This window comes from Thamnophis elegans, chromosome 2 (assembly GCF_009769535.1).
Source record: "Thamnophis elegans isolate rThaEle1 chromosome 2, rThaEle1.pri, whole genome shotgun sequence".
Classification (NCBI taxonomy): Eukaryota; Metazoa; Chordata; class Lepidosauria; order Squamata; family Colubridae; genus Thamnophis; species Thamnophis elegans.
The window spans coordinates 112517492-112761376 of NC_045542.1; the positions used below are offsets into that span (position 1 = coordinate 112517492).

General features: G+C 38.1%; 1 protein-coding gene across 3 annotated transcripts; it reads left to right on the top strand.

Annotated features, from left to right (window-relative positions):
- Positions 1 to 10576: 10576 nt before the first annotated feature.
- Positions 10577 to 240989, top strand: CACNA1D (calcium voltage-gated channel subunit alpha1 D). Of its 3 annotated transcripts, XM_032211813.1 has the most exons (47): positions 10577 to 10764; positions 14282 to 14387; positions 96110 to 96249; positions 97462 to 97604; positions 99952 to 100104; positions 101784 to 101980; positions 123075 to 123178; positions 133489 to 133658; positions 144514 to 144598; positions 145772 to 145798; positions 151318 to 151478; positions 153739 to 153964; positions 154106 to 154313; positions 157917 to 158037; positions 159713 to 159827; positions 160765 to 160834; positions 161436 to 161505; positions 162930 to 163077; positions 163520 to 163649; positions 165599 to 165658; positions 166540 to 166646; positions 168342 to 168429; positions 169255 to 169362; positions 169533 to 169585; positions 170112 to 170258; positions 170980 to 171181; positions 171526 to 171684; positions 175314 to 175424; positions 178121 to 178204; positions 178532 to 178615; positions 186841 to 186969; positions 188671 to 188736; positions 191212 to 191303; positions 193676 to 193835; positions 196901 to 197028; positions 197143 to 197239; positions 198686 to 198788; positions 200303 to 200404; positions 206284 to 206414; positions 225243 to 225356; positions 226030 to 226409; positions 227625 to 227651; positions 229508 to 229657; positions 232970 to 233133; positions 235249 to 235370; positions 238622 to 238930; positions 240442 to 240989. In XM_032211813.1, the coding sequence occupies exons 1-47, from the start codon at positions 10592 to 10594 to the stop codon at positions 240733 to 240735; spliced, it is 6318 nt and encodes a 2105-aa protein (XP_032067704.1). In that variant the 5' UTR covers positions 10577 to 10591; the 3' UTR covers positions 240736 to 240989. The 3 variants fall into 3 exon arrangements, with proteins under 3 accessions (XP_032067704.1, XP_032067705.1, XP_032067706.1); XM_032211814.1 differs by lacking the exon at positions 178532 to 178615; XM_032211815.1 differs by lacking the exons at positions 178532 to 178615; positions 227625 to 227651.
- Positions 240990 to 243885: the final 2896 nt, after the last annotated feature.

Sequence of the window (243885 nt, forward strand, 5' to 3'; positions counted from 1 at the left end):
TTCATGGATTTATAAAAAGCATATGATTTAATAAAGTGTTAAACTGGTTGCATCTTTAACAACATGATGATTTTTTTAATTCCTTTTCTGTATAAAAATAATGAATACTCCACTTTTGGGGGGGCAGCCATAATCTGAGATCTAATAAAGGTTTATGTCAGCATCCCTTGCTAGCCCCCCATGCTGGGGTTGCTGGTTATTTATTTTAAAGGGAGATTCGGGTTAATGTCAGCGTTCCAAATATCATCCAGAATTAAATCAGAGTGCAAGACTTAACTTTCATCAAAATTCCAATTTAATAAGACAGATATATTGGTACATCTGTGGAAACCCAAATCTGAAAGCTTCCTGGGTTTCCACCCAGTTGAAAGTTCATGATCTTGTCACCACACCCACAAGTCCATCACATGGTCCAATCTTCCTCTGTCATGCTGGCATTTCCACCCATCTAGTTCCAGCCAGGTGCAGAGGTGCAGAGACAAAATGACCTTGGCTTCTAGAAAGGAATGTTTTATTTTAACAACAATACATTCTACTCCTTACTACCCCCTCTCCCAATTCCTCACTAATGAAACAGCAGAGTAAAGAAAGAGAGAGAGAGTGTGTGGCAGGCCAAAGATCCTAAAAGGAATATGACTGCAGGCCTGACAGTTTTGACTTTGAGGTTAAAATATTTTCCTATTGTTTACACAAAATGGAGGTTTTCAGTTCCTTATTCCATTCAGTCTTTAAAATTTGCATATTGATGTATTGATAATAGATATGTATGAAGAATGATTATAGGCCATTTGGTCTCATAGGATCTAATAATATTTTTTAATACTTTAAGTGTCCCTGAGGCTATAAATGCCACTGGTACATTTATTGAGATATAAATAAACGTTGTAATTGTAAATACTGCCAGTGGGTGGCAACTGACAAATGGTATTTATTTTTTAACGTAGGAAATAATAACAGTCATTATTATCATCCACTAGTTGATCTAATATAAAAATATAGTAGCCACCCCAATACTTCCTAAAGCCAGTTGTTTAAATCAGTTTTAAAGTTTAGATCAACCCATAGCATCAATATAGCATGAGAAAAATAATCAAAACACATTTTTCCAGAAAGAACATTCCACCATTTTCAACCTGCTATAATAGTAACAGGAAATCCAATTAATTAAAGGTTCTATATACAGATTTCTAAGAGGGCTCATAAAGGAGAATGTCCATTAAGTGAAGACTTCCCAAATTTGGTGCTAGGCAGAAAGTATATGGTGCAATTCAATGTTTGGAAAAACCAGAACCCATCTTTAATTGACATCTGTTTCTTTTTCAGAGATGTCTTCAGAATTGAAGAACCACATAGAGATTTACCAAAAAAGCACTAAATTATTGAAAATGTTTCCTGGGTATGCGGATGTGGCAGTGGAGTAAAGAACCTGCCCCTCCCCTTCAGCAGCTGTGCTTGCCCTTCTTGGTATGGCAAATGAGGATCTGTATGATCCTCTCAATCCAGGAATGAAACCCAGTCATCCTAGATGTGGGAGACTTAGTTTCAGGGTCATGTAACAGTGTTGTAAACAGGAAGAAGAAACATTTTAGGCAAAGCAGCTGGAAAGAGTTTAGAGTTAGAGTTTAGAGTTTTATTTCATTTGTATGCCGCCCTTTTTCCTAAGGGGACTCAGGGCGGCTCACAACTCAAAGAAGGGAAGGGGGGATACAGACAGTCTAACGACAACACAAAACAATACATAGTTAAAAAGCGCAACAATCATACCATTCGAGATAGGGGCAGCGAATCTTTAGCCCCAGGCCTGTCAGAACAGCCAGGTTTTAAGGGCTATGCGGAAGGCCTGGAGGGTGGTGAGGGTACGAATCTCCACGGGGAGTTCGTTCCAGAGGGTCGGAGCAGCCGCAGAGAAGGCTCTCCTCCGGGTAGTCGCCGGAGATAGGAGTGAAGAAGATCAAGAGTGGTTTATGTTAAGCAGGAAGAGGAGACAAGTAGCCAGTGATCCAGACATGGCTACGTGCAAACACCCAATCACTCTCAGGGACTGGGATGCTCTGGTAGCAGGTGATTTGCTTGCATCCATCAAAAAACTGGTTCTCAACATTTGTGATTATGGCTCACCTATGTGGCAAAGGGTATAACTTTCAACTAGCACTCAAAATGTTTTTTTTTCACTTTTCCCCCTAGTCTAGATATAAAAAATACACTGATATTCTGCTGCACTATTAAATTATATGTTCCAATCCAACAAAAATGAAACATTTATGGGTGAATGTATAACTTTTTTTTCAGTGTGTGTGTGTGTATCTGTGTGCACATACACACAAAGGGTTTGCAAACCAGGAGTACTCCAGGGTATCTTTTACTGTAGCCTTACATACCTGTGGTAACTACATCATTGTTCTTTATAACCATAAATATCTACATAGTTATAAATGCACTCAGTTTTAAAATAACTTGAAACAGCAATAGGTCTGTGTTGTGGCCTGTTTATATCACCTTTCAAACTCCACTCGATTCTCTCACAATGAGAAAATTATTTACTTACTTCAATGCATTATTAAAATAGTTGTTAAATTTCCACAGAGTAGGAATTGTAACTGGAAACAACAAAAAAGTCTCTAAGAAATCCAAGAAACACCAGTATAGATATTACATTGTTAACACTTGCCTGCTGTGCAACTGGTGTGCAAAAAGATACATTGCAGCAGTGTATTATGGATCTCCTGTGGGAAAACCCAACGATGCTTCCCCCCCCCCTTTCTTTCGCAAAAGGTAACTGGATTTTCTGGTTTTCTTTGAAGACCTTTTGCTTCTCATCCAAGAAGCTTCTTCAGATTCTTTTTCCTTTTCCTGTGGGAAAAGTGCTCTTATATCTAAGGCGAAGAATTCCTACCTGTGTCACTCAAAAGTTACAATTGTGGAAATTCACAAAGCAGGAAGGAGACAAGTCCTTGGTATATTTTGCAAGCATCTGGGAGATAGCCACGGGAGGCTCATTCATTTAGCTTTTTGGCATCAGAGCACTCAGGGTCAGGTCAATTTGCATGTCGAAGTCATTTGCATGTCCGTGGGCGGGGCTTCGCGGCAGCCTTGAAGTCTCTTCTTCCGAAGCAATTTAAGCGGCTTCGGGAAGGAAGGGGTTAAGGTCGCGACGCGCACTTTTTTATTTGCGGGGTCGGGTTGGGAGTTCGCGGCGAGGCTGCCTGTCGTACGTAGTCTTTCCCCTCGGCCATCCTCGCCTAGCCAGCCTCCTAGCGCTCCTCCTCCTCCTCCTCCTTTTCTTCTTCTTCTTCTTCTTCCTCCTCCTCCTCCCCAAGCAGCAGGTGGCGGCGACGGCGGCAGCAGCAGCAGCGACGGCAACGGCAACGGCAACGGCAGGCGCAAGAGAGTTAACCCCGTGGCCGCGACTGTGTCGGGAGCAGCTAGGCTGCGGGAGGAGAGAGGCGGCAGCCGGGGACGGAGGGGACAAGCTGTGGTGGCGGCGGCGGCGGCGGGCGGTGGGTTGCTAGGGATGGAGGGCGCCCGTGTCACCCGGATGTGAGTGTCATGTTGGCCCCAACTCGAAGAGGTTCGCAGGCAGCGGCGGCGGCGGCGGTGGCAGAGGGGAAGACCCAGCGGCGGCGGCGGCGGTGGTGGTAGTAGAGCCAGCGATCCCCAGCCTTCAATTGCCCGCCCGCACCACCATCATGAGGAGGACCGCCGGATAGCGGGCGACCCCCGGGTCAAGGAAAGGGGCCGGGGCGAAGAGGGGGACCATCATCGCCCACCCCGCTTCGGAACAGCAGAGGAAGGAGCGCGCCCGCGCCTCGGGGCTCCCCGAGAAAGTGACCATGCTGCCCCAACAGCTGCTGCAGCAGCAGCAATTCTCTGAAGGTAAGAGAGCTGCCTGACCCGAGCGCTCGCTCGCTCGCTCCGCTGGGAAAAGCAACGAAGCCGACGCCGCCGTGCCGGGATTAAGTGGCGGCGGATTGGGGAAAACCGGGAGTGCAGTGGATTAAAGAAGGGGGTCGCGGGGGGGATTAAAACCAGAGGAAGGAAGCCAAGGGATCGAGGGAGGAGGTCAGGGGTTATGGCAAGCTTCCGAGGCGAAGCTGGGCGCGCCACAAGCGTCGCTGCCCTCACAACCCGCCGCCTTCGCCTCCGAACGCCTCGCACTGATTTGGCGCGTCTGCCCTTTTTCTTGCCTCAAGGCTGCGCTGAGGATGGGAAGGCGAGGGAGGACCATCTCCCTCGGGGCGTTTTTGGTGGCCGCGGTGGCCCCCGGGTCACGCTACACATATATATTGTCGAGAGCGCTCGGGATGACCGGAGCGGTTCGGCGAGGGGATCTTAAGCAAAGCCAGCGCTGTCTTTGCCAAGCATCAAGGGAAAGGAGGCGCACGGGGCTCGTGTGTATTTATTCCTCCCCTTGGCGAACAGACTCGGGGAGACGCGGCTGCTGCTGCTGCTGCCGCCGCCTCGCCTCCCTCCCCGGCTTCCCGGAGCTGCGTGGAAATGATTCATCCTGCTTGAATTGACAGGCGCTTTGAGAAAGTGTGTGTGCGCGCGCACGTGTGGCCAGAGGGCAAAAAAAGAGCGACTCCCTCGGGAGCCCACCTGCTTCACTTTCAGAGGTGCCTTGCAAAGGAGAATGGACAGCCGGGGGTGTCTGGTGCCTTCTTCCCTGGCGTCCTGGCTCCAGAAGTAGCCCAATAAACAAACATAATATATAAATGGAAAGTGGGGGTGGAAGAAATGATGAAATGATTTCAGGAGAAACCATTGTCGGGTGGATCTGAGCGCCTTTTGCTCTCCTATGGAGTGGTTACAAGGCAGGGGGGCGCTCTGCTTCTTGAATTAACCTGCTCTTGTTGCAGCCCTGTTTTGTCTCCACTCCCTGGGTTGCTCTCAAGAGATCCCTGAGTGAGATTCATGATAGTTTCCTTGATCAGTCAAAGATGCCCTCTACTTCAGAGAGCTACCTTTACTCAGCTGCAAGGGAGCCATCTTAAACATTCCCCCCTCTCTACCCTCCCAGGCTCTCTGTTCTTCACCTCTCTCTGGATGTGTGCATACTTGCATGTAGCTCTGGAGGGGTGGAAAGGGGAGGAACATCACCAAAAGATAACACTTGGCTCTTATCACTATAATATGGAAAGGAGTGCAAGAGTGCACTCTCTCCCTCTTTTTTATTATTGAACTTATAGAAAGGGAAGTGATATTTGTAAAGGAAATCCGTTCTATTTCTGTATCGTGTCTAATCTTCAGGGGTCACCATTTGGACATAATTTTGGACAGAGTTTCAAATTTGCTGTATGTCCTTCCATCAGTTTTCTCCACATGAAACGTGAAATTGAGAGCTTGTTTAGAAGGTCTTCTTGTGCACTTGCTGTATATATGCTATATAAACTATGTAAGGGAGCATATATATCTTATGACGAGCCGATAGACAGAGAATGGAAGCAGTGAACTTCCTCCCATATTTGGGCATACCAGGGGTTGTGACTTTATACCTTTCTCCCTGGCTCAGCTGATAAGGAGAAGAACTCTGTGGCTTAATGGTTAACACATCTGCCTAAGCTGCAATACAGCACAGGTTCTAATCCCAGTAAGGGTATGGCTAGCTGATGAGAGCTAAATAGCTTGAAATAGATCTATACTAGTCTCCCTTTATTTATTTATCAGCACAAATATAACAAATGTAACAAAAAGGCAACAGTAAAAATATTGGGTTTCTGTCTGGATGGTCTCTTATGACGAGCCGATGGACAGAGAATGGAAGCAGTGAACTTCCTCCCATATTTGGGCATACCAGGGGTTGTGACTTTATATATATATAAAACAAACATATATATATGTATATGTGTGTGTGTGTGTATAACAAAAGCTACCTTACATAGTTTGTTGTTTCTCCTTTATAACTTTGAGAATTATTCTGACTCTATAATTAGATCAGTTTCATCTCTCATTTCATTATGATTGTTTTTTAGTATTTTACGTAGGATTTTTTGAAGTTAAGTGGCAGGAAACTTGCAGAAGTATATAAGTGAAATATCACAGAAAAGCCAAATTAAGACAGTGACTTAAGATGTTATAGTTCAGCCATCATGACAACTTTTGTATGATGTATTTATTACTCTATTTTAAGTCCACATATCACTATATTCATTTATTATGTTTAAATGTATTTTTAATTTTGTAAATACCTGTAAATGCTTTGGATGAGAGGCAGCATATACATAATTGTTAAGCTCAGCCATAAAGATGAGATGAACAATCTCACTTTCAACGTGGTCCTTAATTGTAGTACAGTACAGGTACTACTCATTTACAACTGTTAATTTACACTGTTAACAGTGACAGAAAATAACCTTATGACCAGTCCTCACATTTATGACCTTTGCATTTCTGTAAACCAAAGAAAAGTTGATGATCATAAGTACAGTCACAGTTCTACTAAAGACCACTTTACTTAATGACTGAGTTGCTGGTCCCAAATGTTGTTAAACGAAGAATAGTTGGTTTTATATATTCTGCATTAGAGCTTTGAAAGACTTCCTTCTACATTTTTTTTAACCTTAGTTCAGAGTTTGTATTGCTACTACTACTGGTTTTCTATTACTAACTTCAAAATGTATCTTAACAGTTCAAGTATTAGTTTACTGTAACTATTTTTATAATGCTTTGACTAGGTAGATCAATGCACAGTAACAGAACTTCTCCACAATTACTATTGCAGAATCTAAATCCAGAAAATATGAACAAGAATTCAAAACACAGAGAAGTGTTTTGTGAGTATACACCAAACCACAGGCTGCAAGTGGAGTAATAATAGGGATTACATATTCAAAGAATTAATCATGTAGAAAACATTTACAGGATGTTTCTTTCTTATTTATTTTTTACTTCAGCAGCTTTTAACTGCTTGTGTCCTGCTTGTAATTTGGCTAGAAATGAATGTGGATTAAGACAACCCTGTCTTGATCTCAACTGTTTATTACCACAACCTCTGATTGATGGGTCCTTTTTTCCCTGTGGCCAGCCCCATGAAAAAAAACATCCACATATTTCAGTGAGAGACAAGTTCTCTGAAGATGGGCTCGATAACAAGTCTGAAAGCTCTGGTCTCGGTGACCAGCCAGATTGGATTCTAATTTTTTTTTTTACCATTTTCTTGTCACTAATTAGATAAAAAGGGAAAGTGGAAGAAATTCACCTATTTTAAAAACAAATAAAAACACAGTAGTTTAAACTTGCTTGCTTAATTAATTAATTAATTCATTAGACTTATATACCACTTCATAGGGCTTTCAGCCCTCTCTAAGTGGTTTACAGATTTTTTAGCAAATTGAGGCAGCAAATTGCCCCCACAGTCCGGGTCCTCATTTCACCCACCTCGGAAGGATGGAAGGCTGAGTCGACCTTGAGCCGGTGAGATTTGAACCGCTGAACTGCAGATCACAGTCAGCTGAAGTGGCCTGCAGTACTGCACCCTAACCACTGCGCCACCTCGGCTCTTATATAATTCCATTGATAAGTGGAAGGGAGGGAGGGAGGGAGGAGCAAGTCCAGCTTTTCAGCCTTTCACCTGTGAACTTGCTAAAGAAAATTACAATGTGAGCAACAAAACAGTGACTGAGAGTATATCCTCACCAGGGGCCACAACAGCTGGTTGGAGAAGAAAGGTCTTGCTTTTTAAAACATGCAAACCAGGCAGCATGGACTGAACCAATGCAAATGTAAAACATTTTTGACACAAATCCCAAAAACATGGCTGGAAGTTGCATTGAATAGGGTAGGATTGAAGATGACACGCCCTCTGGAAATGGTGGGTGGGTTGCGCTCAAATTGGAGTTAACTGGATGTATGATTTGTCCAGAGACTGACTCACTTTCAAATATACAGAAGCCGCCTTATTTACACAGCAACACCAAACATCTTCACGGCACACACATGGAAGAACAGCTCTTTTCCCATCTGTGAGACAATTCTGTCTTTCTATCCATCTCTCAGCTGAAAATACTCAATCTGGCATTAGTTATTAAAGTGAGGAGAAGTGTCACCAATGATAGTAGGATAATGGTTTGAGTGTTGAACTACAAACTCCCTGACACAAGCTCAGATCTGCACATATTTGGTACCTTCCAATATTTTTATGGATATAAAATAGAGCAGGAAAATAACTTGATTTATTAATTTTATCTTTAGGACCAGCCAATTGCCTAGAGATTCAGTAATATAGGATGTTATACACTTCTGGAGAAGGATAAGATAACAATGTAGTGAATAAAAATACTTTGTTCTGAGATACAGGGTTATTCAAAATGAGAGTTTTAAAACTTCATCTTCAATAACCCTCGTCTTCCCACTAAAATTAATGTTCTTAACTTTGGTCTTTCGTTCACTATTAAATCATGTTTGGATGGAATCATATTCACTCAGCTACATTCATTTTTAATCTTAAAAATCAAATATCACCAAGGACGGAGGGAAGAGAAAGAAACAGATGTCAGTGATCCATCCTTCCTTCCTTCCTTCCTTCCTTCCTTCCTTCCTTCCTTCCTTCCTTCCTTCCTTCTTTCTTTTTTTCATTTTTTTTTTGCATTCATGTTTCGTGCACAATAGAATTCGTAAGACTCCTGGAAGATCATACATGAGCATTGCAATGAGGTCCATTACTCTATCATTGCTGCCAATATTTTTTGCTAAACTCGCAATTTGTTAGCGCAAACTGTGATCCAGGAATTTTGACAGCCCCAAACTAGAAGCAGTACAGGTAGTCCTTGATTTAACAGTTCATTTAGTGACTGTTCAAAATTACAATGCACTGGGAAAAAAGTGAGTCATGGTTTTTTTTCACACTTACGACCATTGCAGCAACCCCGTAGTCATGTGATAAAAATTCTGTTGCTTGACAACTGATTCATGCTTAGGACAGTTGCCCTGTCCAGGGGTCATGTGATCCCCTTTTGCAATCTTCTGACAAGCAAAATCAATGGGAGAAACAAAACTCATTTAACAACCCTGTTACTAATTTAACAACTGCAGTCATCCACTTGACAACTGAAGCAAGAAAGGTTGTAAAACTTAGCAGCTTAGCAACACATTTTGGGCTCAAATGTGGCTGTAAGTTGAGGATTACCTGTGTTTTGTTTTTTGGCTTTTAAGTTTGATTTGTTAGAAGAGAAAGGAGCCAATTTCTGGATCACATGTAACACACTGTGCTAAATAAAGTACAGAAATAGCTTTTTTGGTTTCTTTCGTTGCTTAACTAGCAGAAACAGTCAAGTGGGAGCTCCTTTATGATCTCGCAATTCTTTGAAGGTGCCTTTGTTTTCTGCCCTCTGGTTGCCATTTTGTTCTAAATAGGGCAGGAAAGTGAAATATTGTACACAGCATAGTATTGTAGTGTGGATGAAATCTATTCCATTTCTTAGTTGTATATTCAACAGCTCCCATCTGTGTTAATAATTGGCATTTTGGAACTTAAGTTAAGGATTTACAAACTTAGTCGCCTCAGTTATTGTTTCCCCTATGTTGTTGATTCATCTTTCACTTGGTTTTGAGTTTACCCTTCCTAAAGCCAAACCTCAAAATGCAATTTGAAGGGACAAACTCCTATCCCTTTACTAAAGTTGAGATGTGGTAGAGAAACTATGCCAGATTCTGAATTCACATTATGTTTTGGAGACCAAAGAAAAAACATTTACAACAACAACAACAACAGCAACAACAACAACAGAAACAATGGCAACCAAAGTGCATGAATTCAGACTTCTCATATTTGATATAAGTAGTGGGTAAGCAAAATTAGTGAATCCAGGTATCAGTGGTGGTAGGACTAGCCTCACTGAAATCAGAGGAACAAGTTGTTCACTATTAATTGTCTTAGTTTCTATGGAAGTACCATTTAATAATCAAATATATTAAAGAATATTGCAGACCATGTTTCTAGCAGAATATTTCTTGTTGGCTATTTCATTTGAGTTTCCATAGTAATATACATATTACACGTCAGTGAATATCTATTGCTTGCTCATATATTCAGAGCAAGAGAAGATCCCTTTAATGAGATGCTTTTTTTTAATCCCTGTTCTGAGCAGTGTGGGTTGGATTGACTTTTTGATTCTAAGACAATGAATACTTAACACTCCAAGGAGAAAGAAAAGAAATTGGAATATTTTCTCCCTTGCTTTTAAAATAGATGATGTTCAGCTTCTTAAGGATGTATTTAAATGGGAAATTTCTTGGCTTTGCAAAGCATTAGATACAGATGCCTGTGATGCTTTCTCCTGAATCTTTTAATTTCAGTAGAAAGGGTCTGTTGGTTTTTGTTCTTTTTTTTTTTTTAAGAAAAGGCCTCAAATTTTACTGAAACCTAAGTCTTTTCAAGAAGTTTGAAAAAACTGGATTATTTCAGAAAAAAAAGCACATTAATTTTCTTCTTCTCTTTTGTTTTTCCACAGAAGCAAGCTATGCAAATAGCACCAGAATTTCTCTTCCTGGTGACAGCCCAGCAATCCAGCCGAACAATTCAGCACCTACCAAGCAAACGGTGCTATCTTGGCAAGCTGCAATTGATGCTGCTAGACAAGCTAAGGCTGCCCAAGGCATGAGCACCACCCCAGCTCAACCTGTAGGATCTCTGTCCCAAAGAAAGCGTCAGCAATATGCCAAGAGCAAAAAACAGGGTAATACATCTAATAGTCGGCCAGCCCGTGCTCTTTTCTGTCTATCCCTCAATAACCCACTCCGAAGAGCCTGCATTAGTATAGTAGAATGGAAGTATCCTTTCACTGGAATGTTGTTATGTCTCCTGTTCTCTGTAGACATGAGTTATCAAGAATAAATTGAAATAAAGTCTGCATTTTACTCCTTCTTGAAGACATGGGCAGGATGTTGATGAGTTCATATACTTTAGATAGTTCTCTCTCTTGGCTGAGATTGGCTCTAGGATTTTTTCAGGGAGATAATATGCTTGATGATTAGGGTCTTCTTCAGTGAGGAGGTAGTGCTGTAGCCATGAAGATGACGGGAGGGAGGGGGAATGAGGTACATTTCCTATTGAGAGAACCATTGCTTTTTGAAAATACAGGACATTTTTGAATTTGTCACTTTTGGTCAACAGGACTGAGCAAGTGATAGCTGGGTAGCTTCAGCCACGTCTGATTGAAACTGATTTATAGTTGGATTTCAGGCAGTTACCTTTATGGACAATGTGTTGAGAGAGTGTGACAAGTGTAATATGACTTTTCTTCTGATCCTGGATGCTTTGGCATGTTTTCATACTGTTGACTTTGGTATCCTTGACGCTTTTGGGAAGTGATAGTATTATTGTACAGTTTTTATTCTGTCCATCGTGCTTTTTAACATACTGCTAGGAGTGATTGCAAGAAAGTGTAGGGCTGTGTGCCATGCAGAATACCTGTTTCCATTTTTCCTTTTTTTATGGTATGGATGATATCTAAGCTGCACTAGATGGTGTTTCTTCTCCTTGAAGAAATAATAGGCTATTGGAAGTGCTGATTTTCCTTGGCACAGTATGACAGCATCTTTTGCCAGACTGAAATCATATTGTCCTTAAAGGGTTCATTGCAGGTCCTGATTGGTCAGCCTTGACTAGAAAAAGCTTTTTCAGTAATGGAACCATCATTATGGAGTTCATGACTGAATGAAGTCTACATTCCTCCATATCTGCTTTCTTTTAAGAGTCTAAATGTTTTCCCCACTCATTCTTCCTTTTCTAGTTGTTTAAAAAATATGGCTGATATATTTTTTATATATACATTTTACATTAACCATTATGGTTTGTTGGGTGTTGTAACATATAGCTTTTATATTCTATTGTGAAGCTTTTGAAAATATTTAATTTATTTTGGCTTTCTTAAGCATTGTTTCAATCTTTATTATTTGCTGCCATAGTTTGCTGGAATGTGTGATTTACAAATATGATAAATTACCCTTCCCTTCTTAATTAAGTTCAGCTCAGTATGAGCCGTTCCAAGCTAATGTTTCTTACATCCAATGAACTGGCAGTAACACCCATTAAATAAGTGGTAATTATGTCTTACAAGAAGTGTAAATAATACAATTTATGCTTTTAATTTCATTTAAAGTAATGCATACATTCAGTCAGTGTTGAGTTTTCAGTGGAATTTTGTGCATGAATTGCATCTTTCATAAAATATCGGTAACTTTTTGTTATTTAAGTGACATAGCTTTTTTTTTAGATTGTTCTCCCCCCAAAACTCATCACTTTGTGCATATGTAAAATTGATGTACATGAATTGGATTTGATACAAAAATTCTATAGAAGAAGGAGCATTTCCATCAGTGGAATGGAACTTTTGGATATAACCCAATGTACTTTATATTATAGTTGGATAGTGTTTCTACTGAGACAGCATTTACTGGGCATATTTTGGGGCAATCATCATTTATTTATTTACGTCATTGTATGCTACCCAATCCCATAGATTCTAGGAGGCTAATAATTTGATCATAAAATGAATCATCTTCCCAAAAGAAACCCTTCCCCTGCCCGAAATATACTCATCAATACTTGTCAATTAGAATGAAAATCAGGAAATCCTTATAATTTGCTACCTCTGTGCTCTCTAGATTGCAAGACTACCAGCGAATGGCTACCAAGATTATCCCAGATTGCATGAAGTTTTGTTAAAGTGATAGGAACATCTTCACTCAAAGAAGTATTGATTACTGCTCCAACTTCTTGCCACTTCATGGGAAATATTAACCAACCATGAAGAGCAGTAATCCAAATGAGAATTGATATTTACTACTATAGAAAGCCCTCTCAGCTTCCTCAAGATTGGCAGGCTCAAATAATTCCAGATGGCTTCCTAGGATGAAGACGCAGTCATTTCTATTGTCATTATCTAGATGGAGTCCATGTTTTCTTAAATCTGAGTGGTTTTATTGGACAAATGCCCCAAAATTCACTCAATATTTAACTAGACATTGCAAATAAGGATGGAAGAACAAACAATGTCATTGCATTTTAACATTGTTATGGAAATGATCCAGTTTGTATAATTCATATTATTGGTTTTATGTCATAATCACAATCTGTGTCATTTCCATGATGATGTCACAATGCACATGACATCATTTACTTGTCCATTCTTTGCAATTTTCAAAGTTTTTGAAGGTCTAACTTTAAGAATTTCAAGTCAACTAACAATATTCATAATGGAGGACAGTCCACCTCTAGTCAGTGTGGTGGGATAAAGTAGTAACTAGAGGTGTTTTCAAGGAGATGTGTGGAAAAGGATGCAAAATATCAACTACATATCTATAACATCATGAGGCTCATTCTAATCATTTTGTAAATGTGTTATGGCATATGATGGGGCTCAGTTTGCATCATATTTGCATGATGATGTTTTGGTTATTGGCAAAAATACTGAATCTTGTAGGTGCTCCTGATAGTAACTGATGTACCTTTGCATCTACTATGCTCATTCTCAGTAATGGAAAAGGTGCATAGTTTGATTTAGTATTTGGTCAAAAGTAAGTATGGGGTAGTGATTAGATTATTGAACTAGGGCCAAGGAGATCCAAGTTGAAGTCTACCCTGATGAGTGTGCTTTGCGTTCTTTATTCTTTCTCAGCCAAATCTACCTCATATATTAGCTGTTGAGAGGGTGAAATAAAAGAATAGAAGACAATTTCACTATTACTGAAAACAATCTGGTATCTGATGATTCTTAAGTATTATCCTGTTGATTGAATCTTTGGCAGCCTGGAAATGAGAGGAGAGATTCTTGCTTTGTATTACTTCTTTCCTGCTGCTTCTTTGATGGGAACTATGGGCACTTAAATCCAATAAATATGTAGATAACTAGGCAGGAATATAAACAACTTTCTAGTGTTATTATACTGTTACTTGTATTCAAGTTCCTTTAGTACCAGTGGTAAGAATGAATGGACACTGAGTAGCAAAATTATTTGAAAGTATTTTATAATGATTAAGCTTCACTGATTTTATATACATATACAGATTATTTTTTAATAACTCTACTATGAAAAAATGTAATGTGAAGTAATACGACACTAAAAGGCCCTAAGTGCTCAAAGACAATCCAACATGGGAACATAATTGTCTGTGTAAGGTAGTTGTCACTTTCATCAATCACAAAACCAAACCAAATGATAGGAGCATGCCAATTTAACTTCAAAAAGACGTTTCTTGTACATAATGCAAAAATTAACACAAAATAATACTATAACAAATATTTCTATGTCTTACAACTGAATGTTCCTTAACAAGATCTTTAAGACCGTTTGACATATTTATATTACTGGCTATTTTTGCCAATTGTGTGGCCTTAGCTGTTTACATCCCATTTCCAGAAGATGATTCTAATTCAACAAACCATGATTTGGTAAGTAGCATTTTTACTTTCATCTTTAAACTGTCTTTTAAATATTTAAAATGTTTTTTTGAACGTGCTCAGGTGGCTCTTAAAAGTTAAAAAGAATTGTTTATTTAGTCAGGTGAAAAAAGTGAATCAACATTTAAACATTAAATGTATTACTTTGATTGTAATGTCTGATAGGCATATTCTGGTTTCTGAAACAATAAGATGCATTAGCAGGAAAATGGTAATTGGATTTATAGGTGGCTGCTGTTTAATCTTACATGCTGTTTGTTGTGTCAGTGCTCTCTGTTCTTTTATATCTGGCTGTCACATGAACTTTTATTTCTCTATTCACTTTGTTTTGATTGCTTCCTTGTTATCAATAGAAAATATTGAATATATTTTCAAAGGAAGAATAATATTCCAGAAAATAACTTACATATATAATTGCCTTCCTAATCAGAAAATCAGATGTTGGTTACATTTGGAAGAATGTTGTTCCTTTAATGGAAGTGTGTTAGCAGGAAGATATTCATAGTAGATGCATGTTAAAATTATAGAGTTGGCTTCTGTTAACAGAAAGTGTTTTCCAATCATGGAAGGATCGTTTCTCATTTAACAGAGAAGGCTTGAAGGAAAAACAGTTTTTCTACAGATTGCATCAGTTTTGTGTACATTCATAATATTTTTATTGAAATAAAATTAAGATAAACTAAGGAAAATATTAAAAATTAAAAAAGAAGTGTAAAAAAGAAAGAAAGAAAGAAGGAAGGAAAAAAGGCTAAGAGAAAAGGAAAAAGAAAATAAACAGAAGACAAACAACAGCACACATATACATTCACTCTAGAAGAATTTAAGTATATTTGGGAACAATGTACATTGAGCGTATTGTCTGAGGCAATAAAAACGGGCTTAAAAAGAAGAGATAGAAGACAATATAACTGAAAAATGTTTTAGACATAGATTTAAAATTGACTGGATACAAGGATGATATTGACAAAAGATTATATAGAACAGACTTACAAATGAAGCAGGATGAAATTTAATAGTTAAAAGGGATACACAAATAATACGAGTGATTTGGATATATGGATTTTAACTTAGAAAATTGACTTGGACAATATTCTTACTTGGGATTTACAAAAGAGATATGTAATGCTTATAAAGGAATTCTTGAGGAAAAGAAAGAAAAAAGAGAAGAAATCTGCTTTTGGGATGTTACTAAAAGGAATAATCAAGACCTTGAAAAAAAAAGTTGATAAAGTTGATTTATTCTATGAAGGTTAAACTGTCTATGATCCTTTTTTTCTAAGAGCTGTTAATGGATTTTCTTGATTAGGACTCAATCACAAGACTCTTAAGATTTGTTAGTAGATATGAAATGGCAAGAACAGAATTTTGTTGTATTTTTAAATAAAATAATAATTTATGGTATTAAAATTGAGGGGAAATAAAAAGAAGATGCTAAATTAATTTCTGACATATCATTTGAAGGGATTAAATATTAATATTTAATCTGTTGTTTCTAGTAGCTCTTAATGGATTTTTTATTAAGATTGAATGATGACTTTTTTAAGTTTAAAGAAAGAGAAAAAATATGAAATTGGTTTACTGGTTTAAAGTTAATATATGTATATTGTTATTTCTGGAAGTTCTTAATGGAGTTTTGCTGATTCATACTGAAATATGAGGCTTTATTTGCCAATAGAGAAAATATGAGATATGGAATGAAAGGATTTTTGGCTGAAATTACTAGATAAACTATTGAATTATTGAAATTTTTTGTACTTGTGTTGATGAAAGAGAAAGTCATTCTTTCAGAACATTCATATAATATGCTTGCAGCTAACTGGTTTCATTGAAATTTTGCTCAGAGTCTTCTCGACTCAAGGATATAGTTGTGAAGTATCATGGCTTACTTTTCGGTTGCTGGGTCTTCCAGGTGGAAAATGATAGTTTCTTTTGGCTGCACTGTGCCAGAAAAGAAACATATAGCTGGTTTTAAGTTCCTCTTTGTGGCTTGGTCCATTATGAAGGAACCATTGGGGCATTTTCAGCTGGTAATCATGGCAATTGAAAAACAAACTATGCGTGATAACTACCCTGCACAACTAAGAATAAAATGGCCATGCCTTTCAACCAAAATTGATAAACTATGCCTACATAGGTGGTAATCACCTCCACTGAATTTAATAGGATGTTTTAAATTAGATTTGCATTGTTATTTGTCATGTACCTGCAAAAGATACCCAACTTTTGAGATTTATGGTTTTATGACATATGCAGGTTTTTAAAAAAAATATCCTGTACAATTAAATGAATATATCTATTAGAAATTTTTATCTCTATGCTGGGCTTTCAAAGCTTCAGGATTAAAGGTGTTAATTAAAATATTAAAAGCCAGGTTGCACTGCTATACCCATTTTGTATGTGTTTATAATATCGTGACACTGTTTCATTATTTGACTCCTCTTGTCCCCTCCCTATACTTCTGTGGCTTTTCCCATTATAATTCTGTTGCTTTTCCCATTATAATTCTGTGGCTTTTCCCATTATAATTCTGTGGCTTTTCCAATTATAATTCAAACTTCTGATGTATTACAGTGATACTTATACCTATATTATGCCATACAATATGATACCATACTCTACCATACCATATTGTACCGCACTGTGTTAGCATTTTGTTTAATGGTTAAAACATCAAGCTAGAAACCTTGGGCCAATCATTTTCTCTCAGCCCTCAGAAGGAGAAAAGGGCAAACCTTTTTTTGAAAAACCTTGCCAAGAAAAATTGCAGGTATGTCCCAGAACTGGACACCATTGAACAAAAGGGGGAAAAATACAACATTACCATATTATGACTATGGTTAATACTCTGTGAGAAGTATTCCATTTGTGTGTAATCATACAGAGAATTCTAACGCTACGGAGTTATTTCATACTTTCGATTCAGTCATGATCCTGAGACAATGGAAGTAACCATGAATATTCAGTGATCAGCAATCTGTGATGTGGCACTAATGCAAAGGCTTGTTTCAGACTAGAGGCATGTGACATGACTAAATCTAATATACAGTGAATTTGTTTCTGGAAACTTAAGACAAAAAGCCTTCATTTTTTAATCCCTTCTGTGTAGTGTGGTAACTTTTACGTAGAAGATAGTTGAAAACTGAGAAGATCTAAAGTAAAGCTGCAGCAGTTCAAATGATCCAACCAGCCATTCAATGATATCCTTGATGCCATTTCATGATCATCCAGATTTGGGAGCTCAGAGTTGGAAGAGGAGGCACATGATTGCTACTTCAAATATAGATATTTGAATAATCGTTAACAAATTGATTAGTCATATTTTATTGATTGTATTGTTGCTTTCTGGAGATTCTGCCGTGTTTGTCTACCTATCTAGCTACAGTGTAGCTGTTATACACCTGATTCCTTCATCATTTAACTGTAACATTTGTGTGACAACTGTTTCATATTTTATTATGTCGTAAATCTTTGAGGACTACCAGATTTTCTTGGTTTGCATAAAGTCGCAGGTAAATGATAATACTGCATGAGTGTAGTAAGCATTCATTAGGTTCACACATGCTTATGCAGTAATACATTAATGGAGCAGGGAGATTCTATTATTTGCAATGTGGACAAGTGCAGATCTCTTTGGATGTTAAATATAAGCATTTAAACAAAGAAGGAAATTTCTGATAGGCAATGTTTCATTCTCATATCATAGTCTGAGAGGTGTATACAGGGAAAGTTTTAAAGCTGGCCAGTACAAAATCATTTACGTTTGGTTTATTGAAAAATTGTCTGTACATTTCTTTACAAAGAAGTCACTGTTGAAAAGCCATTTAAAACTATTACCTGTTTTATTAGAATATGCTGCATTTTACAGTCATTTGGTATGTTTTATATAGGTTTATTTCTTCAGGATAATAGAAAAAAATCCAAAGATAAGAACTTGTAGAAGAACAGTGTGTTAGATCAATTTATTTTGCTTTTAAAACTCAGGACTCAGATCTCTACTTTGCTCTCAATTCATTTAGAAGTCTATATAAATAACAAATATTGTTCTTGGGGTAAGTAGGATAGGTCATTTTATAGAACATTTGAATTTCATATGTATGTCTTCTAAGGCAAAGAGTAAGGTTCTTTTTTTTTCTTATCTGAGGGTTTAATAAATTCAGAGTTACAATGTTTTCCTGGAAGCAGCAAATGTGAGTTCTTTTTGGTTTGCACAAATACATCTTTAATGCAGTTATGAATGCTATATATGAATGCAGATGCAGATATATGTTTCATATTGTACCTTGGCTGTACACATAAATTATTATCATGGGTATCAACAAGGTAGCAAGTGTGATGTGGTGACTCAACACTTTTTTTGTTGATTTTTTTTTTTGGTATTTATGGGACATCAACACATCAACCAAAGTGGCAGAGCCTGAATCACAATGTTTTGTCCATCATTTTGCCTATTTTGATGCCTCCCATGGCCATGATGTTTTTCAGTGATTATTTTGAACATTAAACTACTTTGAACAATATGCATTTTAATTGTCTTTTCAAAACAATTATTAATATAAATAATATGTTTTTAAAATGAATTGAGAATTTTTGTACAGCAAACTTGTTTGACTGCAAATGAGGACATGGAAAGCATTGTTTGTGGAAGGTACAGAGAGTAAGGATTTATAGAATGTAATTGAGGAAAAAATGGTTTGAAAATGTTTTCTGCAATTTCTTTTTTAGAAAAAAAGTGTGCAGCAACTGAACCATCCATCCTCCCCCCCCTCTGTGTGTGTGTGTGTGTGTAGTGAGTCAGTACTTAATTACTGTGTTATAATCCTGCATACATTTACATTTTCAAATTTAATACAAAGACTGTGCCTATACCTTTAAATCTGGAAAGCCTTCTACAAAAAATATTTTTTAAAGCCAGGCTTTCTAGTATCCTAAACTTTAAAAGGATTTGAATAAATCATAGACATGTGAAGGAGCTGTGTCTTTAAGGAAAGCTTAATTATAAAAATGTAAAGATTTTATTTAAAGATAGAAAATGCCTTTCTATAGTTGTGATTTTATTTAATTGTCAATTCCTAGTCTACATTAAAAAACAATGATACTGTCTTTTAAAATGTCTGAAGACTTAAAAAAAAGCACAGGTTGTATTTTTGCTGAGGAAATGCAGCTCTAGCTATATAATTGATTCTACTGGTGAATTGCTCACTTTACGAAAGAATATTCATCTTTATTCATGTCAGATTCTTAGGTGGTTTATACAGTAAACTTTAAAATGTAATCTGTCTTCCATAAAGACAATTAATCCAGAATGTGATATAAAGGAAGCCAACCAATTGTTCTTTAAAAAAAAACCACAGGAAAAGTTAGATTAATCAAATTACATGCATATAATAGTATGAATGGCATTGATAATGTTTATAACTGAAATCTATCATCCATTTAAGGTCATGACATATGTTTCCAAAATGACAATCCTGTTTTTATCTAATAATAGTGAAGGTCAGCTGTTCTTTCTAGTGAGTCATGTTAGTTATTTGCTGATAGATTTTCCAGGAGGTGCGTCTGAGGACCTATGATCTGTTTTCTTCTATACTTGTTTGTCAGACAGTACATTCAATAAAATTAATAAATAGTATGAGAACTGTTGTAAGAAGGCTGCAGTGACGTTGTAAATAAAACCCAGCTGGTGCTATTGTGACATTTCTGGACGAAAAAAAAAGTCAATCTGTAATATTGACAGTTTCAAGGTGATGGATTTTTTAAAAAAGGGAACCATTTTTAAAAAAAAGGAAAACTCATACACTCTCTTTAGGAGTAGAAGAAAGGAGAAGGCCATCAAGACCAAGAAACCACCTTGGGAGGACTCTTCTCTCTTTTCCAACCAAGCCATTTCTACCCACCAGTATATGGAAAAAATTCTCCAATCCAGCTTGGTGTAGACATTCAAGTGCTGGATGAGGAGCAGACTCCAATTCATTTTCAGCTAGAACAGAGGTGTCAAACTCAAGGTCCAAGGGCGAAACCCAGCCCATGGGGAGCTTAGATCTGGCCCATAGGGCCACCCTGGAAACAGTGAAGGACCTGCCCACAGTGCCTCTGCCAGCGAAAACGGGTTCCCAAGCTCCATTTTTGGTTGCAGGAGGCGTCACATCCAAAAATGGAGCTTAGGAGCCCGTTTTTGCTGGTAGAGCACTACCAAACATGAATGACATCAAGCTGGCCACACCCAGCCCAGCCATGCCCACCCTGGCCCCCCGAGGTCAAACACAACCCTGATGCAGCCCTCAATGAAATCGAATCTGACACCCCTGAGCTAGAGAAACTCAAAGGATAACTCGGAACAAATTTCTTTCTTTCAACTTTAGGAATATTGTGGAGATAAAAGGAAGGGGGATTTCTATGTCACCATCTTAAACTCCTGGAGAAAACCAATAACAAATCTAATAAATGTAGGAGATTTCAACCCTTTATTGTGCAGTTTTCCAAGTAATTAGTCACAGTTATAATCACTTCTTATGGTTTTTATTCAGTCTTGTTATACATAATAGTATATTATTATATACTAGCTACCTTGTTTTTGGTGATATGTATTTTTATTTCATAGACTGTAATATTTTAGATTTATACTTGCACAGTTAATTAACTATTATAGTAGAGTTTGTTAACACTTTTATTATGGAGACTCTCATGTTACTATTTTCTCTCATTTGATTTTAGTTTCATGCTGCATGTTTTTAAATTTTGTTGGTCATTAAGTTAATAAGCATTACTGTTACTTCAATATATTTAATATGAATAAAAACAGCAATAAAGGAGGATAAAAACTTAATAAATAAATACACCTAATACATAAATATAAAGTATTTTTGTATATTTCTTCTAAATCACCTTGAAAACTGGGAGAGAAATAATTGTAATAAATAAATAAATAACCAACTAACCAACAAACCAATTACAAGAAGGATTGCAGTGTGAAATCTGTACCCCGCTTTTCAAAATAACAGTTTGTGAAATTTTGTATGATCCAGAAGTACTTAATAAATTAGATATGATCTCTGATATAATTATGACATTAGAAAATATGAAAACTAAAATTCTGACTTGCAATACTGTAAAAGTATTCAATTTTAAAATCCTTTTTAATGATTTTTGCTTGTGCCGGTCAGAGAAATATAGTATTTGTTGTGACTCAGCAGCAGTCTTCTGTGAGTCTTTTCGGGATCCAAGATTAACTATGCAGTTGGGGCTTGTTAGGGGCATATTCTGGGGATAAAAGGACAGATGGTGCCATGCCCTGGTTGCAGGAGTCAACGTTCCTTGGTTCGTTCAACATTGATTGATCATCGGTTGTGGTTTATGTAAGATACACTTGGAGAAGTGCTTTATTTCCTGTAACCCTGATTCAAGGCTTCACTTGGAGAAGTGCATTGCTTGTAAGAGTTTTTGTTTGGTATTTTGTTATCTAGTCAGAGACTTTATTTATGTTATTTTTGGGCTCGCAGCCAGTCTGAGCCGAGAACTAATAAAGAGAGTTCCTTTTAAGTTTGTCTGCTTGCCGTTTGTTAACGAGCCGAGAAGGGGGAACAGAACAGTATTTGGGTTTTTTTTTAATTTCCCTCCCCTCTTTGACCTGCCTCATGAATATAGCCCACTATTAGTAATATTTTATTACAACATAACTTGAAAACCAGTACTCATCAAATTTGAGTAAGCTTTCTATGAGTGAATACAAATTATGCCATTGTCATTATAATCATCATCATCATCATCTTGGTTTTTATTAGATTTCAGAAAGTTAGTATTCGATCCCACACCTGTCTGAATTTTGGAACAATGCCATGTCACAGTTCTATTGAGAAATTTTCCTTTCTCTCTTCCTTTCTACAATCCAGATAAGAATCCAATGAATCTAATGACTGCTGCTTCTTAATTGATGAACAATGTTGATGATATTTTCCTTTCTGTTTTTATACCCTTTGGCTTTCCTCCCAGATACTGTTTAGGTCTATTATTTTAGTGAATGCCTCTTCTTATCTTTCTTTGTGCTTCTCACTCTGGGTTCTTTCTTGACTTCTGTTAGGCCTTATTATTACTCCCTTCTGTTCTGCTTTGAAGTGATAGCTTTGTTTCTTGGAATCTACAATGATAGGGAGCATGAATTTTGGCTCTTCAGGAGGGATTGTAGGTATAATTGCTGCTGCATTATGGCGTTGAGGTATATGCTGATCATAGCAAAAGAAAAAGTACCTTGCTTCAATGATATACAGAATAATCCTTTGTATCATATACAGAATGATCTTTTTTTCATTATTTGATGGAGGTATTATTTTTCAAAGAAAATCAGTTTAAGAAACCATTCCACTCAGTTCAGGACATTGGGGTTTTGATGCTGATACTAGATACTGAGGACAGGCAATCTTGAATTTTCACTTCCATCCTTGACATGACCAATGTTTACGGATGATGAGAGTTGTAGTCCTGCAGTATTAAGCACCACACATTGTCTGTATGTGCAGTATTCACTTGAGATCCTGAAACAAGAAACAGAAGTTCAAATTCCTACTCATAAAATCCTAGATGATTTTAGGCAAATCTCACCCTAATTAACTTTAGAGTATTGCTGTGATGATCAACTTCTGCTGAGACCATTTGCAAAGAAACTCTGTGTGCATTGTATTAATGAGAAATGTGTTTAATGATAATGAACACTTTTTTTGTTGTACTTTCTGTCTCCTTGGGCTGTTTCGGTATCTACTATGATAAGAAAAAGAAGAAATAGCATGCAAACTGGAAAATTATAAATGGAAATAATATAACCAGGACCTGGCCTTTCATAGAAGAGGCAGGGTGATTCTATAGTAAAAGATCTATCTGGAAATACCCTTGATAATAACATGAGTTAAAATGCAGATCTGTACGTGTCTAAAAAGTAAATTCTGTTTAATAAGGTTTGCTTCCCAGTAATATAGATTAGATGCCAAACTAGGAATTGTGTATGTTATTGTTACAGTTTATTGTTTTATTAGTCAATAAACAAAGTAGGATCTTTTACTCTTATTAAGATAAAACTAAGCTATATATATATTACATAATGAACATCATAACTACATTAAGCATTACTATATACTTATATTATATTCCAGAGTCATTCTGGAATTGGGCAGCACCAAAGGTGATTTAAATAAATACACATGTATATTTTTTATATTATCTCAGTGCTTTTCATATAGAGCAGCTTTGATTGTAGGAAAGAAGCACTCCATCAGAGAGATAATAATTTGCTAAAGAATAGTCACTGATCTCAGGCTTGGAGTCACTAGGAGTTAGACAGCATATACATTTCATACATTATTCATGTTATTATTTCAGAAGATTTGAGCAGCAGTTGTCTTGGTTATAACTTCTGTGCTACATCAAAACATTCATTTCTTACCACTTTTTGACCAGGTTCCAAATACATTATAAATTGTAATTGTTTCAGTGTTTAGATATGCATATATCCCATAAAATTATAAAATAAAACCTGAAGTAGCTCCTTATCTGTGCACCATAAGACAACAATGTTGGTCAGAATGGCAATAAATAGGTGTACACTGATTCTTCAAGTTATCTAAAGTATTTTTTTTTCAGAAAAAAAAAACATTTATTTTTCATAGGGTTGTCAGTTTTGAAAACAGTTGAATGCTTCTCCAAAATAATTGAAAATAATTTAAATACATCTTCATCAAACATATTTTTCTCAAGATGAGTTTAGGTATTGGTTTCACTGTATTAGAGAAAAGTAAATATAAGAGCATTTTTTATTTCCATCAGGAATGTTAAATTTTCTTCTCCTATCATCCAACTGCATCAAGGTCCATTGCTGGTTTCTTTTGCTGTCCATTATTTTCCACTACGTCATGAGTTTTGTGTTATAGGACCTCTCTCATAAATCAAATTATTGATTTGATAAGGGTTATTGTTTTACGACAAGGAAATATGACCCTGTACAATGCACATACATTTAACCATACTTTCTTCAGATTAGTTATATGCCTTCAAATTCATGGAATCTTAGTGATAATGTAGATGGGTTTTCTTTAGCGGGATTTATTCCCAACTTGGTCCATCAGAACTTTCAGTGGTGCACCCATTACTGCCATAACTGAGTTCATCCTGAGTCCATCCACCTTGCTGGGATTCATCTTATTCTCTTTCCTTTCACCTTTCCCAGAGTTACAGATTTCTTAGATATTATATTATTATGGGTAGTCCTCACCTTGCAACAGTTCATGTAGTGACCATTCAAAATCACAATGTCACTGAAAACAGTGACTGATGACCATTTTTTAGCCTCCCCATGTCCATGTGATCAAAATTCAGGTGCTTGATAGGTGGTTCATATTTATGATGGTTGCAGTGTCCCAGGGTCATGTGGTCACCTTTTGTGACCTTCTGACATGCAAAGTTAATGGGGAAGTGAGATTCACTTAACAACTATGTTACTAACTTAACTGTAATGAGTCACTTAACAACTGTGGTAAGAAAGGTTGTAAAGTGTGGCAAAATTTACTTAACTGTCTTGCTTAGCAACACAACTGTTGGGCTCAATTGTTGTTGTAAATTGAGGACTACCTGTATACTATTTTGACTTTGGTTTACTGTATCAACATTGGGTTACACTGGTAGTCTCTTACTACAAAAAACACTATCCAGGTAAGCTATTGTATATAAATAAATAGCAAACCTGACAGACACTTACACTGATAATGTTACCTAGTTGGATAATAGAACATTGTCAAGCAAATAAACAAGCTTAGAGAGCTCAACAATAGCTATTCAGTTTGAAAGGTTGAAATTTAAATAATAGAGATACTGAACTTCATTAAAATGTACACTTCCACAATGGTGCAAACATGATGGATATTCTACCACATACCAGAATGGAAGTCACCAGCCAACAGGAAGCCATATGCCAATTCATAGTGCTGCTGACTGTAATGTGATTTTGACAGATGGCTAAAGTTGAACTGTTTCTCAGAATTCACTCTGGGCTTACTTCCCATTCTCTCTGCACCTCCCTGATCATGATTCTCCCTCTAAACAGTTTGCAGTCTCTAGAGAGTTATCACATATAGTTTGAAACCCTTTATAATAAAGCTATCAAATCTCAGTTGTAAAATCTGGACAATCAATAGATGGCAGTAAAGAGATACAGAAAACCTTAACTCTTCCCTGCTATCTAATGGTATGCTGGAAATGGAAATCATAATCTCTACAATTTGGCCAATAATTCAAATGGTGCCATGTCTAAGGCTGTAGGACTGACTTCTTTAGGAAAAAACACTGCTCTTTCCCTAGTTGCCATATTGAAAGGAAGGAAACTTTAGAATATTCTTGGTAATGAGGCCAGATGGCTTGGCTAACAAAGCTTGCACCATTTTGTTCCTTGATGAAGGAACATTGTGCCTCTCTATACTTGGAGAGAAAGAGAGAGACTGCTGGTCTCTTTTCTGCCCATTGATAATGGGGAAGTAAATTATGATACTTAGGAGTTAAATAACTCCAAATTGCTGGGCCAATTAGCCTAAATCAGATTTTTTAATTCAGTTGGTTTTCAATACCTTCTCAGCATAGCAGTTGAGTGAGAGAAAACAGATTGGTGTACCATTACTAGCCAAATCATAATCTCTATAGCAATCCCACAGGTTTCTACCAATCACAGTTGTAAGTTGTTTTGATTTGTAAGAGTTTTTGATTGTTGAATTCAGTGTGTAATTTTTAACATCTTGGCCAAACTCAATGTTAGGGATAAAATATTAGAGACAGTAGGACTTGGTATTACTTGCTCTTTTTCTGTTACAAAGTCAGTTCCACCACATATCTTCTGGCAGGCTTTTACTAGTAGTGTAGATATATCTGAAAATGAGTTTCAGTGACAGGTTTACAATGTAGGATAGGTAAATCTATGTTAAGAAGCATTCAGCGGGATCTAATAACATTTTTGCACTAGCCTAAGCCCTCACCGAAAACCCAATGTTTCTTGATTTCAAGTTTGCAGTTTAAAAGTAACTAAATTGGTGAAAAATGTTTCTGGCAATATTTTAAACCAAGGTTTCTACAGTTCTCCCAATTTCAATGCTAATGTTTTACGTGACCAGGTAAAAATTCATTTTTCAAATTACAAAAAGGCCATAATAGAGAAAGGGCAATGAAATCTACCTTAGTCTAATTAAACTAAATTCATGGCTTTGCCTTGGATTTTGACGTTCTTTCAGTTATCCTTATTATGGGGCATCTCTAAAGATAATTTGCTCCATTTCAGTTTTTGCTCAAAATGGATATATTCACCCATAAAAAAGTTTTTATAAACTTTTATAATAGCCCATATTCTTTGGAGGATTCTATTCTGTAAGGAAATTACTAACTTTGGATCAAAGTATCAGATGTTTATTTAGTATTAAAGGGAAAAGATTAAGTTTTTCATGAATCACAGGAATACAAAAAAACAAATGTTCTTCCATAATATATAACAGCACCCACCTTCTCACATTTTCCATAAGCCCATAGGAACCATAATATAACCTGACTAAATGTAGCCATCAGGGAGAGTAAATAAAAACTAACTTAATATTAGCAGCAACCTTGCAGGCTTTACTTCCCAATGAGCAGGTGGCTGAACAAACAATATACAGTATAACCCAGCATTTCAGGGGGAAAAAACTGATTTGCAATTGCTTCCACATTGAGTTGCTCTACTAAGCTCCTTGGAAACCTCAGTCTGTGGTGGATATTATTTCTTGTTTGATAAAAGGCTTTGTGCTAAAAGCATGCCATATCACACCTGAATGCTGTTATCTGCTCTGGTTTTTCACTTTGTCTCTTAAATGTAACTAAGAGGGTTAGAAGCGTTGCTTACACAGAGGCATAGTTCCTGCAGAGATTGCCTTATGACATGGTGCTAAAATAGCCAAGGGCAAAACACAGGTCTTCTGGATCGAGGTGTTAAAATACCAAATTGGGCAAGGTCTCTGAATCTGATGCAGACTCTTGATTTTCCCAATTAAAAGAAATTGAAATACTTGCTTTTAAAGTGACTAGTAAATTAAGTCTCAAAAGTTTCCAGGGTCTAAAGAAGAGGGAACTCATTTCCTTTTAATTGTGGCGATTTACAATGTACAATCTATTCTAATGCTAAGTGTAAAAAGTTCCAGTGTAAAAGTTTCAGATAAAACTTTGTCTTCAAAGAGCTGAAATCTCCAATTCAGCATGCCAGTACTGAATGCATACTAACGTGTTTAGTATCTGCAGAACTGAGGATATATTGTATGTAGCTCAGATTAGCTTTAAACAACCTGATCCATATTCCAAATTGCTGTTCTCTTTAACCTCAAATGGCAATTTTCAGTAATATATATAACAGTGATGGTTGCGTGGAAGCATCACATGCGCATTCGTCGGAGCCGCGCTGTGGAAAAGCCGCGCTACCAGGTTCTAGCTTGCATGTGCGCCTGACTATCAGCTGGCTGGTGTGCATGTGCAGGCCAGTTTTCAATGCTGCCACGCATAAAGGGATCATGCTCTGGAAAAGCTTCCGGGTTCTAAGCGGCATGCGCACCCAACAACCAGTTGTCTGGAGTGCATGCGCACACCGTTTTTGGCACTAACGCGTGCGCAAAGGACAACCAATCATCACACACGCATGTATGCCAGAAACCCGGAAGACAAACAGGCAAGGCTGCATGTGCCGGGCAACATGGCTTTATGTGCCACTTTGGGCCATAGGTTCGCCATCACAGTCTTGTTTAAATAACATGAACTTTTGATGTATCTTTATGTATTGTGGAAACCCAGGGTCACATGCAAATAGGCAAGGCAGACACTTTTTTGATGGTAAAATGCTCTTCCCTTCCAAATTCTCTGTGGATTCCTTGGGCAACTATGTAAGTACATTTCAGCCTTACTTACTCAGAAGGATGTTGTATGAAAATAATACCTTGAATATTTCAATTTTGTAGATGGAAGAATAAGTCCATAGGGCAAAAATAAAAATAAGAGCATAAATGAAAAAACCCTTCTCTGATATGCATGTGCATGCATGGGGGTGCGCGTGTGCGCATGCGCATGCATGCACGCATTCACGCGCACGCATGCACGCGCACACACACACACACACGCAAAACACAAAACTTTTTAAACTGTATTATTAACATTTTGAAGTAGAATAACCTCTTCTGGCATCTAAATAGGCTACCTTGTGCTGCATTATGTTTTGTTTTTTCCAAATGTTTATGGGTAACTAACAAGATGTATCCTATATTATAGAACACTAAAAAAGAAAAGGAAGTCTCTTGGTTTTCAATAACAGCTCATTTTGAAGGAAATATTAATAAAATTACATGTATGTATGTATGTATGTATGTATGTATGTATGTATGTATACATGCAAAAAGTACTCCGGGCGGATAACAGCAAACTAAAGTTGGTTTCTTTCAAAGCAATTGGACAGGATAGTATCCTGTAATTCATTTCCTACAGGGTAGGACTATTGTATCTCAGATACAAAAATCCAAATGACAGTATTAACAGTATTTTTTTTCCAGATCTAATAGTCCTTTTATAAGAACTAGAGCAGATATAGGTAACCTATTCTCTTTGAAATAGTTTGGATTATAATCTGTGTCATCCTTATCATTGGGTCAATAATTATGAGAGTTGTACAGCAGGTAGTCCTTAACAACCACAGTGGAGCCCAGAATTTTAGTCATAAATCATTGCGGTCATTAAATAGATTACCACATGACCTGATGATTTTACGACTGTTTTTATGACAGTTGTGAAACAAGTCATTGTGATTCTTGGGAAAATTAGGTTATTAAGTGAGTCACTGCAGTTGTTAAACAAATCTGTTCTCAAATATCTTTAACAACATGTGATTGAGGGATGCAAATTCAGGTTGTAAAGGTGAGCTGTTTGGCAAGCCTGAAATGTGATTAAGTGAGGGGGAGGGGGGAAATGCAGCAGATGTGACTTCAAGAACAAGTTGTAAGTAACTTTTTTGTGGGGGGAGAGTGTTTACCATAATGTCAATAGTTGGTTAAATGACCAGTTGTTAGGTAAGGACTACCTATAATCTAATCTGGATACATCAATTTTTCTATCTACAATAGAGGTTCTTAACTTTTTCCTACAAAGGGCTCCTTTGAGGTTTTGATGAAATCTACAGACCGCTTTCTCAGGGAAAAAAACTATTTAAATGCATAAAATAAAATACATACCAATTATAGAACAAAGGAAACTAATTATTCTCAGAGCCAGCCAAATATTGAAATACAGCAAATATATGCCTAGTAGTGTAAGTTTTTATTTATTAATCCATTAAATCGGCAGCAAGACAATATACTTTTTAAGACTATAATCATTTTATATAAATATATTTGACAAAATATATTTACCAAAATTAACCAAAAAAATTTGAAGTCCAGAGGCTAGAGATTTGTTACCTTATATATCTGTGATGGAGAACCTATGGCCCAAAGTGGCACATAAAGCCATGTCGCCCGGCACGTGCAGCCTTGCCTGTTTGTCTTCAGGGTTTCTGGCACACATGCGTGCATGATGATCAGTTGTCCTTTGCGCACGCATTAGTGCCAAAAACAGTGTGCGCATGCACTCCAGACAGCTGGTTGTTGGGTGCGCATTCCGCTTAGAACCCAGAAGTTCAGCTTTTCCAGAGCACGATCCCTTTACGCATGTGGCAGCACTGAAAACTGGCCTGCACATGCACACCAGGCAGCTGATAGTTGGGCGCACATGCGAGCTAGAACCTGGAAACGCGGCTTTTCCAAAGTGCAGCTCCGACAAGTGCGCATGCGATGTTTCCACGCAACCATCACTGTTATATATATTACTGAAAATTGCCATTTGAGGTTAAAGAGAACAGCAGTTTGGAATATGGATCAGGTTGTTTAAAGCTAATCTGAGCTACATACAGTATATCCTCAGTTCTGCAGATCTGATACATCTAAACAAGTTAGTATGCATTCAGTACTGGCATGCTGAATTGGGGATTTCAGCTCTTTGAAGACAAGGATTTATCTGAAACTTTTACACTGGAACTTTTTACCGGTTGAATACCACTTCTGGATGTCAAGCCTAAGAGCCAGAGATGGGTTGCTCCCGGTTCAGCCCAGATCAGCCAAACTGGCAATGGCAGTGTCAGGAGGCTCCTCCCAACCGCTTGGATGCGCAGAAGCGTCACGCACGCACAAGTGTGCGCATGAGCACGAACAAACCGATAGTGCCGGGATTTGAAACCCACCACTACTAATAGCAGAGTAAGAGCAACAGAAAATGCATGTGAAGAGTCAGAGAGTTGTGTCCTGCAGAGGAAGAAAGAGCTGAATGAGCAACACACTTTGAAAGTGCAAGCTGCGGAAGGAGAAGAGCCACTGTCATTCTTGAGGGTGTGATTGGGGATTCCTGAGTGCTGAAAGCTTTAGCTTCGAGATCCTTTTCCAAAGCTCTGGATGAGAGATCGTCTGTATGCCATTTGTTTAGTGACAAACATAAAAAGGTACTTTTAGTCTCTTATCCCCTCTTTCTCACAGCAAATTACCCTGCTAGAGGAAATTAGGCACACTGGGGCTTCCTCTCCAGCCAATCTTCTGTTTTTCATGGTTGCTTTGGAAATAGGAGGAGGATTTTATATCTTTGTACTGAAGCAATTGCAACTGGAGTATAAGAAATAATGTACCAGAAGAAAACCTAGCCCTTGTTTATTCTGTGACTTTGGAGACAGCAAAAGAAGGGCTCTAAAAATGAACGTTTGGGTGATATAAAGTGGGAGCTCAGTTCAGAGATAAATTGACATCAGGATTCTTCATTTGGAAATCAAAAACTAGAGCCTTTGGAAATGATGTTTTGGAATTTGGAAATGAGGCGTGGGCTTCAAAAGTTTTAGCAAGAGGTTCTCTGCCCATTTGCTGGGTGTGGCCATAGTTGGTGTGGTGTAGTCATCTTCCTGTGTCATGTGTGTGTGTGTGTGGGGGGGGGCGTTTTTGCCCTCCCAGGCTCCAGAGGCCCTCTGGAAGGCTGGCCTATTTCCAGCCTTCCTGAACTTCTGGTAGCCCTGTTTTTTGCTCTCCCTGAGCATCCATTCACACCCTGCACTTACCTGCATCCAAAATGGGCCAGATGGGGAAGCCTGGGAGGGTGGGGCGGGGTGGGTGGGGCCAGCCTGGAGTGGGATTAGGGGGTTCTCTAAACTGCACAGAATCTCAGCTAGAGGTTCTCCTGAACCCCTGCAAATCCCCTGCAGCCCACCCCTGTATGTATATCTAGAAGAGCCATGGTGGCGCAGTAGTTAGAATGCATTATTGCAGGCTAATTCTGCTGATTGCTGGTTGCTGGCGGTTCAGTTGTCATTGGCTCATGGTTGATTCAGCCTTCCATCCTTCTGAGGTCAGTAAAATGACGCATATTATTGCGGGCAATATGCTGTCTCTGTAAACTGCTTAAAGAATGCTGTAAACCACTCTGAAGTGGTATATAAGTCTAAGTGCTATTGCTATCTATGCATAGGTTATTGATTGGAGGAAAGTCTGGTCTGGGATCCGGGTCACTCTTTTGAAGAGATTATCCGGGTCACTCTTTTGAAGAGATCATGTGACATAGGCTACTTGGGATTTTATCCTTCCTTATTAGAGCCATGACCCTCCCTCTGGAAGACAATTTGTGTCTGGGTCCTAATGTATTGGAAAATTTTCATTCTGTCTCCAAACTTTTCTTTTTTGGAAAAACTTTTGAGAAGATGGCCATAATGCAGCTTCAGAGAATTCCAGAGGAAAACGAATTTTCTGGATCTTTTCCAGTCAGGTTTTAGGTGTGGGTATGGAGCTAAAGCAGTAGTGATCATAATTATAGATGGCTTCTGGTTGCAGTGTGATGAGGATGGTCCCCTCCACAACCTCTCCCTGGTTTTCAATGCTATTGTTTGTGGTATCCTTTTGGACTGACCTGAGTGATTAGGCACCAGGAGCATGACACTGTGGTGGTTTTACTTCTTTGTCCAAGATTGGTTCCAATCAGTATTGATGGGAACATAAATAAATCTAGCTCATGGGTCCTCAAGACTTCATTCTTTCCCTTAACATTTACATAAACCTGCTGGGCAAGATCATTCATTGGCACAAGACTTTTTTTTGGGAGATTCTCTGTTATAGATATTTACCCCGGATATTTACCCAACTAGGCAACTAACTCTAGGCTACTGGGTGCCTAGAGCCTATAGAGATTTAGATGGGGAAGTATAGTCTTCAACTCAACACAAGAAAAACTGAGTGGTTTGGGGTTTTGGGGGATCTTCCATTGTTAGATCTCAGTGGGGTAGTATTAACCCAGATAGAACCAGTACACAATTTGGAGGTCCTCCTTGACTCATAGGTCCCTTTTGAAGAGAAGGTGATAGTTGTGAGCAGGAGATCCTTTGCTAACATTTATCCTATATGCCAATTGCAACCTTTTCTGAATTTGGAGGCACTGCTCACCATCATTTATGCCTTGGTCACCTCCTGGGTAGATTATTGCATTGCAATAATAACAACTCTACATGATGCTACCCTTGCAAATGGTTCAGAATGTAGCAGCTGGGCAAGTAAAGGTATACCTCACTATAGCAGTATTACATCACTAATATCAGAGCTGCACTACAAATAATCCTCACTTAACTATGGGAATTGGGACTGGCAACTCTGTCATTAAGCAACATGGTTGCAAATAGCAATAGCATTTACCTGAATATACTGCCCCATAGCACTTTACAGCACTCTATGGGTGGTTTACAATGTAAGCATTGCCCCCAACAATCTGGGTCCTCATTTTACTAACTTGAGGTCAACCTTGAGCCCTTTTCAGGATCCAACACCAGGCTTTGGGCAGAGTTTGCCTGCCATACTGCCTTTTAACCATTGCACCTCCATGGTTCCTAAAACATGATATGAAACTATGGTGTGACAGTCCCAATTACCATCATTTAGTGACTCCTGCATGGACACAATGTTGCATGGTCACGTGATCATCATTTGCAATCTCCTGCAGGCTTCCCCAATGACTTTGCTTGTCAGAAGCTGGCAGTGAAGGTCACAAATGGTGATCCCATGACTGTGGGACACTATGATTGTTGTAATTGCAAGCTGGCTGCCAACTGCCCAAATTGCTCTTGTGACTGCAGGAATGTTTTGATGGTCACAACTAGTAGCTTACCCTGATGGTTTTGATGGAGTGTTCTTGATACTTCCTTGATTAGGCTGTTGTTTACTACAGGTAATCCCCAGGTTATGAGCATTCCCTTAGCGAACATTTGAAGTTACATGATAAGCACCCCCTAGCATTTGGGAACAAGTCCTGAAATTACTAAGCTTGTGGCACTACGGCAACTGTTAGCCCTTACGAATGGTCGCAAAAGCTCTGCAACATTTGTCCTGAATGTTGCCGGCCAAAATGGAGTTTCTGAGGGGTGGATGCAGTGGTAGGATTCAAATAACTCAACCAGATCGCCGAACTGTTCAGAAAGTTAACAACCGCTTCTCCTGAACCAGTGAGAACAGGCTGAATTCCACCACTGGTTGGATGCACCCCTCCGACAATCCATTCGGGCTTCTGGAGGCCTTGCCTGGCATGTTGCCTGGCATATTGCAGGCCAAAATGGAGCTTCTCTCCAGGGGATGCCCAAACGGAAGTGCATGTGGCTGAGAGGCTGGAGAGGAGACTGCTTGATAGATTTTTCACAAGGTAGTGACCCGGGGCAGCAGATTAGGTTGGAAGGAATAGCAATTATGGGGAGCATGAGGTCAGTGGATTGGGGAGTTCTGGGGTGGTCTTAGGCAGGTGACCTGTTCCATCACTAGCCCCCCCCCCCATGGGCTTTCCCACCCTGAAATACTTCATGTGCATTTAACGAGCCTCTTATTCGATTATGGGCAAAAGGAGGGAGTGATCCTGTTCAAAGTACAAGATTCACTCCCACAAATCCTCAGGTTATGGATGGAATGGACATGCTTCATTCCATTCGTAATAAGAGGACTACCTGTATTAGCACTGTGTTGGTAGTTCCTTGATTAGGGTAGTTCCTTGATTAGGGTATTGTTTATTTGTTGTTCTAGTTAGAAGTCGAGGTAAGCAGCCATGTTACTGGATATAATATAATGTACAATTCTGGAAAGATTTTTCACAGCCTAAACTGGTTAACAATATCTACATAAAAATGTTCAACTACCCTAACCCTCAAATTTTATGCTGGAAAAGATAAACAGATCTTTTCAAAGAGTGTATACAGCTGTCACTTTGTTTGAAAGAATATGAATTCATGTTGAGAAAAAGCACACAAAACGTGAGTTTCTAAAATGGTGCTTAAGACCACTAGACTTCTACTAAGGTTAAATAAAAAGTACCCAAGGTCTTTAAAATTAGTCAAACTCAAATGGCTGGAATGCATTTCATAAATATTTTCCTCTTCTCTTTAAAAGTCTCAGTTTCTAATGAGCTGGGGACGGTAAGAAAAAAAAAGCAAAATTATTGAAAGGATCCTTTCCTGTCCTGATCATTTATCAGGACTATCTAAGCAGAATATGGCATGCCCTCACTCTAAATTGACAAGGTGCTGCCATATGAAGCCAATTCTAAATGAGGGCATTCATTTGATTTATAACGACATATACTTGTTTCTAACCAATGTGTTCCACAACATGATTACAGTGAGGCCTCTGGATTCACTTTAAGAAAATGAGAGGAATAAAACTCACCCAAAAGAATATATTTAGCCAGGCAAGGAAAGAAGAGGAACTTTAAAAACTAGAGAACAGTTGAAGAGAGAAAATGCAAATACTTGTGCTGGAGGAGGAGGAGGTATAATGTCTGCCTCTCAGGAACATTGTATTGGTTAGAATATTATTGGTTGTAAAATGTTCTCTTGCTCAAAAAAAATTGCTATTGAAATGTATAAAATCTTTTTTTCTGATTTTCTGAATTTATTAGTGAATAGCCTGATTTGCCTATTGATTTGATTTGAATAGGCAGATTTGTCAGTAAGATGTAAAGGGAGTCTACAGGGTATGGTAAGAAAGTCAAGATTGCTACATCTCAGTTTAAAAAACAAATCAAATACAGATAGTCCCCGACTTACAACAGTTCCATTTAGTGAGTGTTCAAAGTTGCAACGGCACTGGAAAAAGTGACTTATGACCCGTTTCTCACAGTTACGACCTTTGCACCATCAAATATCAGATGCTTGGCAACTAGTTCATGTTTATCACCTTTGCTGTGTCCTGGGGTTATGTGATCATCTTTTGTGGCCGTTTGACAAGCAAAGTCAATGCGGAAGCCAGATTCATTTAATAACTGAGTTACTAACATCAACTGCAATGATTCACTTAACAACTGTGGCAAGAAAGGTCGTAAAATGGGGCAAAACTCACTTAACAAATGACTCGGTTAAGAACAGAAATTTTGGGCTCAATTATGGTTGTAAGTCGAGGACTACTTGTAGCCTTTTTTATACATTGCTGTTTTTCCTTTCCTCCCTTTCTATTTCAACATTCTCTTTCTCCCTTATTTTCTTTATATTTCAATATTTTAAATATACATTATAAATAAACCACAAAGACGTTGGTAAGCCATGAGGGGCTATTGCAGTTATGCTTGTTTTTTATGTGTGTGATACTCATAAAACAGAGTTATAACTGCCCCATCGTGGCTGCCATCTTGAATTTCTTACCTTCCCTGTGGATGCCCTGGAAAAAGTTAAGGAAATGATTTGAGTTTTTTTTATTCAGAAAATGTAGGCGGTCCTGACTGCTGAAGTTCCAAAGCTGTTCTTATAAACCTCTTGTGAAACTGTAGTGACTGATTTCATAACATGATGTATCCAAATATATCTGCTTGGAGTAAGCACAGATTCATATTTTGTCAGTGAGTTCCTATGTTTGGGGGGAAAAGATCTCTCTGTGCTTTAACTTTCTAAATAACTGGGGCAGTGGAGGGTTTGCTGAATAATTTACCAGCACCCAATTTTGTTCTAGGAGGGAATGCAATATTTCTCAGTTCTCATTTTTTATTTGTCAGAATTCTAAGATTCTCATTTTCAGGATCCAGTCAAAATATCAAATTTTGGATGTTTGGATTGAACAAAGCACCAACATCTTTTGCAAATAGATAGGTTGTAGCTTTATTAAAGAAATTTAGAAGGCATTAGAACAGCCTTCCACAACTTGGCACCATCGAGATCAGGCATGAAATCCTCTTACCTTTGCTACTGGTTTGGAACTGGGAGTGCTTGCGCATGGTGCTTCTGCATATGCGCAGAACCTTCTACGCATGTGCAGAGTGTCTGTGATGACATCAGGGCAGGTGGCAGAGCCTCCTGCTGCCACCAGTAAGGGTTCGCCCGAATCAGGGTGAACCAGTAGAATACCACCTTTAATCCAGATGTTTGGGCAATCAATGCTTGGGATTCTGAGAACTGGATTTCCTAAAACTAGGGCGTTAGGAAGGCTGGTTTAGAACATCACATATTTGATTATAGGACTAACATTTGTTGTTCTATCACTAAGTTGTGTCTGACTCTCCGGGACCCTATGGATCATAGCATGCCAGGCTCCCCTGATGTTCATTGTCTCCCAGAGTTTGTCCAAATTCATGTTCACATGAACAGCATACCAGCAGTAATAGGATAACATCTGGAGTATCTGAATAAAATATTTTATATTTTTTCTTTTGTGTGCTGTATATAACATACAGTATATAACAACTAGGTTGTTATCAGGGTATCCTCTTTTTTATCTATGTAAGTTGCTATATAAGTAGATAGTTCTTGATGTATGACCATAATTGAGCCTGGAATTACAGTCATAAATTGTGGCAGTCATTAAGCAGGTCACCATATGACCACCCTGATTTTACAACCCTTTTTGCGGCAGTTGTTAAATGACTGCCGATGGCATTAAGCAAATACATTGTCTGCAATGGGTGGTGTTTTTGGGTTTTTTTCCCCTAGAAACTGAAATAAACACCAGATTCAAGTAAAAAAGGCATAAATTGCAGTCACATGACTGTGGGGCACTGGAAATGGCTGCAAATTGAGGCTGATTGCTGAACACCCAGACTATGATCACATGACTGGGAGGTGGTGACCATCAGAAATTCAAATCTGAGTTGTTAAGTACTTTTAGTTGTAACTTTGCAAAATCACTAAGCGATTGGTTGTAAGTTGAATACTACCTGCATCAATGTTTGAAGAAGAAAATGCATTTAAAATCAAAGAAATTTCTCTTGCTTGAGTTAAAACAAAAAAAGCTAAAGGGCTAGTTGCATAAATAAATATGTTGGCGAAGCAGGATTGAGAATCATTGGCAGAATGGTTACTGCAACATGCTGTACATGGGGCATCTCTTGAAGAGCATCCAGAAGCTACAGATGGTGTAAAATTTTGGTGAAGACAGCTATGTGTGTTCTTCTCGATTGCACACATTACACCTTTGCTCAGCGAGCTGCATTGGTTGCCAGTTTGCTTCTGGATTCAATTCAAAGTACAGATAATCTATCTATATAAGAATGGCTGTGTGTGTGTGTGTGTGTTCAGCATAATTCTGGAACGCCTTGAGCAATTTTAACCAAACTTGGTACACAGATGATTTACTCTCTGGAAAAAAGTACTGTGAGGATAAGACACCGCTAACACCCTTTGGGGTGTGTGTTCTGTTAAGATACAGTCTGTCGTGCCTTAAAATGGCTTCTCCTATACTGCTGTAAAATGGTTTCTACTGTACAGCGCAGTTGCCATGGTAACAACTTCACAGTACTCCGCAAGGGTGCTCCCTCTGGTAAGGGGGAAAATCCAACATTAGAAATTACATTTGGTCTGGACGTTTTCCCCTTATAAATAAATACCCAGACAACACCGGGTTATCAGCTAGTGATTTATAAACCCTCATGGGACATGGGAACAGGTTATTTGATGGACCGCTTCTCCCTGTTTACATCTACCTGTCCCACCAGGGCCAAGAAGTATATTGTGGATTCTGTCTTATGGGACCCAGGAGAAGACCCATTTATGCTGCAGCACCTATCATTTGGAAAATTATTCCCCTGAAGCTTAGATTGGCCCTAACCCTGCTGGCCTTTCTTGTATTTCTGCCTCTGGTCCAGTAGTGGTGTGGAGTTTATCTACTAGTTATATCGTATATGAATGATACTCTACTGCAAGTCTATTTAAGAGCAGCTGTCAGCAAATGGTCTTCATTGGGAACAGCTTGTCAACCTCAGCTCTGTGGTCCTATCTCCTTGCTTCCCACTCTGCTTGCTGCCTCTTGGGTTTCAAACACAACAACCACGCTTTTTGTTACTAACATTCCCTTTATTAGGAGCACCAGGAACCCTGGCAAAGTCTCTCTCTCTCTCACACACACAGCAGGCTAATGAAGTCTCTAAGTGCCTGTGGAAATCAAAGCTTGCTCCCTTTCCCCTTGAAATGACTCCAACCCACCAGGAGTCTCACTACACTCGTAATGAAAGTCCTGGAAGGTGCGCTCACTCTTTTTCCAGCAGCGGAGACCCCTTCACATACACACACTCTGAAGGCATGCCTGACTCCCATAGATTCCAAGAAAGAATTCCAAGACAGTTCCAGGCAGGATTCAGGGGTGGGATCCTATCGGTATAACAACTGGTTGGCTTTGCGTGCTTGTGCCAGATGCACTGTGTGCATGTGCACATTTATTCCTTGCTCCGACAAACAGCAGATTACACAGTAGGGGCGGCGGTGATCATGCATGCACGTGTTGCACATGTGTGTGCAGTTCGCTGTTTCCTGATAAAAACAGGTATGGAGCAGGGGTGGGTGGGCTGGCCAGAACTGGTTCACTCTTTGCTGCTTACTGGAACTATTGGTTCGCCCGAACTGGCCCAAAGCAGTAGAATCACACCCCAGGCAGGATACAGAAATTTGGAGTATCAGTGGCTGACCGACAGGGAGACAAATAGTTGCCTGCCACACCTATTTGCCTCTACCCCAGAGCTAGGGTGGGACAGTGGTGGTTCTTCCATCCTGAGGATTGGCCTAGGTCTCTATCTCTGACAGCATTCCCTCTTCTCCCTTGGAGCTCTCAGATTGCCTTGATACTGGCCCAACTCCCACTCTGCCTCTTCATCCAATTCGGTTGTTCAAGGGACTGGTGGGCAAAAGGCCACAACACCAGCTCACTAACCTTGTAAGTGTTGATCTTGGACTTTTGTGGATGATCTTTGTTTCTCTGAATCTATCCTTCATCTGACTCTGGGCTGAACTCTCTAACCACCCCAGCTATTGAGAAGACCTTACTCTTCTTCTGAGCACTTGAACTCCATTCAGTGCCCCCCTTTGCATTGGATTTCTTGCTACTTACTAGTAAATAATAAATCATGTTGTCCTATGTGTGCCATGTCTGAAACAAAACAGTAGACCTCATATGGCATATATATATAGGCACGCTGTAATTTTCCTAGAGGAAAGGCTATAAATGTTATACATAGTTGACACTGTCCATATATATAAAACGTTCAATCCTGTATGCTCCTTGGAAAATAGGATTTGCCGAGCTCCACCGTGTCCATGCTTATTCTTTCTTATGTAGGGTCATAAACAGGTAACCTCTGATAGAATCCCTACTAATCCCATTGAAATGAAATCAATTTATGTCTGGGTAGAAATCTACAGAAATGTTAATGCTTATCAGAAGGTTTACTTTATAGCTCAGTCTGCTAAGATGAAAGAAAAATTGGATAAAGGGTGTGGAAAAAAGTGGTGTTCTGCAAATAGATATTTGAATGGATAAATAGCTTCTACAATGAAACAGAGAGGCCAATCTTTTTTTAAAAGTCTTTTTTATGCTTCCTGTGGAGCAGTGGTGGGTTTCAAAATTTTTTAGAACCTCTTCTTAGGTGTGACTTTTGTGGGAGTGGCTTGCTGGCCATGTGACTGGGTGGGAGTGGCTTGCCAGCCATGTGACTGGGTGGGCGTGGCCAACTTGTAAAACTCACTTAACAATGCTCTTGCTTAGCAACTAAAATGTTGGCTCAGAAACTCTGGCATTTGAAGCACGCAAGTCTTAAAGCTGTCAAGTTACAAGACCCTTGCACCTCTAACCCTTTAGAAAAAAAACTCCAGGGGTGTTCAAACTTGACAGCTTTAAGACTTGTGGACTTCAACTCCCAGAATTCTTCCTCCAGTCATGTTGGCTCAGGAACTCTGGCATTGAAGCACACAAGTCTTCAAGCTGTCAAGTTACAAGACCCTTACACTCCTAACCCTTTAGAAAAAAAAACCTAGGAGTGTTCAAACTTGACAGCTTTAAGACTTGTGGACTTCAACTCCCAGAATTCCTCCTCTCACTCTTCATCTTGTGATGTGCGGACGGGCAGGGAGAGGGAGCTGGAACTGGTTCTAAACGGCACTGTAGATTTGCGGAACCTGTTCTATAGAAGAAGTTAGAACTGGCAGGAACCCACCCCTGCTGTGGAGTAAATGTCTCAGGGTACTTTTAAGAACCTGTGGCCTTAGAACCTCTTCAGAGGGCTGAAAAATGCATCACTTGGGGACAATTAAAGTAGAACACATGCTGCTAGAACAGTGATGGGCAACCTTTTTGGCGTGGTGTGTCAAAAATCGGCAAAAAATCGAGCATAACTCGCGTTGTGTGTCACTTCGACAAAAACATAATTTTGCGCAATTTATAGTTGCTGCTAATGGCGCTCACAGTTCCCGTTGGCACTCTGCTGTTCCCTGCTGTGGTGCGGTCGTAACCGACAGTCCCAGGAGTAGACTCTCTGTGCCGGCCTGACTGGAGAGAGACGCGCACTGTTCCCGCGCTCCTCTCCTGTGGGTCCTCCCTCGCCGCGCTGATGACGTGTGTGCGCACGGCATGCACGCCTTACCAGCAGCCCCTGCGCTCAGAAAGGGGCGGCGGCGATACAGTAAGTGAGTGTGGGCGGGGGAGATCACACGTCCCGCCCCCCCCCATTCCTCCAGCACAGATTCTTTCATCCTCGGCGGCCGTGCAGGAGCCGAGGATGAATCGCATGAAATCCTGTGCGTGTCACCCCAAATGGCTACGCGTGTCAGCACTGACACGCGTGTCATAGGTTCGCCATCACTGTGCTAGAATGTGGTTGAAGAATCTTTTTAGACTCCCCTCCCCCCGATATGGTGGTAAGATCTGAATGTCCTTCCTGCTATGGAAACGAATCATTGTGCCAAATTTTCAAGAACCAAGACAGAAGTCCCTTCCCTGGGAAAAAAGCAGCATGTTGTAACCTTGTATCTGCTTTAATGAGGGATTTCTTCTTTACTGAACAAGTCGTACTCTGTGGGCTATATACAAGCCCAGATGGGTTTTCTCATGTGGAGGGTGCAGGGACAGAATTTGCAGATACAGTTTATGTCTTGTGAGAAATGTAGACCCCAAAATACTAAAAATGTAATTTCAGATGCCTCATGCTACCTTATTCTAGGGTACTTTGACTTGTTATCTGTGGAATTAATTCAGGACAATGCTTTAAACATTGATAATAGATTTTAAATGAATTGTGCTTACTAGCTAGTATCTTCTCTTTTGCATAATGGAGGTGATGGAGTGATTCAACATAAAGCTGATGTCTGAAAAATCTTTATTTTTTTCCCCATTTCAGTGTTCGTTATGTGTCTGGTTGTTTGGTTGTTGCTTCTTTCCCAGACCTTTAGTCTTGGACAAAATGAAATGAATAAAATCTATACCATAATACTCGTAATCTAAATTTATTATAAATTTTATATAGTTTTATATTAAAATATAGTAAATTTATTATACTTATATTCTAGATTGTTGGTGGCACAATGGTTAAAATGCAGTATTGCAGGCTAATTCACTGCTCATTGTCAGGAGTTTGATCCTGACTGGCTCAAGGTTGACTCAGCCTTCCATCTTTCCGAGGTTGATAAAATGAGGACCCACATTGAGGGGGGCAATACGCTGACTCTAAACCACTTAGAGAGAGCTGTAAAGCACTGTAAAGCGGTATATAAGTCTAAGTGTTACTGTTATTCTATTTATGTTATGCTGTCTTGTTTTACCATCTACATTGTTTTGCAATATTTTATTCTTGTTAGTTTAGAAATATAAATATAGTTTATAGTTTGGGGAGAGCCAGTGTGGTGTAATGGTGAATGTAATGGCCTAGAAACCAGGAGACTGTAGGTTCTAGGCCTCCCTTAGGCATGAAAGCCAGCTGGATGACTTGGGACAGCCTAACCCCGTCTCACAAGATGGTTGTTTGAGGGAAAATAGGAATTAGAAGCATTAGGTATATTCACTGCCATGAGTTGACTAAATTTTTTTTTTAAAAAAAATGGTTCGGTAAAAAACTTGAATAATCATAGTTTTAACATCAATATAAGTACAATTCCTGTAGTCAGATCTTAATGTTATAAAGTTTTACAGTTTTATGCTAGTAATTTCTCTATTTTATAGGAATTACTAGCAACTTGCAACTCTCATTCTATACCTTAAATTCAGTTTCCTGGAATGATTTTAATTTTATATATTTTATACTCTATGACTAGAATGAAAATGATGATGAGATTATATTAGTTTTAAATGGAAATCAATTCCTATTCTAAGGGGAAAGGTGTGGTATGGATGTCCCTTGATTTAAGTGAGTCACGCAGCATACATAAAAAGCTTAAAAGGTTTTGAAAAGGGTTGAGGCTCCCTGTGTGGGATCATACAATAAATGAAGCTACTTTGCCTAAAGAAGCTTTTGACAATTTAACAATCTGCCAGATGAGCAGCGAATTTAAAATGGTGAATGCTTGACAGGAAGTTAGTTTTATAGTTCAATCTCCTCAGGCGTGAGAAAAAAATTGATAATGTGTTTGTAAGGGAAATTTAGTGTCCCGCAAATACATATTTGAACAGAGAATATTTTCTGGATTAAAACAGAGAAGCTAATATTTTTCTTTAAGTCTAAACTGTGCTTTTTATGCTAGACCTAGTGGTTCCTAAAAAAATAAAGCAATTTTTTTCCTAATTTTTATAAGTTGTATTGGATTAAATGAAAAAGTATCCTGAAATAGGAATTGAATGCCTTTATTTAAAAAAAATGCAGTAGATTGGGATAAAAATCTAATTGTAAAAGAGAATTTAGCCACTTTATCCTTGCAGAGGCATTTTCTTAAAGTATTCTTTATTGTCTTGTGTGCATATCTATGGATTCACATACTGTGGGGGTTTACATCCTCAAATCCACACAGCTTCAATCTTAAACTGTCTACCATGGACCTCACCCCATTCTTAAGAGGTCCGTAAATGGGGCGTGCATAAGTGCACCAGCATGCCTACTGTCTCTTTCCTGTCCCCATTTATTCATACTCATTTCCTTTGTTCATGTCCATGTTTATACTTAAACCTACTATCTTGTACATGTTTGACAAACTAAATAACAAAATAAAATAAAATAATGTAATTTAAACATACTTCAGAAACACAAATGGTCTCGACCAATGTAATCACAGTAACAGCTATGAAACAAATGTAGAACCTTTCTATTGTTATGTGCCTAAAGTTGCAGATTCATTATATAAGAAGCCAGTATGATTGCACTGATAGATCTTGATGCTTGTAACATCCTTGTTATTTCTAACCATTCACTTCCAAATAAGAATTTACTACCATCAAATGTTGCCCAATGTGATAAAGAGCGAATGCAATAGAACAAGCTGAAGTTAAATTTGGTGTGCTGTTAGAAAATTGGTTTGGGTGTGTTGCACTCATTCTGAAAGAGCAAGTGTCCTTTCCGGACTGGTCCATGATCTTCAGCTGTCACTAAATTCACAAGTAGTAGTTATGGCAAGTAGTTCTTTGGTGCAATTATGTTTGGTGTGCCAAATACAACCCTTCCTGAGCCAGCTGGGTTTAGTAACTGTTATTCAAGCCTTCATCACATCCTGTTTGATGTTTGGAATGCCCTCTACATAGTTATAGTGGTGCAAAGTAAGGCAGCTATGTTGCTAACATTTTAGATAGGTTTAGAGCAAGGAAGATAATGCCAGTTCTTTCTGGACCCAATGTATATGCTCTACTTTTTTAAAAAGCCCCTTCTTTCCTACTGCTCTTCATCTTTTCATCTGACTCTTTTGAAGAAGTCTCATTCTGACATGTGGGAGGTGGGTAGATTATTTAAATAGCTTAAAATGATGTTTAGACTCCCTTTGCCCCACTCCCATCCCCAAGGATGAAGCAATCAGCATGGCCATGACTGCAAGTGTTCAGATATAAAGTATAAATGTACAGCTTTTCCTTTTTGATCAGCTTTGTTCATCTGGAAATAAGATGTTGGATTTATTCAGCCTCCCTTTCCTTCTCTCACATGTGTTATCTTTCATCTTTTATATGCCTAACCAGGATATCCTGTTATAAGAGTTAAAGTTCATGTTGCCTTGAGTTCACTATGTTTAGGAAAGCTGAACAAGATAGATGCTTGGTCTAATTTCACAAGGCTTCTCAATATTCTGCAGGCAAATCTTCCCAAATTTAAAAGAGAGATTCTTCAAGCCACTTCTTTTCTGCCTTGGGCCAAAACATTTTCTGAAATCATTGGAGGTATTGGGGTTGGCTATTTTAATTTAAACAATGAATGTAATAAGTAAAGCAAGGTTTGGTTTTTTTCTGACAATCTTTTTATAACTCCACTGCTGTATATACCCTCCAGAAAATTGAGTCTGCAGACTACAAAGATAGTTTGCTGTACACAACAATGTCTGCTTCATAATATGAGAACGCTTATTATATAACTCTGTTCAAAACTCATTAGGCATCTAATTACCAAGATAAGCCACACTAGGAAAAAAGTACATGTTTGCATTTTGCTAATATATGTGCACGGTATTGAATATGTAATTGGGAATAACCGAAGCAACATTTTCTTTACATACATTTGCAAAATAAGATTAGGAGCGGAGTCAGCTGAATCCCCCTGGCTTAGTCAGATGCAGATCAAGCAGCAGAAGGAGTGAGGCGAAGGCTCAGAGGCTTTTTTTTTTGCTTCCAGTTTTATTCCAGCGATGCCATACCAGAGTTAACGTCTACTTCATTTTGACAGATTGAAAAGGTCGTACTCTTCTTTATTACAGGGGGGGGGGGGGGAGGAAAAAAACCTTAAATTTCAATTTTATGCAGAGGAAGATAAAAACACTTATACGCTGACCTTACCTTACCTTAACCTTACCCAGTGAAGGATGGCATAATAAGCAATTAAGCAAATGTAGGTAGTTTTTAGAGATTGGACGGCAATCAGTTCTCCTCTGTGTCCATAGTGAATAACTGGCTTTTTTTTTAAAGGTAAAGGAATGCCACAAAACAATCTAGATGCAAAAATAAGCTAGCAGGAAGTGGTGTGTGATTCAGCAGAGCATCCAAATGAGATTTTGAGGTGAAAGTGAATGCAGGTGCTTAGATTTGGAATAAACCTACCTTTGAGTGAATACATTCTTTCCTAAGGTGTGAGCATATTTGAGATGGTCAGAATGTGGCCAGGTGGGATGGAAGAGACCATGGTAATAATAATCCAGAGCTGAATTCTGTGTCAGTTGATTGAAGGAAATGGAGGCAAAGAACAGTAAAGTAATTGCAGAAATTGCCCTGATTGAAAAGGGGGGTAGCCCCTTCGGATTGTTTCTCCAATTAAAACCGACCCATTCAGTGTCAGAGTCCTGTCTTCTCTCTTGAATGGGAAAAACCTTAATCTTCTTTTGAGTGAAAAGACAATCAGGCTCATAGTCTGCCCTTCCCTTGGTATTGCTGCCACAATCAAGTCTGTGGTTCTTCCACCCGGACCTCCTTTTTGAAATCACCAATAGCAACAACACATACCAGAACGTGGAATAATAATATTGGAGTATATTGCTCCACTTTCCATTGTGGTGTTTCTCTTGCCTAGAACTATGCTGTTCAATCCTTTCCAAGTTTTTTTTTCTGAGCCAATAAGCATCTTGCAATCTCATACTTGTGTCATCAGTGATAATATCAAGTTAACTTTGGTTGTTCTCTATTTCAGTTGCCTTTGATTTTCCAAATATCAGAGTCTCCTCCAATTTATGCTGACTTTGCATTATCTGTACAAAATATTTAAGCTTTGGCATACATATTCTTTGTTACAGTGAGCAGTCAATTCTACTTCATATAATTTTGAATTATTTGTTCTTTCGTTCTTCTTGTGGTCTAAGGTATTCTCACCAATCTTCTCCATCAGAATTAGAAAGGCACTACTTTTAAATGGGGAATATTATATGTTAAATCACATGCATGAAGTTAATGTTTTTTTTTAAATATTTGCTTGGTTGAGATCAAGAATTAAGAAATATATACATCTGGATCTATATCTTATAGTTTGCAGCTATGAAAGCTTTCCGAAGAGTGAAAGTAGAATACTTTCAGCTAAGTACAGTACAGGCTAATGTAATATGACAGTAATAAAATCAAGAATGTATATTAGTTATCAGTTACTTTGAGAATGAGCCAGTGGCCATAAAGCTTTGTATACTCTAAGGTATTTTGTAAGGGCTTGCTTTCAGAATCCAAAAACAAATGTAGCAGATTGAAAACTACAATTATATTATTTATCTTTGCCTGAAGTGTAGATATTTAATAAAATTGTGCTGGCACATTAAGGCAGAAATAGACTTTCTTTAAGTACTCTCATTCCTTTGGACTATAGCAATAGCAATAGCAGTTAGACTTATATACCGCTTCATAGGGCTTTCAGCCCTCTCTAAGTGGTTTACAGAGTCAGCATATCGCCCCCACAGTCTGGGTCCTCATTTCACCCACCTCGGAAGGATGGAAGGCTGAGTCAACCTTGAGCCAGTGAGATTAGAACCGCTGAACTGCAGATAACAGTCAGCTGAAGTGGCCTGCAGTACTGCATCCTAACCACTGCGCCACCTCGGCTCTAGACTAGACACTATCACAGGCTTAATGAAAAGAAGAACTAGGGGTGACATGATAGCAGTGTTCCAATATCTAGGGGCTGCCACAAAGAAGAGGGAGTCAAGCTATTCTCCAAAGTACCTGAGGGCAAGACAAGAAGCAATGGGTGGAAACTAATAAAGGAGAGAAGCAACTTGGAACTGGGGAGAAATTTCTTGACAGTTAGAACAATTAATCAGTGGAACAACTTGCCTCCAGAAGTTGTGAATCTTAACTGCTGAGCCATTGTGTCACCACCCCAAACAATAAAAGAAAAGTAAAGGAGTCCCTGCAGATTTTATTTTGCTAGTCATTGCTGACTGTAGGAGGCAGTGCTTATCTCCATTTCAAGGCCATTGAGCCAGTGCCATCCAAACGCATTTCCGTGCTCATGAGGCCAACATGAGGTCACAGACTGCTGCTACCTTCCCACCAGAGTGGTACCTATTCAGCTACTAGCATTTCTATTCTTTCAAACTTCTAGGAGCTGAGGCAAGGATGGGAACTCACTCCATCTTGTGATGCTTGTCTCAGACCTGGGCTGCCAGCTTTCCAGTGTCTTAACCACTGAGCCACTACACCACCTAAACAATGGGTCTCAATTGCATTGAGGGCCGCATTGGGATTGTGTTTGACCTCGGGGGGCCAGGTGGGGAAGGCCAGACAGGTATGGCCAGCTCAACATCATTTGTGTCAGGGGCACCTGTGGTGGCCCAGGCGGGCCTGGGGGGGATTCTTCCTTCCGCACAGCCTTGAAGAACTGGCTCGCCCGTCAGGCCTGGGGATAAGGACCATTACCCCGCCCGAATGTTGTATGCATGTTGTGTATCATTTTTATTATGTGTTGTTGTCTTAGTACTGTATTGTATTGTATTCCCCTCTCCCTGGTTTCTGTGAGCCGCCCTGAGTCCCCTCAGGGAAAAGGGCGGCCTACAAATAAAATCAATTCAATTCAATTCAATTCAATTCTCCTGCAGCCCTCTGCCAGAAAAAACAGAGCCTGCGTGCGGCCCTCCCGAGCTCCATTTACACTGGCAGAGACCCAGTGGGCCAGTCCTTTGCCATTGCTAGGGTGGTCCTGCAGGTCAGCTCTAAGCACCCCATGGACCAGATCCAGCCCACAGGGCTTGAGTTTGACATCCCTGACCTAAACTGTACTTGATTAAAAATCTCAAGCACTTCACAAAGTTTTTACAACACTGGAAAGGAATCGGCATTAATTCAATTGTTCCCTTTTTGAGTCTGTTAATACTCCATGCAACAAACTATCAGAGTGTAAGAAAGAGTTATATACATCTAGAATTTCCTTCGGTGACAATTTCCCACCAATTTATAACCTTTGTAATCTCTGTCATTCAGTGTTTCAGGAAGTCAGGAAGAGAATCTCATTTCTTTTTCTCTCCTAATCATCTAAAGTGTAAAAAACTGTTTAAAAGTTAAAAGGATACTCTTAAGACTGCTGTACTGATTTTGAGTCATAAAACCACCTCAAGCTGGATGTCATACATAGTAAAAACAGTTCAAATGAATAAAAAACAATTCAAAATTTAAAGATAAAAACAAGATTAAAATATTGCAGAAAAGCATACAAGAGAGTTCATTCAGCAAACTATTAATTATGTCATGCTAACCAAGCTTACAGAGAATCATTTTGGTGTAGTGGATAAAGCATCATTTTAGAAACTGGGAGACTGGGTTTTAGTACCTTGAGCTAGAGTGGGCTTGGACTTTCTTTCAGCCCTAGGAATGAGGCAATGGCAAATCACTTCTGAAAATTTTTGCCAAGAAAACTGTAGTGACTTATCCAGGCAGTCTCTGAGAATCAGGCACAATTAAACAGAAGGAAAAAAGCCCTGCAAGGTTATGAAGAATGGAGGTCTCTGTTTAACTGGGGAATACCAGGTTAGGGAAAAGTACATTATTCCTTTTTGAAATCACTGGGACCTGATCATCTGTTCTAAGCAACTGTATGTTACAAAACTATCATGACTCTAAAAAGAAAAATGAACAGATCCAGTCTTCATAAGGAAGGCAACTGAAAGGGAGTAATGTATACCGTATGGGTATTATGCTTGCATACCATCTTCAACTTTCTTTGGATGGCCCCTTTTCCATTGAGATATTGGTTCTAAGATTTTTATTCATGCGTTTGGAAATATAGTGCTGCTGCTAAAATGAAATATACCGCAGAACTACTCCATATCACACAGGCAGAAGGAAAAACTCTTAACAAGAAAGGGTGAAGAACTAGACCTGTGCTGCAGAGAGATAAAAAGAGAAATGCTAAAGGCACAATGGGCATGAGTGCTGGTGGAAGAGAGAAAGTAAGATGACTAGGAGAGCTGAAGGAGAAAGCAGTCGTGCATGGAAGAGGAAAAACTGAACATTAACAGTTTGGTGGAGTGTGTAACAAGGGTCTGAAGCTAATGCAGCTGGCAAAGAAGTAGCAGAGCCTAATAGCTTTCCAAAGGCATAGACCAGTTAGAGCAAGCCAGGGACAAGTAATTTTGTTCTACCCGCCTATAAGCTGATAAGGAATGACAGCCTGAGAAGTAATTTGATCATAAGGAATTGTTACCAAGCTGCTTGAACCTCTAGCAGTACCTATAAAAGTAGGGGATGCAGAATGGAGTTAAATATAGGACTACAGCTAGTCCTCGATTTACAACAGTTAATTTAGTGACCGTTCAAAGTTACAACAGCAATGAAAAAAGTGACTTATGACAGTTTTTCACAGTTAAGACCATTGCAGCATCCCCATGATCATATGATCAAATTTCAACGGTTTCATACTTATGACCATTGCTGTGTCCCAAGGACATGGGATCCCCTTTTGTGACCTTCTGACAAGCAATGTGGAAGGCAGATTCACTTAACCACTATGTTACTAACTTACCAACTTCAGTGATGCACTTAACAACTGAGGCAAAACTCACTTAACAAATGTCTCACTTAACAACATAAATGTTGGGCTCAATTGTGGTCATAAGCTGTGGACTACCTATATATATTCCAGTCCTTAAAGGTAAGGAATAGAGAAAGAATGGCACTATATTAGGTCTTCCTTAGGTTACATCCATTCCTTTCAGGAACAATTCAAAGTTATAGTGGTGCTGAATGAAGGGATTTGCAGCTGATCCTTGAAGTTCCGGCTGTTGCAGTACCCCTGTGGTCATGGAAACTCCATTGGTAACTTTCCCTGCCAGCTTTCCACAAGCAAAGTCAACGGGGAAGCTGGAAACAAAGATCCCAAATTGTCTGATAAGTGTCTCTCCCCCTCCCAGTAATTACTGTATTTTTTGGAGTATAAGACCCACCCTTTCCTTCCCTAAAAGAGTGTGGAAATGTTGGTGCATCTTATACATTGAATAAAGCCATTTTTAGCCTCCCGAAGCCCTGCCCCCGCATCCCATCTTTGTGAAAAAGGGGCTGTTTTTTTTGTAAAAACGGAGGCTTTTTTGCCTTCCCTTAGCCCCCAGAAGCCCTCTTCAGGCTTCAGCAGGGCTGGAGCAAAGCAAAAATGCCCTCGTTTTTCACAAAAACAGAGATCTTTTTGCCTTCCCTCAGCTCCTGGCAGCCGTCTTCAGGGTTCAGCATGGCTGGGGCAGGGCAAAAATGTTCCCGTTTTTGGGAAAAATGGATGAAAAATAGGTCATTTTTCACAAAAATGGAGGCTTTTTTGCCTTCCCTCCGCCCCCAGCAGCCGTCTGCAGGCTTCAGCAGGGCTGGGGCAAGGCAAAAATGTTCCAGTTTTTGCCAAAAATGGATAAAAATTGGACCATTTTTCACAAAAACAGAGACTTTTTTGCTTTCCTTCAGCTCCTAGCAGCACTCTGCAGGCTGGGGCAAGGCAGAAATGGAGGCATCCTAACCCTGCTGAAGCCTGCAGAGGGCTGCTGGGAGCTGAGAGAAGGCAAAAATGGTTTTTTATTACTTACCTCTTTGAAATCTTGGTGCATCTTATACACCATTGTGTCATAGTCCGAAAAATACGGTACATGACATCATACTTTTAAACTGTACCATTTGGAAATTTTGGTCCCAATTGCCATTATAACTTGAAACATTCTAACCTATACTTATGCCACCTTTATTGCTAAGAAGGATGAGCAGTTGAGAACACAGGGTAAAGAGAGATTTATAATCCTGTTAACTACTGTCACCTGTCATTTATAACACTAAACACAAAAAAGTAGTCTATAATAGACTGCATACCTTGGGAGTCTATAGATTTATAATACATATATTGTCAGGCCTGGATGCCATCTTTTGCATTGGACCGTCCTACCTGCCACATTTACTGCTGTGGGAAAATAGGAGGGGGGATTTTATGGAGTATTGGAGATAGATAGCCAAAATAACATTCCTTTCTCAGAAAGTCTCAGATAGTCAAGCACATCTTTCCCTGCACTTGGAAAGGTGTGACTAGACGGCATCTCCGGTTGGGATGATGACTGATTGGGCCATGTGATGGACATGTGGATGCTGGGCAGGGACTTGGTCTTTCACTTGGGTGGGGAAAGCCTGAAGTCTTTCATATTCGGATTTTCCCAGATGTGCCAATATGACATCCCTAATAAAATAGAACTTTGAAGAACTTCAAGCCTCAGAGTCTCCTTTCGTGGGGGGTGTTACTTGGAACCCTGACACATATCTTTTGTAAATGCCAAGAGAGAAATATTCAGTGAAGATAGCAGTCAGTTCTCTGGAAAAAAACATAGCATGACAAACCCATAAAAAAAGCAAAGCTTCCTTGCCCTCAACTACTGGTAACTACTGTACGTAGATACTATCAAGGAAGGCTCTAGTATGGAAGTGTTTTCCCATTGCTACCTTCTTTTGAGTTTCTATCGTAACTTTAAAGTCCTGGGATACCTACAAAGCACCATTGGCTGGGCTAGAAGTTTTCCACTACTACTTCTGTCATATATAATTGTCCTAAATACTTTTCAATCCAAAACTAAATGCTTCTTCTTAGATCCGTGTGGTTTCCCAACTTGGTGCTCTCCAAATGTGATGGTTGGTTTAAGCCCATAATATTGACAGGCAATGCAATCATTGGCTATACTGTCTGGGGATAGTGACAGTTGTAGTACTATACATCTGAAGGGTACCATATTGGGAAAGATTACAATAAGTGAAAGACATTTCCCTAGGTAGGCATCCCAAAGAGGATGCCTATTTCAAGTTCCTGTGTGATGTGCTTGTAAACCCAGCTGAGCACATGCTTATTTGCATTACAAATGTCTTTTTTCCACATGATTAGAAATTGCTCTAAATAGCATGAGAGATGTTCAAAGGCATTAAACGCCTAATGTTTGAGATACAGCACTTAGGCTATCATCTTGTGTGCTGTTGAGCTAATGGGGCTTAGCATAGAAGTTAAAAAACATTAGGTTAAAGGAACTGTTTGAGAGCAAATACCTATTTATTTTATCTGGATATTTGATTACTCTGCCATATTCTCAATAAGCTCTCTCATTCTTCAAAACTTACAAACAAAAAACTGGAGTAATCAGTACTTCTAATAACTTTTGAGTCCTATTGCTTAGTAGATGGGATGCCCTTTAATAGACAAAAGAATAAGGGAACCAGGTATGATAAAGTTAACGATAAATGATAAAATTGCTTGTTTCAGCTCTGGATGCCAGTTGGGCAGAGCCCATGCTGATATGTGAAGTGTCTACTTGTCATGTACTCTGGTATTCTTTTGAATTCATGGAACCACAGAAAGCAGGAAGTGTTTTCTTAATTTGTACTCAGTCACTTATAGATGGAATGGAGTGGAATAGAATAGAATAGAATAGAGTTCTTTATTGGCCAAGTGTGATTGGATACACAAAGAATTTGTCATTGGTGCATATGCTCTCAATGTACATAAAAATACAAGATACATTCATCAAGAATCATAAGGTACAACAATGATAGTCATAGGGTTAAAATAAGCCATCAGGAAACAATCAATATCAATATAAATCGTAAGGATACAAGCAACAAAGCTACAGTTAGAGTAGATTTTCCCCATGTCTCTCCTGTTTCTTCAGATGGCTTGGCAGACTGTAAAAGGCTGCCATTGGGAGATAACCAGCACTTCCTTAAGGGAGAAGGAGTGAATAGAAGAAAGGAAACAGTATAACACCCTCATTGGAAGAAGCCATCCTTGGAATGACCCCTGTTTAACAACTCTTGCCCAGCCTCAAGGCTTTTCAGATAAGATTGAGAAGCTATGAAGAATCATCTACCATAGAGTAGATTCTAATGGAATTTCATTATTTGACATTTTTGTGTTTATGAGGCAGAAACACCATTGGGCATCCTGATGGAGTATTTGAGTTAGCTGGAGGCAGGGGCTACCTCATTTGACCTGTTAGATTTCTCAGCAGCTTTTGATACCATTGTCCAGGCTGTATCTCAGTGCAGGATAGTCCAAATGTTGGGAGTTGGAGGTCACCTTTATATGGTAGTTCTGCTTGAGTATCCAGGCCTATTGATGTTAATGGGAAATTGCTCAAATCCATGGCAGTTCTAATGTGGAATCCTAACAGAGCTTTGTATTTTCCCCTATGTTATTAGACACTTACATTAAACCCCTAGGAGAGGTCACCAGTTTATAAATTAGGATTACTATTACAAACTCAGAAAGCAAAACTGTCAAAGATATATAGATATATTTCGTTCAGTTAGTTTTGTCTATTTGTGCAACCTAAAACACTTGTCATTTTTCTTTCTTTCCTAAACCCAGTTTTCTTTTCCAGAAACATTGGTTTTGGATTGATTGCAGATTTAAATAATTGATGCAGATGAATATAATAAAAATATTCATAGCAATTTTCAGAACCAGTTTATGAATGTAGAAATAAACAATTTGAAAACTTGCCTTCAGAAGTTGTGGGTGCTTCATCACTGGAGATTTTAAAGAAGAGACTGGATACCACTTGTCTGAAATGGTATAGAACAGGGGTGACCCAGGGGCCAGATGTGTCCCCACTCCAGCTCCGCGAATGGGAAAAATGCCATGAAATGTCACGTGATGCAATGTGATGTGGTGAGTTTGACACCTGTGGTATAGAGTCTCCCGCTTGAGCAAGGGTTGGACTAGTAGACCTTGAAGGTTACTTCTGGCTCTATTCTGATAATGATTTTGATGTGCACAAGCTGAAGTGTAGTGTTTCTTATTCTAAAGGATTGCAAGATAACAGTCTATATCTTATTGTTAAATTACCTCTAAATTTTAGACAGTTTCACATTCATAGAGAACAATCTATTTATTGAACTGTAGGTGAAGTCCTTAAAGATTTAAATATAAGCAACACTACCTGACATGTATGGCTGACTGTGTGACAAGCCATAATAATAATAAACAACATCAAGCACACTAAAGTCAAGAAGAAGTTTTGAAGTGATTACATCTTGAGAGTAAAGATCTTAAAGTACAAATTGGTGGAAATACCACAAGGCAACAAACACCTGTACAATTCTGGTCATTACATATACCTCTGGAATAGTGAATTGAAGCAGAAATAAAAGCACTGGATAAGAAGAACAGAAAAGTGACAATGAATCATGCCTTTCATCCATGCAGCAATATTGACAGACTCCACTTACTGTGGAAAATAGGTGGGTGTGGAATGTTGCAAGTATACCAGCGGTTGAAAAAATAAAAAGGGCATTGAATATCTGAAAGACACTGAAGAATTTCTGAAGGACAGTGAGAGCTTACCGAGTACCGGAAAGATCAAACTGGTCTACAAGAAAGAGCAAATGAAGAATAGAAAATAGACATCACAAGTATCACATGGCCAGTACATAAAAGAAACAGTCAATAAACACAAGTCAGCTTATAAACAATTAGTAAATGCATATCCTTTATCCAGGTTCTGACACTGAAGAACGATGCTCTTTACTGTTCCCTACGCTCAGGAAATCCACAGTTCTCCATATAGTGATGAGATATGTTTTATTTGGTAACTTCAAAAGTAAAATCATATAATTAAATGATAATAATCTTTGGATCACCATGTTTGTGAATCTAATTTATATTAAACAACAATGCAGCATTGATAGAGCAAGTTTTTAATCATAGGACTATATATGCCGCTATCCATTTTATATTTCTAGTGCAGTATAAATCTTCATTTTAAAGATTTTCTGTGGAGTTCAATAAAACTTAAAAAGAATATTTGATTTTATTAATTTCATGATCAGAACAGATGTATACTTACATTTTTAGAGATCCATTGCCATTGATTTGCAAATGTAGATTACTCAAATTTCTTATTCCAGAATTCTTGCAAATAATATCTATTATACAGTAGTGCCAACCTTCAACTGTTTCTTTCAAAAATCCATTTTGTTTCTTTGTTTGTTTATATGTGCGTGTGTATTTATGTATTTACAACTATAAATAGTCCAAATTTCACCTGCAGTGACAGACATGTATTTATTTACTTATTATTTGTGCCCGGCTCACAAATTATGATTTTTGTTGGTTTAAATAGAATTAAATAGCCAGAAGGTGTAAAGTTACTAATGTAGAATGCCTCTAGGTAAACATTATTTTTTTCCTTATACTTATATTTTCTATAAGATAAATGAACTCTATTAATCTATTGACATAGATTTTTCTCTGTACTAAAATCCCCCACAAATGTAAAATAACAAGGTTTTTTTTTCTGTATAACTGTTCAGAAATATCTAAAATGATTCAAACAACAATGAATGAATGAAATACCTTCTCCATGAGGGCATCTGCCCATTCAATTAGATTGGCTAAGTCCCTTCCATTAAAAGTTGCCATCTTGCAGGACCTAGACTTTTTCTGTAGTAGTTCTTGTCTCTCAGGACCCTTCCCCTTGAGATTTGGTAGACCTCCTCCGTGATCCGACAAAACTGAGTCGCTAAAACCGCGACGTCATCAACGCGCCGACAACAGTGCGGCGACAGCAGCACAGAGACAGAAGGGCGCTTTACAACAGCGCGTCATCAGAAAGCCGATTTAACTTAAGGTAAGGGTTAGGTTTAGGGTTAGGTTTAGGGTTAGGGTTAGGTTTAGGGTTAGGGTTAGGGTTAGTGTTAGGGTTAGGGTTAGGTTTAGGGTTAGGTTTAGGGTTAGGTTTAGGGTTAGGGTTAGCGTTACGTTTAGGGTTAGCGTTACGTTTAGGTTTAGGTTTAGGGTTAGGTTTAGTTTTACAGCGCATGTCTGTCGCCGCGCTGTTGTCGGAGCGATTTAGCGCTCATTCATCGGAGGGCTTTAGAACACACGGTTTTGTCACCGCGGTTTAGTCAGGTGTGGTTTTGTCGTTCGCCCTTTTGTCGGTGAACCACCACCTCCACCCTCTTAGCCTCCATAAATTGGTGAAAAGATGGTTTTTAACCCAGGCACTGGGCTTTAAGTTTTGGAGCTCTGGATTGAATAAATGGATATCATTATGAATTGAGTGTTTGGCTTTTCTTGTTTTTTTTCTTTTTGTATTGGTTTTATTCATTGTGTTTTTAGTCACTGTTGTTAGCCACCCAGAGAGAGATGAATATATAGCTTGATCAATATTTTATTTTTTAAACTATTTTTCTTATAAAACAGTAGAGTAATACTAATATACTGCTTATTGAAAAAAATCAACTCAATTTGAGATTTCAAAAACTAAACTACTCAAGAATAAATCTGATTTGAAATTGAAAAGAGAGTAAATTCCTATTGTCAAAGTTTTAAATACATCAACTAGGAAAGTTCTAATGTCTGAATGTCTTAGTATATATGATATTTAAATGTAGGTGGGGTAATATTTTGATGTAATAAGTGGCATACAATTCAATTATAACCTCCAACTACTATTATCTGATGCATGCCGTAATATAAAAAAAAGATTTTTGGAATAAATATGTTAAACGTATCCTTCTGGGCTGATCATTTTTGTTGCATTAAATGTTTTATGTAATTATTAATAAAAATATCACTACATTTTTGCAGATATTGAATTTGGCAATTTGGCAATTTGGCAATTTAATAAATTTATATGCCGCCCAATCCCGTAGGCCTCCGGGTGGCTTACAGAAACAAAAATAAAAGTAAAAGTTAAAATAAAGAAGAGATACAGTTTTAAAAAAACACCCCAAACATTCCGTTTAAGTGGGGCTGGACCTTGATCAACAGCCCCAGGCCTGCCGGAAAAGCCAGGTTTTCGTGGCTTTTCGGAAGGCCGAGAAAGTGGGAAGGGTCCGGATCTCTATGGGTAGATCGTTCCACAGGGCCGGAGCAGCTACAGAGAAGGCTTTCCCCCGGGGGGGCCGCCAGCCGGCATTGTCCAGTCGACGGCACCCGGAGAAGGCCCAACCTGTGAGATCTTATTGGTCTTTGGGAGGTATGTGGCAGGAGGCGGTCTCTCAGATATCCAGGTCCTAAGCCATGTATTTCCCCTGATGTGTACTTGACTAATCTATCTCACAAATAAAAAGACTTTCTTGTGTGGCAGATGAGTTTCTTATTTTAAGAAAAAAACTGCTGTAGATTTTAATTTGCTCAGTTTGGTATATATCACTTATTAGATGAACATGTATGGTGCATTATATTTCAGGAAAAATGTACAGTGAGAGAAAACTGAAAATTATGTACCTGTATAAGTGTATACATCTCCCCCTCCCCCTTCCCCTCTCCCCCTCTCCCTCCCTCTCTCTCTCACACACACGAAATTTATGGGTTTTTAGGTCAAGAGGAGAACATTAAAATCGAAAGGTGTAGGCCATTGCTTTGTTTTGCACTTAACTAATAATTGGCGACCATGGGATACTCTTCTCCTCACCAAAGCAAACCCTAATTTCAGTTCCAGTTACACATGTCAGAAAAGATTGTGTAAAGCCAGAAATGATGCTGAAAAGGGCAGCCAATGTGATTGAGGGCCTGGAGCAAGTCTTATGATTAAGCTTTACTATGCTTTCCCTCTTTGTATTCAGATCTCCAAGCTGTTCTTCCTTTTGCGTTCTTTCAGAGGTAGAGCAAGAAGATGTATATCATGCTTTAAAGCAATGTAGACGTCTTCATCTTTCATCATACATAGCTACAGATATAAGTGCTAAAAGTGTTCTCAAAAATCTTACTAATTCCAGGAGAAATGCTAGGAAATGCTTGGAAAAACAAAATGGAGATTTTTTACATCTTGTTAAAAATGTACCAAATTCAACACACATCTGATTTAAATGACTTTCTCTTTGACTAGATAGAAACTTCCTGCACATTCTCTTTCTTAATCAACTATACATTTTGCTTAGAGGTGATCATAAAATAATAATCAGATTACCAAATAAGCAGAGCTATATCAGACCATCAGTGTTCAGCAACTGGTCATTAACTGAGATTAGAGAAAAACCTAGTTGGTTTTTAGCAACATGCATTAACTATAGATTTTCTTAGTTTGCAACATAAACCATAAACCACTTTTGAATTGGAGCAATTTAAAAAAATCATGATCTAGCAAAATTGCAGGTGTCCAGTAGCTATGAATAGAGTGGTACTGGACGTTAATTTGCTGTGCAAATGGATCTGAGTCCTCATTTCAACGTGCCCTTAGACTTAAAGTTAATTGAACTTTCTTTTCATCATGGCCCCCATTCACAATCATTTCTTTGTGAGCAAGTTTTTCCTTCCTTTCTCCCTTCCCTTCCTCCCTCCCTTCTTCAGGATCTGAAGATGTAAATTATTTTAACAAAATGATAATTTATGTACACTATTTTAAGTAAACACTTATACAATTGATCACATATCAATATTTGCTTATTTATTTGTTTGTTAAATTTATTTGCCATCTATTTCACCATAGGGCTATCCTAGGTACAACAATAAGAAGGATAGGTTGTATGTATTATTATATTAATTGTGTGCATAATGCCCAGATTGGCAGCATTATTTTTATGTGTGTGTATGCATTTATGTATGGAGAGGGAGGGAGAGAGAGAGGGAGGGAGAGAGAGAGAGAGAGAATCCTCCCATCCCTTCTTATATTGAAAAATTCAAGACATATGGGAAATTATGGAAAGAAAAATAAAGGCGTCTAGTGTGAGAATCTAGCATTTTATATAATATAGAAGTAGGCATTGAATGTAAAATAGTAAGAATGAGGCGGTATGTACGATTCCATCTAATTTACTATTTACATGTATTTTTTTTATATTTCTTAATTTCCTCCGTAGCATTCATTCAAATATCAACAGAGCTAAAAACCCAATTGAAAGATTTTTTTTCTGTCTTTTTGTTACTGCATTTTCAGCATCTCTTCAAGATAATTGAGCAGTTTAATATATACAGTAGCAGCTGTTACTGCATTCCAGCACAGTTCAGCAAAGTATTTTAAATAGTATATTTTCTGGATGGTTTTTCAAGTAACTTAATTAAAACTAATAATGTCATTATAATTTAAACCTAGGCTACTGTAAACTGAACACCAACATGTTATTGGGAATATTAGAGGGCTGCTCTAACTCGGTGGTATTTTCAGCGGATTCCTTGATCTTTTTCTGTCTTGTTTGCTTAGGTAGTCCACAACTTATGACCAAAAATGAACCCAAAATTTATGTTGCCAAGCAAGGTAGTCATTAAGTTGCACCCCATTTTATGACTTTCCTGTCCTAGTTGGATTACCATAGTTGTTAGGTGAATCATGCAGTTGTTAAGTTAATCTGGCTTCCCTCATTGACATTGCTTGTTGGAAGCTGGCTGGGAAGTTTAGAAATGCTCATCACATGAACCCAGGACAATGCAAATGTCATAAATACTTGCCAGTTGCCAAGTGACTGAATTTTGATCATGTGACCATGGGGGATACTGCAATGGTTTTAAGTGTGAAAAATTATCATACCTGTTACATATTGAGACTGGAGCAATAGGCTCCACCAAGGTCCTCCATTCCGGCGAGAAAATGCTCAAAGCCGATTGGCTGAGGTGTAAGATAGCTCCCTATAAAAGGGCTAGCTGTCAGACAGGCCAGTGCTGGATCTGTACATACCCTGTTTCCCTAAAAATAAGACCTACCTGGATAATAAGCCCAATCAGGCTTTTGAGAACATGTGCTAAAATAAGCCCGAAAATAAGCCCTCCCTGAAAATATTGCAACACAGCAGCAGCCATGAGGTGACCATGCTCACTGCCTCCTGCATCTCAAAAATAATAAGACCTCCCTGAAAATAAGGCCAAGTGCTTATTTCGGAGGTCAAAAGAAAGTAAAACCATGTCTTATTGTGGGGGAAACACGGTAGTTACTGAATAAAGAGTTGTTTGTTGTCACTGAAGCCTGAGTCCTGTCTCATCTGTTCACCCCATCTAACAATACTTTTTTTTAGTGCTGTTGTAACTTCAAAGCGCTCTAAATGAATGTGGAAAAAGTTCTTGGTAGGCCAGATTTAAGGACAAAATGACATAGAGACAGGGTACCTGAAAACGGAGTACTAATCTGAAGGTTTTGTAAGATTCTGTGAAAGAGATGAAATTCTTAACAGTTATCTATCATGGAGCATAGGTTACAGCAGGGATGTCAAACTCATGGCGTCACATTGTCATCACGTGATGTATTGTGACTTTCCCCCTTCGCTAAATTGGGGATGGGCATGGCTCGTGCATTATGCATCCAGCCCATGGGCTGCGAGTTTGACACCCCTGAGTCAGTCCCAAGAAAGCTCTTGAGTCTTTATATGAGTTTCACAGAAAGAATAGTTCACAGTTTGATTCTTTAACATTGGGATAACATTATGACCTGACAGAACAAGAAAACATTGGAAAGTAGTATGAAATTGATTCTGAATGATACACATTCAGTTAATTGTGGAAAAATGTGGCAAGGATCTAGTTACTAGAAGAAATCAGAAATAAAGACAATAGTAAAGGATGCTGTCTTCTGGAATATTTCATTTTCCAGCATTGTCCTCAGTATTTACAGATTTATAACTGTTGAGACTGTTGTGTCTAATTACATTTGCTTATTATCTGAGTTTCTTCAAAGTATTTTCATTGCATTGAACACAATTTATGTCTAGTTGACATTTCAGAATTAGCATCTAAATATAGGCAGTCAAAGGACATAAAATACATTATTATTTTCAACTTTCTAATTATTAGTTCTGTTATTTCTTTGAGAAACTTAAAAGTTTTTGCAAGTTCAAAATCAAGGCAAATAAACTAGCTCTATATCATTCTGTTTATAAATAATTCTTGACAGTCTGCAAGTTTAGTACAAAAAGCTGAAACAGCCTTTGTTGTTGAGAAGCTTCCCTGAATTTTTTTTAAAAAAAAACCTTTTTCCAAGTATGTCTTGTTTTTATATTATGTACTGACACTTTTATGTTCTCTTATTAATCTAACCGAAAGGTGCTTTTTAAAGAGGCAACTAGACTGGTTTTTCTTTGAAAACAGTTTGCTTCTCTTCCAAGAAGCTTTTTCAGCTTTTGGGTGAGAAGCGAAATGTCTTCAAAGAAAAACCAGAAAGTTCAGTTGCCTCTTGAAAAGGCACCTTAGGGGCAATTCAGTGACCTCGATGACTGAGAATCTCCATAGACATTTTATTAATCTTGTTAGTAAAATAACCTAAAATATAATGACAAGTGTAGCATTGCCAAAGTAAGAATCATCCTTATGTGGTTAAATTCCTAAAGACATATTTTATTTAGTTTTTTCAATAGCAATTAAAAGAAGTTTACCTAGTTAAAATAGGAGAATGCCCAATGCTTCATGTGAATACTGTTGAAAAATATTTAGGAAAGAAAAGGGATCAAGTTTTTCAATGCTAGAAAAATAAAGTGGTCAGGAAGAGAACTTTGATCCTGGCCATTAGGATATTGTATAAGCTTTTCTTAAACCTTCATGAAAGGGGTATAGGTTCAATGAATGAACACCAGTCTATCAATCAATAAGTTTCTTCTAGTGTCCACAGGTGATGTACCATAAAAGAATAAATAAAATAAAAAAATAAAATAAAATTAATAGTAGAATCATCATCATCATTCAAGATGGAGCAACCTACAAGAAAACTATATGTAACCATTGGTACAACTGAGATCTTAAATGTTCACTTGTTCGGCATCTGAGCCTTTATGTTTATTTATCATTGGTGTTTTTCCTCTGATGTCATCGCAGATAAGGCAGTACAATAAGGAAAATAAGGAGAACTGTCTACCTCTGTGAATGAGTTCTTCAGGGTTTTGAAGAACATAATAGGCAAATCAAGTTATACATGCTTGCTTAGTATTATAATGTATAAACATTATAATGGTGATTACTTAGAATAGTTCGATCCAGTTTTTAAGTTCTTCTCTTGGTCCTATTGGATTATATAATTTAGGAGATTTGAGAATACAGTGCTACTATGACATGACACGTTTGGTGGATTTAGTAGAGTTTGTCCCTATGTATTCATTATTTTATATTTAGTTATTTTAGATTTATAGTCCATTGTTCATCACAAGATAAATTGGTTCAATATTACCCTGTGAGCTTCTGTGACCAATGCTGGATTTGAATCATCCTACTCCTAACCCTGTCACATACACAGTCTAGTGTATGTGACACTCATTAATCAGAGCAGAGGTGTCAAACTTGATTTCATTGAGGGCTGCATCAGGATTGTGTTTGACCTCGGGGGGAGGAGTGGGTGTGGCCAACTAAATGTCACTCATGTCGGGGGTGCCTGTGGTGGCCTGAGTGCTCTGCCAGCAAAAATGGGCTCCTGAGCTCTGTTTGGGTCTGCGACGGCCACCTGCAACCCTCTGCCAGCCTGTGGGCAATCCTCTTGAGCTCTGGTTTTGCTGGCAGAGGCACCATTGGCCAGTTCTTCGCTGTTTCCAGGGTGGCCCTGCGGGCCACATCTAAGCACCCCATGGGCTGGATCTGGCCCCCGGGTCTTGAGTTTGACACCCCTGTTGTGTTCACTTCTGTCTGACATATATTATAGCCTCAGCACCTCAACATGATGCTGTTTACATTTTTGAATCCATACATATCATTTATAAATATACTTTACCACATTTATTTAAATGAAGACAATTCTTTCCTAAATAGTTTACCCATAAAGCAATTTATCTTAAAATGGGAGGGTCTTCTTAGAGTCCCTAAATAAAGATTTATTTTTATTTATTTATTTTGGAAAATTTATGTAGCCACTACTCACTTATGGTAACTTTAGGCAGCTTACAGAAATAAAAAACACAATATAGAAAACAACAACAACAACAACAACAACAACACAGTCCGAGTATTCAGCACCGATATTTCAATGCAATTTGGCATGGAAAAATGTGCCACTGTATCCATAAAAAGGGGCAAAATCACTGCATGTGAGGGAATTGAAATGCCCAATGGCCAACTAATTAAATGCAATGAAAATGAAGCCTACAAATACTTAGGCATTCTGCAGTTGGATAATATCAAGCATGGAGAAGTAAAAACTATTGTCAGGCGAGAGTACACCAACAGAGTTAGGAAAATTTTGAAATCTAAATTAAATGGTGGAAATACAATCAAGGCCATAAATACCTGGGCAATACCAGTTATAAGATACACAACTGGTATAGTTAATTGGACACAATCTGATTTGGACCTTTTGGACCGAAAAACCAGGAAACTAATGACAATGCACTACAGTTTACATCCATGTGGTGATACTGATAGACTTTACCTGCCCCGAAAATCAGCGGGCAGAGTATTATTACAAGTGAAGCAAATAGGTGAAGAAGAAAAACACGCACTGGCTTATTATTTAAAAGAAAGTCAAGAACATCTATTAATTGAAGTAAAGAACAAAAATCTACTGAAGGCCCAACAGACAAAACAAGAATACAGAAAAGATGTGATAAAATCAAGAATGGAGAGTTGGCAGAACAAAGCATTGCATGGCCAATTTCTGGGAAAAATAAAAGCTAAAGTGGACAGTGAAAAAACTTGGTTATGGTTAACAGCAGGTACATTAAAGAAAGAAACAGAGTCACTAATCCTGGCTGCGCAAGAACAAGCTATCCGCACAAATGCCATTAAGGCCAAAATCGAAAAATCCTCTGATGATGCCAAATGCAGACTTTGCAAAGAAGTTGATGAAACTGTTGATCACATACTCAGCTGCTGTAAAAAAATCATGCAGACGGATTATAAAATAAGGCACAATTCAGTAGCACAAATGATCCATTGGAATTTGTGCAAAAATTATAATATTAAAACAGCAACAAACTGGTGGGAACATAAGCCTGAAAAACTCACCGAAAATCAGATGGTCAAGATCTTGTGGGATTTTCGCATACAAACGGACAAAATACTAGCTCATAATACACCAGACATCACACTGGTTGAGAAAAATAAGGTTACAATCATAGACATCGCAATACCAGGTAATAAGCAGGGTCAACAAGAAGGAATATGAAAAAATTGCGAAATACCAGGACTTAAAAATTGAAATTCAACGATTATAACACAAACTAACAGTGGTAATTCCAGTGGTAATCGGCACACTGAGTGCTATTCCAAAAGCACTGAAATTACATTTAAAACAGTTAAAAATTGTCAAAATCACCATCAGTCAAATGCAAAAAGCCGCACAGCTTGGATCCGCATGTATATTACGAAAATACGTTATGATGTCCTAGGCCCCTGGGTGGTGCCCGACTAGTAATCAATGCCAAATCCGGCGAAACAACTGGCCGCTGTGATACAATTGTGATAATAATAAAATAATAATAATAACCTCCCTACTCCCTTTGGCGACAAGACACACTTATATCAGCCATTTAATGGGCTCCATCCCACTCTGGGTTCCCTAGGACCACTGGCAAAACCACATCTTCAGGGCCTTACAAAAGAGTGCCAGAGTGGGGGCCAGTCTAATTATTAAATCCTCAGAGGGTTATTGACTGAGGCGAGGCAGCAGTTTAAACCAACCGTTTATTTTAAGATTTTAAGATTTTTAAGATTTTATTAATATTTGTAGGCCGCCCTTTTCCCTGAGGGGACTCAGGGCGGCTCACATAAAATCGGGGAGGGGGAATACAGACGTTAACATAGAGACATATAATAAAATAGTAAACAACATACATTCATCATTCGGGAGGGGCAACTATCCTTGTCCCCAGGCCTGACGGGCTAGCCAGTTCTTAAGGGCTGTGCGGAAGGCCTGGACGGTGGAGAGGGTACGAATCTCCACGGGGAGCTCGTTCCAAAGGGTCGGGGCTACTACTGAGAAGGCCCTCCTCCTTGTAGTTGCCAGCCGTCGCAGAAGGATACCATGGTCGATGGTATCGAAAGCCGCTGAGAGGTCAAGGAGGACCAGGATGGAGGAGTATCCTCCATCTCTGGCTCTCCAGAGATCATCGGTCAATGCAACCAAAGCGGTTTCCGTGCTGTAACCGGGGCTGAAGCCTGACTGGAAGGGGTCGAGATAGTTAGCTTCATCCAAGGACCGTTGGAGCTGAAAGGCCACCACCTTCTCAACAACCTTCCCAAGAAAGGGAAGGTTGGAGACTGGGCGATAGTTATTAAGAACAGCTGGATCCAAAGATGGCTTTTTTAGGAGGGGTCTCACCACCGCCGCTTTCAGTGCGGCGGGGAAGTTCCCCTCCCGAAGAGAGGCGGTCACAACCGCCTGGATCCAGCCTCGTGTCACCACACTGCTGTTAGTAACCAGCCATGAGGGACACGGGTCCAGTACGCAGGTGGAGGCACTTACAGCCCTCATGGCCTTGTCCACATCCCCAGGGGTAACATCTTGAAACTCAACCCAGAGATGTTCTACCTGATCCTCTTGTGCCTCGGCTGGAACTGCGGGGATGGAGTCCAAGTCCGACCGAAACCGAGCAATTTTGTCTGCTAAGAATTGGGCATAATCCTCAGCTCTGCCCTGCAAGGGTTCCCCCGCTTCCCTTTTATTTAATAGGGAGCGGGTTATCTTAAACAGGGCGGCTGGGCGGGACTCAGCGGACGCAACCAAGGTGGCTATGTGAGATCTTTTCGCTGCCCTAAGTGCCCTGGTGTACTCCTTGGTGCAGGTGGTTACCATTGCTCGGTTCGATTCGGACTTATCGGACCTCCATCGGTGCTCTAGGCATCTCCTCCGGCACTTCATCTCCCGGAGTTCCTCGGTGAACCAAGGGGGTCTCCGGGATCCGCCGCCTCGGAGGGGCCGTAGTGGCACAATCCGGTCGAGGGCCTCCGATGCTGCTGAGTGCCAGGCAGCAACCAGAGTCTCTACCGGACTGTGGGCGAAAGTATCAGGAATAACCCCAAGCTCCGTCTGGAACCTTAACGGTTCCATAAGTCGCCTGGGGCGGAACCACCTGGTCGGTTCCTCCTCCCTACAGTGGGGGTTTGGTCTCCGGAAGTCGAGCCTCAGTAGGTAATGGTCTGACCACGACAGGGGTATGATGTCGTTACCCCTCAGACCAAGATCACAAATCCACTGCTCCGAGAGGAATACGAGGTCAAGCATGTGATCCGCCGAATGAGTTGGGCCCCGAATTACTTGGGTCAAGCCCATGGCTGTCATGGAAGCCATGAACTCCTGCGCCCCATCAGAGTTTTCACCGACAACAACTTCAGAGCCAAGGCAAAATGACAGTTCCCTACTTGACAGCTATTTATATGCATGCTGTCAAGCGGGGCAGCCAATCAACGCCCACCTAATGTCCCGCCCTGGCTAGCGCCACTCCCACTTGGCTGGAGTGTGCGTGGCCACGTCCTTGGGGCATGGATATAACACTAATTTCTGGAGGAATAATGTTCAAGAGGAATTTCTGGAGGAATGGTGTTCAAGGAGCCATCACAGAGAAGGCGTAAAAACTATAAATGAGCTTGTTCTCTTCTTTTGGGGATGGGAAAAAAATCAGGTAATTTTCCTTTCCTTTGAGATAGTGTCCATAAAAACCACCTTCTTAAATACCAGCTGTACTTGCCACAGGAATGAATTTCTACATGTAGTTAAAAATTATTGCATTCTGGGGGCTGAGCTTAACACAAAGAGTTTCTTTTTTTTTTTTTCTTTGTTCTTTTCTTTTTTTTCTTTTTTTCTTTTTTGGTTTTTTTTTTCCTTTAATATATTACTTTTATTTTTAATCCATACGAACATAAGATACTTTAGATAGAAGGCAGTGCCAGGTGTGGGCCCTGGGAAGTCGGGAGGAGTAGGGATGGGGATTTATGGGGGGTGGGTGAGTGGGTGTTAACATAGTCGCAATAAGAACAAGAATGCACTTATATACGGTTGTTCTTTTTTTCCCCTTTTTTTCTCTTTTCTTCCTTTATATTTTTTTCCCCTTGGTTTATTTTACTTTTTATCAGATTATAATAAACAACACTTGAATAAAGGAATACACCAAGGAGGGAGGTAGAGGGAAAGAGGAGGGAGGAGTAAGGAAGGAGTAAGGGGAATGCAAGGAGGGCGTGTTGGGAGTAAGGGGAGAAGGAAGGTTTGAGGGGAAAGGGAAGTAGGAGGGGAGCGTTAGAGGGAGGAAAGGAAAGTTGGAGGGGGTAGATGGGGTGTATGGAGGATGGAAGTGTCAGGTGGGGTTGTGAATGATGAGTTGTGTTTTCTTTTTTATTTTTTTTTATTTTTTTTATATTTTTTTTCTTTTATAGCAAATACCCTGTATATAAGTGATTGTAAAATGGAATGTGAAAATGAATAAAATAGATTAAAAAAATAAATAAATAAATATCGCATTCTTAAGTATTAGGAAGTTCTGTTACAGGTAATTCTTGTTTAGTGACTGTTTGTTTAGCAACTACTTAGAGTTAGAATGCCATTGAACAAACATTAGCTATAACTGGGCTTTAAAGTCACAGTTGTAGTGTATGCTTCAACTCCACCTGCTTCTCTTCCCCCCCCCCCCTCCCAGGCGGGCAGCTGCCTCAGCCAGGCATGCCTTGTCAGCAAAAAGAGGAAGAAGATGTCAAAGGGTCAGGTGGGGAATCAGGGATAGGTGGCAGTGGGACAGTGTAAGGAGGCCAAAAGGGCAGAGATTTTGAGGGAAGATTGGTGGGGTGTTGGGAATTATTAGGTCACAGCAGCAGGGCAAGGCAGAAGCATGGAAGCCAGCTTAAATATTCTCCTTGTTGCTGTTGTTGCTAATGTTTATCTGCAACTTGCTCTCCTAATTTCATTCCTTCCCTATCTGAGGTTTGCCCATTACCCAGTCACAGCAGATGCATTAAGAGCAACCAATTCTTCTGTGAAATTGGGCATCCATTCAAAACAATAATGCAGTATATCCTTGTCAGGTGTTCAAAACTTATCATTTCAGGGAACATGTATTTTCTGAACAGCAAATATAAAAATGGAATATCATTATTTTCCCCCTGTAGACCTCCCTGTCTAAATAGAGTGATTGAGGATGGAGGAACTGGGGCAATAGCATGGATCTTCATTGACTTCAGAAGCCTAATTCTTGAATAAAGCTAATGATAATTTCTAATATATAGATATTTTTTTTTGAGTATTGTATGGAAATTCTAATATAGAATTAAATATAATATAGAGAATTATAGGAATGTCTATGAGGTTGTTGTCAAGGAATGGAGTACATCAGTTCCATATGTAAGTTTGTTTGGCATGAACACTACTTTCTCTTCTAATTAAATATATGAAAACTTAATTTCTTTTGTTTCAATTACAATGTAAGGATAATCTAAAAGACTAATGAGTGATAGAATGTGGATTCACATATCATTTTAAACTGGTTTGTTTTAGTTATAACTAACCGATATCCTGGTGTTGCCCAGGTGTAGGGGGAAAATGTCCAGACCAAACGTAATTTCTAATATTGGATTTTCCCCTTTAACAGAGGAAACCCCCTTGTGGAGTACTGTGAAGCCATTACCATGGCAACTCCACTGCACTGTACAGTAGAAGCCAGTATGGCACAACAGGCTGTATCTTAACAGAACACACCGAGGGGTATTAGTGGTGTCTTACCCGCACAGTATTTTTCTCCAGAGAGTAAGTCATTTATTTACCAAGTTTGGTTGAAATTGCTCAAGGTGTTCCAGAATTATGCTGGAACAAACAAACAAACAAACACACACACACACACACACACACAGCTCTCTCTCTCTTTCTCTCTCTCTCTCTCTATATATATATACAGATTTGTTGAACATAACTTATTTTTGGTCTTGTTCACACATTATGCTAAGCCAGTGGTTCTCAACCTTCCCAATGCCTCGACCCTTTAATACAGTTCCTCATGTTCTGGTGACCCCCAACCATAAAATTGGTTTCTCGGTTCCTAAGATCATCGGAAATATGTGTTTTCCGATGGTCTTAGGCAACCCCTGTGAAAGGGTCGCTCGACCCCCAAGGGGGTCCCAACCCATAGGTTGAGAACCACTGTGCTAAGCTACCACATTTTTACAAACCCTTGTGGCAAGTTGCACTTAACATGCCGAACCAAAATTGAATAAATCACTTAGGGGTTTACCCAGCCACAGACTTTATTATATAACCTCAAGTGATAATTGTGAAACATTCATTTAATAATGAAATTTCTTATATATTATTAATGATAATAACATCAGTACTAGATATTCTACTTTTATGATTTTTCAGTTCCTGGTTTATGGATTGAAATTGGTTTCTTCTGATTCTTGATGGAAAACCTATTTAACTTCTTGACATTTGTACAATCACATTCTTTTTCTGAAGCAGAAAGCTGAGCTGCTTGCCATTAATAGATTAAGATTGGCTTTAATTGCTGGGAAGGACGGATGTTGGTAATGCAAGATTCTCTTCCCTAGGCGTCTTTCTTTCCCTACAAATCTGTGTTTTCAGCAATTGGCAATATAAAATGTATCCTTTTCATGTTTTCTATTCCCATTTTCCCATTTAGTGTAAACATTTTACCAAGACATACAAATTTGTTTGATTTGGTCCTTTGTGGTTTTTATTGTCAATTATTTATTCTACCTTCCCTGTCAAACACAGCTAATATAGACATAATATTCACACTCCTTATCACACACAGTCAAACATTTGATAGTTATTGAATTCAATTCCCTGTTGCTCCCCTCCCCCCAAGGTAGTTTGGATCAGAGTTTTTTCCATATTTAATTTGTTCTTGTGAGTACTAATTTTTCACTGAGGCAATTTATATTCAAATTAGATGATTACTTAAAGAATGCAAGCAGAGACATTTATATGGTGTTACATTTATTTAAGATTTAAATTGACCTCCCACATCTAGCAGCAGGAAGCCGTCTGGTAAGGGAAGTCCTAATGAAAAGTCTCCTCCCATGTAATTGCAATTTCTGGAGTGTTCTGCATTGGTGAACAACAACTGCTGCACCTCCTGAGAAAGAATATCCCCATTTCTATTGTTCCCTGTCTAAGGCTTTGAAAATAGAGAAGAGGCCTATGAAGAACATCTGAAATAACTGAGTGTGTTTCAGGAGTCGGCTACTGGGGGTTCACAGGGGTTCGGGAGAATCGCTACCTAAGATTCTGTGCAGTTCAGAGAACCCCCAAATCATACTCCTGGTGGCCCTGCCCTCCCCCTCTCAGGAGTCCCCACACAGCCTGTTTTGGATGCAGGTAAGTGCAGGAGCTTGGGAAGGCCGGAAACATTCCGGACTCCAGAGGGCCTCCGGAGCCTGGGGAGGCTATTTTTGCCCTCCCAGAGGCTTGAAGAAAGCCCCAGGACCCGGGGAGACCAAAACTCCCACTCCCCACTGTGGTGCAGGATGCCAACTAGGCCATGCCCACCATGGCCACAGCTACCCGGGCAGAGAACCTCTTGCTAAAATTTTTGAAGCCCACCCCTGGTATGTTTACTGGAAAAGACAAGCTTAAGGGGAAAGATGAAAAGGACTTTCAGATAGAAGATTTTTCCACTTTCATAGAGTAGAACCTCAACCATCAACTGCAAATTGTTGCAAAGCAGATTTACCTAAAATCTGAATAGAGTGGAATGTAGGGAGGTGGGGTAAGTCAGAAAAGAGTATAATATAGTTTTTGATAATGAAAGAGATGTGGAAGGTATTATGTTTCTAGAGCTGAAAAGTAGGAGGTTTTTTCTTCATTTCTGGTATTTAAATAAAAGTTTGACAGCCTTTTCTTAAGATTTTATAGCTGTTTTGCAGTTATTGTGTATTGAGCAGGGAATAAAACCATTTCTTCTTGGGTCTAGTAATGTGTGGGAAGGATCCTGAAGTAAGTGTACATATAGGATCACAACTGAATATTAACTTAGAAGTATGTCTTCCATTCTTTACCAGCGATTTAATCACAGTTAAGTGTGCATACCGGCATATTAAGGAACAAGAAATTAGTAGAATTTATTTCCAAATAACTAGGCATAAGACTGAGTTGTAGGTCTTGTAAACAAGACTGAACAAATGAAAAGCTTCATCTGCTTTTTGGTATGGTGTAAAACTGATTCCATTTAAACTCTTTGTTAATCAGTAGACTCTCAGCGTTCACCTTTTCTCAGTTCCCTATTAATAGTAAAAAAAAAAAAGTTTGAAAAACAAGGCAAGACAAATTCATTCAGAAAACCAGATGGCTTCAGCTTTTTTGTGTGCTGGAATTGATATTTTTAGCTAAAGAGTAGCGCAAGATACAAGTAAACAATAGTGCCCTTTAATGATGTCTCCTCTTTTCCTACAGAAAATTGGGCAAAATTAATAAGTACACATAGGAAAAATATTCAGTCAGTTTCTACTTTCCAGAAGCATCAGCATAGTACAATGATCATGTTCTATGTTCTATTCTTCATATATACATGTCCTGTTTGCATATGTTAAGGTTTAAAATAGCATATATTATTCAATTTTTAATGCCGAATATGCATGTGTTCTTCAAATTTTAAAGATAATGTCTAAATATGGATAGATAGTTATTACGAGTGTACAATTGATATTCAGTATAACCAGGGGTGAAATGCTACCAATTCGACCGAACCAGTACTAAAAAATGCTACAGGTTCGGGAATCAGTATTTCTGATGATCAGCTGTGACACATGATTTATATTAGCTAGAATTGTTGGATTTCCTGCTTTCTAGCTAATCTAAATCATGTGGCACAGCAGATTCCCCCCCTCACTGTTCTACTTACCTTTCCAAACTCGCTCAGTAGCAGGCTCCGCCCACCCACCTGGGACATCATCAGACCCCATTTTGATGCTACGCGCATGCGCGGAAGGTCCTGCACACATGCACGGAGGTGGTATGCGCGCTCACATTTGCGAACTGGTGGTGAGATAAGTTGATTTCACCCTTGAATATAACAGTAATAAAAGGCACCAAGCAAAGTACACTGAGTTGTTTTCATAATAATAAAAAATGTAAAAAGAAATATGAATTTTGGAGCTTTGTAACAGTCTCTGCTATGTTATAAATATTTTGAGTAAAAGTAGCATAGTGTAGCCTTTTAAACTCTGGTTTTTGGTGATATTCACTAGGCTTCTTAGTTTCTCTTCCTTATGTAGTCTTGCTTCCTTGTCAGGTCCTGTCCTGATGCCTCCCTGGTTTGTTCTCATAAATCTCCATTCTCTCTTACTAACTAAAGTGTGACCATGTTGTTTCAACCTTCTGACTCTTTTTTTCCAAGCATTCATATAAGAATGCATTTGCTGCAAATATATTCTAGTTTGTTTTTTAATAGAAATAGAAATATGCCACAAGCATTGTAAGCTTTGATTGAAGAGTCCTTACATATATTTTCATCATCTTTCCTAAGGCACCAGCAGTAGAAAAAACATACATACAGTATTAGTAATCTCCCCATTGGTATCACCTACCCTTTTAATCTTTTATAGCTGAGTATACTATTCTTCTCAATACAATACTTTTCCAGTAACTCCCTTCTCCTGCTCCTGTTGAATCGTTGTGCCAAACACTTATTAGCTCCTCCATTTCTCTTATGCTCTAGAACCGTGACGGTGAACCTATGGTATGCGTGCCACCTGTGGCACGCGGATCCATTTGTCAGGGCATGCGAAGCGTTGTGCGTACTGGCCAGCTGACTTCAGCCTACTTTTGAGGCCAGTTTTCGCCCTCTAGAGGCTTCAGGAGCTCCCTGAAGCCTCTGGAGCACGGAAAACCGGCCCTACAAGCAAAAGTGATTTCCGGTTTGCTTGTAGAGCTGGTTTTAGCCCTCCGGAGCCGTCAGGGAGCCTCCTGAAGGCCCCTGAAGGCTCCAGAGGGCTAAAACCGGCCCTACAAACAAACCAGAAGTCCATTCCCAAACGTCTGGTTTACTCGTAGGGCTGGTTTTTCGTGCTCTGGAGGCTTCAGGGAAGCTCCAAAGCCTTTGGAGGGCCTCCTGGGGGGTGGGGGAGGCTGTTTGCGCCCTACCCAGGCTCCTATAAAGCCTGCAGAGCCTGGGGTGGCTGAAAAAAGCACACTAAAAATGGGGGGAGCGCTGGTCGTGCATGCATGCACACTGGGGTTGTGCGCATAGCATTATAGGTGTGACATGCCTGGGCACAATCCCCCTGCACTCCCCCGCTTTTGGCACACGAGCCAAAAAATGTTCGCCATCACTGCTGTAGAATACACACACACACACACACACAGACACACACACAGACAGTATATTTGCACTCTTTTCAGTAACCCTTCTCACTCAGTAAGGATCAGTCAGTCACCCACAATTGTTAATCAGCAAACATTTAGTAGATAATGTTTTTATCCCTTCCCATCGGGCTGCACAGTAAATACTGATTTTGTAGTTACCTCTTCTCTCTTCCTCTCCTTCCCACCTAATAGAATTTTACAAAGTTTTGTTATTACCATATAATAATAATTCATCTAGGTACCTTCATCTTATTATAGCCAATTTTGTTCTTTAGGAAAAGCATATCTTTTCATAACTCAGATCCTGTTTTGTATCTTTATGAAATTTTTCCCCCCTGATATTTTATTTTATGAGGAGTATACATGTGATGTGCCATTAAGCTAACTGGCATCCAGAGAGTAACAACTGACAGATGAGCAACCTAAACATACAAAACAGGAGGCATAATATTTTAGTAGTAAGGATAAATTTTAGGCCTGGTTTTAAAATATTTCCATTTTAGAAATTAATGTAAGCTTTTCTGCAGTTGTTTTATTAATAGGGAAAGAAGAAGAAGAAAAGGAAAGTTTTCTTTTGAACAATAAATTGTGGAAGACTGAATGTTCTTGAGAGGCCTATTTGACTTTATTACTTTGCTTTACTTTAAAAACAACATAAATTATTGATTTTAAAAATGTCCCCACATATATTTAGTTAACAATGTATCCTTTTACTAATGTAATAGCAATAGCAATAGCAGTAGACTTATATACCGCTTTATAGGGCTTTCAGCCCTCTCTAAGCGGTTTACAGAGAGTCAGCATATTGCCCCCAACAATCCGGGTCCTCATTTTACCCACCTCGGAAGGATGGAAGGCTGAGTCAACCCTGAGCCGGTGAGATTTGAACCGCTGAACTGCTGATCTAGCAGTAGCCTGCAGTGCTGCATTTAACCACTGCACCACCTCGGCTCTTAATGTAAACTAATGTAACTTCTTTATATACTGTAGTGTGTAATGTCCAGAACATTGTTTATTAAATGTAATTGACAAGTAAATAAAGAAGTTAGTTTTGCAAAGTAAACTCAATAATAAGAACTTCACAGTTCCTTCAGCAGCATGATCAAATTGGTAATGCTCTTACCTTTTTGGGTAGTTTTGAGTGTTGACTTTTCCAAATATTTCCATTACTATTAACAGTTTTCAGATTTACTTCCCCACCCCTAAATAAATGTACAAAATATGTCTATCTTCCTTTTTGTTCTGATATTTATTGCAGCATTTTCTCTTAGGATAGGTGACTCAAGATTCAATAAAAGAAAAGGGGGTTTATTTCTATCCGAGCTACTTTGTATGATCTACAATGTTGTCTTTCATTTGTCAATCTCTTTTGCCTTTGGGATTGTGACCTAAGCAGCTGTAGTTCAGTTGTGTTCCTTCTTACTTCCCCCAAGAAAGCTGGAGAACGTGACAGGACTTCTTCACGAGGCTGTGCATTTTCAGAAGAATACTTTGAGGCAAATTCTATGAACCACACTTCCCTCCCCCCCTTTTATTTAAAAATGCTGCAGCTGAACAAAGGAACTCATTTCCTTTTTGTTTCTATCTACCACTTTCAGCATAATAGTTTCCCAATGGGTTTGGGCCAATACCTACTTGTTTCAGGACTGGTTTTGACATGTTAATGTTGCTTCCATTTTTCAAAGAACTGGGCAAGGACTATAGATCTTAATCCTTGAACTGCCATTGCAGTTCCAACACTTGGGGAAATGATGTATCTGTTCTACATGAAGTGGAAATGGTCCCATTCCTAACAGTTTTCCAATTAAAGCTAGTCTTTGTTTGAGACCTTCAATAATAGGAATCACATTTTTGAAATAGTGCTTAGTATTTGTAGATACAAATGTCAGGGAATAATATCATGTTATGAAAATAACCCTACTTTGGAATTGTTTTTAATCAACGGTGGGAAATCCATGGACTGCATGTTCTTTGCCAGCCAAATGCATTTGCGGTAGGCCAGATCAAGAAACAAGCATGGCAGGGATTTCAAGAATGCTGTTTATTGTAGTAAGGTAGAATAACAAAATATGCTTGCCCAAATCTTTCCTTGTTTCATTTATACTAAACAAAAGCCAGAAAGGATTACTTTGAGTTTCTTCTTCCTGCTTCTAGCTGTGCCTGGACTGTGTTCCCAAGTCCCTGCATCTAGGCTGTCTCAATTCCTTCATAACCATAACAATTTAACTATGAGGCAGCCAATGTTAGAGGAGGAGGAGATGTCTCCAAGAGGCAAATTACTTTCATTTATTTCCTTAATCATGTCACCAAAATTCCCAAATAGAATACTGAACACCCATAATTTTATAATAAGATTTAAGTGAAGAATTATGGCTGATTGGAAACTTTTAGGGAAGTAGGCAGAGGTGGGATACAACCAGTTTAACAACCGGTTCATTGAACTGGTGCGAACCGGTAGAATCCCACCCTGGAAGTAAGGTAAAAATGGAAGTAATGTGTCTCTCAGAAGCTGACTGTTCCCATTCCCACTATAATAATATCCAAAGGAAGAAAAAAAAACCAGTTCCCGTCTTGCAGATCTGGGTAACACAATATTAATTGCGAAGGGGTAAGTTTTGGTTCCTGAGTTTTCAAAGATTGCACGTCCTTTTAATGAAAAGTGGATAACTTTTTTAAGTAAACGAGTAAGATATCATTGGTACTGATATTTTAGGCCTTTCTGTACTTTTCTTTGTGTCCATTTTTTCAGGTAGTCATAAAACAATGGGAAGACAGTGATATGGAATGGTTGAAACTTTGTGATGTGTATAAAGTAAAAAAGGAGAAACTATTTTCCCATTCCCACAATATTACAACCAAATCCTCCCCCCCCTCCCCCCGTGAAATTGAATCTTGAAAGAATGAGAACAAATAAAATGTCCCCCCCCCCCCCCAGACAACACCTAATTAAACTTTGGAATCTGCTACAATGAGATGTGTTGTTGGCTGTCAGCTTGGCTGGCTTCAAAAAGGGTTGGACCAATTTATAGAAATCACGGGGATCAATAGCTATTAACCTTGATGATAGTATGATAGAAGGCCGTCTGCTGGGAAGCTAATAGTTTCCTTGTGCAGCAGTTGGCCCATGCAAGAACAGACTGTTGGATTATATGGGCCAAGGAGGATTCAATTCAGCAGGGCACTGCTTATGTTCTTATGTTCTCAGGGAAGGAATAGGTATCAGACACAATTACTATTAGTAGCCCTCGGAGATATGATATATGACATCTTGTTAAATTGTTTTCAGTAACCAGACCCTTTCCTTTTGCTGTTGTACTTACAGCACACCTCACTTGGTTCTATAAAGAAAAAAATGAAATGACAATAATAGTGGTCATGGTGATTTATGATATCAGAAATTGGGAATTCAAAGGCCTACACTGCCAGCACAATAAATTTTCCACCAAAGCATGCAATTTTTCATTGCGTGGTTTAGCAATGTGTGTAGTCTCATTTTTCCCCTTACATTTTAAATAAGAGATTATTAAATCTTGCATGTGTTGCGTATTTAGAAAAACAAGAAGGAATTGAAGTTAGAAATCTATGCTTCTTCTGTCCACAGTGAAGTATTTTGTTTCATAAATATTATATGGTGGTGTACTGCTAAGGAGAGCAAGTGATCTATAATGGCTAAAATAAGCTATAATATGCTTACTCAAATTGGCCTCAAAACTGTATATGCTGATTCCAGGGAACCTCAGTCGTTTTCATCTAGCAGAGCTTGTCAAGGGTGGCATTCATGGGATTTGTTGGGACTTGGCCATCCTCATAGGTGGAATTTGTACGGGTCCTCAGTGACATTTCTGCTAATTTGTTTCTGCTTTGGAAGTTGTTGTGAATTTAGCTTTTCATTTGAAAGTCTGGCGTTCTGTGGAACATTTTTTCCTACTGGCAAAAATTCCTTTCTCTTGAACCCTGGCATCATTTCCTTTCTTATACAAGGAAGTCACCATAACTCCATATGAGAATTTCACTTGTTTTTTGAATACTGTATTTTTCCATTGCAAAAGGATATGGCTTTAGTGGGTTTTCAACCCTTATCCCCAATACAAAAGGTTACACATTAGTGATTTGGTACCATTTTAAATTCTGCAACTCATCAGTTGGCAGGTGCACCACTTGAATTGCAGAGTTCCCAGCTTTTCATGGTTAGCTAGCCACAGTGCAGACAAATGCATGTCAACTTTAAACTTCCTGAAGTCTTGAGGGGTAAAATTAAAGATGATGTGGAAGGGATCTATAAGTATAAGAATTATGAGAAGTAGGACTAGCATATTTGAAAACTACCAGTTGAATTTCCTATGACATTCAATTATATAATTTAATGTTGCATAGTAATGTCATAAAGGGACATCTGGGATGCATGGGAAGGCCAATCCTAACTTGAAATCATAATACAAATTATCCTTCTGAATCTGCCTTTTGATTTAGAAGTTCAACAGTGGCAATAGAAATTGCCACCCAGATACAGAAGATTACTTAACAGCTTCCATCATAAATATGTGAGGAAGGACAAATAAAATCATTAAGAGATGGTGTTTGATCCTCATTGTCTTTTTAACAAGCTGGTTGTATCTGTGGTATTCTTTTAAGTCTACCAGTACCTCTGCACCAGAAATAATACAGAAGCGTCTACTTTTTCCCCTGTGAGTCTGAGGTTTATTTTGGAACTGCTTTGGAAAATATATCCTTTGTATTCTGGTATTTGATGGGTCAAAAATTTAGCCAAGTTTTAAAATACAAAAGATTTAACTGTTGGTGTTCTGTATAACAACAACAACAACAACAACAACAGTAATAATAGACAAAAAAGCCTGGATAGTTGAAATTGCAGTTTCTGGAGTCAGCAAACTAGAAAAAGAACTAAAGGAAAAAAATCATAAAATACAAAGACCTGTAAATAGAAATAGAATGATTGTGAGAAAAGAAAGCAAAAATAGTACCAATAGTAAGAGGAAGCTTGAGTACACTTCCAAAATTCCTGGAGGATTGAACACCATTGGCAATGACAAAATCACCATTAGTCAATTGAAAAAATCAGCTTTACTTGGAACAGCTTACATCCTGCAATCATACCTTTAATACTATTAAACAACTACATCTGCTTATCCCGTGTCCTTCGGAAGAACTCAATAGGTAAACAAAGATCTGACTGACTGTGTACCAACCATAATAATTTTTCTGCAATATATAGAGATAATTAAAAACTATGTTCCCTCATTTGTTGAGGGGAGGCATACCTCCTGCAAGCTGTGTGGTATCAAGACAGGAATTCGGCCAGAAAATGCTCAGCTCCATCCATTCACCCTGACTCTATCCTGAATTAAGGGATTACAGGGTAATAAAAGGAATTTATATATGAAAGTATGTGTCTGAAGCCACGTCTTGTTTTATTTTTGTTTTATTTGTAATATATAATGTGTTTCATATTACAGTCATGTACTTTATCTTTCTGAACTAATACTATCCAGTCCTTTGCCCACAATACTAGCTCTACAACAAAAACTCTGTAATTGAGAGCAGAGAATTTTATACAAAGTTGGAAAAGCAAATACATGTTTTCACCAACCACTTAAAAACTGGGAGGGCAGAGCTAATTGTAATCTCCTTAAGCAGCGGAGTCCTTTCCTCAGTCCAAACCGACACACTCTTTTTTTTCAAGAGGGCCTTCCTGCTGATCTGAGTGAAAGAGCCAGGTTTATAATTTGTCTTTCCAAAAGCTATCCCTATCAGTAGTAGTATAAGCCAGAGAAGTAGTTCTAAAGCTCTCCTAAAAGTCAAACCATGCCATTTAGTGTGGATTACTTCCTGGTACTTTATTTAAAAATCAATTCCTCCCTTAATTTGCCTTAATTTGCCTATTAATTGCATAGCTATTTAATTCTAAATACTTTCATCACATTTACTACTTGATGGAAACAGTTGTTAGAATGTCACTACTTTTCATTGCAGGCCCAATTGTTATGCTTCAGTTTCCAGCTGGAAGCTTTCAGTGAAGAATAAAAGATACTCAAGGCAAAAGTCAACCTTTCATTTCTGTTATGATGCCATCTTTTTCATACTGTGATGAATATTTAAAATACAAGTAAAATTCAGCCTTCAACTTATCTTCATATCTTCATTAAAAAAGAAGCAAAGAGAAACAAAGCAGCAATCATTTTTAACATATATTGTTGCTTTTTCAGAAAATGCTGTCAGAAGATACTACTGATTGCAAAAAGAAAGCTTAATTAAGAAAAAGGCAAACATAATCACAACTCACTATACGTAGTTTGAATTCACTTTGCATAACATTTAACTAACTCTTTAGGGGAATTCTGATAATCCTAACATATAGCAGATATATTTATGTGGATTAATAGCAATAAAAAGTACACAATATAAATATACAATATAAATCAAAATTCTTTGTTTAAACATATTTATAATGTTTATAATATGTCACAATATGTGATGAATAGTGACATTTTTTGCCTTTGTGGAGCTGGGGTGGGCGTGGCCTGTGTGTGAGACACATCCGGCCCAGAGGCCATCAGTTTGACAGGCCTTCTATCAATCTTGACAATGCTATCAATCTTGGCAACTTTAAAATTTATAAACCAATTCCCAGAATTCCCATGGAAGCATGCCAACTAGAGAATCCTGGGAGTTGAAGTTCACACTTCTTAAAGATGCTAGTTGAGAAACACTGTTCCAACTCATTAGTTCCCAGAAGAAAAACGTTATATTATTGATTGCTAGTAGAACGAAGCAAAACGCCCAGTCAGATCTGACACAGTACTCCAGGTGCAATCTGATTAACATAGGTAGAACTATCATTTCTTTTGATCTTTGTACTTTATATCTGTGTCTATAGATTTAATTGACACTTTGGCAGTTGCAGCACACTAATGGTTTGGGTTTAATCTTTGGTGCACCAGGATGCCCAAATTCATCTTACAAGTACCTATCCTATACCTGCATTTTCGCTTTTCTTATCTATGTACAGAACTTTTACATTTCGTGCAACTGAATAGAACTTTTACGTTTCGTGCAACTGTCATGCAATTGTGTTTAATAGGCCCCAATATTTAAGTCTAAGTTTTAAACTTAAAAAATAACACTCTCCAAAGCTGGTGTTATCTGCAGTTTTGATGGCGGCACCTGGATTGGCTGCACCTGCATCGGCTCTCAAAGATGAAAGGTTTTTGGAGGGATTTAGAGGATATAGGCCTCATGATAGGAAAGGTGGGTTTAATGTGTTTGAGCAAGGTAGTTGGGACTAAGTTAAGATATGACAGACAATCTTTGCTGGCATGGCAAGTTTTTAGCTGTTTCGGACCTGTTGATGAGGCCTTTAAAAGTTGCTCTAAGTCTTATCCATTCTCTAAATCACACATAAAAACGTTGAAAAGCTTGGACGTCCTTGAGTTCCCCACTGGATAAATCATTCCATGGATGGCATACAGTAGAGCCATTAAGGACCATGAACTAGATCAGCGGTAGTCAACCTGGTCCCTACCGCCCACTAGTGGTCGTTACAGCTTTCATGGTGGGGGGTAGGGATTTGCTGTAACTCTGCTTTATAAATTTTATAAAGTAAAGTTACTTCCCTACTTTATAAATCACCATTACTGTAGAACCGGTGGGTGGTTAGAAAATTTTACTACTAACAGAAATACAAAAGTGGGTGGTGGGTATAAAGAGGTTGACTACCCCTGAGCTAGATGAATTGTCTAACCAATTTTCAATCTATCTGGTAGTAGAATAATCCTCTACCCACTATTCTATTTTGTTAAGAATGAGTCTATGGTCAAACACCTTCGTAAATTCTGAATGGAATATATTACACCCCTGACATTTTAAAATAGGAACTAAGGACATGCTATGTATAAAATAAGGTTAAAACAATGAAGCATGCTTTCAATTTTCAAAATGTTAAACTAATTAAATGCCATAGTGATTGTGGCTTGGCCATGGCACTAGAAATGATTTTTTTACTGGGCCTTAAGTGTGGCTTGTATTATAGCACAGTTTGGGTCACCAATTTAAGAAGAAAACTATGTATGGTCTTCATGCCATTCTTTTTCTTTGTTAAAAATGAAACTGGCTTTCCTTAGTTAGATCCTCTATGAGATATTAAGATAGGCAGGCTAGCAGGTCCATCATTTGGAGATGCTCAACCAAGCCTGCTCAAAATGAGAATGCAAAAGCACCTGCTAGCTGTGAATGTCTTGTTGCATATATCACAACATGAACAACAACAAATTTATTATCTCGTATAGGCAAGGGAGCTGTATGTCTAAGGGAAAGATAGACAGCTGTGAATGTCACAAACTAGCGCATGACAATAAATCTTTGGAATTGTTGCCCATACACTAAATGGGCCAGATAAGCAGGTCTCAAATCATCTAGGCAAACCTCAACATTGTTTTCATTTTGTTATTTCACATCTTTTACAAACGATCAAGTAAATCAAATCCTCTGAGAGTAAGCCTGGTGGCATATCTGGTGTTGCATGATCAATTCCCTAAGTGTCATCCCTTAGAGCCTTTAGGCAGAGTAGATACCAAACTCTGTGCTTTGTACCACATTATTTATGGCTAAATCTTGGTCCAAAGAGATTCACTTAATTTGATTGTGCCACATCCTCACTGTCCTGTAATAAGAGATAAGAGGAGGGATTTGACCAAGTGACATCATAATATTCTATATTTAAAATCTTGTTTAAAAAGGTATAATCCAGTGAATTATTTTATCTGTAAAATGTACTCCTTACAGTATAGCACATTTCTAGAATCATAGAATTGTGAAGCTGGAATGAAAAACAAAATGTTAAAAAGTTACAATATTTTTGTAGTTACTTACAAAGCACATCTAAATTATATTAAAGTAACCAAAATATCATTACAATCCCAAGGCGTGACACAACCTTTGAGCACCCCTAATGTTTGGAGATTAAAAGTTGAAAAATTTGACACATCCTATCAAAGGATTATCTTCCATCCTCTGCACTGTACGAGAAGTTCAATTAAACCATAGATAGGAATTGGCTGTTTACTCTTTTGTTAAAAACCTTCAGAGATGGAGAAGCCACAATCCCAAAAGTTAGGCTGTTTCCACTGTTGTACGGTAGTTGCACGTTTTCTAAACTTGTTCATAGAATCCATGTGTGGTCTCACCAGTGCAGAGTACAGGGTAATAAGGACTTCACATATCTTTGAAGGACTGCTTCTTCTAATGCAGCCCAAACACAGCTCACTTATTTGGTTGTTGTCAGTGCTGCAGCCTAGTCATTTTCTGATAAAGGACTTTCACACCATGAATCCCACATCTTGTATAACTGCCTTATGTTTTTCTTCCCTAGATGTAATATGTTACATTTCTCCCTGCAAAGGAACATCTTGTTCCATTCAGCCCCATCTTCCACCCTGTCCAGATTAAACTATAGTCTCATACTATCATCCTGGGTGTTGTTCAACCCTCCCAATTTTATTGAGTCTCCAAATTTAATAAGCACATTCGCTCACATCGTCTAGACCTTGATAAAAAGTTTTAATAATACTGCCCCCCCCAAGTCAGATTCATGCAGGATTCCACTGGCTACTGATTAAAGTAGATTCATTTCCACTCACTCTGTGAGTCAGTCAGCCAGTTCTGGGCCACTTAAATGTGATGCCATTCCAACCACATTGTCAGCTGCACTAGGTAGACCAGACTAGGAAATCAATGCCACACCAAGGCTAAAGCTACTTTTATTGAGACTAATTATAGTAACAGAATCTTGGCAATTTCATGATGCTGTACATTTCCCTCCTTTTTATGGTTCAGTGAATTAGGGAGGCATCTGCCCGAGCCACTTCCGAATGTTATCTCATACTGTTTCACTTCAAAAATGCTTCAGCCCCTTTTTGGCTAGGCTTCAGTTCCTGTATATCTCAAGGTCAGCTTCCTTACTCTTCACAGACATTTCAACAGTTTTACAGTGAGAATGTCATGTGAAAGCCTTGTTAAAGGTTTTGCTGAAATTGAGGTAAATTATGTCCACAGCATTTCCCTTGTCTGCTAAAGTAGTTATTTTGTCAAAGAAGGAGATGAAGTTTGTTTCATATGACCTATTTTTGAAAAAGCTATGTTGAGCAATTGGAGAATTCTCTACAAAATGCTCACAAAAAGCTTTAAGATGTTTGTTGCCACATCATCTTGCAAAGTGTTGATGTTAAGATCACTGGGCAATAACTACTGGAATCCTTGTAATTTTTCTTTCTTGACATTTCCTCTGGTATCTCTTCAGCTCTCCAAGACTCTTCTGAGAGAACTAAGTAAGTTCCTGAGGGCTCTTTCACCATTCCTTCAGTATTCTGGAGTGTATTTCATCAGGATCTAGGAGCTTGGAGGAGAGCCAATTTGGTCTAGTGGTTAAGGCACCAGGCTAGAAACCAGGAGTCTGTGCGTTCTAGTCCCTCCTTAAGCATGAAAGCTGGCTGGGTGACTTTGGAGCAGTCAGTTTCTCTCAGTCCAACTCACTTCAGAGGGTTGTTGTTGTGAGGAAAATAGGAGAAGGAAGGAGTACTAGATACATTGACTGCCTTGAGTTATTAATAAAACAATTAAAATGGGAGATAAATAACATATTCTTTATCACGTTCTTCCTGACCTGCACCCTCCATTGTTGGCTTGTTTTCTAGTCTTTAAAATGCAAAGTGTATCAAGGTAAATTGAGGTACAGAGAGAGGAATTGAATTTCTCTGGTTTTTCTTCTTCTTGGTCATCTGTCATTTCTCCATTTGGAATTAATAATGTAACATCCATCTCCTTTATTTTTCTTTTGTTGTTAATATCTTTGAAGAAACTGTTCTTTCTAGATTTCCCCTTTCTTAGTAGCTTTACCTTATTTTCCACCTTTGTCTCCCTGATCTCATTCTTACATGACTGTGTGGACGTTCTGTAGAATTAGTTGATTGTTGGATCCCTCTTACAATCTTTCTTTAGTCTGAATGCCTTTCCAAATTGTCTGTTCATCTACATTGGCTCCTTCAGATGTCTCCCAGTTTTCTTTCTCATTGGTATAGTAAGGTCCATACGGTGTTATCTTAATTTTTCTTTCAACAATATCCAGCTAGTTATATTCCTTTTGCTTTTGGTTTTTCTGCCCACAGCATATTTCTCTTACCGTATATACTCGAGTATAGGCCGACCCGAATATAAGCCGAGGCACCTAATTTTACCACAAAAACTGGAAAAGTTATTGACTCGAGTATAAGCCTAGGGTGGGAAATGCAGCAGCTACCGGTAAATTTCAAAAATAAAAATAGATACCAATAATGTTTTTGAATATTTATTTCAAAGAAAAACAGTAAACTAGCGGTGTATTCAATGAAATACTTCACTCACCTCATGATGCTGATGTCCCGCTGTGATGATGATGTCCCGTGCAGCCGCGGGAGCGATGTCCCGCCTCCTATGACACACGGCACAGTGATTCCTATCATTGGATCACTGTACCAGAGGAGGTGGGACATCGCTATGTGGCTGCTTGCCATAACAAGGAGGAGGTGAGACATCGTTGCAGAGCGGCAGGAGGGGGAGGAAGGGGAATCGTAAGATAGCCCTGCATTACATTAGAACGTGAGGAGGGGGGATGGTGCGGTGCGCGCTGCGCGGCAAACTGACACAGAGGGAGGGGAAACTCACAGGGGCACTGGGCCATTCACGAGTGTCACCCAGCGGCATGGCCCCGCCCCTTTTTCTCCTCCATTTCGGGCAAATTTTTCACTGACTCGAGTATAAGCCGAGGCGGCTTTTTTCAGCCCAAAAAGTGGGCTGAAAAACTAGGCTTATACTCGAGTATATACAGTAGTATGTAAAATTGGGCATTGTAAAATTTTGGTCTTTTTAACCAAGCTTTTGTAAACAAGTTACTTCTAGTACTTGATTCCCTACTCCAAAGAATTTTACTGAATGGCACCGTGAAGGCAACAGCAGTGGGTTAGAGTAAGATCCTGATTTGAAAGTAGCGAGTAAACACTGTGCTTTGCTGCCTATAAAATTCAGTATATGGAATTACAGGAGTGGAGCTTTTTAAAATCTTTAAATCTAACCTCTCTCTCAATATAAAAATCCAAATTAAAGCATCTTCAGTTGATGACCACTGATATTTCCTGCTCCCAATGATTTCTCAAAGTTAAGTAAGATCAAGAAGGAAGAACTACACAGATTTGAGCGAGGTAATTTTAGCATCTATTTGAAATCTAGAAAGTATAATAGGAATTGCCTACAATGAGCTAACTAAAGAAATTTCTTTGAATGTTTTAAAATGCTTATTCCTAGTGTTTTTTTTTACTTGTGATAAATTGCTGTTCATGAGATAAGTTATCACCTGACTTGCCCATTATCTTTTGATCGTTTGTGCCTATGTTCCCTTCATTTCCCAGCCTCCCCATAAACTGTCATATATGCGAAGCCTCTTCTTGAAGTCATTTCGTGAAGAACCATTTTGCCTCTGGTTATTGGTTCCAATCAAATTGCTTTTGTTGAATAAAGTGTAAAAGCAGTTTGTAATTTACATAGTAACATATAGCAGTAAAATTATCCAAAACAAGAGAAAAAGTATTTAGAATACAATAGAATAACAGAGTTGGAGGGACCTTGGAGGTCTTCTAGTCCAACCCCCTGCTTAGTCAGGAAACACTATACCATTTCAGACAAATGATTATTCAATCTTTTCTTAAAAATTTCCATCGTTGGAGCATTTATAACTTCTGGAGGGAAGTTGTTCCATTGATTAATTGTTCTGTCAGGAAATTTCTCCTTAGTTCTAGGTTGCTTCTCTCATTGATTAGTTTCCACCCATAAGCCTACCCTATTTTCTAAAGGAAGACGCACAATATTCCCATAGAATGGAATGATGAACCTGCAGATGGATAAGATGGATTATGAAATGTCCAAAACACAGTGGTCTGATTTAAAAGCGCATTTTTAAATCCTAATTATAAAACCTTCCTCTGAGTTATTTCATTTGTAATTTGTTTTGTAGCATGAGAAAGTTTTGTTACCATTTCCTTCATTATAATCTTGATTTGTCTCATAAAGATGCTTCATATCTCAGAGGATTTTCCTATCTTCATTTATGGATTTTCAAAATTAGTATTCTGTGCATACAACTGATTGGTATTTTTTTAAAAGACAAATTAGAACTGCTCTAAGATGGCTATACAGCAAATATACGTAGGAGAGGAAAGACTTGCAAGCTATGCATATTTTATTTCAAAACCATTTGTAAAGACATCTTAGCATACTTCCAGTGCTTATTTCATGTAGTAACAGCTTTGCATATTTTCACTGACAATTTTGGAAATACATAGATAAATGATGATTAATATATACCATCTGCCTGGGAAACAAAGATTTCTGAGAATTTAGTTTCTGCTAAGCTGATTTGCTTGTAAGAGGGAACCAAACTCAGTCCTCTGCTATGAAAATGAAGTTCTAATATCTTCTGACAGTTTTTTGACGTTGGCATTACAACACTTTCTCTATGGAATTAGGTTAGTAACGAATGCTGGTCTATGAGCAAAATAAAGATTTGATTTGGTTAGGTTAGGTTAGGTTAGGTTAATAACATTCTTGGATTGGTACAAGAAATTAACCATGGTATGTTTAAAAAAAACTAGTACTGTTTTTTTCCCCCATGATCTTTTCTGGTAAATTTAGATATTTGTTCAGGATCTCTTAGGATACTGCTTGCTCCTGTTGTGGACAATATGGTTTTTTTTCATAACCCCAGAAAATGCTTTGTATTTTTAACTAAATGTTAATTTTTTCAAAAAACTGGTTGGTATAGTTGTGTCCATGCATATTTGTGTCATTTATTGTAGCTGCATCTTCAGAGAAGATGCAAAAAGTACCCTTTGAAGCTACCATAAACACAAGTATTTGTAACAATACCATAAACATAAGACATTTGTAACAATATACATTGTTCACATTGGTGAAAGAATGTGGTAGAAAGAAAATATAACAGGACAACAAAATATTAATGAACTAGAAAATTTATTGGACCTAGTTCCTTTAAGGCTTTAAAAGTTTTTGCCAATAGTTTAAATTTTGTCTGAAAAGTAATTGACAGTGGATGCATGCCTTATAATTAGTTGCTTTCTCAAGTATAAGGGCCATACTGAAACATGACCAATAGATAGAATTTTTGTTAGTGTTTGATAGAGTCAAACAACAAACCTCCTTTGTTTTCCTTAACTTATTTTTTTATGCTTCATTTTATACTTTTAAATACAATGTGTTTGTTATATCAGACAACCAAGAGTTCCAATAACTGCTTCTTTGAAACATCACCATTCTCATAACCCTGTTTTCTGAACTCACAGTCTGGCAATTCACTTGCATTTAGTGCTATGCTGGAAATGGCTCATTAAATTTTTTGGGAATTTTGTGAGCTGCTTGACAGGAGAGGTGCTTCCATGCTTAGTATGCCAATTAGTTGTTCTGCAGCTAGTGGTGCCACACAACAGCAGTTCTTAAAGATTTAGCAGTACTCTGCTTGCATGCCTCAATTTTTGTCCCTGTCTGGTGTTCTTTTGGTCTTCTTACTACTAATCCATGGATCCTGGCTATCATTATGTGCTTTGCATTCAAGCTTTAGTAAGCAAGATACAAATTGGGTATTCTAGCTGCAATCGTATGCTTCAATCTAAGGGTGGATTACTTTGCTAGACTTTCAGAGGCTGCCTTAATCTGCCAGAACAGCAAAAAACATGATTTATTTCATGCTTCTAAGTCTGGATAATGTGAAACATACATACATACATACATACATACATACATACATACATACATGCATGCAACTTCATCTACAAAACTTCTCGTAGACATTTCATAGCAGACAAGCATGTTGACTTCCTCAATTTTCACTAATTCTTCTTGCAATGAATATTTTAGAATAGGAAATAGTTCTGTTAGATCACTGTGTGCCAATAGAATTATGAAACAAATATACATCTTGTTTGTGATTATCAAATCCACTGGTCTAGTCACTATCTGGTAGAAGATTTGTCAAATTTCCTCCATCATTCTTTGAGTTAGTTACTGTTTCATAGTGCCAAATTAAAGAGCTAGTGAGTCCTCCAAGTCATGTCAACAATGATGTTCAAAAGTGTATTAATATAAGAATAAAATTTGTAAGTTATGGAACCTGATATTATTTGGGACAGCCGTTAAAGTTTTGCTGGAGCACAAAAAATCTATCTGGGCAGCAAGATAGGTAATATGCCAACATAGCCTTTGTTTTGACCAATAAAAAATAAGACATCCTTTCTGGGCTTTTCTGGAGCCACTTCAGGGTTGGTTCTAATTAATCTTTTGATTGTGGGGTGGAATAAACTGAGTTTTAAAAAATCTCAGAAGTTAGTAAATCAATTCTCACTTCAAGGAGAAAAGCAACTTAGAACTGAGGAGAAATTTCCTGACGTTTACAACAATTAATCAGTGGAACAGCTTGCCTCCAGAAGTTGTGAATGCCCCAACATTGGAAGTCTTTAAGAAGATGTTGGATAGCCATTTGTCTGAAATGGTATAGGATTTCCTGCCTAGGCAGGGGGTTGAACTAGAAGACCTCCAAGGTCCCTTCCAACTCTGCTATTGTATTGTATTGTATTACTTCTGTTCTCATCTTAGCAAAAGGACAATGAAGTCACCAGGAATCAAGTTTAACTTGAGACCTTATCTCTTTAGTCGTAAAAAAAGTATTACCATCAACAGCTGAAGAAACAGTAGTAGGAAAAGTGAATTTTGGCTTCTCCACTAATACTTTATCTGCCTCCACCATTCTACTTCTACCCATTGGCTTTGTAGAGTCTGCCCTCTAAGGATTTCTTCTCATTCATCTCTCTAGAGAAGGACAAAATAAACAAGAACAAAATAACAAAGCAAGAGTAACCCCAAATCAAAATAAATGAAAGCCTAACCACGGCCCCAATCTGGTCTAATATTCTCAGTGCTTTAATATATGGAACAAATAATTTCTTCACTGATTTTTGCATTACTAAAAATATTAGGAAAATGTTAGCTTTTTTTTAAAGGGAATGAAACACATACAGTTTAAGTACTAATGAGACTTTATTTTTTTAAATGGGGTTGTGATTAGGTGTCTTTTTTTTTGAACCCTTATGGACTGGAATCATGCAACATAACTCAATCAGTAAAAATATATTCATATTCACAGGACATGTCAAATATAGTTTTACTCCTGCTTCTTTTTTGGTTATTTAATGTAATTTATCAGTGGTTCCCTAGGGACGAGTCCCATGTAGGGCAGTTTTTCCATGGACTGGCCGGAGGGGTGGTTTTCTGGGGGTACGCCCTGGTACGCGCATACCCGTTGCTCAAATTTAGCATGTCTTCCGGTACCCGTTCTTCTGGAGGCTGTGTACCAGAATGCTCCCTCCCATTCCCTGCACCCTTGCTCACTCCCCCCACCTGCCCAGTTGCTGCTTGCTTTCCTCACCTGTCTGCACCAGGCTTGCCCTGCCAACCGCTGCCTCGTTGCCAATAGGGGGTGGAAAATCTGTGCAGAGGGAGGAAAATGCATGCATTCCCCAACCCCTCCATTGGAAATGAGGTGGCTGTCAGAGAGGAGAAGGCAGCACACGCCATGTGGGCTTGCGCAGCAGCTGAAGAAGGAACAGGAGACCAGGATTCGGCTGTTGCACAAGCCCACGGGTGCACACCGTCCTCTTCTCTCTGACAGCCGCCTGGTTAAAAAACCATCCCCTGCCACATTTTTCCCTGGGGGACTCTGCAGAACATCCCAAGACTGATGCCACCATATCTGCTCTCTTTGGGGACAGATCCTCCTCAGAAGGACAAGGCCTCCGTGGTCTCCCTCGCATTCCTCGACTTTCTGCCGTGGCCCCACACCCTGGAAAACATAGGCCCGTGCACACCTGCACAATTACAGCCTGGAGCAGGACCAAAGTCTCTCTCCCAACTGGCCCTTCCTCCCTTGGAGGGTTTCAGAGGGAAGCTTCTGCAGAAGCCCGGGCGAGTGAGAACAAGTTTCCACTGTTACAAAGTCTCTGAGGCTGTAATTGTACGGGTGCATATGCACACGTATGTTTTCCATGGCATGGAGCCACAGCAAGGCTCTGCACAGCCGGTGATGACTCCAGAGTCCATCCGGAAAGACGAGGAATGCCCCGTGGATGGGCTTCAGAGTCATCGCCGGCCACGCAGAGCCTCGCCATGGCTCCATGCCATGGAAAACATAGGTGCACACATGCACCCTGTACAATTACAGCCTCAGAGACTTCATAACGATGAGAACTTGTTCTCACTGTCCCGGATTTCTGCAGAAGCTTCCCTCTGAAGTCCTCCGAGGGAGGAAGGCCAGTTGGGAGAGGGGCTTTGGTCCTGCTCTGGGCTGTAATTGTGCAGGGTGTGCTATGTTTTCCATGATGTGGGGCTGCGGCTGGAAGATGAGGAATGTGAGGGGGACCACAGAGGCCTCATCCTTCTGAAGAGGACCTGTCCCCGAAGAGGGCAGATGTGGTGGCATCGGTCTTGGGATGTTCTGCAGAGTCCCCCAGGGAAAAACGCTGCTGCCAGATACTTTTAACCATATATTTTGATCCTATGACTGCAGAATCCAGGTCAGTTGTTGAGTGTCTCAAATGTGATTGGAACACTCAACAAGGTGACCACAATATGTGTGTGTCTGTGTCTCTCTCTCTGTGTGAGAGAGAGACAGACAGACAGACAGAGGCACAGAGAGAGAGACAGAGAGGGAGAGAATTAGAGAGAGACGGACAGACGCACAGAGAGAGACACAGAGAGAGACAGAGAGTGGGAGGGAGGGAGGAAAGGAGGGAGAGACAGACAGAGCCCCACACACTGAGTGAGTGATTAAGTGAGTGAGTGAGAGACAGACACACATAGAGAAAGAGACAGAGAGACGGAGAGAGACAGAGACAGAGAGAGAAAGAAAGAAAGAAAGAAAGAAAGAAAGAAAGAAAGAAAGAAAGAAAGAAAGAAAGAAAGAAAGAAAGAAAAAGAGAACATGTCTACAATTGAGCCCAAAATTTTGGTTGCTAAGCAAGAGCATAGTTAAGTAAGTTTCACCACATTTTCCAAGTTGCCACGCCCACCTAGTCACATGACCACTGAGCCACTCCCACAAAACAGACCACACCTACAGAATAAGTTCTAAAAATCTTTGAAACCCACCACTGAGACTGGGTATGTGTGGTTTCATGCACTGCTTATATCCCACACATGCGCAGATAGGGCTGTAGCATAAGAATAGCATTTAGACTTATATATCGCTTTACAGTGCTTTATAGCCCTCTCTAAGCAGTTTACAAAGTCAACATATTGCCCCCAACAATCTGGGTCTTCATTTTACTCACCTTGGAAGGATGAAGGTCTGAGTCAACCTTGAGCCTGGTGAGATTCGAACTGCTAAATTGCAGGCAGCCGGCAATTGGCAGAAGTAGCCTACAGTACTGCACTCTAACCACTGCACCACCAAGGCTCCAACACTGGAAGTTTTAAAGAAGAGATTGGATAAACATTTGTCTGAAATGGTATAAGGTTTCCTGACTAAGCTGGGGGTTAAACTAGAAGGCCTCCAAGGAACCTTCCAATACTGTTATTCTATTCTATTCTAAATACTTTTTTTCTTTTATTTTTCGGATCATTTTACTGCTATATGTTACTATGTAACTTACAAACTGCGTTTACATTTTATACAGCAAAAGCAATTTGATGGGAACCAATAACCCAGAGACATAGTGGTTCTCCTTCATAAATGGCTCTTTATTGCTTGCCCAGCTTGATTCCTGGTGGGCTGTGGATCAGTGCCAATATGCGGCCCAGGGGTTGGGGATCTCTATATTACGTGAGTGAAACCACCTTAGTGAAATCCTGTGGGAACCAAGAAAATGATAAATTCAATAGCCATGTTCAACATTTTGTTTAAACACAGCCATTATTTAAAGCTTGATATTTGATGTCAGTTTACAGAAGCAAGAAAACCAGCTGATTATTCCTTGTAAGGCTTTCACCACTGTCGTAATATTAGTACCTATCTTCTACTTCTGTTTGTAATTCATGGCCATTTAAACAGTGTAACTGACTAAGCGAACTAAATACACTTCCATCAGTAGTGGGATTCAGCCAGTTTGCACCTATTCGGGAGAACCGGTTAACTTTCTAAGCAGTTCGGAGAACTGGTTGTTGGAAGAAATCTTATCCCCCCCCCCCACTTTATAGGGCTAATCCTGTAAGAAAAGCAGGAGGGAAACATTTTTGTGTTGTTTCTACCTTAAATCTTTATTGCCTTGCTTACAGAAACTGCCTCTCTGGTTAACCCTTATTACATTGTAACAGCTAAGGCAAATCGCCCATCGACCTGAGTGATGTTGAGTTGGCCACGCCCACACATGACCACATGACCACTGAGCCACACCCACCAAGTTGGTCATTAGGGCAGAGAACCGTTTGTTAAATTATTTGAATCCCACCACTGACTTCCATATTATATTTTCTACTTCCTAAGAAACTGAGAAGTAAATACATGGTCAGCTGAAGTTTGAGAATGGAAAAGTGGGAGGGGGGAGGTAAATTCCTGATACAGGTAGCCCTCCAGTTACAATGACAACTGGTGAGTGTAAGAATTTCCATTGCTAAGCAAGGGAGCTGTTAAGAGAGTCTCATCTGATTTCAAGACTTTTTATTACCATGGTTAGTAAGTGAATCATATGGTCATTAAGTGAATCGGACATCCTCCATTGTCTTTGCTTGTCAGAATCCAGCTGGGAAAATCACAAATGATGATTAGATGACTCTGGGACACTGCAACTGTCGTAAACACATGCCAGTTGCCAAGTGCCTGAATTTTGATCATGTGACCATGGGGAAGTGCCATAAGTGCAAAAACCAATTGCAAGCCACTTTTTTCAATGCCTTTTTTTTTGGAGGGTGGGGGAACCATTGCAAAATTAATGGTTGTAAATAGAGGACTGCCTGTAATTGGAAAATACACCAGTCATAAATTCTACTAAGATTCATTGTTGCAAACAGAAATACTGCTTTTTTCCAGCTTGGGTTACGCTCTAGCAGGTCTGAAATTGCCAAACAGACAACAATGTAAGAAGTATGATATTGATTCTGAAGCCTGAAAAGAGCCAATTTGAATAGTCCAAGTCACTATAAGAAAGTGAGTTGGCAGAAAGCCAATTTGGTATGAGATAGAGATATGTATGCAATAGAAAATCTGTTTTGCTTCAGACCTTAAAATGATAAATAAATAAATTGTGCCTTAGAAGTTTGATTGAACTGTTTTGAGTAGGTTGTGATTTGCCTGAACAAAAACTCAGAACATTATGTTTGTTCCAAATTCAGTTAAGAGGGAAATTATTTTACAGCACAAGTCAGTCAAATCTACCCTATTGGTTTCCCAGTCCTTCCTGCTGATATTCTAAACCCTATCCTAGCCTATCCTACCTCATCTCTTTTGAAAAATATAAGGTCCAGGTATCTGAGGAGCCTTCTCATCCCACTGGGACTAGTTCACTCCACTCACTCCAGTGACCTGCTATAGACCAAGTCTGCTAAGAAATTCCAGTGGCTGAGGTCAAGTGGAAGAGCTTTTTCTTCTGTTGCCCCAGCCCTTTGGAACATTGTACCATTGGAGGTGAGAAATGCTTTCACTCTTTTGGACTTCTGGAAGGTTATCAAAATCTGTTTTTTGTGACTGACTTGTGGCCCTGAGAGGGGTGCGCAATACTGCAGGTGGTTGATGACATAAGAAGATTGTACCCTGTGCCATCTATCTTTCTGGTAGTAGTTTTTTAATATAGTATTTTTAGATTTTAGTTATTTTACACATAGAGATAAATATACACACAGAGAGACCACAGACATGGACGGACACACACACACACACACACACACACACACACTTTAATGTAAGGGTATTTTCTTATGTGCAACTAAGACTTTTCAAAATCCCTATCTCAGTTCTTCCCAGTGCTTCAGAAGAACAGCATTTATACTTTCCAGCCAGTTACTTTCCTTATATCACCGTCCCTGGGTTTTCTGTAAACCTATCATCTGGGTTTCTTCTCATTTCTTCCTCTTTTCTAAACTCAGCACTGGCACGTTCCTACTGCCTTCCAGTTTCACTTACATTTACTATGTTAACATCCTTTCTCATGTTCCTGGCCAGTTAGAAAAGCATTAAAAATGGATTTCTCCCCATTCATACTCTCACCCCAACTCTTTAAACAAAATAAAAGAAACTTAGATAACTGTAAATACCACTTTGTGGAGCTTTCATGAGAGTGGTGCAATGCTGGTGTGATGTCATTTTGCAAGATTATGCTGAATGTATTATTTGCAGTCAGCCAATTATGCTTTAATATTAGGTGATAGCTTTTCTGGCTCCAGGTTGTTGAGCTGGAGAAAGTTTAACGCAATGTAATGTCATTCTGAAGGTCTCTGATTGATGTCTTTTTGATTACCTACCAGTACTTACAGAGAATGTAAATGTCCTACAACTTCACTGAGCATCTGGTCAAGGAAGACTGCAATATACGATTGATCATTCAATATGTTATTAGTTTATAGGGGAAACAATTTGCATTAATAGTGTTACAGTAGCGGAGTGCTTATAATTAAAATCTTTATTATGCTTTATTTATTATTCATTTTAGATTGTTTTAAACTTATAAAGGAACAGTTTACAATCATTAACTCTTGAGAAACACACAGATGGAATAAAGATGAAATAACATTGCTGCCCAGTCACAAGTTTGAGATGGGCAACTATACAAATTGAATAAATAAATAAGCTGCATAATATAATGATATTATGATTTAAGGAATCATTAGTCTGAAGTCACTCATTGAAGTTTGTGAGCAATTTCAGTAGTTTAAAAGGGTTTAAGCATTTACTTGAAGTTTACTCTGACATTGTGGATGCGTATATGATATTTGAGCCTCACTGGTTCTCTGAATACTAAGAAAGAACATACTGGATATTCTTTTTATTAATGATTGATATGCAAGCATTAAAAGAGCCAAATCATAAATGTATTATATAATTTAGTGCTTAATTTATTAATGATTGGTTTGTTCATTTTTAATGTGTTTATTGCAGGAAAAAGTAGAATATGCCTTCTTGATTATTTTTACAATTGAAACATTTTTGAAGATTGTAGCATATGGATTATTATTACACCCCAACGCATATGTTAGAAATGGATGGAATTTACTGGATTTTGTAATAGTTATAGTAGGGTAAGTACAATTTTTAATTTTTCCAAGCAATTAACACCTAAAAATGTTTCTATTTTATGTATTTCCTATAACATTCAAACAAGGAATCTGTAATTATCCTTCTCTTCAGTTTTATGAGATTGCAGTGTTGTCAAATACTTAATTGCTTTGCAATTATTTCCCAAATAGGAAATCTAATCCTTGAACATATTCCCCTTGCTCTTTAAGAGGACACCACTGAATTTTATATAACAACATCCTTTAGTAAGGTTTATATAAACACATACTTAGAATTGTTCTGTATAATGTTTTTCTTTTACAGAAATAATATCTGCATAGCAAGCCATATATGTGTATTCTGAGGTGTGAAATGTAGCACAAGACAGATTCCTTCATGCCAAAGAGATCGCATAGTACATGAGAGGAACGTGTGGTTCTTATGTACACTTTCCCATAATTCCCATAATCCCTATAAGGGGAGACTCAAGAAAAGTTTAATGAAAGTTCTGTTTGGTAGAAATAATTCCAGTAGCCTTGTCTTGGAATACTGTATCAGAATAATTAGTACGCTTTTTTTCCCCAGACAATGTAGATTATTTAAATGAAAGTGGCAAAAAAGAGGAGCTATTAAGAAACAAATCTTTCACCAATGAATAGTTTGCAAACATTTAAAATATTATGCTGCATTCTGAGTGATATTGCTTGAATCATTGTTTTGTGTGGAAATTCTAGTCCAAAAGATAAACATCACTTGAACTATCCTCTGACAAAATAAATGTATTCCAATGTAATGACTGAACAGTATCTCTAGCAGTCTATCTTGGCCACTGGTTATCACAAGAGGTGAGCAATAGTTAGATATAAAAGTGTGCATAAAGCTGGCTGCAACATCTGGATATGAACACATTTCTGTCTGAATATGAAGAAATATGAATTGGATAGTGGTAGTGAGTCAGTTTGAATTTGACGTTTTAGGTCTGACTCCTAAAAGATGCTTTCTCACTGAGTTCCAAGGAGGAAGCATTTAAATTACTCTGAGCTATTTTTTAAACCGTGAAGGCTGCTCTTCTAATGTTGTAATGGTGATCTTTTAGGTTTTACATAATACACGTACAATATGCATAAGTCATTAAAGGTTCTTCTGAATTACACCAAATTCAACCTCCTTTATGAAAAAAAACTTATTATGTTATAGTAACAACAATATGGAATCTTTTATTTCTTGCTCCCCAGATTGTTTAGTGTAATTTTGGAACAATTAACCAAAGAAACAGAAGGGGGTAGCCATTCCGGTGGCAAACCAGGTGGTTTTGATGTAAAAGCTCTAAGGGCCTTTCGTGTCCTGAGACCCCTCCGGCTTGTATCAGGAGTGCCCAGTAAGTCACCGCTTCATTAATTATTTGGGAATTCAAACAAAAACATCACTGGGTTACTTTGATAAACTTTTCTGCAGGCTGAGGTATAGCCTCCCCTTCCCTTTCTCTGTATATAGTACAGTACAGTAAAATGTGATGACATGGTATAAGATTATTTAGATAGAGTCCAAACTGAGATTTCAAGTGTGAATACAGATCTGTTTCAAGTCCACAAAGCAACCAAAGGAGTTTAGATTGTTATGTTTCATGGTTTAGGCCATAATTTACACATTAGGTAGTAAAATAACGGTTATATTAAGCAATGTGTTGGTCTGCCCCTTAAAAAGGCATTATTATTAGTGCTGCTGTGGTAGTGGATACCTTTCTGCCTGTAGCACTCAAGGCAATCTAAAATAAAATTGAATATTTTGAAGTAGAAAACAGCTGGAATATTACAGATTTGAGAGTGAAGGTTCATTCTCTGAGCTTGTGGGTTGGTTTCCGAACATTTTGTTACCAGGCTAGGTAACATCTTCAGTGGAGTTTAGGGGATGCCAGTGTTAGTGTTTATGAGGATTTCAGGTGTGGGTGTGTCAAGTGAAGGTCTTATGGTGGGACTTGTGACCTGACTCATCATTCACTATTATTACAGATTTGGTTCATGCATGTATGGTTTTGCCTTGGAAGAGTCTAGCAGAACTCACCCAGTGACCTAGTGTCAGAATATTATATTATATGACATCATTCACTCACATTGCTGCATGTGAAATTAGATCTGGGATGTCAAACTCACTCCATCACGTCATCATCATGATGTATCAGGACTTTTCCCCCCTTCGCTAAACTGGGCATGGGCATGGCCAGACATGATGCATCTGGCCCGTGGCCTTGGAGTTTGACACTCCTGATATAGATAAATTAAGTACATTTTAAAGAGAACCAAAAGCACAGCTGCCAGCTTTGGTGGGCTCTGACATATGTAATTTACTTCTATTAGGCCCTTACAGTATTTCCAGAAGGTAATGCCTTGTAGAAGGTAATACTATTTGTATTTGTAATTAAGCCAATAAGGTAATTACAGCAGTGTGTGAGTTAGATTGCTTTGTTTTCTGCTTTCATATGATGTGACTAACATACAGCGTCATTCTTCTGAGCAACAGCCTTTAAACATTCTGCGTTATAGAAATAATTCATCTGCTGTGTGTAACAGGTCTAACCATGGCACATAATCCTATCTGTGTCAATATGTTCTGATAAGCCATGATCTACGTAAACATAGTTTACTGAGTACGGCAATCATGGTTGTGTTAGCATAGAGATAAAGTAGTGCAATATATCTTGCAGTTGGCTGACTGGGTTCACCTAATGTTTCAGGTGAAAGTCCAAAAAGGCCTGCAGTATGATTGTGAACGCAGCCATATATGCAGATGAGCAAAGTAATTGTTATCCTTCAGCAGAATTACACTTGAGGCTGTGCCCAACATGTTGGCCATACAAAACCACTTATCTCCTTTCATGACCTTTTTTAGAATTTCCAAAAAGTTTCTAAGATACTAATAGTTTGTTTGTTTTTTTAAAAAAAATCAATTTGCACCCTATTAAACTGTGGCCCTAACTAGTGAGAGTGGGTCTATTATATGCAGGAAGGCTACTGGAACAACTAGTTCAACAAAATAACAGGTGGATTTACTGTACATGTAATCCTTTATATAACATTTCACAAGCATTCATTGGCTTTCTTTTTCTTTTCTTTTCTTTTCCTTCTCTCTCTGAGAATATTTCGGGCTGAATGAAGCATCTGTTCTTTTAATCTCTTTGCTTTTAATATTTCATCCATACACAAGGTCATAATGCTATGTTTATCACACTATAATCTGTTGCCATGGAAATGATGGCAATTGATGTGGTTCAGGAAAATCACTTCAATGGAGGATCAAGCAATTGTCAGAGATAGTCCATAAATGGAGAAAAAGCCTTTTAGTAGGATGTAAAATTCTCATTGGTATCAGATTGATATCTCTAATTTTGTATGTATACAAAAATCTCAGTTTAAATAAGAGTTAGCTTTTTTCCTTCCTTTAACAAAATGAGAGCTTGTATTATGCTCAAATGCATCTTAAAGTATTGTGTATTTGCATGGCCATTTTATTTTATCTGTGCTGTCTCCCACCCCCAGTACAATCATGTTGACTGCAAGAGAGTCAGAAATGTAGTCCAATATTTCTGCAGTGCCCCAGGTTGTAAAGGCTGTGCTAAAAATAGGAGGGGTGGCAGCGGTTCTAGTCCTGATGCCTATTTGTGTTTTTGCATTTGTTCTTTGTAGCTACAAAAAACCAAAACAGTATAACCAGTGTTCTTTATCTTACAGGTTTACAAGTTGTCCTGAATTCAATTATAAAAGCCATGGTACCCTTACTCCATATTGCCCTTTTGGTATTATTTGTAATCATAATCTATGCTATTATAGGATTGGAACTTTTTATTGGAAAAATGCACAAATCGTGTTATTTTGAAGATTCAGGTGAGTAAAACAATTGTTACTTTTAACTGGAATTGAACAGTGGCATCAGAAACCATTAATTGAAAGCTCTAGTTCTCACTGAATAGTTCTCACCAAATAAATGCAGATGACATATTGCTTTTTTCTGAAAAACTCAGATTTAATGGGGTCAGAATTATATCCTCCCTGTCTCCCTCTGCATGGGAGACATCTACAGCTTTCTGCATCACTCAATGTGACATTCACAGTAAAAATTATCAGTTCAGGTTATCTATATCGGAACAAAATTGTGAGAAAATGTTCAAGCCATTGGTAACTGCAGCCAAGATCTGCAGCCAGCTAGGGTACAATAAATACTTCTATAGCACTGCCTACCTAAAAGTAAAAAAAAAATAGTATAGATGATTAATAATGATGAGGAGTCTGGTGATATTATGTAACCTGAAAAAGGATATTCTCTCAGAGGCTGATTCTGTATCTTTAGGTTTTCAAAAAGAATAAAACTGCTTAAAATTCATTCTTAATGGTTAATTAGTTCTGACAATTTCACAAAGAAACGGTTCAAAGTTCAAAATAGAAATCTGCTGACTTAGATTTAGGTATTATTCATATATAGCAATGTAGTGTTAAATAAGAAAATACCATAGCAAACATGATTTTTGGACCAGGCACAGTTTTACTATTCTTAAATAGATAAAAACATATTTTTGCTTATTTTTTTGAAGAAAATTTGTAATTGTTAACCCCTATATGATTTCTGTTGTATTGGCATAATATAGAATATATTTTATATGTATAAAATGTAAATCTAGAGACCACATTAGGATGGGATATAGTATTTCATATTAATTAATATATGACCCTGGGTTTTTTTTTGTAAAGTACCATTCTATCTGATTTTTAGTAGAGAGTAAAGTCTTGTAAGTGCACATTAGTATATAATGCCATGATAGGAATACATATACACACAGAGACAGACAGAGACACTCACACCAAAAGACACACAATATATATAGCGTATTTTACGCTCCATAAGATACTTCTCCCCCCTGCCTCTAAAGTGGGTTGAAATGTCTGTGCATCTTTGGTGAATAGTAGCCGGGCTGCAGCAGTGGGGTCCTTTTACAGTGCTAAACCCAGCCTCTTCTGGTTTTGTAATTGCCTGCCTCTAATGTCTCTTTTCTGCAGTGCAGGAGTCAATAGGCAGAACTGGCACATGAGAGGACACCTGTCTGTGGTCCTCTCACGCTCCATCTGGAAGTTTTTTGTATTGTTTTCCTCCTCTAAACCTAGGTCCATCTTATGGTCAGGTGTGTCTTATAGTGAAAAAAATATGGGGCGCGCGCGCGTGCACACACACACACACACACACACACACACACACACAATCTTCAAGGCCATTTTTCATCAAGGTTAACCTCTCATATCATTGTAGCACCAAATGTAAAAACTGTGGAATTGCAGTATGTATCTTTCGTACAGTTTAGTTCACAAAGAAACCTCCCCAGATAGATGACAACATGTACATGCGTAAGCTTGTTTGAATAATGATTTAGGTAAATCAGTATTCAAGGTCTAATGAAATCGAGCTTTTAATGTTCATTCAGATACATGATCCTTGATACATGACTGCTCTGATTTTTTTTCTGAGCCAGAGGCCGAATACTGCTCAACCTGAAATATTTTTTATTCACTTTTAGAAATATTAGTTGAAGAGGAACCTGCACCTTGTGCATTCTCAGGGAGTGGACGTCAGTGTCCCCAAAATGGCACTGAATGTAAGGGTGGCTGGCCTGGACCAAATGGAGGCATAACAAACTTTGATAATTTTGGTTATGCAATGTTAACGGTATTCCAGTGTATAACCATGGAAGGATGGACAGATGTGCTATACTGGGTAAGAGGTGTTTTTGTGTATTTGAAAACATTTCATCTTAAAATAAGAGTCCTGGGATTAATTTGTAATTGTGAGCCACTCTGGTAAGTAGCTGCAGCTCACTTTTCTTGGATTACTTGGGTTAAAACAGTATGGACAATTTAAAAAATCTTGTGTTTCTAGGTTTTCCAACAGTATGTTTCATCAAAATGTCCAGTTTTATAAAAGTCTTTGTATTTGATGATTTTTAAGTACTTTGAGTTTTTTGTATTAACAATATTTACAATTCCATGTCAACATGATTTCAAAAAGAACCTTTTTTTAGCTTTATTCTATTTGGCAAGTATTGAGCTTATAAAATATAATTAAAAGCAGGGACTAAATTATCTCCTTCTTCAATTTCCTTATTCTATGATAATGAAACATATTACACTTCCTGTCATTCTTAATGAGAGTTGTAGCTGTGCAACATCTGAATGGCTACAAATACTTTTTATGTTTTGAAGTAATAAAAATATCAATAGCACTATTCTTTTTACACAGAAGTATTCCCATTTTCCTACACAGTAAATGTCTTTAGGGATTGCAACCTAGATCTAAATATTCAACGTGATTCCAATCCTTTACAGTCCTTTACTATAGCTGACATCTGGCTTGATATTTCTCTAAAATGCTACCAACTTGCAATATTTGTTGTGATCAAATTGGAAAATTTATGGGAAGTAATATTAATATCATTTCATTATCTGAAATAGAACTAGATACAAGCTGTAGCCATTTTTATCAGATAGCAGGCAAAGATTTGGGGTCCAGGTGTTATAGACAGATAAGTATTCAACCTAATCTGAAAAACTGGTTCAGGTGATTGAAATTATTCTGGACCCTGGAATTTCTTTTTGAATATTAAAATTCAATAGCTGTTGCACAAATTTGGTTAGTTAAATTTTATTCATTTTAGCAGCATAAATTTGAGTGGGAAAGTATTTTTTGTTGTCATTTTTTTTAAAACGGGGGGGTGGGAACCCTGCTGACCTTCCTGCTGTTCCTGATCTATTTTGTTTATAAATCTTATTTCATGTTAGGCCTTGTTGTATGATTTTGAAAATTATTTTGAAAATTATCTGAACGTAATGTCATGTCTCAGAAGGCTGACAAATACTTGGAGTATATACCATATTCCTCCCTTAGACAACTTTTTAAATGTCTGCAATGTCAAATGTTGTAATGATTTTAACCACTGTGATGGACAGAGAGTTATTTCCTCAACTAAAGGCTGCTTTCTACTGAAGGTGGCAGAAGAACTCCATTAATATTAAGTGTGTCTACAACCAGCAGGGATTTAATTAATATCTCCCATGTGGGACTAATTCCTAAAGTAGCTTCTGCCACCCATGGAAACAGAAAATAACTATTCTGTGTTTACATATTCAGCAACAAAAACAATCGACAAAGATGCTATTCTTGTCTGTTGCTGCCATTTAATTATAAGCTTTTTAAGTATCTCACATTATTATATGGGTGGTACACTCTATTTGTGTATACCGCACAATTACAATACCCCTTGAAGTCACCACAATACAATCCTATTTGCCATATCAGGGAAAGGGCTCTCATTTATTTGTATGAGAAGAAATAAATAGCTAGGATGGCCCTCTCTTCATAATATAAGGTGACCAGACGTCCCGCTTTTGGCGGGACACCCCCGCTTTTTGACACATTTTCCCGCGTCCCGCCCGCTTTTTTAAAAGGCACGCTTTTTTTGGCGCTCGCAGCTCCCGCCCATCAGCTGCTGGGCTGGCTCATCGTTCTGTTCTATGCTACCTACAAATTTAAGCCAGCCCAGCCTGCCGCTCACTGATTTAATTGGCCTGGACTCCAGCCAATCAGTGAGCTGGCTAGGATGGAAAACTTTAAGCACGCACGAGGGTGCTTAAAATTTTCCATCCCAGCCAGCTCACTGATTGGCTGGAGTCCGCTTAAGCACGCCGCGCGAGTCATGACTCTCACGAGTCTCCATTTCATTTCGCCTTCGCTGTTTGTTTTTGCTGCCCTGCCCTGGTGAGTAACTCCGGTGCCAGTGGGAATCGGGAGGCTTCGCCGCTTCGGGTGGGCGGCGGTGGCCTTTAGCAAGGGAAGGGAAGGCCTTCCCTTGCGAGCTACTCATGAGAGGAACTGGGCGGGGGAACCGGGCAACCTGAGAGAGGGGAAGAAGATCGTCCCTCCCCACAACTCCCCGGATTTTGGAAGCCGGGTGTGTGTGGAAGGCGGGGTTTTTGAGGAAAGTGCTTGGCCGTCCCTGTTAGCCGCAGCCCCAGAGGAGTGAAGCCCGAGCTTTCATTGCCGTTCCTGCCAGTCGCAGCAGGGAAGCCGGCATTGGTGACTCCAAGGTGCGCTAACTGAAATGCGGTCTTCCTTTAGTCTCTGCTTGCAGCCTCTGGGATGATCGTTGGCGGGTGGGGGAAGCGAGGGCGCAGCTGAGCCGGGGAGGCAGAGAAGTGAGGGCTAAAATGCAAAGCGCGCCGAAGAGAGCAAGCGAAGGATCCCCAAAGCGAAGGACGGGTGGGAAGCGCTTGACCAGCATGTGAGAAGGCAGGCTGGAAGTGGCCTCAGTCGAGGGAGCGAAAATGGGCAGGGAGGAAGTGGAGCCGAGCCCGGGGAAAGCAGCGAGACTAGCCGCGAGGAAGCCACGGTGCCTGCCCTCCAGCTCAATGGATACCTGGCTGGTAAACTCATGGTACGGGCGAGGGTTGGCCGGCTGGGGGTGGGGGTGGCTGCTGCCGAGGCCTCCAGCCTTGCAATCCTGAGCGGGAAGGCGAAGGTTAGCTCCGGAGCTGCGGAAGACCGTTGCACCGGGAGGCCTCTGCCCTGGGGATCCCCTGCTCCACCCATTCGGATTAGCCCCAAACCCAAAGGAGCCTGGGCGCAGGGGTGCAGGCCAGGGAAGACGGGGTTTGGGGGCTCGGAGAAGGAAGGGGTGATCTCCCCCTCCATTCATCTGTCCCGCTGCAGAGCTCCTCCCGGGGGAGGGGGAGGCGGCAAGTGTGCTGATCCCTGTTTGCAAGGGAAGCGCCGCTGCCCACCCGAAGCCTCCAGATTCCCACCGCCGGAGTTACTCACTCACGTGAAGCTGCCCGCCCTTCCCTTTTTCTTTAAACGAGCTTCAGTTTCTGAGGGGGGAAAAAAGCTTTATGTGCCAGCATTATTGAGTTCCTCATCAATTGAGATCCGCCCACGATCAACTGAGGCACCTGCAAAGGCGTCACATCGCCACCACCCATGTTCACGAGGTGCCAGGCATCGCAGGGCACAGAGGAACTCAGCAGACAGACAGGAGACCGGGGGGTGGGGGAGGAAGAGATCCCGTCCAGGGTAGGCTCTCCGCTTTTCCCTCTTTTTACCCTGGATGGGATCTCTTCCTTCCCCCCTCCCCCGGTCTCCCGTCTCTCTGCTGGGTTCCTCTGCGCCCCCCAACTGGCAACGATCAATTCCAGACCCTCTAACTGGTAAATAGACCTGAGGCCATAAGTGGAATTGGGGTCTGTGGGGTCCGTGCAGGGAGGAGAAGAGAGATTCCTCCCAGCACAAACTCCACTGACTAAAGCGCTTTCACGTGGAGGGAGGAATCTCCTGTCCTCCCAGCTCCCTTTCGCCCGCAGCAGAGATCAGGCGGGCCAGAGGAAGCACTTTATTCAGTGGATGCGTGCAGGGAGGAGGGGATATATTCGTTCCTACGCATAGCCCACTGATTAAAATACTTGCTTTTGCTCACCCGAGCTCTGATGCCGGCAAAAGAAAAGTCCTTTCCTTCACCTGAATCCCGCCCGAGCTCTGATGCAGGCACCGTGGGGTCCGTGCAGGGAGGAGAAGAGAGATTCCTCCCAGCACACACTCCACTGACTAAAGCGCTTTCACGTGCAGAAAGAATAAACTGAGGGGAAGGTGGGGGTGGGGGTGGGGCTGGCAGCTGAGTGTCCAAGGAAGCCAACCCAGATGGGCATCGCAGGGCGCAGAGGAATCCAGCAGACAGACGGGAGACCGGGGGGGGGGGGGAGAGGGAGGAAGAGATCCCATCCAGGGTAGGCTCTCCGCTTTTCCCTCTTTTCACCCTGGACGAAATCTCTTCCTTCCCCCCTCCCCAAGTCTCCCGTCTGTCTGCTGGCTTCCTTTGCTCCCCCCAACTGGCAACGATCAATTCCAGACCCTCTAACTGGTAAATAGACCTGAGGCCATAAGTGGAATTGGGGTCCGTGGGGTCCGTGCAGGGAGGAGAAGAGAGATTCCTCCCAGCACGAACTCCACTGACTAAAGCGCTTTCACGTGGAGGGAGGAATCTCCTGTCCTCCCAGCTCCCTTTCGCCCGCAGCAGAGATCAGGCGGGCCAGAGGAAGCACTTTATTCAGTGGATGCGTGCAGGGAGGAGGGGATATATTCGTTCCTGCGCATAGCCCACTGATTAAAATACTTGCTTTTGCTCGCCCGAGCTCTGATGCCGGCAAAAGAATAGTCCTTTCCTTCACCTGAATCCCGCCCGAGCTCTGATGCAGGCACCGTGGGGTCCGTGCAGGGAGGAGAAGAGAGATTCCTCCCAGCACGAACTCCACTGACTAAAGCGCTTTCACGTGGAGGGAGGAATCTCCTGTCCTCCCAGCTCCCTTTCGCCCGCAGCAGAGATCAGGCGGGCCAGAGGAAGCACTTTATTCAGTGGATGCATGCAGGGAGGAGGGGATATATTCATTCCTGCGCATAGCCCACTGATTAAAATACTTGCTTTTGCTCGCCCGAGCTCTGATGCCGGCAAAAGAAAAGTCCTTTCCTTCACCTGAATCCCGCCCGAGCTCTGATGCAGGCACCGTGGGGTCCGTGCAGGGAGGAGAAGAGAGATTCCTCCCAGCACACACTCCACTGACTAAAGCGCTTTCACGTGCAGAAAGAATAAACTGACAGTTGGTCAGAGGGAAGGTGGGGGTGGGGGTGGCAGCTGAGTGTCCAAGGAAGCCAACCCAGATGGGCATCGCAGGGCGCAGAGGAATCCAGCAGACAGACGGGAGACCGGGGGGGGAGAGGGAGGAAGAGATCCCATCCAGGGTAGGCTCTCCGCTTTTCCCTCTTTTCACCCTGGACGGGATCTCTTCCTTCCCCCCTCCCCAAGTCTCCCGTCTGTCTGCTGGCTTCCTTTGCTCCCTGCACAGCCCGGCGCCTCGTGAACATGGGTAGCGGCGATGTGACACCTTTGCATCCGTATTGAGGTTGGCATGTTTCCGGTGGTGCTCTGGGAGGAGGGGGAATGATGGAGGGGAGGACGGTGGCACGGCAGCCAGTGCCTAGAGCGGAGCCAAAGGAGGTCCGTGACGGTGGCTCGGAGCCGAACGGGAAGAAAAGGCGCTGCAGGCCTGGGGAGTGGGGGAGCGGGAAGAGCGCTGGTGGTTTGTTTTTGGGGTGGGGGGCGTGACGGGGAAGGGGGTGACTGCGCGGAGAGGCTCAGAGGCGGACCGTGCAAGCTCCCTTTCCCAGCGCACGCCCCTCTCAGCACCGTCCCCATCGACTGCCAGGCGTATCCGCCTCTGAGCCTCTCCGTTTTGTTCCGAGAACGGGCTGCTTGGTGAGAGGAAAGGGAGCTCCCTGGGAAGCGAGAGCAGCGAAGAGGTGATGCAGTTGCAGAATTCCCTGACACTCGCTTTTTTTAAAAAACCCAGCCTACCTTGTAGGGTTGTTTTTACGGGGCTAGACTAGGAAAGGCAGCCTCTCTCCCGTTTTTGAGAAAAAGTAAGGATGTCCATCTGGTAGAACAACCACCTGTGCAATTTGGTGGCGATCCGCGAACGTTCAAGCCATGTAATGCGTGGGAAGGCATAGAATAAAGTTAGCATACTTGAAGTGAAATAGGCTTTGGTTATGTTTAGGTTGCATTAGCTAAAATGTGCCAATACCGTCCTTGTTGGTAAGAATTGTTGTCATGTTAGAAGAATGACTAAGGCTGACAGCCTAATCTACTCTGTATTAAATAAATAAAATGGATGGAAGGAAATGAAAGAATACAGAAAAGGTTGGTGAGGCATTTAGTGGCCTATGGATGAGAATGGTGGCTGTTTAGTAAGAAAATCTGTTTGGAATGTGCATATATATTCATATGTGGCCATAGCAAAATAATAAATAGAAATAAAAAAGCATGAGTGATTTTTACTGTTTTTGATGAAAGTGAGAGGATTAGTGAAGGCTTGGTGCAGCAAGGATCCCACTATCTTACTATTTTATTTTTCTTTATGTACACTGAGAGCATATTCACCAAAGACAAATTCCTTGTGTGTCCAATCACACTTGGCTAATAAACTATTCTATTCTATTTTACTCTACTCTATTCATTTCTATTTCAATTCTAACAAGGAGTTTAGCTTCTCTCTCTTGAAAATGTAAGCTGGCATAAGGCATTATAATGCAAGTCTCAAACAGTTCATTTAGTGACCAAAGTTACAATGGCATTGAAAAAAGTGTCTGATCACCATTTTCACACTTAGCGACCATTTTCACACTTAGCGACCATTGCAGCATCCTCATGGTCACGTGATCAAAATTTTGATGTTTGGCAACAGATTCGTATTTATGATGGTTTCAGTGTCCTGGGGTCATGTTTGACAAAATATAAAATTTTTAATCAAACGCCCCCCCGCACCCCCCCCCCCCAGTCAATGGTGTCCCTTTTTACCAATCTGAAAATCTGGTCACCTTATCATAATACTTAGTGGTAACTCTTGCCAATTAAACAGAAACATTGAAATGTTTCTACTACCAAGCTACAGTAATCGTTAGGAGGTTCTGTTCTAATGTTCAGTCCAAATTGAGCAGCCTTCCTGCAATTTAAATCCATTATCCTGAGTCCTGCACTTGATTAGTAGAGGTCAGGCCTTTAATCTGGCTGCCATCTTTTCAAGTCTTTAAAATGTACTGTCTTATCCTTCTTCTCTTTTCAAGGCTAAACATTTCAGGTTCCTTCACTTTCCTCATATAGAGCTTAATTCCTACTCTCTGACCATTCTTTCTGTCATTTTCTGAGTTCTTTATGAGTTAGCCAGAATCCTTCTTAAAGTGTGATGCAAAGCACAAAATGGCATCTGACCAATGAAAAGTTCTCTTATGGAAACCATTATAACACATGCAAAGAAATAATTGAGAATGCATTTCAGAGAGGATTGAGAACTCCTTTGCAAATTATTCCTTTGCTAAATAAGACAGAAAGTTTCAAGATGGTTTCCTATCTAAAATTCTATCCAGGAGAAATGTTCAACCATCTCTCTGCAAACTACAGAATCAAAAATAAAACTGCAGTGGTAAGGAATAGAGGGGGAAATGAGTGAAGTTTATATTAATAAGGTTCAGATTTGCAGAGAACATTACCAGATGAAACTATTAGAATGCTAAAGCTGGAAGAAGCCATTTAGGCCACCGAGTCCAACCATCTGTTTATGGCAGAAATATAAATTTCATGTCTAGCAGATGGCTGTCTGGTTTCCACTTGATCACATCCAGAGAAGGAGAATCCATTAATAAATGCCTCTCTTAGAACTTTGAAGCATGCTGGTTAAATGTCAAGAGTTCTAAATGAACCATGTACCATGAGGATCTCACATGGAGAGTAATTATCTGAATCTGCTTTACATGGAATACCTATCCCAACAGAACAAAAATTAATCTGCCACAGTTCTTTGTGTTTTTGATTTTATGATGTACGGTACCTAACAGAGAGTGTGAGAAAAGCATAAAAGTACTCACTTGTAAGAATTTTCTATATATCTCCAGAAGATGGTTTGAAAGACACTTTTCTCACTATAAAAGAACTAGTGAGATGTAGTGCTTAAGTAGAGAGAGCAGATTCTTGTCCCCCATCAGCCATAGAAACTCAGAAACGTCTGACTAGTCACTGTCTCTCAGCAAGGATGTGGTTGCATGGAAAAAGATGGAGGAAAGAATGTTATGTGTGTCACCATGCACTCCTGGAAGAAAGGCAAGGTATAAGTCTGACAAGTAAATAAATGAATATTTCTGAACCATCTTTATTTGCATGGATTTAACACTGTAAACTTTGATTATTTCAAAGACTTCAGGAGTTTTGTAGCTAATCTGGTTTCGATTGTAGAACCTATCACAAGTGACTAAGTTTATACCATGATTATAGCTACCATATCTAGGTTGCAAGAAAAAAAAATCCAGTCAATTACTAGGCAACAAAAATAATATAGAAAATTATAGCCATTTGCTGCTACTTTGTGGTCATCCAGATTGCTTGGGGTATCCTAGACTCATGTTTTATGGTATGTTCATCTTGTATCGGAGTGTAGAATTTCTCTTTTAAATTTATACTCACTGCTTTTAATCAATAGTTTTTAGCAATAATTAAAGGACACATATTACAGCTGAGTCTATGTGAGAAGATGAGTCTTTGTTTATTCTAGCTACTACAGTTGTTTGCATTGTGTAGAAAGCCCTGGATATGGTTTAATGAATGGGGTTTTTTTGTGTGTTTTTTTTAAATCTGTTCAGTCATGTCTGATTCTTAGAGACTGGTTTCAGAGTTCAATAGGTAACTAGGTAATTTGATCTGAGTGTTGACTGTAACAACCTGCCATTATCTCTTTATGTAATATTTATAAACAAATCTGTCTCTTAATTATTTAAAACTTTCTATAAATTATTTATAATTACATATTTTACCCTATGTATGTCACACAATAAAAATAACATCCATATGCAGCAGATGACATGGATTGTCATAATTGATTAGGAGTATAAAAGTTAATGTGATTTCCTTGGAAGGTATCTCGATTCAAATCTAGCTCTTTGTTGATGTATTCCCAATTTGTAATGGTTAGTGTTTTGGTTCTATAGAAGTGCATGCTTATCTACATCCTGATCCTTCATAATTCAGATACTATGTACAGTATATTAGGCAATAATTAATTGAATTAATTTTTTGGCAAAACCAAAAAATAATTTTTACATTCTTATTTCCACCCCAAAATGTGAAATATAAAATCAGGTATAATGTGACATAATTGTAATGGTTTTGGCCAAACAATTCTGTGTTTACAGTCCCACAATTTCTGGCAATTACCATATATAATTAACCCAATTAATACCACTTACGCTATTGGTTTTGGGAAGTATGGCTAAGAAGACATAGGGAATACATTAGATATTTGTGGTGAACAAGAAAAAAAAAAACCCAAAGAATCTTAGTATAATATATATGACATAAATACTGCTGTGTTCATCTCATTGAGTCCTAGTTCTTTAGTTCTTTAGTCATTGATTTTATTTATATCCAAATTTTCCCTTAAGGAGCTCAAGATAAGAAACCTGGGAATCCTTCCATTGTGTTCCCATAAAAACTATTTGACGTAGCTTTGATGAAAATGCAAATGTTCTACAGTCTTCTAGTGTAGAACTGTATGGTCAGGCAGAACTTGAACCTAATCTCTACTAATATGGGGATTTATGCATTAATATCTGCAAACTGCTGATGGTCCAGTTGGCTTGAGGCACTAAACAAATTACCATACACATATAAGTGTACTTGAAACCACCACTAAGCTGGAAGGTTCTTTTTAGTGTCTAGTTTGAGCTGCAGATCCTACCTTAATGTTCAAAATGCCTATTTTTATGATCCTGACTTCTAAGGAAAGTAACAAGGCCAAAGACCCATTTTATAAACTCAAATTATTTTATGTTTACGTATTATTTTAGGAGTAAATGGGCTGCACACAAAGGCATAACAATTATTCTAAGAACTCTTGGTTGTTGTTTTTTTGGTATTATATTAAATTCCAAGTGAAAAGCATGCAATGCCAGTGCTGTGATTCTCGTAGCAACTACAGTATATAACCTCTCTCAATGCACTTGACATATAGGATGCAGATAAGAGACAGATTGTGCTGTGTTTGTCTTTTGAAATCCAGACAACACAGAGAAGAACATAGGGCAGTTTTTCTGACAGATAAGCTGTGGGTAAGCTGTTAGATTTGAAAAGCATTCCCTTTTAAGCCTGTTTGATATATGAGCCTCTAAGACCTTAGAGCAGAGCCTTTGAAATCAGCAAGGTTTTGAGAAACTGTATGTCATTCTGGCCAGGCACTTAGAAGTCTGCGTTCAAGGGTTGGTTGACCTATTATTCAGACATCAAAGCCTATTAGAACAGCTTGCACTGTTTCAGAAAATCCTGATTCTCAAGGCTATTCTAGATGCTGATAAAAGCTCCAGTATATTAAAGGCCAATTAAAATATTATGTGACACACACACACACACACACACACACACACACACACACGCACTACATACAAAATTTCAAGACATGTAACAGGTACAGTATTTAAAAGTATCTAAAATGGAGAGATACCTAGGGTATATCTCTATGTATAAGATAAGGATCCATTGAAGTAAATGGTATTTCCTTCCCAGTGGACATGTACTGTATTAATTGATGAAATTGGTGTATTAATCTGGTGATTATTTATTCATTTAGAATTATTCATTTATTTATACAGCTGCCAATCTCACAGACATGTGACACTGGTGGCATGCAGTACAATAGTTAAACATTCCATAACAATCCACAAACAATCCAAAATAAGTAAAATAAAAAAGTAAACAGATAAAACCCAAGATTGTGGGAGAACAAACCCCACTTAATCTCCTATGGTCATCGTGCAGACTCTCCTTGGGATCTGCAAGGCGGGTGACAAAAGACATGTTTTATAAACCTTCTAGAAAGCTAATAAAGATTGAATGTATTTCCCAAGAAACTTAAAGCAACCAGAAATACTTATTTTATTCCTCTTTATTGAAATTGAGGTAAAATATCAATGTCTTTACAACAATGACAATTATTGTTAAAGTCAATCATGCGCATGTGCGGGTTTGGAATGGCGGCCGGGCTTTTTCGCTCTCTGTAATCTGGTTTGGAGTAGCCTTCCAAACGGTCCGCAAAGTTTCCAGAAAGAGCCTTTTGGGTGAGTTTAAGATCTCCAGAATTGAAGGACCGGAAGGAATTTTAAAAAAAACATCGCTCCCGAAGGCTTGTTTCAGCCTCCATTGCGCCTAACAGCTGAACAGCCTAACAGCTGAACCATCCAGCTGCGCGACGGCGGCGACGGCGGCGACGCACGGACGGTCAGCGTCCTTTAACATCTCGGATACCTGGGTGCCCTTGGATGCCCCCGGTGGTCGCTTGCCCGACCGGGTGAGCCCTGGTCCTGGAAGGTGCCCCAGAGCAGCGGAACGGTGGCAGCGGGAATTGGATGAAAAATGGCTGCCTGAGCTTCTCGCTCTCACGATTGGGTCTCCCCCGCTGTTCTTCTTAGATCTAAACAGTGTGGGGCTTGGAGAGGAACCCTGGACTTTCACCTACAGCTTAGAAAAAGGAACGGTGAGCTTGGGGACTTGAAATTGGCAATTACCATCTGTATTACTACCACCACCATCGCGGTAAAGAGGAGGAAATTATCGTGGCTTGAGTGAGCGAATTAAGTGGCGATTTAGCCACTACCATCATAGCTCGCCTGAACGCCCGCCCCTCCCCTATCTTGTATTTTGGTGCCTACCTCTCTCACCGTTGTAGCCTCTCCTTTTACCCCTCCCGTGTGTCGGACAATTTCTTTCCCTGTCTGCCCCTGCTGCTGCGGAGCCTTGCTTGCCTGCCTACTTGTTCTTATTTAATACGAGCTTTACTGCCTGGCCTGCGACCATCGGCATTGGCCTGGAACAACTACCCTTCTCCACCACTTGCTACCACTGTTACTCTGGAACACCTAATGTGAACAACGACCATCTGTTTAACATTTGACACCTTACGGTGTATATACTTATGGTGCATTTGGTTTGGGGAAAGGAGTGATAGAGGATGGCAGCTTCAGGGACAGGAACTTGGCGTTTTAAAAACTGGCCACTAAGCTGGCACCCCCCCTTCCCCCTTTTAACTGGTTCCAGACATTTGTAGACTTTAAACATCCAGACTCTGGCCTTTCCAGGACTTTAGGAGAGGGGGAGGATAAGATATCCCCCTGCATACCACCTTTTTATCTCCTATGGACCGTGATTGTTGATTATTCCACGCTTTATCTGGACTTGGAGGGTGTGAGATCGCAAAGCTGGTGCTTGTTAATACCTGGGGCTTGCGCTTTGCCCCCCCTCCATTTACAACTATTTTACAGAATACTGACCTTGGACTTTGGCCTCGGATTTCTCTGGAACTGGAGGAAGGGAGGCTGGCTCTTCTGGAACTCATAATTTTAAACTTTGTGTTGCGCAATTTTAAGCGGGTATGTTGAGTGCGTTGGATTGAATGTGTTAGTATGAAAGACCCACTTTTAGTACTATTATTGCTGTATTCTTTTTGTGTTTTAACTATATTGTGGGGACTGTTTGTGTGAGTGTTTGAGTATGCCTGATTCGGAGGACCTGGCGGGGCAAGCGGGGGCCATTGGGGTGGTTGGGGGAATTATACCCACGGGAGAGAGTCGGAGCATTGCGGTCATAACAGGGAGAGGCAGATACGGCGGGGACTTTAGGGCTGGCCATTACCGGGGAAGGAGGGTTCGCTATATCGCAGAGATCCCTCCTTCCGGCCCTATGAGTCCCACTCCAAGGTCAGATGGCGTGAGCAATCAGGACCCTGGTCTCAGGCTGCTGTCGCTAAATGCCAGGTCTGTTATTCATAAGGCTCCCCTCGTCCGGGACTTGATTGTAGACAAGGGGGCAGACCTGGCATGTATTACTGAGACATGGCTGGGCACGGAGGGAGGAGTCCCCCTCGTAGAGATGTGCCCAGACGGGTTTCAGGTGCTTCATCAGCCGAGAGCCCAGGGAAGGGGTGGCGGTGTGGCTATTGTAGTCCGGGAGTCTTTAGCTCCCCGTAGGATCCCTGCTCCGGAGCTTGCCGGGTGTGAGTCCCTACTAGTGAAGTTGGACCTCAAGGGTCAAGCGGGTATGCTGCTAACGTACCTGCCTCCCAACTGTGTTGCAGCAGCCCTCCCCGCGCTCCTCGAGTCAGTAGCCGAGCTTGCAATTGAGTTCCCTAGACTAATGGTTCTGGGGGACTTCAATCTGCCTTCGCTCGGTGAACACTCTGATGGAGCGCAGGAGTTCATGGCTTCCATGACAGCCATGGGCCTGACCCAGGTAATTCGAGGCCCTACCCACTCAGCGGGGCACACACTCGACCTCGTATTCCTCTCGGAGCAGTGGAGTTATGATCTTGGTCTGAGGGGAAATGAGATCATTCCCCTGTCGTGGTCATACCACTACCTACTGAGGCTAGAATTCCGGAGGCCAAACCCCCACCGTGGGGAGGAGGAACCGACCAGGTGGTTCCGCCCCAGGCGACTGATGGACCCTGTTAGGTTCCAGACGGAGCTTGGGGTCATTCCAGATGCTCTCGCCCACAGTTCGGCGGAGACTCTTGCTGCGGCCTGGCACTCGGCAGCATCAGAGTCTCTGGACCGAATTGCGCCACTACGGCCCCTCCGGGTCAGCGGCTCGCGGAGACCCCCTTGGTTCACCGAGGAGCTCCGCGAGATAAAGCGCCGGAGGAGACGCCTAGAGCACCTGTGGAGGTCCGATAGGTCCGTATCGAACCGAGCACTGTTGACAGCTTGCACCAAGGAGTATATTCGGGCATTGAGAACTGCCAAAAGATCACACATTGCCTCCTTGGTAGCGTCCGCCGAGTCCCGCCCAGCCGCCCTGTTTAGGATAACCCGCTCCCTCCTAAATAGGAGGGAGACGGGGAACCCCCTGCAGGGTAAGGCTGAGGAGTATGGTCAGTTCTTGGCGGACAAAGTTGCTCGGTTTCGATCGGAACTGGACTCCACTCTCGCAGATCCAGCCGAGACACAAGGGAATGACTTGCCAGACCATCTCTGGGTTGAGTTTCAGGATGTTGCCTCTGGGGATGTGGACAAGGCTATGCGAGCTGTGAGTTCCTCCACCTGTATACTGGACCCGTGTCCCTCTTGGCTGACTGCCAACAGCAGAGAGGTGACATGAGGCTGGATCCAGGCGGTCGTTACCGCCTCTCTTCGGGAGGGATACCTCCCCACCGCGCTTAAGGCGGCGGTGGTGAGGCCCCTCCTGAAGAAACTGTCCTTGGATCCAGCAGTTCTTAATAACTACCATCCAGTCTCCAACCTCCCCTTTGTGGGGAAGGTTGTTGAGAAGGTGGTGGCCTTACAGCTTCAGCGTACCTTGGAGGAAGCTAACTATCTTGACCCCTTCCAGTCTGGCTTCAGGCCCGGTTACAGCACAGAAACCGCTTTGGTCGCATTGACCGATGATCTCTGGAGAGCCAGAGATGGAGGCTACGCGTCCATCCTGGTTCTCCTTGACCTCTCAGCGGCTTTCGATACCATCGACCATGGTATCCTTCTGCGACGACTGCGGGAGGTGGGGGTGGGCGGCACTGTTTTACAGTGGTTCTCCTCCTACCTCTCGGACAGGTCGCAGTCGGTGTTGGTGGGGAGGGAGAGATCGTCCCCGAGGCCCCTAACCTATGGGGTGCCGCAGGGCTCGGTACTGTCCCCCCTGCTATTCAACATATACATGAAACCGCTGGGCGAGATCATTCGGAGGCACGGGATTAAGTACCACCAATATGCGGACGATACACAGTTGTATCTGTCCGCCCCGTGCCAACTCAATGAAGCGGTGGACGTGATGAACCAGGGCCTTGAGGCTGTTAAAGACTGGATGAGAGCTAACAAACTGGTGCTCAACCCGGAAAAGACCGAGTGGCTGTTGTGTTTTCCTCCCAAAAATTCGGCTAACGTTCCATCAATCAGGCTGGGGGGGCAAAATTTATACCCCTCAGACAGGGTCCGCAACTTGGGAGTCCTCCTGGATCCACAGCTGAGTTTTGACCACCATTTGTCAGCTGTGACCAGGGGGGCATTTACCCAGGTTCGCCTGGTGCGCCAGTTGCGGCCCTACCTGAACCGGGAGGCTCTCACAACAGTCACTCGAGCCCTTGTGATCTCTAGGCTGGAATACTGCAATGTGCTCTACATGGGGCTGCCCTTGAAGAGCATCCGACGACTTCAGCTAGTCCAGAACGCGGCCGCGCGAGTGATCATGGGCGCACCACGGTTCGCCCATATAACACCGATCCTCCGTGAGCTGTGCTGGCTACCTGTTGATCGTCGGGTGCACTTCAAGGTCCTACTTACCACCTATAAAGCGCTCCATGGTAGTGGATCTGGCTATCTGAGAGACCGCCTCCTGCCAATTACCTCCCTGCGTCCCATCAGATCGCACAGGGTAGGCCTCCTCCGAATTCCATCCGCCAGTCAGTGCCAACTGGCGACTACGCAGAGGAGAGCCTTCTCAGTTGCAGCTCCGACGCTATGGAACAACCTCCCCGTGGAGATCCGTACCCTCACCACAGTCCAGGCCTTCCGCACAGCCCTTAAGATCTGGCTATCCCGTCAGGCCTGGGGATAGGATTTATTCTCACCCCGCCCGAATGTTGAGTGAATGTTGTGTTTTATGGTTAATTTTTTTACTCACGTTTTTCTTTTCTTTTATGTCTCGTCTTGCACTCCCTTCCCCCATTGTTGTAAGCCGCCCTGAGTCCCCTCAGGGAAAAGGGCGGCCTATAAATGTTCAATAAAACCTACAAAAAAAAATCTACAAATCAATTAACTTAAAAAGTCAATTTAACTTAAAACATATAGGTATAAGAAGCAATAGTTGAAATGGATAAAATCTGGCATATATCTGTGTGAATAGCACACACTGCCTCCTCCTACTGAGGGAAAAGCTAACCAGGATCTCTGACTTGATCCTTCCTTAATAAACCAGGAGCATAAGATTGAATAAGCTTTTCTGGATTTTCATCTGCTCCTGCTGACAGAAAGAATCAGGAAAGAGCAGTTAGTTCCAAGAGAATTGTTGAAGATTAATGTTTAGTCAGAAATATAGTGGGATTTACTTATAGCAGCACATATTAATACTCCTTTTCTGCAAATCAGCTGTACATTTCATTTTCTAGTGTTGAAAAACAATATTTTCAATTGGCTCTTTTGCCACACAGTCTACATTTCTTAAAAGTATTGACAGATCTCAAATATTAGCGATATAGTAAAAATACTGTAGGCATCTCTTACACAGTTCCAAATATCACAATAGTGGGGTAGCCTTGGACAGAAATTGACCTTATTCCAAATAATCAAAGGAATTTCAGATAATTTGTTTGATAAGAGACAGAAGGGAGACAGAAGGCAACCTGAACACAAATGCTTATTGGTTGGTCTTAATCAATCTGATTTAGTCCACTACTGCATATGAAGTAATGAGACATTCCCTAGAATTAAAAGCAAGTGAAACATATATTGTCTCTTTTTAAAAGCAACAGGGAAAGATTCATTTATTTAATCTCCAGTCTATAAAAGTTACTGTATTTTTCGTAGTATAAGACGCACCGGAGTATAAGATACACCAAGGTTTTGAAGAGGCAAATTTTTTAAAAAGTTAGTAGGTAGAGGAATAGAGAGGGAGAAAAAAAGAGAGAAATACAATAGGTAGGCAGGGAAAGAGAGATAGTAGTTAGGTAGGTAGGTAGGTAAATAAAGGGATAGAGAGAGAGAGAGAAATAGAGAGAGAGAGATAGAGAAATACAGTAGGTAGGTGGGGAGAGAGAGAGAGAGAGAGAGAGAGACAGTAGGTAGGTACGTAGGTAGATGTTTCCAGGTGTACTTATCCACGTGCTGGAGAAGGAAATTGCTGACAATCTGCAGCACATAAGACTTTGTTTCTGCTGGCACAGCACTTGACCAATGTAATTCTCATCAATCAGTTAAAGAGCTTTTCAAAGGGGGAAAAAAGTTTTTGCACTTTGCAAACCTCCCCAAAACAGCCCATTTTTCACCAAAAATGGCCCAATCCCCCCCCCAAATAGGCATGAATAGTCTGGGGGAGGGGCTTGCAGAGTGCTCCTGGGGGGCAAAAACAAGCAAAAAACAGCCTGTTTTTCATGAAAACGGGCCTGTTTTTGTCAAAAAAAATGCATGCATAGCCTTATGGAGGCTTATAGAGTGCAGTTGGGGGGGAAAGGTCCATTTGTTGCTCATTTCTGCCCTCCCCAGCCCCCAGGAGCTCTCTGAAAGCCTCCATAAGGGTATGCATGGCCATTTTGGTGAAGGGGCGGGGCTTCGGGAGGCAAAAAATGCTGTATTCGATGTATAAGATGCACCCAGATTTTCTCCGAAAAATAAGGTACTTCTTCTAGAGAGGTGAATATGCACCTTTCTTTCTCTTTTCTTCTCTTAACAGAAGTTAGAGCTACAAATAAGATCTGAGTCTTCTTCCCCATCTAGCATTGCTACTTGTTGTAGCCTAGCTCACATTCACTACTAGATCCAGACTGGAATAAGAGAGACTTGGATGATGGAATGAAGGCAAATAAAGCATAAGATGACAAAGCTTCACCATCTTAAATGATAAAATGAACATGCTTGTTATATTCATGGCATTAAAGTATGATTGTCTTAAGTCACAACACACAAACCCAAAACCAAGTAATCTATCTGTAGGTTAGCATATGAACTATATATCTGGTTACAAATGGCCTTTTTGTGTTCACCAAATTTGCAGTCAGAGAAATTGGAGAATTTCTAATTTTTAAGGAAGTATATCTTAGTGCTGATGATAACACCAAGGGCTAATGAAAATTGTCAGCTGGTAGAGTTCCTTCCTGATGTTTTCTTTTGGGATTTAATCAAAGCCTGGGAGCCCAAAGGAATGATTATACAGTGAAAGGCAGTATATTTTTGACAGCTCCCAATTACAGTAAATGGCTCATTTCATATAATTAACTAAATATTAAATCTGGGTTAAGAAAACAGAGTTAAGTACTTTTATAACATGCTGTGGCCAAAATAAATATATTACAGCTTAATGTGATAGTGGGATTTTCACAAAATATTTAACTGTTTTGTTCTTGTTTAGCATGTTTTAGAAAATGACTACATTTCTAGGGCCTAAAAGAGGGAGTATGTAGTTGAGTTGTTGAGTTCAGAGCCGTAACATCTGTAATCTAAGCCATCATCAGCCTTGTGGAAGTTCACGACGTGACTTTGGGCTAGTCCATCTCTCTTGGTCCAGTCTACCTCACAGAGTTGGTATTGTGTGGAAAATAGAAGGACATAATGCTAGGAGTGCTGCTTTGAGCTCCTGAATAAAAGGAAGGCTATAAATGTAATGAATGAATTCAGAACTGAGAATGAACTTAGAAATTCTGTTTCTGGGTTCACTCTCAGTTCTGAATTTCTTTCAAAGGAAACTCTTTTTCGTCAGATTGAATGAGAACTAATACAACATCACATGGGCTAAATTCTCAGCCCAGCACTAGTATGAAGCCAGTCGAAATCTCCATTCAGTATGCAGTTGTGTGATGAGACAGTGACAAACTCCCTCGTCCCACAGAAGGAGAAATTCCATTTGAATGAATACAATTTTCATTAATAATTCATTGACTGACATAAGAAAGGATCTTGAGAATGATACACACAAATCTGCAGATGACAACAAACCGGGGGGGGGGGGGGAATTGCCAACTCTTTGGAAAATAGATTCAGGATTCAGAAGGATCTTGGCACACTTGAACATTGGGTCCTAACCAGCAAGATGCAGTTCAGTGGTGAGGAAAGTAAGATCCTACACCTAGGGAAGAAAAACCCAACGCACAGGTATAGAATAGGTGGTACCTGGCTCAACAGTAGTAACTGTGAAAATGATCTAGGAGTCCTACTGGACTACCATTTGAGTATGAGCTAGCAGTGTGCTGCAGCTGCCAAAAAAGCCAATGCAGTCTTAGGCTGCATCAACAGAGGGATATCATCAAAATCACGAGACATGAGAGTTTGGCTCTTATACTACACTAGTGAGGCCATGCTTGGAATATTACAATCAGTTCTGGTCGCCATATTTAAAAAAAGATGCTGAAAGCCTAGAAAGAGTGCAGAGAAGAACAGTAAAGATGATAAGGGGTCTGGAGGCTAAGGTGTATGATAAACATTTAAGGGAATTAGGTATAACTAGTCTAATGAAAAGACACGATAGCTGTCTTCCAGTAGGGGTGACACGATAGCTGACTTCCAGTACTTGAGAGGATAGAGGGGGTCTTCAAGAAAAGATTGGATGGCCATTTGTCTGGGATGTAATAAGGTCTCCTGCCTTGAGCAGGGGTTTGGACTAGCAGATTTAAAAGGACCCTTCCAGCCCTGTGAGATCCCATGATTCTTTGATTTTAATTAATTTAATTTAATGATGAAATTTCATTAGAAAATTAGTTAAACAAAAAGCAAAACTTTAAAAGTCCTTTTTTTAACCATGAATTTTTTCCTGCAGATAGCAAATCTGTAGAAATAATACTGTGGTTCCTTGCATCCTTCCTGTGAAAGAGGAAAAGCGAGGCTTCTAAAAATGTTTTATAAGATGTACTTTTTATTCTTCTTCTTGTTCTTCTTGTGCCATATACGTCATCAGACATTGGTGATCATGTTGGCAATCCTATTTTTGTCAACAGCCACATGAAAAAGTGCTGCTGAGTTTTGTCCAAACCATGTTATTTTTATTACTTTAACATATTTTAAGATATTAACAAAAGCTTTCTCTTACCCATGCAATGTTTCCATATATCTTTCTCTTTCTACTTTTTGGAATCTGAGTTATTGCACTTCTTAACTTTTTTTCTTTCCTCAGTTCATTAAGCACACACATAAACAAAGTGCTTTTTCATACGGACCACCCCATCCCCCCGAATGTGTTTTTTTTCTAGCATGTGTTTGTTTGTATGCATTTATACTATGTATGTATGTATGTATGTATGTATGTATGTATGTATGTAAAAAACAGATGCAAAGTTATGTGGGGATTAGGGAACTGATCGGATTTTGGATTTAGTCCTAAAACTAAATTAAGGTTATTTTCAGTGTCCTATCCTAAATGTATATAATTTTCTTTCTTTCCTTGCTATTGTAATAGCAAGAACTGTCTTAGCACTATTAAACATCTATGCACATATTATAACAATGTTACTTTCTGTTATTATCATATAAACCTCAATTATATGAAATGGTTGCCATAACATCAACAATTCATAATCCTGATGAATTATCTATTTCATACAATTTACTTTTCACCAATGTGTTTCTAACTATTAAATTTAAATACTGTACTCATTTATCTGAGTATACAGTCAAGGTTTTGAGGTGTTGTTTATAAAACTGCATTTGGTAATCTTTTTAAATTTCTGTGCTTGTTTTTTCACAATACATCTTTGCAAATTAAAAGAATTGGTGGTAGAATGATAACATTTTGTCTAAACAGCACAACTGACCACATTATCTTCTGATCTCTCCTTTAGACAACGTTTGTGAGTTTGTGTGTGTGTGTGTCTGTGTGTGTGCGAGACAGAGAGAGAGAGAGACAGACAGACAGAGACAGAGACAGATAGAAATATCCTGATTTTGAACTGATGCACAGAAAACATTAAGAACTGGAACACTGAGACTTCATATTTAAATAACTGGAATTGGATTCAGTGGTGTCATTGCACTGATGGAGTGTACTAATTCATAATAAAAGTTCCTTCTTGTATTATCTTGCATATGAGAATTGGGAATCCCCTTGGTACCTGTGCAGGTCTCACACTGTCTGATCACATTGATAGAAGTGCACTTGCTAAAATGTTGGATATTACCCATGTTCAGATTTTTCCCCCTATGCCAGCATTTAATTTTAAGAACTCAATTCTATTGTACACTTTTTGGCTTTGCAAGAGCTACAATTAACTGTTTCTCTCTGGTAAAAACTTTCTGCCTATTCATTTTTGCATGTAAAATTTATTATATAAAATTTATGGAGTTCTGATGTTTTTGTATTTTTCCCTGATGTTTCTAAATATGTATCTGAAGTTATAGAAAAATGATGGGTGTTTTAATCTTCATTTCCCCTCCTGCCTGGTTCTTATAAATACTGACGGTATTTATTTCACATGCATGTGTTTTGGTCACCAGCTGATCACTATTGCAAATGGAAGCAAATGTTTCTACAAGGTCACCTTATTTTTTACAGATGAATGATGCTATGGGATTTGAATTGCCATGGGTGTATTTTGTCAGTCTCGTCATCTTTGGGTCATTTTTCGTTCTAAATCTTGTTCTCGGTGTATTGAGCGGGTAAGCACAAACCTTTTTCATCCTAGAAGCAGAGTCCATATTTCGGTTGCCACGAACACATAGGTTGAATATGGAGATTAAATCAAAAGAATTGGGAATAAGATTTCCAAATTAAAAAAAAAATGGTGGACCAGAGCTTCCTTAAGACCAAATCCATTTTCTAAAAACAAAGAGAATCTCTTGTAAATCAATTTAAATAGCATTAGGTATGAAAAATACAATTTAATAGAAATTAACTAGTGACTTAGAGGTCAGAACAAATAAAACAAGCTCTCAACCCTTTTAGAATTGTATATTTCCACATGGTATAAGGATATAGAAAGTTATGTAATTTTCATGACTAAAGTGAAATTGTACACATCATGAGTAAGTGCTAGAGTGCTGGTAAATCTGTGTTGCTAAAAAGAGCAGATGGTGCTAATACACTGAATACCTATGTGATCTGTCAATTGTGAAAGGACTCTGCTATATAGTGAACGGCTGAATCATAACGTATTTCCTTACATTTTACAGGTAAATGATGCAATAGGATGTGAGTGGCCATGGATCTATTTTGTTAGTCTTATCATTCTGGGCTCATTTTTCGTACTTAACCTGGTACTTGGTGTACTTAGTGGGTAAGCCGTTAAATTAAATTTGCATTTCACACCACAGTGTGTAAAATGGTCTGTGCATTTGTTTTAAGTTTCACACTGCTGGCTTTTCTGCATGTGCCTTGGATTGGTATGCCATTTTATGAATGTTTGCTTTTCCAACTGCCTGAATTTTATCATTGTACTTGCCTGTGACACATTTACAGTGCTTGCCAGCTACTTCAATTCAGTGAAAACTAACATTGCCAGTATTACACTACTGCACTCTCTGTAGTTGTGAGTACTCTGAACTACCTGTGTAAGTAGTATTTTTAAATTTGGATAATGCTGTTGTTCCCTTTGCCTACACCAATGCAACATTCACATTACCACACAGACGTTTCATGTAAATCAGGTGTCAAACTGGCAGCCTGCAGGCTGGATGCATCACACACAGGCCACCCCCACCCCAACTCCACAAAGGGGTAAAATGTCATGTGACAGCAACATGATGCCGCGAGTTTGATACCCATGATGTAAATCATCTGTAAGACATAGTTTAGCAGGGACTTCATTTTTCTTTCTATTTGTTCCTATTGTTTGGTTTTTCTAAGTGTGTGCTGCTCCCACAACATTGAGGGAAACATCCTGTCTAAAGACATGAAATTTAATCTAGGGAATAGTATAAATAGCTTGCCTGTCTGTCAGTTGTAAAAAACACAACAATTTATCAGTGCAAGCCATTTCATCATTGCCAAAGGGAAAGGTTGTCATCTCACCATCATGTGTTCCAGAAGGTTTCTTTCCTGCACTGAAAAAAGAACCTAGAATACTGGCAGACTGCCTATCAGGTGCAAAACTTAACAATTTGAAAATGGAACATTCCGGAAAACCTCCGACATTTCATTCTCCTTCCAGTCCATTTTGAATCGCCTCTAGAACATGTACTGGGATAACTGGGATTTTTTTTTCTGTATGTTAGATCAAGAATATTCTATTTTAGAGAGAGACCTGAGAGACTTCAAATGCCCTCTAATTTGGAGATTTGCCTTTGGAAGAGACCATATCATTCCAGAGGGGAACAGACCATTTTGGAGTTCTTTAAAACACTCTGTTTCCAAATCAGTGAGTTTTTCACATCCTCTGGGTCTGTGGTTTAGTGCAGGTGTTTCCATATCAGTTTTGACTTCTGACAACTGCCTGTGCCATTCTTGCAGTTTTCTTGGCAGTAATTTCAGAAAAGGTTTGCCTTTGCATTCTCTTTCCTCGGGCTGAGAGAAAATAAGGTAAGAAAATAAGCTCAAGGTAGTGTTTGTGTATTAACATATGGAAAACTGCTTGTAGTATAAAATCATAAAAAAAAATATAAACCAAAAATAGTGGTTTCACCATGTACCATAAAGCACCATGTACCATAAAGCACATAATCTTCTTTCTGCACCTTATTGTGCAACTACTGCTGAAGTCACAACTGGGAAGCAGACATTCACTGTTAAACTGAATGTGACCCATTATTTTGTTTACCATTTGTGAGCAATTAGAGCAGGTGCCTGGCTGACTTTGCCTGATTTTGGAAGCTAAGCAAGATTGATCTTGAATAATACATGGACGGAAGACTATCGGGAAATAATCAGGCTATAGACTAGGAAATGGAAAATCATCCTTTAAGAATACAGTAACAAAGATTGAGGAGGGGTGACACCTGGAGAACCACTTAGTGTTGACTAAATAGACAGAAATATCATTTAAAATATAGACATAATTTATTGATTGTTTTATAAAATAGCCACCCCACTGTGAGTCAGGACAATATTCGCATAACCTAGAATGTTAAAACTCACTTATCTTGTACAAAAGGCCATTGTTTTAATGCCAGATGTTCTAAAGAATTGAATTAGTTAAAGATTAGGCTTTTATCTCATACTTCATTCCTAATCTTAGAGAATATAGTTAAAGAAGCAGTTCTGTTCCTTTCAGCATGTTAGTTAACTTTGATTTACAATTTTTGGCATTGTTTTCATGAAATAGTTTCAAGGTCCTGATTTTAATTTATTATTGCATTTAAACAATTTATTTCCTTTATTATGTTACGCCTTTTCCTAATGAGAATAAGATAAAGTTGAATAACATAAGAATCCCATTAAAATATACTATCCAGTCAATTGCTGTATTTTTCAGAGTATAAGACGTACTGGAGTGTAAGACGAACCAAGGTTTTGAAGAGGCAATTTTTTAAAAAACATTTTTGCACTGTCCAGACCTTCCCAAAATAGCCAACTTTTTGTGAAAACGGGCCCATTTTTTTAAAAAAAGGGGGGGCATGAATAGCCTTTAGGAGGCTTGTAGAGTGCTTCTGGGGAATGGGGCCCCAAAACAAGCAAAAAACCGGCCAATTTGGTATGCATAGCCTTTAGGAGGCTCCTGACGGCTGGGGGAGGGGAAATTGAGCAAAAATGGCAGTTTTTTGCTCATTTCTGCCCTTCCCAGCCCTCAGGAGCACTCTACAAGGCTCCTAAAGGCTATGCACGGCCATTTTGGTGAAGGGGGAAGGGTTTTGGGAGGCAAAAATTGCTGTATTCAGTGTATAAGTCACACTCAGATTACCAGCCTCCTTTTTGAGAGAAAAAGGTGCGTCTTACACTCCAAATAATATGGTATATATAACCAACTTACACAGCCAACCTGAATGTAAGTGAGTTTGACTCTCAGTAAAGAAGTAACAGAGAACATTATGTGATCAATCAGAGAATATTTCTTTAAAATTTCAGCCTCAAACACCTCCAATTAAAAAAATTAGCAGTATGCTCAGAAGGAAGAATTTGCTCTTTTTCAGACAGACAAGCCCCAAGTCCTTTGTGGCTTCATGTATTATAAGCATCAGATACGGAAGAATATTCTTAAACAGAATCATAGCCAATGAATCAATTTTAATACAAAATATATTTTTGTCAAATTATCCTGAGTGTTGTGGAAAGTAAGAATCACATTCCATTTATTATTATAATTTTCCAACAGTAACAAGTTTTTTCTGTAGGATAGATGCACTTAGGTGACCATACACTGAAATAGACACTGAGCCAAAATGCTAATCTCCTCTAGTCTGCATTGGTCACATTCTCTATGTTCCCAGTGGTTCCTGTTTGCACAAAATAATCTGAAGGGTTATATTTATAACTAGAGAGAAGGCATGGCACAAGCTGACTGAGGGAGATGGAGGAAAACTAACCCTTTTCTGATGTTAATATTATTTATTTATTAATCAAAGATATAATGCCTACCCTTTGATCCAGTGAAACTTTGTGCAGCAAACAAAACAAAATACATCAATCTTAAAGACTAAAGGAAAACCCATAACACACACACACACAACTCTTCTGTGCAATAGAAATCCCAATAGGCATCATAACATACATCCATGCCAGTGTCAGAGTTCCAAGTAATAGATCCATTTCAAACAAAACTCCAGAGCAGTTGGATTCCTCAAAGAATAGCTTTATTGGAAATATCAAATTGTCACATGTCCTGTGAAAACCAACTCTAAAGGGTCCCTTGGTTTTCACCTAATTAAAAGTTTTTTCCCCCAATCCCAAACTATCAGTTACCAATCACAGCAGTGTCTGCTGGTCTGGTGACATCACTCCTCCTTCCTCCAGCCAGGTGTGAAAACGTCCTTGGTTCCCAGGCAAAGGAATTTTATTTTGACTACACAACCCTGGCTGTCTCTATTTCCCCCTCCCTATCCCTTGCTCCAATGTGGCAGCACTGAAGCTCCAAGATGGCTTCAGCCAGGTCAGTTTCAGGGTTGACAGCCAGATTTTCAGAACTAATGGCCTAGCCCCCACCACCTGAGGAACAGTCACCTCTTCACAGTCTTCTGAAAAGCCTATAGGGTTGAGGCCATCCATATCTCTGGAGGGAGGCTATTCAGTAAGGCAGGTACTATGACAGAAGAAATGCTTCTAGGACCTACCAGATGATACTGTGTCACTGAGGGAATCTACTGCATGCCCCCTCTGCCAGATCTGGTGGAACAGTCAGAAACTATTGCAGAGAGGCTGTCCTACAAGTAAACGCAAGCAGATCTTGAATTACACCCAGAACCCATAGGGAGCCAATATGGTCACTTAGCAGTGACATTAAATGGACTCTGCATTCCAGGTGAGCAGAAACTTTTTGAGGTTTAGGAATGCTCTTGAAGGACAGTTACATGTAGAATTAATTTTATATTCATAGGCCAAAAGTATACACAGATACAGTATGAAATCATAAACAAAGTAAGACATTGGCAGGCTAGGAAGATAGAGCAGGTAGTATATATTATAAACTTTCTAACTTCTAAACCCACAATAAATAGGCAAAGCAAGCATGCCTAATTATGACACAAACCCTGCAGCTTCTGGTGGCAGTTACAACCGAACAGCATTTAGCAACTTTCATAGACATTTCAGCAGATGGATCTGTTAGTAAAAAGTGCACAACCTCTACTTGTATATTTAGCAAAGATGGAAAATATTAATCCAAAGCACTAAGTAAAACATGCCAGGCTCTCTTTGTGCCTTTATCTAAGCATAGGCTCCAAATATGGGATGTTTCTGAATTTGCTGTCCAAACCTTTTCAGCATTAAACTTTGCTAATGTAAAGTTCCCTTCTATAGGAACAGCGAAACGTTTATAACAGATACTTCCATTAAAACAATTTAAAACTTTGGATTGGCCACTCTACAGGTCTAAGTGAAGAGCTCGCTGTCCGACCTCTATCATAACTGTATTGGGCCCATGCATTAACAGAGATAGTTCGATATCGTTGATTTTTTTAAAATTATGGTGGCAGTTGATAGATCTCTTAGTGAATAAGACTATCTTAATTAATTTCTAGTTAACTCATAAGATTAAGTTAGATGTAGGCAACTGATGCTTACCTATTTTAATGTTAACGCATACTACCGTTTTTCCTTGAAAATAAGACAGGGTCTTAGTTTATTTTGACCCCTGAAATAAGCTCTTGGCCTTATTTTCAGGGAGGCCTTATTATTTTTGAGGTGCAGGAGGCGGCAGGCGTGGTCACCTCATGGCTGCTGCTGTGGTGCAATATTTTCGGGGAGGGCCTATTTTTGAGGGAGGGCTTATTTTAGCGCTTGCGCTTAAAAGCCCGATTCTGCTTATTATCCAGGGAAATCTTATTTTCAGGGAAACAGGGTAAATCTGACCATTAGTTATGCTGGCTAGTCATGTGAGAGTTACAACCCTAAATATTTGAAGGCATCAGGTTGCCAAACTTTGAGTTAAGGAACTAGAACAGGGCTGTCAAACTCACATGCATCACACGCCTGGTTTAGTAAAGGGGGGGGGAGTCCTGATACATCATGGGACGCTGTCACAATAATGCGAGTTTGACACCCCAGAACTAGAAAGACTTTACTTCAATCACTGCTGTCCACCAGGTATCACTCCTCAATTGTATTTCAGATTAAACGTTTCCTCCATCTGTTCTCCTTTATATGGATTTTATTTGCCTCAAACTTTACATTCTTTGACTTGCTAGGTCAGTTTAAGAATATAATATTAATGCAAACTTATCTAATATATTTGTATTGTTGAAAATATTATATGTGTGCATGCTTTAATTTTAGTCAGTTATCAGTACAGCTCCAGACAAAGTACCTTCTGAATAACAATCACCACATGAGAAAGTATCAGGACATTTGCCCTTATTTAACATTCCAAATAACTGGGGAATATTTTGGAATTCTATCTCTCTTACTTTCAAAATGCCAGGCACAATTTACAGAAAGAAGTGAATCATTTCCTCAAAAACATCCAGAGTGTTTGCAATTAGGATAAGTTGTGAACATAGACATGCCAGTTTACAATTTAACACTCAGCCAACCATAACACAAATGCAGGCAGTAAAGGAAAGCAAAACATTTTAATACAATTGTAAGCGTGAGAAGGGGTCCTTGCTGACCACTAAATCCATTAAAAAGGAACCTTGCAGTATACATTACAGTTGATTAATGGGTGCAGTTGATTGAAGTTGAATAATTGATTGCTGAAAAACATTTTAACCACTGTAATTTATTATCGTTTCAGAATAGGATTCACACTGTTTGCAATTACAAAAGTTTAAAGATCTAATTAAATGAATCTATATTTAAAGCTGTTTTAGGCTTCCGGTGTTAATCTAATGGGGTGGTTTCTATAACTGAACACACAAGCACCTAATTATAATTATTCTATGAACTTTGGCATTATGTATTGTTCAGATAGCTTTTTAAAAACTGGAATCCACATGTGCAAAATTATAGTTTCTTAATCATGGTTTATTGAACAAGCTGTGAAAACATTTAATCTTCTCACCTTCTTACTCACTTTAAGTGTGTCTATTTCATCCATCTGTTGATGGGGAAAAGAAAATTCAAGTGGGGTATCACTTGTATTTCTTAACAGTAATTTGACAAGTAGCCTTGTTTGAATGAAGCTCAGAACTCTGGAGAAACAGGATTTTCTTCCCTTGTACAAAGAGGTTTAAAATATTTACATTCAAGAATAGTATAAAGCAAATGTGATTGAAATTCTCCTTGAAGACTAAATTGAAGCACTGCTTCTTTTTTCTTCCTCTTCATCCATTATAGTTTATTATTGTTTATTTACAGAAAATGTGGGCTTTCCTCAGTTTTCAGAAACTCTTTGGCTATGCAAATCTGTATAGACAAAATGCATCAAAGATGTCTGGCTGTGAATCGCACAAGCCCACAGACCACGAGAGCAATTCTTTTATAGCTAACATAAAGCAGCTTCAGCAAAGCACATTCTAGAAAAGAGCAATGTTCCTTGACTATTTCCATTTTCAAAGGTTTAATAAATGAGTGATCTTTTGCTCTTGAAAACCTATTAACAGTCTATATTCCACAAAAATCCCCATAATTGGGGTGATTCATACAATATCCTAAACTACAGTATGTTGTATAATTTATAAAGTGAGCCCAATTGACAAAAGAAAACTCGGGAACGTATTGGTTGGAAATATGTGGAAGAGGCCTTCATCCAGCAGTGGATAGACAGCGGCTAAAATGATTGATGATGTTAGTTTATAAAACACAATGGTTAGGTCCATACAACCCAGAAAACTAAAGTTAAGCAAACCATAAAGCTAGATCATTGGAGGTTATTCTGTTTACAAAAATATGAAAAATGTAACCAGGGCTCTCAACCAAAAATTCATTCTCAACATTAAACAGAATATTTCTTTCCAAAAACAAGCAATGGGAAACTAGTATTTTTTAATCACGCTTGATTTGATTTTCAGAGTTGTTTTATTTATTGCTTTCCTGTTGAATTTTTGGTTTAGTCAATACCACAACCTTGATTCTGGGCACATTTAAGGCAGCAGCTCAAAATGTGAGTCATCATCCAGTGGATTTGTTGCCTTCATATTATAAAATCAGCCCCCTTGTAGAGCAGGAATGAATTATATAGAAATAGTGGTTGTTTTTGTTACACAGGTTCATTTTTAAAATGGCACATTTAAAATGTCAACCATTCAGGGGTTATTATATTGTTAACATAAAATATTTGAAGCAGTAAGAGAATCATTTCTTATTTACCAAGTGGAAGACCTTTTTTTTTTTTTTTAATGAGGTGGGATAATCTGCTCCTCGGGAACTGTGCTAACCACCAGAGGATGCTTTCTGTGAAGACAGATTCTACTGGAAGCACCGCTATTTTTCTGGGTAGTCATGGGAACACACTTTTCAAACATACATTTATATCTATAACCTGAATTTATTGTCCTGCTTGAGGACAGCAAGAGACTAATGTTCTGGCATGTCCCTGAACAACCTTCTATATGGGAAAGTAATGGGTTTGTAGGGATATATATTCCTGGCAATTCCTACAGCCGTGTTGTTCTTACTGTGGGTGCCCTTGGATTCCTCTATTAAGAAACTGCTGTTAATTATGTGGATACATCCCTAAAAACAGCTGCAGCATAGCACACACAGGATTAAGAGAAAAAGGCATTTAAATAATGATGCACTAAATAGAAAATGGCAATGAACTGTCAGTTTCAGTTTCCGGGCAAAAGCAAACGAAGTCACTTTGACAGCATTCCTTTTCTCAACAGAGCTAAGGATAAATAGGAAGAGAACATAAGAGCTTGCCATTCTCTAACACAAAGAGTCTAACAAAAATAAAAATAAAACCAACATTTTATGCATTCACTTGTATGTCTTTTTATAGGTACCCGTTTCATGCAGTTGTCTCTCTGCGGCTAACAAGTATTAGAAACACAGAAAAGCCCACAACATATAACCCTAGGCACTCAAAAACAAATAGCACCATTCACACATATACCAAAAAATAAAATAAATAAATAAACACAGAGGTCATCTAACTATCTGACCCAAATCCCTGGAGAAACAGCCAAGTCTTCAGTATCTTGTGAAAAGACTAATACGGTTTGAGCCACCTGTATCTCGGAGAGGGTAAGGACAGGGGGCAGGGGCTGCTACTGAGAAGATGTGATTCTGAGTCCAACAACGTTGATCTTTGGTGTTGTACAACCAATACAGGTATTAGGACCAAATATTACCATCTCAGTGTGCTATTTGAGGACATTTTTATATATTCCTTATTTTGTTAATCTGATGTTCTTTGGGCAATGAATAAAAACACCTACCAAACTCAGACAGGTACAGCAATTTTGTGCCTGGAAAGTATTTACTTAGATTTGGAACTAGAAACCTTTGAAATCTGACTCACCAAACAGTGGTGCTATACTTCTACATGGGGCTGGCCCTGGAGAACATCTGGAAAGCTTCATCTGGTGCAAAAGGCAAGAGCGCAGGCAGTTATGTACACACATTATACCTCTGCTTCATGAGCTGCATGGGTTACCAGTTTGCTTCTGGGTACAATTCAGGGTGCTGGTTTTGACCTCTAAAGCCCTATATGGCATGCACCCAGGTATCAGAGGAACTGCCTTTTCCCAATTACATTTACCTGTCTCACTAGGTCTGGCAGGAGAGACATGCTGTGGGTCCCATCTGCAGTGACGGGACCCTAAGGCAAGCCTTTTCTGCTGTTGGCATCTACCACCTGGAGCATCCTCCCTGTTAAGGGGAGGGTAGCCCCAATCCTCATTGCTTTCCAAAAAGCCCTTAAAACAAGCATGGGGACCTCTGGTATTAGGGAACCTGCATGTTGGCTGCATTATGTGTAATATTCTCCTGCTTGTGGTTTTGTTTTTGCCTGTTTATTGTGTTGTTTTTAATTTGTTTTGCACTATATTTTAGTAGTATGTTATATCATATGCTGCTGCCCAGGTATACTTCAGGAGAAATGGGAGGCTATATAAACTAGACAAAACAAATAAATAAAATAGCTGGCAGGGCCACCTGAGACCCTAAATTATATTTAAGAAGATGAAAGGAAGCATTACGTCCAGTCTACTTCAGAGGAGATCCAGAATGATGCCAGGGCAAGTCTGTCCGATGAAGGTTTGGAATGCCTGCTGTTATGAGTCCTTAAAAGTATAAGGCACAAGGAATGTAGCATGGCAAGTGATGTGAATTGCTATGTGATGTGTGGAAAGTGTTTGTATTTTTGTTAATTTTCTTCATTGATATAATCTTTTCAAGGAAAAATAAAGAAAAAATATGGGGGTTTGAATTTTGTTATTGTTGAAAGACTACGTAGCTTCGTAAATCAGTATGTCTCGTGTTTTATCTGCATCCATAGAGAATTTTCCAAGGAAAGAGAAAAAGCCAAGGCCAGGGGAGATTTTCAAAAGCTACGTGAGAAACAACAGCTAGAAGAAGACCTCAAAGGTTACTTGGATTGGATTACCCAAGCAGAAGACATTGACCCAGAGAATGAAGAGGAAGGTGACGGAGAAGGCAAACGAAATAGTATGTCAAAGCTCCTCAGTTTAAAGATCCCTGATAAAAGAATATTCTGTGTTGTAAAAATGATTTACAAAAACCTTCTCTAATTGACTTCCTCCAAATACGTTGGGACAGCAATTCTGGAATACTTAATCATCATGGCTTTGGGGGATACCAGAGGTGCTTTTTCAAGAGGCAACTGTTTTCCTTTGAAGCCCTTTCACTTCTCCTCCAAGAATCTTTTTCAGCTTTTTTCAAAGCTGAACAGAAAACCCAGTTGCCTCTTGAAAAAGCACCTTTGGTACTCAGTGCAAGAATTCCTTTTCTCCACAGCATCCCATTCTCTGGAAAACCTCGTGTTTCCAACATTGCTATGACTTATCTCAGCAAGTATCCTAGATCCTGATCCCCATTTTTGCTTCCATGCTATACTTCCCCATCCTGCATCTCTCTTTGCCCCGAGAAGTCCAGTGCAGAACATTCCTTTGATGCATGTTCTCTTCTTCAGCTTTCCCCAGAGCTGAACAGAAATTCCATTTGCCTCTTGAAAAAGCACCTTTAGGACAACCATGACCTGGATGACTGAGAACCTCCACAGACACTTTGGGGAGTACTTGTTGTATAAAGTTGTTGAGAATTTAAGATGTTTGAAGAATATCAGGCAGAAGGTGATTAAATACAATCAACTTTCTCAGATTTATATGTCCTTCCGAAATGTGTTCAGCACACTCCCTGTCCAGCATTTTTTCAAATTTTGCTGATTTCTCAAACTCTATCCACCAGTATGTTGCCAAATTCTTTCCTAGGAGTAGGAGTAAGATATTATTACTCCTGCAGTTTTTGCATTCTCTCTTGCTATATTTCCCTTTGTATAATGAAACAATGACAGTATTCTCCTAATTATCAGGTACAAATACCCTCATTATAAATATGTTAACTAAGTAGCATAGCCATTCCATTAGCAAATCCCATTTGTATATTAACTCTTCTCCAGTTCTATCAAGAACAATGCAGATCATTCTTCAGAATTCTCACATTTATTACTTTCTTTTCATCCATTTTTTCTCAGATATTAACCTTAGTATACAAATCTCAGAAGTGTCCCACATTCCCTCGCTTTGATTTTATTTTAAATCATTTTATTACATTTATTTTTAATTCCATTCTCTCTGGTAAAAACTCCTTGTCTATCCCTTTTTCCACAGCCATTATTTATTTCTACCAAAATAAGCCTACATTTTATCTTTCTTTCAGTCATCAACCAATTGATTCTTGCTTGTGTAGGCAACAGAATGAACTTCCGATTGATCCGTTGGGCCTCTTTTTCACTCTCCCTGGGCTCCGGAGATTTTCCTGAAGTCTGGGGAGGGGAAAAACAACCTCCCCTGGTCCTCTGGAAGGCTGAAAATCAGAGCTAAGGGCTGCGGAGGGTTGCGGTGCCAGTAAATATGGCTCTGTGTGCCACAGGTTCGCCAACAGGGATCTAGATGATGCTAATTCCACCATATTAAACCTAAATTTACTTTCTCTGCATGAATTCATCGTTATCTCCCCAATTATCTTCTTTGTTTTGGACCTGTTGCAACCTTCCCTTTCTCTTATTCTTAAAAGACACAAAGCCTGTCTTTTTCTTTATTCCACCTCTAAACTCATGCCCCTTCTTATTTATTCCTTTTATATTCAACCTGTAATTTTTCATTTGCTGCGACTGTCACCAGATGGCCCCCAGATGCTGACCTCCACTATTATCCTAGAGTTGGTTTATAAAAGCTTTCATGTTCATTTGTAAAAGACAAAAGTACAGTCTAGACTAGAATCTAGAATACCAGCCTTAGCTGCATCCATGCCACATGGTTACATTCTCTGCTTACAGTAGGACTCTATTGGTTGATTTTGACCAATAGGCCGGAAGCACAACCAAAGTCCAGTTTTATTCAAGCATGTTAATACTCTTTTGTGCAAACACAAATATTTAATCTAAATAATATCTTACAAGCCAAAAGACTGTTGTCCATATTCCACTAATTAGGAGAGGCATGCAGTGTCTATAGTATTGACATTCATTCAAGAGATAAAGTTTGTAATTTAAATATATTTATTAACTCATATTGTGATTTAGATGTCAGACCAACTGTTACCTTTTTAATTTTTATTCTAAAAGTCAGCCACAAAAGAATGGCTAGGAATTGGAATTACCCTGTTCATGACAATTATGTCGTATTATTTGATTTATAGCATGTTTACAGTATGGAATATATTAGGTAACATAAAGTAGAAGCTTAAGTTTTCCTGGCAGAAGGAATATAACATTTTGCTATCTATACTTTATCTCCCACCATACCTTTTAGACATTCCAAAAGTATAGAAAAGAGGATTGGTTTGAGCTTTCACAGACCTGTGTCTTTTGGGATTCATCTAGTGAGCTCCAGGGACACACTGCATGACTGAGAACAATTTCTTTATCTTATTTGTAGTAGTAGATCCCATTTAAACTCCCCAGTGTTAGGGAAAGATGCACATTTATGTATTTACATGCAGGATTGAGACATGTATACTGTATCATTGCATATGGTTACTACAATTAAAAATGTCAGGATGCATTTTGGTTGTTAATTAATTCTTACTGATACCTGTAAATACTGTGTAGAAATGTGCTATGTAATAGTGCATTTGGAATGTCTTTAAACACACATCAATTTCTAGACAGGACAGCATTATATCAAATTATACATCCTTGACATGCCATCTTATTCTTGCGCCACTCTAGAATTCTTCTGTTGGGACTTTCTGTGTCTTCACTGATACTTTTGAGCAATTAGATCCATAGATATATTAAAAGAAGGCAGAACTGGGCTGCTGGAAAATCCCTTATATTTTCAATCTTCCTTTAGAAATAAATGATAGCTATAGAACAATTGAAATAGGATAGTGATATTTTGTGGAAGTGATAAAAAATTGATATTCTGGATATAAGAGTACATAGAACTTGCAAAAGGGAAGAATCATTTCATCTACTTCCTCAGCTAATTTTAGAGACAAACATGTCAAGCTATCAGAGTGTTCACACTAGAAACATAGTCTGCAGAGATGTTCTTTCCTCCTGATTAAGTATCTACTGTCCTTATGACTTATTGTTAATGACATCTTAAAGCAGTACTTTGTGCTGCATATCAAATAGCATCCTATAACCAAGAAAGATGTTAATATTCATGGGACATGTTGCGGAGTAGCTAGTAGACTAGATGTGATATCTCAGAATACCTTAGCATCCATCTAAATTAAAACCTTAATGTTATATAAGATTATTTATTGGCTTGCTTGATTTGGGGTTTTCTTTTTTCATTTTTGCCTCTGCTAATCCATGTTTCCCAAAACACAATCTAGAGTGCCTGTGAAATTGTGCCGATATCTCTTTTAATTCTCACAAACACTGCCACTTAAAATACCATTGTGTGATAACCATTGATAAGTAAGAGAAAATTAAGCACTTGCTATCTTCTATGAAAACGGCACACTTTGTCAACTGATGAATACAACTAGTGACACAGGTTGTCCTACATGACAAAATGTTTTTACACATTTGCTGCAGCAGTATTGCTATTTTTGGCATTGCCGAATGCTGTGTCCTGAGATGGGCCAGTTTTAATATACAAATTCCACTGAAGTTAATCTTCTATTATTGATAATACTCTATTGCAGGATTTGTGTGGTCTTTCTTCATCTTACTGATTTGCAATAAAGTTGTAAAGTCATCATTATTTTCTTTTTTGTTTTGGAATATTTGGATGAATTAGAATTGGATATGGGCTGGCTTAGGCTCTTCTAGCTCTCTGCTCAGAATCTGTGGAGAAACGGATTTATTTATGTGTAAGCCTCTCTGTTGCATCTTACTTGGTAGAAAGTCACACTATGTTTAGTCAGGCTTGTTTCCTGATAAATATACTTAGAATTGCAGGCTCAGTCAGAGATCAAAGTCCACTATTCTTTCTTTAGAAAAAATTCACAGAGACATACAAATAAGAGAGATTTCACAGTATGTGCTAAGGGATTTGTAAGCCTGGTAGGAATGTGTTTTGGTCGACAGTTATCAGAAATAGAGCTTTCTGGATTCACTGCCTATCATGAGGTTGAGTGCTAATATATATATGCAATTTATGCTTGCAGGGATTAACACTTTCAACCAGGTAGGAAAAACAGTTAGCATAAACAGAAAGACGAGCTCAATTTGAGATTTTGTAATTCAACTTTAATCTTTATTTACTCCGTGTGATACTGTTGTAAAAATATTTGGATGTTCATTATTCAGTAAAAGACATTGAATGAGCTGCGTAACTGTTAGAAGTGATTCATCTCTGTTTTCACAGTTATTCCAGTCTGATCTTGGCTAAGAATGATAGATTATAGAATATTTTCCTGACAGCTAAAACAATTTTTCCTGACAGTTAGAACAATTAATCAGTGGAACAACTTGCCTCCAAAAGTTGTGAATGCTCCAACACTGAAAGTTTTTAAGAAGATTTTGGATAACCATTTGTCTGAAATGGTATACGGTTTCCTTCCTGAGCAGGGAGTCGGACTTGAAGACCTCCAAGGTCCCTTGCAACTCTTATTATTCTATTTCTAATTTAATTTAGGGAAATCTGTATTAATCCACACTAATATCCACAAGTAAATTATTACTTAAAATATTACACTAATGTAGAATACATTACATTTTGGGGTTGCAAAAAGCTGCCTTAGTTTGATCATTTAGTTTGAAATACTGCGTTCCAGAAGCTTTTCAGATTTCAGCAAAATTAATTCTTGGAAATGCATATGGCTGAATCTAGGCCATTTTGCATTGAAAAGACATATTCCACTATTGTGCTATAGCTTAATTTTATCCCATATCAGTTATAGAGAGGTAGCTAACATAGCTTATTTAAATGAGAGTTTGGAAGCGCTTTGCAGCAACAATCTGTCTGGCCTTGTTATATCCCAGCTATCAATGATCACATATAATTAGGCTTTGGACATTATACAAGTGGTCAAACTATGAAGAGAGTTAGAAGTCCATTAATAACTATCCTGACACTACCATACAAACAAAGGTATAGGTTTGCAAGTATTATTGATAATTCAACCAAGTTTAACTTTTGTATTACTTCTCAGTCTGCTTGCACAGACTGAATGATATGGCTAATTTGTTGTCTTCTGCACTTCTGCTGCTGCCATCTACTGTATTATGGATGGAATTGCATGTACTTACTATGAAGGGGTTACGCTGGCTGATTTATTAGAAAACAAGAAGAAAAGCAGATTTAGCTGTTGTCGTGGGGCCAACAAACATGGTAAAATGTGTGTGTTTGCAGTGGAACATTTCATTTGAAATGATGAACTTTGAATCCTGCTTTTCAAAATCCATACACACATTTAGAAAAACACCTATGCATGAACACACATGTTTTGCATGGGCATGATTTACTGCTTGACTGCATGTTTTTGAGAGATTGTTCTGCAGTAGCTTAGAACATTGAAATTTTGTTTGTTGTTCTTAGGAAATATATTAACTGTTCTAGAAAAGCACCCGAGGGTAGAACAAGAAGCAATGGGTGGAAACTAATCAAGGAGAGAAGCAACTTAGAACTGGGGAGAAATTTCCTGACAGTTAGAACAACTAATCAGTGGAACAGTTTGCCTCCAGAAGTTGTGAATGCCCCAACACTGGAAGTCTTTAAGAAGATGTTGGATAGCCATTTGTCTGAGACGGTAGAGGGTTTCCTGCCTAGGCAGGGGGTTGGACTAGAAGACCTCCAAGGTCCTTTCCAACTCTGTTATTCTATTCTATTCTATTCTATATACACCCAATCAAGCTAAAAAAAGCAAATGAGCAAGATATGAATATATTATTTTAATTTAAAAGTGATAAAATTATGAATCTTTAGAAAAGTTCTCATCCTATAATGAATTATAGTCTGAAAACTATTCAGTGCATATTATTGATTTTAATTGATGTTTTAAAATGCTGTCTGAAAAACTCTGGGAGTTAAACCTATAGATCTTAAAGTTGCCAAAGTTGAAAAACACTGGTTTAATAATTCAGTTATTGCAGATACATGCAGCCATATATGTTTACTGCTTGAACATTTGAAACCAGAAAATGCCATGTTCTAATTAGAACTTCTGTAATAACCATATTCTTCCACATAGTTATTGCCCTTTCCATCTGTATCAGACAAACAATAAGTAGTTGTGCAGCAGTTAGTTCTTTCTCTCTGTGGGGATGCTCAACTTACAGGATTCTCTATCAATGCTGCCTATCTCTACATTCATCCTGTGTGTGAATGAAAAGTTTGCACAACTGCTGAAAACTGACATGATCTAGTAGTTTCAATCCTGAACTTTATCCAGAAAGACCCAGATTCAAGTTCCAATTCATGAAACTCATTGGGTACCTTTAAACCTGTCCTTATTTCGCTGCCTACTCTAAGTTTCCTTATTTAGGGAACTTGGAGGAGTCTGTATTAAGAATACTGCTTTGAACACATAAAATAAAACACAGGATATAACTCTAAATATGAATATGAATAATTTATTTTAAAGGTAGAACTGTACTGGTTCCTCCAAAGATAAATTTATGCTATATTTTGTCTCTAAAATAATTAACACAAGCTGTCCTTGTTCTATGAGCAGTGACGTGCCGTCGGATAAGGCAGGGAGGCACAGCCTCACCACTCCCATCATGAAAAGAAAAAAAATGTAAAAGGAAAAAGGCCAGTGCTGAAGTGAGGCTAGCTAGCTGCTGCCTCACCGTGGATGACTGCTTAACTGTTTAAAAAAGCCTCTAAAAAAGCGCCCTCTACTATGAGGCAGGAGAACTGCGTGCTTTATCTAGTCTGATTTTTTAGGCGTTGTATGATTGCTTGAGCAGAGTTAGACAAGGGTTAAAAGCCTAAAAAGTCCAGAGGTAGGTGAGGCACGCAGTTCTCCTGCCTCATAGTAGAGGGAGCTGGTTCTTCTGTTGACTCAGCAGCAGCAGAGTAAGTGGTGAGTCCAGTGCAGTCATTGGTCCCTTCCCTTCCAACTCTGCTATTCTGCCCTCTCTTTCTCCGTTTCTGATGTCCCCAATCCCCACCCCACGCTCCCTCTTTTCCTTCAGATTTCCTTTTTTTTTTCTTTAATAAATGCAATGCCAGTTGCCATTTGGATTCAGTCTTCTCTGAAGACTGAATCAACTCTCTGTTGAGTTAACCTTGCATGAATTGCAAAAGGAGGAAGATTGGGGGGGGGGGATGCGAGCCTACCAAAGCTTCCAACAAATAGGTGGGTTAGTCAGTGGGGTGTTGGGGGAGAGGACAGAACACCTGAGCTCCGCCGGGGGTGAAAGAAAGCGCTTTCTGCTAGTGAGGTTTCCCCGCAGCTCGGGCCAAGCTGCAATGGTGGATTGGCCAGATCTGGTGCTTCTTGGCGGGCTGGAAGGTGAAGGGAAAAGAAAGTCTTTTGCCATGTCAGGAAACAACATGGCAAAAGAAGCAGCTGGCGAGGTAGCCGGGAGAGAGCCTGGGAGGAAAGGTGTGCGCGTGGAGGAGAGGAATCTAAGGCGAAAGCAGCATATGGCTCTCCCCAGACAAGCTTCTTCGCCCCTAGGTGCTTTTCTCTGGTTGCTGCATTTTGTTGGAAGTTACCTCCCTCCCAGCCTGCCAGAGCGTGGATGGCAATAGCGCTTTATTATTAGAGGTGGGCTAATAATAGATTCCAGTCATTTCTGCTGAACTAAGGCTGCGCTTATTCCCTTTTAACCGCCTGAGGTTCTTTTGGTAACAGGCGGGGATGGCTGCTCTCCCCCCCCAAACTCCAGGAGGAACACGTTTATTCTTCATTGTTTTCTACCCACTCCTAGCTAAATAATACCTGTGGTGCAAAGCGGGGTGGTTGAGCAGACGTGGACGTGAATTACAGTTACCTGCCATTGAGGGCTTTAAGCATACTGCTGAGGGATACACTGGGGGAAAGAGTAGGAATTCCTCCTCCCCCCTTGCCTTTCATCTCTTCTTCTCCTCCTCCTCCTCCATTCTGAATTAAATACGCAGAAAACTTCACCTGAAGCAACTTTTGCAGGTCAACATATATACATCTGTATTAGAAATGTTCCTTATTCAACGGCTTATACAAACATCCAATGCAGGCAACATATATTAAATTAATTATTAATATTTAACTTGCCTTAAATATATTCCAAAATGTTTACCCAGGGTTGTAGGGGATGATATGTTTTCAATAGTGTATGCCATTCCCTGCTAAACTTTATTACTGATAGCTGTTCATTTCCAAGTAGAACTGAAGTGGAATATTAATTCTCCCCATTTCCTATGTAATTGCAAAAAGATCAAATATGTCACAGTCCTCCCTTCATGATGATCATTTGTCATGTTTTAATAGGTAGTCATGAACCTATGACCACAATTTAACCTAAAATGTTATTTTGCACAGCTAAGTGAATTTTGCTCCACTCTACGACTTTTCTTGTTGCAGTTAAGTGAATCACTGCAGGTATTAAGTTAGTAACACGGTTGTTAAGTGAATCTGGCTTTCTCCATTGACTTTGCTTGTCTACTGTCAAAAGGTTGCAAAATGTCAGATGGTTGCACAAAGTGATCATGTGATTCCAGGACACTGCAACCATCAAAAATATGAACCAGTTGCTAAGCATCTGAATTTTGATCTTGGGGATGCTGCAATGGTCATAAGTGAAAAACGGTCTTAAGTCACTTTTTCAGTGGTGTAACTTTGAATAGTCACTAAATGAACAGTTGTAAGTTGAGTATGTGTAAATAATGCTGATATGAGACTTTAAACATAACTCGTTAACTACTGCCAATCAAATATTGGATAAGATAATTTGTAGGATTTTAATGTTTGTAAATCTGATTGTGATGACGTCAGTGCCTCACCAGCCATAAACCTCACTGCCCGTCACTGTCTACGAGCATAAGAGTTATGTACCTATTCCAGAATAAAGGGAAATCACATAAATCAGAGGATATTTGAATGGTATAATTAATTACTTGAGAAAGTATCAGAGTCTGGCAGTTGTAGCAACCAGAAAAATCTACATATGCCAGATTATTTCCCTTGCAATTAAATCTAAGGCCCTTTGGTGGATGATAATTACTTTCTTACTCCTTTTGCCAGCATTCTTCACTAATCCTAACCCTGAATCTATTGAAAAGCATATTATATTATTCCACATAACAGATGGGAAGATAAACTTACTGCAAAAGTAAATTGGAAGATTACAATTTTGTTATAATTTGGGACAAATGCTTGCTTTAATGGAGAAATCTCCAAAAAATAATTAGGAATGGTTACTTGTTTAAAGTGTTCACAAGGTTTTCAAAGGGCTACATCAAAGTCAGATTATATCTTTCCCAGTTGACTGTGAGATATAGAGGTTTCCTCTAGTGTTTTTGCACAAGCTCCTTCTTATTCATTCCGTATGTACGATTATGATAATGTTTCAGAAGACAATTGTAACATGAAAAGGACCAGAGGAAGAGAAATGAAGGAAATGAGTAATGGGTTGGTATAGGTTGTATGGAGCACTGAGTTTTCTCCTTCAAGTCTCATGAGTCCAAATATAAACCAGAATTATATTCCTGTAGACTTAATCCCAACTTTGTAAGATTTTGGTTCACATATATAATTTTTGAACTTGGATATATTATGGCCCCTCTGTTATAAAATATGTCTCTTGACCTTCCTATTCTGTTTGGGATTCAAAAAAAAGGGAGGAATCCTAAACTTGGCAGATCACAGTGTATAAACTGGCTAGCAGCCTTCAATTTTAGTGATTCATAAATTTTGCAGCTTGGACCTAACTGTGAACAATGAGTTTTTAATCTAGCTCTTCTTCAAAATATCCACAAGGGCAATTCTTCCAAAAACAAAGACATCCAAGGAGATGGTTTACTTTAAACAAGGACCAAGATAATAAAAGCTGTCAGAATTGTCCCTGGCAAAACTTGCTAAGGCATAAAGTAGAAATGCTTTATGCTGTAATTTAAAAGTTAATTTACTGCTTGCTGCTTTGCCTATCTTTGTGGACAGGCAAGAAAGTGCATTTATATTCTGGATGCTAAGATAATCTTTTCATCTGAATTGACATGTGCACCTATAATAATTATGAGTTGACTTTCAAGAGTTGTATTCGTATATTTGTGCTAGCAATTGAAAATATTTTTGCTTGTGTCAGCCCATACTTTCTTAAAGTGATTGCAGGCAATACATTCAGGATCTATCCAGATTATATGCCATGGTCCATCTCTCCATGGATTAAACCTGGTAACTGGAGTTTATACTTGAGGAACATCAGGTCTGTAGGGTAGACCAGTGTCATTGAGCCAAGGTTGCTAAAATGAAGAGACATAGAATGTTGTGTGAGCTGAAAGCAGAGGCAGCACTAACTTCTTACAACCCAGAAGTAAATCACTGAGAAGAGTTTAGTAAGAAGTTGTTCCAAGTGTTGCAACCATATTTGAAGAATCATAGCTCTCATCATATTAATGCAAGCATTGGGGAAAATGTCATTTTTGGGGAAACTGTACATAGCTTCACTATACCTTGTAGAAGAATAATTTTGCACTATTGACAGTGCCTAGGATAATAAAATTCTTTTCGTTTGTGCTTTTCTGCTCATGCGCTAGGATTGTCTTTGCTTAGACTTCTGAATTATGATCTATTTGTACTGTGAGATCCATTCATTCTTTGTGTTGATTCCACTACAGATTGTTACTGGAGATACATTTTCTAAAATAAAAATAATATTTGAGAGACATTTGAGACACTTTCATATGTTTTTTCCAATAAGAAATCTAATTATATTTTTATTATTTTGCAACAGCAAGCATGCAAGCAAGTGAGACCGAATCAGTGAATACAGAAAATGTGGCTGGTGAAGGAGAGACCACATGCTGTGGAAATTTGTGGTGAGTATATGATAGAACTCTTGAAAGCTTTTAGCCCAAGACTCACTGGAGGAATGGATTGGACCAAGTTTTCTGAAAGAAAGGTTCACTTTTATTTGATTGTAAGACTTAACATATCGAATTACATTAATCATCACTGCTTTATTCATTGCAAATTGTAAGAGAGAGTTCTCTTGAGATTTTTTTAAAAAAAACAATATGTTTTTAAATAGATCATCATCAGGTAGCAGACTGGATTTTTTAAAGGCTAGCATTTGTATCCTATTGTATTTAATTTACATAAAACAATTTATAGGATGTCCTAGCTCAGGGATCCCCAGCCTCCAGGCTGTGTCCCACTATCGGGCTGTGACCCATTCAGAATTGGGCCATGGAAGCAGCAGCAAGTGTGCATGCATCCCCACTTGCACAACCAGTGGGTGAGCACATGCACATGCACTCCATTTGCATGAATGGTGGGCATGTATGCCCGCCCCTCACGCGGAACCATCCCTGTTCTCCCCCCCCCCACTGGTCCGCAAAGCTAGAAAGCTTGGGAAACACTGTCCAAGCGGATAGAAATTTTACAGAAATATGAATATTATTACCATGAATTGGTACATATTGGTTAGACCTACCCTAAATTCAGCCCAGTAATAAGCTCATAATAAGTATATTACAACTCTGCAACTATGATAGATTGGCAAGCTTGTGTCATTTAAACTTCGGAGGTTCATGTTAAAATCATTATTCAAAATCCACATTCAGCTCTCTAATCCATTAAACAGTGTTGATAAAATATTCTTCCCTAGCCTATAGTGTAGGCTTATTGTGAAGAAGCAGTTTTTCAATCTTTTTTTTTAAAGAGTGCAGCGCCAGATTAGAACTATGAAGTTATTTCTATTCCAGTAGTTTAATTAAAACCTCTTTCTAGATTGTTGAGTAAGAGCTTCAAGGAAAATGTGCATTCATTATTTCAAAAAGGGTATAACTGTAAAACATAGATAATTATAATAGTGGTTTATTAAGAGCAGTTAAGAAAGGCTATTAATTTACAGTTTATGCTAGTTGAATATGTCGATATCTAACAGACATCCAATATTTAAATAATTCCAATTCAGGTTTCAAGATGAAATGAGATGTGTACATTCTTGTTTTATATTTTCTTTAAAATGTGTTTTCCTTTTCTTTTAGTCAAATTATCTCAAAATCCAAGTTCAGGTCAGTATTCTTTCCCTCTCATTTTCTTGCTATATATCATAATTCTGTGCTGATTATCTACAAATATCAGTAAATATGACTGATTTTTAAGATTGTGTTAGTAAATATAAAAGGACTACATACATCATCACATTTTACTCTTTCCATTGTGCTGTTATAATAGCTTTAGCAGAAGCTTCTTTCTTTTTAAAGAAAGACAGAACTACAACATAACTATTCTGTGTAACCCTCTTTTCTGAAAAAAATAATAATGAACAAATGAAGGAGAGTAATTAATTGTTTTCTTGCTCAGTGATTTTTCTACTCCAAATTAATTTCCCAGTTTTGCTCATCACATGATTGACAGTATGACTTTCGGAAGACATCTGTGCATTTGAAATTCCTCGGGGGGGCACACAGAAGAGAGGTAGCAGAGCCATTTGCAGCGAAATTGGCACGCAGGAAAAAGATTATACATCTTCAATTTCCCTGCTTGTTCTTGTCAGTGTTGTTTTTCATAAAAAGAAGAGCTCCAGCAGTTTATTGTTACATCAAATTACTTTTAAGATGTAGCTTGGATCAAAGCCATCATCCAATTGATAATGAGGATTTCCTTCGGGCAGAAAAATGCCATCGAGAGCAAGTATCAAATGATGTTATATATGGGGCAGGGGTGTGTGAGTATCCAGAGGAGACAGAAACTGGGGAACCTCAGCTTCATGCCCTAATTGCATAAGTGATTAACAATATCCTCTTAAGATGCCAACATAAGCCTTAACTTGAAAGTGCTGTGCTGGTTATTTCATTGACAATGGCAATGGTGGAAGACAATTTATGTGTCTCCCGCAAATGCTGCCATTCTGTTTTTCTTTTAAGTTTGAGGATAGCAGATGATTAATATCATGATGTGTATAATGCACCCTAAAGGGCAAGAACTCTTGCTGATTAGCTTACTAAGCTGTACGCTGTTCATAAAAGCACACTATATAAAAATAGACACTATCAAGAAATAATCACACAGTTTGGAGAAGGGAATTCTGATTGTCTCTGGAATGCCTGATCCATAAAAAACTTTTTTTTAAGTTTAGACATATTTGCTGAAGAATTTGATATGATAGCTGTAGAGGTTGTTGGGTTTTTTTTGTTGAGCTTTCCTTTTTAAAATCTTACTATGATTTCAATCCTCGGCTGCTTAGTGGATTTTTTTAAGGATTGCTTAATTCTATTTTGCAAATAGTTGTTTATATCATAATATCCCGTTTCTTATGCACAAAAGGCAGATAAAACAAGGATCTGCAATAATGGATAACTAAACATAACAAATTTAATAAATAAAATAAATATATCCTCATTAATTTCAAGGAAATTAAGGAATTTTCCCCCAAAATATATTCTCTCTTAAACTGGCAATCTACAAATATTCAAACGATCTGCTGGTTTATCTGCTGACAAAAAGAAACAAAAAGGGGCGGGAGATGGAAAGAAAACTTTGATTTAACTAGTAGTATTAAAAGTTGAGTGGATTCTGACATCTAAGCTTATATAATGAGGAAAAAAGCAATGAAAATCCTGCAGAATGCATCTTCATATTGATATGAAAAAACTTTATGTTGGAATATCATCCAATCAACCTTGGTGAAAAGCTGAAGCTGAACAATGGCATGTTTTAAATGAAGTGACCTTTCTTGATTGGAAACTGTTGTTCCTGTCTTGATGCCTTATATATCATCTGTTTCTTTTCAATCCCTGGCTTGTAGTTTTTCTGCCATTGTTTCCAAATATAATTTGGTAGTTGGTTTAAAAATCTTGATGCACATTCATTCTTCTTACCAGAAATACAGATCTCTCTGTAAGCACTCACGCAGAACCATCCCCTCTCCCCCGTACTGGTCCAGAAAGCTAGAAAGCTTGGGAAACACAGTCCAAGCTGATAGAAATTGCACTGAAATATGAATGTTATTACCATGAATTGGTATATATTGGTTCAACCTATCCTAAATTCAGCCTGGTAATAAGCTCTTAATAAGTACATTACAACTCTGCAACTATGATAGGTTGGCAAGTTTGTGTGATTTAAACTTTGGAAGTTCATGTTAAAGTCACTATTCAAAATCTACATTCAGTTCTCTAACCCATTAGACAGTGTTGATAAAATACTCTTCCCTGGCCTAATACAGATCTCATCTCTGAAGGCACTGATTGACATACAGCAGAAACCTAACATATGGAAGATTTGCGTTCAGAATTCTTGTGTTGTAGTGGGAATGGGTATATTTTTCAATATCCTTCTTGAAAAGCTTTTAAAAGAAAGCTTTGCTGGACAATTTGTCTTTTCAACCAGAAGACAATCTGCTCAATGTTTGGCAGATACGATTTAGCCTTTTCACTCAACTTACATATAAAACAATTTACATTGCTAAAATGATGTTTTATGAGGAGGTTTGTGTGTGGCAGTTGATAAATGGAATTAATTATACTGTATTTTATAAATATAAAATGAACATTATATACTTCATTTCAAAGGGGCAGATTGGCATTAACATGTCAAAAACAAGAACCAAATATTATGATTTTCTTTAAAAAATGCATTCAAGTATTATTTTATGTTTTATTGATAACTTATTTCATTAGTTTCTCCTTTTCTTTGAGTAAATATTTACAAGCACAATAAAATGTCAGTCATATTTACAATACTGTACATCTTGCTTTATTTCTTAACCTTGTCTTTATTCACATTAAAACCTGAAAAATGCTAAAACAAGCACTAGTTTTTTTCTAATACATACATACATACATACATACATACATACATACATACGATATGCACTGACATAGATATAATTCTTTTCTTAAAGCTTTTCAAAATTCTGCATTTATTACTCTGTCCAACTTAAACTTTAAAACTTGATCTTAAAATTCAAACTGTCAATATTACTTTAACTGAGCTTCAAATTTGTCCTGATTTGAATTTTTTCCTCTCCCTGGATATATTGATAACAGAAGTAGTTAAACTAAGACTAAAACTACACTGATAACCAGATACATTTCTCCTTCAGTTTGAAGCTGGTATTCAAAAGAGCCAATAAAGTTTCCTTATATTTTTGACCATAGCTCCTACAAGTCCCAGCCAATATGCTCAGTGGCCTATGATGATGAGACTTGAAATCCTAAGTAACTGAAGAACACAAACTCATTTACCCCTTTACTGATTTCCAAGAACTATGCTTAATTCAATCTCCTCCATGGTTTTGTTCATGGTCAGAGTATGTCATGTGCTTGATTTTTGTAAACTGTTGCTTTTATTCTGTTGATTTCACTCATGGCCTTAATATGTAATGGGGGTGTTTTTGTTTTGTGACAAGAGATATTCCCACCCAATTTAAAGGAAATATTCTTCCAAAAAAAAATGCTCTATGTTTGGATAAAAGGGGACAGTAAATGGAGACATGTTTCATTTTGCATGATGAAACTTGTGCAAAACGTGTGCCCAGCAATCTACACTTCCTTCCATGATTCTTCATTTGCTTTTCCTCTCACCAGATTGCTGAAATTGCAGCTGCCCTTCAAGAGAGGATTAGGCCTCTTGCTTTCCAAATCAGTGATTTTGTGTAGGCTAGCTGCACCTCAAAGAACCAGCAGGGGCTCTGTGAATGCTGTTTGTTGCTGAATCTTGAAAGCCTGCTAGAGAGTCTCTTTGCTCCATCTTCAAGATGGGGCTAATTTGAATTTCTTTCTCCTGCTTCTCTCTTTCTCAGAAATGAATAATCTTTTTTGAAAATCCTAATCCTTTCTCAAGTCTTAAAACCAGGCCTTCTTCCCTTTGCACCTGTCACAGATGCTTTCTTTTGAATCTAAGATTCCCAATATTCTATTCCTGCAGTTCCAATTCATCTCTTCTGCTTCTGGGTTCTTAGGGACAAGATTTATTCACAAATGTTTTTGTCACTGATATTCTGGTGTCCTGATTCGTATGAACGACTTAATCTCCTTTTAGGTAAATCTAACTATTTAGTGAACTACAGCTGAGCTAGGTCAACAGTCTTGTTTAGCTATCTTGAATAGTTACTCGTTTAACTAGGAATATGAATGGGTGTAGCGATTCCTTACCATGGTAATGCATGCTAAAGCCCATATTCACTCTGTCGCCTTTCAGCAAAGTGAATAGAATTGCCTGAACATTAAGTCTACCTTTAGCTGTGTTTATAGAACTCTCATTTTACTTCTACTGTAAATTCCAGAAGTAATTGTAATATTGATATAGGGTATTTTTTTCTGCTTGTTTGAACCATTTTATGTTCTCCAGATCTACTAATATTCACATTAAAAAGTCTGTACTTTGGAAATGGTTACTCCTAAAATCCCCAATTCAACCTAATTCTACCTAAGTCTTCATGATCACAGTACCAAATTTGCTGACAAATTTGTTGGTGTGGGATAGGGTTACCTCAATAGGGTTGGCGTGGGATAAGCATTGGATAGGGTTACTTCTATTTTACCCAATATTTGGGTAATAAATATTGGGTAGAATAGAGGTAAGGTAGGAAGCCTTCTGCCAGAGATTTCAACACCTAGGATTTCCCTTTATTTCATCAGCTGCCTGAGTGATTATTTTTAAATTCAAGGTTGTGTTATTGATTTTACTGTGTTTATTCTATGCCATACTGCATTTGCTATAATTATCACAAATCAGCATGATATTTTTCGTTGAAAAATGAAATAAAATGCTATAAGTAAAGGAAATTTATATGAAGCTTGAAGGTCAACATCGCTGCTGCTATCTAGGTCTCACAGTGGCTGTCTTGTAGCTTGAAAATATATATATACACAAAACAAATATATATTTATACATTGAAAAACTCTATAGAGAGTTAACATGGAGTTAACATGGAAGCAGGTAAAATCTATAAAACATTTAGAATATTTGACATTGTCAATTGGGTTCTTTCCTTAGTTCAACTAAGCATGAATCAGGTAATAAATGTAACCAAACTACTTTAATTTAACTACTTAAGACATAATTTTTATGAGGAAAAAATCAATACATTTATACAGTGTATTTATACTCAGATACAGTGTATCTTCGGTCCAAAAAAACATCTTTCTGTGATAGTGAAATTCATCCCTACTCTGGCATATGGAGGATCCCAGATATACAGGATTTCTAGTTGAGGATGTGGGAAAGATTTATTTTTTAAAAAAATGTTCCTTTTTTCCAAACATCTTTATGAAGCTGGCACAATAAAAGAGTGCAAAATCTGCCCTACATGGATTGGTCAACAGTATGCTTTACAAGGGTGTACTGCTTATAGGCACAGAAATCCAACCAAATCCCAATCCTGACTCCTGACCTGTATTAAGAACTTACAGATCCTTTTCAGTTACAAACCTTCATTTTTTGTCATCTTAGTTATGGCTACTGGGCATGAGAGTAGGTGTCATGATAGCATCAAAATAATGGGACTATGTTTAAAAGTCAGAATTCGTTGTCTAATTTTATTCTGTATTTTAATGTTTCTGCATTATAATGCTGTCATTTTTAGCCGGCGCTGGCGTCGATGGAACCGTTTTAGCCGAAGACGATGCAGAGCAGCTGTAAAATCTGTTTCTTTTTATTGGTTAGTCATTGTCCTGGTCTTCCTAAACACATTAACTATCTCATCTGAGCATTATAATCAGCCTGACTGGCTAACAGAAATACAAGGTAAAATGAAAATATTTTTCTTGTTTCTTATTATAATCAATGAAAAACACGTTCACTTTTCTTTTTCTATATCTTGCATCTAGTCTATGTTGTTCAGTGTTATGGTAAATACCAGTGAGATGACATGAGCCAATGGGGCACAGTGGGTGAGATGCTGGGATGGGAACTGGGAGACATGAAAACTATGAGAGCACTATATACTTAATTATGAGTTGTAAAAAAATATATGATATAAATCCAATAATAAAAGAAAAAATGGCTTTGGAAGACTATCTGAAAGACAGTGAAGAAAATGCACTGTAGCCAGTACATCATGAAGGCTTACTGAATACCAGCAAGAACAAATTGGGCTATGAGAAAGACCAAATAAAGAGTAGAAAAGAGAGGTGGCCAATACATATAAAAACTACCAGAAAAAGCAGATAACTACAAGACCTGGCAATGGCTAAGAGCAGCAAAGTAAAAGAAAGAGAAGAGCCAATTCTGACTGATTAAGATGAAGTTTAAGAACAAATGCATACAAAAGCAGAATTGAGAAGATGCAAATGCTGCCTCTGCAAAGAAGCTGAAGAAACAGTGGCCCATCTAGTTAGCTGCTGCAAGAAGATCACAGATCACACAGATTTATTACAAACAACAGCATGACAAGATAGCAAAAATAGTTTATTGGAACACCTGCAAGAAAGAACTAGTGGGATCACAAAATAATCAAAGTAATAGAAAATAAAGAAGCTAAATTCCTCTGGGACTGTAGAATTCAAACAAACAAGTGTGTGTCATATAACATCCAAGATTTAACAACAAGGCAGCTCTACTTGAAACAGCATAATCCTATGACAATTCTTTTTAACAACAACAACATGTGCTTATCTCATGTCCATGGGAAGGACTTAATAGGTCAATAAAAATGCCAAATCCAGTGTAAACATCTGGTTGACTATGCAATGAATCAAGATAATAATTGGACAAAAATGCCAAATCCAGTGTAAACATCTGGTTGACTATGCAATGAACCAAGATAATAATTGGACAAAAATGCGAAATCAAGTCTAAACATCTGGTTGACTGAGCAATCAACAACAACAACCATAATAAATAAACATGTGTTGCTAATGTAGCAATGAAGAGATCTGCATCATTTTGTAGTGAGGAACCACAAGCTAGAGATAATAGGAAAGCTTTTTTATTAATAATTTGTATTAAGCCTGCTTTCTCCTTAAAATCATAAGAAATTAGACCATAGCAATTCGGGGGTGGTTTTTTTTTCATCAGCATTATTTTGGAAGCCCTTTTGGGTTAGAGAGAGAAGGGCTCGCAAAAACCTACATATAGATGATAGGTTGTCACCTTCATAGCTCAACTTAGCCAAATTCTACTGAACTTTTATTGTAGATTAATATCATTTTAATCATAGTCTAATGCACAAGTAGATAAACTTTTCTTCCATAAAGTGAAAAAATCCTGCCCTATCTTTGCCTCTATGGCCATGGCAGGCAGACTGCAGGCCAAAGAGTGCAATGGCCATTGGACAGATTTGGTCTGCTAGCAAGGAGACTACTGATATGCTGCTGCTGCTGCCATCCAGGATGCCCCTGCCACAACTATATCTTTTGACTAGGAGCTTTGCTGAGCCTTGGGTCTGGCAGAGAATGGGTGATCCCCTACTCTTCCCATTCTTAATTTGTACAAAAGCAGGCAGTGTGGCCGTCTTGGATCAAAAGCTGTTGTTTGGTGACTAGTGGTCTTGTCTACTCAAGTAGTCTGGGAGTCGACATTTTTTATGAGTGCCAAAAAGATTTCTTTGGTCTAGTACAATATTTTTTACTGAGTCAGAATCTGTACCAAGGGAAATATATTCTTATATTCATGGGCCAGATTCTTGTTTTACAAGGAGCAGTTCCCGTTAACTTGCAGAGCTCTTCTTTATGAACCATCCTGATCAGTTCTGTCCTTTGGCTCTATTTAGATGGTTGTTGCCCAAGTAGACTGTAACTTTAGGAACTGTACATATTGATGTCAAATCTTTGGTTGCTAAAATCATGTCCATATTGAAAGTTAATATTCAATACTTTGCAAGAAGAAAATGTAACTATACAATATAATGGCCTGAATGCCTGTGCTATTATTTCATGCATTGGTTATTCATCTTAATTTGGGATTTTTGTCTAAAGAGGGAGAAATAGAAAAATTTCATTGCTCATATTAGATGTAAGACATGAGACTGAAACTCATTTAATTTCTTGAATATTTCCTCCCTCAGATATTGCAAACAAAGTCCTTCTGGCTTTATTCACCTGTGAAATGTTAATAAAAATGTACAGTCTTGGGCTGCAGTCTTACTTTGTGTCCCTTTTTAATCGTTTTGACTGCTTTGTGGTCTGTGGCGGCATTGTTGAAACCATCCTGGTGGAGCTGCAAATTATGTCCCCTCTCGGAATTTCAGTGTTCCGCTGTGTCCGTCTCCTCCGTATTTTTAAAGTCACCAGGTAAGAGAAACTTATTCTTACTTTTCTTGGTGCTGAGTTTTACTGACCCTTGTATGACCCGCTGCTCTTTTGTAATATTTCATCATGCACTGTTCTTTTACGGTTTTTTTTTTCTGTTAACACACACATTTTAATTTGTAGGCACTGGACATCCCTGAGCAACTTGGTAGCATCCTTGTTAAACTCAATGAAGTCCATTGCTTCACTGTTGCTTCTGCTTTTCCTCTTCATCATAATCTTCTCATTGCTTGGAATGCAGCTGTTTGGAGGCAAATTTAATTTTGATGAAACTCAAACAAAACGGAGCACCTTCGATAATTTCCCACAAGCCCTTTTAACTGTATTCCAGGTAACTTTATTCACCCACTATAAAACATTTTTTTAAAAATCTGTAAACAACAACACTGTCTAAGTAATCCTGTCTCCTAAAATAAAAATAAAAGTCACTTATCACGATAGTTCCTTCTGTTTATGTTAAATAGCATTTTGCTCATTAAAAGTCAATCTTTGGTAATTTTTGCATCATTTTGTACCATTTGTTCATATCATGTATTCAATCTCTCTATGCAGCATAGCTTTTATGTTAACATCATTAATATTAAGTTGTCTTTGTTCATCCAAATACAGCTAACAAAACAGTTATTAATTGCAAAATTCTTCCATAATGGTTAATTGCTTTTTACAATTGTTTATGTTGTGCACATTTTACCAATCTGTACCTTGGTAAGTTACTCCTATTTATGATCCAGAACTTGAGCTTAAACATTCTTTTTTTTTTTTCATACGAAACAAGGTTGCTTAATTTCTTTGCTTTGAGTAAAATCTAGGCCTGTCCATTTTTGTCTACAATGTTCCACAAGCGTAAGTCCACTCACTTCTTGTTTTCTCCCCTAAATTCATATATGTACATTAGTATCTTCATTGACATCCTGTTTAGTATTATAGATAAGGGCCTGGTGTGAGGAGTTTCAGACCTTATTTGATTCCAAAATTCATTAGATGACTTCAGGCCAGTAATTCTTAGCCCATTGTGGCCCGTCAGCAGCCAGCAGAGCTGGAAGCAGATTCGGACAGTGAGGAGGTTGGAGAGGAACATGGCCAGTCCTGGAGTCTGGGGAAGGCTCTGATGAGGGATCTGTGTCAGAGGCAGAGAGTGGGTCAGAGCCGTATGCCACTTATCAGCTGCCTTCAGAGTCAGACATCAGTGAGGAAGACAAACAGCTAGAGCCTGTTCCCAGTGTGCGCATGCACAGAGTTGCTAGATGAAGGGAACAGCTAAAGAACAGGGGTCAACTTGGAAGGAAGGCCACAGGTGGACAATAAATGGCCCCTCCCATAGGAAATAAAAGAGGAGCAAAAGGGAAGGGGAGTTTGCAGGAGACAATTAGTTTGCTTAATCGGTTCGTGACTCTCCAAGACTCCTTGCCAAGTTTTGCAGATATTGGCCTGTCAGCTCCCCAAGCCAGATAAAGTCTGTGACTGTAATCCTCCCTTGAAAGATTTTGCTGGATGTGAATGAGCAGAATTCACAGTAATTTAATAAAAGGGGTTTTTGTCGGGGCAAGAAGTTGCTTCATGCTTCATGCTCTTGGGAAGCCTAGAACATAGCCTAACCTACTTCAAAGGATTGTCACTACATAGATAAAATCAGTGGAAACCCCCATGCTTATTACTTCAGCTTCCACAGACAAAGCAAACCATAACAAGAAAAAATGTTATGACTTATTGGAGAAAACAAGTAAAAATTATCATACTGAATCTAAACTGAACATTTGAAAACAATATTTTGTTAATTTTCCTAACCAATTTTGAAGGACCAATGCTTTAGAATTCAAGATCGTGAGCTCTTTTTGTAGCCTTCTTATTACAATAAAAATATTGTATAAAGGTTCCTAATACGCTCAGTTTAATCAGTACATTCACAGTTTTATTTAATGGACTAACTTATGGTGGTGATGGGTGCACTGTTGGGAGACCTGAAAGAACAAGTTAGGAATGGAAGATCTACCTAGATGGTTGCTGTGAATTGAAAACAATTTGACAGCATATAACCAAATTTAATGTGCCATTATTTTAATCCAATTTAAAAATTAGCTTTCTTGCCAAGGGCAATTGCTTTGGGACGTAATGATAATGGAGACTCTCATATTTCAGCTCTTCACAATGAAAGGATTAGAAACTTCATCATTATATTTAGCCGGATGTATAATTGTTAGACTTGTTAGTCTGTTAGTCACTGGAGCAAGATAACTCCAAACTTTAATTTAATTAGATTACTTACTTAAAGAAACCATAGTGTAGTTAAAATCAGCCACAATTCAGGATTCAACTTGACTTTTGCAAATCAGTGCTGCACTATGAAAAGTCATTAAAGGAATGACCAACATTTGAAATGGTCACAGAAACCTAAGGGTAACCGATGCACTGACTTCAAAATGGGTACTATTCTATACAGGACTGCAGTATAGCCTCCTCAGCAATCCTGCTTCAGCATTTATATTAGTTTTCAGTTTCCGCCTCCAAAAGCAGATCGTGCAGAGCACATTACATTAATCTAATCAGATGGTGATGAGGGTGTAAATGTTGCCAAAGCATCCTGGTCAAGGTTATATCACAGTTGGCATACCAGCCAGAACTATTCAAAGTCTCCCTTTTATAAGTCTGCTTTCTTCCATGCAACACACATAGCATTCCCGCCATCATTTTTACCCCAGTAACTCTATGGGGAGGGTACACTGAGACTGGGACTGACCCAAAAGGATCTTGTAAGCTTTATAGTAGATAATGTAGTTGCACATAGGTTTTCATGGTCCTCATTCACTTAATCCATCACACTATGTCTCTTAGCCCAGGTTGGCTTTGAGTGATCATGAGTGATCTTACACAAAGACAATGATAAAATATTTCAAGATTTCAAAATCTCACAAATAACTTTTTTAAAAAATGAGGAAAGGTAATTTGGGAATTTTTCTTGAGGTTCTGGCTGTAGCCGGGTCCTGAGGAATATCCTGGCTTAATAGCTTTAGTGTTACGGAACAATTATTAGTAAAATAAACCCAACTTCCAGACTTGCTGTAAAAACTGCTGAGATAATTTATGTAGGGAGTTTTAAAGGCTTAAGATTTGTTACGTTGGTTTTCTATTTTAGGTTGGATTTATTTTGGATCAATTTCTATAATTATCTACTTTGCTATTTCAAAATGTAGATTAGGAATTATATGAATTGAAGCTTTTCATGTCTGAAGGGCAGCAGACTTGGAAAAGACAGCATTAAATAAATGTCAGAAATGTTAGGTTGATGAGTCCCATTTGTATAAGCAAGTGAATATATATACATTTCCTTCCAACATCACACATGGTATATTTTGCAATGTTTAATTAAAAACAACACCTAATCAACCTATAAGCAAATAGGACCAAATCCCAGTCTGGATATCAACATAATTTTGTAATATTTCATTGTGGTTTTTAAGATAATCACAAATCCACAAAGAATAAGAAGTCAAAATTAAAGACCAATGGTGGAAAATTAAAATGATCACATGAGAGTTTGCAATACATAGCAAAAATATATATGTAAGAATATTTAGCATCTTGGGGTTACACTGTCTAACTCCAATTTAACATTTATTTCTCCCCATAAACTCAATGGAATGTTCATCTGCTGCTATCAATATTAATCTGAGATAAACCATTTGAAATATTTATCTCTGTTAACAAAGTTATTTTTTCTTGGAGTATTCTAGGGTATTTAATGGTATTCAAGCAAAAGTATGCCTTAGTTTGCAGAAGAATGAAATAATGCATTCAGAAATAAAGGGTGTCATCAATCTTATAAAATCATTCAAATGTAATTATATAATAGTTTTGCTGATTTGTTTTCCTCTGATGTGAAAGGAGCTATTAATTTTTAAAAAAATGATATGTACTAATTCAGTAATTCATTTTTTAGATTCTAACAGGTGAAGATTGGAATGCTGTTATGTATGATGGCATTATGGCATATGGAGGCCCATCTTCATCGGGAATGGTAGTCTGTATTTACTTCATCATCCTCTTCATCTGTGGTAACTGTATCCTTTCATTTTAAAAACTGCATCCATCCTCCCAAATCATAGAAGGGACATTGAAAGGGAATGTCTGTCTGTCTGTCTGTCTGTCTGTCTGTCTGTCTGTCTGTCTGTCTGTCTATCTATCTATCTATCTATCTATCTATCTATCTATCTATCTATCTATCTATCTATCTATCTATCATCTATCTATCATCTATCTATCTTCCATGTTCTAATTTCAGGTAAATCTCATTAATCCTAACCTCAATTAATATGTTTAGAAGACTGCATTCTTGTCTTCTTATCAGTCATTTATAATTAAGCAGTGGTTAACGTTCTTAAAGGTTTAGAAGAAGGAGCATGGACTTTTTTTAAAAAAAGGCCCAGTGTGCTAAAATCCAAATGGCTCAACAACACTTTTTCTCTTACAATACACAGTATTGTATTTCTCTTCTTATGAATTGTAGATTTAGGAACAAGAAACATGCTACAGCCTATAGTTCCTGAGCATGCTTAACCTGATTGGGCTCCTTCTACTTTTCACATTTTATAGTCCCCACCCCCCACTTTCAACGTGAAAAATGCAAATGAATATTGCTGTTTTGGCTATATAGTGGCCATAACTGAGGCTTAAGTAAGTGCAATATGTTATTGAGAGAGAAACGGAGAAACCTAAAACTCTCCCTCATTGGCCAGTGGACAGAAAGGAAAGGAATCCTTATACTCACATTTTTCTTAATGGAGGAAAAGTCACTCACCACCAGCTGAGATCATCACATATGCTTTGGATTTTGAGTTTATCAAAAATGAGAGAAAAAAATCACTGTTTTTTTCCTTTGGTTCCTAAAGTATTGGATGTTCCCCACAGTGTTGCTTTGCACACAGTAATAGTACTCATTTCAGTGGCATGCAACTGAGTGGAAGTGGAAATCAATAGTTCCACCTATACTGGGCTTGCAACAATAGAGGAATAAGTTGTTGATTGTTTCCCTGTAAATCACTCAGTTATTAGAGCGGTTCTCCTTTATTCTTCTGCCAGTGCAGTTAAAACTGTGCGCTTTATATTCTTTTCTAGGTAAAGCCATGTTCTAGTATTATTGCAATTAGTTCACTGAGCCATATGTTGGCAAGCAATCAGATAGATAAGCCTCTGCAGTAAATTACTATCATTTGTTCAAGAAATTAATAAATTTACAACTTAAAATAATTTTAACAGCAGTAATACAAATTAAAACAAATCTAAAAGTTTCAAAACAAATCTATGAAGGTAGAGTAAATAGATTAAGTACAGGAAATGCAAGAAACGGGTATTTGGATGCAGTTGATGACGACATTCAAAGTAGAAGATGAAAAGGTTAAAGAACAAAAGGCACCGTGATTTGGGTATTTTGTGAATTTGAGGGGCTGTTTCCATGTCAGGGAAGAAAAGCTACTGAGGTGGGGGGAGAGTGCATCAGAACAACAAATTGTCATGAAAATCAACAACTGTTTTATGAATTTTGTAGTTTTATATTCATACTTATATTTAAAAAATAAATAAAAATAAAATGGAAATGTCCTTTTATTCTGGTGTGTGCAAGGAACTTCCAAGTCAAATTGTAAAATAGCTGTCACAATTGGATAGTTACTTTTGAATAACCAACTAACAGGAGAACTTGCATTGATTGTTTAGTATCCTTAAAATGATTTCAATTAGATATCCTGTTAAATGTCTTTTTGGCTATTGCGGTTGATAACCTGGCAGATGCTGAAAGTCTGAACACAGCTCAGAAAGAAGAAGCTGAAGAAAAGGAGAGAAAAAAGAGTGCCAGGTACAAAGAAAATCACACAAAAATTATGCCCATTTTTGTAGTTTTCTTCATTTTCTCTTTTCACTCTTTTCTTTTCTCTTTTGAAAGAGAAAATTTGGATAAGTATAAGTAGGATAGAAAACTGGTGCAAAGTACACTGTATATCCAAGGAATTTATTATTATATTATTTAGAAAAAATATAGGCATAGAAAATGTCTTGCTCCATTCTTTGAAAGAATTTCTAACAAAATTCATCCATATGTGCAAATCTCCAGGGTTTGAATGGTTGTAAAAAACGAGGCACAAACTACAAATAATGTTGCTGCAATTATGTGTTCAGAGATGATGGACACGGTGAGACTATATCTGCTGAATATAACTCTGCGTTGGTGACAAGAAGGGTGTCCGGCCAGTAATCATCAGATCTATTCAGTTGCCCAGACTCCACCTTCCAAGGGATTATGGGGTCATTAAAAGATGATGATTAATATAAGATACGTTTGCCACTTTGAGTTGTTTATAAAAATAATGAAGGTGGGATATAAATAAAGGAGAAAATGTAATCTTCTATTCATGACAATAAAATCTGCATTTGCCTTCACTCTCTATATCGTTTGGTGCACCATATTAATGGTGTGATTGTTATCATGAACTGTATACACATAGTAAAATAGGAAGAGGCATTATTTTATATACTATAATAGTTAAGTTATGAGTACATCTCTGAATGTTTTACTGCACACCCATCTAAGAAATAATAATGGTGAATATCCTAAATCATGCAGGATTATTTAACATAATGCAAAATAAAACAAGGCTGTAGATAAAATTTCATTCTGTCTCTATTTTGCTTCTGCTGTAAATATTATTTTTCCAGTTTTATTACAATTATTAATTGACGATGATTCTGGATTTTTTATCATTTTCCCCATGGTTTTGTTTTTATGGTCCTTGTAGAAAAGAGAGTTTGGATGCTAAAAAGGGGGACAAACCAGAGGGTGAATCAAAGAAGGCCAAGGATACTAAGGTACATAAGATCTGCTGCTCCTTTATAGGGAAGCTCTTCCGCTCAGGAATACACAGATACCCATCTAATCCTAACAACCTTGTCCTCTGCATTGACTCATGCTTATTGGATCACCTTCAGATAAGTCTAGAGGGTAGAATGGATATATGTCACAGCTGGCCCTGATTTCTTCTTAATGCATATTTCAATGAAGATTTGATTCCCATTTACATCCTGATTTTATAGCAACAAGGGTCCTTGGTGGTCTCCAAGCTTTCAAGTAATCTGCCAGATGTTTGCAAGAATATCTTAACAATAATTAAGTGAAAGGGTTTGGTTTGGAAAAAAATTACCAACTGTTTGAGTTAACGAGAGAGATATTAGATTATCTATTTCACATAGTATAGATTCTGTGAGACACTCTGGATTAATATTAATTTCATTCATTTACTTATTCAGGCAGAATTCTTGATTAAAAAAATTATAACATTTGGGCATTTCCAAATGAAAGAAACACAGATGTGGCCTGAAATTAGCCTGAAGTGGCCTGAAATTAGCAAGCTGTACCAGTTTACTCTGCTACTTTCCTCTTTTTGAAATGTTTACTTTTCTGTTACTTGAGGTTACAATCAATGAATATGGAGAAGAACAAGAAGAAGACAAAGATCCGTATCCACCTTGTGATATCCCAGGTACCAGCTCACTTTTACACACTGGCAGAAAGACCTATTGTGTCAAATGTGCCGTAATGCAAAAAAACTCCAATTTCCTTAACACAGTTTTTTTTTAAAAAAGTTTTGCATCAAATATATAACAGTGCTGAATTATAAGATTGTGTAATTTGAATTGTAAATCTAATGTGTACATCACACCCACATACAAACATATAAATATTATCCTGAGGCTTTGCATTGTCACTCTATGAAATCCAAACAGTGTCCATTTGAATGGTGCAATTATTTCCCTCCTTCATTATGGTCCCATACTATTCTGAAGCTGATTTTTAAAAAAGCCTTTTTGAGGGCTGGAGAAATTAAAAAGGGTCTGAAGATATTCTAGCGCTAGTAATCCTTGGTTTACATAATCTTTATAAGCAATCTAATATCTTCTGCATACCTTTAAATTGGATAAAAAATATACAGCCACATATACCATCAAAGGGATTCCTGAAATAATTTCTTCTTCCCCATAGCAAGACCCTTCTTCCTGTTGGATTCAGAAACAAAAGCCAATGACTAAAATATATTTCTGGCTTTTTCTAGCCTTAATTATAGAAGAAAAACATAATATAAGGGCTAGAGTTGGAATGGCATCTGCAGAAGATTTACCAATGGTTAGGAACCATTACATCATCTTTTTACAACTTAATAGTTTTACCAATGAATAGATTTCAAATTGTCATTTAGACCGGCAAGTTATTTAAAATACATTACCATTCCTAAACTCCAAAGAGTGCTGATATTAGCATGTTTCAGTGCCTTCCTAACAGCTATTTTAAGGGCAAATATAAAAGTTCCTGATGAGCTAAGATTGTGCCCTTGTGAAAAAGAACCCACTGAATCTATTATCTGGCACTTCTATATCTTAACCCCCATGCTTGGTGAAGTTCCCAATCAGTTCTGATTGATTTCAGGTACAGCTGCTCCTGTCAGACCAATATGACTCAATTTCTCTGAATATGGAAATTTTTCTGAAGTTGTTTATACATTGTTTTCATGACTTTGATGATATAGGTGGATTTTTTTAAATCTTACTTGAAATAGAAATTGTTCAATTTCTTTCTTGACCTGTTGAATCCAGGTCAGTTGCTCTAATAAAGAATTAAATAATTTTAAACTCGGAACAAGAAAGGAGCAGGTAGCCGAAAAGCTCTGCTGTCAGACAGAAGCTATAGAGAAGCTATAGAGCTAATTTCACATTTTTTCAGCATGACAATGTAATTATACTGTATACTGTTGAGAAGTTCCAGAAATGTTCTTTCATTTAACACACACACACACACACACACACACACACACACACTTAATATATAGATCTTGCTGGCTATTTTGAAAATGGAATTTTCTCAGAATTATGTTTTAATTTACTTTGTAATAAATAAAGTTTCACTATAAAGTAGGTGAAGAGGAAGAAGAGGAAGAGGAAGAAGAGCCAGAAGTACCTGCAGGTCCTCGACCCCGAAGAATATCAGAACTTAATATGAAGGAGAAGATGACACCAATTCCTGAAGGCAGCTCCTTCTTTATTTTCAGCACTACAAACCCGTAAATAACCTTTTAAAGCATATCCCTTGAAATATTTTCCCCCAAATAAAAAGATAACACATAACAACTAAAGTTTCTGCTGATTTGTCTAGTACAAGATTGAACATATAATTAAATATTTTTAACGGAATTTGTTTTCAAATCAAAGTCCTAGCAGGATTGTAAAACATTTGTGTTTAAAATATGCCAAATGAGGATGCTTTAAATGGAAGTGATGCAAATTATGCTTTAATATTATCCAACATATAATAGCTTTACAATAGAATACATGCAGTGTTCTATTACATTTATAGTTTTGCTGAATTATCAAGACAGTTAATAAAGTAACCAATTTCCACATTAGTGATATTCAGATGAGCATTTTTTGCCTTTGTTTATAATTTAGGAGTAATTAACCTGCCAGTCATAACATAATATTCCATTTTCTTTTCTTGTTCTTCAGGATTCGAGTGGGTTGTCATAGATTAATCAATCACCATATTTTTACCAACCTCATTCTTGTCTTCATCATGCTCAGCAGTGCTTCCCTTGCAGCTGAAGACCCTATTCGCAGTCATTCTTTTCGAAATAATGTAAGAAAAAATAGATTTTACAAACAATCTGTATGTATGATCTTCTTAAGTTGTGTCTTTCAAAGCGGACTATGAATAACTCAAAAGATGGCATCATCTAGCTCAGGGGTGTCAAATTCAAGGCCTGGGGGCAGGATCAAGCCCGCAGGGGGCTTAGATCTGGCCCATGGGGCCTCCCTGCAAACAGCGAAGGACTGGCCCATAGTGCTTCTGCCAATGAAAATGGAGCTCGGGAGGCTGTGTGCGGCCCTCTTGAGCTCCATTTTCGCTGGCAGATGGTTGCAGGAGGCTGTTGCAGCCGAAACGGAGATCAGGAGCCCATTTTTGCTGGCAGAGCACTCGGGCCACCACAGGTGCCCCCAACATGAGTGACATCAAGCTGGACACACTCACCCTGGTCCCCTAAGGTCAAACACAACCTTGATGTGGCCCTCAGTGAAATTGAGTTTGACACCCCTGGTCTAGCTGAACTTAGTTGATCCTGTAGGTTGTGCAGGGTAGCCCTGGTTATTGTTTTCAAGCTGTTGAAATTTCCAGAAATGTAGGTTAACATTATTTAATTTAATATTCCTTCAGTCTCCCACAGTAAGATGGCACAAATATAATCCAATATATAGCCTGTCTATAATTTGTGAATTAGCTATGCCTGCTTGGTATGTGTGTGTATGTGTGTGTATGTGTGTGTGTGTGTGTGTGTGTGTTTTAAATTGCATTTGGATTTACTGACACTTTGTATTTCAAGATTCTGAAGAATGAACCCAACCAAACCAGCAATTCTGAGACTTTTAGCTTTCTCAAAGAACTGCTTTATTGAGTACATCATTTTGTCACAGCTAAAAACCAAAGCCAGCTCTGGCAATTTCCTGCACTTTCAATATAATTAAAGAATAGATAGCTCCCTCCCTCCTTGTCACAGATCACATTGTCCAATTAGGTGTTTTAGCTCTCCTTGATAACCTCTTCCAATCTCTGGCTAGAACCTGTTGGGACGACCTTGTTCCCACAAGATAGTAAGTTGTTGATGTCTGGTCAGACATTCCAAGCTCCCCCCGCCTCCAAAGTGTGTCAAGCTGAGAAATGGAGAAAATAGCAACAGGCCCAATCCATTTCGAAGTTGACAGTGTATGGTTTCAATGATTGTTTCTACCTAAAGGCAGAGGCAAGAAATTTACATGGATAAAGCTTACTTTTCTATATTTATAGAATAAGCAATTATGAATATTGAAAATACAGTCAACCTTATTAGTTCTTGGACTATTATATGTACTAGGCTAGGAATTTAAAAAATATCATGACAAACTACTCTCCCCAAAAATAGCATGGATTTGAATTCAACTCAAGGGAGGTTTTATTACCTTAAGTAGTAACTTAAGATACTTATTTCTCTAGTTTCTTAAAATCATTTAATAATTGTTTGGCAATGTCACTTTTTATATAGTTATCCTCTTTCACTTTAAGCATGCCCAGAAATGATAAGATCTGTCCAGTGTCATGATTTCAGAAACATTTTCTTTAAAAAAAAGTCACCATAGCAGCACTAGAGGTGCATACCAAGGAGAAGGGAAAGGATCCTCAGTGTAATCAACATTGAAAAAATTAAAATAATTCCATCCATGTGAAATTATATAATTTTATTGCAAGTAATCATGAAGACGTATACATTTTTATCCGAGGAAGTAAAACTAGTTTTCCTCATGATTCTGTGTGCGTGAATGTGGTTGATCTTTTAAAAAAAAGCTGCATAGCCTTGATTTTGAATGGCGTTTGGAAGTTGGACACTAACTTAGACACCATAAGGAAATCTCAGGCATATAGTAGGCTTGAAAGTTGAAAAACTCCCATAAGAAGACTATTTCTAGAATATATATATAAATATATATCCAAAATTGTAAATTCTAACATGAACGCTTGTAAATCAATGTCTCACTGTGGCCTCTTACGCTTTGCAGATACTTGGTTACTTTGACTATGCTTTCACAGCCATCTTTACTGTGGAAATCCTTTTAAAGGTATTTAAATTGTTCATTGATCCTTGTTAATTCAAACACAACTTTAGCAATAAAGTCTGTTACTTTTTGTTTACCTTCCATATACTTATGCAGATAGGATATCTTTTATTAATGTTTTAATATACTTTTCAAACCTTTGGGTGCAAAGGTTCCTTTTTATCATTACATCAATTTGGCAGTGTATTTTAACCATTTTGTTATTAAAATCTGTCAGAAGAAGGAAAACATAACTCTCTGTGATGGAGAGGAGGAACATGTTATTTTTCATTACTTTTTGTGAAATAGATTTACATAGAGCTAAAAGAGTATATCACTATGTTCTTGCAAAGCACTGTTATGCTTTTCAAGAACATATATCACTATGTTTTTGCAAAGTATATCAGTGTTTTTTCCATATTTTAAGTACAGAAGTATACAACCTTTTTGCAGCCAAAAGATACAGTATCTCTACAAAAAAAGTGGATAGGACCAAAAGAAAAAAAATAGTTATGATGTGATTATTCATGATACATTTTCAGTTTTCTCTTCTATTAAGAGTATAACTTTTTCTGGGGTGAAATACAAGTTGTATAACTGTGTTCTAAGAAACCCTTCTATGTATAAATCTAAAACTAAAATGTTTAGCAGGTGCATTATGTAAGCATGAAAGCTGTTGATAGTGAATATCTGATTGTTTTTGACATGTTGGTATTTAATTTTATTTAGTAATTGAGTGAAGTTTGAAAATGATGCGGTGTAGTATTAGATCAAGATTTCTAGTCTTAACAGAGAGAGACCCCTTTTCTTTGCATTCTGAATGATATAGAAATCAACATACATCCTGTGTAGATATCTTATAAAGAACCTATAAATGATTCAAACTGTAGCTATTATATTTTCAGCTGACCGTGTTTGGAGCCTTCCTTCATAAAGGGTCTTTCTGCAGAAATTATTTTAACTTGCTAGACTTGTTGGTAGTGGGTGTTTCCCTTGTGTCATTTGGCATTCAGTAAGTATTGCTCTTTTTGTTTTTTGCTGTATTCATTTATGACTTGAATATAAACAGTACTATTTCTCCATCGTACTGTACGGAAATGGTCATATCTTGTGGGCTTAGCATCCTGTATCAACCTTGATAGCTAATAGATTATATTCCTTTTCTCTGTATTTTAAGAAAAAGAAGTCATAAGTATTTTGCAATATCTAGAATTCTATTTCAATAACTTACAAATTATAACAATCTAGATGAGTCCAGATTTTTTGACAAATGTTTTAGCCTACCTTTCTATAATCAAACCTACACCTGCATGTATTCATCACTTTCATTGTCCTGTTAGTTATATGATTCCCTATTCTTAGTGTCACAAGCAGACAACATATTTTTCTTTCATATCATTCATTAATTTATATTCTTTACTCTTTCCCCATTTGATATTTCAAATTACAATATTGTGCTTGGTGTGGGACTATAGATGGGCCTATAGATACTAGATCCTAATTTCTACCACCCAGAATGGGTTTCATTAAGCCAGACTTTCAAAAATATTTTTAATAAGACAAAGAATATCACAGTATTCCTTCATAATGGTAAGGATAGAACTGATCAGTAGGGACAGATTTTGACTGGGATAATACTAGGACACCCAATTCTCCATTCTAATGCAAATATATTTGTGGTATTTTGAGAGTAAGGATGGGATTAACTAAGCTTTTGTGTATTTTGTATCATCATACCATGTTAACATGTGATGCTTGGGCTGGTTAAACCATTGTTATATAGGTTTTCCATTTTGATCACATTTATTCAATTGTACTGGATATTGTGGAACTCCTTTGAGAGACAGATAATAGGGATGATTACAACTGTAAAAGAACAGACCAAAAGTAGACCCTCAACTTATAACAGTTTGTTTAGTGATCATTCAAAACACTTATGACTGTTTTTCACACTTGCAACACTGTGGCCACTTGATCAAAATTTAGATTCTTGGCAACTGGTTAATGTTTATGATGCTTGCCATGTCCTGGGGTAATGCAAGTACCTTTTACGACCTTCTGACAAGCAAAGTCAGTGAGGAAGCCTGATTCACTTAACAACCATATTATTAACAACTGCAATGATTTACTTAACAACTGTGGCAAGAAAGGTAATAACATTGGGCAAATTTCATTTAACAACTGTTTCCCTTAGCAACAAAAATTTTGTGCACAGTTGTTGTTAAGTCAAGGACTACCTGTATTGTTGTGATTTTTATTATTACTGTAAGTCATCTATAATGTATAGTCTAAGAAATAAAAATGCAAATATTTTTATTATTGTCTATACATATTACCTAAATAAATATGACAATAGCAAAAATTGAGGAATTTTTTTGTTTCATTTTTTAAGTTTGGTGGGGGAAAATGTGTATCTATTAAAAACCTGGATAGAACCAATTGTGTGCTGCCATATACCTTATTTTATTCATTTTACTTAGGAATTAAGCATTAAGAAATGGCTTACTAACATGTTATCCATTCCAAGAGATTCTTTTGTATCAATTAGATGTAGAACAAAAAAACCCATCAGTATTTTTTCCTGGAAACAAAATAAATTGTAGAATTAATGGGCTATATACATGAGTATTACTTAACTTTATCACATTAATTGAGTAGCATTAAGTCATGTCAAGCTAATGTATTATTTGTTTTACTTTTCATCTAGATCAAGTGCTATATCAGTTGTGAAGATTCTGAGAGTTTTAAGAGTCTTAAGACCATTAAGGGCTATTAACAGAGCAAAAGGACTTAAGGTTTCTATCTGAATTTTCTTTGAAAAGCACATAGTGTCTTTATAAATAAAACTATAGTAATAGTCTAATGTGTCAATTGCCTCAACCTAGATTACCTTAAGAATGCCTGGGGAACCTTTAGATCAAATAAATCCAGAGTTCCATCTGCATCATTTTGAGCTTCATATTTCTCAATTGGTTTTAATGATGCCTTTCTCTGTTTCCAAATATTTTTAACCAATAGGCTTTTTGTCGTATATTCCTGTATTTTCTCTTTCATCTAGATTTCTTCGTAACTCTCATTTCTGAATTCCACTAGTGGTTTGGTTGTACATCTCATCCTATTTCTTGAACTTTAATCCTTGATCATAGCTTATCTAAAGTAGATGTTAATTTTGACTCTACCTAGAAACAAAATCCTTTTTTTCATATCTTTTAGCAATGAAAGTTTGAGATCCTAATTATGTTCCTTGGGAATAAGCCTTGTTCAGCTCAAGTTCGATAGTGTTTGTTTTAGACATATTTAATATTGCATTATTAGTTTCTTTATATGATGTTTATGACTGTTTAATAGTGAGAATGAATTTGTGGAATGTAAAGTGTCTTTTTTCTATTGTGTCCCTATTCTGAGTATAGAAATAGTAAGGTATAATTTAAAATATCAAATGAAACCTTTTATTGATATATTAAAAATCAGGTGCTACTTGTAGTGATTTCATACCAAGTGAAAATTGAACTGATTTTCTTTCTTTCTTTCTTTCTTTCTTTCTTTCTTTCCTTCCTTCCTTCCTTCCTTCCTTCCTTCCTTCCTTCCTTCCTTCCTCCCCCCCCTCTCTTTCTCTACAGCATGTTGTTCAATGTGTCTTTGTTGCCATTCGAACTATCGGTAATATCATGATCGTTACAACTCTACTCCAGTTCATGTTTGCATGTATTGGTGTCCAGCTTTTTAAGGTAAGAACAAGGATGGGAAATCTGGAGCATAGTAAAGCCAAATGATACATTAAAATTGGTCTTGTAAATTATTCCTCGTGAGGCTTGTTGAACTTCTGTGGAGATACTTGAACATTTTTGAAATCGGAATGGTGCTCTAGATTCTATCGCTATGCTTTTTTTATGCACAGGGAAAATTCTATCGATGCACAGATGAAGCAAAGCAAAATCCTGTGGACTGCCGGTAAGAATATTTTCCTATCTGCATTTTTTAGATAGCAAGCAAAAAAAAAAAAAAAAAAAGCTTTTGGGTCTCCAAATGTTGCTGTGAAGCAATATATTTCCTAAGGTTCAGACTTTTGATGGAATATAAATCTTCAAGTATCTAGTAGACCCCAAAGGTGACTGAATGTCTTCAATGGAACTACATCTATGTGGAGGGAAGCATGCAGTGCAGTATCCCATGGTTCTGTCTTGGGTCCAGTATTCTTCAAAATCCTGCTGCTGTCTGAGATTTCTTGTTCTCTTGCAGACCTTTCATTACCCAAACTAGGTAATTTCATCAGTGCTAGTCATATAAACACAATAGAAATGCCACCAAAGGTGGACATATTTCAGTGAGCTATAAGATTCACCATTACTAATTAGGGTTACTGAAACATGCAAAGGATTGTTATATGTGCATTTTAAGAAACATAGAAAGAAATTTTAAAATAATTGTTCAGTTACCCTAGTAACTATCTGCTTTCCCCCCCAACTCATTTCAATAGGGGAATATTTATTGTTTATAAAGATGGAGATATGGACAGTCCAATGGTGAGAGAGAGACAATGGCAGAACAGCGATTTCAACTTTGATAATGTCCTTACTGCTATGATGGCTCTTTTTACTGTTTCTACTTTTGAGGGCTGGCCTGCGTAAGTGTATCATTTACAAAAGAGTTTATTTTGTATTGTTTTGACTAACCTTTTCAGAGGTGATCGATTTCTTTCCAGGAAGGCTATAACTGGGAGTCTTAGAAATACTATTGCCTTGATGTAATGAACATATACCACTTTATAGGTACAATATGTTACAGAGCTATACTATTAATGGAGCAGGGAATATGAACATCTTCTATATTTTAAACAGACTGTAAATAAATATGATGAAAATATCTTCTAGTCCATCACATTTCCATTGTTGATCCTACCACCAAGATGACAGCTCACCTTGCAAATAATACTGAATAGCAATAGCAATAGCAGTAGACTTATATACCGCTTCATAGGCCTTTCAGGCCTCTCTAAGCGGTTTACAGAGAGTCAGCATATTGCCCCCAACAATCTGGGTCCTCATTTTACCCACCTCGGAAGGATGGAAGGCTGAGTCAACCCTGAGCCGGTGAGATTTGAACCGCTGACCTGCTGATCTAGCAGTAGCCTGCAGTGCTGCATTTAACCACTGCGCCACCTTGGCTCAGGTGACCATACTCAATATGCTTTGAATCATACTTTAGTGGCAGGCATCTTGTCCTCTTGTTCCATGACTGGAAAAGGATCTTCCTTCCAAAATATACTGTTGAATATTGAAATCAGAATTAGAAATTGCTGTTTTCGTGATGTTAGAATCCATTGTTCATTTGTCTTTAATATGCAGGCTTCTTTATAAAGCTATAGATTCAAATGGAGAGAACGTAGGACCGGTCTACAATTACAGAGTGGAAATCTCTATTTTTTTCATCATCTACATCATTATTATTGCTTTCTTCATGATGAACATATTCGTTGGCTTTGTCATTGTCACATTCCAAGAACAGGGAGAACAAGAATACAAAAACTGTGAACTTGACAAAAATCAGGTAATGAAACAGCACCTATTTAAAGATTATAATCAAATATTTAATGATTTTCAGAACTCTAATGTTTCCTTCCTTGTCATTACTAAGCAAATTTTGAGCTACAGATCCAAGAGCCAGTTTTAAGCATTGAATTTATCAATTACATTGGGAATACAATCTAGTTCCACTATATGTTTTGAATAGCTCTTTCCTTCTAGCTCTGCCTATGGAATGTAACTATTGATATAATGGAACTATTCACGAATGGATTTGTTTCTGAAATAAAAACTTGAATCACAGACAGATAAGGTTCTAGACAAGATTGCAATTCCTGTTTATGATGTTGATATTTCTACTATTTTCAGCGTCAGTGTGTAGAATATGCTTTGAAAGCCCGGCCGCTGCGTCGATACATTCCCAAAAATCCTTACCAGTACAAATTCTGGTATATGGTGAATTCTACAGTCTTTGAATATATCATGTTTGTCCTCATCATGCTCAACACCCTTTGCTTGGCTATGCAGGTAGGATTAAAACAAGGTGCCACTTTACCTAAGGAAATTGAGTATGGTCATTTTATTTTACAATTAGTTTGTTTCTCTCACTTTATTTAGAATCGTCCTCTATATTAGTTTAGAATTATTTAGAGTTATCCTGCATGTGATTAGCATTTCCTACAGATTTAGAAATACTGCAAGATGGCACAGAGAAACATTTCAGAAAGTACCCTTGTATGCAACAGTGGATTTCATCTGTAGTTTTGGAATTATGTTTTTTTTTTACTAAAATCTTAAGAAAATTACTTTTAATTTTAGTTTTATTATTTACAAGAGCTGTGGTGGCACAGTGGTCAGAATGCAGTTCAAACATCAAAAGCACAATGTCTGCTCTATGGTATATGGAATGAAGAGTGGTGTATACCATTTGCTTGTATCAGCTTCAACTTGTTTCACAGCAAATTGGAAAAAGGGAGAGGCAACAATACTTTTGGCCACATTTATAATTGCCATCAAATTCTCCAGGCCTCCCTATAATTGTTCAGAAAGTCTGTTTCATAAGGGATTTAAAATAAATAAATAAATAAAATACTTCCCAAAAAACTTTCTTGCTTTCATTCTTTAGAATTCAGAATTGGATATTTAATTGAAATGAGAAACCTTTTGCACAAGAACAATGGAAGCAAAATTACAAACCTGAGTAATGAGGACTTTCTAAATTTGCCTATGTAACAGCAATTGCATATATTTAATCCTTGTATATGAAGCAGGCATTTAATACAATACAATACAATAAATACAATACAATAAATACAACACAATACAACACAACACAACACAATAAATACAATACAATACAATAATGCAATACAACACAACACAATACAATACCAGAGTTGGAAGGGACCCTGGAGGTCTTCTAGTCCAACCCCCTGCCTAGGCAGGAAACCCTATACTGTTTCATACAAAGGACTATCCAACATCTTCTTAAAGACTTCCAGTGTTGGGGCATTCACAACTTCTGGAGGCAAGCTGTTCCACTGATTAATTGTTCTAACTGTCAGGAAATTTCTCCTCAGTTCTAAGTTGCTTTTCTCCTTGATTAGTTTCCACCCATTACTTCTTGTTCTACCCTCAGGTGCTTTGGAGAATGGTTTGACTCCCTCTTCTTTGTGGCAACCCCTGAGATATTGGAACACTGCTATCATGTCTCCCCTAGTCCTTCTTTTCATTAAACTAGACATACCCAGTTCCTGCAACCATTCTTCATATGTTTTAGTCTCTTTAGTTCTTGATATGTTTTAGTTCTGTACTTCTTCCCTTCAACTATTCCTTGAACAAATGCTTAATCTTTACACAGTCTGGGTTCATAATTCACACTAAGCTATCATATTGGCTTTAGGGTTAGAGTGTCTGTGAACCTATCAATCAGTGAAGAAGGGGAATGACCACTGAAACGAATATTACAATGTCATAACCCCAAACCTGTACTTTTTCATACTGGTAATCCTTGATTTACAGTATTTCATTTAGTGACTGCTCAATGTTACAACAGCACTGAAAAGGTGACTTATGACCAATTTTCACACTTATGACCATTGCAGCATCCCCATGGTCACATGATCAAAATTCAGACACTTGGAAACTGACTCATGACAGAAACAGTGTTCTAGGATCACATGATCCCCTTTTGCAACCTCCTGACAAGCATGGAAGCCACATTTATTTAACAAATATGTTCCTAATTTAACAATTTCAGTGATTCACTTAACAACTGTGGCAAGAAAGGTCATAAAGCGGGGCAAAACTCACCTAGTAACTGTCTCACTTAGCAACAGAAATGTTGGGCACAATTGTGATGTAAGTGAAAGGCTACCTGTACTTCAGTAGTGGGTTACAACTGGTACGCTCTGGTACAGGCATACCGGTGCCTGCCAGGAGCACCAGGTACCATTCTGGTATGGTGCTCCAGAGGGCCTGCCCGCCCGTGCTCTTTACTGGTATTTGAAGTTTTCTGGGCTTCCGTGTACGCGCATGGAGCATATGGCGCCTGCGTGACGCTCCACGGAGCAGCTGGAGCGTCACGGAGGTGTTGCAGAGTGTCGTGGGCGGTAAGTACCCATGCGCGCGCTGCACACGTTCATTTGCTGGGCGCCCAGCCCCATTGCACCAAACCGGTTGCACTGGGATCCGGAACCCACCAGTGGTGTACTTGTCTGCAATCTTACTGCAGAATGAAAAGGTAGTGCTTATATTGTGATGTCATAGTGCATCCTTTAGTAATTTTGTCTCATCTTGGCTTGCTACAGGCATTAATGAACCCAGCCACTGTGGTTTGTAAGCCATTGCTTATGGATTGGAGTTATAGATGGATCAAGCCACTCTGGCTTATTCCACAAGCCAAAATTAAAAAAAAAAAATGACAGCCACTTGACAGCTTCCAGTTTAACACTGATCAAAGCTAGTCAGTTGCTTTTTACTGATTTTACCTGAATTTACATGCTTTACTGGGCATTGTGTTTTCTTTTGACAAGTAACATGATTTGATTAAAAGAAATCCTGACTTGATATTAAGCTAGCTTTTGAGAATTGCTTAAAAATCTTACTTAAGAGTAAACTTAATTGCATTATCATATTTAATATCATTGATATCATTGATATTGCTATTGGATTTAGAAAAAAGGGTATTTTTAGATAAAGGGAAGGTTGACAATAAACGTTGAGAACAATTATTTCCTAATATTGGGAGAAATAATATCTTGTTATAGGGAACAAAATTTACTTTGATGTCAGTATATTATTTCACAGTAAATTTAGAAAGGGACAACAAATAAATGCTATTTGTAGCTAGGCAATAAGAGACTGCCATGTTTGTTTATTTATTTATATTTAATTTCACTTTTATTATCTCTATATATAAAAGAGTGTGTGCGCATGCGTGTGCACTTGTATGTTCCACCATAACTCTGGAACGCCTCAAGCAATTTCAACCCAATTTGGTATACAGATGACTTACCCTCTGGAAAAAAATACTGTTGGGGTAAGACACCCCTAGCACCCTCACCTAGGGGTGAGTGTTCTGTTAAGATACAGCCTGTTGTGCCTTAAAATGGCTTCTACTGTACTGCTGTAAAATGGCTACTGTACAGTGCAGTGGAGTTGCCATGGTAATGGCTTCACAGTACTTCACAAAGGGGATCACTCTAGTATGGGGAAAAATCCAATATTAGAAATTATGTTTGGTCTGGACATTTCCCCCCTATAAATAAATATCCAGGCAACGCTGGGTTATCAGCTAGTTTTTTATAAATAACTCAAAGTGGCAAACATAGCTAATACACTTTCCTCCTCCTATTTTCCCCACAATAACAACCCTGTGAGGTGGATTGGACTGAGAGAGAATGACCGATCCAAAGCCACACAGCTAGCTTTTGTGCCTAAGGAGGGACCAGAACACACCATTTCCTGGGTTTTAGTCTTTATGCTGCACCTTCCAAACTTTTCCTTGTGAAGTATTAACAACATAGGATTTCATATTAATCTTTTTTAGTACAAGATTTGCATTAGAGTGTTAGAGATGTATTGTTTTGTTTATTTTGATTGCCTGTAAAAATATTTAGTTATATTAATAATTTTCTCATTTGTTTTATTCATAGCACTATGGACAGTCTAAACTTTTTAATGATGCAATGGATATTTTGAATATGGTGTTTACTGCAGTGTTTACTGTTGAAATGGTTCTGAAACTCATTGCATTTAAACCGAAGGTAAGAGATTAAGTAGGATTTAATTAGCACTTCTTTTTTAGTTGCTTGTTTTAATTTGCAAGTATCTATGTTTAAATTAGCACACATAGGTAGGTAAATGTAAGTTTTTCATGGTTAATTATGAGAAATACAGTATCTTCACCAGAAATCTTAAATCTGATAGCAGTGTTTATGCAACTGCAGGAAATAAAATGTAGAAACATTTTTTTTAAAAAAAATATTGCTGGTAATATATAAATAAGGAACATATTAATGTTATAAATCCACTATTTTTTTCTGATAGTTCTAAACATACATTACACTCCCAAACATATTGATGGCATGTTTAACCATTATAGTACTATAACACAAAACAGGCAGTGTCCTTATGTCACACATTTCAGAGATTTTTAAAATATAATTTGGGCAAATAGAAGAGACATATGTTTGTAGGTGGGCAATGACACATTTTGGAAGCAGTGTAGCTTATGAACAGTTTGCAAATAAGCAAATGGACTCCATAAATTTAACGTGACTTCCCCCCCCCAATTCAGTAGTTTAACGTTCTCAGGTATTATTCAGAAATAACAATTTGGATTCAAGCCACCATCAGATTTTTATTTTGGTTATGGATCCAATCTGACCCCAGGCTTTGTAGATGCATAGTCGTTTCTGCCATTCATCATGGAGTCAATTATACTTTGAACTAGGAGTAAAACCATGTCATCTCTCATAACTGATGAAAATCTGGTTTTCCAGTATCCACATGCTGAGTGGAGATGAACCTCCATTAGAAGACAGGCTCTTCCATAGAAGGCCACCTATGGAATCAGAATGTCTGTTGAGCCAAGAGACTCAACTTTGTCAGTAGCTACTTGAACTTAGGAATTCTTTTCCAGATGGGCATGTTCAGTTCACAGAAGTCATCAGGGGTTTAGCCCTGCAACTTACCAATGAGGGAGTGGGGGACAACACCATGCTTTATGCTACAAGCCATCCCACTACTTGTTTTCAAATTTTAAAAAACCTGAATACCATAAATTATTTGCAAAGTTCATGAGGTCGTGAAAACCAAGCATTCTGTAACTAAATATGGAATTATTTTCCCTTGCCATTTTGTATCAGATTTGTGTGCCAAAAAAGAAAAGATACCTAGTAAGTAATTTCATCTTTGGTTATTGCAGTGATGAAGATTATGAGATGTGTGATGCGAGTTTACTTGCTGTGACTTGTCCATATATTGCATTTCCCCCTTTTCCAGAATCATCTCAATTTCTTTTACTTGTGTTCTTATTTGTATTTGCTTGCTTTGCCCCTATACATTGCTGAAAACAATATTGAGCATGGGAAAGGTGTACCTTGATTGATTAATATGTGACATGCAGTTTAAAATTCCAATAATCTTATAATGACTTAGTAAGATGGGGGGATTTTCTGGTTAAGGATTGGCAAGCATTTCCGAGTGCCCAGAGAATTTTATTTTTTAAAAGAGTCATAGAAGCTCATTTAAACTGCCACACTGATCTGTGTGTTGCCCATTAGTTTCATAGTTATCTTTACAATTTCTTACATTGTATGTCAAAGTGACTTTGTTCAATGTTTAATTCATTTTGGGCATTATTAATCATACCCAATATCAGAAGGATCATACTTTAGTGCTAGAATACTTGCTTTCAGGCAGAAGATCTGTAGTTTAATCCTTAGCCCTTCTGAATAGATCTTGAGAATTTTCCCTTTTGGAAACCTTTCAAGACTGCTAGACGAGGTATCAGTTCATATCACATAACTGACTCAAACTGTTTCTACCCAAAGTGCAGCCTTGTAGGATGCTCAGCTACTACAAAACTGTCTTTGAAACTGTTGGCAAATTCCAACTATCCTGGCTGTATTTTAGGTTAAAACTACCCCTTTCTAACCTATGGCTGAGTATAAGTGTTCTCACAGCATACTAATCATTAACTCTACCAATGATGAGTTAAGCATGCCATGTGAACACAGCCAAGGTTTTAAAAAACATACTCTGATGGAAAATGGTCTGGCACTGTGTAAGCCATTGTGATCCTATCTACGTGGTAAGATTTGGAGTGATTCTGTTTAAAACCTAATTCTCCACACAGGGCACTTATTGGACACTACATAGAAGCATGAAATTATATTTAGATTTTAATATTCTCCTCTGAATTGTCCTGCCCACCAGGATTTTACACAGGCAGCCATTCTTCCAGTATATGTTATGAAACATGCATTTGGGCAGTGAAAGGTTACTTGTGAGGGAGGCTTATCAGGTGTCCATGAGTATCCCAACAGTTTAACCTTGAGGTGGCAAACTGATGTCCTCGGGCAACATCAGTTGGGCAGGGCTTGTGGTACTTCTCATCCATAACTATAACTACTTTAGAAGTTGATGTTAATTCATAGTGAAGCCTCATTGGAACAGTGTGGAGTGCAGATATTCTTTGCTCATACTGCCAGTACCCTGTGTCCATATTTACAACATAAACCATCTGCTGCAGAACTCTGTTGGCATATGGCAGTGGTATCATGTCACATATAAGCCTTTCTCTTCAGTAGGCAATATTGTTTATTCTCTTCTCATAAGGCCACAACATTTTTGTTTGACGTAATTTCTGTTTATGAAAAAGTTAAACAGAAGTATGCAAATATTCTGACATTTCATATGTAATTACAAACATTTGCACCCTGCCTGCTCTGTTCAGGGCTATTTTAGTGATGCCTGGAACTCGTTTGACTCCCTCGTCGTTCTTGGCAGCATAGTAGACATCGTTCTCAGTGAAGCCGATGTGAGTATTTCCCGGCAAACACCCGCAATCCTACTGTGCTGTTTTTTTCTCTCTCTCTTTTTCTTTCTCCTTCCCCCAGATCTTTCTTTCTCTCTGTTTTCCCTTCCCCCTTTTATTATGTTATTTGGACAAGTCACAGAACTTTGGATATGTTGTTAACTCCAAATGCAGGACAGACATAATTCATAGTTTGCTTCCCGTTTTCTCAGATTTGAGATGGAAAGATGCAGTACTGGTACATTGTGTTTCTGTGTTATAACACTGTCCTTTTCTTCTCTTTCTTTTCTGTTTCTGTTTTCTCGTGCTACTGAATGCTTGTCCTAACAGCACTATTTCACTGATGCATGGAACACTTTTGATGCCTTAATTGTTGTTGGTAGCGTCGTTGATATTGCTATAACCGAAGTTAATGTAAGTAACCCTATTCTCCCCATACAAAGTAACGGCTGACCATTTAGCATCAGGGTAGAAAAGAGTAGTTGGAAGAGTTATACATCCTTTCGCCTTCTATTAAGAAATGGCTTGTATCAAAACTGGAGTTCTATCATTCGTACAGTATACCTGTAGAATATGCCCCCAAATTAAAACAGGAATCATGAATTCTAGTCACATATTCCTATGACAAAGATTTCTAATGGAAATTGAGATATCACATTCAAAAGACCATATGGTCACAACTGCATGACATAAGTGTCCTCAAGCACAATGAGTGACCTCTTTGATGGGTCACAAGTTGCATAGATCTGATTTATTTTGCTGTCCATGAGATATCTGCATCATTAGCAGAGAGCTATATTTGGGACGGGGGACCAAGTGGAAGAAGGCGAAGAAAATTAGGTTGTACTGCAAAAAGAAAAAAACGATAAAGTATATATTATCCAAATTTTAATAATCATATTTTATAAATGGCCTTACAAATTCTATAAATACATTTTATAACTAGAATTATAAATTTTATTGATACAGGAGAGTTTGCTTAAAATTAGAGTGTAAAACTCAGCTGTAAGCTTTTCAACATAGGTGTTTTTATGTTACTAATCTATATCCAATTATTTATAATCTCTCAATACCATTTGTCCAGCAGAAAGGAATACTTAGCAAGCTCCAAATTACTTATAAGAATACTTTTCTAAATCTAATCTTAAAATATAACTGTGAATTGAAAAATTCACACTATTAAGTTTGTATACCAGGAATGGTCTTGGTATAGATACAATTTTGGATAAGCTGTTTAGTTTCATCTTGCTTCATTCTTAATCCAATAGTACCTGAAATTTCCTTTAGCAAATTCATAGTTGAGTAGCACTCAACTATATCTGGATTTGGAGACATGCTAATATGGCTTCTGATTTGCACAAATAAACCAGATTTGTTGAACAAGGGTAGATCATCTTGAGAAGTTTGAATTCTTTTTTTCTCCTGCTTGCTTCTTGATACAAGAAGATCAGGGATTTGTTTCTGAACTCAGTGTTGTACATGTCTACATTTCATAGTGTGTGGCTACCATTTGTGTATTATATTTTTTATCACTATGTTTTTTCCCCAAATAACTCAGAATTGTGGGAATAAACTTTCTTTTACTATTTTATTGCCATACTGTAAAGAAGAGATGTGACTGAAATATTGTGATTGGTTCAAATTAATCCTGTATTAAACTCAAAATCCTTGAAGTTTTGTATCCTGCTCTTAAAAGAGATACTCAGACAAGAGATTCGGATTCTGGCTGCAGAACTGATGGAATATATTGAAGAGTTATTGTGATTATCTATTTGGCATGCGGACAGTTGATATAAATCCTTCAAATACTTTCAGTTGCCCTTAGGAAGTATGCTTACATTTAAAAAAAAAACTGTGTCTGTACAAAAGCTGGCAAACAAAGAGCTTTTTATTTCACCTTATTATAGCTTCTCCAGAATATACTGACCTAGTGATGACCATGAAGGAAATAAGCAAGAACCATTCTATAAACAAAAAGGGCTGAAACTTTCCTTAAGTTCTGGGAAGCAAGGTAGTATTAAAAAGAATTCAGGCAGGCATTCTTCCCTGATTTCATTGGAACATAATACGAAGTAATTCATAATTCTTTTTTATTTGTATTGTTAGCCGCCCGGAGTCCCACGGGATTGGGCGGCATACAAATGCTATTAAACTTTGAAACTTTGAAGAAAAAGTACAGGTAGCCCTCGGTCACTGACTGCCTTATTTAGCAACTGTTCAAAGTCACATTAATGAAAAAAAATGCTTAATGAGCAATGCTCACATTTATGAGCATTGCAGCATCCCATCACTATGGACTGCTCTTTGCAATTGGCTTATGCTTATGACAAAAGAGTTACTAGATAAGGAGGAAGTCTCAGTTGTGGTATTTTGCTTAATGACCATGGTGGTTCACAAATGGGAAATAAGGTCTTAAGCCAGTCACAGACACATGTTTTTCCGCTTAATGACTGTGGCAGTTAAGTGACCATAGTTTCTGGTCTAATTGTGGTGGTTAAGCAAAGTGGTTTTGTGTCATTGATCTATTAAGGACATACTGTATGCCTCATGTTTATTTGAGACAATTGCTTCTTTGATTTAATTTATCAAGCAATAATGATTTTCTGTTAACTGGCCATAAAGAGTAACGAAATGGCTTTGACCGAGGTGTGTGAAAAGGGTGACATTGGCAGAAACACAACAGCTAGATAAGATTCAGAAGCTTCTCAGCAGCCTCCCTAACTCACTGAACTATAAAGAAGAGGAGAAGATACAGCACAATCACACTTGCAAGATTCTATTGTTGCAGCCAATCTCACTAAAGTACTTTTAGTCTTCTTGTAATTTCCTACTCTGGTTTATCTAGTGGCACTGACACTAGTTTTCATGTTTATTTTATTTTTAAGAGAGAGCTCTAGTTACCTAAATCAGTGTTTCTCAGCCTTAGCCACTTTAAGACCTATGGACTTCAACTCCCAGAATTCATAGTATATCTGACTGAGGTATTCTGGGAGTTGACATCCACAGGATTTAACGTGTCATGGTTAAAAAACACTGATCTAGATGATTCATTCTGGATTATATATTACAGGCTTTCAGTGGTGAGTTTTTTGTGAAATTTACGTTCTGAAGTTGAAAAGTATAATAAACAATTCGAAAATATATTTTATACTGTCTCTGTTTTATTCTTGGACAGTCAAATAGCTGTGGTTGTGCCAGATTTCCAAAACTAGTATTAGCAATTAGTTAGTCTTCTCATTTGGGAAAAAGAAGTCAAGTGTTTTGGAAAAATCACTATGGACATACTTGTCTTTATAAGAACTTATGTCAGGCTTAGAAATAGTTTGGATGGCTATTTTAAAATATGTCCATTGTTTGTTTACACTGTCTGATTCAACAGAACAAACTTTAAAATCAAGATATATGGAAGAAAGAGAAGGATCATATTTATGTATTCAATAGTATTTACTTTGAGTTATGGATTACCAACCCTTCATAAAGCATGGAGGGATGTTTTCTGTGAGATATGATCCTTGTCAAGTAAGAATAAAAGGAAAGCTCATCATTGCCAATAAAATCAGATTTTTTCCCCTTACATGGGGTTGCAAGTAACCACAATCCCAAAGTATGCATATCATTTGATCAGGACCAAGAAGCATCCTCTTGTTGTATCTCATTTCTCTTTCTTCCTTGGTTACCATTGGGTGATGGTATTTCAAGGTGAATGATTGACTGTTGTTCCAAATACATAGACCTGTTTTCTATATAGCAACCCTTTGATTTCCTCCCTGGTTTCTTATATCATCCTTGATTTCTTTCTTTTGGACATGTTCCACTTTACGTATGTCCTTCCTAAAATGTAATGATAAATTCTTTATTCAGCATGCAGTCTGAGCAATGTGGAACATCAAGGAATATTGACATGTTTTAAAAACTAAAGCTTTATATTTGTTTCCAATGTTGTTCTTCTGCACTAAGCACATGACAATATCTCATGGGCTACAATTACAGTAAGGAAGATTTCATCTGAAATTTAGGAGTAGGAGTAAGAAGTTAAATTGTGGAATCAGTGATTCCATTAGGTGAGCTATTTCTCTGCTGAGGCCTTTCAAGTACGGCTATATTTTGAGGCAGTTCTGCATAAGATTTATTTAGCTTTAAAAATTTTGGACCACTTTTCAAAATTATTTTGTGATTATGTATTTAATTTATATCCCAACTTTCTCCCCCGAGTGCATTCAGGCAGGGCAAGAGGGCAGAAAATCTTGTCCCCTTTAAAGCATTCACAACTGGCAGAAAAAATAAGAGTGTTTTGGTTACCTGCTTGGAACTGCCTTCTTGATATTTTTCATATGTGCCTGCATTTCCTATTCCAAAGATGTCTATAAGCTGAGAGACATAAATCATGTATTCAAAGAAACTAGAAAAAGTCTTTAAATTCATCCAGATATGAAACTTAAAAAAAACCACCTACAAATAGATACATGCAATCAAAAGTAAAATAAGACACAAGATTGGCAAAGAAGTTGTTTATGTATTTTAATTTTTTAAAGGGTGGATCTCTACCTATAGACATATTATCTATCTATCTATCTATCTATCTATCTATCTATCTATCTATCTATCTATCTATCTATCTATCATCTATCCATCCATCCATCCATTCATTCATCCATCCATCCATCCATCCATCCATCCAGCCATCCATCCATCCATCCATCCATCTAAATAAATAAATAAATGTATATATCTTGCAATTCAATGGTGTTACAAAATATATGACATTTATAAATTCAGCAGGTTAAAAAACCTAAAATTATTTTAGTAAATTTGTTACTTTTGGCAGCTACAGCTATCTTGTGAAAACAGGATACAGCATTACTAATATCAACAGATACAAGCCGTTTCATTAGAACCCAAATTGATACCCGTTATCAAATTGATACCCGTAAATGTGGAAGTTAGATAATAGCACTCCTTACCCTTTACAAATAAATAGCATGTTCATGATATCACACTATTCTCCCCAATAATAACAGACTAATATTTTATAGCTTAAAGTGTAAAAAATACATAGCAGGCAAAAGTAATCATTCCTCCTTATTTTATTTCTAAACATCTTTCATGCCTTTTGCATAGGCAAAATAAGTGTAAAAGATATGTCATATTTGTTTTGTTTCTAAAAATAGGTTTACAAAGACTTAAAATTCACATAAAAGGACAGCATATTGATCTGTAAAACTGTAGACTGAGATGTTAATATACACAATATAATGCAAAATGCAAATGCAAAAAAATTGTGAAATAGTCCTTGGAGACATATTTAGACATTCAAATAAAATCCAGGTTATCACACTTCAGGTGCATTCAGTCTTTTAAACCTGTGGTCCATGGTCCCCTGGGGGCATGTGATGTTGACACAGGGAGTCGTGAAGGCTTAAATAAATTTATGATTTAAATCTTGAGTTAGGTTTTTGGGGGTCTGGGGCCATTGTCCATGGCTACAAAAGATATTTAAAGGGCATCTCTGATGAATAACAGTTTGAGAACCACTATTTTAAAGACATAGTAAAATTAGAGCCATGTTAGCTGATGATGAAGAGACACGGTGTCTCAGTGGCTAAGACACTGAGCTTGTCGATCAGAAAGGTCGGCAGTTTGGTGGTTCAAATCTCTAGCGCCACGTAATGGAGTGAGCTCCTGTTACTTGTCCCAGCTTCTGCCAACCTAGCAGTTTGAAAGCATGTAAAAATGCAAGTAGAAAAATATGGGCCACCTTTGGTGGGAAAGTAACAGCGTTCCATGACCCTTCGATGTTTAGTCATGGTGGACATATGACCACAGAGACATCTTCAGACAGCGCTGGCTCTTTAGCTTTGAGACAGAGATGAGCACTGCCCCCTAGAGTTGGAAACAATTAGCACATATCATATGTGCAAGGGGAACATTTACCTTTTCAGTTGATGGTAGCAGAAATCAGAAGAGACACCTCACAAAAGCTTAAGCCTTTTAATAAAAACTGTTAGTCTGAAAAGGTGCTACTAGACTCCTGATAATACCTTTGTCAAGAAAAAAAGTTGTCTAATCTCCACTGTATATAAAATGATTATTCTGAGAAAACATGCATTAATATTCAGGTTTGTTGTCTAAAAACAACCCCCAAATAATCAAACACCCCCAAATGATCAAACAGTAAGCATGTAACAGTAATTCCATGTAAGTATTTTGCTTGCCTGTGGGGTATGCCAAATAATTTTCAGTGGACATACATAGGTACTTAAAAATTTATGCAGTCAGATTACAAAGTGATCTGGTAAAATGTTTTAATAAAGTAAGGACCGAATAGTCCATTTTCTTAGCAAGTCTATATATTAAGAGTCTGTACCTTATATTCAGTAGCCAGTATTAATTAGCATGTTTTCCAATTGTAACTTCATTGCTATAACAGTTTATATTCAGATGGCTGGCCATATGAAGCAGAGATCTGGGAATTTCTCTCACTATCTCTTGGTTTTTACCTTTACTACTATTGCAATTGTCTCAAACTGTGGTCTATATATATTTATATCTCTCGGTGCAAGAAAATCACATTTGCTCTCAAGTAATGGTAGAGCAACAGTGCACTCTTTCTCCTAAGAATGTGAGAAAAGCTTTTTTCTTAAAATCAAGACAAAGACATCTATAATCCAGTACTCTTCTGCTGCCCCCAGGAACCAATCAAATGTTCAGGATGTCAAAGCAACCTTTTATCATTTGTTCTCAATCCGGTGGTAATTTGAACTCCACAGAGAATGGAAAGCCCCCATGAATAATAAGTGCTATTAGCCTTATTATCCCAGAATGTTATTTCCAGCAGTACATCTGTACTATGGCAATATGCAATTTTATTTTCTTCATTTAATTTGCTGTTAAACATAGAACAACTTATACTGCTCTTGAAAAATGTTCTTATAGGATAACATAGATTAACTTTCTCCAACTTCATACCCTACAAAATTACCTGGATTGCAAAATGCCCAATTCCCGGACTGAATTTGGGGCTTTGCAATTTCATCATATCTAAAGGGCGCAAAGGCAAGGATAGACTGTAAAATAGGGATGCTTATCTGAAGTTGATAAGCATTTAGAACTCTGCACTATGGAAAAAATCAGAATAATGATGAAAACTGAAGCATAACTCTTTATAAATCATGAATTATCATCCATCTAAATGTAGGTGTTCTTTTAAAGTTGCCAACACGGTGTTGTTTTGTTCAGACAGACTGCCAAGTATTCATCTTAGACCATATCCCTACTTGTAAATTCACCATTCTATGGAATATCCACAGTCTGTGAATAACTTAATAGCCCCTTGTCAAATCCTGGCTGTTCCGGCAGGCCTGGGGCTGTTGACCTAATTGTTGATGTCCAGACCCGATTAGAATGAATGTATGTGGTGTTGTGATTTTAAACTGTCTTTTCTCTCTCTCTTTTTTTTTTGTAAGCCGCCCAGAGTTCTTCGGGATTGGGCGGCATATAAATTTTGATAATAAATAAATAAATAAATAATAAATAAATAAATAAAGCATTATGATAACCAAAACAATAGTATTAGAGTTCAAATATAAAATACAAAATAACAAGTTTCAAATACCTCTGAGTTTTATAGTAAAAGGGACAATAATTTATATAGAGGCACCATTCTTTTCTATTTCACTTTCTCTGTTCCTCTCTTTACAACTTCTCACCCTTTAAAAAAAATTGTGATGGTGTTACTTCTATCAGGATAACTACTCACAAATTGAAGACTAGTGGATCAATAGAGCTTTCCCCTACCTGAGAGTTTCCAAATGCGTTGGGACTCTGAAAATTACACAAATGTGGTAAGAAATTGGGGAGCTGTGATCCCAGCAGATTTGGAAGACATCATTTGGGAGAAAGATGATTTAGAGGGAGGCCTATCAAGATAGTCAACCAAGGTCAGATATAATTTAATAATAACAAAGTGTATTTTAGTATAGTGGAACATCACATTTTGAACAGTTCTGTCAGTAATGACTAATGAAGGCATAGGTGAAAAGGATTTTTTTTTCTTAATCGACATCATATTATGAAACTTTAATTTGAATTCTTTTTTCCCCTCTTCGCAGTATTGCCAAGTAGAACTATTTTTCAGCATCTTTACTTTGATTTTAATACATAATGTTCTTAATTTTTTAAAGCCAAAGCCAAGTGAAACTGTCACAACTGATGAATCTGGGGTAAGATAGCAAACTAACCCCAGTGATTGTACATCTACTTCAAGTTTATTATTTTTATTATTTTTTCCTCCACTGGTTTTTTTTTTTTTTTGTATTTGTCCTACAAAAATGTATGCAGTGATTGATTTTGTTGTCAGTGTACCTATCAAACCGTACTACAGGAAAATTCAACTTGACCCTATTAACAATGTGGAAAGCATGGAAATGCATGTGATGAGTGAAGCATTTGTACGGATTTTGTGTACCAGCATGTAATTTTTTTCCTGTCACCTCATACTTATAAAATGGAAAAGGACCCAGAGACACATATTCCAACCTTAGTTCTTTCACCTTTGCATTTGTTATTGTTTTTTTCTTTTCTCCCGAATTGTTCTGTATTCTGCTTTTTACATGGTTTGATTTCTGTATAATACCCTATAGAACAGTGAAGACAGTGCTAGAATCTCCATCACATTTTTCCGTCTGTTCCGAGTTATGCGATTAGTGAAGCTCCTCAGCAGGGGAGAAGGAATCCGAACTTTATTGTGGACATTTATTAAGTCATTTCAGGTATGCGTAACATTTAAAAGAATTGCTTTTTTCGAGTCAAAATGCAATGTATTAGGTATTGCACGGTGATCCAGAGAGAAACGCATTATAAACAATGGTGATGTGTATTATCAGGATGTTCAATATCTCTGTGTCTCTCTGTTCTGTGTGCTTTTGTGTGTACGTGTGCATGGGTATGCATACATATACATATATAACTGTACTTGCATTATATTGATTGGAATATATATTTATATTATTTTAGTTATTTTGTAGTTATTTTTTACATTTATGTACTGCCCAGCTTCCTCAAAGAGGGACTGGTGGTATACAATAAAATGTTAAAATATAAAACAGTATATATGAAAGTTAAAACATTTTTAAAAATTTAAGAGGAGACAAGAGATTAAAATTAGTTAAAAGGCGAAGGGAGGGCTTTCAGGGAACTAATTGGCCCCAAGACTGCATATTCCCCTGGGCTCACCAGGTAAGGCTCCAGAGCATGTCTTAACTTCTATTTGGCAGGCCAGGAAACTGGGGGTCAGTCTCACCTCTGCAGAATAATATTCCACAAGGTGCGGGCAACAGCTCTCTTCCTAGAGTCCACCAATAAGAATTCTTTAAATGATGGGGTCTGTAACATTCCCTGCCTGCCTGATTGGGTGGGATGGGATGATGGGATGGAATGAAGACAGTTCTGTAGGTACCTTGGCCCCATACCAACAAAGATCTGATTATGTGTATAGATCTGAATAATATAATAATCTGCATAGCACTTAGATTGTGCCCAATTCTTTGCAGTTCTGATTAAACATTTTTACAAGAAATTGGTGAGACATATTTTCTGTGTGCCCATGATTACAGACTAAGGATAATAACCTGGCTCGTAACTGTTGCTGTTAGTTCAAAAATGCTAATTCTTCATTAAGAAATATGCAATCATAGTTCTTAATTGTTCAACAGGATGAAAATTACTAATTAAAATCATTAGTAATTTGGAATACTAGTTTCAAAAGCATTTATTAACCATAAAGTCTAATCCTATACCGATAGCCCTTGACTTGCAACCACAATTGAGGGTAAAATTTATGTTGTTAAGTGAGAGTTTGTTAAGGGAGTTTTGCCCCAATTTACAACATTTCTTGCCACAATTGGTAAGTAAATCACTACAGTTAGGTTAGCAACACGGTTGTTAAGTGAATTTGGTTTCCCCATTGACTTTTCTTGTTATCACTTTGCAAAAAGTGATCACATGACCCTGGGACACAGCAATGGTCATAAATATGAACCAGCTGCCAAGCACCTGAATTTTGATCACATGATCATGGGGATGCTGCAAAGGTTGTAACTGTGAAAACATTCATAAGTCATTTTTTTTCCTGTGCCATTGAATGAATGGTGTCACTAAATGAATTGTTGTAAATCAAGGATTACCTGTATACGTTATTTTAAAATAACATTTAAAGTAAAGTAAGACTCAGCTTTATGTTGAGTCACTACCCTGAAATAGCAAGCAACATTGAAGCCAACACATTAGTGTCATTTAGTACAACATACTTTCATCTGTGGATATCATTTTAAATAACTGTAGAGTTTTCCCTGCCAATCCTTGTCTATTTATTTCTGATGAGTAGAAATTAAAATTAGAAAAACGTATAGTCCACGCATAATAGCTTCAAAAATAGATGCAAGTTATTATTTTCAAACTTCCTTTCATTTTAGGCTCTGCCATATGTTGCCCTTCTGATAGCTATGTTGTTTTTCATCTATGCTGTTATTGGAATGCAGGTAATAAAAACAAATTATTTTTTTCCTAATGAGGAAGTATATGATGAAAGTCAATTATAAAGGGATGGGATATTGACAGTCTCTTGCCAATCTGTGTTAGAATACTTATTGTATGTAGAGAATGTGCTAATGTGCTGCCAACACTTTGATTAAGACTCCTGGACAAATTTAGCAGTTAAAGGATTTTTTTTAACCCCTGGACTGAACTGCGGTCAATGCTACTTAATTCATTCACAAATGGGAAATGAGGTTTGTAATAGTCTTTTCTATATAGTAAAAGTTTGCAAAGAGGCAATAACATGGCAATTGACATAGTCATAGATTAAACCAATGAAATGGTTAGTGATCAGTGGTGGGATACAACCGGTATGCCCCAGTATGGGCGTACAGGTGCCTGCTGGGAGCACAGGTGCCATTTCAGTACGGTGCTCCGGAGCGCCCACCTGCTCTCCCGCTCTCCTTACCTGTATTTGAGCTGATCAGGGCTTACATACACATGCACGGAGTGTACCGCGCCTGTGCAATGCACTGCCAGGCAGCTGGAGCGTCGCGAGCGGTAAGTACGCATGCGCGTGCTACATGCGTGCATGTGGTGGATGCCTGGTCCCGTTGCACCATACTGGTTGCAACGGGATCCGGAACCCACCACTGTTAGTGATCATTAACCATAGCATGGTAGTAATGCAACAGAAAAAAATACATATTAGGAATTAGGATTGAAATCAGCACAACTAAATATGAGTAGGATCTTTCTTTAAATACCATCTATTACAGAGTCAGAAAAGTTTCTGATTAATATAATAAACAATTTGAAGTGCTAAATTATCTCCCCCTTAACAAAGTGCTGAAATATTTGGCATTTTTTTTAGTTTGGTGGTTGGGGAAAACAAACCATAGACAATGTATAAAAGCTATAAGTAAGCCCCCAAAGGCTGCTTGGTGGGTTGAAAATTTCTGCCCACTCTTTTATTTTCCATTACTTTTTCTCTAGTTTCTTTCAGTTTCCTTCCCTATTCCTTGCAATTGTACCATCTTCTTTCACTCAGTCTTGCTCTAGGCCTGTTTGTCATAGGACAAAAATGCTCCACCAACCACTTTTAGGGGTATTTCTTCACAGTATATGCCACAACTAAACAGCTACATTTTGCTGCATTCCACTCCCATCAGAAAATCATGCCATTCTAAATCTTGCTGCATCTACAATGCATGCCCACCAATGTAGAGAGTAAGAAAGATAACCCTTGATAAAGATGTGCAGGAACCTGGCCCAAGATTTAAGTTTAGAAAGTCCAAATAATATTTAAAATTGGCTCAGGCAGGTCTAATTGTCTAAACTATAAGGAGAAGGAGATGCATCCCAATCAGGCTTTCATAATTTTTTATTAGTCAATCTCAATACAAGTAGTTATTGTGTGAAGCTGATTTTATGGCCTGTTCTACCTAATGAGCCTGATACTGTGCGCCAGAATGGGTCTGTGTTGTGCTGCTCTCTATATGTTGTTACCATGAAAAATCCCATATTAAGCTTGAAATTCCAACCCAAAGGAAATGCTCCATCCAGTAAAAAGCCTCCACCAGTAGGTGTGCACAGTAATCTGGTAACTACTCCATCCACTCATCAATTGAATAATTAATTTTCAAAAACGTTAAATTTATGGGACAGCTATTCATTTACAAGGTAGCAGCAAACAATTAAAGTTTAATGTTTTGGCTGCTTGCTAATAAGCCAATTGGTTGACAGAAAGATGAAAGAAATAAAGCCAGCCCTACAGTGCTCAAATTCAACATCTTGAGGAGCAATATTAGAGAAGCAGAGTAATACACCCTAAGCTGTTCCCTGGGTGGCTCATCTACAGTTAAAACTGGAGTACAGGAAAAGACCCTCCACCCACAACCAGAAGGAGGAAATGAGTGAGACAAAAGGAGAGAAGATAATAGAGGTGGAGATGATGCAAGCCCCAATATGACAAGGTGGCAATAGTGTTTTGGATCTTGGAGAATTATATAAATGTATTTAAGGCTAACCCAAACATCAGTTAACTAAGAAAGGTGGGAAGAAAAGGTAGACAGTTTTGACTGGAGCATAGACCTATATAAAGGTATTGACTTCTTTATATCACAGAGGACAATCTATGTGTATATAGCTTCATTTTTCTCTGTAATGGAGTTTTATCCAATTGATTCATATCTAGAAGTCTTTTATTAGGTAAAATAATCCAGAATAAAGTAAATAAATTAAACACCTGGAGAGCTGAGGTTTACTACCAATCTGTATTGTAAAACCTGACAATTATGGCTAAGGATCAATGTGCCAGTAAATAATAATTATTAGTATTAGTATTATTAGTATTAGGGTTCAAAAATAGGAAATGTTTCATATTACAAGCATCTGACTCAATACTGCAGAAAATCAACTGTTTAGGCTTATCAAAATTGCAAAAGGTTACCATGGGTAAGCTGTTACTTCTCTTTCAGGTATTTGGCAAAGTTGCTCTGAAAGATGGCAATCAAATTAACAGGAACAACAACTTTCAAACCTTCCCCCAAGCGGTGCTTCTTCTCTTCCGGTAGAATTTGTTTGTTATTACTGGCATAGAGTTCGTAAGGATCCAGTTTGGTCTAGTGGTTAAGATACTAAGTTAGGAACCAGGAGACTGTGTGTTCTAGTCCCACCTTAGGCATGAAAGCTGGCTAGGTGATTTTGGGCCGGTCACTTTTTCTCTCAGCCCATAACATCAGGCTAGGGCAATAAAACAGTTGGTCAATTCCTGTTATAACCAAATGGATCAATCCTTGGTTGACCTGGAAAAAGGGTACTTTGAACTTGTGGAGTACTTTGAAACTCTAGGAAGAAAAAAAAAAGAGTTCAAAAATGTGTGCAATGGTTTTGTGGTAGGTTGTGAAAAAACACTTTATTAACATAAGAAGTTAAACTTCTGTTCCTTCAACAGTACATATAATATATAGGTCATAAACAAGTAAAGTATTTAACATACCTTAATCCAAGATAGGACATCAGATGAATCATTATGGTACTTTTTCTGGAACTTCTGAGTATTCCACATATATTTAGTTTGCCAATGAATTAAAAATGACAGCGAAGAAGCTAGAATGCAAGAAATGCCAGATTCTTGCTTGTTTTCTATCATTTGGTGATTTTTTACAATTTTTCAAACGTTTAATGTTTTACTTAAAAAGAAATGAAAATATTCACTTTAAACTTCTACCACGTTGTAAACAGCCTGAAACAGTTGTCCTGTTCGATACTTTTCATAATGCAGAAAGAGCCACTTCATGAGTAGATATGTTTTATGTGGTCATCAGTAGCTAACAGAAAAAGACAAAGGACTGCAGGAGATACACTGCAATGACTTCCAATTAAAATGTCAATTGCCAAAGATCAATGTGAGAGTCTATAATTGAATATGAGTAGAAATTACATATGAGAGCTAAAAGGCAATTTAGATAGCCTAACCGTGTACTGTCCCCATATCCTCCCTTACAGCCCCAAATAACATGACAGTACAGTTAGATAAGTCTGTGTTAAAATTATACATTCAGTAGCTGCTGGATCCCTGTCCTGTCCAATGGGGTTGCAAGGAACATCAACAATACATTTAAAGCTGGTAGATTCATAGGAAAAGCAGAGAGGAAAGCCCCATCCAGGGACCAGAAAGTGCAGAGGTAGCACCATACAATTAAAACATATATAGTATAAGCTAGTTAAGCAGCAGACTCAAGTTCAGACTAAGAAAATTTGTAGATTGTTTGGGACTGACTGCAGTAGCACAGGAAAGCAAATGATAAAACTGTATTTTGACAACACAGCAAAACCATGTGACTTACATTATCTGCACTCAATGTTGGGATACAAATATTAAAGGCCAGGGTGCATGTTTCATCATTTTTTTCAACAACAGAGTTTGCCCAGACGCCTATACAATGGAAGACTGTACCTAATACTCTCTTAAAATTGGTTTTGTAAAAAAAATATTAATATAGTTATCTGTCTTGTGTATGAATTCTGAGCCATTGACATCAACAAAAGCAATAGAATAAAACACCTACAGAACAAGTTAAAAAAATTAAAGCATTCATAACACAATAGTAGTCAAGTGCTATATATATTACAGTATCAGACTCAACAAACCACACTTACATTAGGCTCATCTAACTGCCTGGAAAGTTATATTTTTTTCCTCAATATCTGGGAGAAAAAAATCAAGACTTCACAGTCTTCTGGAAGGCCAGGAGGGTGGAAACTGAGTATAGGGGAGCCTGCTTCATAGGATAGGTGCCATTACAGTTGGTCCTTGGTCTAACAAGATGGCATTATTTAATAGAAGGGATGGAGCAAATTTAGAGATGATCTTGGAGAAAATGTTCAGAGGTGACTACAACATGTGCAAAAAATGTTTTAAGCTTATGAAACAAGGAAAGATTAGGAAGAAACCCAACCTGGGTAGACCCTGACTCTCTGAAGTATAGGATGGAAGGAGAAGTAGGATACCTCCTGCATTAATTGTGCCATTCTCAATGGTTGCCTAATAATATAGTGTAATTGGAGTTCTGTATATTTCTGGGCTGCTTATTCATTTAACCACTAAATCTATGTGGGCTCTAGATGTTACATGTACAAGCAGCCTAGGACTCCTATAGGACTCCTATTACACTACATCATAAGGCAACCATTGAGAATAATTACTAAAAACCGCCAGCATAGTACATTAATACTGATAAAATCAATGTACTTATACTTTCAAGTTTTTAATGTGAATAGATTTAATATATTTTTAAATAAACAGCCATAGCATGACTCTTTACTGTGCACTCACTCAAATTGCCTGGGACCATTACTAGAAAACAATAATAGTAATGTTATGCTAAAAAGAACCAATATTACTTGTCTTATTTTATCTTCCTTTGTTCCATATTAAAGGTGTGCTACAGGAGAGGCTTGGCAGGACATCATGCTAGCTTGCATGCCAGGAAAACGTTGTGATTCAGACTCCGATTTTAACCCTGGAGAAGAATACACATGTGGAAGCAATTTTGCTATTATTTATTTCATCAGTTTCTATATGTTATGTGCTTTTTTGGTGAGTCTAGAAAGTAAAATTTCTGACTGGCTAAAATTTGAACAGGCAAATGTACTAAAGATTAATTATATTAACTCACAAAGCATATGTTATGTCATGTTTAGTTTATTTAGTTTAGTTTAACTTATAGTTTCCTTTCCTTATTGCTGTTACTCATATGGTGCTCCACTTTCAAAAACTTTGTATGCCTACAGTATTAATATCAGATAAAAACCAAATTTGAGTTAATTCAATTATTATCCATCAGTATAATGTATTCCTTTTCAAGATAACATGCTCTTATTTTTCCTCAAAAAGCTTTCTGAAGGGCATGGATTTTATGGCTTTCCAAAAATATAGGAAGAAGAGGGTGTTATAAATATTTGGAGGGTAAGATGTGTGTTCCAAAGGAGGGGACAGTCCCAAAGAGAACACTGCATGTAATCTATCTACAGAGTGCTAAGTGTATGAGTGACTAAGAAGAAAGACTCTTGATCTAGAAAAGATCACAATTGAAGCAAAATAATCAATATAATGATGGTTGTAAAAAGGCATTCATGCCTACAGCTTACTCTTGTTATTCAGTCAAGAATCATGGGTGCAATAGGACTCCCAAGTTGTGGGACAACTCTATTTGCAGAAGCATCATCTTATCCAGAATCAAATATGAACTATTTCTGGACTCAAATCCAATTCTGTCTTAATAGGTTTTAGTGAAATCCCATTTTTGGACCAAAATAGCCTCTGAGTTTACCATATCATTTACATGGTGGGAAATAATTGGATTGGATACCATCAGCATATTGAAACTTCAACTCATGCCAGCAGATGATCTAGCTTAGTAACTTTGCATGATAGTGGGGAGAAAATCAAGTCTTGTAGCAGTCCATAATGGAGCACTTGACCTCCTTCTATTGACTGACATCAGCCTAACATCTACCAGCCTAACATTAATACATGGCAAGATACTGGAAAAGATAATTTAAAAAACCAGATCTATGAACATCTAGAAACAAATAAACATATAACTAAAAGCCAGCATAGGTTTGTTAAAAACAGGTCATGCCAAACCAATCTTATTTCATTCTTTGACAAAGTGACTAAATTAGTAGACCATTGAAATTCTGTGGATGTAGTATATCTAGATTACAGTGGCATTCGACAAAGTAGATCACAAACTTCTTGGTAAATTAGAAAAATGTGGGATAGACAGCATCACCACCAAATGGATTTGTAACTAGTTGACAAACCGCATTTAATGAGTAGTCCTTAATGGTACTACATTAGAAGTAAACAGTGGGGTACCGCAAGGTTCCATCTTAGATACAGTATTCTTCAATATCTTTATAAACGACTTATATGAGGGAATAGAAGGAGAACTCATCAAATTTGCAAATGACACTAAGCTGGCAGGAATAGCCAACATCCCAGAAGACAAACTCAGGATCCAAAAAGATCTTGACAGACGTGAACAATGGTCCCTATCCAACAAATTGGAATTTAATGTGGAGAAAAGCAAGGTTTTACATAGCAGGAAAAACCAAAAGTACATGTACAGATTAGGCTAAACCTGGCTCAAAAACTGTAACTGTGAGAGGGACATTGGAGTCTTAGTAGACAATCACTTAAACATGAGCCAGCAGTATGTGGCAGCAGCCAAAAAAACTAATATAACCTTTGGTAAATCTATAAACAGAGGCATCAAATCAAAATCACAGTAAATTTTAGTACTACCTTATAAAGCCTTATTAAGACCACAACTGGAATATTTCAAACAGGTTTGGTCATCACATTACAAGAAAGATGTTGAGACTTTGGAAAAAAGTGCAGAGAAGAGCAACTAAGACGTTGAAAGGCCTGGAGACTAAAATGTATGAAGAACAGCTGCAGGATTTGGGTTTGGCTAGTCTAGAGAAAAGAAGGACTAAGGGGTGACATGATAGCAGTATTCCAGTATTTGAGGGACATATTGTTTTCCTTAAAATATTTTCTTCTAATAGCATTCTGATTAATGAGAACATATTTCTTGCCTTGATATGAATGTGTTCAGTAATATTATGCCTGGTTAACATAGCATTTTCTTTTTTAAATAGTCTACTTTTTTCTTTCATTGTTGTTGCAGTTTTTATTATAAAATGTTTGCCATAATTAACATTTTAAATCACTGAAGTTGCTATAATGTTTCCAATTTCTTGGGAAGCTGACATTTTAGTATATTTAAGAATATTTTACATTAATTCTAATCTTCAAGGTCATAAATGGTATGGACCAAAGCCCTTTTAAAATTAGCTTCCACCTATAGCCATGATAGCAAATCTATGGCACATATGCCACAGATGGCACGTGGAGCCATTTGTTAGGGCACGCAAGATATTGCCTGTCAGTTGCAGCGCGCATGCACGTGCTGGCCAGCTGGCTTCGACCTTCTTTTGAGGCTGTTTTTCACCCTCCGGAGGCTTCAGTTGCCTTCAGGAGGCTTTTCTGAAGACTCTGGAGGGCAAAAAATGGCCCTATGGACAAACCGAAAGTCACCATTCCCAAACTTCCGGGTTTCCCATAGGGCCATTTTTCACCCTCTGGAGGCTTCAGGAAAGCTCCTGAAGTCTCTGGGGGGCCTCCGGGGTGGGGTAGAGGGGCTGTTTTCGCCCTCCCCAGGCTCCTAGAAAGCCTCTGGAGCCTGGAGAGGGTGAAAAAAGCATGCCAAAAGCAAGGGGAGTGCTGGTCATTCACACATGTCTGCTTGCTCGCGCACATAGCATTATGAATGTGGCATGCCTCTGCACAATCCCTCTGCACTCCCTCCGCTTTTGGCATGTGATCTAAAAATGGTTAGCCATCACTGACCTGTAGGAATCTGTCCAACCTTTGCTGTAATAACCCTTCCACTTGCTATCTAAAGAATGGAAGGTGTACATAAAAGAAAAGGCTTTCCCAAAATTGATTAACAGGCACCAAAATTCTTTTTCAAAAAAGATATATTTATTTCAGAGTCCAAATCTAATTTAATAAATAGACAAAACTTTCAAAGTGTTCTTTCTGATTGCTATCTGAGCTATATGGTAATATTGTCTTCTATTATTTTTAAGATTATCAATCTTTTTGTGGCTGTCATCATGGACAACTTTGATTATCTGACACGTGATTGGTCTATCCTTGGTCCACATCATCTGGATGAATTTAAAAGAATATGGTCAGAATATGATCCTGAAGCAAAGTAAGTTACACTCATGACTACAATACATCCCCATCAAAGGAGGTGAAAAACAAAGCAAAACAATGCCTAATTTAAGTCAATAATCTTTAACTTTTTTAAAATCTTTTTTTATAGAGGGAGAATAAAACACCTTGATGTTGTTACTTTATTGCGACGTATCCAGCCTCCCCTTGGCTTTGGGAAGTTATGTCCTCACAGAGTAGCCTGCAAGGTAGGCCGAGGTCATTGAATCTTTGAAAACCTCTACATAATGCACTTTTCTAGAGAAGAGATACCTGTATATTCATTGCACCCAATTCTCCAGTATTAATTATTAGCTTTTTCACTAGGCTCTGTTGGATATTATTACAAAAATAATGCCACTTCTTTCCTTTGTTCTGGTTCATTGAAATGGAGTAATATTTGACTGGTAGTATAAGGAAGTTTTGAAGAATTCATTCAATAGTCAAGATTTTTATTAACTGCCTATTCACAGTTAAGAAAGAAGGTAAAGAAAGCTTACCCTAATGAAAGCAAGATTATTGATGGTTCTTAGTTTAAAAAAAATACATGACATGGATTTTGCTGCTGAGATCACTAGCTCATGTGACTCATGTAACTTCCAACTAGGACTAAAAGGCCAGCTGAGATACTTCAATCAAAAAAGGTTGCCTATCAACATAGAATATAAGCAGGAAAAGCACAGTAGCTTCTGGTTGTGTGGACATTTCAGGTTTATACTGAAGTTGTATATACAAACACGATCCTATCTTCAACAGATCAGCAGTGTTGTGGAAATAGCAATAGCATTTAGACTTATATACCGCTTCATAGTGCTTTTACAGTCCTCTCTAAGCGGTTTACAGAGTCAGTCTATTGCCCGCAACAACCTGGGTCCTCATTTTATCTACCTCGGAAGGATGGAAGACTGAGTCAACCTTGAGCCTGGTAAGATTCGAACTGCCAAATTGCAGTCAGTGGTAGTCAGCAAAAGTAGCCTGCAATACTGCTCTCTAACCGTGCACCACCACGGTAATGCCTTAACATTTATACTAAAGAAGTAGTAAGAAAGTGAATCATAGCATGAAACTATCATTCTTCTATTAATGTAGATTAGCAAATGCCTTTAAATTATCCATGAGGAGAGCATGATGGAAAGGATCATCTTATTTTCTTTGATAAATAAAATACTTATAGTTAAATTAAAAAAAAAACACATGGCTCATTTCAGAACAATGGAAATTTAAAAGATATCTAGAATCGTTATCCACAGAAATTACTTTTGATTCTTCCTGTAGCTGTAAATATTTCCCACTGATTTTATGAGAGAACTAAACAACTATGAAGCTATCAAATAAAAAGAAATGAAACTTTTAGTAATTATGATATGCTCATCCCAAATATTTATCTTCTTATCTTAATGTATAAAGTATGTTTGGTATGAATTGTTTTATGCATTAATTATAAAACACACTTATGGAACTCTCATGTCAGGCAGAATTTCCTCTATTTTGTAAGATATCCCTGTAGCATTCAGCTAATGATAACTATGAATAATAATAACTAGTTGATTATGATATGACATCCTATGCATTTTTAGATTAATTTCCTGGGCATACACTTTAAACATCTGCTAAACACATTCTTCGTGTCTATTTGTTTTTTTAAATATCTGCAGAGGTTGGTAGCCATGAACATGCCCCTAAACAGTGATGGAACAGTTATGTTTAATGCTACTCTATTTGCTTTAGTAAGAACAGCCTTGAAGATCAAAACTGAAGGTAGGCGCCTACAATAAACATTTTAATCATACTTTATTTCTCCTTATCAAATAATTAGTACTGATCATTGGTATATGTGGTGGCCACCCTGGAGACTTTGTAAATGTAAAAGGTTGCATGTATGTCTATGGAGATTCTCAGTTATCCAGGTCATGGTTGTCCCAAAGATGCTTTTTTCAAGAGGCAATTGGACTTTCTGTTTTTTCTTTGAAGATGTTTCACTTCCCATCCAAGGAGCTTCTTCAGCTGTTACTAATATAAACTTCAAATGACCAGCTGTCTACAAGGAATAGAAATCCTTACATTCCCCACTATCCAGTCAGAGCTGAAGAAGCTTCCCGAATGAGAAGCGAAAATCTTCAAAGAATAACCATAAAATACTGTTGCCTCTGGAAAAAAGCAACTTTAGATTGCAATTTATGGTTCTCTGTAAAAGTATTGTAGTTATGTTTGTAGCACAAAATCACAGTATTTTGTGGGACAATAGTTTCCTTTACCAAAAAATAGCATAGGTGGTGGGAATCAGTTGCACTTTGAACTTGGTATCTACACTGGTCTTGATTTCTCAAAATCTCTAGCATTCAAAAAATTGCATATACATGCAATCAGAAAATATGTTTTATCAAATATGAATTTCCAGTAGCTTCTTTATTTTGCACATTTGCTTTAGTTTGGTATCTACAGACCAGAGGACCAATTATTCATAACCATTGTCTTCCTTTTGACAGCTGCTTCAGTACATCCAGGGAATTTACTATCAGGAGATAAAATTTTGCATATGTCCAATACATCAGATGACTTTTTGAACTACTCTATATTTTTAAGATATAAATCTGTTTGACAATGATGGCATTTCATATAAAGTCTTCCTTGTTATGCTACTTGTTCATTGAAATGGCTGTCACTAATGTTGGTGTCTGTCAATTTCCTTCTGGATCCTAACCAATATTTCTTCTGTGCTGATTGCTGAAGGATCTGTGAAATTAGCCTCCTGCTGTCACCCTCCAGCTATCGCCCTCCAATTCAGGCTTGTGAGCTTCTCAAATGTATCCTGGTGGCCACTGTGTTTGTTTCTCTATTCATTCTCTTCCCTTGGCACAAAAACAGAGCAATGTGGGCGTGTTCCTGAAACAGTCCAAGTCAGATAGGAACCACTTCAAAATCTGTTAATCCAATCGGCTAGTCTTGCTGTGGGAGGAGAACATCACAAATCTACTGGAAGTGATAGGTCTTCTCTTGAATCTGAGTCTTTTGAATCTAGAGGAATCATATTTGACTATGTGGTGTTGTCCCAAAGCAAAAGCAAACTAAGCTAGTGTCAAAGCTATTGACCTTTTGTGGAAACTTCATTTAATTTTGGCTTAGCTGTAGAGATCCAAACCATGTGCAGAGATATTGACATTTTTGCTCTTTAGTTACAAATTAATATTTGTGTTCCTTCCTTCCTTCCTTCCTTCCTTCCTTCCTTCCTTCCTTCCTTCCTTCCTTCCTTCCTTCCTTCTCACTTTTCTCAGGAAATTTAGAGCAAGCAAATGAAGAACTCAGGGCAGTCATAAAGAAAATCTGGAAGAAAACTAGTATGAAGCTCCTGGACCAAGTTGTTCCTCCTGCTGGTGGTTAGTAACATGATTTCCTATAGCTTCTACATTTTAAATACAAAACACAGAAAAATACTACAACAGAATGCTAATGTTAACCAAGCGACAAGATAGTAAAATTTTAGATACCAATTTACAGTAAAACACACAACATAGCATTCTGAAATAAAGAATTTAAACTTCAACCTTACATAAACCTTTCAATTTATAGGCTTCAGAATAATAAGAAGCCTTTATTATCTTCACTAACACATTTAAATTTGGAATTTAGTCTAAAATTTTTGAGCCATTCTTTCATTTATTTTCCTTCAGCACAAAATGATCATGTAAGCTAAATTGCTTCCAAAATTTAAGAAAATATTTAATCAAGAGTAAGTAATTTTATTAAGAAACACAGAGTAAACAATCCGCTAATGTTAGTATATTAGCTAGAACTATGTAACTAGGAAAGTTATAATTGATTTAAATTATAAATTATAATTATATAATTATGCATCTAAGTTAAATGCAAATATGCTTATTAACTATATATAGAGGGTTATATTCTTGTTGATAGATATAGTGATAAAGTGTTGACTTTGGGTGATGTTCTGATTTGCTGTTTTCATTTTAAAAGTGCAGGATCTCTTGTAGAGTTAGAAAACATCTGAGGCTGTTGTCAGACATCCAAGAGACTCAGCTATTGGGGTTCATCTTCTAAAATGTTTATGTTTCACTGCACTTCTTTACAGTGGTGGATTAAGGCTCACTGGTGCCCTAAGCACTGACAAATCTCGGTGCCCCCCTTCTTTGTACATACTGTACAAATCTTCATTGGCTTTTTTTTCTTTCTCAACTTTGTGGTGCCCCCTTTGGGCCTGGTGCCCTAAGTATGTGCTTAGTCTGCTTAATGGTTAATACACCACTGCTTCTTTAGTAGTATTACACCCTTCAAGCTCACTCTGGTTTAGGTTTTTAAAAATGACTTACTGCTGAAGGTACTAAATTCTGTCCTCCCTCCAAAGATGACCTCCTTAGTATTTCAGGAGACACAGAGAGAGAGACAAAGAGAAAAAGCATGTTTAGCTGTCCTACTTTTCAGCCAGCCCAGAAGAAGCCCCTGGCAACTGACAACTCAGATTCAGGGTGGGATGGGACAATGCCAAGCAATGCCAACTGTCCAGAGAACAGATACTGCACATTTAAAATGACATTTCTGTGTTCCCTTCTGCTTTTTTCTAGCCGCACAGCTGATTTCTTGCATGGCCTAGATGAGTTTGCTTTTGTTGTAACAATGTGCTTGAGCTTTTTCTGCAGCCTCTATTCCTTTCAACTATCAGTCTTTTCAGAATATTCTGAAGCAATTCTGTTTTAGGGTGGTGGCATGGAATCAGTGTTGCCTCTGGCCAGCTTTATTCCCCTCTTTTTATTGAAATATGGAGACATGCTTCAGAATAGCAAGCCATGGCTGTCTAAACTGAGCATGAAGAGCCTTTTACTGAGTATGTGATTCAGACCTAACACACAATGCAGGCCTTCTTTAAAGTAGAGTTGGAGAGTTCAGCACAATTGCCTCACCGTGTACAAAATGATATCAATGTATTTGTGACAAAATGAGTGACCGAACCTGCCTAAAGCAAAGGCACAAAAGTTGTCATTAAAATGCAGGAAACAGAAGACTGCCAAATTTTGGTGCAACACTAAATTCACCAGCACAGAGAAATCTTAACAGAGTATAGGCAAGGAAAGGACGTCATAATAATATGGGAATATGAAATAAAAACAAACCTATAAGAAAGGAAGCCTGCAGATTCTCACGAGTCTGAAATAAGTTCAAGATTATATAGCTTCAGTTTAAGCAACATCATAATTTGAAGAAAACTTTGTGAATTGTACTGGTTTATATTTCAGATCAGACCAATGGCTTAGAATGAAAATAGATGTATTGGATAAACCAAAGTTTTTAATCTATGTTAAGTTAGGTCACATTATTTCATTAGTTTCAATATGCATTACCACTCTCAGACAAGACCTAAACAGACTAAATGTTACAGTCATTTCACCATCTCTCAATAATAAGCAGGGTTATGGAATAAGAACTACTAAGATAAGAAGGTATTAGATATTTTTAGATACTATTAGCATTAAATCCACTAATTTTCTTAATTTATTAATACCTCGAAAGAAACTAAAAGTGATTTGCATATCATGTGACAAGTTACATTGCAAAAAATGTAGTTCAAAATGAACGATAATAGGAAGAAAACCCCACTACAAGTCATTTGCCTGTTTTATTCAAAGGTTTCTTTTAGTGCCCCTATTCTTAACTCTTTTCCAAGCACAGACACCTATCTAGTATTCTCTTTTTTCTTCCATACTTGTTTTGTTGAAATTCATTCCCCTCTAATATTTTTTCGTGTAGATATCAGCTTTGTTTCTACACCCACTTCTTCCTAGCTGTTCCGCTTCACGTATCTAGCAATGTATACGGTGCCCAAATTAAGATATTAAGAAAGGGTCCATGTTTGGTATGTGAAACGTGCTCTATGTCTCTCCCCTTTGCATATTCTGCTGTTCTATTACAAGCAAGAAATTGCAAGCAAAGGCAGGTGAATGTGGGAATACGGATGTGTGAATATCCACTTTCAAACATGCTTATACATCAGAAAAAAACATTTGTATATTCTAATAGGTCAGCTTAAGGCATGTTTGTCTATTATAGTGTACAAAGTATTTTGTCCCATTTACTTTATTTCTTAGTCCTCTGAAATCCATTTTAAATAGCCTTCCCATATTAAAATTAATAGTTTGAGAACTTTTTGGAAAGAAGCTTTGTCATAAGCTCATAATTATCTTAATAAATATTTTTATTTGTATCTCGCCTTTATTATTTTTACAAGTAACTCAAAGCAGCAAACATAACCAACATGTCTTCTTTCTATTTTCCCCACGAGCAACCCTGTCAGGTGGGTTGGGCTGAGATAGAATGACTGGCCCAAATTCACTTTCATAGCTCAGGTGGGACTTAAATTCACTGTCTCCCACTTTCTAACTGGTATCAGATTTGGGTTAATGTCAGGGTTCCAAGTAACTTGAAGCTAGGGTTTCCTCAAAGTTCCATTTTATTGGAGATGTAATATTGGCACACCGAATCTGAAAGCTTCCAGGTTTTCCTCACTCAAGTGAAAGTTCAAGTCCCTGCCCAGCACCCACATGTCCATCACATGATCCAATCAGGATCCAATCCAACTGGAAATGCCTCCCAGTCACAGCACTCCAGGTACAAGGCAAAATATCCTTGACTCTCTGAGAAAGAAATGTTATTTAGACTATCTATCTCCCATACGCCATATAATCCCCCCTCCAATTTTTCTCACAGTAGAAAATGTGGCAGGCCTCAAGGCCCAAAAGATGTAAAAGATAGCTTCCAGGCCTGACACCTGGTATCTTAACCATTACCAATATCAGATCTGTGTGCAGATTTCATTTCTTTTATTACTTTTATGGCATCCAAGTTTTAGCACCATCTTTTATTCAGAGGTAGTCTTTAAGGTGTGTACTTCGTTAGTTGGTGTCTCCTTCAACATATTAGATTAATATAGGCATTACCGAGCAGGACAGAACATACAGGCAGTTGGCCTAATCAAAAAATCAAATTCTTATCATTCCATGAGTTCCTTTTTGTGTAGGCTCAAAATGCATGTCAGTATTGCATGATTTTCTACTGAACTAAATTCTGAAGGATTCTGTTTATACGGACAGGGGAACATTCAGTGCAACTATTCCGTGGGCATTTTATGGTTCAACTGAGAAGTTAATTCAGTGTAGCCTCAATGAGATTCATTTTAAGAAAATAGTTTCCAAGGTAGATTACACATTAGATGCTCTCATCCTTTTCAAATAAAGTTAAATAAGTGTGATGATTTAAAAAATAAAATTACCTGACTTTAAATTGTTAGGACTTCTAACCTTCCTTTGTCACAAATGGAGATTGATGAGGACCTTTTCAAAAGACATTTTGTCACATGATAAGATCAGGCTCAGTAATGCTATTTAAGAGATAGCCTGGAACAGACTGGACTCCCAACCAAGTGACTTTAAATCTTAAATTTTGTCCTTCTAACTCTTCTAATGGAGCACAATATAAAATACATTACCAAATATGGGCCTGCTCTATAGGTAGTACTGTTAATCTAACCAGAATAATAACATTATTTCGGGAAGGCACTTAAGACCATCTTGCAATGATGTAAAAAGTAACATGGATGAATCTTTTTTTTTTAAAAAAAAATCTCTTTTCTGAAAACAGAATCAGATATGGTAGCAAAACAATTTATTTGATTCAGTGGTAGATTGCAGACAGTATACACCAGTACGGGTGTACCGGAGCCAGCCTGGAGCACCAGATACTGTTCTGGTACGGTGCTCTGGAGCGCCCACCCACCCTCCTGAGCTCCTTACCGGAGTTTAAAGTCTTCTGCGCTTCTTCACAGGGCCAGGCGCATGGCACGTACAGCTCCTGCGTGATGCTCCAGGGAGCAGCTGGAGCGTCACGGAGCGTCACAGAAGCGCTTGAATGCATGCACGCACTACTCGCATGTGCATGTGCACTGAACGCATCCATGAGGATGCCGCCTCCTCATGGACACGTTCAGTGCTCATGCACATGCGAGTAGTGCACGCATGCATTCAAGCGCCTCCGTGATGCTCCGTGACGTTCCAGCTGCTCCCCGGAGCATCGTGCAGGAGCTGTACGTGCCATGTGCCTGGCCCTGTGCAGAAGCGCAGAAGCCTTTAAACTCCGGTAAGGAGCTTGGGCGGGCGGGTACCGGTTGGAACGGGATTTGCAACCCACCTCTGATTTGATTATAACACTAGTAAAGAAACTCCTCACAGTTTTCAGAAAAAACTGCCCCTTTTGTACCTTCAAATTACCACCAAAGTGTGGAAGGCCATCCAAAGGAGATCTGGAATCTGTCAGTGAGTAGAATAATAGTAGAGCAATGAGAATCTCACTGTGTGCCAAGCTTAGAAGTTAACTTGTTCTTGAAACGATCACTCATGAGTAATATCTTTTAATAGTCATAATACTATTCAACATATCCAGTTATTGGAAACTAACATCTGCCAAATTCTTTCGTATTCCGTAATAAAATCTTCTTAAAGACCCCATGAAGCAAAGCTTCCAGTGTAAGGACATACATTTAAAATAGTAGCATTTGCTCCAAAGCCTGATTTCTGATACCTGTCACTTTATTTTATATGAATTATAATTAGCTGAGTATTGTCACTCAGAGAAAACCTACATAGCAACTCAATAGCTTAGAAAGTTAGGTGAATAACAATAACGACATTTTGAATTTGTTATAAAAATAAGCTCTTTTTATCAATAATGTCAAAGCTACATGCAGCCCCCATAAAATTTTGATAGTGAAATTACAATTTTTTTTGACATGGAGGGAAAATTGTCAGTTTAGTTGCTTAATTAAAGTTAGATTTTACTGTCTCCAACATGCAGCTCTTGCCTAAAAAGTTGCACATCCCTTCTTTAAAAGGACTAAGTCCAAATAAACCTGAGAATTTCCCAGGATTCTCTTATATCTTAAACAATTTGGTTCAAATGGATGAAAGTATTTCGGGTCGATGTAACTATCAGCCTCTTAAAAGAACTGCTTCCGCTTTGAATTCTAATAAAATAATTTATTTTCCTTTCATAAGACATAGTTCACTTATCTGCTTCTAACTGCTTAGCCTAGTTTGCCTGTTAAACATTGCTTTATGCTAGATTCAGGTTGCCTTGTTATAAGCCAGAACCCTAATGTACAGAGCACATTTTTTTCCTCACTTGGATAGAGTATATATTGGCTTTTAATGAAATGCACTGAGGTGGGAGATATCTCTCTGGTCTGTTCATTTAGATGATGAGGTAACCGTGGGGAAGTTCTATGCCACCTTTCTGATACAGGACTACTTTAGGAAATTCAAGAAACGGAAAGAACAAGGACTGGTGGGAAAATACCCTGCAAAGAACACCACCATTGCATTACAGGTGACTTTGTTTTTCCTACACTTTAACTAACCATCTTGCAAGTTTATTAATAACCACAGGTAAAATAGCTGTAGATGCAATCAGCAATTCTACAAGGACTGTTCTTTGTAATGATGCCTGGGGCCCTTCAACATTAAGAGGAGTAATCTTATTTTTGCTGTGGGTTGAAAGGTAAGTGAAGAATATTTTAGAGAATCCGCAGCAGATAGGATGAAGGTAGGTGTTACGTTTTTAAGATGCCAATCTCCACAACATCATGTATGAGAGCCGGGTTCCACGTGAATTTAAGTGGTGTGTAAGTAACCTTTCTATATGAACTGTCTTCTGCATACGTGAAGATCTCAGAAGAACCATTGACAATAGGAATAAAGAAGCTTGAAAATGTCCCTTGAGGGAAAAGAGACACCTCCAAATATTGTGAATGTACATGGATTTACCACACTTCTTATTTTCATGTGCACTCATTCCTAAACAGCAACATAATAGCTACACTATAAGATGTTGGGAGAAAGTATCCCATTAATTAAATCAACATGGACATAATGCTGCATGTTCTAGGGACAGATGAGTATGGTTGTATAGAAGCATTAATAAATCTGAGCAAGGGCTTTTCTGTTTACATATATCTTTCCACCAATATGTGAAGCTTATGGGCATGATCATCCAGTGGAAAAAGCTGGCCTGCACTTATCCCATTCCCATTTGCTGAAAGATAAGGACATAAAGAGAGCTCTTTATGAAACATTGTTTGACAAAGGATGTAAAGCTTTGATTCAGGGTCTGCTAGAAGTAGAGATGGCCCTACCCTTGGGCAAAATGAGGACACCTCCTCGGGAAGCAAATCCTGAGAGGCAACAGTGAAATATCAGATTGTGTTAGGAAGCTTTCCCGGCAGTTCATAAGGTAGCCTGCTATCCTTAACGAAGAAGATGGCAGATAATAGTTCATTGTCAGGAATGAAGTATGATATTACCAGCCAATCCAGCAGCCAAAGATGGAAGGATGAAGCAAAACTGTTTGTAAGAATATAGATAACATATATGAGTGCCATTGGTATGTGAACTGCAGGCTATATGTAACTCTTCAGTTTTGTGGTCTCAAAAGCAAATGCAGAATTGGTGTGAGGGAAAACTTTTTATGGTTGAAGTTTTTTAAGAAATTGGACAAGCAAAAAAACTCACCTTCCTCCTCCTTCAAATTACACACTCTCAAGATCTCTCTATATAGTCACGAAAAGTTGCTTCTGGGTTCATGTTCCTTTAATATCCCACACTGGCAAAATCCAGAACTGAAACACTACCAAATGCCAGTGTGCCTCACACAACATACACCATGTTCCCATTGATCAGCAAATAGAACTAATTTCATAATAAATCTCATTACTTTGGAAGATCTCACTTCTGCCATCCTAATAGTTCTGCCCAGCTGGCCTCTAACTCTGAACAAATAGAGACACCCCCCCCCTACCAACATAGTTCATCACAAAAAGGTTGCAGTGAGTCAGGGGAAGTTCTTCTCACTCACAATCCCCCAAAAGGATGGACGTGGCACAGTGGCACAGTGGTTAAAGTACAGCACTGCAGGCTACTTCAGATGACTGCTAGCTGCAGTTCGGGAGTTCACATGTCACCGACTCAAGGTTGACTCAGCCTTCCATCCTTCTGAGGTGGGTAAAATGAGGTCCCAGATTGTTGGGGGCAATAGGCTGACTCTGTAAACTGGTTAGAGGGGGCTGTAAAAGCACTATGAAGTGGTATATAAGTCTAAGTGCTATTGCTAAAGTTTAAAATTAAAAATGTAAAAAACTGAAATCCATATGTATGACATAAAGCCACATTTGCACCATTCAGTGCAGCTTCATTATCTAAAAGGTAATGGTCATTACCTTGGCTACTGATCAAATATTTAAGAATAATCCTGAAGAGAGAAAGAAGTAAGGCTGTTCAAACTGTCTGAGTTTTCTTCGTGATACACAGCCGTGGATGTAATATTGATATTTATAAACATTGATATTTTTAAAAATCATCATTTTTTGCATTCTCCTGTGGCACCAATAACTTCTCCCAGATCACTATTATATATGAAATCATTCAGATGGCTTAGTGAAAACACAAAGAAGCCTAGCAAGAATCTAATAAGAATAGGAAGACAAATATAGCAAGGAATATTTCAGGTTCTAAAAATTCCAGTGTCTACAAAACAGTGGTGGGTTGCAGGCGGTATGCCCCGGTATGAGAGTATCAGAGCCTGCCCAGAGCACTGGATACCGTTCTGGTACGGTGCTCCGGAGGGCCCACCTGCCAGCCCCAGGTCCTTACCTGTCTTTTAAGGCTTCCACACTTCTGCGCACACGAATGGCACATACAGTGCCTGTGTGACGCTCTGTTGAGCAGCTGGAGCGTCGTGGAGGCAGTAAGACGCATGGACGCCGCTGGGCCTGTTCCAACCGTATCGGAACCTACCACTACTACAAAAGCACAGAATATGGAGAAGAAACAGGAAGAATGAGAAATCTAAGGCTGGAAAGAAAATATCATTTATAGTTATCGGTGAAACTTGGTTGTTATCTATGATAACAATGAAAAGAAATAGCCCAGACAAAATGAGAGAAGTAATATTATACATAAAAGAAGTACATATGTTTAAGATATGAGAATTTGAGGCAAAGTCTGTTAGGAGGTGTACAAGATAACAAAAAGTGTACTAAATGACAAAAGGTGAGCTGAGCTATGTTGCCATTTGATGGATAGAAGTTGGCTTAACAATTATGCTTAACCAAGACTTTGTGCTGCTCATTGTATGTATAAATGACTAAGATGAAATTTTTTTAAAAAATGATTATAAACTGCAGGTTTATATATAGCAAATACCTTTAGGCAATGTCCACATTTAAGGTGGACCTTAAGAAACAGAAACAATAGGGCCTGGAGAGGAGAGGTGAGATAATCAGTAAATAACCTTTAGTTAACTATAATAATAACAATGAAATGTTAATGGACAATATTTAATGATACATACAGGTGTGTTATTGGGGGGGGAATGCTTAGATATCTTACTTAACCAAATTAATTTTAGAATATGTCACAAAGGTGTAATGGTATTGGAGATCTATTGAAATTGCAAATGAACGCCAGGTGGTTGTGTCTTCTAATATAAATGATTCTAGATAAAAACATGTTTAAACAATGGTAACCAAATGAGAATTATGGTACAGGGATAGTAAAATACATAACTTTTCTTTCTTGACTTAAAATGTACAACATGATTTGAATGAAGTATATGTAAGGATTGTGGAAGAAACGCACGGAATATATTTGTAATCAATCGATACACTCTCAACAAGATGTAACGAAAGATGATTTTTTTCTTTTTCTTTTTGTTTAACTAAAACAATAAAAAAAATTCTCAAAAAAAAAAAGAAACAGAAACAATAGGCAGAAACCAACAAGATTAATGTGTACAACAATACAAAAGTAGAAAGAATCAAAAGCATGCTTATAGGATTTGGGAGGATTGGGGAACCAGACTGGGTAGCAGTGCATGGAAAATGAATTTAAATTTGTTGGTGGACCACAAGTTGAACATGAGCTACAAAAACAGATGCAGTTCTTAGGTGGATCAAGGGAAGTCATTCTTTCACTGTATTCTCTGATGATCAGTTCTTATGTAGAACATGTATCTAGTTCTTGATATCTCATTTTTGAAAACACATTGCTAAATTGGAACAGAACAACCAAGATAAGGAATCTGTAAGAAAAAAACATGAGGAAAAGTTGGAGGCACTGATGATCTGCGGAAGAGAAGAATGTGGAAAAACAATATACTTGTATTCAAGTATCTGAAGGACTGTCTGCAGAGAATGTAGCAGAATTGTTTTGTTTTTCAGAAGATGGGAAAAGAAATGTATTTCAATTACAAAAAATTAGATGTTGCAATAGACATCAAGAAAAATGTCCTAATGATAAGAGGAGTGGAATAGTTAAACAGACTGCTTCAATGAGTGGCAAATACTCCTTTGCTAGTGGTGCTAAGATGCTGAATGATCAACTTTCAAGGTACTATTGTATGGATTACAGCATTGGCTAGGGCATAAGACTAAGCAACTGTTAGGGTCCTTTCCAGCCCTTAAATCTAATGCAGCAGAATACAGAGGTTACAGCAGAGGTGGGTTGCTCCCAGTTTGGCCCGGATTGGATGAACTGGTAGTGGTGGCGGGAATCTCCAGCCACCTACCCGGGTCGCGCGAGCGCACCCGAACTGGTAGTAAAAAAATTGGCAACCTACCTCTGGTTGCATGGATGAATTAGGCACTCCAAAACTACCTTCTGAGCTATCTGCAACTTTTGAGTGGTCTTTAAGGCAGCCAATGTAGTGCATATTGCAACAGTCCAAATGAGAAATGGCCAAAGCATGAATGAATGAACCTTCCAGTCTACCCATGGACACAATTGTGTGGAAGATTAAGTTGTGCAAATGTCCTCCTATGCTATGGCTTTCACCTGCTCATTGAGCAGGCAACTAGAGTTTAGAGAAATGCCAATTTGCATACCAACTTTGCCTGGGCAAGGACTACCCATTTCAGAGCCAAAGATGGTTAGTCCCTAATTCTGGGAGATCCCCTAACCCACAGCTATTCAGGCCTGCAGACTTGGACCTGAACTCAATCCAGCCTCTTAAAGCATCTTTGTAGAAATACCTTGCTCATGCTAGACAAATTAGGAACCACCATCAAAACAACCAAGCAGAATCAGGAACAAAAAACCAGGACCTTACCAACTTGCACCAATTTGAAATAACTTGACTAAAGACCAATCAAAATCAAGACACCTGAATATAATGGCAGAAGCCCCCTCCCTCCATCAGTCCTTGCTCAGTTGTTTGCGATCTACAAAACAGAGTATTTTGCCTCTAAAAATACCAACCACAGATCATCTCGTCTAGGTCACCATTATTAAATCCTGAAGCCCCACTCTGCCCAACAGATACTGTGAAAGATACTACACCCATATACTAATTTACTTTCCGATGCATGATCTTCAAATATTCTTAAGTACAGTAACGTTTTCTCTGAAAAGATAAAAAATATTGTGATTGGCCTATAGGGATTCATTTTGGGGGATATTCTACACACATGCATTGAATTAATTATATGCATATTTACAATTATAAATATTTCATTGTACAAAAAAAAGAGCAAAACCTCAGAGGACACTTTGGAAAAAGAGAACTTTTCTTGCCACTCAGTAGCATTAGCATCTCTTGGCATATTTAGATGGTTAGAACTACATTGTTGATTGAACCCTAATCCAACCTATTGTTGGTCTGGATTAGGGTTAGGGCATGTCCTTCAAAACTATGTTTCACACATGTGGCAATGTCTTCAAAGACCTCATTAAAGTAGCAACATCTTTTTTTAGGATTGTGGTTCTAAATATATGCAGGAATGGGAAAGCAATTACATGAACCTGGAAAAAGTTGAAACTACTTTTTAATCCAAAACTTGTTCTATATAAACATTCCTGAATATTGTGGGAAAGACCCTCCTGTTTATACTTTTCAGTATTGAATGTGATTTTTCTGCTGTAAAGACTTATATATGGATTATATAATTCACTGCTCTCCATGTAGAAAACTAGCTAACTTCCATTTCCCCCTTTTTTGGTAGTAATATTATTGAAGATCATATTATACAAATAAAGTTAATATACTATAGAGTAAAAATATGCTAAAAAGGAAAAAAGAAAAGAAGAAAAGTGCAGAGTAAAAAAGAAACAAAAAAAACTCCTTCCTGCAACCATCTCCTAAAGCTGGGGTTTCAAACTCGATTTCATTGAGGGCCACATCAGGGTTATGTTTGACATCTGGCTGTGGGTGGGTGTGGCTGGGGTGGGCATATTCAGCTGAACATCACTCGTTTTCTACTGTGACAGCCTGCTGCAGTCCTCTGCCAATGAAAACAGAGCTTGAAAGGGCCACACGCAAGCTCTATTTTCGCTGATAGAGGGCTGCAAGAGGCCATGACAGCTGAGAATGGAGCCTGGGAGGACTGCATTTGGCCTTCCCAAGCTCCGTTTTTGCTGGCAAAGGCAATGCGGGCCAGTCCTTTGCTTTTTCCAGGGTGGTCCTGCAGGCCAGATTTAAGCCGGATCTGAACTACGGGCCTTGAGTTTGACACCCCTGTCCTAAAGAACCCTCTATCTGACCCGATTCTCTACAGTAAAATCTTTAAAGTTTAATCACTCCTTCTTAAATCAGCAAAAGTCGATTCAGGTTTATCAGAAACAACAACATCCTATACAAATGACATCATCATCCACTCCTGATTTTTTAAAAAAAAAACCATTAAAATTTACCAGCTAACTTCCATTTCTGAGGTGGAAGGAAAGCTTTAACGCCAGACTGAAAAAAATTAGAAACCCTTGAGTGGATTCAGTTCAGCAGAAATCCCTTGAAGCCAAACATCTAGGGAGGATTCATGATGAAGCAGATGTCTCCAAAGACATGGAGACAGCCTTGTGATGAGATTGACCTGCATCTGGATAGCTGTTTCTCATGAGTAAACTGCAGGAATGGAGGTTTCTGCAGTCAGCTCATGAGCTCAGCAACTGTGTTGTCAAGAGATTTCTATTAAGCTCATACCCACATTGTAGCCTTATGGAAACAAATTCTGCTGAGTCTCATTTCACTTTTGGAAATTGGTTTTTAACTGCTTTTCAATTATTTAGAACATGTTGATTGACAAGCTATAATATGCACTGGGTGAATTTCTTTTAATCATTGAAATAAGTTTTAAAGGTAAGCTTAAGATTTTTTTTAAATGTCTTTTTGGAATAAATAACAAAAGGGTAATTAGAACATGATTTTGGTAATTTATAAATGGACTAAGAGTCCAGATGGATTCAAACAAGTTTTTGAAATTATAAGAATTTTTCCCAAGGGAAAATGCTGTTGTTTTGAATTTTTTTTAAAAAAAAAACATGATAAGATGGGAATTTTAATGTTGGACATTAGAGGGTGCTAGAAGAAACTAAAAATTACAATTAAAGGAGAAAAACATTTGCATATAACTTATTCACATAAAATAGAGCAAAATACCTTATCATAAGATGTGATGAAAGATATTTTTAAACAATGGATTCAGAAATTAATCTTAAAAGTGTCCATTATTATAAACGCACTATGTTCTGAAGAATAGGAACAATTTACTAAATAAATATCTGAAATACAACCGCTGTGAAAAGAAAAACATTCAGATCTAGAGACAGAAAGATCTAATCTAGTAGGAAGTAGATTTTCTCAAGAAAGCACTGTGAGAAATTGGGGAAATTCCCAGAAATACAGGAAACTGTTATTGAATGATTATGATTTATGTAATGCATTTCCTTCAATATGCTTATGATCTGTAACAGTATGTAGTGTGAAAAAATTTATTTTTGTATTTTTGAAAAAACTCATCTTACAATATCACTGCATTTCAACAGAAGCCAGGAAAAGAAATACAGAAGAAATTAATGTAAGAATAACATTGATAGGATCTTTGATATGTTATTCAAGATCCCCTCCAAACCACTGATTTATAAAAACCTGTAATCTAAAGAACACAGGAGGTGCATTAAATTGAAAACTATTAATCTGTGCCCAAATGAAAGTTGGAAGCAACATCTCAAGCCTTACTAAGTAACCCCACTTGACTTTTCAAAGTCAAGGATGTTGCTTGGAAGTATTGTTTAGGAAAGGGCAATGATAAATTGGAGATAAGAAATATCATTTGAGAGGAGGAGTCAACGTCGTGATGAGATGTATGTGTGGTCTCAATGCTCTGAGACCACAGCCAATACTTTTGCCACTGGGTGGTCCAAATGGACCTAAACCGTCCTGAAGAGACGGTAAACAGGAAGGATACATCTTGCTGATCTCAGGGATATTGCAAAATCCCTGAAAGAAGCGAGATAAGTTCTTCAAGCTGGCAACAAAAATCCAGCCCAGGCTGACAAAGTCGGGGTGGCTCCAAAACGGAAGGATATGGAAAGAGAAAGTGTTTCCAGCTGATGAGGAACTTTTACTGTTTTAAAAAGAGACTGCCTATAAAAACTTAAAATTAATCTAAATTGGAGAATAGAAGAATCAAGCAGCGGAATTAAATTTGGAATGATTTTGGACAGTGGTTATCTTACTTTTTAAATGCTATATTCATGGATGGAATATATGCAAGCCTTTTGAAATGGATGGAAGAAGTTTTCTTCTACTTTTTCTTTTATTGTTCTCTGTAACCTATGGACTAAAGTTTTCCCCTCTCATTGCTGTGGGTATTTTTCTAATTCATTTAAAGATTGGACTCTTTTCTAACTTGAAATACAAAAAAGATACAAAAGGAAACTAGATTTTCAACACTGTTACTGCTGCTCGGAAGCTGGGAGGATTTGTTGATTGGAGTTTTGTGTATTGAAAATGGAACACTTTTCTCTCTATGGGTTGTTTTGACTTAGCACTACAAGGTTTTATTGCTTGGCTACAGAGAGTGATAAGAAGGAAGCACACAGATGTCCCTTTGAAGTATATTTCTAATCAGAGAAAAGTGGAAATAATGTTTTTTGTGAATCTATGCTTTAATTTTATTAACCTTCTGAGCTAGAGCAACTGTGTTTGTTAGAATTGCACAATTTCAAAAGAAAATAGAAGTCTCAAATTTGCAAAAGATGCTTTCAGAAATACAGAAATTATCATATATATATGAAAGAATAGAGAAAAAACTGGAATACTTAGAGCACGTAACAATAAAATATGATGAAAAAATTGAGGATGTCTATCAAATGCAAAATGGGGTGATTGAAACTCAAAAAATTGAAGTGGAAAATGAATATAAAGAGATTAAATATTTATGGTAATTGGTTTGTTCCTAAAAATGGAAAGAATGGAATACTGAAAAAGGAATTAAATGGAGAGGAAATCTATTCCAGAGGGCAAGATACAGAAGATGAAAAAACTAAAGAATCTATGGATTTAAAGAGAGAAATTCTATTAGCAAAAGCATTGAAAACACTGCTGACAATCAAAGATAAGCTAAATAAGGAAACAGAAAGAGGGCATGAAGATTATATGAGAGATCTTACAAGCAAGGAGTTGCTAAGAGAAGTCTATACAAAGCTGATCAAGAAGATGATTAGAGGACTGGCACTACAAATGGCAGAAGATATGAGACTGTTTTGCTATTGAAAAGATACAGGTTGATAGATGGAAGAATATAATTTAAAACTAGTTAAACTTAGTGAAATTTATTGATAATAGATGTAGCTTAAATAAATAACTGATAATGTTACTAATGCATACAATGTGTAGTGTTATGATGAGTATAATTGGATATGAATATTGAATGACACCCATGTAAGGAAGATTAGCAATCTCTTTTACATAAAGGATAATAATAATAATAATAATAATAATAATAACAACAACAACAACAACAACAACAACAATAATAAATAATGAACTAAGTTAGATACAATTAAAGTTTTGATTATTAGGGGGAAAATGTTATGATACAGGATATAATCAAATAAAGGAAGTATAAGAATAACAACGTATATGTAGATATGGGTATATCATAAGGAAACTGGATGTAAACTTTAAACAGTGATTTGGAAAGGAGGATTAGAAAACTTTGTTATTAAATATTATGGATGTTTAGCCATAGGACATAAGGATTTAGTGTTAGTGGTAGATTTTAGAAATAGTAATTGAAAGGCCAGTATGTGGTTATGTGTTAAATTTTGGTATATTTTATGATGAAGGACGCTTAAACAATTATAGTCAAATGAAAATGGAGATATAATGATGGTGACATGTATAAATATTTGAGTTAAACTACTTAAGTTAATATGATTTATGTTTGTTGACTGTGGAAGAGATGCACGAAAGTCTTTTTGTAACCAACTGATACACTTTCTATAGCATGTAAAGAAGGATGATGTATTTGTTTTAAATTAAAAATTAAAAAACTTTTTAAAAAAGAAATATCATTTGAAAGAGAGACAATAGGTCTCTCACCAGTATGTTTTCCTAATTGGGAGTTATGTGTCTTCCATGAAGCTGTTTTGTGACAATACCCAAAATTTTGCATCAAAATTAATTTCCTGTAACTAAGTAGTTTGATTTAATCTTTTGCTTTAATTTAATGATAAATTTGTTTGTTTTCGTAACTTGGTAGCTACTGACCATGTTGTTCCTGTCAATCCCAATCAATTAGGCCATTTCCTGGGTAAAAGGAAATTGTGGTCCAATGTTTGAGTTGGGAAGAATATTTTCAATAAACATTCATAATAGACTTTCAAAAATAGTGTTTAGTAGTGGATACGTGAATGGCCAGTGCTTATGACACGTGTCCATTAATAGACTGTGCCATAGAAAGTACACACAAATCAATACACCTGGCTGATTGCAGAGTAAAGTAAAAGATAACGACATTGCAATTTGTAAAATACCAAGTAGAATTCTCTTTTGCTATTTTTGTGCAGTACTTATAACCCTCAATTAGCTACCATAAGAGTAGTAACATATAATGATGACATTCCAAAAAGGTTTTCAATGGTTATCAAATGCAAATGGGGGTTGTACGTCATTGTGCTTTTACTTCATTGGCCTGCAATGTTCATACTGGGCTCACATCAAGCTCAGCTGAACAGGATTTAATAATAGAACGCAGACCTCTTTGTGTACGGAATGTGAAGGGAACACAGCTTCTAGGCACTGAGATAGGATGGACTCTGTGAATTCTAATGCTACAGTGGATTTTGGACTTGACTATTACGTCTCTTATATCCATTGCTACAGTGTAGGTGCCCCACGTTTTAATATTTTGATTGTGTGTGGTCCGGAATTGTGGGTGTCTTAACTGGTATAATGCTGCATTATGCAGTATTTTATTAGTAGTGATTCTGTGTAAAGAAACTTTTCAATGGTATAAACCAAACCAGGTAAGTGAAATCTAAAGTATTAGGATAGTTTTCTCTTATTTAAGGTATTTGTGTTTGCTGTAAGGTCTTATAGCAGCGATTGGTTGATTGGTTTCTACTTTGTTTTCAGAAAATTTACAAAGAATAGTAATTTTTTAAAGTCAACCAAGCAGCATTTATTTTAATGAAAGGGTGGAAGAATGTTGAATATTCACTGATGGGATTAGGTATTAGATGTGTTTCCTCTAGTTATTGATTATTAATGTTTTGGTGAACTTTATTATTTGCATCATGAAAGTTGCATTTCCCCTGTGATTATTGTTTGAGCTGAGTCATAACATCTGACAGCTCAAATTTCATTGTTATTCATTAACTACAATTTCCATTATAGATCCTTAATATAGTTTAGAATTTATTGTAGCAGTTCAGTCATCTATATTTCTACATAAGAGATATAGTATGTGAGTTTATTAGGTTTTACAATAACTGCATTAACAAGTATCGCCTATATAGATCTAACAGTTTATATGGAAAGAGGAAGAAATGAGTTAGCAGTAATTAAACCTGATTTCAGACATCTTACATTTAGATTTTATTATTCTAAGAACTTTGTTTGCATTAGGGTTTAAATATAATTCTTGTAATTCTTGCTGTATGTGCGAATATGGTTTCTTATTACTAATATATCACATAAACATGGCACTTGTTAATAATGAAATGCATTTTATCTATGAAAGCTATTTAGTTCTCTGGAAATTTAAAAGAACAAATGTTTTATTTATTGGGGTATTTTATTTTTTTCAAAAGAAAACCAATATTTGCATTTTCAAAAGTTATAGTGTGGGAATGTGGGTGTATTAATGATTAATGTCATTGTAAATAGTTGGTATTAGCATGTTTCCAAAGAACAGCTGCAGTAAATTATCATGTCACTTTTAAGTTATAATCTTGTGTGTTACAAAACCACCTACTGGAAAGACATTGTCTTGATCTGATAAAGTAATTAGGCTATCAAATTAAGATGAAGTCTGTGAAAGTTGAAAATGCTTCTGCTTTGGAAGCATAATCTGCAATTCATTTAGCTTGGATTGTTTTTCCCCAACCATTGATTCTTACTTTAGAATTGGTTTATTTCTTTACTTCCAATGTTCCCTGCCCCCTTCATAAGATGACATATACTGTAAAGGATTTTGGAATTGAAGGCCCAATCCCATATATGATACTGGGGAGAGTTGAATCAGAGTTAAACTTGAAGTGGTGGATATATTTTTTAATAATATTTTTTTAAATTTTTAATTTAAAACAAATACATCATCCTTCTTTACATGCTATAGAAAGTGTATCAGTTGGTTACAAAAAAAAAACCTTTCATGCATCTCTTCCACAGTCAACAAACATAGTTCATATTAACTTAAGTATTTTAACTCAAATATTTATACATGTCACCATCATTATATCTCCATTTTCATTTGACTATAATTGTTTAAACGTCCTTCATCATAAAATATACCAAAGTTAAATACATAACCATATACTGGCCTTTCAGTTACTATTTCTAAAATCCTCCACTAACACTAAATCCTTATGTCCTGTTCTAGCTAAACATCCATAATATTTAATAACAAAGTTTTCTAATCCTTCTTTCCAAATCACTGTTTAAAGTTTACATCCAGGTTTCTTAAGTTATACCCATATCTATTTATGCATTGTTATTCTTATCCCTCCTTTTATTTGACTACATCCTGTATCATAACATTTCCCCCCTAATAATCAAAACATTAATGTTTCTAAATTATTACTATACACTTGTATCACAGCGGCCAGTTGTTTCACCAGATTTGGCATTGGTTACTAGTCAGGCCCCACCCAGAGGCCTAGGACATCGTAATGTATTTTCATAATATGCGTGCAGATCCAAGCAGTGCAGCTTTTTGCATTTGACTGATGGTGATTTTGTCAATTTTTAATGTTTTAAATGTAATTCCAGTGCTTTTGGAATAGCACCCAGTGTGCCAATTACTACTGGAATTACCACTGCTGGTTTGTGCCATAGTCGTTGAATTTCGATTTTTAAGTCCTGGTATTTTGCGATTTTTTCATGTTCCTTCTCGGCGACCCTGCTATCACCTGGTATTGCAATGTCTATGATTGTGACCTTATTTTTCTCAACCAGTGTGATGTCTGGTGTATTATGCGCCAGTATTTTGTCCGTTTGTATACGGAAATCCCACAAGATCTTGACCATCTGATTTTCGGTGACTTTTTCAGGCTGATGGTCCCACCAGTTTGTTGCTGTTTTAATATTATAATTTTTGCACAAATTCCAATGGATCATTTGTGCTACTGAATTGTGTCACAATTTATAATCAGTCTGCGTGATTTTTTTACAGCAGCTGAATATGTGATCAACAGTTTCATCAGCTTCTTTGCAAAGTCTGCATTTGGCATCATCAGAGGATTTTTCGATTTTGGCCTTAATGGCATTTGGGCGGATAGCTTGTTCTTGCGCAGCCAGGATTAGTGACTCTGTTTCTTTCTTTAATGTACCTGTTGTTAACCATAATCAAGTTTGTTCACTGTCCACTTTATCTTTTATTTTTTCCAGTAATTAGCCATGTAGTGCTTTGTTCCATTCTTGATTTTATCACATCTTTTCTGTATTCTTGTTTCATCTGTTGGGCTTTCAGTAGATTTTTGTTGTTGTTGTTGTTGTTATTATTATTATCCTTTATGTATAATCCAAAGGGATTGCTAATCCTCCTTACATGGGTACCATTCAATATTCATACCCAATTATTACTTATCATAACACTACACATTGTATACATTATTATCATTATCAATTATTTATTTAACTATTATCAGTAAATTTCACTAAGTTTAACTAGTTTTAAGTTATATTCTTCCATCTATCAACCTGTATCTCTCCAATAACAAAACAATCTCATATCTTCTGCCATTTGTAGTGCCAATCCTCTAATCATCTTCTTGATCAGCTTTGTATGGACTTCTCTTAGCAACTCCTTGCTTGTAAGATCTCTCATATAATCTTGATGCCCTCTTTCTGTTTCCTTATTCAGCTTATCTTTGATTGTCAGCAGTGTTATCAATACTTTTGCTAGTAGATTTTTTTCTTTGAGTCCATAGATTCTTTAATTTTTTCTTCTATATCCTGCTCTCTGGAATAGATTTCCTCTCCATTTACTTCCTCTTTCAGTATTCCATTCTTTCCATTTTTAGGAACAAACCAATTACCATCAATATCAGCAGGTTTAATCTCTTTATATTCATTTTCCACTTCAGTTTTTTGAGTTTCAATCACCCCATCTTGCATTTGATAAATATCCTCAATTTTTTCCTCATATTTTATTGTTATGTGCTCTAAGTAATCCAGTTTTTCATCTATTCTTTCATATATATTTGATAATTTCTGTATTTCTGAAAGTATCTTTTGCAAATTTGAGACTTCAATTTTTTGAAGTTGTGCCATTCTAACAAACACAGCTGCTCTAGCTTGGAAGGTTAATAAGATTAAAGCATAGATTCACAAAGGATGTTGTTTCCACTTCAAAGGGCCATCTGTGTGTTTCCCTTCTTATCACTCTTTGTAGCCAAGCAGTAAAATCTTGTGGTGCCAAGTCAAAAACAATCCGTGAAAGAACAAAAACATCCCACTTTTTAACGCTGTTAAAAAGTTTCCTTTTGTATCTTTTTTGTATTTCAAGTTAGAAAGAGTCCAATCTTTAAATGAATTTGAAAAATACCCACAGCAATGAAAGAGGAAAACTTTAGCCTATATATTACAGAGAATCATAAAGAGAAGGTAGAAGAAGAAAACTTAATCCATCCATTTCAAAAGGCTTGCATAAATTCCATCCATGAAGATAGCATTTAAAAAGTAAGATAATCACTGTCCAAAACCATTCCAAATTTAATTCCGCCGCTTGACTCTTCTATTCTTCAATTTAAATTAGTTTTTAAGTTTTTATAGGCAGTCTCTTTTTAAAACAGTAAAAGTTCCTCACCAGCTAGAAACACTTTCTCTTTCTGTATCCTTCCGTTTTGGAACTGCCCCGACTTTGTCAGCCTTGGCTAGATTTTTTGCCACTGGCTTGAAGAACTTCTCTTGCTTCTTTCAGGGATTTTGTGATATCCCCGAGATCAGCAAGACATATTCTTCCTGTTTACCATCTCTTTGGGACGGTTTACATCCGTTTGGACCACCCAAGGGCAAAAGTATTGGCGGCGGTCTCAGAGCATCAAGACCGCACGACCATATTGTCGCGACCTTGGCTCCTTCTCCTGTGATGGATGCATTTTTGAAGTTATGCATGAAGCTGAAATATAGACTATAGAAATTTAAATACATCTCCTATTGTGCACACATACATCATCCACTCACAGTAGCACTCACCTATATAGAAAGGCTGTGCACTCAGTGAAAAGGGTTCAGAACAAGTGTTTTCAAGCTCATGCAAATGCAGCCCTTCTCTACTATTCATTAAAGCAGTCTAAAAATTTTTACTGAGCCTAATGTTTTTATTTGCTTTAACTTGAATTGTTGGCTGGACAGTTTGGAGACTAACTGAGATTTATTTTTCTTATCCTGGCTACCTCTTCCCTAAAAGAATCACAAGGATTTTTTTTTTAAAAAAAGCAGTCAAGTCTCTGAAGATATCTGGCTAAAACCTAGCAGAGTTAATATGATCCCAGAGATGTACTACCCATATTTATTTTCATTCTATTCTGTTAACAAATGATTAGCGTTACTAATATTTTGATGGTTCATTGTAAACCATTAATTTCTCCCTTTATCTATTGCTAGATAAATAGGTGGAACCTGTAGATATTTCCCCAATTTTGGTTATTGGTGCAGAGTCACTTTATGGAAAAAGAGGCCACAGCAATAGTATCACAACCCATGATACCTCTAAAATAGACAGATGTAACATATATATTACCTTTGAACACTACTTGAAAGATATGGTTGGTATAAAATACAGTACCTTGCATTTTGGCTGATGAGAGAATTTGTACTGATAATATTAATGTTTCAGGATCTGCAATGGTGACTAATAGGCTTCTAAGAATAATTCAAAGTGTGCTAGTTTTTATCTAGGAAGTCCTACATACTTAGCTACTAAAATATCTTCAGGAATGTCTCCTTCATGCCATCTATCTACCCAATAGATGCCCAATAGGGGAGAGCCAATGTTTTAAACACTATAAAATAGACTTCCTCCAATGGTGGTCTTTCTCTTGGAAAGCTAGTGAAAACAAACTATTTCACAGGATTTTTTTTTATTGTGGAGAAAGAAACAAAGTAGTGCTTATCTTGCTGTACTATGGGATTTGATTTGGTTTTTTTTTTTTTTTTTAATTTTGTGTGTGCTGGTTGATTTTGGGTGAGTTGTGAACTTCTTGTAGAATCATAGTGCTCTATAAGTATAGGAAAAAATAAGCAAGGTACTTCACTACACCTCCAAGGAAACAGAACATGTTTTTATCCATGTTTTTATGTTTTCTTGTCAATTATTTGAAAATGGCTTTTGAAGCTTTCTTTTTTCCTTTGAACCCTTGAAAGCTAGGTTTTGAATGGTATTTTTTCATATTTGCTTATAAAATTGACAAATGTTGGTAGCATTATGTTTATCAAAGAATCAGGAAGACTAATTGATGAAGTAACACAAGACTATAAATATTTTAGCTTTAAAATATGTCCTTGAACATGGGTTTATGGGAGATATAAATGCTCAATCATTTATGTACATATTTGTGGATTTACTGAAGAAAGATTAAAAATAGATTTCCATATTTTTATTCTATTGAGTAGTTGAAAGAACATTTATTTTCCATTATAGGCATTAAAAGTTGTGATATTCATGTTGTGGTGCCTTTGTAACCAACCAATCATTATTTTTTATATAACTTAAAAGTCCAAAAAGGAAAGTTCTCTCTGTGCCAAAATAAATTGAAAGCTTTCTTTTTATGATACATACATACATACATACATACATACATACATACATACATACACACACACACACACACACACATATACACACACACACATATATATACACACACACACAAACATATATATATGTATGTATGTATATACACAAGTAAAAATATATACAGACCAGGGGTGGGTTTCTCGCCCCGTTCCAACCGGTTCGGTTGGAACGAGGCTGGCGGTGTCCTCGCGCATGCACACGGCGCGCACGTGCGTGGTGCGCGCATGCGTACTAGTGTCTGCGCGATGCTCCAGCTGCTCCTGGAGGATTGCGCAGGCGCTGTATGCGTTCTGCGCATGCGTGGAAGCGCAGAATTCGTAAAAACTGGGTAAGGAGCGGGCGCGGGTGTGCGGGCGCGCGCGGGTGTGGGGGGGGGCTTCGCCGTTCCCGGAAGTTACTTACCGGATCGCAGGGACCGGTGCGAACCGGTCGAAACCCACCCCTGATACAGACGTATGAAACTATAAACTTCCTCTCTAATAAGGAGCATGGTCTGTTGCTATATGATTATTTTGATCATATTTTATTATGCAAGAAACATATTTATGATCATTGCTTCTTACTGTTATTGACAAACTTATTATAGAAATATTTTATAATTCCTCTAAAAATTCAACAATTGGATGAAATCTACTTCTTAAGCAATCACATAAGTTCTAAGCAATTTATTTTGCAGGATAACTAGGTATGAACATGTATATACGAACTGTTACAAGAAAAGAATTCCATGAGGACTGTAAATGTGTTTACCGAGCATATATGTGATGTTTCAACTAGTTGGAAACCTAGATTCTGATAACCCTATGAAATAGTGCAAACAAGTAGAATCAAACAGGGTTATATTTGTCTTGTAGATGGTACCTGCTAACACACAACATATGTGGATAGTGAGAGTAGAATGGAGAAGAACATGCATCCCTGTCATTCTCACATTTTGTTTTGGAATGCCTGAACCTATACTACAATAAGCATAGCCTGATACATTTGTGGGTTTAAAAAAAGAGTGAGGTTTCCCTTAAGCTGAAATTTACATATGGTGACTGCATCCAGGAAATTTTCCTGGTAGCAATAGAGAAATGATTTGCCATTGCCGCCTTCAATATAGTTTTCTCAAATACTCAGTTTAGGATTCCTAATTAATGTGGGAGATGCTATTTCTTAGAATCTGAAATTGAGAAGCCTTCCAATTTCTTTTAAAGTTTAACTTAATACTGGTTTGTAAGGCTTGTGTTGTTAGATTTTACTAGCATGATGCAATGCCCATGACTGATCCCATGCTAGGCTAGTTATACTCTACTAAAAGCAGAGACAGTCAGGGTTGGGCCATATTCAATCATCCAACATAAAAGTATGCCACTAGAAATTGGAGTCAGGATATGTTTCAGCAGCATATTTTTTTTGCAGGCTTACTATGTTTCTTTTTGTACAAATGGCAATAGTAATAATAAGTGTGCAAAGCTAATGCAACCATTTTGATTTTAAAACTCCCTTGTCCCCAAAGAGGAAGAAATAAAGCCAGAATGTGACCATGTTTTCTAACTTGTAGAAGCATTATTCTTTTTTTTTTAAAAGTAAAAATATGATGCTAGATCTAAGAGGCTTCTCTTTTTATTAGAAAAAATTCTGATTTGCTTCTTTTCTAGTATGCATACAAATCTAGAAGTAGGGGTTTTAACCCAGAAAAGTAGAAATATATATTTGGGAATGTTTATGTATTACTGGACTGGAATGGAAACAATTAAGTTCCATGTCAGCCCCATTTGTTTGCAAGACACTTTTGGCATAAACCCATTAAATGTGTAATCTAAAAGAAAAATGTTTTGTCATTTCTAATATACTTTGGTTATATTTTACATATGTAGGCTGGGCTTAGAACACTTCATGATATTGGACCTGAAATTCGGCGAGCTATCTCCTGTGATTTGCAAGAGGATGAACCAGAACAAAATCATCATGAGGAGGAAGAAGTATATAAAGTAAATGGCTGTATGATAGATGTCTTCAGTTTATAAAATAGACTTCCCCCCTTTACTAGGCAAATGCAAGAATTTCCTCCCACAAAGTAATTGGTACATTCCCTTCATTTCCAAGCTATTTCATTATAGGCTCAATATTGAGGAGGTCTTCTATTTTTTGACAGCCATATCTCTGCACATAGATAGTTAGCTAGAGCCACACAACTGACAGATGGAATTAAGGATAACTTTATGTTATCACAGAACTCTCAAGATTGTTGGTTATGTCACTGTAGTTGTGGAATGACTTTATCATGTAATTATAACAAAAAATCGTAACAAGCACCATGCTCTTTAAAATGTAGCTTATAAACACTTTTGGGGAGAGGTGGGTAATACAGTTTGCTTAGCTGTTAACTGTAGGCATGTGAATCTATGTCTCTATGATGTAGTATCTCTGTGTGAATAGATTAACAAAATATTCTTGGCCCATTTTCAATTTCTGTGATATAATTTCTGTGATCATAGGTAGCTCCCGTATCACACAGAAGACTGTTTAGAAGAGGGTATTGTGGTATTATAGCAATGTGACTATCTGACCTGAGGATGCCAAGTGAACCCACACAGGATATACACGTGAAGACAAACAAACTAATTTTACGTTATTAATTGATTATCACTTTTTATATTTCAGAGAAATGGTGCCCTGTTTGGAAACCATATCAATCATGTTAGCACTGATACAAGGGATTCATTTCAACAGATCAATACTACCCATCGCCCCCTGCATGTGCAAAGGCCACTGGTTTCGTGTATGGTGGACACGACTGAGAAAAATGTGCATCCACCAACAGGAAACTCTTTATTCCATAATCATCATAGCCATCACAACCACAACTCGGTAGGGAAGCAAGTTCCAAATTCCACAAATGCTAACCTCAATAATGCCAACATGTCCAAAATGGCAAACAGAAAACATGCAAGCGCTGGAAGTCATGAACATATGGAAACTGGGAGCCATTCATACTCCAGAAAAGATCACTGTGAACAACGTAGACGATCATCCAAAAAGAGGTAAATCCCAAAATATTTTTATAGTGTAAACTAAAATGTTACATTTGGTTGAAAATGCCAATCCCCGTGTTACTTTTTTTAAACACCTTGAACTGTTATATTCGATTGTCTAATTTATTCATTGTCTAGTTTAATTTTAACATAACTCTATTGATCTGTTTGATTAAGTTGTAGCTTACAAGCCAGATATGGGTTACATTTTTCAACTACTATCATCCTTTGGGCCATGTGATTTACTTATTTATTTTATTTAGATCCTGACATTATTTTTCTAACAAGGCAGCAAATATACCCAAATTTCTCCTTCTTCCTATTTTCACCTCAACAATTACCCTGTGAGGTGAGTTGGCCTGAGGTAAAGTGACGGTTCCACCACAAAATCGCGGAGGACAAAATCACGCTCGACGAAAGCGCGCATTTGACGTCATCACAGCGCGACGAAAACATCGCGCTGTGATCGAAAAATGTAAAAATAAAGCTAAAACCTTACCCTAACCCCCCCAAACCTAACCCTAAACCTAACTCTAAACCTAACCCTTAACCTAACCCTAAATCTAACCCTAAACCTAACCGTTAACGTAACGCTAAACCTAACGCTAACCCTTAACCTAACGCTAAACCTAACGCTAACGCTCTAAACCTAACCTAACCCTTAACCTAACCCTAACCCTAACCCTAACCCTAACCCTAACCCTTACCTGTATGTGAATCGGCTTGGTTTAATTTTAATTTTATTTCAATTTTTAATTTTTTTCATCGCGCTGTGATGACGTCACATGCGCGCTTTCATCGAGCGCGATTTTGTCCTCCGCGCTTTTGACGGGTCACGAAAGTGACTGGCCCAAATTCACCCAATGACTTTCAGGTTAAGGAGGGATTACAACACTTGGTCTTCCAGTTTCTAGCTTGGTGCCTGAGCCCCTAGACCAAACTAGCTCTTTATTGGTCAGATTAATACAATCAGATAAATTCAACAACATTAATAGATTGTTGCATAATTACAGTAGAAAGATGTCTAAAGAAGATAAGCCAAAAATCAGTTAAGAGAAATTGTTGCTTTCTTTCATCATCATCATAATTTATGAATTAAATCCTGTGGGGAAAGTTTGGGTAAATACAAATGTAGCCATTAATAAGTACAATATAACATTTACTTTCTCATCATTTCATTAAAATTCATTATACTTTTTTCTCCATATTCTTTTTTTCTAGTAGAGCTCGTTATTATGAAGCTTACATTAGGTAAGTATATATAAGGTCATATCATGGAAAACAGCACTTCATGCTTCAATAAAACTTATTGAAACAAATCATATATGCCTTTTTCAGTCATCTTTGGAGATGATGCTGAAGCATGAGACTAAAGGCTATGGCCTCCAACATAGCATATGATATGAACATATGATTTGGCCCATACACTGAGCATGAACATTGAGCGGTAGACATGGAAATCTCCATGCAGTCCTGAAGCTGTATATACAGCTTGGCTTAGCTGTAATTGGGAATGTGTCCTGATGCACAATATTAGGACTAGGATTGCAAGACTACCTACTGACCTTATCAAAATACCAGAGTTGAACTTTTAACCTACATTTTATGATGTGTTTAGTTAGGAAGGAATGCCATATCGGGTACAAGATAGCATCTCTAAATAAGACTGGAAAATTCACATCTGAAATTATATAAATCACTTTTCAGCAGAATAGGCAAGTTGGACAAATGGTTTGACACAACACAAGGAACTTCCTATGAATTTCAAACCATTTTGCATGTTGATGCTATTAGAAATTATGCAGAACCTTTCTTAGAACTTCATGTTTCTACCACTGATTTATATTTCCCTTGCATTTATCAGTATCCCTATGACAACACTATGTTTAATTTCCCCAGGTCATGTAAGAGGCAGCCAATTTACTGAAATTGGAAATAGAATGAAATTGCAGCATAGGTTACTTTTATTTGCGATCGCTGGAGAAATGCATGTAGGAAGTTATAAATCTGAGGGTAATATCCATCTCCGTCACAACTGTGCTTTGAAAAAAGAAAAAAGTAGAAGTGAGGCCAAATAAATAAACAGGCAAAAGGAGACTACAATTTCTCAATGGCCTGAGTGTCCCAGGTAGAATTCCACAACCTGATGAGACCAGGTATGCAAGCTGATTTTACTGAATAACAGAATTGGAAAGGACCTTGGAGGTCTTCTAGTCCTCTTGCTCAGGCAGGAAACCATTCAGACAAATGATTGTCCAGTCTCTTCTTAAAAACTTCCCATGTTGGAACATTCAACAACTTCTGGAGGCAAGTTGTTACACTGATTAATTTTTCTAACTCTCAGGAAATTTCTCTTTAGTTCTAAGTTGCTTCTTTCCTGGATTAGTTTTCATCCATTGCTTCTTGTCCTACCAAGCTTTCTGTTCGTTTCTTATCTGTGGCTGAATTCTTTCTTTTAGGAAGGCATTCAGTCTACAGGAAGTGTAGTAAAGTTTACATAATTATATTATATGCCCTGTTGACTTTTACTACAGGTAGTCTCAATTTACAACCATTTACTATGTGATCATTTGAAATAACAATGACTGAAAAAAAGTGACTCGCAACCATTCCTCACACTTACAACTGTCACAGCATTGTCACAGTCACATGACAAAATTCGGCCACTTGGTAACTGGCATGTATTAACAGTTGCAGCATCATAGGGTCATGTGATCACCATTTGCGATCTTCCCAGACAGCTTCCCAGACAAGCAAAGTCAATGGAGGAAGCTGGATTTGCTTAATGACACATGATTCAGTTAATAGCTGCAGTGATTTGTTTAATAACCTTGCAAAATGTCATAAAAATGGATAGGGCTCACTTAACAACTGCCTTGCTTATTGTAGCAGTAGAAATCCTAATCTCAATTGTGGTTGTAAGTCAAGGACAACCTATGTATGTTTTTGGTATTTTTTTCAGTCTTACTTTTGTTCTTTTAAATCCTTTTATTTTATTACTGTTTTAGCTCTTGCTAATTTGATTTGGGAAAAATAGGGAGGGGAGGATTTAGGTAAGTGTTTTTAATATAGAAAGTAATAAAAATATCTCTCTCTTCTAACCATAGGTCAGAATCAGGTGATAGACATTTACCAACAATTTGCCGAGAAGACCATGAAATTAGAGATTATTATAATGATGATTGCTATCTGGATGATCAGGAATATTTTAGTGGTGATGAGTATTATGAAGAAGACAGTATGTTGTCAGGAAGCTGGTAAGTTTAAGTTTCATTTAAAAAAATAATGTAGCAGCTCTTGTACATCAGAGATGAGATTCTTCTGTAGCATCTCAGATAGCTTATTCAGTTTGTGAATGCCTTGAGTGGGTTCCACCTCTTCTAATCCCCACCCCCAGTTCCCTCCTCACCACTGCTGGAACTCCCGAGAGAACTCCCTCAATAGGGTTGGTTGTTCCATACTTTACCTTCCTTTCTTGAAAAGAAAAGCAGAAGGCTGAAAAGATTCAGGAGTAGATCCTGACAATTCCTTTCTTCCTGATGGGGAAAGGAGGACCCTTAAAAGACCTGCTGTTTCTAAGAGGATATAAGGAATAATGATTTCCATTATCCTCCAGCATGAAGAAACCAATAGCATCTGGAGGCCTGGAGGAACTTCAGTTCTTTTCCTTACAGATCTACTCAGAGATAGATGTTGTCAGGGTTCCAAGTAACACCCCTAACAAAAGAAGACACCGAGGCATGAGTTTCCTCAAAGTTCCATTTTATTCACAGATGTGCCAATATGATATATCTAATAAAATGGAATTTTGAAGAAACTCATGCCTCGGTGCCTTTTTTTGTTGGGGTGTTACTTGAAACCCTGACAGCACCTATCTCTGAGTAGATTTGTAAGAAAAAGAAGTGAAGTTCATCCAGGCCTCCAGTTGCCTCTGATATTGCGCACTTCTTTTCTTTCTCCGGCCCCTCTCCTTCTCTCGCTTGCCCTGGTGGCACCCCGACAATAGCAGCCGAGCAAGGGAAGGAGATGTGGGATCAAGCAGTTCCCGCCGCTAAGAATGAAGGGGAGCACCCCTCCAGACTTCCTCTTGTCTCTGCTTAATCTCCCACCATCATTCTTTGGCCCTTGTGACCAGGCAACGCAGGGGAGGAGTGGGAGGAAAAGCAGCAGGAGGTGGGTGGGTGAAGAGAAAGAGGGAATAAAAACTCACCCAGCCATGCGCTGTCCTCACCCAAGCAAGTGGCGCTCTGCTGCGCCTGCCCCAATGAGCAAAGGAGGTGCTGGCCACAAACCGCCTGCCCGTGTTCAAACCAGCCCACCTCCTCTCTCCCCACACGGGCTCTCTGGAGGGGGAGGGAAGGCTCTCCCAAGACTGGCTCCTTTCCTTCCCTCTTGCGGCATTAGTCTGTAGGGGGAGGGCATGGACCAGAGGTGGGTTCCTACCAGTTCGCACCAGTTCGGTAGAACCGGTTCGTCAAATCTACCGAACTGTTAGAAGAGGTTCCACCAGTGAACCCGGAAAGCAGGCCACACCTACAGAAGAAGTTCCAAAAAATTTTGAAACCCACCACTCACACACACACACACACACACACACACACACACACAGTGAAAGAGAAAGAAAGGAAGAAAGAAATTAAAAAAGAAAGAAAAAGTGAGAGAGAGATGAAACAAAAAAAGGAAAAAGAGACAGAGAAACAAAAGGAAGGAAAGAGAGAGAGAGAGAGACAAAGAAAACACATGGCCGGCAAGCCACTCCCACCAGGTCACATGGCCAGCAAGCCACTCCCACAAAGGAGGCCACACCCACAGAGTAGGTTCGAAATTTTTTTGAAACCCACCACTGGCACGGACCATTGGGCAGGGGCCGGGAAGTGAGAAATTTTCACCAGTTCCATGGCGTGCCTAAGTGGTAGTGGGGATATGTGACTGAGTGGGTGTGTGTGTGAATGACGTTGGCCATGCCCACTCAGTCACATGCCCCCCACCTAGCCACACCCACTGAACCAGTAGAAAAAAAATTTGTAACCCACCCCTGGTTTACATCCTGAGATTCTTTAACACCATCAGACAACAATATCTGCATATCCCAGGTCTTGGGAAGGACTCAATAGGTGGATAAAGATACCAAATCCAGGCTAAACATCTGATTGTGCAATGAATCATAATAGAATTCTATATCAAGCAGGAAAGAATGGGGTGAAAAAGGTAAAATGGAAATAATGGATCAGCAAAGAAATCTTATACTAAATTTTGTATTTCATAGTAGACTATACAAAATAAAAAATGGATTACTGTTGCTAGATGTTGCTGGATTTTTCATTTTTACAGTTTTAGGCATCTATAATATTAGAGAAGGGATGCGGTGGCTCAGTGCCTAAGACGCTGAGCTTGTTGACCAGAAAGGTCGGCAGTTCAAATACCTAGTGCTGTATAACAGACTGAGCTCCTGTTACTTGTCCCAGCTTCTGCCAACCTAGCAGTTTGAAACCATGTAAAATGCAAGTAGAAAAATAGGGAGGCAAGGTAACAGCATTCTGTGTACCTTCGGCATTTAATCATGGACCATGAAGACATCTTCAGACTGTGATGGCTCTTCGGGTTTAAAACGGAGATGAGCGCTGCCCCCTAGAGTTGGGAATGACTAGCACATATGTGCAAGGGAACATTTAACTTTACCTTTAATATTAGAGATGTTTAACCTATTTTTAGTACTGGGCTAACAAATTCTGTCTTAACTTAGTTTCATTCTTTAGTGACAAATTGTTGAGAATAATTTTCATTTCAAATAACAAAATGCCTGCAACCATGGTGCAATTTGATACCTACCCAATTACCAATGTCCCATCAAATTATCATGTTTTGATGATGCTTGGAATCTAACTAACCCATATTCTTCAATAGATCATTTCATCAGACTCACTGAACATTTTCATTTTAACAGTGCAAGTTTTCTCTATTTCCTTATTAATCACTGATCGATACAGTTTCCCCATTTGTGTGCTGTTTTAAAAAGTGGCCAGTGAGTTGTATGAGTTTCTGTGCTTTAGAAAAAATAGAATGCTTGGAGCTAAAGTGTCTTGTTAAGAGAAGGAAGTTCTTGCAACAAGTGCTAATTACAAAATTGCAGGATAGAAAATAGGGCAAAACCACTCATAAGTAATTACCAAAGTGCATTTTCTCCCACTATGCTTCTTTAAAATCCTCTCATTTGTATTTAAAAATAATTTTAAAAATGACCGTGAAATATAAACATAACTCCAAAATAAATTTGCAGGAGAATGAGTTGGTTACTTTAAATCAATTTAATGCTGTCGAGATATTTTGGAGTACAAGATTTAGAAATTCCGTTTGTGCATTCCTGACCCAGGTTGGTGGGAAATTCTGAAGGCATGCTAGATATTAATCACTATTACTGTTTCCCTTCTTAAAAATTACCTCAGTGTGTGGTTTTAGTTTTAGTTTACAGAGAGGAGGGGTAGTTCATAATTTTGGAGCAAGTTACAAATTTTGGAACCCTTCAGTTTTCTGTGGTGATCACTACCAATTATCTGTTTCTTTATCTTTAGGCATTCTCACGACTACCATAGCACATGTCACTGTAATGATTTAGATTTTGAACGGCCAAAGGGTTATCATCACCCACATGGTTTTTTTGAGGAAGATGACTCACCCGTGTATTATGATTCCAAAAGATCTCCTAGGAGACGGCTGCTACCTCCAACGCCTACATGTGAGTTCACTACAGAAGCTGGCTTCGTGGATGTGTTTGCTTTACTGTTAGACCCACGTGTATTCTCTGCCCGTGCTCTCAACTTTAGTTGATTTAATTCATACAAAGGGGACAGCCCAGTGACCCAAGGGGAAAAGAAGTATGGAGGGAGTTTTCTTTGGGAGGGGGTGCTTTTTGTAGCTTCTCATGTCTCCTTTTTATAACTGAGGACATTGTTGGATTCCATACACAACTAAAATAGCAGAATGAGCTGATTCACAGAATAATAACATGATCAAAAATTGTAGATTAATTTAGCTTTATATTGAATTGCTTACAATAGTTGCTTCTCCCCACCACCACACTACTGGAAATGTGTCCTTAATTTTCTCCAACAGCCAAAATTAGAGTTGCTGCATATTTTTATTAGTTCAGATGGCTGCAATTTAACATTTCTTTTTGTTTAATAAAATAGCACAACTCCACAGAGAAGCCTTTGGAAAATGAGAGAACTTAATAACTAAAAATGCACAAACCCCACAATAAACATCAAAGTTAATATTAACTTGGGAAACATACATATTCATAAATAACAAAATAACATTGTAAGATATAAGACTGTGCCACGGTGTGACACTAGCACTTCTCTGCAATATCTATAAGGAGCCAAGCCTTATGGGGGGAGGGGGGAATAATCGTACCTGCTACAAAGGTGCTGCATGCAGGTATTATATTCACATTTCTGCACGTTCTATAGCAGGTTTTCTCAACCTCAGCAACTTTAAGATGTGTGGACTTCAATTCCTAGAATTCTCCAGTCAGCATGCTACCACATTGCTGCACAGCTTGATAACCAAGGCACTATTCAAATGGACATTTATAAAATAATGCTTAAGACACAACAGTAACTCTGTGAAGCAGCTTGGGGTGAGACAAAGACAGAAACAGAGAGACACTGGCCTAAAGTCACCCAGATGGCTTTCATGCATAAGCAGGGTCTAGAATTCACGCCCTCCTGATTTCTAGGCCAGAAACCATGAGCACAAAGCTCATCCTTCAAAGTTTGAGGAAAACCTTTATGTTCTCCCTTACAAATTAAGAAAAAGGAGGGGAGAGGGGGAAGCATGTAAGTGATCCTTATGAAACTCAGATGTCGCAAGACTATAATGATTAGAAATCTGATTTTCATAGAAGCCTGACCCATACTTTACTCAGTCTTACATCACTCAGTGCTGCATTGCTTTTGATCTTCAGTAAAGGCACAAACATTTCTTAGAAATTAACAATCTCTAGCTGACCTGATTTGTCTTAGATAGAGATCTGAAATCTACAAAGTGAGATTAAAAGTTGAAACTTCCTGATAACCTCAGCTGTGAGGGCAAATAAAGAGTTGAAACTTCCTGATAAGATAGGCTGTGAAGACAAATAAGAGGCCCAAAGGAAAAGAAAAGCTACTTCTTGTGCTTTCATGCTGTATAGCTTCTACTTTTAATAGATGCAATAATTAACACAGCATCATTGTGCTACCCAATACTCCAGTACTTGGAAGTTGGTGGCTGAATGGCTGATGGCATGATCTTGCTTGCTTGCTTCTGCCTGCCCGCCTGCCTACAAAATTAAGGATGGAAATAAGAACGTTCTGAGAGCAAAACTACTCTCTTTCCTTCCCTTTCCATCGCCAGTCCCCCACCAGAACAAAATTAAACTATTGAAATACAGTAGTAAGATGGCCACATTTCAGTAGCACAAATTAGTGCTAGGAACCTCAAGAGTGAGCATCAGAGCCAAAGCCTTCTGGAAGGTGAACAACTCCATTCCATAATTAACCTCTCATACACCCATTCAAGTATTAAAGCAGCAAATGTAGCCTCTGCTTTTCTTGGACTATCATCTTGTCACCAGTGTGTTCTCCTTCAGCAAACCAGTGGATTGGGATGTCTTATCGACAATGTCATGGTTGTCCCAAAGATGCTTTTCAAAAGGCAATTGGATTTCTTGGGGGTTTTCCTTAAAAAAGTGTAGCTTCTCATCCAAGAAGTTTCTTCAGTTGGAACTCCACCTTAACAGATTTACCCAACTGCTCCTATGACACCTCTAAAAAGCAGTAACAACCCATTCCACCTTTTCATATTTCAGCCAATCGCCGCTCTTCCTTTAATTTTGAATGCCTCCGCAGGCAGAGCAGCCATGATGAATTACCACCTTCCCCTACCTTTCATCAACGCACTGCTTTACCTCTGCATTTAATGCAACAGCAGGTAAGTGAAAGCTTAACTTTAAATGCCTAGCTTTGTAACACTGTTTTGAAACTCGCAGATACAGCTAGTCCTCAGGTTATGATAACAATTGGGACCAGTGTCACTAAGCAATATAGTTGAACAGTCCAGTGTCAAATCACTGCATTGTTTCGCGATGGCAATCCTGGGCATTCCCGGTTGCCATTGTGACAGCAAGATGCATGGATTGTTAAATGGGAAGCACTGGGAGTTCCAGATAAGGACTATGGGAATGCAATAGGAAGGGGAGACTATCGGAGTGAATGGCTTGCGAGACCCAGAGCAAGCTACACATGAGCACAAGAAGGCCAGGGATGGTACAAGTACAAGGCTGCTGTGGCAAGGCATGAGTGCAGGAAGGCCACAGGGACTTACCAGAAGGACTTACAACTTTCCCTTAGGGTTTCTGTATTGACTTTGCTTATGGGAAGTTGATTGGGTTGATTGCAAATGCTAATTACTGATTGCAAAGTGCTGCAGCTATCATAAATGCGAACTGGTTGCCAAGGGCTCAAAATCACGATCACATATCCATGGTGGCACTGCAGAAGTTGGAATTTTGAGGGCCGGTCATCAGTATCACTCATTCAAGGCCGTCACAACTTTAATCACTGAATGAGTGGTCAGTAAGTGAGGGCTACTTCTACTCCATGGGGGAGCCTCCCTGAGGAGGCTAAAAAAACATGGCAAATAACTTTGCTCCCAGTTCAGTCTCAAGAGCTATAAAAGGGCTGCTGGGCAAGGAAAAGAGAAAAGCATGACTAGTGAATAGTGGCTACCTGGAACTGACGGACTAGTTTCCCTACATCAAAAATAATAAAAATAATCAGATGACAGGTTACCTATTTTCCATATTTTAAAATAAGGGAAAGTTCCAAGGAGAGAGAAAGAGAAAAAGGGAAACTCAACTTTGTCAGGTTCTGAGTATTGTCATCTGCGTGTACCCAGTGAAGCAAGGTGAGAAATTAAAAGGCCTTTACTCAAATTGTAAAAGAATTTCATTACCAACAATACCACAAAAGAATCTAGAAAAAAAAAGAAGCTAGATTTTGCCAGGGCAGACTCACTAATAGCAAATATAATCTGACTTCTGTTTATCTTTCCCAAATGAAACATCCATTAAAAAACACATCTGGAAAGAAGCCATTATATTAAAAAATTGCTTACGATGAGTGTAATTGAGTTACAAAAACATATTTTGTAATGTTAAAACCCTACCCTGGAGATTCTGACATGTCAGAGAACAATGATAGAATAATTCTCACATAGAGATAGATATTGTGATGGAGATGCATTATGTATCTACATACCTGTGTTTTCTGTGTGTATCAAGCAGTATTCATAAACATTCATATAACTAAATGGAAGCTGCAGATAAAACCATAATCAATTCTGAATATAATTTACCATCATTTCTCATGAAACAGGAAATCAGATAGAAGTCAAGTAATGTTCTATGGTAAACAACAAAATTTTAGGACACCTAAGTTGAGGGTCTCTGGCACACATTAATGGTGTTACATGTGGGCATGGAGGCAGAGAAGCAAAGAATGTATTTTGAGGCCAGCATCCTAATCCAGCAATTATCCAATGCTAATCAAAATTCCAAAATAGTTTTCCAAATCTCCTACCATGTTCCCCCCAAAATAAGGCAGGGTCTTATTTTCTTTTGACCCCCAAAATATTGATTGTGCCTTGTTATCAGGGGGGGTTATTGTTTTGGGGTTGCCAGGTGGCTGCTCTCTTGCGAGTGGGCGCACAAAGAGCCAGGCACAGCCTCAGGGGCAAATGTCTGTGTTGCGCTGTCACAGCAGCGCAACATACCAGCCATGAGGTGACCACGCTCACGAGCAGCCACCCAGCAACCTCACTTTCCATTCGGGCAGACCGCCACTCACAGACCCAGTGATATCCCAAAGGCACTAAGCCACGTGGTGCTCTGCCCTCCCCACAGCTCCCGCGGCTTGACGCATTTGGGATACCCTTAGGTCAGTGCATGGCGCTCTGCCCAGCTGGAAAGGGAGGTTGCGCGAGCACCTGTTCCATCCCCAGCTTGTGTGCCTCCCAGCCTCACCATGCCCTGGCCCAGCTCTCCCTGAAAGGCCAGGGCGCTGCCGCCGCACTTCGAGCATAACCTATTCTCCAGCTTCTAAACTCCGTAGATCTGCAACCGAATCTTCCAGTAGTGGCTGCTCTGGGAGTACACTCTATGGTTGTGGGCTGGCTGCTAGCCGAGCGTACTCCCAGAGCGTACAACTATACAGCATATTCCCAGAGTGGCAACTTCCAGAAGACTCAGCATTCTACCTCTGTGCTTTGGAAGCTGCAGAAAAAGCCATACAGCGGCGGTGGAGGTGCCCTGGCTCTGCAGGGTGAGTTAGGCAAGGGCATTGTGGGGCTAGGAGGTGCACGAGTGGGGAGGAGAAAAGCCACTTGCACAACCCCCCTCTCCAGCCATGCAGAGCACCATTCACTTACCTAGGGTTATTCCAAAGGAGCCAAGCCACGGGAGCTGGAGGGCGGTGAACAGCCGCTCATGCGGCTTGGTGATACCCCTAGGTCAGTGAACGGTACTGTGCCCAGCTGGAAAGGGAATTTTCCAGGAGGTTGCTCAGCTGCTGCAACAGCGCAACACAGCCGTTCAACCCCGAGCTGTGCCCGACTCTTCGGGAATCCGCTTGCAAGACAGCAACTACCCGGCAACCCCTCTCTCCAGCTGGGCACAACACTACTGACCAACGTAGCGGTATCCCAAAGGCGGCAAGCAACGCGAACCTTTGCCCCCCCCCCATTCCTGCGGCTTGGCACCTTCAGGATACCGCTAGGTCGGTGAGTGGCGCTCTGCATGGCTGGAGGGGCAGGTTGTCCAGGGGGCTTATTTTTGGTGGAGGGCTTACATTTTTGCCCACCCGAAAAATGAAGCATGGCCTTATTATCAGGACATGTCGTATTTTCGGGGAAACACGGTAACAGCTGCTAATAATACATGTTTAAATATGCTTTATTATATGAACCAGAGAAGAGAAATAAGTGAAAGTTTCTTGTATGAATACATTAAGAAGGGGATATCTTTCACTGTACCTTTATCCATTGCCCTCCTTTCATTGTTCCTGAGTCTTTTAAACCCTAGCAACTTGGAATGGCAGGGGTTTGGTGACTTCTCACAGCTGATCCTTAAGGAAACATTTCCTCTATAAACTTGGAATGGTATGAACGTTTCATCTCTTCCTCAGGTCATGGCAGTTGCAGGTCTGGATGCCACTAAAGTGCACAGACATTCTCCAAGTCGCTCAACACGTTCCTGGGCTACACCACCTAACCGGGACCGCACTCTTTATTACACCCCTCTCATACAAGTTGATCAACCTGATTCTACAGGATATATGAATGGTAGCTTGCCGTCTTTGCATAGGAGCTCCTGGTATACCGATGACCCTGATATTGCATATCGGACATTTACACCAGCTAATTTGACTGTACCAAGTGACTTTAGGCATAAGTATAGCGACAAGCAGAGAAGCGCCGACAGCTTGGTAGAAGCGGTAAGTGTTTCAGACCTTCGTTCTGAGCTGGTCATGAAATAACCTCTGAAAATGGAGTGTTATCTAACCTTACAAATACTTTGTTTTATCATATTATGTTATGAGAAATGGTATATTCAGAATAAAATATACTTTGCATCAGGGGGTCAAACTGGCGGCCTGTGGACCAGACGCATCACGCTCAGGCCACGTCTACTCCACCTCTGCGAATGGGAAAAATATTGTGAAACGTCATGTGACAGCAACGTGACGTCACAGGTTTGACACATGTGCTTTCCGTGATAAAATTATAACAATAGCAATAGCACTTAGAATTATATACCGCTTCACAGTGCTTTACAGCCCTCTCTAAGCAGTTTACAGAGACAGACTACTGCCCCAACAGTCTGGATCCTCATTTTACCGACCTCAGAAGGATGGAAAGCTGAGTCAATCTTGAACCAGTCAGGATCGAACTACTAAACTGTTGGCAGTTGGCAGTCAATGAAATTAGCCTGCAACATGCATTCTACTGTACCACCATGGCTCAAATTACATTCTTTTCAAAATACAATAAAGAAGATTTATTCTTCTATTTCATTTTTATCCAGAAGTATAGAGGTTAAAATAGTGTCATTTATCATTACCTTAGATCTGAATTTATGTTTTTTTAAATTAACACAAAAGATAATGCCTTAATATTCCACTGAACATAAGATGCTTATATACTATACAATATATATAAGCATTAAATATGATTCCATGACATTTGTGCATTTTGATAATAGTTTTTCCAGTCCTCAAGTTTCAAAATATAAAGACATAATCTGTCTAGAAAGCAAATGGCTGCTATTGGCAATTCTGCATGCCCTAATTGACAGCAGTCATTTGAATGAAAGGAGCATTCTGGCAATTTATCTCTGAAAAAGGAGATGTATTTTCTTAACATTGTGTTCTAAATGTGTAGTCAAGAAATTGGATGCGGGAGATCCAAAGCAAGCTTTGATACATTCTATACATGCATGAACACCTACTTGCATGTATCAATAACTTTTGGGTCTATGTCAAGTAATAGATTGCTTAGCAAATACAGGTCAATAGTAACAAATTATTTGCTAGATTATAAAAAAGCAAAACAGGAAGTTGGAAAATATTGTAGGTTTCTAAGAAACTTTAATCCAGGGGTGTCAAACTCAAGGCCCACGGCCAAATTCTGCTGCCCTGAAAACAGTGAAGGACTGACCCACGGTGCCTCTGCCATTGAAAATGAAGCTTGGGAGAGCCATATGTGGCCCTCACAAGCTCTGTTTTCAGAGGGTTGCAGGAGACCATCACAGAGAGAATGGAGCTCAGAAGTCCTCAATGAAATTGTGTTTGACATCCCTGCTTTAATCTAATAACCACTTCAGTTGCCTTCTTTTGAGAATCTCTTCAGTAATAGACCCAGGCTTGCCATATAAGCTTCTGCTGTTCTGCACTGTTGCTTTTGATAACATACTGCTAACATAATGTTTACGCTGTTACCTTTTCAGGTGCTTATATCTGAAGGATTAGGACACTATGCAAGGGACCCAAAGTTTGTTTCTGCAACAAAACATGAGATTGCAGATGCTTGTGACATGACTATTGACGAGATGGAAAGTGCTGCAAGCCACCTTCTCAATGGAGACATTAGCAATGGAACTAACGGTGACATGTTCCCTATTTTAAATAGACAAGATTACGAACTTCAAGAATTTGGTCCTGGCTTTAGTGATGAAGAGCCGGATACTGGAAAATATGAAGAAGACTTATCTGATGAAATGATATGCATTACAACCTTATAGTATTTAGTGAGGGAAAAAAATGTTTGATTTTAAAACAAACAGAAGTGCCTCCTAGTTCTATGATGCTAGGCACTAGTTGGAATCAATAAGGAATCAAGCTTTGCATGAGTGATGATATTGTTATGTTGTGAGGAAGCCATACTTTTATTTATTAGTACGTGTTTCCAGTATGATGAATCAGGATTCGAATGATTTCTTCAAGGCCTTTGCTACAGAGTCGCGAGCTCATCAGGGAAAGAAGGCAGATCTTTAGAACCAAGAAGATTCTAACCCGTTTGTGTTAAAACAATAACAGAGAAAGTGGAAAGATTGCTGTCTTCCAATTGTGTTCTGCTGCCTTCCAGGGTGTTCACAATTCTCAGTGGAAAAAAGATTGGCACTTTTAACAAGGTCTTCAGAAGGCTGTGGTGATGACAATCAAAGATGTCATTACCTCTGATCACAAAGCATATCAGAATTCCACTGCATTCAGCATATCCACTCAGATATATTGTTTTCAAATTTGCTTATTATTTTTGGGGGGGAATAATTCCTTAATACATTTTATCAAACTCTTTTTTGCAAGAGATTGTTTCATCCACTGCTGAAAGCGTTTTTCTCATATGTAACAGCAGTTTACATAGTACAATATCATTAAAAATAGTCTGTTTTATGACTATCATATCAAGGGCAAAATACACTGGAATATTTGCATTTTTACTAATGCACTTGCAACCAGGTTAAAGTAGAGTTAGATAGGACAGTTTGTTAAAAACTATATAGCAGAGATTATTGTAAATAAATTCTAATCTACCATAATTTGTATTTGTAAAGAGATGTTCTATATTTTGTAATTATTGTACCGTAATTGAACCGCAGCAATATTTATGGAGCCTCATTATTGTAATTCTTCACTGAATTCTAAATAGAAGTATTTTTACTTGGACTGTATAGCACTATAGAATTAAATATTTAAATAGAGCCACCTTCATTATAAAATGTTTTTGAAGTAAAGATTAAAAAAAAAACTTGATGCAACACAGATTTTATAAAATATTTTCAGTCAATTGGATTCTCACTTTACAATGTTAAGATATAGAAAATGAGTAATTACAATCTTGTATTTGGAAAGCTATTTGGAATCTGCTGTCTTTTTGACAGAAAACAAACTGTGGATTTATTTATCTCTACGACTACTCTTGCAATAACAGCTAGAAACAAGAATAATGAAAAAGCTATTTGTTTGGCAAGGTTTTCTTTTACTTTGAAATAAACACAGATTGAAGTTCCAATCCTACATCATTTTCCTGATAGAAAGCCCTATTGTATAAAATGGGATTATTTTTAATGAAGGTGCATAGGATTGGACCATCATGAGTAGTATTCTTCTTGGTAAAGATTTCCTACATAGATATAATTTACAAGATGGATAGTTAACAAGTTACACAACATAAAGTGGAATGTATGATGATGATGATGATGATGATGATGATGATGATTTTACATAACCAAAACATTCCTAAACTAGTGAGAATATGGCATGGTTGACAAACTTTTTGATGTTCTACATGTAATGTTTCAGGATTTGTTTTTATGCAATCAAAGGAGGGCTTCAATGTTGTTTGTGATGCCGTAAAATCCCGATACTGAAGATGATATGATTTTGGAGATCAATAAATATCAAAAGTTTATTTTATTAATATTGGATAAATGGACTTGTTCTGCCAAGCAACTTTATCAGGGTTATCTGTATTAACAAAATAGGTAGCAACTGTCACGTTTCAAAAGTGTGACATACACAGCTAAGATTAATATAAACATTTTTGTACACAGTGGCAATTTGCTATGAATACCTTACAAACCTCTTCTTTCAAATGTCAGGAGAGAATTTAAAGGTTTGTACATTATTTCTTGACCTACATCATTTTGTATGAAAATAAATGCAAAATGTTACTGAGAATAAAATTGTGTAATAAAGTTATTATATGTTGTCTCTTTTTACCAAAATACGCAATTCTAAAGATTGGTGATTTCTTTTCGCCCCAGTGTCTAAACTACGGCGTTGATTATTTCTTCTCTCACTGACTTGAGAATGTTTGTAAAGGGAGCAGTTTTCTAAGAAGTAGGAATCAGTTCTCTTTCCTATGTTCACAACCTGAATTTGCAAGTGACGTCATGGCAACAGGAAACATACTCTGTCTGTGATCCAACTGAGGTTTTCAGAATAATGTACAGTGAAATGGGTGCTGCTGCTTTTGAACTATTGTTGGTGGTGTTGGATGGGTTGATGGAAGATTAGAACCATGAAACTGCACATCAGATGGGAGACAAGACACGAGAATTCAGCAGGGGGTTGGTTGCAATGGCTGTCATGACAAGGTAACAAAAGGAGCTGGTGTCAGAGTTTGGCTTGTGGACCATGGCTGCCAGAATTGTCAAGCAAAAAGTGTTGATGCCTCAATGAAAGCTGGTCTGAAAATCTCACTAGTGAATCTGGGCAATGTATAGGATGAGGGTGGAGGTTCGTTCTCTGAACTTGTGGGTTGGTTCATTAACAGGCTGGGAACATCTTCAGCAGAGTTTAGGGGATGTCAGTGTCAGTATTCTGTTTATAAGGGCTTTATATAGTCAGCAGGTCCTGTGATGGTGAGGTCACATCAGGTGAAAGTCATATTAGACCAAGGTTTTGTGATGGGTCAGGAGTTGGGTGTGTTAAGTGAGGGTTTTGTGGTGGATTTTGTAATGGTCCAATGTGAGTCACCAGTGAGAGTCTTGTGATATGGAGGTTACATCAGGTGTGTAGATTGGGATGTAAAGTGCTGATTGGGGGTGGGGCTTGCATAGGTTGGTTGAGGGTCGGTACTGTTTCTGGTTGGCTGTGCGGTTGATTTGAATTCTAGGCTGGATGTATCTGGATGGAGGCTGTAGGCTGGATGTAGCTCAATGTGTCTGTTGATGGAATGTACAGGGTATTAACAAGCCATAGAAGGACCAGAAAACAGTGAGGTTTTGCCCTATCAAAGCTGTTGAAGCCCTTGGGGACTATGTAACAAGTCATCCTGGATGAAAAGTAGGGAATCACTGACAATATCCTTCTTCTCCAAAGTGAAATTAGGATTGATCCTCTAAACTCCTGTCACAGTGGGGTAGAAACTGGGTCAGGTAAAATTG

Coding starts and splice junctions, on each gene's coding strand:
- CACNA1D (XM_032211813.1), top strand. CDS start 10,592: ATGAGCACCACCCCAGCTCAACCTGTAGGATCTCTGTCCCAAAGAAAG. Junction 178,205..178,531: donor TCGTTCTCAGTGAAGCCGAT/GTGAGTATTTCC, acceptor TTGTCCTAACAG/CACTATTTCACTGATGCATG. Junction 198,789..200,302: donor CTTGAAGATCAAAACTGAAG/GTAGGCGCCTAC, acceptor CACTTTTCTCAG/GAAATTTAGAGCAAGCAAAT.